The sequence below is a fragment of the Castor canadensis genome, chromosome 17 (assembly GCF_047511655.1).
Source record: "Castor canadensis chromosome 17, mCasCan1.hap1v2, whole genome shotgun sequence".
Classification (NCBI taxonomy): Eukaryota; Metazoa; Chordata; class Mammalia; order Rodentia; family Castoridae; genus Castor; species Castor canadensis.
In genome coordinates this window covers 45,732,391-46,018,124 of record NC_133402.1, presented here as the reverse complement: position 1 = coordinate 46,018,124, position 285,734 = coordinate 45,732,391, and the positions used below count along the sequence as shown (strand labels likewise).

Below are 285,734 nucleotides of genomic sequence, written 5' to 3'. Positions count from 1 at the left end.
CACTCTGCATTTCGCCTCTCTGGGCTTTACTTTCCTTATCTGTAAAATGGGAAGCCAATTCTTACCTGGCTGCAGGTAAGGAGGGTTAACTATGAGAAGTTCCCTACAGGCCTTCCTGCCCTCCCTGTGGACAGTGCTCAGGGCATGGAGTACACAATGAAATGCTTGGGATTAGAAGCATTTCAGTTTTCAGAGTTTTTCCAGATTTTGGAATATTTGCACATACATAAAGTGATACCTTGGAGATAAGACCCTAATCTAAACACAGAATTCATTTGTTTCCTACACACCTTCTACATGCAGCCTGAGGGGGATGCTATGCCATCCGGGCTGGGGGTGGGGTAGAGGATGTGATTTTATGCAGTACTTTGCATGTGCCTGCATGTTGACTGCAACCTATCACCTGAGGTCAGGTGTGGGATTTTCCACTTGTGGTATCCTATTGGTGCTCAAAGTTTCAGATTTTAGAGCATTTTGGATTTGGGGTTTTCGAATGAGGGAAGCTCAGCCTGTCCTGATATTTGGGGCTATTCAGAGTAGTTGTTCTTGACCCCCTCTCCTACAGCCTGGAGTCCGGTTCACCCTGGGACACCTAGGTGTGAAGGAGGGGTATCTTCAGGGCAGCCTCCTGGTAACCTTGATGAAATACAGTCCAGGCACTGAGACTTTGAGGCGGGAGGTGTGGGCTCTGTACTCTCCAGGTTCTTGTCACCTCAGTCTCTCTTTTGCCATGCAGAAGGCAGCAATTCCAGGAATGTCCCCACCCCAAATCCCTTCTGAACTCAGATCCACAATCAGCCCAGTGTCTGGGTTTAAAGGAGCCTGTGATTCTTATGATTCAGGAGCCCCAGGTCACAGTGACTCAGCCAGAGAAGGGGGCAGAATTCCTTCAGACTCATCTCACCTACCGGTGACATTTGGAGAGAAGCCAAAGCACCAGCACCATTGGACACTTTGGTTACGAAGTGACTGTGGCAGAAGAGAGTGAGAAATGGGACCCACCAGGAGGAGCAAAGTGGTGCCCAGCCTGACCGTTCAAGTTTCCAATACTGACCCTAATGCTGGCTAGGCCTCAGTTTCCCTGTCTGCAAAATGTGAATCGTTAGCAGGATCTTTCCCCATAAATATTGTAGTGAAGGGTTTTTAAGATAATATACCAGAGGGGTGCCTTCTCTACATTCTTTGAGGAGCACAGATCCAGCCAATGTCCTGGTTCTGCCATGTTTTACTGTACTACTAATGGATAGAGAGTTTCTGCCTATGATAACGGGTGAGGACATCACAGCATTGTGAATATTATTAATGCCACCAAATTGTACACTTCAAAGGAGTTAAGTGGTTTAAAACATGACGAATTATATGTAACTTATATTTTAACCACAGGAAAATATTGTTATTTACCATTTAGGTAAGAATAAGGGAAAGGCTAATATGACTCCAAAAAGAACAGAACCCAAGCCATCAAATTTGGGTCCCCTTTCCAGTGGAGTGACCTGGAAGGGCTCCCTACCTGTCCTGATGCGACATGATGGACTGGGTTCTCTGAGGTCACCAGGTCCCTGGTACAGCATGAGGGGCGGGGCCGAGTTCCTCTTTTCTTTGTCATCAGCACCAACAGATGTGGCTGAGGCATTCAGGAAAAAGAACAGAGCCTACCCCATGCTCCACCATGATACAGGCATGGGACCCTGGTTTTCCCACTCCCTGTGGACTGGCACAAATCAAAATCCCATGCAAATGGAGCCAAGTGAGGGAAAGAGTCTACAAACTCTTTCTCATTTCTGCTGATCCCTGCTTCTTTTCTTTCTGGTGTGAGTGGTGCAGATGAGGGATAAAGCCATTCCCTCCCCTCCCCTCCCCGAGAAGGATTCCCTTTTGTTCCAATGATCCTTGGGGCCTGGACACAGCCACAGGGCTTGGATGGCGTTCATTATTGGACACAGATTCAGGGCAGAACATAAAAGATTCAGCCTTGACATTTTATGGATGGAAAGAAATTTCTGCACAGTCATGTTCAGGGAGAGAGGTTTTTAATTCAGACACAGGAGGAAAACTCTACGACCTAGACGCTGATGGGAACAAGGCTACCACCTGCAAGAGGCCAGCAGATGGACTCCCACCTGTGACCTTCAACACTGGCTCTCACACTCCGGGAGCCTCAGTTTCCCTTCTATAAATGGGACAGCATGAAACACCCGCTGTAAGGCTGTTGGTGTCTAGCACTGTAGTGGTACCCAGCCTATCTGTACCCACTTCTAGCGTATCAGCTGTCACATGCTTCCAGGGAAGGGGTGGGCTTGACTGGACCAATCCATGTACACTGTTACAACTGGCTTATTTATTCAGATGTGACTACCATCTCACTCAGTTCTGAGGATTTGCAGCTATTCATATAGAAGACTTGGATGCTGCCCCTCCCCCAACACACACTTGCACCATCCCAACCTACCACTTCCATACATGTCGGCCCAACTTCCAAGTGGCATCTTTGCCAACCCTACCTTAGGCCTCTGTCCAGCTGCTGGAGCCCACAACGTCCAGATACCAAATAAGTCAGAATCCAAGCACACCAAAAGTGGGCCTCCATCACTCAGTGACTGATGGGAACCAACAGACATCCCTCAGGCAAGGCAAGGTAGCACAGAGGAGACTGAGCACCAGGCACCCTCTCCACAGCATCTGCTGGACAACTCATCCTTTCTGTACCCTCCCTCTGTCCCTTCCCAAGTGATTTCCCTTGGGATGGCCTCTGAAATAAATTGCTTACACCTACATTTCTTGGGACCTGCTTTTAAGACCCCAGACAGACCCTGCAAGATCTCATCATTCCTCACAAAGAACCCCAGGATGGAGATGCTTTGATCTCCCTTTTACTGGTAAGAAACGTAAATTTAGACATTTAGCAACTTGTCTAAGCTTACGCAGACACTAAGGATCAAAGCTCAGATTGTGGCACCTGGCTGCAGGGCCCCAGCTAAGCTGAGGAATGTCGTGCCCAGGGTAGCAGTGGCCAGGGATGGCTGAGGCTGAGGGTAGACTCTCATCTCCCATTTACCCTCCACTTCCCTTCCACACCAACAGAGGGGCTGGAATGAGGCAGAGAGCATGACCCCATACAACCCCACCACCAGGTGGCGCTCTTGCCCGAGGCACAGCCAAGAAGGACAAGTGTGACTCATGACCAGGACTGAGTTGTTTGGAAGACCAAAGTGTCCTCCTTCTGCCTTCTGCTTTCCTGCAGGAGACTGGACCCCCCCCACCCCCGTGGGGTGCAGGGGAGCACACACCTGGTGTGGGAAGCTCTCAGAGCTCCCAGGACAGTCATAGTCCTTGGCTATGAGCAGAAGGAGGACAGTACTTGCTCCTCTTCCTGAAGCTGCCAGAAAGCTAAGGGTTCTAGAACACTCTCTGTGCCCACTTAAGGTAGCAAATTAAACCACACCTCCTCCTTCAGCCCTCTGTGCTTGGACCCAGGCACCAACCTCTGCCTCCTGTCCCCACTTGGCTTGGGTGCATGGGTCTCAGGTGGCCTGGGTGAGGGTCAAGAGGAGCTGCCCCACGGTGCTAGCCTCAGCCCCTGTGCTCTACGGAAAGATAGCAGTGAGGGAAAGAGATGGCTGCTGTCATTCTCTGGGGTGATCTAGTTGCTTCAGGAGACCCTGGGGACCTGGCATCAATGTCCCCAGGAAACATAACATGACCATCTGTGGTTTAAATGGGTCCTGCTCCCATTTTTGTGCTGTTAAAAGTCCTGATTCCAGACTGTCAGGGGAATGATTCTGGTTTTTTTTTTTTTTTCCTTAATGCACTGTAACAGTCAGTCCTGAATTCCTGAACATAACCACAGAGCCCCCCTTTTTTTCCCAAAAATAAACATATCACTGTCTCAGGTAAGGCTTCCCAGAAGAGGCTCAGATGAGCTTTGGTTTACAAAGGACATGTCTCAGGAAACCAGGTCGGGGGCCATCTCAAGGAGGGTGACTTTGACCTGTTCCACAGAGATCTCTGCAGTGAAGGCAGCACTACAGGAGCCCACCTCCCACCCGGGCACACCCACTACACCCACACACTCTCACACCCACCCAGGGGAGGGCAAATTATCTGGCAGTGCCTCTCCTGATAGCCCAAGACTGGGTCACCAAAGAAGTCATAGGTGGTGGCTGTTGGAAATGGTGGTGGACACACACACACAACACACACAAACACATACACAACACACATAACACACACCACACATGCAACATGCAAAACACACCACACACCACAAACACATACAGCAAAACACCACACACACACACAGCCAAAGGGGAGCTGAGGGATTTCAGCAGAGCAATATTGTTCTACAAGCCATTCCACTGAGGAAGATGGAAATGGATCAAAGTCAGCGTGGGGAAAAGGTGAGACACTATTTCAAAAAACAAGCCAGGTTTGGTGGTGCACAACTCTTAATCTCAGCTATTTGGAAGGCGAAAGATCCAGGTACAAGGCCAGTGTGGGCAAAAGCACAAGACCCTATCTGAAAAACAAACTAAAGCCAAAAAGGACTTGGATGTGGTTCAAGTGAAAAAGTGCGTGCCTAAAAAGTGAAAGGCCCTGAGTTCAAACCCAGGAATGCCAAAAAATTAAATTAAAAAATAAATGTATCCATAAGAAAACTTGATTAACTAAAATTTTTCTGTATAAGAATTTTATTAAACTTCCTAGGAGCAAAGGCAAAGAGGGAAAATTAACTGAATGTAAGATTTTTGATGCCCCCAGGGTTTAGACCCTCTTGGTGGTTCCAGAGGTAAGAATGTTCTAAATGCTAAATCCCTATACAAGAATCTAACTCAATTGCACGGTAGAAATATAATGCACACCACAAGTGTGCTTTAAACTGGCGACTGGACACATTCAGAAAAGAAAACAGGCCAGATGCAGGTGGCTCACACCTATAATCCTTGGGAGGCTGAGATTGGTAGGATCACGATTTGAGACTATTTGGGACAAATAGTTTTCAAGACCCCATTTCAAAATAACCAGAGCAAAATAGACTAGCGGCATGGCTCAAGTGGTAGAGCACCTGCTTTACAAGCATCAAGCCTTGAGTTCAAACCTCAGTCCCGCAAATACAAAAAAAAAACAGACACAGGCTAGAAACCCCCCACAATGATGGAGGCTGGTCAAGGGGGAACTGGAGCAACTGAGAGAGCTTCCCACGGCCAAAGCTGGAACAACTGGAGCATCCAAGTAAATAAAGGAGATTATAATCCAAGTAGTAAATAAATAGCTACAAGTCCATAATGATATAAATAAATGATTGAATAAATCAGTATATGGAGGGAAGAGGCAAATATCTTGTGCAGAAGAATTCCAAAACATACGTGCAGGTGGTCTGCTCTCAAGGATGTGGAGCGGGGGTCTTTACTTAATAACTTGTAAAGGATGCTGGAGGGCAGGGAACATAGTGCCTTCCAGTGAAGACACCCAACAAATACCGCCATTAGGCCATCAGAGTTCACATCAACAGTGACATGTCATGTTGATAGTATAGTTCTCAGTGTTTTGTGCTAAAAAAGGGATTTTTACCTCTGTGGGCTCCCCCATCCCAAGTCCATAGTCCCTAATTGTGAAAAACAAAATCATCAAATTCAAATTCAAATTGAGGGATACTCTACAAAGTACCTGACCAGTACTCCTCACAACTGTCAAGGTCGCCAAAATCAAAAAAAGCCTAAGAAACTGTCCCAGTCAAGGGGAGCCTGAGGAGACAGAAAAGTAAATGCAATGTGACCTTTTGGGTGGGAACACTGAACAGTGGATGGGCTCTGGTCATTAATAATTATCAATATTATTGTTGGTTGTGATAAGATGTTAATATAAGGTAACCTAGGTATCAGACACATGGAACCTCTCCACACTATCTCCTCAAGTTTATCTGTAATTCTAAAATTATTCTAAATTAAAATCTTATTTTAAAAAGAAGTGAAATTATTTGATCCTATGTATCCTTAATATTATCATTGTAATGTGATCACCATAAAGTATTTATTGATGAGATAGCTTGTATTTTTTTATGCTAAGTCTTTGAGGTCCAGAGTGTATTTTGTATTTATATCACATCTCAGTGTGGATGCTAAATTTTGTCAGGTATATCTATCTATATTTAAGGTCATAAAACTTATAGTTAAAAAAGAAATTCACATTTCCGAGTTGTTCCAAACATACTTGCAAATTTTCCAACAAGTGACATTTCCAAATATCAGTTTTTAAATTTAAATAAATTAAAATGGAAGTAAATTTCAAATTCCCATTCCTCAGTCCCGTTAGATCAACAGCCACCCCACCTGTGGCAGCCATATTGAACAACTTTGGTATGAAAAGTCTTGATTCCAAACATTCTTTCCCATTATACCTTAAATACACGTGGTCTTGTCAAACTGGGCTTAGATGATTATGGAAAAGTACAGTTACTGAATGTGAAGAGTGGCCCAGCATCCCAGCATGCACTGGGAGAGCTGGTATGGACCTGCCTTCACCAGCGCCTCAGACAAGAGGTTCTGCCGTGCCTTGTCTTCCCTGGGTCCAAAGGAAGGGAATAATCCCTCCTCCCACCCTCAATGAGACCCCCAAAACCGCAAGACCAACAGAGGCCTCCACAGCAAATTCAGCATTACAGATCCCAAGCCTTAAGAAGGTTTGTAACCAAGATGTTCTGTGAGTTTAACGCATGGAAAGGCACACTGAGATCCGTGAGCAAGCACTATTCCAACAGATGGGTCTAATGGAAAGCAAACTGAACAGAACCTAAATGCCCAGTGGTTAAATAAATGATGGGGCACTTGTCCGATAAATGTTATGCAGCCATTAAAAATAAGAGTTGGGCTGGTGGAGTGGCTGAAGTGGTGGAGTGCCTCCCTAGCAAGTGAATAGCCCTGAGTTCAAACCCCAGACCCCCCTCCTCCTCCCCCCACCACAAAAGACTACAAATAACAGAGTTGGGAAGTCAGGTGTGGTGAAGTCAGGTGTGGTGGTGCATGACTGTAATCCTGGCTACAAGAGAAGCATAGGTAGGAGGACTACAGTCTCAGGCCAGCCCAGGCAAAAAGTGAGACCTAGACTCTATCTAAAAAGTACCCTAAAAGAGAAAAAAAAAAAAAGGATTAGAGGCATGACTCAAGTGGCAGAGAGCTTATCTAGCAAGTGCATGGTCCTGAGTTCAAACAGCAGTACTGAAAATATACACACACATAAAAATTGGTGTTGAATAAAATTTAATAATTCACAAAATGCCCATGAAATGATGTTAAGAGAAAAAGTGTCGGCCTGGAGAAGCAGCTCAAGTGGCAAAAGCACCTGCCCAGCAAGTGTGAGGCCTTGAGTTCAAACCCCACTGCTGCCCCTCAACAAAAAAGAGAGAGAGAGAGAGAGTATGTCAATATTATTGGTCAAAATAGTTGAGAGAAAGGGAAGCTATAGAGGGGGGGATATAACTAAGTAGTAGAGCACTTGCTGAAAGAGAGAGACAAAGGGAGAGAAGAGAGAGGGAGGGAGGGAGGGAGGGAAAGGAAGCTGAAAAAAGTGGGAGTCTAACAGACAGGGCTCTAAAGTGCAAAAAACGTCTAGAATAAATGTCATTTGGGACAAAGATAAGGACTAAAAAAGCCAAAATCGCCGATTAGCTAAACCTGGCCATCTGAGCAGTGCCTGAGCCATTGTTCATCTGTGCAACCACAGGCGAGGTGGAGCTGCCTGAGCTCAGACATCACGCCCTGGGGAGCGAGAGAAACCGGACTAAGAGAGCAGTGGAAGAAGAGAGCAGAACCCATCTGGGCACTTGGGCAGCCGCCGTGGGGTAAGTCCTACTAGCTGACATATTCCATCTCCATTTTCAGGCATTTAAAGCACATGAGGAATCAGTGTATTAGAGAGGCATAATTGAACTTTAGGGTAGTTTAATTTGTCACACTCAGGGCTTAAACATTTGGGGAAACCTGTTTGTGAACTCCTTGTGTTTTCTATTTAATGGTCTTGAGTACTGTAAATATTATAATCTTTGATTAATAAACATTAAAAGTAGCATGTGGATATCCTTTCCACAAAGTGCCTAGAACATTAAAAAAAATCTTGTCAACAAATAACTTTCACAAATGACAATCACAATAACACACACATAATAGAAAAGACTGACAGGGCCAGGCATGGCAGCTCACACCTGTAATACCGGTTACTTAGGAGGCAGAGATTGGGAGGATCTCAGCTTGAAGCCAGCCTAGGCAAAAAGTTATCAAGACCTCAACTCAACCAACAAGACAGGCAGAGGCAGGAGGAACACGGTCCATGGCTGGCCCTGGGCAAAAATGCAAGACCCTATCTGAAAAATAACTAAAGCGAAAAAGGGCTGGAGCCTGACTCAAGTGATAGAGTACCTGCCTAGCAAGTGTGAGGCTCTGAGTTCAAACTCCAATACCACCAAAAAACAAATAAGCAAATAAAAAACACTGGAAGGAAAAAACCCAAGATGTTAATGGTGGTCATTTATGATCAGTGAAATGACTGGTTTATTTTTACCTCCTTCTGTATGGCATTTTCCTCTAGGTTTGCTAAATGAAATGATATTACCACAATAGTGAAAACAATAAAATGTTAACACATTTTGCTCATAGAAGTCATGAGTATCGTGTGAGGGTCAGATTTGCTCAGACCAAACGCATGCTGGTGACAAAACACGACTGTCAGTACACTAACCCATAGGGCCCCATTTCTATAGCAGCTAATGGAACTCTTGATCTTACTGTCATGGTATCTAAGCCTCTTGTGGTTTAAAACCATCTCCTCTGGGGGAATGGCCGAGCCCTCGGTCTCTTCACCACCGAAAGGGTTTCCTTTCCCCTCTTCACTCCAACATGCACCTGGATGCAAGAGAAGCTTACTCACGTTCGGGTCTTGTCCACGGGGCACAGTTGCAAGTTGCCTGTAAGGCTGGAGGTGCTGCCATGGCCTTGTCTGGCTCTCACGTGACTCCAGGTCCCCAGGATCTGCATAGGAAAGTCATCGCATCCCCGGTTTTGAGGTCTACCCTGCAGTTCTGTTATACTGTTACTTTGCCTTCTGTCACAATGATGTCTTAGGAACTCACCAGTTAGTTTGGGGACAGTCACTCATGTGGTCCTCCCCCCATGACACATAGAAACTTCTGGATAGCCTCCCCATCTCCATGCAAACCCATATATTACAAACTAGAGGTGTGGTCTTGGGCCTAAGCCATTTCTACTATGCAGCGTGAGCTCCATATTGGGCACAGTGTCTGACTGACTCAAAGTCTCCTCTGAAAGACTGAAAGAGCCCTCAGGCTACACCCTGTGATGCTCTCAGAGTCCTTAAAACCCGGTGTTTCTATCCTCCCTCACACCCGGGGTGCTGATCCTAATGGGTGGGGTGGAAAAACCCAGCCTGCTCTCAAGTGCCCCTGGCCTGTCTTTTCTTGCCTCGTTTCTCAACTTGTTGCCCAAGTCTCAAAACAGCTGCTCTGCTTCCGGTGGGGTAGGAACTCCCCTCTGTCACATCTGCCTTCTTCCCTCCGCTGTGATTCAATCTGTGATCACTCGGTTTCTGCCTCTGGAAAGTCTTGCTTTGGAGGCCAGGTGTGGAGGTTCATGCCTACAATCCCAGCTATGCAGGAGGCAAAGGTAGAAGGATCAAAGTCCAAGACTAGTCAGGGCAAAAAAATGCCAAGACCCTATCTGAAAAACACCTAAAGCAAAAAATGTCTGGGACATGGCTCAAGTGGCATAGCACTTGCCTAACAAGTGCAAGACCCTCAGCTCAAACAACCCTCCCTTCACAAAAAAAGAAGGTCTATGAGATCTTCAGTCTACTTCACAACTCAAAACAGAGAAGTGGCTCCTTTCACTCATGCTGTTTGCCGCCCTTCTCTCTCTTAAAGAGGTTCACCTCTGCTTCCTGTCCTGGCTTAATAGTACAAAGGCCATAAGGAGAGGAAAGAATGAACTATGGAGAAAGAAGTGTGTCTCGGGTAATATTGAAAACATTATCCCCCTGCTTTATTAAAAATAGATAGAAGTGCAAACAAAACCCAACAGCAAATATAATTTCATATCTGTCAAATTAGCAGAACCTTTGTATCTTTAAAATCTTAACTGTCTTATGCTAGCAAGGATGCATCAAGGCCGGCACTGGGAAAAATGCAGAGAATAAACTTGTGAGAGCAAATTGTAATGCGATTTGACAATGTATCACCACCAAGCCCCTCCAAGCAGAACAAATACCTTTTGCAGGAATGGAGGCCCCTGGGAAATAGGCCTTGACACCCTCATTGTCAGGGAGAACATTTGGGAAAGTTCTGGACCACACCTTCTACCTAGAGAGTAGGCAGGTAGGTAGCCAGCCTCCAAACCATTCAAGGTGAGGGCTGTAAGAGAAGGGCTAAAGCCACTCACCTCGCCTGTGAGAATGAACCCTTGCTGTGAGGTTAGCATCATTCTTGTGGGGGACATGGGGACCTGAGAAGTTTCCACAGCCATCATCAGTAGAGACTGTATTTCCTCTGCTGATGTCTGTTGCATCTTTCTGCCTGCACATTGCTTCCTGCAGGGACAGCCAGACCACAATGGCTTCTTGAGGCAGACTCCCAGAAAGGTTCTCTCAGCTGTTCCTGGAAGGTTGTGCTTCTATAATCATTCAAGTCACCATTATCTAGAACGGTGATCATGGGGGAAAAACATTGAAACTAGGCTACCCTGCCCCCAAACAACTTCATCCACTTTCCCAACAAACGCCTGAGTCTGTGTTGGCTCTTGGGAGAGTTCCCAGAAATGTTTCATCCTCCTCATAAAATAAATCAGCACCCCAGGCAATAGCTCCTGGGCACTTGGCGAATAGACCTAGTGTTAGTGGGGTGCATTTGAATAACAGCTGGATTCTCATAGAGAAGGGACATATAGCTGATCAGTGGTGTGTGCTTGGTAGAAAGGGGCTGATCGTTTAGAGCCTGTCTTACAAGGCTGTTCTGTGCCATATGGACCCAGATTCCATGGCACGCCCCCCAGCCAGACTCTTTCTATACCCGGGATGGTAACAGTTGGCCAGCTGGGAAATCTAGGATCCTGAATCCAAAGAGCAGAGCCTGGATTCTGAGTGGACTGTCATATACACACACACGTACACACACACACACAGAGTAGCCCTTATATGCTCTTTGGGAGGAGTTGGTGGTTTTCAAATCACAAGAAGGTCCCTTTCAGGAAAATTGGGGTTCAGGATGTTCATTAGAGAGGTAAACACGAAAAAGGAGTGGGCTGAATCCCCCAGCAGGACCATCACTGTGCAATGTGACCCATGCATTATTACAACATCCACACATTCGTTTTAATTGCTTTGTTGCTTGTAATAATATACACCGGGCAAAAAGAATGACTTTGAGACTGGCTGCAAAAGGGGAAAAATGCTCAGGAACTAGAAAAAAGAGAAAGACCTGACTATACACCAGCAGAGTCTAAACCGTTTCTGTCACAACACAGGTTGGGTATGATGACCCCCCCCCACTGTAGAGTTCCCATGAGCAATCAGAGCTTCAGAGAGGGGAGGTGACATGAGCAAAGTGTTGAACTGGGTGGCAACATAGGCAGAATTCACACTTGGGTCTGAGTTTTACCTCCTCTGGCTAGAATTTCTGTGAAGACTCCAACGTACGTGCATAAAAAGGACAAGTCCCCAAGGGATCAAGGGAGCATGGTATGATGAAGTGCCATGAAGGGTGGCAACCTTAGCATGACCTTGGGGGAACCAGGCAGGTACACAGACAGGTCTCCGTGGCTGGAGCCTCCATGCCACCCCATGAGCCTTCCTTTCTACAGTTGTACACCAATGCTGTCTTCCTGCTGTCCTGCCTCCAGTGGCCCCATTTGGGGCTTTCTTTCTAGATTCTTCTCCTGAATAGATTCTCTTTCCTGTGGATTAAAAAATAAATAAATAAGGCCTTGATTCTAAGCCTGTTGCCCACGATTATCCTTAACTAGGCTGTGTGATGATTAGTGATGACTCACTTATCGGGCGACTTGGGAGTGTCCTTACACACCTGCAGGCTAGAAAATACTCAGGGAGAGACTTTCCTTGTCTTAGAGTCTATTTATCTTCGAGTTTTCTTCTTCCGGCTTCTCCCCAACCCTCATACTCGCTTTGTCCTCCATATCCACCCACCCCCAGTGTAATGAAGGATCTCATTACTGGTGTGATGGATGCGCATAGACTTAGGGACGTTTCAGTCAGTCACCGTGCCAGAGCCACCTTGTGTCTTTGTCAGAGTGTTGATGGATTTCTGTACTATCTTCTCTCATAGACTGTTATCTGGAAGCCTTTTTAGGAAAGGGCGCCGGAGAGGCTTTTGTCTACATATTAATAAATAGAGTTCATTAGGAAGAGATAAAGCCACAGATCGAAGGGCTGGGTTGGGAAGAACTGGAGTTTAAAGCAGATAGAACAGGTGGCTGAGTTCTGAGCAGGAAGGAACAGAGGCACAGATCAAGGTCATCTTGAAGGAGTCTGGCTTTGGAGGAAGGCTTGGAAGGATGACTTTGCCTTGCATGGAAGGAGTGGTTGTTCTATTTTACAGACTGACACAATAACACTCCCCATGCTATTCTACAAACTTATGCTACCCCATGAGGTGGTGGAGTCGAATTCACCTCCCCTTGACTCTGGACAGACTTTGGTGGCTGTTTCAATTAATGGTGCACCATTGGGCTGGGGGAGGGGGAAGCTAGGCCATAAAAGGTCATCCAGATTCCACCTGATCCCTGTAATCCTCACTTCTGAAGTCATCAGCCCTGTGTGAGCACTCTGATTGCCCCAAGGCCATCAGTGTGAGAAAACCTGAACTGGACTTGTCCACGTGGAGAGGCCACACAGAGGCCCAGAAACCACACAAAGAAACAGGGATGCCTGGTCAGCCACAGTGGTTTTGGCAAAGTTTATACCATTGGCCCTCCATGTCTATGGGTTCCACACCCATGGAGTCAACCAACCATGGATCAAAAATAACCAGAAAAAAATTGTGTCTACACTAAACGTGTAGAAACATTTTTTCTTGTCATTATTTCCTAAAAAATATTATATCACAACTATTTATACAGCACTTCATTGCATTAGGTTGTAAGTAATCTAGAGGAGATTAGAGGATGTGCATAGGTGCTATGCAAATACTATGCAAATATTATATGGGACTTGAGCATCCTCAGATCTGGGTATCCAAGGGGAGTCCCAGAACCAACCCCCGCTGGATACTGAAGGCCAACTGAATTAAGTGAGAAAATGAAGTGGAGAATTGAAGTCATTGCATACTATTTGAGAAAAAAACATGTTTTCCTCCTTTTCTGCATTTTTTTTTGTGCCAACGTGTTTTGAATTAAATTGACAGCCGCCTCGCCAGTCTATGACCATCGTTCCTTATTAAAACCAGAAGGTAAAGACTCACCTCCCACACCAGCTCCATCACAGGCCACAGCAACCCTATGTTCAAGCTACCATTTTTCTGAGTCCCATTGGGCCTCACACATAAGGCAGTTTCTACCTCTCCTCTGCCCCATGTCCTTCCACAGCTTCTCCTCCTCCTGACTGGGACCATCGCCCATGAGACCATTTGCTGGAACTCTCCCACCACCATACCATCCATGGTTCGGGGACTGAGGCAGGAGACCAGTCAGTTTTCCCCATAACCAGTGCTCCATGCTGCTTTCTGGCCGAACATGATTGTGCCTGAACCCAGAGGCTCAAAGAATCTCACTCGAGCTCTTTTAGCATGTAATCTTTTTCTCCATTATGGTGCAAAGAACAGATCCCATAGCATTCTCTTGTTTCTTCCAGCTCTTCTTCAAATAAAACTCACCCCTCCTGCCCTCATTACAGATCAGAAGTTCCATGTAGATAAACAGATGCTGTGGCAGGGTGTGGGGAGAGCAGAATATTTATTACACATCAGGCCCTGCTCAGTCTACCAAAAACGCCCTCTTAACTGGAATCACTCAGCCAACAGCCTCATCTCCACAATGGAACGAGTTGGAATTTAGGAACTCTTTAAATTGCATTTCAGAGTAATGGGGGTAAGAGAATAGAAATACACAACTTTTGGCAATAAAAAAAATCTTTCAGATATGAGAATCTTTCCTGGTGGAGGCTGAGAGAGCGTCATTGTAAGTTTCATTATAGACTTGAGCAGACACGGGCACCATTATGGAAACCTATCACAAGACAGAGTTATTTGAAAACCACTTTGTTTCTTAAAATGCACTTAAATTATGCAATACACACTGAGATGACTTTATACCATACAGCTGAAATCAGCTAGGAGCCGGATGGCCCACGTCCTGGCTACGTGATTAGTTGGATACATTAGCAGAGGGCTATTTCCTTCGAGGCACTGGAAGTCTGCAAGGACAACTACGGCTATATGGAACACTTTGTACAACCACATAGAACAGGATCCGAGCTGAAATCCACAGCTGTTTCCCTACTTGAGTGTCTAGACAGACACTAGGCTGAGGAAATTATTTCTTGAGACCTTATGAAAACTAGATAGAAATGGAAAGCAAAGAGATCACTTTTAAAGACTCCGATACAAGGAAGAACATTTTGGTGTTACAGAAAGTCGATGCAAAGGAAATTGGAGTGGGATGTTGACGTAGAAAGCATTGTCGCTGCAAACTAAAAATGGCTCTCATCAGAGACTCTCCCAAGGTGAGGAGCAGCATATTCAAACAGCATATACTCATGGCCACCACGCTGAATAAGACGTCCCCAGCTGCTACCTGCTCTGAGGTTTTCCGGAAATGATGAAAACCATCCTCCACTAACATTACTTTGCCCCCAGCTTAGTGCTTGGTCTGGACCACCATGTTCTACTCCCCCATTAGGGAATGGATCCTATTCTTGGCTCCATGCTCTCCTTCTCCTCTGTTGCCCACTACTCACAGTTCAATTAATTCAGTCTCACTGTAGCAGATACATGACCACCACTCAGTCACTGTCCAACGAAACTCCAATTTTGTTCTGTATCTACCCTGCTCCACAGCATTGAGCCCAGCCTCATCCCCAAGGATCCTAACTAGTGAAAGGCAATGGTGGTGGAACCACAACCCTTGTCTGTGATTGGCTTACGTGGGAACATACAATACAATTCTGGCCAGTGAGGTAAAAGTGACAATTTATGGGGAGATTTGAGAACCATTGTTTTTTTGGTGATAAAAAGAAACACAAAAAATTTGATGCTTCTCAATTTTTTCATTAGACATTGTTGAGTCTTCTGGTGCTAAAACTGCGGTCACCAATACAAGACTAAGAGAAGCCAAGCTAATGATAGAAGATTAAAAGATGGAAAGAGCCTAGGCTTTCCATAATGGCATTGAGGTGCCAAACTATCATCCTTAGAGACATCCAAGCTTGGGTATTTTTATTTCTTGATTCAGTTTCTATTGGTATTTGTCCAGTAAGGGAGAGGAGGTGCTCTCTCTCTTTCTTTTCTCTTTCCTTTTTAACTTCTTTTGAAAATGCAAAGATAGCTCTAATAATTGCTGATAGATTTAAGAGACAGCTCAACCTTGCATTCGTGTCATGGAAATGGAGATCCTCACATTTTAAAATGAAAAGGGACATCCAATGCCAAAGCAAGGGTCCAATTTTCAGAAGTCACAGATCCCTTTGAAAATCTGATTTTCAAGATTGAGTTTGTTTTTTTAAGTTCTGACACTCCTCTCTTCTCTCTCTGGAATTTCTCACCCAAAGATCTGTACTCACAAGGAATAAGAAACTAAATGGAAAATAAAATACTCTAAAGACAAATGCAGAGCCCAGTAAACAAGATGACCACGTGCACTGGTTCGCTTGACACATGCCCAGTTTACCCGTTTTCCCAGTTTCTGTATTGATAACTTCAAGATGGCTAGTTTACATGGAACATCCAAACCTACTGAGAACCCAGTGCAGAGCTCAGGCACAGATGGTTTGCAGAAGGTTTCCATTCAGGTGGGAAGCCCACGTAGAGACTTGATCCTTGCTCACCACCCCTGCTTCCCCTGAACATCAACCTTCAGCCTTAGGTGGAGAAAGTAGACGAGAAAGACAAGCAGGTCTTGCCAGGTGTGCACAAAGCATGGAACAGAAAGAGAAAGATGGAAGAATGGTGAATCTTCCCTGAGAAAACGTGTTTTGCTTAGTCATACTTTCCACTGGGGAATGAGAAGGTTCTATGTTACCCGCTTTTCCTCCCCTAGGAGAAGCTGAAGATGAAAAAGAGCCTGAAAAGCCCCTTTCCCTCTGACAGGCACAGAATTTTCTAGAGTCCTCCAAATGTCCACCAGACAGGTTCACAAGACCAGGAGCACCTACGGTGTGGCCCATCAATGACTCATCTTTCCATTCTTTTACAGATTTAAAAGCTCTTGATGATGCTGTATCTATTTGGCTATGTTACTTCACTTTACAGACACCAAGTAGCTCAGTGGAGGAGGGATGGCGTGAGCAAAATGACAATGATACAAAGTGCCAAGTGGTAAGAGGCATAAAGGAGATGTAGATGATGCTAAAGGTACTTAGAAGAGGAGACTCTGCCTTAATAAATCTGGGAAGACTTTCTGAAGGATGGAAGGGTCCAGTGAGACTTTAATAGAGGGTGGGGCTTCACTCTGTGGAAGAGTAAGAAGGTGTGTGCTCCAGACAGACTGCTTTGGTAGCAAGAGGGAAAAACTCAGACCATTTCACAGTAAAGTGTTTTCCTATAGGGAAGGACATGGACTACACTGAACTCATGAGACTTGGTCACTGAAACAAGTCCAGGGTCCTGACCTCTCCTCCATTGTTTTCTTCTCTTTGCAGGTTTTCTCCAGTTCCCTCTCTGATCCTTTCCCCGCTCCCACTCTGCCATAGAGTATGCTGTGATCTTTCCTTTCCTTTTTATTTATTTTTTTTGGCAGCACTGGGGTTTGAACTCAGGGCCTCACACTAGCTAGGGAGGTGCTCCAATTGAGCCACTCCACCAGCCCTGTTTTGTGTTGGTTTTTTTCAAGATAGGGTCTCTTAAACTATTTGCCTGGGGCTGGCTTTAAACTGTGATCCTCCTGATCTCTGCCTCCTGTAGCTGGAATTACAGGCATGAGCCATCAGTGCTCAGCCTTTCCTTCTTTCTTTCCTTCCTTCCTTCCTTGCTTCCTTTCTTCCTCCCTCTCCTCCTCCTGCACTTCTTGTTCTTCCTCCTCCTTTTTCCTTTTTTCCTATCTCCCTATCTCATTCTGTCTCTCTCCCTCAGACTATGAACTATGCACTGGGTATTATTCTAAGGGCTTTAAACAATATCAATCCATGTAACCTTCTTAATAACCCTGTGACATAGGAACTATTGTGATTCCCATTAAGAAAGGGGGAACAGACAGGTTACAGGACCCAACAACACTAAGTAGCCCACCTCCAGAGCCTGCTTGTGCAGTTCCAGGGGCTCTACTGCTTCCTGCTTTGTCCAGCAGGTCGATGCACAGTCTGGTCAGTAGTCCAGGATGTGGTCTGATGGAAAAACCCCTTCTCAGAATTAACAGTTATAAGTTGTGCCCATCACATTTCCAAGCTCTAAGTGTGGACAGAAAAGGCCAATCTGTGGAGAGAAGAAAAGAGGGGAGGCCCACAGCGAGTACCCTGATCTGGAGTGGAGAGGCCCCAGCTCCTCCTGTTGCGGTCCCAGAAGTGTTGTATATGATTCCAACCTTGGAAGACTTACTTCTGTGGCTTTCCATGACTGGATCTTCAGCTTCCCTGCCTTCCTGAGCATGTGAATCTTGCAGAAAGTGTCCTCACTCTTAGTTGTAATTTGAAGGAGTTTAGTTTTCTTGAAAGCCAGAGAGCCATACCTCGACTCCCTACCCTGTAGGGCCCAGAGGGACCACTCATCCTGGTTTGGTTACTCACCAGGGAACCAGGCAAGTTGCTTCTGTTTCCTCTCTGCCTGGTCTGCTGTAGCTGCACAAATGCAAAGATTTTTGTGTATGGTTAACTGGAATGGGATGCAGGTGGAAGGGCAGGCCAAGCATTGCAACATCTCTAGCATGTGAACATCATGAAGATCAAAGAGACAATCATAAGGACTGTGGACTTGGGTGGGTGCTGCTAAATGCCATTCATGCTTTGAAAAAAAAGAAAATAATAGACTGAGGATAAACGATCATCAGTTCAACAGGAATGCCCAGGGGCTTCCTTACCAATGGTTTGGAACACTCATTTCTTATAGCCTGAGGGCAGAATGAACTGAGAAGCAGCCTAGGGACCAAATTGTAAGAGTAGCAGAGTAGCCATCTCAGTATGCAGCCACAATACACAGTCAGTTCAGCTTCTTCCAGATCTGAGCCCATTGTCACACCCAGCACTCACCAAGTGAAGGGATAGCAGATTCCCATGAGGAAGAATCTTTTCAAGCCATGTCAACTGAATCCATTAGTGATCTCATTAGTGAGTCTTCTTGGGAAGCCAAGAAGAGCCTGGCATCTTTATATTCAGATGATTAGATATGTTGGTACCAAGAGCCACCATGTTTCCTCTATCAGATTGAGACATGTGGGGTCAGGTAATGTGCCCTGTAGCCCAGGTTCATGTCACAGCGCTACACCTGGACCCACTTGAGGCACAGCTGGGGAAGCCAAGGAGGGCTGCACCAGAATTTAGGGAGACCGAGGGCATCCCTAGGCAGATAAGCCCTTTGCTCCCTCACCTCAGTCGTAAGCAGTTAAAAGTTACTACACGGTCCTCTGAATGCCTGGTTTACAGCCTTTCCCCACCAGAAATCCTAGCTCATCACTCTTAACTCCTGCCTTCCACAAAGCCCTAGTGCATGTACACAACACAGCCCGGTTCTTTGCAACTGTGTTACAGAGGTGGCCTCTCCTCCCATTCCCAGTAAGACATTCCATCTGTGACCCCAACAGAATGGTCTGTACCCTCCATATTTCTATCAACATTCTGTAATCTCCAAGAAATTCTAGACTTTTCCTTGTCTCCTGAGCCCTCACCAGAATTGCCCTTGATGATCTATTTATGACACTTTTCTTTTCTTCTTCCCTTTCTTTCATCTTCTTTTGTTTGTATGTTTATTTGTTTTTGCAGTACTGGGGTTTTGAACTCAGGGTCTTGCACTTGCTAGGTAGGCACTCTACCATTTGAGTCACACCTCCAGTCCTTTTTACTTTAGTTGTTTTTCAAAAGGATCTTGAGTTTGTGCCTGAGCTGGCACAAATGATGTTCCCATTTACAGTTCCCACTTAGCTGGGATGACAGGCACACACCACCACACCCAGCTTTTAATTGTTGAAATGGGGGTCTTGATAACTTTTTGCTCAGGCTGGTCTTGAACCAGGATCCTCCTGGTCTCTGCGTCCCACACTGCTAGCATTACAGGTGTGAGCTACAGTGCCTGGCTAACATGGTAGACTTTTTCTAACCTGCTCTTCCCGCCTCTGTGAATCAGCTTTAAGGCCACATCCCCGTTTTGGGTATTATTATAGAAACACCCCACACATACCGTTTGCCTGTCCTAGTCCATTTTCTCTTAAAGAGAGGGCAAAATACACTCTCAAACAAAACAAAAATGTCCTGTTGCAAACGATGTCAGTGTTTGGAATCATTCTGAAGCTCTAAGTGCAATCACTCCAGGCATCCTTAGACCACGCTTAAATTTCAGGCATGAAGAGAAGGGCCTTCATCATAGGGTGAAGGGACCTTGCACACCTCTCTCTTCCCCTTCTGGAAGCTACTCCTTACAAACATCCCACACTGTCCCCATTGCTTTTTGTTAAAAATAAAGTCAGTGGTGGTCCATTTTCAGGGAAAACCCTGGCTTGCATATCAGCTTGCTGATACTGGAGGAGGGCCAACTGATAAGGGAGCTTAAACTGGGAGGGGTAAATCACGATACAATGAGGAAATGGGTAAAAATTGTACGTGCCAGGAAGCACAAATCATAGGGAGACCTTCCTGCCACAAAGGGAGATGAATACAGCTTAGAGCCGGGCTTCTAAAATGTGACCAATCCCAAGAGAGGCATGTTTTCAAATAACCCAATAGGAAATTTAGGTGACGTGGGGGAGTATGCATACCCCACAGTAGTCAGCCAATGAGGAACCAGGGGAGAGACACACACACTAGAGAATAGAATGCTTGAACTGCTTTGCAAGTCTCTGCTCACCAGGCACCCGATCTTGACAGATCACCAATAAATTCTTGCTTTCCTTGTGTTCCATGTGTCTCTGAGTCCATTCTTGGAATTTGGACAGGTGAGAGTATTTCTCACACTTTCTACTGGCACAGCCACACTGGCTTGGTGTTCCATCTCCCCTGCATTTTTGTTCCCCATGATTGTAACTGAGAAAGTAAGAATCTGTCCATATTATTAAGACAAATGGTCATTGAATATGCTCATCTAAGAGGGAAAATGAGCTAGTACCATCTAGAAAGTGGAGGTGGGCAACTCAGGTCATCATCTTAACTGCAGCTCCTCACTTTTGAAGTGGGCTGAGCCCCAGCACTGGTCAGAGCTTACCTGAGGGTTCCTTCTCCACCTGAGCGCCCCAAAGACCCTTTCTGCTTCTATTTATCTCTTTCCCTACACAGCAGGACGATGCTTTGGAGCCCTGTAGGCACTGGACATTAGCTAATTAGTGAGTTGAGCCAGCCAGAGCTATTGCACTCAGCAATAATTACAGAGCTAAAGACTGGGTGTTATTTCTGCTGCGGCCCACCAGCTGTGGATCATTCTTTAAAATGAGGACAGAAAATTATTGTGTGCTTCCAGGGGTGAGGAAATGTCTGGAAAAATGCCCATATTGTGGAGTTAAATTCCACAATGTTCTGAAACAGTAACTTGTGTGTCTATGACTTAGTTTCCTCAAATGCACCTAGAAGAGTACAGAGTAGGAGTCCCAGGATCCTGGCTGTCATTTTCCTGGAAGGTAGAGGAGAGCTAATGACAGAGAGAGCCCTGGTACCTGGTTCCTGGCATACTCAGATCCATGTCACCCCAAGAATTTGGGACAACTCCATCCTTCCTATGTTCCTGGGAGGACTAGAAGCCTCCAAGGTGGCCAGAAACCTGTCCACAGTTTCCAGATGCTACAAACCAGAATATACCCTGTCCCATCTGCTCACTGGAGCCGGGGCTCTGTTCCCACCGTTTTGATTTGGGCATAAAAAAACAGTTTGTAGTTCTGTCACTTGTATCCCTCATAAGCTCTGGTTTGGGCGTTGTTTCTTTTCCTCTCCTTCCAAACAGGTGAATCCCATCCAGGGCCCCTCCTGAAGAAGAACTGACTCTCCTCTTCTTCCCCAGCAGAGAACTGGGACTCTATTTAAAAGAAAAACTGGGCATTCTTGGGGCTGATGAGAAGACTGACTTTGGTACTTCCATAATGAAGGGTAGGAGTACAGTGCAAGACAGATGTTCCTGACTCCAAACCAAGTAGGGTCATTCTGCCTGGCACCCGGTGGATTCACCTGTTTTGGAGGTGGCTCTGAGTGGCATCCTAGGACTGGCTGCAGGGAGGCCTCCCCTGGCTTGGCTTCTGTTCCAATGGGCCTCCATCAGAATGTCCAACCATCAAGGAGCAGGGAGAAGGGACTGATGCCTGCACACAGCAATGGGGAGACAATGGGATTCCCCAACCCAGGTCCCCAGCAGTGGTTCCAGTAACCTACCCAGGCCACCTAGCTGAGGCAGAGTGTTATTGTAGGCAGCTAGACAGACATGAGTAGGAACAAAGAAATGCCCAGGCTATAAAATCCCATTGTAAAATCCAGATGGCCCACACCCTGGCCCAAGGATTGACATAAGGCCCTATATCATCCTTGTGGAGCCCACTCTCCATATCAAGGGGTGAGTTGAGGGTGTAATGACTGATAAATGACCTTCCACTGGAAGTACAGAAATGGGAAGAGCAAAAGAGAATCAAGTGGGAAGGGCAAAGAGGATCAAATGGATGGGTTTATACTTTCCACACTTGGGCAGTCTTGGAAGCCATTGTTTTTTGTTTTTTGTTTGTGGCAGCCCTGAGTTTGAACTCAAGGCCTCATGCTAGCTAGGTAAGCACTCCTACTAGTTGAGCTACTCTGCCAGCCATTGCAAGCCATTGCACAGTCATCAAACCATTCAGGGAAGGGTCACAAGGAGAGGGCCTCACTTTCTCTCTACCTAGTAACCCCACCCTATTGGATAATGTCCCAAGCACTGACAGCTTGGGTCCCTACCAGAACTGCCCACCTCAAACTTCAAGGGGTACTTTCGCTTTGCTAGTATTTCAGTCTTGTCTTCCTACTTCTTGTGGGTTTTTTGCTGTACCTGGGGCAGTGTCCTAATCTTAGACATTGTACCCGAGAACCAAGAAACACCTGAAACACCCCAACCACCAGTAGCAGAGCTGGAAGCTCCTGTGAAAGGGGACAATGGAAGCCATCTCAGCAGATGTCATCTAAGACAAATCCAAAACTAAGAACTTCGTGGCCCAAGTGTCTGGGGTGGCAGATACCCTGGTGGTCCCAAATCCAGCTTCTAGTCCAGGACCTGCACTAGACAGGTCTTCAATACTTGGAATATGTGGTAGAAAGTCAGGATGAAGAGGCCTTAAACTTTGTGGCTGGGGATCTGACTCTCACATGTCATCTTTCTCCTTGCACATTCCCAGCCCCCTGCACTGGCTTCACCCAGGGACAACCTGGGACGAGTCAGCACATTCCTGCCTGGCAGACTCATCCTGCTGCCTGGGACCAGAGTCAGCCAGCGCCCATCCCAAACGCAGTGGTTATACCTGCCAACCACCACCCAGCTCAGCCTTTAAGAGAGGCTCCTGGCTTGCTGTTCGGCAGAGGCCATACTCCCTCTGAAGCTTGAACCCTCCACCCAAGCCCAGAAACTTTTTTTTTTTTTTCAAATGCTGATTTTACTCATTTCTGCCATGTTCTGTGCTTGGATTTTTATTTTTTTATTTTATTTTTTCTTTTTTTTTTCATTTTTCTTTTATTATTCATATGTGCATACAAGGCTTGGTTCATTTCTCCCCCCTGCCCCCACCCCCTCCCTTACCACCCACTCCACCCCCTCCCGCTCCCCCCCTCAATACCCAGCAGAAACTATTTTGCCCTTATCTCTAATTTTGTTGTAGAGAGAGTATAAGCAATAATAGGAAGGAACAAGGGGTTTTGCTGGTTGAGATAAGGATAGCTATACAGGGCATTGACTCACATTGATTTCCTGTGCGTGGGTGTTACCTTCTAGGTTAATTCTTTTTGATCTAACCTTTTCTCTAGTTCCTGGTCCCCTTTTCCTATTGGCCTCAGTTGCTTTAAGGTATCTGCTTTAGTTTCTCTGCATTAAGGGCAACAAATGCTAGCTAGTTTTTTAGGTGTCTTTCCTATCCTCACCCCTCCCTTGTGTGCTCTCGCTTTTATCATGTGCTCATAGTCCAATCCCATTGTTGTGTTTGCCCTTGATCTAATGTCCACATATGAGGGAGAACATACGATTTTTGGTCTTTTGAGCCAGGCTAACCTCACTCAGAATGATGTTCTCCAATTCCATCCATTTACCAGCGAATGATAACATTTCGTTCTTCTTCATGGCTGCATAAAATTCCATTGTGTATAGATACCACATTTTCTTAATCCATTCATCAGTGGTGGGGCATCTTGGCTGTTTCCATAACTTGGCTATTGTGAATAGTGCCGCAATAAACATGGATGTGCAGGTGCCTCTGGAGTAACAGTCTTTTGGGCATATCCCCAAGAGTAGTATTGCTGGATCAAATGGTAGATCGATGTCCATCTTTTTAAGTAGCCTCCAAATTTTTTTCCAGAGTGGTTGTACTAGTCTACATTCCCACCAACAGTGTAAAAGGGTTCCTTTTTCCCCGCATCCTCGCCAACACCTGTTGTTGGTGGTGTTGCTGATGATGGCTATTCTAACAGGGGTGAGGTGGAATCTTAGTGTGGTTTTAATTTGCATTTCCTTTATTGCTAGAGATGGTGAGCATTTTTTCATGTGTTTTCTGGCCATTTGAATTTCTTCTTTTGAGAAAGTTCTGTTTAGTTCACATGCCCATTTCTTTATTGGTTCATTAGTTTTGGGAGAATTTAGTTTTTTAAGTTCCCTGTATATTCTGGTTATCAGTCCTTTGTCTGATGTATAATTGGCAAATATTTTCTCCCACTCTGTGGGTGTTCTCTTCAGTTTAGAGACCATTTCTTTTGATGAACAGAAGCTTTTTAGTTTTATGAGGTCCCATTTATCTATGCTATCTCTTAGTTGCTGTGCTGCTGGGGTTTCATTGAGAAAGTTCTTACCTATACCTACTAACTCCAGAGTATTTCCTACTCTTTCTTGTATCAACTTAAGAGTTTGCCAAGCCCAGAAACTTAAAAGCACCAGATAGGCACCTCCAGCTCTCAGGAGTCAGGTAAGTGAAGACTAGTCTGTACTCTGCATCCTTCTGGAAGGACTGGAGGCTGCTGTTTACAGAAGAAACAAAGAGAAAGTCCACTATTAAGGTCTGGAATGAAAGAATAACAACAATGTGATGATGTCCACATGGGTTTGTTTGCTTGGCAGGGACTGGACATTCTTATGTTAGGACTGCAATTTACACAAAAATCTTGCTCTGAGCCTCCTAGCAGGCAAGGGGAAAAGTGATTTATACCATTCTCATCATCGAATAAAATATAACTCTATCGTTTGAGGGACTTTAGCAATTGTTTCTATACCAGAGAGGAGCCCTGTTGCGGGGGGAATGAAGGAGAGAAAGAAAAGCAAACTTACTCCCAACTTTGATGTTTTGATTACTAGTTAATTATCACCTGGACAGAGCATCAAATAACCATTTTTCTCCACAGCAATTTCAACTGTGGAGCCTACAAAAAATGTAAATTGTTAATCCTAATCCCAGACCTATAGAATTGCGATCTGTGGGGAGAAGGACAGGAATCAGCATTTTCCCTTATATTCCTCATGGAATTTTGGGGCTCCCTAAAATTGGAGAATTGATTTAGAACTTGATCACACTTGGAAATCATATTCCAAGTAGCTTCTCTTGCCGTCCCTACTGCGTCTTTGAACAAAGAAGTCCTCAAGCCACTTGTGATGAAACTTGGTATTCACAAGGCAAGCCTGCTTGCACCACACCCAGTCCTCCACCTTGCTCTGTATTATTATTCCAAGTCCCCTGAGAGAAAGTCACACATACTAGACCACTATTAGTGGTCAAGACCAACATGTAAGAAAGGATTAGCCATGCAGAGATTTTCTTCAAGGAGACTTGTGCTTGCAGCAAGGAAGAGGGGACGAGGTTGCTGTCGTGTGAGTCTGGCCCCAACTAGGGTCATCAGATTTAGCAAATAAATTAACCCAGATACCCAGGTAAATATGAGTTTCAGATAAACAACGAATAATTTTTTTGGCATAAGTATGGCCCATACACTATTTGGGACTTACTTACACTAGGAACCGCTGAAATTCACATTCCCCTGGTGTCCTGTATTTTAGGTGGTAACTCTGACTCTGAGCGCAGGAGAGCAGGAGGTTGATAGAAGCATTCTAGACAGCTTTGCTGTCCAAGGAAGGCTCGGTGAAGCCGTGCTTGGCTCAGGTGTGTCCTGGAGTCAAAGGTAGGGATATCCAAGGAGCCTCTATCTCCAAAGAGTGGGCCAGCTTAAATCCCTGCTGCTTTCAGTCTTAGCAGGGCAATGGCAGGTGTGGCCTCTGCACAAAACTGGAATTGGATTTAAGCCAGGGGTGGGGCCCTCAGCCAGGTGTGCTTCCTGTAGCTGGAGGCCCATGAGGCGTACACTCATTCTGCCACCCCCACTACCACACCGGGAGTGGCAGAAGAGTCAGCGGTGGATGTCACTAGATACCTGTATTCTAACCTCAGATCAATCTCCTTGAAATGAGAAGAGACTTTTCTGCCCCAGGTTTCCCAGATGCCTCCCAGATACACTAGAAAGATCAAGAGGTGCTGAGGGTCCAGGTGCAGGGGATCACGCCTGTAACGCCGGCTACTTGGGAGGCAGAGGATTGGGAGGATCACAGTTTGAGGCTAGTCCAGGTAAAAAATTATCAAGACTCCCTCCTGCCCCAACCAATAAGCTGGGCCCTGTTATCCCAAGCTGCATGGGAAGCATAGGTAGGATGACTGAGGTCTCAGTTCAGTCCCAGGAAAAGAGACAACCCCCAACATCACTTGGCAGGTGTGGCCCCACCCTTGGAATCCCCCTCCCCTAAATGGGAAATCCCAAGGGCCCAAGCCCCACAGGTCTCTGAGCTTCTCATCTGTCCTGGGGAAAAGGGACCGAGATGCCCAGAGAAGCAGAGCTGCCACTGTCGCCAGGCATGTTCTGGTGCGGTCACCCTGGGGAACTTGGGCTTGCCATAGGAGTTGAGAGACCAGCTGAGCCCCCACACATCCTGCCACAGACCTGCTCCCCCAAAGCCACATTCTTGGTAGCACAGGGCACCTGGCTGCCTCATTGCTTGGGAGATGTTTCTACTTGTTTGCTTCTTAAACTCAAAAACACAGACCCACTTATCCTGTTACCACCATAGTCACGTGCATTCCACACAAGGGGAAAGCATGTGTGCCCTCGCCACCCTCTGCCAGAGCCCTGAGTAGGGCAGAGCACTGGAGCCAGCACCCCCCACCCCATCTCCCTCTATGGTAGTGCTTAGTTATGGCTTGTGGTGATGGTAGAGACTAGGACACTTTGCCCTGAGGCCCCATAGGGCCGATCAGCACACTTCCAAAGGAAGCCACAAGTTCCAGCTCGCACACTCCCTGGAAGGCAGCCTGGCAGGACTCGGGGCCCTAAGCCATGCCTAGGGCCCCGAGTCCTGCCAGGCTGGAAGCATCCTCGCCTTCCCTGGTTCATGAAGGCCAGCCTGAGGACTCAGGATCAGGTTGGGAAATCCTACATCCTGGGCTCCGCTCCTAAATGTCCTGCTAAACAAATGTGTGGATGGCCTGTTACTCAACTTTTCCTTGGTGTTCTTCTCTGTAAAATGTAACCAGAGACACCTCAGAAGGCTGTTATGAGCCAGGTGCCAGTGGTTCACACCTGTTATCCTAGCTACCTGGGAGACTGAGATCGGGAAGATTGTGGTTTGAGACCAGCCCAGGCATATAGTTTGCGAGACCCCATCTCCAAAATAATCAGAGCAAAAGGGAATGGAGGAGTGGCTCAAGCAGTAGCGCCCCTGCCTTGCAAGTATGAAACCCTGAGTTCAAACCCCAGTCCCACCAAAAAAGGAAGATTAAAAAACAAAAAGGATATGTAATGTCAAGTGCTTAGCGGAGGGTCTGGAAATAATGAACAAGGATCTGTATATCTATCTATCTACCTATCCTGAACAACCTATTTTTCTCACTATGAGAACTGGTGCCAAGAAAGAGGCAGACAGAGCTAGGATTGCAGAGGCAGTTTATTGAGAACCTGCTGACAGAAACATGATCTTGGGCCACAGCAGGACCCAGTGAGATGGCTGTGACTTGGGTCAGAAGCATGGGGATTATAAGGATAACAGGACAAAAGTGACTTGGTCAAACTGGAATGGACCTGGTTTATCTTAAGCTAAGATCAAGGACATCAGACACATTCCTGGAGCAGGGTCTGGATTGTGAAACTTCACATATCACCCTAATGGTTTTGTTTACGCTGGGAAACTATTCAGGGAAACCAACCAGGGTAGTCAGGGGCAATGTGGCTCAAGATGACTTCAGTCATGTCAAGCTGAGTCCCAGCGCCATCTACCTCTTCTCATAAAATTCTTTGGGCCAGGTACCATCCCAGGGTCTCGAGATCCTGGCATAGCTGTGACAGAGACAGGGACCCAAGACACAGTGAAGACTCTTCCTGCTGGATTTTTCATTGATGAGGATACTCACCTGTGCCTCGCTAGAGTAGTGGAATGTAGTCTGCAAGATAATGTAGTGGTGTGTGGAGTTGGACACTCAGACTGCTTCCATCTGAGAATGCGGGGTTCAAATCCCAGCCCCTCTTTCTCCAGCTGAGTGACTTGGGGGAAATTTCCCATTTACTTCCCAAGACTGTTGAAAAGATCAAAAGGGCTTTGATGACTAGCCTAAAGCAATTAGGAGATGTTTGTGTGACAGAGACTTCCCAGAGTCATTGCTGCAAAGGATGGTTTTTTGTTTTTTTAGTGGTACTAGGAGTTGAACTCATGACCTCACACTTGCTAGGCAGGTGCTCTACCACTTGAGCCACTCCCCCGTCTCTTTTTTATTTTAGTTATTTTTGAGATAGGGTCTCACTTAATGCCTGGGCAGGCCTAGACCACGATCCTCCAATTTGTGCTTCTCTAGGTAGATGGGATGGTAGGTGAATGCTACTATACTCAGACATTGGTTGAGATGGGGGTCTCATAAACTTTTCACTGGGTTGGCCTAGACCTCCATCCTCCTTATCCCAGCCTCTCAAGTAGCTGGGATTGCAGGTGTGAATCACTGTGCCCAGCCAGGGATGTTTTTTTAAACCCCCATCTTTTTTTGGTGGCCCTGGGGTTTGAATCTAGGCCTCACACTTTCAAGGCAGGTGCTCTTACCACTGGAGCCAGTCCGCCAGCCCTTTTTTTGTGATGCTTTTTTTTTTTCAAGATAGGGTCTCACAACTATTTGCCTGGGGCTGGCTTTGTGGAACTGTGATCCTCCTGATGTCTGCCTCCTGAGTAGCTAGGATTACAGGCGTGAGTCACCGGAGCCCAGCATGGGTTAGTTTTTAATGATGGGATTTCAAGCACACGTAGACTGGAGGAAGGGCTGCATTTGGAGGTGGGGACTTCTCAGTGAGCTGCAAAGTCAAGTCCTAAGGACTCAACAGTCCCACAGGAAGCTGCTGTTGGGTACAGCCAAAGATCTGTCAGTTCTAGAGGGAAGGAGCTCTACAGAAAGACAGAGTTCTGGAGAAAATAAATCTTCCATCCAGGAAAAGCTGGGTGTGGAACTACACCAGGCACATCCATGTAGTAAAGCAACCCCACTTATTTATACCTAGAGCAACTCTGCAAAGCAAAGGTGAGGCTTCACAGATGAGACAGCTGTGAAGCTCCTTGGGTAACCTGCCCAAGGATTCACACACTCCACAATTGGCAGTCCCAGGATTGGAGCCCAGAGCAGTTGGTTCCAAAATCCAGGGTCTCCCGTGCAACCCATTCTCCCTCCCAAGAAGAGCTTCCAGGTAGCTTTGGACAGCATTCATTTCTCACCACTCCACCCTACAGTGGCAGAAAGAACTGTCACAAAAGTCTTGGTGTTGAGACCTTAGGTGATTTGTGTACTGGGTTTTCCTTCCTACCTTGAGCAATATTTACTGTCTGTAAAGTGTATGTGCAGAGCTGCTCATTCCCAGCCCATGGTCGTGAAATTTCACCTCACTTTTACAAACATCCCAACATCTAGCCCAGAGTCCAGCACTATTTTCCAATAGACAGACAGTATCAGCAGGCAGAAGTTTCCTCTGTGGGTCACACGTTCACCACGTGTAATTAGCTCAACAGAGAGAACATCATGGACCAGTGCATTCTCCAGAACAATACCCACTTCACAGCGTAAAAAGATGAATGGAGGGTTACGTTTATAATTCTAGAAGAAAGGCACAACTTGGCGGAGAAAAAAATTGGGGATCCTAAAGTCATTTGCAATAATTGGGACAGATAACTTTGAATAACAGTCTTCATCTTCACGTCAGTAGGGTGCCACAAGCTGGGTCCGTCTTTCTCCTTCCTCATTAAGCCATTGGATGGATGCGATCAACGTTCCATACTCTGTTCAATATTATTACATGTACAAAGGGATTAACAGAAAAGCAATCATAGAGAATGCTCAGCTGTTCCCACTGATACACCAGCTCTTAGGTCTAAGAGGCCTGGGAATACTTCAGTGATCATAAATTTGGAAAATAAAGGCTATGGATACAAAAATAAAAAAATAAATGAGGGAGTCAATGGTTTTTAAATGGGTAAGTTAAAAACTGTAATTCATTGCATTTTACTTCATCTTCTATAACTTATTTGACAACAACCTCTAGAGCAACAAATGGATCCCTGGCCCAGGACCACTCACAATGGGTCCATCCATGGAACAGATTGGGAGTCATTTCCCAGTCCGCAAATATATGATGTATATAGATACACTTGGGAGCAAGGTCCTCTCATTGGGCCAGGTGCTGGTGGCTCACGCCTGTAATCCTAGCAACACAGGAGGCAGTGATCAGGATGATCAAGGTTCAAGGCCAGCCCAGACAAATAGTTCTCAAGACCCTATCTCGAAAATACCCAACAGGAAAAAGAGGGCTGGGGGTGTGGATCAGGAGGTAGAGCACCTGCCTAGCAAGTGTGAGATCCTGAGTTCAAACCCCAGTATCAAAAAAAAAAAAAGGAAAAGGAAAAAAAAGTTCTTCTCATTGGTTCCTTGGCCTGTGGGATGGAAGCTACCATAGTAGAGTCAAATGGAAGCCCCTGAAGCCACCTCCACCCCCTGCACATATCCCCTCTTTGGGAATGGCAGAGATTAGCACTGCCCCCACCCCTTCAGTACCCTGAAAGATCCAAAATGGCGGTCTCTTACCAAACCCAGATCCAGGAGAAAGACAGTGAATTATTCAAAATAACCAAATAGTGGGCTCGATTGCCACTGCCAAATGAATTGTCTGCTACAGCAGGCTAACGAGGCTCAGTTCATGGCAGGTAGCCACAACCTGGCAGGTGCAGGTTCCTTGTTTCTGTCCTTATAAGGAAAAGAGGTCTGAAACCACTCACTCTCAGTTGGGATAGATGGCAGTCTACACTAGCCCTCCTGCCCTGGGTCATCGTGAGGGGACCTAGCTCACCTGGTTGTCTCTTGGTGCACCCCTGGGCCACTGCATGGAGGGGATCTTGTCATTGGAAAAGAGGGTAGAGAGTGACAGCATTTTAGAGACGTTAGAAGATCTGTGCATTACAGGAGTGGGAGATTTCTATAGGGACACAGGTACCCACCCTGCAGGGCAAGTGTGGCCTGGGCATGCCAGAACCCACCTTTGGAGTACAGCTCACATTGTGGTTTCCTGTGCCTCCCTCTAAGGAGGAAGTACAAATCCTGGGTCTTCCCAGCAGCAGCCTATTCCTCACTCAGGACACTGCTTGATCTGGGTACTCAGGGCAGCTCCTCTGAGTGGGGCTCTGAGCAGAAGGGGGCCCTGCTGCAGACCCGGGTCCAGGCAAGGGGCCTGGCCACAGCAGACCTTTTGGTGTTAGAGGTATCAGTGGTGGAAAACAGCCTTGTTTGGTGTTTACAACAAGCCCCCGCCATGGAGGCGACTAGGGTTCTGGCACAAGGCCATGCCATCTGTGATGGAGATTATGTGCTTTAGGAAAAAACAGGTCCCAGCAAGTTCCAGGGCCCTGGCCGATGTGGAATGCCCGGCCATGGGACTTAAGGGGATAATACAGCTGAAGGAGTTAAGGACATGTCACCCCCAAATGTCCGTCTCTGGCATATTGACTATTTTGAGTTAAAGACACTTGAAAAACAGCAGCCATGAGATCACTCTGACCTTCACACTGTTTCTTAAAAGCAGGAGATGAAATCCCCGTGTGAGATGCTCTCCCTGTACCAGTCATATCCTGATTACCAAAGACCTGAAGTTCAAGTTCAGACCTTGCTACAATAACCCCGATCTTTTAGCCTCCCCACATAAATGAGGGACTGTTTCACAACTCTCTATTCTTTGTTCAGCTCAGTACGGAAATGTTCACTCCTAACAGCATCTTTGCTCTGCATTTCCTTAGGAAGGCTCTCATGCCTTGGTAATAAATTTGTATTCTTTTCTCCTGTCCATCTGTCTTATGTCAATTAACTTCTCTGGCCTGGCCAAAAACCCTTCAAGAGCCAGGCATGGTGGTACAGGCCTGTAATACCAGCACTTGGGAGGCTGAGGCAGAAGGACTGCAAATTCAAGGTCAGCCTCGGTACACTGTGAGTTTCAGGCCAGCTTGGGCTACAGAGCAAGACCCTGTCTCAGAAACAAAACCAAAGTGAGGGACAATGGCTCACAGCTGAAATCCTTGCCACTGAGGAGGCAGAACAAAAACCCTGGGAGGGTAGCAGTAAAATCTTGCTTCCCCTACACTGTGAAAGCTGCCATCATGAGTTCTGTCACATGTGGGCAGAAGACAAGACCCAATAGTAGGCCATAACAAAAGGGACTCCCCCAAGATCAAGCCTAAGCAGGGCCAGAGGACACAGTCACCTGCATGAGCAGATGGTCCAGCCCCCAGGTCACCTGCCCACCCTGGCTCAAGGATCCCCACCAACCACACAAATGGGGAGTTGGGGAAGACTGCATTTGGTTCACAGTTCAGCTTAATATGTGGGCAATGACCAAATTTGACCACCTCCCCAGTTAGGGGCAACTGCAAAGGCAGCAATAAAAGAAGCCTTCTCTGCAGTAGTAGAAGTGATCAGAGATTAAAATCCACACAGGTGCCTGGGCAGCAGAGAGTGGCCGGGTGGCTTCCTCGTGGGCCTGGAGGAGGGTGGGACAGGACTGAGCAGGTCTGGGAAAAAGGCACACGATGGGCCTAAGGGAATGGCTGAGTTGAATCACCTGGGAATGTTCACCACAGAGCACCTATCACAGAAGAGGCAGCACAGCTAGGAGTCAGAGTGACTTTCTCAGCCTCTGTCACTGGCCACAGAGGGCAGACAAATGGATCGGTCACAGTGGCAAGGATGGAGAACCGTACATAGACCCAACAGCTTAGGCTTCCATTTCCCAAGGATGGTCCACCTACCACGGTTATCAAATGTCTAACCTCACAGTCACAGAGACCAACACAGACACTCCCAAACTGCAGTATCCCTCTTGGTGGCTAGTTAGCCACCTAGGGAGGGGACTCACCTGGGCATGGTATATTCACCTTTCCTGCCCACAGACCTTAGCCTGCACTTACAGGATGTGTGGTCCAACAATATAGGATCCCATATGGCATCATGTCACACACACCAAGGGACCTACTGTACATGTGGGGTCCCTGGCAATACCACATACTTCTCACCCAGAGGCTGCCTGTCTGACAGTGACAGAATGACCCCCTGGAAGGGAAGCTGAGGTGTCAGCTGGAGAGGGTCCCCTGAGAGGATGGGGTGCCATCCTCCAAGAGCCATGTGTACCCTGGTACCCTAAATCAACGGGCGTGGTATGGGGCTGTGTCTGCAGGAGGGGATAAGTAGTCTGTAAATGCGGGTGTGAGAGCCTGAGTGACCCCACTGTCCTGTAACTCATCAGAATAGTTTCAGTGTCCCAGCCCTACAAGTCTGTGGCTTTGAAACTCTGGTCCCCAGAGGAGGAATCACTCCCCCAGGGACACAGTGGTGATTCTAGTAAGCCCCATGATACAAATGCTGCCCAGGTGTTTTTCAGTCCTTATGCTGAGAGCAGCAGGACGGGACACGAGTCACTTTCCTGACTCGGGTAACGAACCCTGGCTATCAGGAGAAAGTGGGGGTGCCGACGCACAGCAGAGACAGGCAAGAATACATTTGGCACCCAGCTGGTCTCCCAGGACATCGTTTGGTACTCTTGGCCCCAATTTTGACAAGAGGGCTGGTGGAGTGGCTCAAGTGGCAGAGTGCCTACCTAGCAATCATGAGACCCTGAGTTCAAACCCCAGTACCACCGAAGGGGAAAAAAAAAAAGATCCAATTTTGACAAGAGACAGACGATGGTAACCTGGTCCAGACCTCCCAGTGATGAGGGTGTCTGTCAGTCACTTCACCAGCCAAGCCACTCGTACTCACAGAGGTCCAGCAAGAATGGCCATGGAGGGATGGGGCAGGGAGAATGAATTATGCACTGAAAACGTGCCACAGAAAGGATGTAGAACCTCCAGCCTCCTCTGAAGCACCCTCCCAGTAAACAGGTCCAGGAGAATCAGGGGAGGGAAAGGGGAGGAAGCTGCTTCCAGATGTTTCCCATGACCTAGTGAAGCCAAGAGCTGAATCCCCGGAGAGATTCCTCTCTCCCACCTGCCAATGGCTCACGCCTAGTTCCTCTCTGGGACTTGCCCTTAGCCACAGGGAGCCCCATGGCCCAAGGGGGCAGCCTACATTCAATGGATGGTCACTATGTGACTAGACAGCCTGACACCCCCTTCCCTGTTCAGGTCAACATGGGAGAACCAGGAAGAATCCAGAGCCCTTCACAGGGTAGACAGTGGCCTTGGTCACACAGAACCTGCTCCAACTCTCCCTCTAGCTGGACCTGCTGTCTTCACTCCCCTAGAGGCCTTGCCTCAAAGAACTCCCTAGAAACCTCCCTCACACACATCTATGCCCACTCTGTTCCCCAGTAACTGACCTAAGACAGGGGCCCTTGTCCAACCGGCTGAAAACTTTTGAGTATGGCTCTCCCCAAACTCAGGTGAGCCAAAAACTAGATTTTCATCTTTTGATAACCCAACCCAACTTACAAGGAAGCCTCATGTTTCTGAGTTGGTGGATGCTTCCCTTGGCATGTCGTCCATATTTGGTGGCTCACCCTCAACCAAGGCCTCTCAAGAACCCTCCAGAAGTTTGCAACAGTAAATTTCCCACCAAGATCAACCACTGATGTAAGCAAGCCTTCAGATGAATCCACCCCAGAACTTCTAGCTGTCCCAGCTGACACCAGAGGTGAGCAAAATAAAGGTGATGGCTGTTTCAGCCCCCATGTTCTGGAATGTTTGCTGTAGGTGGCTGGAGGCTCCTCAGAACACAGACTCCAGAACTTTTAGCTCAGCACAGGAGCTGAACATTCTACATGCTCCTTGGCTGCCAGATGTTTATTCTGTTGTTTTCTGATGGTGGTCCTGAGCTGTAGACACAGAGAGAAATGGCCTTACCATCCAGGCAGGGACATGAAGGAAATTCTTAGAGAAAAGGGCTTTTGGCCACACCCTGGAGGGTAATGAGAGAGAATTTCAAGGACAAAGGCCAGTACCAATCACAAGGTGTCACAGGGCCCTCTGGTTAATTCCAGCATCCATGGTGAAGGATTGGTGTGACCCCCATAATTCAGGTCTCCCAGTTCCTACTCTGGCGTGTGTCCCCTCTTCAGGCTCCCCTCAGCCTGGGAACCTATAACTACAGCTCTCCTCAACCTCTCCTGCCCTGGTATGAGGGATCTGATGTTGGTCCAGCAGAGTTGGTCTGTAGACAGTTTTATGAGTATGCTGAGATGTATGTTTGCCTTCCTTGCCTCTCCTGCCCCACCTCCACCCTTACAAGGCCCAACAATGCCTTTTTACCCACTTACTGCTAGATCAGCACTGGTCTCAAGTAGTCAGCCCTCATCCGTCCCTCATAATGACCCCTCCCTCTTATTCTGCTGCCAATGTCTGGCCTTCTCTGTTACCAACTTCCCATAAAGACTTTTTATGTCCTTCAAATTACAGATGCAAGGTAAATACTTTCCAGAAAATGCTAGAAAAATCAAGAAAAAAAAAAAACTACCCCCAATCCCACCTCCATACTCTACCCCCAGTCACCATTCTTTGGGTATGTTTCCCAAAACCTTTAGAATTCACTGGAAACCTGTTTGCATCACACTTTGCATTTTGTTGTGAATGCTGAGTTTTCTATTTACTGTCACAGTCCATGCTTCTTGTCACTGTCTTTCTTAATGAGCACATAGTGGCACAAAGTGGCTGGGCCACATGTCATTTAATCGTTACTATACTGTTAGGCATTCAGATGGATTCCAGGATATGTTTTTGTTTTCCTGTCTAGAGTTTTCTCTGAAAGTAGAATTACTTCTTCGGAACAGATTCCTAAGAGACATGACTGGATCAGAAGTTGGGTATATTATATATTAATGGTTCTGGATATATATCCCTTGTCAAATTATTGAGCAATTTGTTTTAGAATTACAATTCTTAGAGTGACACTGTTGTTGTTATGGAAGTATTAGATGACCAGTATGGAAAAATTTGGAAACATTGGGAAAAATTAATAAAAATCACTCATATCACCATTATTGGTTTTATGTAGCTTTTTTTTTTCTTTAGTACTGAGATTTGAACTCAGGGCCTACACCTTGAGCCACTCTGCCAGTAGTTTTTTGGAGATAGGGTCTCTCAAACTATTTGCCCAGGCTGGCTTTGAACTGTGATCCTTCTGACCTCTGCCTCCTGAGTAGCTAGGATTACAGGCATGAGCCACCAGGGCCCAGCTTATAGTTTTTTATGTAAGTGTTTTTGTTTGTTTCAGTACATGTGCAAATTCTCATAATTATGATGATACTCTAAATAAATTACAGCTCATAATTTTCCTTGAGCATAACAGCTGAACATCTTCCACTTTATTACAAACTCTTCATAAACACCAGATTTAAGAAGTGCCCATATCTTATTTTGGAGACACTTAAACTGATTCTAAATATTTGCTTTAAAAAACATTTGGCATGAATCAATGTAGAAGTTATGGCTTAAAAAGCAATTTGTCAGTTGGGTAAATAGAAAAATTATGAAAACTTATAATGGAAGAGTTGACTAATTGGTCTTGATCGTGGGAAAACCTGATTTCAAAACACTCCTAAACTAGAACTGAAAGAACCAAGTGTGGTTTTGCTTTGTTGCATTTTTTGGACAGCACAAACCCTGGGGAAAGAGTACTCATCACAAGTCCTGACACCTGGTTCTGGGATGGCTTTGCCTTTTTCTGTGTGACCTTAGGCACGTCACAGAGCCCCCATCCATTTGACTAGATTGTGTGAGCCCCAAGCCTCAGGGCTCCCTGGCTGGTCCTTCCACCCATCCACACTCCACAAACAGCGCCTTCATTAACCAGTGTTCAGTTGCTTCATACAAGTGGCCACCTGCTTCCTGCCTCCCCACCCAGACTGCCAAGTTCTACGGTCTGGGGCCTTTGTGGGCTGGCTGGCAGCTGGCAGAGCAGAAGACAGGTGCTTACCCACCGCGTGCTATTAAACACCAGCCTTGTTGCTTCCTATGTACAGGGATACACCTGAGGCTTAACTTGCTGGAAAAACAAAACAGCCACCAAACGAACCAACCAAATGTCCTGGGGCAAAACAAGGTACTAGGATGCTGTCATTTGTTTAAAAATAAGACAGAGAGGCAGAGAGCCTACTGCAGATAAAGGAGAGAGAGGAAAAGAGAACGGAGGAAAGGGAAGAGGAGAAGGGAGAGGAAAAAGGAAAGTACCCACCAGCAGTCACAGAGTGGGTACTTCCTGTTCCTCAGAAAATTACTATTTTATACACGGTCTCTCTCACTGCAGAGACAGCCCATAAATGACGGAGACTGGAGGTGGGGTGAGCCCATGTCCCCAGCACCTCCTGCCCCAGGCTCCAGCCCCACCCTGCCCATCCCCACCAACAGGCAGCCAGGCAGACACCCTCGGAAACTGTAGGAAACTGCAGGAAAGAGCAGAGAGAGAACAGGGAGAGAATGGCCTGAGAGAGGAGGTGTCACAAGAGGGCTCAGACAGAGACTGACAGGGCACCAAAGCTTTCAAGAAGCAAGTCTATTAGGCAGGCCGGCAGCAACACGGCAGACTCGAGTCCAAAGGCTGAGCCCCGAGAACAAAGGGGGCCTTCCTTGTATACCATTTAGAGCAGGTTACAGAAATGGGGTGTGGGGCGGGGGACAGCTTGTCCCATACATAGTCACATGCTATTTCATTGGCTGCTTTAACCTCTGGGGCGAGGGCACCCTTCTCTGGTCTCCAGGTAACATTCCCCAACTCTGGTTTTTCTTTGTTTCACTGTAGCACTCATCATCTCCCTTCCCCCTCCTTCCTGCCACCGAGGGACACTGGCCATCCTTTGAACACCCAGGAAGGTTTTGATGTGTTTTGATGACACATCCCTCGGGACAGGCTTTTGATGTTTCTGTTCTCTCTCCAAACGCAGTGCCTCTCAGGACTCAGAGGGGAGGCTGCTGCTGCCTGGTGGCTCACTGCCCGGGACAGAGCCTGCCTACAATGGAACCTGAGAACCCGGTTGGTCTGACTTCTAGTCCCAGCACCATCCTTCTAAGTGGCCATGTCTTGTGGCTGGTACTGTGCAGCCTCGGGAGGGGCTTGGTACAGGAGCCCGCTAGCTCTCCCATGGAGGGGGCCTCTCCAGATTGCTGGCAAGGCTTTGGAGCAGAGTCACTGACAATCCTGAGCCCTGGGAGAAAGATTAGAAGTGACCAGGCTTACATTTTTCAGATGTCTTTTTCTTATCTGTCAGGATTCTTCTTTGCTGACAGAGATATTAAGCTAGACAGAACACGTGGAGAAAATGAATATGAAGCAGAAGTTCTGAATAATAAGAAAAGGCGAGGACTGTGGGGAGAACAAGGAGCAGACAGGACAGGAGGAAATAAGGCCTTGGAGGGCCAGTCAGTCTCCTGGGATCTGGACTCCATGCCTTGGACTCTTCTGCCACCCTTGTCACCAGCTCTTCTACTCAAAGGCTGGGTTGGGGAAGGGGGCCCCTTTCTTGCTTTCTCCTCCCACTTTCTGCCTAGGGTCAGTGAAACCCACCGAGGCAGGTCTGACCATAGGGCCTGAGCCACTATAGAAACTTCTTTGCTGCCCCCATCCACAGTCCCTGCCAACATTAGGGACGGAGCCATTAGTCACTTTTACTCCTGAAGAAGGACTTAGGACCCAGGAAACAGAGTTAAAAAAACATTGTTTTCTTAGTATTGGTTAGTCCTTTAGAGAATGGTAAAGACCACATACCAGGCTCCATCTGAAGTCAGCCAGTCTTCCAGATGTACCCATAGGACAGCAATAGCTCTCATTTGTAATAAAGCCAGTTGAAGGATGGCTTCCATCCCCAGCCAGTGGGGACTGGTTAATCCATCAGTGGTCAGCCCACTCACTCACGGGTGGGGAATGCTGGCTTTGGGAGCCCTGTGACTCAAACCTCCGAGGGAAGTACGCCTTCAAGTGAGTAGGGGGCAAGGATGTTCCTCCAGCACTGTGGCGGTCTCCTCTTGCCTGAGTGTTAGAATCGCCCAAGGATTTTGAAACACTTATACATGCCCAGACTCCTCATCTACCCACCCCCCACCCCACTTAAATCCTGTTCAGATGAGACTAGTGGGCAGCCAAAGTTGAGAACCACTTCTGGGCAGAAATGTCCTGTGGGACTTCGAGACCAAGGGAGTGTTGCTTTGACATAAATTTTGGGGTGTGGAGTGGGATGGATAACAGCTGTAAGGCCCTGTCAATCTGTTACTCTTTGGTGTGAATTAGTTTGGGTCTCAATTCTTTTGTGGTGGCTGAGATCCAAGCATGGAAGGAAGGAGAGTTTTATGGCAAAGAAAGGAGAGAATGCATTGCTGGGAGGGCTGCAAAAGGGCCAGGCTGGTGTGCGACCAGTGGGCCTGAAACCTAACGTGCTTTCCAGCTTGCTCCCAAGTTGGCCCCACTGGCTGTCCCATTATGGAAGCGCTGCAGCTCTGAGTCAGACAGTGTCAGGATCCATGCACTGCCTCCTCGGGTCCTCATCGTGTCCTCTTTTCACAGCACTCACAGAAGGCCCTCTCCACTCCTGATTGTCTCTCTTGCTAGACAGATCATTCTTGAACTAAGCTGAAAGTCTCTTCCTAGAACTAAGCTGAAAGTCTCTTCCTGTAAGAAGAGACTTCCTATAAGAGTCAACCGGAAGCAAGACTTCAGAAAGAAGATTCTAGAGAAAACTGAATCTGGGGAGGAATGCAAGAGTCTGTCTGACCCTTAAAAAGAAATGCAAGTGTTTGTCAAGGACAAGGGCATAGTGACTTCTCCGAAGATTCTGGTATGGAAAAGGTAGAGAAAGCCCCCAGGAAACTCTACCTCAGCCACACCATCAAGAACAGTGATAAGTCATAGTGACAGATGTAATGAAAATATCATTTGACCTCTGCAATCTTCCTCCCCAAAGCCTGTATCTAGCCATAAGAAAAACATCAGGCGAACTCCAACAGAGGACATCCCTGACCAGCATTCAGCACTGTCAAGGTCACCAAAATGAGGTTAGTCTGAGACACTGCCCCAGGAAAAGCCATCTATGGAGACACAGCCACTGAACGCAACTTGAATGAGATCCCAGAACAGAAAATGGACATTTGGTGAAAACCAAGGAACTCTGAACACAGACTTCAGTTACTAATAACAGATTAGTGTCGGTTCATGAACTGTAACACATGTGTCATGCTAATGTGACAGGCTGATTTTCAGATAACTACAGAGAGGGGTGAGCGTGTGTGGGGATTTTCTGTACTACATGCTCAATATTTCAATAAATCTGAAGCTCTTCTAAAAAGCAAAGACTATTAGCAGAGAATAGAAAGGTGGTGGTCAGGGCTGAGTGAGAAGGCAGTTGGGAGGCAATGTCAGCCATCCAAGTTTTAACAATTCAAAAAGCAAGGTGAGTAAATTCTGAAGACGTTAATACAGGGTAAGACATATCTAACAGTATCTTACGCTGAAACCTTGCCAAGATCTTGTATGAAGTGCTCTTACCACAAAATAAAAATAACAGTAACAACAATGAGGTTATGTGTGTTTATTAGTCAAGTGGAAAAGAAAGAAGAACCACTGTCATCACAGTTGGACATCTCAACTGGGCTAGGAACTGCTACAGAAATGGGAAAATCCAATCAGCGTTTTAAGAGAAGAGGATCAGTTGGTCTTTCAAATATTTATTTCAACTAGACCTTGTTCCTGGCAATTGTACAAATATACATTGATGGGCTGTTGGCTTCATTCATAGAACAAATAGTTTTTTTGTTGTTTTAGTTTTTTGAGACAGGTCTCACTATGTAAGCCCAGGCTGGCCTCAAATTCCCAATCCTTCTACTTCAGTCTCCCAAGTGCTGAGATTACAGGTGTGCACAACCATGCCCAGCTTAACAAATAGTTTTGAAATACAGTCATCACTTAGTATAGGAAGGAGATTGGTTCCAGGACCCTCTGTGGATACCCAAAAATGACTGCTGCTCAAGTCCTTTACATGAAATGGCACAATATTTGCATTTATCCTAGGCACATTTAAATTGCCTCCAGATGAGTTATAATATCCAACACAATGTCAATGCTGTATAAATAGCTGTCATGCTGCATTGTTCAGGGAATAGTGACTAGAACAAATGCCTGCTCACTTTCAGTACAGATGTGACCATCCTTGGTCTAACTGCATAGTTCCCATGTAGGATGGGAGATGATCTGGAGAACCAGAGGGCCTGTGAGCCGGCAGGAGGCCAAACACCACTTCACTGACGTGAACTCAGCCTGGGGCTCAGCACACAGTAAATTCAAGTTTTGATTGTGTGAGCTTTCCAGAATTTTCTTCCTGAACACTTTTGATCTGAGGCTAGATGAATCCATGGATTTGGAATTTGTGGGTAAGGCCCAGCTTCACTGTATAAACTTGGAGCTAAGTTTTTCTTTTTTGGGGGAGGGGGAGTTACACAGATCAGTAGAATGGGACTTTTGCCAACCACGTATCCAGAAATCCTGCATTTCATTGATTTTAAGACACACATTGGCCAGGCACCAGTGGCTTATGCTTATAATCCCAGCTACTCAGGAGGAAGAGATCAGGAGGATTGTAGTTCGAAGCCAGCCCAGGTAAATAGTTCTCAAGACCCTATCTCAAAAAAAACCATCACAAAAAAAGGCTGGTGGAGTGGCTCGAGTTCAAGCCCCAGTACCACACCAAAAAAAAAAAAAAAAAGACACACGTTGGAAAAGCTGCCACATCTCTGAAACTGGAGAGCACCTTACAGTTGGCCAGGACTGCTCATGTTGGCACCCTCAGGGGAGAGGTGGAGGACTGTTCTACAGAAATGGCCCTTAATTTCCACTTACATATCCTCAAAAAGATTATAATACAATTCAGTATGGAAACAAAAGACAGTGTGTATGCAGAACAGCACTGGAAATGAGGCGGTGGTATAAATTTGGTAGTAGTACAACAAATACTTGTGTTTAGAAAAATGGCAGCTTTTTTGTAAATATGAAATCATTCCAAAATTAAGTTTATTTTGCTAAAAGACATCCCAAGCAATTTTTTTTTTGTGGGACTGGGCCTTGAACTCAGGACTTTAGTACTTGCAAAGCAGGTGCTCTGCCACTGAGACACACCTCCAGTCCATTTTGCTCTGGTTATTTTGGAGATGGGGGCCTCATGAACTATTTGCCCAACTAGTCTTGAACCAAGATTCTCACATTCTCTGTCTCCCAAGTAGCTAGGATTTTAAGCATGAGCCACCAGCACCTGGCTTTTTTTTTTTTTTTTTGAGATACTGGGGTTTGATCTCAGGGCTTACACTTTGAGTCACTCCACCAGTCCTTCTTTTGTGATGGTTTTTTTTTCGAGATGGGATCTTGTGAACTATTTGCCTGGACTGAGTTTGAACTTCTATCCTCCTAATTTCAGCCTCCTGAGTAGCTAGGATTACAGGAGCCTGGCTCTTTATTTGGCTCTTGATTCAACTAATTTCAAAATGATGATGGAGGGCTAGCACAGTGGCTTGTGCCTGTAATCCCAGACACTCAGGAGGCAGAGATTGGGAGGATCAAAATTCGATGTGAGCCTGGTCAAAAAGTTAGCAAGACCCCTACTTCAAACAATAAGCCGAGCATGGTGGAACACAGCTGTGATTCAGGAGGGGTAGCTAGGAGGCTCCTGGTCTGAAGCCAGCCTTGGGCAAAAAATTTGAGGCCCTATCCAAAAACAAACTAAAGCAAACAGGACTGGGGGGTGTGGTTTGAGTAGTAGAGACCCTGCCTAGCAAGCTCAGGACTGAACACTCGATGCTATTAAGGAGACATCACTTATCTGCACCTGCAAGGATGGCATCGTAGTTTTGCTTTTTAAAAAGGTACACATAGGTGCCTCAAAAAAAATGAAACACGGATCCGGGCATGGCGGCTCATACCTACAATCCCAGCACTCAGGAGGCTGAGGCAGGGGACTTGCAAGTTCAAAGCCAGTCTGAGCTACATAGTGAGACCCTATCTCAAAAATAAATAAATAAATAAAAGTTAAACATGGAATTATCATGGAGCCCAGGAACCTCACCCCACTCTGAGTGTATACACAAAAGAATTAAAAACAGGGTCTCAAAGAGCTTTTTGCCCACGCTTGCTCATAGTCCAAATGCCCATCGGCATTTGGCAGAACACACCCCCACCCTTCCACACACTGGGATATTATTCAACTTTAGGAATGAAGAGAATTCTGACACAGGCTACAACCTGGATGAACCGTGAGGACATTCTGCTTAGGGAAATAAGCCAGTGACAAAATGGGAAATACTGGAGGGGGAGGAGGAGGGAAGGGTGGACTGGGGGAGAAATGGCCAAACAATGTATACACATGTGAATAAATGAATAAACAATAAAAATGATCTGTGCATCTGAGGTCCCTAGAACAGACAAGTTCACCGAGACTGATGGGGATGGGGACACAGCTGCATAAATGTGCTGAACACCCACCGCTGCATTGTACACAGAGCACAACGTGTAAGGGTCACATGGTACATTTTACATTGTGTGTGTTCTGCTGTGATAAAATACAGTCCCAATCTTTTAGAGACACATGCTGAGGTACCCTGCAGATGACATCTGTGAAATGCACTTTAGAATTACCAGAAAGTGGGAGAGGTGGATGGGGGTGAAGACAAGATAGGACTGGCTCTGAGCTGATGAGATGACTGTGGGAGCTGGATAATGGGGACCTGGGGGTTCACAATCCTATTCCTCTATTTTTGTGTATATTCAAAGTTTTGTTTGGGGATTTTTTTTTTTTTTTTGGTGGCACTGGGGTTTGAACTCAGGGTCTCACACTTGCTAGGCAGGCGCTCTACCACCTTTTGCGATGGGTTTTTTGGAGATTAGGTCTCATGACCTATTTGCCTAGGCTGGCTTCAAATCATGATCCTCTTGATCTCTGCCTCCTGAGTAGCTAGGATTACAGGTGTGAGCCACTGGTGCTGGCCTGGGTTTTTGGTGGTGGTGTTGTTTCTATTTATATTCAAGGGCTCGAACTTGCTAGGCAGGTGCTCTACCATTTGAGCCATTCCCCCAGATCTTTTTTGCTTTGTTATTTTTCAGGCAAAATCTCACATCTTTGCCTGGGTCTACCTGGACTGTGATCCTCCTACCTATGCCTCTTGAGTAGCTGGGATTACAGACATGAACCACTATACCCAGCTTGTTTTTTGAAATGGGATCTTGATAACTTTTTGCCTGGCTGGCCTTGAACTCAGTCCTATCAATCTCCATCTTCCAAATAGCTGCAATTACAGGTACAACCACTGCAAAGTTTTGCATAAGAAAATCACATTTGGTCTGGTGGAGTGGCTCAAGTGGTAAACCACCTGCCTACCAAGCATGAGGCCTTGTGTTAAAACCCCAGTACCACCAAAAAGAAAAAGAAAAGAAAATCACAGTAACAAAGGAGATGAAGTCAGCCTCAGTTTCCCCACTGAACCTGACTCAAGGAGCTTACGCATTTCCAGGGATAGCAAGGTGAGTTTGCCCATGACTGTGTGGCAAGCACCCTGGCACATCAAGGAGGGACAGAACCACAGAACAGAGAGAGCAACCTACGCAGAGGAGCACATCTGAGTCACCCAAACACATGGATTGGAATCTTCGCCCAGTAAGTGGATTGGGGTGGGGGGAGGGAAACCTCCAGGCAGAGGAAGTGACCCTTGGCCCCAGCATTGCTGAGTTACCCCATCTTTGTCCATTATCTTCCCTGATCTCCCCCTCATTTTGAAGCCACTTTCTTGTCGCTGGTCTCCACAGCAAGTTGAGCAAGGTGGGCGGGGGGGGGGAAGGAATGTTGACCATTCTGGAGAAAAAGGTGCAGCTGGGGAATGGGGTGTGGGGTGGTGAGAATGGGGTGTTCACAAAGACGCTGGCCAGCCCAACATCCAGTAGAACTGGGGCCAGGATATTCTAAGAAGGAACATTCAAGCACTGCTGAATGGACACCTGGCTTCTGCTCTGGAGGTCACTTGCGGTGACTCGGCTGTGCCACTCTCTCTCCAAGCCTACATCCAAGGGAAAGATGACAACCAGATGAGACCCAGGGCTTGTAGTTCTTTGACTCCATTCCCTCTCTTCCAGGAAGAAAATTCCTGAAACCACTACACACAAAAAGCTCCTTTCCTTCCAAACCCCAAGGAGAGGCAGAAAAGAAAGGAGCAAGGCTGGCAGGCCAGGGCCTGATGCAGGGATGGGTCACATCCGAGGGTGGTGTAGCCTGGCCCCGGGGATGGGCAGGCCTGGCTCTCTACCCCGGGGGAAGTGACTCGCTAAGAGCCAGCTGCACAAGCTCAAGCAGGGAGAAGAGCCTGCCTTGTCTCCAGCTCCACTTTTCCTTTTTGTCCCCTGACCTTGAACATTGACCTCTTGAATGGGGCCTTTTGGGGAGTGTGGATCCCTGGGTTCTGGATTACTTTGGGGTGATCTCAGAAGGTGCTCAGCTACCTGCTGTGGGGTTCCTGAGTCATAGAATGAGTCCACTCTGGCCCCAACCTGTGGCAGTGTGACTAGCTGCTCTGTGAGGATTTTTCTTATTTGTCTTACTCATCCTGGTTACCCCTCAGGAAAATTACTTGGCAAAATAAGTGATTCCAAGGAACGTCTCTCTGTTTAATGCTGAGATGGTGGTTCCTCTGTTTTGATGCTCACAAAGGGGCATTTGCCCAAACGGTGACTGGCTTTCTCCCCTGAAACTGTAGGTGGCATTTGCCATGATGCTAAGAGCTGTCTGAATACTAAAAGAATCTCAATTCTGAGGGCTGAGCATGGTGGCTCATGCTTGTAATCCCAACTACTTTAGAGATCAGGAAGATCATAGTCCAAGGCTACCCCAGGCAAAAAGTTAGCAAGACCCATCTCAACAAACAAGATACTCTGGATGCATAGGTAGTAGGAAACGGTCCCAAGACAGCCCTGGGCAAAAACAAAAGAACTTATCTGAAAAATAACTAAAGGAACAAGGTGGGGGAAACTGGAAGTGTGGCTTAAGTGGTAGAGTACCTGCCTTGCAAGTTTGAGGCCCTGAGTTCAAGTCTCAGTTTTATGAACTACCTGCAAAGCAAAGCCTCAGAAAAGCTCCATGAGTCAGACAGTTGTTCCTTCTTCTCTTTGTTCAAACCAGATAAAGTCCTGGCCAAGCAGACTCCAATCAGTCCCATGATGTCAGTCATGGTCAGAACCTGGTGTGGCCCCACATGGCCTCATTTTGGAGCCAGGAGCCCTGTCCTCTTTTTTTTCTTTTTCTTTTTTTTTTTTGGGAGTCACTAGGACTCAAACCCAGGGCCCCACCCATGCTGGGCAAGTGCTCTACCCCTGAGTGGCACTCCGGCTCCTGTCTCTTCTTAAAATGAACAGTGCAGTCATCCTTCAGGGTCACAAGGTTCAAGGACTTCTGGGGTTGGGGTGCCAGGTTAGCAGGGCAACCCATGTGTTCCTCAGCCAGGTGAGGTTATTAATTCCACAACTGTTTATGAACACAGGCTGTGTCCATGCCCCCTCTCCAACACCAGGGACATGGAATGAATTGAACAGCTGGCACTCTCAGGTTTGAATGAGATTGTGAACAAGCTCACTTCAGACTTCTCCTTCCAAAACGCTCCCCACCATCTCCATGGCTTCCACCCCCACCGCGGTGATACCCACTCCTGTCCTGCCAACCCCGCCTATGGCAAAGGCAATCTCAGCTCTTTACTGTGCCTAGCACTACGCTAAATGAGCTATGTAGACTGATGGTATTGGTGTTTTCAGCACCCTCGGAAGGACACCCTCTCACAACCCCAGCTCACAGGTGAGGAAACTGAGGCACATGGATGAAGGGGGTTGCACAAGCTAGCAAGTTGCAGAGCCAGTACCTGAATGTAGGACACCTGGCTGCAAAAATCCACATTAGTAACTGCTGGCCATTCCATCTCACTCATCTAGGTCAGGTTCATTTGCCAGTGAATTACCTTGGTCTGCTCTTCCTTACAAATTCTATAGCATTGAACACACCTCCTATGCTTGCCTTAGGGTGAAATTCAGTTCCAAGTGACTGGAGGCTTTTTTAAAAAGTAAGGTGTGGTGGCACCTGTCATCCCAGATGTACAGAAGGTGGCTATTGGAAAGATTGCAGTTTGAGGCCAGCCAAGGCAAAAAAGTTATTGAGACCCCCATCTCAACAGAAAAAGCTGGGCATGGTGGTACATGACTGTCATCCCAGCTACTGTGGGAAATGTAAATAGGAGGATTATGAAGCAGACCAGCCCAAGGGAAAAAAGCAAGACCCTATCTCAAAAATAACCAATGCAGAAAGGGCTGGAGGCATAGCAAGGGCAAAGCCCTGAGTTCAAAACCCAAAACCACCAGAGAGAGAGAGAGAGAGAGGGGGAGGGAGAGAGAGAGAGAAAGAGAGAGAGAGAAGCTCATTGCCTGCTCAGTTGCAAATCCAGGTGGGTATCCAGGGACTGGTCTGTCACCCCATGCAGGCTCCTTCTCCAATCTGCTCAGCTCAGCTGTGGGTGATTCCACTGCACCTGGAAAGCACAGGTACACCCGGCTCTGGAGCATGCCTGTGTCAGCCAAGTACTATTATTATTTGGGGCTTTCATCACTAGAAGCAATGGCTCCATGTGATTTTACTCCACCCTCTGCTCCCTCAGGAGGGAAGGTGACCACAGACTTCCGAGCCTCCACTGTCTAGTAGACCATATATTTTATGACTCAATCGTCTAGATGCTGGGCTCTGTAAGTCTGTACCCATCACTCTGGGAGTCCCTTGCCTCTCATTTGGGCTGGACCTCTCTTTCCTGTGTCCATACACTAAGAAACCAGGAAAGCTAAAACATCACTGGGCTGGCCCCTTCCAAAGGCTGGGCTCCCCCAATCCTGTGTCTTTGTAACTTGCAGATGTGCGTACATATTTCAACTGCAAAAAAAAGTTCTCTCCATTACACTTTCCCCTGTGCACTCAGCATTGAGTGGTTGTTGGGCTAAGGGACTTGCATCAAAGTGTGGTGGGAAATATTTATGTAATTCACAATTATGTTCACATATAGTTAAGTTGTTGTTTGTCCTTCACCTTGTAGTAATGACTTTGATAAATTCTCTTTCCGCCCACCGGGCTGACTCACCAGGTGAGGTGACCGGAAGGAGCAAGACAGAGATGGAATCACTTGAACCTGTCCTACAGTGGCCCATGCCAAAAGGAGTGAGGAAAGGCATAAAATTGGAAGTGTGCAGAGCCAGAAGAGGATAGTTTGTGGGAAATTCTTCCATAAAATAATATCAATGCACTGAATCGTTTTGATATTTATATTTAATAGAAATCACACAAGTTGAATTTGTAAGGATTCCTAAATTTGTAGGCAAATGAATGGAATGGCTCTATGAACGGTGAGGGTTTCTGTGTGAATCCACATTGTATGCACCCCAACAAATCACTTGTGTCTTACCTGATACAATCTTGCAAAATGACCAGAAGAAAGGAATGAAATACAACCATACCAGGCAGTTAATGGGAAAGATATTATGTTAATCTGTCTGGATTTTATGACATTTTTGATTTCAATGTTTTTTCAAATTTGTAATTTGTTGCAATTTCTTTTCTCATTCCAAATAATCACTTTCATACCCAATCGTTTTTACTTGTAACTTTGTATTCTTTCTCTTCAAGTGGATTAAGGTCAGCCCCTGCAAACCTGTATTCACTCCTCCCTGTGTTTGGTATATTTCTTGTTTTGGTTTTTCTTTTTTTTTTGGCAGAGGGATGGGTATTGGAATTTGAATTCAGGGCCTTCACCTTGAGCCACTCCACCAGTCCTTTTTTGTGATGGGTATTTTTTTTGATAGGGTCTCGTGAACTATTTGCCCAGGCTGGCTTTGAACCTCGATCCTCCTGATCTCTGCTTCCTGAGTAGCTAGCATTACAGGCATGAGCCACCAGCACCTGGTGTATTTCTTGTTTTAATGGAATACATCCCCAATATTTGCCAGAGAAAAGGTGTATGGGAGTCTTTAATTTTTTTTTTTTAGCAGCTCTGGGATTTGAACTCATGGTCTCACACTTGCTAGGCAGGTGCTCTTACCACTTGAGTCACTCTGCCAACCTTTAAATTTCTTATAGGTCTTGGATTTCTAAAAGTGTCCTTTTCCTACCTTATCACTAAATTAGTATCTTCGCTGAGTATAGAATTCTAAGTTGGAAGTTGGCTTTCTCCAGAATTTTGAAGATATTGTTTCATTGTCTTCTACTTTCCAGTGTTTGCTCTTAAGAAATCCAAAGTTGTTTTGATTTTCTTTTCTTTTTTTCCTTTTGGCATCACTGGGGTTTGAACTCAGGGCTTCACACTTGCCAGGCAGGCATTCTACCATTTGAGCCACTTTGCCAGCCCTTATTTTCCTGTCTGTGAGACCCATTTGGAAGCTATGGAATCTTCCCTTGTTCATAGATATATGAAATGTCACCACAATGTGGCTTGGTGTGAGCCTATTGCTCAGGGCACTCCATGAGACTTCAGATTTGGAAACTCATGTCATTACTGCCTGGAAAATTTCTTGAATGATGTCATTGAAGACATCATTGTTTCTGCTGCTCTCTCTCTTTTTAAGGAACATAGCATTCACGATGTGTCAAAGCTTCTAAATTGTCCCGCCAATTTTCTTTTTTCCTCGTCCTCCTCTTCCTTCCTTGTTTGTTTTTATGGTTTTTGAGACAGGGTCTTGCTGTGTCACTCAGTCTGGCCTGGAACTTGCTGTGTACCCCAGGTTGGCCTCAAACTCATGATCCTACAGCCTCCTGAGTGCTAGGATTATAGGTATGTACCACCATGCCTGGCCTCTCTTTCTCTTTATCTGTCTGTTTATTTTACTTTTTGGCACTCTCAACACTTCTATTTATTCATTTGTTTATTTTGGAGATTAAACCTAGGATTTTGCACATGCACTCTACCACTGTCACACTTTTTCTTTTCTCTCTCTCTCTCTCTTTTTTTTTTTTTTTGGTGGCACTGGGGGTTGAACTCAGGGCCTCACACTGAACTCAGCACCTAGGCAAGTGCTTTACCACTTGAGCCACTCTACCAGCCCTTTTTTGTGATAGGGTTTTTCGAGATAGGGTCTCGTGAACTATTGAACTATTTGCCTGGGCTGGCTTCGAACCTCAATCCTCCTGATCTCTGTCTCCTGAGTAGGTAGTGTTACAGGCATAAGTCACCCTCACCTAGCTCCTCTTTTTTTTTTTTTAAGTACTTACTATCACTAAATTTTCTCCCAAAACTTGCGTATTTCCCTGAGTGTTAATTTTTCATTACATCCTGCTCCTGCTTCATAGACACAACTCTGTCTTCTATATCTAAGAAATTCTATATCTAAGAAGTTACTAATTATTTTTGTGTGACTTTGCTTTTTTTTTCTTTCCTCCTTTTGTATAGTCTCTTTCCTCCACATTACTTTTTTGTTTGACTGGTTTTTTGTTGTTGTTATTGCTTTTTTTTTTCCTTTTTCCTTTTTTTTTTTTTTGTGGTTCTAGGATTTGAACTCAGGGCCTACACCTTGAGCCGCTTCAACAGCTGTTTTTGTGCTGAGTATTTTTGAGATAGAGTCGCAACTACTATTTGCCTGGGCTGGCTTCCAACCAAAATCCTCCTGATCTCTGCTTCCTGCATAGCTAGGATTACAGGCGTGAGCCACTGGCATCCAGTGTCTGAGGTCAGATTTAAAAGTGAGAGTTGAAATGGCTGTGTTGGTAGGCTTATCAGCCAGGAGGCCTGTGGTGGACAGGCCTCAGCCTATTGATACAGGTCAGGGTCTTCCCTCTTGGCTACTCAGAACCCCCTGCTGCCCCCCAGGAGGATTCTCCCATGGCCAGTGTGGATGATGAAGCGCCTTTGTCCCATTCTGGGAGACAGGTTGGGCAGGCAGCTGGGGCTCTCAGCATTCAGAATGCATCTCCTCCCTGTAGCTACCTATTTTCTGAATGTTGCCTATGGTATTGGTCCTGGGTTCCATCCCCAGCACCCAAACAAACAAATGAGTAAATAGAAATGTTGGAAGCACTCCCAGAAGGCATAGCCCTCAGCCCAGCTCCCTGGGCTTCAGTATCTCCAGGAAACAACACTCAGACTTCTGCCAGGGCAGGAGGGGCAGTGCCCAACCAGGAAGGAGGCAGAAGGGCCCAAGGATCTAACAACAGCACTTCTCAAGCCACTTTCTCCCAACCTGCCTTGTTTCAGCTTCTCCAGTGAAAATCCCCTCCAGTTCCAGAACTGGAATTACCATTTCCTGAGGGCTTTTTTTTTTTTTAAGGGCTCCATGGTGTCAATCACGTTATTTCAAACTCTCTCTGCTGCAGTAGAGTTAAGATGACTCTACACTCATCCATCTGCTTTCTAGATTCCAAGATGCCTTTGTTCTTGTCTTCTCTGATCTCCCCCCCCGTGTGGCCTAATGCACTTTTTTTTTTTCAATGCTGTGGATCAAATCCAGGGCTTTGGACATATTAGACTCTACCACTGAGCGATTGCTCTGTACTTTTCTTTTTCTTTTTGTGGTACTGGGGTTTGAACTCAGGGCCTTCACCTCGAGCCACTCCACCAGCTCTTTTTCAGTGAAGTTTCTTCTTCCGAGATAGGGTTGCATGAACTCTTTCCCCAGGCTGGGCTTTGAATTTCGATCTTCCTGATCTCTGCTTCCTGAGTAGCTAAGATTACAGGCCTGAGCCATTAGCACCTGGCTTCTTATACACTTTTTAAATTCCTATTTTGTAGCCTTTATAAAATGGTTTCATGAGAAATCAAAAAGTCTATGCTAAAACTCACCTGTTAGCCCAGCACAGTGGCTCACACCTGTAATCCTAGCTACTCAGGAGGTGGAGATCTGGAGGATCAAAGTTCAAGGCTTACCTGGCAAACAGTTCTCAAGACCCCATCTCAACTGATGGCTGGGCATAGTAGAGCATGCCTCTTATCCCAGCTGTGCTGGAGGCGTAAATAGGGAGGTAATAGTCGAGGCCAACAGGGGCATAAAGAGAGACACTGTCTCAAAATACCCAACACACTAAGGATGTAGTTTAGAGCACTTGCCTATCATGTGCAAGGCCCTAGGTTGGGTCCTCAGTACTCCAATGATAATAATAATAACACTGTAAAAAAATGCAAAAGGGGTGTGGGAGTGGCTCAAGTGCCTACTAAACACAAGGCCCTGAGTTCAAACCCCAGTACTAAAAAAAAAAACAAAACCTCACCTCTGATTTTGTCATTCTTCTCTGGCAACAGATTATAGGTGCCTGGATTTCCTTCCAGATCAGAAATGAGCTTTCAACTCACTCCTCCTGGTCAGTCATGTTTGTGAAGACAACACTTTCTCCATCCCTTAACAAAGCTTTGATCATGCTCCACTCCCAGACCAGGATGGCTGAGGACATCTTGTCTGCAGCGCAAAGGATGCCAAAATGCTTCCATTATTCTCAGCTCTGTGTCTTTGCTGCCATTGTCTGGACATCGCGCATATTTCACATCTCATTCTCATGCCATTTTCAGAAAGTCAGTGTCAACTAGCCCAAGGAAGCCAGTTAAGCAGTCTGGAGAAACGAGATGGCAATGAGATACTGTGTCCCTTGGGCTTCACTTGTCAAGCAATAGTTCAGATAATTTGAATTCAGCACACTACTCTTTTCTTATTGTGGTGGCAGTGATTGTTGCCTATGTGGAAACAGTGGTGCTATGGATGCTAGGGAGAGCTGCTGAGATACAAGCATCTCCTTAGAAGAAAAGACAAAAATCTATATTTGTCCTTTGGTCAGCCCATTTTTTTTTTCGGTGGTAATGGGATTTGAACTCAGGGTGTCACACTTGCTAGGCAAGTCCTCTACTACTTGAGCCATGCCCCAGCTCTTTTTTTGTGTTGGATATTTTGGAGACAAGGTCTCAAGAACTGTTTGCCAGAGCTGGTTTCAAACCTGGATTCTCCTGATCTCTGCCTGAATAGCTAGGATTATAGGCGTGAGCCACTGGTGACCATTAGCATGAACATTTTTAAAGGGTGTTTAGATTTTTCTCTAGACATTTTGATTTGCCCTCAATTCAATGGGAATAAGCAAGGCCCTCCCTACTTTTCTCAGTCTCTAGACCTCAGTTTTCCATAGATCTGCTTGATGGAAGTGGACTAGAACTTGTAGTCTGGAGGGGACCCTCTAGGTAAGGCTGTAGGTGGAGTCACACCCCAGAGTGCACATCTCTGTTCCCCTGGATGGGCTGGGGGCTCCCAGAGGGTGGGGTTTGCTTTATTCTCCTCACTGAAGACAAAGAGAAGAAAGAGGGATGGAGCTCCCAAGGTATGACTTCTCACCTGTTGATAATAAGGGGTAGAGCCATGCAGAGAGGCTCGGTTTTCCTAGAAATTAAAGAGAAGTTGGGTTACACTGTAGACGGATGCTGACACATGTGCCTTGGTGCCCATCCCAGGCCTCCCAGGTTGTTCTGGGTGATGCTGGCCCAGCCTCTGGCTACCCATGGGCACAGGTAGCCCCAAGGGGTCACAGAGTCATTTTGGCTGAACTGTGGTCTGCCAGCCAGGAGCTCGTGAACCATCCACCATCTTTCCCTGTGGCCCAAGACTTTTTGGATGGCCTAAAGGATGGAAGGAAAACCATGGGACTTCTGAAGCCAGAGGCAGGGAGCACCACTGCAGCTGGGGGTAGGAATGGCGCCCAGTGCTGTGGACTTTGCAGACTATCATGTGACTTGAATGTCTCACACCCAGGGTGCACACACTCCATCCCATACTCATTCCATTCACAGCTCAACAAGGGGCATGCACTATTCACAGCTCATTGCGTAGGCACACACTGCTCCCTCCTCACAGCTCAACTAAAGGGCCAATGGGTCTGTTTAGGTTTCTTCTCTTGCCCCTTTCCAGTTGCATGCATTCATTCACTCTCATTGTTCTTCAAAAACTCAACACCCTGCACTTGGTGGTGCAGCTCAGTGGTAGAGCGCTTGCTCAGCAAGTACAAGTCCCCAGCATCAAAGTAAATTAAAATTCAACAGAGTAACTCGGTTGGTGGCTGCAGGCTCACAGTCTGGAGAGGAGCAACCTCAGCGCTGCTTTATTATTTTGTTTTGTTTTATTTCCTGACAGTACTAGGATTTGAACTCAGGGACTCACGCTTGCATTTGAGCCATACTCCCAGCCCTTTTTTGCTTTCGCTATTTTTCAGGTAGGATCTGACTTTTTTTTTGCCTGGGCTGGCCTGGATCGGGATCCTTCTGCTAATGGCCTTCTGCATAGCTGGGAGGAAACCCACTGTGCCACCACGGCCCCAGCTAGGTGGTGATCCTCCTGTTCTCTGCCTTCCGAGAGGCTGGGATTATAGCATGACTCTCTGCGCCTGATCCAGCACTGGCTTTAAAATCCAGCAACACTCAGCCCAAGGCAAGCAAGCAAAGCAAGCAAAGGAAGCAATGGCTTAGGGACCTTCAAATATGACTCTCCTCCAGAACGAGGCACACCTAGATGCAAAGGGAAGTCGGATTGGTTTCCCCTTGTCTTCTTCTTGGGAAGGAGAACTAAAGCCCGGGAAGTGGGGAACAAGCCCGCCCCAAGGCCGCAGCGGTTAGCAAGCGAACCCAGCACCCCCGCCCGGGGTGCTCCCTTGGGCGGGAGAAGTGGTGGCCTAGGCAGGAAGGGGAGGAGGACAGGGAGGAAGCAGCCGCCAGGTCAGCGCTCTCCAGCTGCGCAGGGCGGGGCCTGGCTGTCGCCTGCGCGCAGGTGAGCGAGCTGGGGCGGAGTGCAGCTCACCTGGTGCCCGGCTGGGCGCCCACAGCCGCTGCTCCGAGCACCCGCCACAGTCGCTTTCCCCACCCCGAGGCCGAGGCGCCCTATAGCCATGGCCGGCCTGAGCTGCAGGGTCACAGTGGCACTGCTGGGGGCCCTGCTGCTGGGTGCCGCGCGTCTGCCGCGTGGGACAGGTAAGTGCGGGGCTCAGCGTGCGGGTGGCGCCCAGTGGAGGAGGTGGCTCGCCAGCCCGCGCCGAGCGGCTAGGGTGCGGAGGGACTCCGGGTGCGGAGGTTGTACAATGGAGTGTCGCAGTTGGGATGCTTCGGGGACACGGCGTCCCCAGGACAGCGAGGCTTCTGCGCGCGCCTTGTCGGGCGCAGTTGCCAGTGTCCTTCTGGATTGGAGCAACCCGCCCTGGCTGGGCACAGCTCGTGGCACGTGGGAGTGTCCCCACCTGGCGCCTCGCGGTTCCCAAGGACAAGATGACGGAAAAGGAGGAAAAAACACTCTGCTTTCGAGTCCCAGGGGACCTTCGCGCCCCAGAGCTCGCTTTGCTGGGATTCTCGGGGTCACCCAGGCAGCTGGTGAAGATAGCTTCCCTTCCAGGCTCACCCCTACCTGGGCTGGGAAACGGCAAGAAATCTGGTTGGATGTCCCGATTTCCTGCCAAACCACCTTGTTACCGGTCCCCACGCTCCTTTCCCCTCTCTGAAGTTCTGGATCTTTAATTCAAAATGAAAGCGCCAGGTAGACATGTCTGCGTCCCGGAGGTGGACATTTCCCCACCCCTTGCACCTCTGGGTAGTGGACTTTGACTGCTGGAGGGGTAGTTCCGAGAATTGTGTCAATTTCCAGAAGTTCCGGATGGGAGGAGGGCCAGGTCCCAGAAACCTGAGAGCCAGTGGGGACGTGCCCTGTAGGCCCTGAAGGAATTGAGACGTGGTAAATAACTGTTGTCTTCATGTAAGAACTTGATGTGAGGCCTTTTTGAGACTAGATCAGATTTTCATGTTTTAAAAATAGAGCTATCTAGGAAATGGTTTGGGTCTTCGTTGTCATTTTTGCACCTAAAGGGGAGTAGGTAGATGAATTGTGGTAGATTAAATCAAGGAAGAAAACCAAACGGATGAGGTGCAGGGCGTCAACATGACAGCCATCATTATAAATACATGGCAGGAATGCTTCCTGGTTCCTTTTTTGCAAGGAGGTGACATTGCTGCACAGTAGACAGAAAACTTAATACCTCATTTAAGACGCTATCTGTATCTTTACTGTGCTTTCTTAGTACTGAATTTTCAGAATTCTTTTTGAAGAAAGAAAAATCAGTTTAAGAATTTAAAAATTGAGCTGTACATAGTGGCTCATGCCTATAATCCTAGTTACTCAGGGAGGTAGACATCAGGAGGCTCTCTGTTCAAAACCAACCGCACGTAAAAAAGTTCGAGACACCCCATCTCAACCAATAAAAGCAGGGCGTGTTTGTGCATGCCTGTCATTCCAGCGATGCAGGAAGCATAAATATGAGTCCAGGGGCACCTGGACATAAAAGTGAGATTTTTTTTGGAAAAGTAACTAAAGCTAAAAGGTCTGGGGGTGTGGCTCAAGTGGTAGAGTGCCTGAGCACAAGGCCCTGAGTTCAAACCCCAGTCCTGCAAAAAAAAAGAAAGAAAGTGGTTTAGTGAGACTGTGTGGGAAAAGTGTGTGCCTTCCACTGCTGGAGCTGCACTGAAACTCTGGAAAATGTTTTGAGATGTTTCTGGTTTTCTGTGATAACAGTCCAGAACTTCCCCAGTGAGAATATGGTGTCAATCATGATGGGAAAGACAGCCCATCCTGAACTGGCTTCTGTGACACATCTGGGTTTCCGTGTGACCCTGGGAGGCTGCCGTTTTGGTCTGCAGTAGCTCCTCTAGAATCCCTTCCTTTTGGGAAGTTCTCAAATGGCCAACCTCTGTGTCATGGTTCGCTGTATAAATACCAGGAACTTTCCTGACTCACTTTCTTATTCTGTGACCTGTCAACGTGGTGGGGCCAAACCGAGGGCTTTTGTGGTTGGAGCAGAATTCAGCAGTGCACCTGAAGTTTTGAGCTCTATCTGATTAGTAAAGTCACTTTTGTCTGTCCTGAAAAGATGGACAGAACCAGAGCCCTGGCAGAGTCAGTGTGTTTGATAAATCTTTCAACTTCCTTAAGAAAGACTTGGCAGAGTGGAAATGAACTTGGTGTCACCACAGAGCAAAGAGTACAGCTTGCATTTTAGTGGGGTGTGTAGACACTTCTGTATTCCCACCAGCTCCCGTTTCCAGGAGTGAAGTACTGGTTAGATTAGAATCTGGTTAAAAAGTCAAGTTGGTTGGTTTCCAAGAACCCACCCAGATACTGGACCAGTGCCCCCATTCCTGTGCCATTGTTTCTCCCAACAGTGGGAACAGACGGATCAAATGATGTGTTGCTCACCTCCGTGAGTGTGTGCATTCGTCACTCCGGATTCGGGGAGAGCTGGCGGCTGTTGTCTGGAATGTGTAACTGGCGGGGCCCTGAGCCCCACCGGCCCTGCCCCGCAGCCCGCAGGGTGGCCTGAGCTGAGTCAGAGGAGCTGGCTCTTCTGCCTGTCTCAGAGGTGTGCTTGGGGCTCCCCGCTCAGCCCCAGGGTTCACCCTGGGTGCTGCCATGCTGGCTGTGATGGCTGAACCCCATCTACATACATGTTTCTGGGGGTTCTCTCTGGCTAGCAATGTAAGGGAAGGAAATTAAAACTAATAATGTGAAATAACATAGAGTTATTGTTGAAAAAATGGTCGTATATATAACCGAAATATTCAGTGTGTGTGTGTGTGTGTGTGTGTGTGTGTGTGTGTGTGTGTGTGTAAATAAATCAAAATAGCTTTGGCTAGTCCCCTGTTGTTGGATACTTAGGGTGCTTCTAGTTTTTCCTGTTAAAAAATAGAACATGCTCAACAATTGGGGATTGCTCACACTAAGTTTGGTAAGTCTGTTCAGTAAACAGGTATTAAGAATTACGTAGTGAGACTGGGTACAGTGGCTCACATCTGTAATCCCAGCTACTTGGCTACTCGAAATTCAAAGAGTTTGAGGCCAGCTTGGGGAAAAAGTTAGCAAGATCCCACCTCAAACAGTAGTTGGGCACAGTGGCGTGCATCTATGTGGGAGGCATAAATAAGAGGATCAAAGTTCAGAGCATCCTGGGCAAAAAGTGAGACCCTATCGCAAGACAACTAAAATCTGTAAAGCAAAAGGATGAGCTGGGCACCGGTGGCTCATGACTGTAATCCAGGCTACTCAGGAGGCAGAGATCAGGAGGATCTCGGTTCGAAGCCACCTGGGCAAAAGGTTCACGAGACCCTATCTAGAAAAACCCCTTACAAAAATAGGGCTGGTAGAGTGGCTCAAGGTAAAGGCCCTGAGTTCAAGCCCCAGCGCCACCAAAAAAAAAAAGGATCAGAGTCATGCCTCAAGTGGTAGAGCGCCTGCCTAACAAGTGCAAAGCCCTGAGTTTCAACTACAGAACAGCCAAAAGCAAAGCAAAATAAAAACAAAAAGCAAAAGAATTACTAGTACAGGGAGCACTCTCTCTTGGAATCCCCTCCAAGAAGCCCCTCTGGGGGTTCTGCTCTCCCACTTCACACTTTTTCATCTCAGTAAACTCTCCCCCCTCCAAAAAAGAAAAAAGAAAAAGTTACCTAAATGCAAACAAAGTATGGTGGTATGTGTCTGTAATCACAGCACTCAAGAAGACTGATTGCAGGAGGATAGCAAGTTCAAAGCCAGCCTGGGCTACATAGCAAAAAAATCCTGACTTAAAACCAAAACATATCAATAAAACAAGGAATGGAGTCGTGTCTCAAGTGGTAGAGTGCCTGCCCAGCAAAAAAAAAAAAAATAGTGCAGGTGACATGATGACAGGAACCAATGCTACCATCATATGGTCAGGCTATAAAATCGTATAAACTGAATTACCCCATTCGGATCTGTCTGAGAATGAGCTCTCCTGGCTGTGATGTTCTGCACATTTGTGACAGTACAGTTGCTGAGATGCAGACTGGAGGGATTTTGGGGCTTTGGATGCAGATTCACAGTTGCTTGCTGGTGGAGGACCTGCTTCTCACACCCTTTCCAGTGCCCACCCTTGCCTCAACATGGTTTCTTCCTTCCCGTTGTTCCACAAACACCCTGAAAAGGTGTCGCAGATCACTGGGGGTCTCAGAGGCGCCCCATACCTGGATGGTACCATTAGCCCCGAAGTGCCTGTTTGCACTGAGAGCTGAGACCCTTTGCTCAGATCATAAGCCTCACCTGCATTTTTGCCTAGTGGGGCTCACCAGGGTTTTTGGGGAGTTGGGGTGGGAAGGAAGTGTGAGGCAGAGATGGGGGAGCAGAGCTTACTGGTCAGACAAACGCTGAGTGAGGTCAGGGTAGATGGAGCAGCGGGGGGTAAGCCCCCTGATTGTGGGGGACCTGTGGCTATGTTCTCAGCCTAGATGGTTAAGAAAAGTTCAGACCCTTTAATTACCATTCTGAATTATAAAAATTATCCCACAATCAAACTGTTTCAAACCACTTACCACAACCCTGTAATTAGCTCAACGCCTTGTCCCAGGCAGCTGGCAGCATTCTAGACAACCGGGCAAGAGCCAAGATCCCTGCCTCACCTCTCTGCAGCCTTGGGTTTGTATCTGATCCATCGGTTTCTAAAATTACTGCCTATAGCTGCTCCTCTTTCTAGCCGCTGTGTGTGAGCACTTTCTGTGCCCGCCTCTCTTCTGTTTTATAGATAGGCATCCGTAATCCCTTCCAAAACCCAGACATTCTGCATGAAAACACTAATGCCCGACGTCTCGTTATTCCCTGTGGCTCAGCAATGCAAAACCCCCAACTGTTTCTGAAAGTGCAGTGGAACAGAGGAAGATAACCATGTGTAATTACCAACCAAACTGATTAAATGTAAATGTGACATCTCTAAGGGCCAGTCCCTTTATGAGACTATTCATAGACAGTCGCTTTGTGTGCAGTCACCCACTGCACCTCCTCCTGTGGAGTCCGGGGTGTCTCCTCTTGCTCCTGACACTCGATCCTCTGGCATATAGAGTGCAAGTTGAGACTTTCTGCACATCACTTCGCTTAAAGCATGTTTGGAAAGGTAAATATACGTTTCCAAAACAGACATTGGTCATAGTAATTTTGATGGGTGAGTAAGTTCTACAATGTTTGAGTAATAGAAATAAAGCCAGTTTTTTGTTTGTTGTTTGCGGCATGGAGGTTTGAACTCAGGGCCTCACGTTTGCTAGGCAGGTGCTCTCCCCCTTGAACCATTCCACCAGCCCCGAAGCTGATTTCCTCTGAGCAAACACAGGAAGATGGAGGAGGAGTTCTTCATGGACCTGCTTGTCATTCACCCTCTGTTCTCAGCAAGTACTGCCACTATGCTCTGTTAAGGAGGCAGGCACAAAGAGGTGAAGTGACTTGCCCAGGGCTACCCAACTGAGGTGGAGTCTGACCCCAGAACCCAGCTCCCAACACAGGGCATGGTGCCCCATGAATGGTGGGCCTTGGAAGACACTGACTGCCCTCTAAAACTATTCTTTCATCTAAAAAAAGCAGCCAGGCACTGTGCTCACACCTGTAATCCTAGCTACTCAGGAGTCGGAGATCAAGAGGATCATGGTTTGAGGCCAGCCTGAGTAAAAACTTCACGAGAGCCCATCTTGACCAGTAAAAACTGGGTGTGGTGGTGCACGCTTATCATCCCAGCTATGTGGGGAAGCCTAAATAGGAGGCGTATGGTCCAGGCCAGCTCAGGCAAAAAGAGAGACCCTATCTCAAAAATGACCAGAGCAAAAGAGGGCTTGGGGCACGGCTCAAGCAGAACGCCAGTGCCACCAGCCTCCCGAGAAAAAGCGTGAACAGCTCGTGACACTGGACAATGAAAAGAAACAACTGTGGTACTTGTGAGTTACTATACTTTACGTTCTGTCTTTATTTTAGAGTGCATTCCTTCTGCTTATCTCCCGTAAAGCACTCTGCTGTTACCCTGGCGGCCGCCTCACATAGCTCGTGTTACAGCATCTCTCAACTGTGTTGAGAGGCCATGTTGAGGCCAGATGCGGTGGGTTGCAAACATAGGAAGATCAAGGGCCAAGGCCAGTCAGGGCAAGACCCTACCTCAAAACACAGACTGGGCATGGTGGTCCACATCTGTGGTCCCAGCTATTTGGGAGGCATAGGTAGGAGGATCAAGGTTTGAGGCTGGCCGGAGCAAGAGCATAAGACCCTATATTAAAAACAAATGAAAGTAAAAAGGACGGGGGGCATGGATCAAGTGGTAGAGCACCTGCCTATCAAGTGCAAGGTCCTGAGTTCAAACCCCAGCATCACCAAAAAAAAAAAAAAAGAAGACTGAATTCAGGCCTGGCCTCCTGTGGCTCATTTACACTACTGAGTGATTAACTCTCACTAACTTTTTGCACTGAGTTTAAGAGTTAAGTTGTAACACACCTTGAGCTCTTATAACACACAAACCCCAGTGTATGAGTTCACACACAATACATGTTGAACCTCAGAGGCTCTCCTCAAGCATGTAGGAGGACCAGGCTCCTTCTACCTTCTTGCACTGTCACTTTCAACATTTGTCATCTGTGTTCATCTACGCATAGAAAAAAAGGAAGAAAAAAAACAAACAATCAGAGCAGGAGGACTCTGACAAGGGAGGTTTCCATGGACTGGGAATGGAAGTTGCTTGTGTCACTTCTGTTAACGTTCTGTTGGCTAGAAATGGGTGGCCAGGCCCCACCCAGCTGGAAGGGAGGCTGGAAGGTGTAGTTCAGTTTGGAGCCCAAGAAGAAACCAGCAATATCCGGTTCACAAGGCAGCAGGCAGAAGAGAAGGAACACCAGTCCTAAGAGTCAGGACCCTGGTTCGAACCTCACATCTTGTCAACTGTTAGCGTTATGGCTTTGGAAAAGTTGCTTCACCTCTCTGGGCTCAGTTTTCTGATCTTCTTCGAATCTTTAATTTAGAAGCTGGGGTCACACATAGGAATTAAATCAAAGCTAATTTGTAGATTTCCTGGGGACCCCTGACCCTGTGAACCAGCTATGCCTGGCCACAGAAGCACTTGTAAATAAATAAACACATGAATAACCCAGGAGTCTTTCTGAGGGTCTCACAGAAGCTAGGTAACTTGTGTTTGTTTGTCTGCTTGCTTTTGGAGGTACTGGGGTTTGAACTCAGAGTCTCACACTTGCTATGCAGGCACTGTACCACTTTAGCCACTCCGCCATCCCACTAGGTAACTTCTTCAGGTCACCCTGTGAGAAGATTAAATAGCGGTAAATTCTAGCCACCAGCCTTGGCTGGAGGTATGGCTGAGTGGTAGCACGCCTGCTATAAGCACAAGGCCCTGAGTTCAAGCCCCAGTACTGCCAAAAAATAGAATAAAATAAAATAATACCCAGTCTTCTTGCTCCAATGCTGATGTGAATCAGAAGAGGAAGAAGGGAGGGGAGACAATGTCAGAGGCTGTAGAGATGACTCAAATCCTGGGACAACTAGAAAGTAGAAACAAGTCAGATGGGACAAGTGTACTGTGTCCCTGCAGCGGGTGGGGGGGACTGCCCCGTGGGCCTTGCTCTCTGCCTCTCACCAGCACTGGGCATCATTGTTGTCTAGAAAATGCCTATAGTCTCACTGGTCCCTTTCAATACGTGTCTAGGAGGGAGAGGCCAGGGGTCTGGGTGGGTTGGCAGGAATGCAGTCCCCCTCCAGAAACCTACCAGGGGAAGAACCAGAAGACAGCGGGGTCCTGCTGATGAGACAGTGTAAAATGCAGTGTGTGTGGACAGTGTGGATATCAGTGCTGTGCTGTCGTCTGTCTGAATCTCAAGGAGCTTAGGAAAAAGACTGGAAGGGAGTAGCTAAGCCCAGAGCTCTGGTTCAATGTGTAGCTCAGCAGGATCCCCATGGGGAAAGACAGGTTACCGTAGCAGTGCTGATTAACAAGAGCTCAGTATTATCCTGCATGGTCCCCCCACACTGCAACTGCAGCACTCCCTGATATCCCAGCGCACTTGCTTTTGTCTTCTGAATATAACAATACTGAATTAATGATAGAAGACGGTAGAAAATCAGAGCCTGGCATGGTGGTACATACCTGTAATCCCAGCACCCAGGAGGTCGGGCAGGAGGATTGTGAGTTCAAGTCCAGCCTGGACTACATAGTGAGACTCCATCTTAAAAAAGAAAAAAAAAAGGAAGAGAGGGAAAGAGGGAGGGAGAAAGAATATGGTAAAAAGAACTCAGACTTTGCATCATAGACATTCAGTTGACAAGGGGTTTTTTTTGGTTTTTGTTTTGTTTTGCAGTACTGGAGGTTAAACTCAGGGCCTTGCACTTGCTAGGCAGGTACTCTACCACTTGACCGATGCTGCCAGCCCTTTTTCTGTAGTTATTTTTTGAATAGGGTCTCATGTTTATGCCCTGGCCAACCTGGTCTGTGATCCTCCTACGTATACTTCTTATGTAGCTGGGATTACAGGCACATGCACCGCACCCAGGTTTTGTTGGTTGAGATGGGGTCTTGTGAACTCTCCCCCGCACCGCAGGCTAATCTCGAACTGTGATTCTCCCATTCTCCACCTCCTGAGTAGCTGGAATCGCAGGTGTGAGTCACTAGCACTTGACCCCTGGTTGACAAGCCTTTATGAAACTAAAAGTTCTTTCTTCAGTTACTGCACTTGAACAAATAATATGCATGTTTCAGTCTTTCCTGGGTGGAGCCTAAGCCAAGGCAATGTCTGAGAGTCTTTTTGGTCTGACTATGCAGGGAATGGGCTGCCTCTTCCGTCCATCCTGGCTGGGTAGAAACACAGCTTGGTAATAGGACAGCAAAGCTGGTAAACGCTTCACCTCAAGGTTTGAACATCCTTAAATAATAAATTTGGGAGTGTCTTAGAAAATTAACATATTTTCATGAGCACAGATGGTGTAAAAGTTTTTAAAGTTTTTAGACGAAGCACAAACATTGCTCCCCTCGATGACAGATCAAAGTGTTCGGGGACAAATGTGCCATGTCTCCAAAAATGCATGATATGACAATCTGCTGCCTGTGCCTTTGTACAACGGAGACAGTCTCCAGAAATAAGAGTTTCGTCAACTTTCCGAATCCCACCACCACATGGAGTTGAAGTTGGACTTCCCGTCTTTGTCTTTGGGTCTGCCCACTTGCTTGTCCACCTGCCATATCACAAAACACTGGGAACCATGAGAAGGCTTCTGCAGTTGCTGACAGTGTATAGTGCGGCTGGGAGCTGAGCTAGCAAGGTGCGTGACCACATTCATCCAAACAGACACCTTATCTTCTGTTACTGATCTGGAGGCAGAAACATGGGGCTGTTGCAACCAAGAGTGTTTTGCTAGAACATTCATCTTATAAACACTTGGTGTGCAGATCCAGGATGCCACAGAGGATGCGTGGTGATGAAATGACACCCCTGCTTTTGAAGGGTGTATGGCATCTCCGGGAGCCAGGAAGATCCTATGTAGAGTGACACACCAGCCACGGTAGAGAGCTGTGTTGAGATTCAACCAGCTGCCGTTCATGCTGGAAATCTGTGTTCTGGCATCTCCAGGCCATGGTGTCTCTGTCTCTCGAGGGTTCCGCCTGTGGTGATGGAGCACCTGCCCACTGCCTGGCTGACAGGTGTCACTCACCGTCTCCAGCTTCTATGGGTTGCTACTATATTTGCATCTGGGTTCTTGCTCGATACTCAGTTTCCAGCTCCTTGGACCACACGCTCTAGAGGGCCCAGATTCTGGGCTGGAATCAGACAGGGAGAGGAGGCAGAGAAACGGGAGTCCCAGGGCTCACAGTTACCTTTCTAGCTTTCTAGAAACAACCTCGCTCATCAGATAAGCTTTGGAACTGGGCACAGCTGGGTTCAAATCCTGACTCCACCACTTATTTGCTAGGTGGGTTGGACAAGTTACTTAATCTCTTTAAGACTCTGACCTTAGTTACAAAATAGAGTGAGCAGTAAGTTACAAAACAAGGAGGCTGGGGGTGGTGGAGTGGCTCAAGGGGTAAGAGTTCATTTCTAGCAAGTCTGAGGTTCTGAGTTCAAAGCCCAGTTCCACCAAAAAAAAAAAGACAAACACAGAGGTTGGCTAGCAGTCCCAGGAAAAGGATATATGGAAGTCACTCAGGTCTTCTGGCTTACAACGCATCCCTCTGTTACCTAGAATTGCTGTGGCTCTGGTCATTTGAGTTGAGCCCAGAACAACATTTAGAATTCATTGGCAATGTCCTGGCTTATGCACATATACTAAAATTCGAATTTCAATGGCAGGTTATCACATCTGTGAAACCAGCTCCCATTGGGAGATGCTTGCTACAACATGCCATGCTTTGGCCATTGTCCCGTAAGGTCACCTTTGGACACCTATAAGATTTTGTGGGTGCAATCCTTAAACATGAAGCTTTGAGTCAAAAGCTGTGAGCAGTTGTTTTTCAATGATATTAGAACCAGTTCTTAAACATTGTTTGCAAGCGAGAGCGCCTACACACACCTGAATTTCCTGTTAGCCAAGGGACCTATCAGACAGGTTGAGCCAACTTGAATTTCATGCTCAGTTGCACAGGAAATGTGGATGGGAACGCCCTGAAGGCCCTGAGGATTGTGGCTGTCCTTGGGCCCAAGCACCATACACAGAGGCTGTGCCCACGTGTGAAAGCAGAACTAGCTCTGTGGAGTGGAGGCGGGCAGGGCCCGGTGGCCTTTTTGTCCCTGCTGAGAGATGCAGAATTCCTCCAGAACCTGCCTGGAAGTTGCTGGCGATCTTATCAGGCACTCAGCCTTGGGTTAAATCTGTCAGAGGCAAGTTCTTATCTTGTCAGAACACAGAGGACATTTTTTAAATATACACAATGCTTAGCGCCTCCTTCAGAAACTGAGCTTGTAGCTCAGTGATAAAGTGCTTGCTAAGCATACATGAGGCCCTGGGTTTGATCCCCAGCACTACAAAGGAAAAAAAAGAAAACAAACAAACAAACAAACAAAAAAACGAATTCTTTTAGAGCTTACCTACCAGATGTCTACCAATGCAGCTTAATCTTAAAATAACATCTTCCATCCTCCGGGCTTGTGCCTCTGGACATGGTGGTACACATCTCTAATCCCTGCTACATAGGAGGCAGAAATGGGAGGATCACAGTCTGAAGCTTGCTGGGCAAAAGCACAAGACTCTCTGAAAAGAGCTAACAAAAAAAGGACTGGCAGTGTGGCTCGAGCAGTAGAGAGCTTGCCTAGCAAGCGCTCACACACACACACACACACACACACACCCACCCAAAGAAGTCAAATAGATGAATTATGCTCCATCCAATGCAACATCAGGCAACCATTTACAAGAATGAGGTAGCGCTCTGTAAGCTGCTGTGGAGTTTCCCAAGATACATTGTGGTGAGGAAAACTCAAGCTTCTCTGCAATGGTCCTGACATCGACCATTTGGCAAAATAAATTAAAGGTGGTAATTTATATAGGTATACACTTACATATTACAGATTGCCTCCAGAAGTACACTCTCAAAACTGTTAGCAGTGGTGCCCCTGGGGACATTGCCAGATTGAAGGGTAAGAGAAAGATGTTGTACTAATCAAGTCTAATTTTATTTTATGCCTCATGTTTTATTTATCTAAATGTAAAAAAAAAAAAAATTTTCAGCTCTCTTGAGGTATAAGGCAGTACCATAAGATCCACCAATCTCAACTGTGCAATTCACTTGGTTCTATCTATCAAGTACATGCTATGACATTCCCATCTCCCCACAAGTTCCTCCTGACCTCTTTGCAATCAGGCCACTATTGATCTGTCTTCTGTCACCATAGTTTTGCCTTTAAAATGTTTCCAAATTAAAAACTTCAAAGTCAAGTATGAATATAGAAACCAATAGTTTTATTGCCTTAAAATCAGTTTCTCAAGTATCTGTCAGTCCTGTCTTCAAAAAGTCTGATGTTGCTTTCTGCAAGAATTTGATTGTGAAGTCAAGCATGGTGGTACTTGCCTATAATCCCAGCATTTGGGAGGCTGAGGATCACAAGTTTGAAGCCAGCATAGGCTATATAGGAAACCTTGTCTCAAAAAACAGACAAATAAGTGAAAAAGAACTATGACTATGTATTCCTTCTTTTTTTTTTTTTTTGGCTGCATGGGAGCTTGAACTCAGGGCTTCATGGTTGCTTTTTTATTTGTTTGTTTTGGTACTGGGGATCAAACCCAGGACCTTGCACTTGCTAGGTAAGCGCTCTGCCACTGAACCACACCCACAGTCCTCACGCTTGCTTAGCAGGTGCTCTTACCTCTTGAGCCACTCTGCCAGCCCTGATTATGTACAAAGAAAAGAGTAGAATTATTAAGTCAGCAGGAATCCAGAGACATGACCAAAGCTGTCCTCCCCACTTAGAGTACCTTTTCTTGAAGAGCAGCTTGCTGCATTTTGTTTTGTTTCCTTATCTGCTTTTAGGGACTCACACTGAGGAGGCCTAGTGAGTTTGATTTTGACTAGATTATCTTCAAAAGATCCAGCCGGGGTCATTTTGATAACAAATTCCATCCATTCTGCAGATGTCTGAGGCCTCCTGTGCATCTAGCTCTGTCTACCCCCATTCTTGGCCTTCAAAGGCTCATCATCTCAAAGGGATTCAAACACATAACCAGAAGTACATTGAAAAAGACAGTATTACAAATTTTCTGGTAGAGTATGCACCCTCTAATTCAACAGATATCCTTTCCCTAGTTTGCCTTTTGTATTTGAGTTTGTGGCATTGTCCAATGTGATAAGGACTGCAAAAGATATATGCATAAGAATAGCAGTAACCATTGCAGTAAAGCTTATGTAGGAAATGAAAAGGAAGACAAGATAATCTGATGTCCGAAGCCTGTGGGACACCAGACATCAGAAGGTGGCCCTTGCAGGGGCGCTGTAAGGAAGGAATGTAGCTCATGACCCTCAAAACCCTAAGACTGGCCCTCCCGCAGAAGAATGGCTTCGTTACTAATTATCAATAATCCTGTAGCATTCTTCTGATATCTGGAAGGCATCTCCCACCCTGGCCAAAATGGTGACTTGATGAATCATCCATTATCTGGAAAAATGTACTTCACAGTCAATCTTTCAGTGTCTGATTTATAAGCGAAGACAAAGCAGAGAGTTTTTGAATAAGGATTAGATATTTACTCCATGAGTCCAAATTTGCTAGCTGGTTGTGTTCCCTTCTTTCTCTTCCTTCTTTGGCAGTAGCTCTTGCAGGGGCGCCACCTTCTGCTGTAAGGAAGGAATGTAGCTCATGACCCACAATGATGGCCTTCCGGAATGGTGGCTCTTCGTGACATGACATCTTGTCACGTTACCAGCTTCTGAGGCCACATTTCCCATCCCGGCCATCCTCATTGACATAACCCTTTCTGGAGGCTGCCCTGGTCCTCCGGGCCAAGAAAGTATGTGGCTGTCTGGCTCCAGTGATCTCCTGAGTGTTCTGCCTTCCTTCGCCCTGAGCTGCCTGGTTTGCCAGAAGAACCCCTTCTTTGGATATGGCCCATGGCCTTTTGTAAAGGCTTCCTTTAAAAATTTCTTTCTGCCAGGTGCCATGACTCATGCGATGATTTGCTCCCAGCTACTCACGAAGTGGAGATCGAGAGGATCGCCATCTGAGGCTAGTCCCTGGCAAAAAATGAAACCCTACCTGAAAAATAACTAAACCAAAATACAGCAGGATGTGTGGCTCAAGAGATAGAGCACCTGCTTAGTAAGCGCGAGGTCTTGAATTCAAACCCCAGTACCACCAAAAGAAAAAAAAAGTTTATTTCCCATCTCAAGCTGTAAGGAATTTCTATCCCCCCTACTTTAAGGTTATTGGACACAACTACTACCACAACAAAAATGCTAACCCTTTGTCCCTAAGGCAGGAGGTTTAAACTGAAAGGTGTGTGTTTGGTTGGCTGCCCTGGTCCCTGGGATGGTGGCACACACACACTCTCCATTTGTCTGAGTGGTCAAGAGGCTGGGCCTTAGTCCGTTGCTGGTGGCTCACGCCTGTAATCCTAGCTACTCAGGAGGCAGAGATGAGGGGGATCAAGATTCAAAGCCATCCCTGGGCAAATCATTTTCGAGACCCTATCTCGGAAAAAACCATCACAAAAAGAGGAGTGACACAAGGAGTAGGCACCAAGTTCAAATCCCAGTACCACCAAAAAAAAAGAGGCTGGGCCTTTGCAATGGACAAACAGAAACAACTAGAGACCAGAGGCCTCCAAAACGCCAGCTTCCCCTTCTCTCTCAGCTGATACTCAGAGCCTCTTGTGCCCTGGTTTCCAGGCACAGCAAGGATGAGGCCAAGGTTAGTTAGCCAGTAGTCATCCTGCAGGCACGGGTGAAGGCAGAGATTCCATTGCTGCCCAAGTATGGGAAACAGAGGCAGCAAGGACATCAGAGATGGGATGAGCAGATATCATTCCTGGTGGCCTGGGATTTTTGTTAATGAGGAAGAGTACTCTGAGAGGCCAGGGACAGAGTCTTGTCCTGGATGGATAGCCTCCCTCCTAGGTACAGAACATATCCTGGGGTCACAGGTCTCCACAGTAGGGTCAAGACCCTGATAGTCAGAGTGTCTGGGGAAGAAACACTAGCTCCTTCTTGTGTTGAGTGGAATAAGCTGAAATGAATCTGTCAGGGCAAACACTTAGGCTCAGGCAGCCCAGCCACCTGTGACCTTGAGGGTGGACATCAGCAAGTAGGAGAAGGCACTTGGACTTTAGAGTCAGGCAGTCCTGGGTTTGAATCTAGCTCTGTGCCCTCCCAGCTGGGAATGTGGAGGAAGTGCATGGCACATGGCAGATGCTGAAGAAACAAGAACGAAATTGTCATCAGCGTTTCTTGATACCCCTCTCCACCAGCCTTAAGCCCTGGCCAGTCCCCACACAGCCTGCTGCTTCTGGGATCTGGATTTTAGAGCCAGGCTCCCCACTGGATGGCTCTCTGATTTCCGCTCTTACTCTTGCTCAGCCTGCTGGATCACACTGCATCACCACCTGTTTTTTCCTTTTGCAGCACTGGGGTTTGAACTCAGAGCTTCATGCTTGCTAGGCAGGTGCTCTACCACTTGAGCCACTCCTCCAGCCCTTTATATAGTTGAGTATTCTTCAAGATAGGGTCTCACAAACTATTTGCCCAGACTGGCTTTGAGATCAGAGATCTTCCTAATCTCTGCCTCCCAAGTAGCTAAGATTACAAGGCGTGAGCCACCAGCACCCAGCCAGATCACCTTCTCTTGGGTTCATTCACAGGCCCCCCCACCCAGTCACCGTCCAGCATGTAGACACTGAAGTTTTGTAGCAATCACTGTGTTAGATGGTCCTTGTTTGTTGTCTTCGTAAAGGCTGTCTCCATTTACATGACACCTTCCATCTCAGTAATGCAGCTCAGAAGGGCAGCCTCTATATCCTCAATGGTACCTTGGATTTGTCCAACTTTTTCCTTGAACAGTTTAGCAGGTCTTATACCACCCATCTTTTCTGCCTGGTACCTGGTCACAAGTTCTGTTGCCTCATGACAAATTGTCACAAACTTGGTGGCTTAAAACAACAGATCTGGAGTACCAAAGCCGAGGTACATACTATGTGGGCCAAGTTCCAGGCCAGCCCGAGCTACATGGTGAGACCCTGTCTCAAAAAATAGGAGGAGCCTGGGCACTGGTGGTTCACACCTATAATCCTAGCTACTTGGGAAGCTAAGATAGGGAGGATCAGGATTCAAGGTTAACCTGGACAAATAGTTCAAGAGACCCCCATCTCCAAAGTAACCAGAGCAAAAATGGACTGGAGGCGAGTCTCGAGCAGTAGAGCACTTGCTGTGCAAGTGTGAAGCCCTGAGTTCAAATCCCAATCCCCCAGGGGGTACAGGGGGAAGAAAGAAAAAGCAAAGGAGCTGGAAATCTAACTTCTAAATGTTTAGTGGGTGGGGAAGGGCACCTTGTGCCCTCAGTTGTGTGATTCCTTGAGCATACGAACAGATGACCTGTTGAATCTACTCCTCTGATTCTTTCTGACTGTGCTTGTGATCCTCAGTGACTTTCACAACCCACACTTCAGGGTGTGACTGGTGAATCTCTTTTTAACATTTCATCAGGTGTTGATGTGACTTAAAGTGACCTGGGGTCATCCTGGCCTACTGTCAAGAATTACGTGCACTGGTCAGAGACTGAGGTATGTTTCTGTTTGGCTCTGCAGCGCTCGTGTTCAGTCTGTTACACAAAGCATTCTCACCTCGAATGTCGTCCTCTTTGACATCACTTCTTCACCCGTTGTGGTTTGGTTCAGTCTGGAGTGAAGTGTTGCAGTCCACATCCAGGTTGGGAAGGAGCCTGAACAAGACCACAGGCCTGGAGAAATACGCCATCGACACTCTATCTGTAGCAGACTGGGCACATGATCTCTAATATGGCCTGTGTCCTTGACCATGAAAGTGTAGAGTCTCACAGAGAGGTCTGGATGGGCCCACACAAACCTTTCAATACTTTACGAAATGATTTAAATCACAAGCCTGCAGACAGCTGATCACTTCTGTTGATTTTGGAAAATGGTTCAGTAACTGTAGAAGGTGAATGACCTGCATCATTTTGCATGTCATTTTCCTGCTAAGGAGGAATTGGGGGCGGAAGAGGGGACTAAACAAATACATAGTCCCATTTTGATAAACTCTACGAGGAGTGCATATGGGTTCCTTTTAACATAACCTGGGAACTTTAGATACTGTCTTCTATTACTGTCCTAAGAGTTATGGGAACAATAAACTACTTTAAAGGAACTGTGGCCACTTGATGTCCCTTGAGCCCTGAGGTTCCTGGATGTGATTCTGGAAGTTGAGGCCCTCCAGCTTTGATCAGCTTTGTATTTCAGTTCCCTGGCCCAGACAGCAGATTGTAGCAAAAATACTTTTGGGTGTAGGCTTGTGTAGTCTTTGATCAGAAGATTCCCAGATTCTTTGTGTCAAGCATGGAAAACTCCAGGCAGGTCACGTGGCTGAAGTAAGGTGGGTGATGGAGTTTATTAGAGGTAAAGGAAAGGCTTACAACTGACCAGATGGAATGAAGAAGCAGGAAGCATGGGAAGGGGGGAGCTCTGTTTCAAAACGTTTTAAATTGCCAGTAACCTGAGTGAGAGGAGGGGTTTGGTGGCACCTGGGCTAGGGCGACGGATCACTCTGCATACACTTATGCTAATTCTCAGGTACCCTAACTTCAAGCAGATGTAAGTTTCAGTCATTTTTTGCCTAGCTCTGCAGCTGGCAGATGATTTGCAGTTGGCGAGGAGACTCAGAGGAGTGAGGGAAGGTGTCTTATCTGCAATGCTCCAGGCTAAGTTATATGATGCCTGCCTGAATCCCAACCATTTCCCCTATTTCTAGTCTGCCTTACTGAGTGATGTGGTCACTTTTGGCCTTCATCAGCTCTGTTACACCAGGTTGCTTGGGTTTTCTGCTTCCACTGTGCAGTGGAAGGCCCAGAGAGTGCAGGCTCCCTGGGCCTCCTCCCTGCCTTGGCCACCTTGGGCAGTCCTGTGTCCCAGCCCCAGGCTCAGGTGGAGGCTGCACTTGATTGCTCCCCAGTCCCTTTGTGTGTAACTGTGGGCTATGTCCAGTCCTTCCTGGGGTATTGGAAGTGTTCAGAATCTAACTGAATGCAGTGGGTTTGCATCTTGGTGAGTGCAAAGCCAAAAATGAGCATGGCTGAGAAATGAAAGAGTAGAGAAAGACTTACTACCTGCAGCAGGTGAGAACATAGGAGTTATTTCCAAAGTCATGCCCTCCCCAAACAAAGGAAACATTGGAGAGCCTAGACATATTTATATAGGAAAACGCCTTCTTGAGCATGCTTGCTCAAGATCGTATTCAAAAGGTTAAAAATGGTGGACAGAAACACTTTGGGGCATGGTCAGCTGCATCATAAAGATGGCAGATAGGAAAGCCTTTGGACATGTTCAGTCTGTCCAAAAAGTCTTAGCTGAAACAAAGACATTTTGAAGGTGTATAAATATGGGAGTTTCCTTAAAAAGGTGCCCACCAAGAGTATAGGTTTAAAATACGGCCCTTTCCTTTGGAGAGCTGGTGTGGCTGCAATAGTGAAATGACAGGCAAGTTCTTGTACCTACCTGTGGCACAGTTGGGAGCTGGGGAATGGGGTGGTCACCTGCCCTGCCATCCTCTTCTTCCTCTCCTTCCTCCAGACTGCCAACAGTAACCCAAAGCATTCCCTCTCTGGACTGACAGTCACATCTTGTCCCAGCTTCTTCCTGGCAATGACTGGTAGGCAGCCATCAGCCCATATCCCTGTGCTACTGAGAAAAAGAATGAGCGATTTACCCTGCCGCCTCAATTGGCTGCTTTTCCAAAAATGAGCTCTGGGAATAAGGTGGGGGATGATTAGCTGGGCTCATCAGGTCCTGAGCGGCTTCCAACCAATGAATGTGGGGGCTTCATGACTCAGCTGCCCAGGACAAGTGGGGTCTGTATTCCAGGAAAAGGCAGAGCTAGGCCACACCAGAGGCCTGATGGAACTTCCATCACCTCAGTTAAAGAGGAAGGAGGCTGGTGTTTGGAGATCAGGGGAGTGCTCCTCCACTTGGGTCTGATTTCACCCATGAGTCTTCTTATCTTGAGAAATGAGCCCTGAGCCCAGCTTCTGTGTGTTTTTCTGCCAGAGCCCAACCTTAGTGCTTCATCGCCAGTGCTAGCTCTAGAACCATGGCCACTTTTCTTTCTTTCAAATATAGCAGGATTATAGGCATGAGCCACCAGTTTAGCCATATTAATCTCACATGTCTAGCTGGGCGCCAGTGGCTCACACCTGCAATCCTAGCTACTCAGGAGGCAGAGATCGGGAGGATCACAGTTCCAAGCCAGCCTGGGAAAATAGTTCACGAGACCCTATGTCGAAAAACCCTTCACACACACAAAAAATAAGGCTGGTAGAGTGGCTCAAGGTGAAGGCCCTAAATTTAAGCCCCAGTACTGAAAAAAAAAAAACTCCCATGCCTGCCAACCCCCCCCCCACAAAGCTGTGAAGCTCTCAATACCTGCATCGCACCAGCTACCTTCTCCTAGAACCTTCCACCTGGACATTGCCCAAAAAGTACGCAAGAGAACACCATGCTCTAAACAGTTCAAATTCCAGGGAACTTGAAATCTTAGATTTAAATTCAAGCTACACTTTGAAGTGATTTTGAAATGAAGAAAGATTTGCATCGGTGCATTGTGCCCACTGGACCATTTTAAACAGGCATCTTTCCCTGACCAAGTCAGTGGCTTGGAAATTTTTCTTCTGTCCTGATTTACCTTGTTGGTGGGAACAAACCATTCTCTTTCTTTTTTTTCTGGTGGCACTGGGGCCTCGTGCTTGCTAGGCTTGCTAGGCAGGCGCTCTACCACTTGAGCCATGCCGCCAGTCCTGGCACAAACCATTCACATCAAAAAGTTCCTGGTTGTGTGTGGCATTCCTGGGGCAGGATTAGATCTGCCCAGGACTCATTTATTATACCCTGGGCTTGGGGTCAGACCTTAGGCACAGAAGCCTGTGCAACTCAGTTGGCCTGTCTGAGCCTCAATTTCTTCATGTGCAGGCTTAGCATGACAGCCTGTGCTTGGGGGCGGATGTGGGGGTTTATAAATGCTTATCACATGTAAGAGTAGTTCCTGACACACACTGAGCGTTTATTAAGTGCTCACTGTCACTGAGGAAGCCTGGGGTCTAGATTCCCAAGGGTTCCCATTCAAGAAGACTGGTCCTTGAAATGACAACTGGTGTTCTCTTTCTTTCTTTTTTTTTCTTTGCAGTACTTGAGGTTGAGCTCAGGGCCTCTCATTGCCAGGCAAGCATCACTCTACCACTTTTGTCACACTTTTAATCCTTTAGCTTTTTAGTTTTTCAGATAGGGTTTCATGCTTTTGCCTGGACTGACCTGAGACCAAGATCCTTCTTCCTTTGCCTCCTGAGTAAGTGGGATTATAAGTATGCACCACCATGCCTGGCCCTCTAGCTTTTCCTTAAATGAAGGTAGAAATTAACTCTTTCTGGGTAGGCAGATCATGGTCTTCTCATTGGATGTGAGACTTGCACCTCAGATTATCAGTCCATAAATGGATCAGCCAAGTCAGTGGCAAGTGGATTGAGGGTGTCTAAGCCAGTTGTCCCTCCTCTGCCTTCTTGCCTGGTGCCTAAGGTCCACTGGATTGGAAAGACCATGGGCTTGGTGACAGGACAGTCTGGCCCCTCTCCCACAGCAGACCCTGCTTAAATGGGTCGTGTTGATGCTGACCCCAGCCCCTGTTCACCCAGTGACTCTGCCCACTTACTAAGAACATCAGTACCTCCTCCTCTGCCAGGTGGCCCGACCAGCCTTGTCTGTATTCATGTGGCAGCTCAGTGTCATGCCCTATGGGGGTGCAGTGGACAGATGGCTATGGTTGAACCAGGCTGTCCCAGCTGCCTCTGGAGCTCAGCACACTTGGGGATGGAAGGTCGAATCTATGAGTCCTAGTGGGTCTGGAGTCACATGAGTCAGCAGGAATTAAAGGGACTTAATAGCCAGTGAGCAGGGCAGGGCAGGACAGGGCAGGGCCAGGGCCAAGGTGAGCAACAGGCATGCAGAACTGAAGTTGGCGCTCACGCTTGCACAGCCTGGGAGTGAACACCTGCTCAGGGTTTGCCCTTCAGGTGCCTTCATTGCCTCGCCCAGGCCCTGCCCAGCCAGCCAGTTCTCTGGACTCAGTCAAGCTGATGCGAGACTTGTCCCAGAACTCCCTTAACTGGTACCCATCACTAGTACTGGCAGCTGTAACATGCCCTCATTAACAATATCTACAGCTGGGTGCCAGTGGCTCACACCTGTAATCCTAGCTAGTCAGGAGGCAGAGATCAGGAGGATCTGATCTCTGATCTGATCTCAAAGCCAGGCCCAGCAAATAGTTCTCGAGGCCCTATCTCAAAACAAAACAAAACAAAACAGGGCTGGTGAACAGGCCACTTGAACAGCGGTTCAAGGTATAGGCCCTGAGTTCAAACCCCAGTACAATAATAATAATAATATCTACAATAACAACAGCTTAATATTATTGGCTCCCTGGAAGCAATCTCAGCACTGTTTAACTCATTCAGGCCTCACAAGAATTCCATCACTATCTCTGTTCGTTGTTGAGGATATCGAGGCCCAGAGACTCTAAGGACTTTATCCAAGCAGACATGGCTGGTGAGCGAGTAGCAGAGCCAGAATTGATTTTTTTGAGATAGGGTCTCACAAACTGTTTTCCCAAGCTTTTGAACTCTGCCTCCTCAGTAGTTAGGATTACAGGCATGAGCTAAATGCAATGTATTTTATAAACCCAACTTCTAGAGGCAAATCCCTACTTTACCTGGGCTCAACTTGGATCGAATGCATGGAAGCAGTCAACAGTGGCTGGTGGGCCCGTTGGGTGAGCAGATTGATCTGCAGTGTGACATCTTTCTCGGAGGGGATAGAGCTGTTTTGGCTCTCAACAATCTTCCTCTTTTGTGCTAGCTCTGGAATCTGACTCCCACACAAGCTGAGACTCATCAGCCACACTGATTCACACTTGCCCTTCAGCACCCTGTTTGTGCCTCCTGGTGCCCAGGCTCAGACCCCCTGTTCATCATCGATGAGGATGGAAGGTGAAAAGGAGCCAAGTCCCTCAGGAGACCATACCCAGCATACAGGCCCTGGTTCTGACACAGCTAAAAATGCTGAAGTGGCTGGCATCAAGCTTTTAAGCTGTATTGGACGTTACAGTTGTCAGATTGGTGGATCCTAGTGTTTATCTGGTAAAATCTCCTTTGCATTCATCGTATGCTATAAACAAGAATTGCAAAGAAACAGGAGAGCAGAACTGTTTGTAGAATAACCTGTGACACAGTGAATGATGAAGGGTGAATAATGAATGGTGATTGAAACCATGGAAATTCCCGCCTGAGAAGGGACTGGTGAGGCGGGATGAGTGAAGATGTCCTAATAAGGCAAGATGGGGTGGTTAGGGGAGCTGGAGAGACAGACAGAGAGAGTTGTGACTCAGAAATCCATCTCAGTGCCTCCCAAGCTTTCCCCATGGCCTCAAGCCTGGCAGTCCATGCTCTGGAGAGAGTCAATGTGGGTTTCTTTAAGCCTGGAGGAACTCAGTCAGGAGCACTGGCTGGGATTCTCTGAACTGGAGTCACAGATCTGAAATATTAGACCAAAGAAATATACAATTCCTGGGGCAGATTAAAGGGGTGCAGAAGAAGAAAACACTCAAGCCACTTCCTTTAAACTACAGTCTATTTGTCAAGGGCTCAGCTATGCCAGGCCCCACGGCAGGAGGGCAGGGAGAAGCTGAGATTTTATTCTGCTGTTTTGGCATTTCCAAGTTCGAGGTATACTGAAGGGTGGTGAGTGGGGAAGAGGGAAACCTGTGCAAGCAAAATGTTCTCGAACGCGAAGCATTTGTGATCACATGAGCTCCCAAGAGATTTTACACAAGCAGTAGTGTGGGATATGTATTTGTATCTGTCTGTCTTTCCCTCTATTACAGTATGGAGTTGGGGGGGACCCATATTTCAAGCATGTACAAGGTGGAATTCTTACCTCTTACCCCCACTCTCCATCTCCAGCTGACTTATGTATGACTCAGGATGAGAGGGCAGTTACAAATGGTGGCCATGGGGGTGCAGTGTCCCTGAATGTGACCCTGCTTGAAATGCAAATCCTGTCTTCCTGCTGCGAAGGTGGGTAGGACTGTTCTTACTGACCATGTGTCCTCAGCTCAGTGTGTTCGATGACTCTGAGTTGGAAGCCAGGGGGCCACATCGTTTTAACCCTTGCAAAGTTTCTTCATCCTTCTTTGCCAAATGAGGTTGCATTAGTAATTACTAATGTGGTTGCATTAGTAATTCATGCAGGAAGGATTGCTGTATTCAGTCATTAGAGTTAGTGTACTGGCTCTCCATATGGAAAAAAATAATAAAGTGAATCTCTACTTTCCACCATAGAGCAAAAAACATGCTTCCAGTACAGATTTCCTGGTCTCATGGCAGACCTCCTGAGACTTTATTATTTTTTTAATGGATAAATTAGACTCCCTGAGGGAAGGGACCCTGGACATTTTTGTCATTAAATCATTTGTACCAAGTAGGGTCCCTGGAATATATTATGACTGTCCCCCTGTGCTCCCTCCTCTCACCCTCCAGCCTCAGGCCATTGCTGATCTGCCTTGTGTCTGCCAATTAAAATCATGAAAATAATGTAAGAATAATAACTTCAAAATAAAGCTTTGGCCAAAGGTGGAAATGAGAACGAGAAAGACACTGGTGGTGCAGCTAGCCTGGCTGCAGCTGGAAACTGAATGCAGGTGTTCCTGACATTGAAGTAGCCCAATGTGAATACCCAGAGGAGAGCAGGCCAAACCTCCGGACAAGGATGCCCCAAGGATCTTTTATAAGAAACATGTTAAGACATTTTTATAACTGCAGAAAAAGAATACAATATGCAACTCAGCTACAAATGTGACAATCTGGATTTTTTTTTTTTTCTTTTTTTTGCCGCCTTGGGGTTGAACTCAGAGCCTCACACTTGCTATGAAGGCACTCTTACCACCTGAGCCACTCTGCCAGCCCTTGGGTTTTTGGTTTTTTCGTTTTTTTTTTTTTTTTTAATACTGGGGTTTGACCTCAAAGCTTTGCACTCGCTAGGCAGGTGCTCTACCTTAAGCCATACTTCCCGTCCTTTTGCTTTTAGTTTGCCTGGGTTGGCTTCGAACCTGCAATCCTGTAGGCGCTCACATTCCAGTCACAGGAGGAGGGGACAAATGGACAAATGACACTAATCCCATGCAGAAACCAGAGCAGGGAGCAGAACTGGGGTGGGGGTGGGAGAAGCACTTCCAGTAGGTTGACCAAAGAAGGCTGCTCTATGGAGGGCACTTGAGCTGAGACTTAAATGGCAAAAAAACACCAGCTCTTTCTAAAGAAAGAGCATTTTAGGAATCAGGGGCAGCACATACAAAGGCCCTGAGGTAGAAAGATGTTGGTGTGTTCAAGAAAGAAAGCAAGGGTGACTCAGAGCACAATGACCAAAATGGAGAGTCAGTCACACAATCAGAGAGGCTGAAGAGGTAAGAAGTTTTGCTCCAAAAATGGAAACCTAAACCCTCTTGAGAACAAAGTCATGCAGCCCCCTGTGGTGGTGCCCCAACACTCTAAGAGCTGTGTTGCTGGTGGGCAGAGGTTGGGAATCCTTATAGTTACAGAGTCACTTTTTCCTATGTAGGCAGCTGCTGATCACAGACTCCAAGCTAGCAAGAAAAGGAATGTAGAGTTATTCTAGTCCAACCCCTTGTTTTCCAAGTGAAGGAACAGAGCCCAAAGAGGGCAAAGTCTTTACCTGAAAAGGCACTGTGGGTAAGGTGAAAAGACAGGTGATAAGCTGGGGAAATTCTTGCTGGTCCCTTTCACAGTTTGGGGGAGCAGTTTCTGTGCTGTATAATCCACTAGCAGGTGGATCGAGTGTGCAAGGAGAAGGAAGGAACAAGAAGAGGTTGCCAGCATGTGCTCAGGGTGGCTGTAGTACTCTGGGGACAAAGCATTCAGTGCTTATTCACTGAGCATGCATCTAGGCTCTTGGCCAGCCAGCAGTTCTGCTGCAATTAGAGCTCACGGCCGTCAAAAGCTGGAAAGAGAGCTGGGACACGGCTCAAGTGCTAGAATGCCTGCCTAGCAAGCGCCAGGCTCTGAGTTCAAAACCAAGGAGTATCCAAAAAAAAAAAAGCTGGAAAGAACTCAGATATCAGTCTGAGTAGGTGCACGGACAAATAAATCATGGTCTATTCTGACAATGTAATGCTACTCAGCCACACAGAAGGGAAGAAACTTCTTTTTTTTTATGGTTTCTTTTTCAAGATAGTCTTGTTCGAATTATCTGCCCAGGCTGGCTTTGAACCGTGATCCTCCTGATCTCTGCCTCCCAAGTAACTAGGATTACAGGTATAAGCCACCAGCGCCCAGCCAGAAAGAAAATTCTGATCCAAGCAGCAATGTGGATGAATCTCACAAACATACCGAGCAAAAGAAGCTAGAGACAAAACAGAATAGACTGGCTGGGTGGTTCACGCCTATAATCCTAGCTACGTGGGAAGCTGAGATGGGGAGGAGGCCAGCCTGGGCAAAAAAGTTTGCAAGATCCCATCTCAGTGGGAAAAAGCTGGGCATGGTGACACATATCTGTCATCCCAGCAATGGCAGAAAGAGTAATACACAAGGAGCAACCCAGGCCAGCCTGGGCAAAAAGCGAGACCCTACCTTGAAAATAACCAGAGCATAAAGGGCTAGAGACGTGACTCACAGTGGTAGAGCACCTGCTTAGCAAGCATAAAGTCCTGAGTTCAAACCACTCATCTTCCTGGGAGCATTTTCTCAAATGTTTTTCCTGATCCCCAATCTGAGGTCATAGCACTGTTTTGCTCTTAACTTTCAAATTCATGGACTAAAATAAAATGTTGGCTTCTATTTTCTGTAAATGTCTTCCTACTATGTAAGAATGTTTGTTCTGGACACAGAAAGCACCTAGGGCAGGAGGCAGCAGCTCTTGGTCATAAACATGTCTCTCCTCTACCCGTGGATGACTTCTTTGTCCTATTGAGAAGGAATGTGATAATGTCTCTGGTTGTTACTTAATACTGCACAAGTAAGTGTCTGAAAACACACTATTCAAGATATCTGGGATGTGCTATAGTGGCTTTTAAGTTTTAAAAAATAAATAATCCAAACAAAAGACAGGTGCCAGTGCCCAGCCAGCTGTGTCCTGGTTCTTTGTCCTCATGAAGGTCAGCACTGTCACTTTACCTCCTGCCCCTTCTCAGCCCAGGAGGGAAGGGACAAAGGGGTCTGAGAAAGCAAGGGGTCTGAGAACGCATCCTCCCTGAAACCAGTTGGTGGGAGAACCACAGCAGGTGGGCTGACCTGATCATCCAGCTCATGTCACTTTCCTTTTTTCCTTCAGATGCTTCTGAGATTGTCCTGCCACCAGGGAGCAGCATTACAGTTCTCATAAAGCAGGGGACCCCAGATCTGCCTGCAAAACCCTGTTACATTGTCGTGTCTAGAAGACATTTGACTGTGCTGTTCATCAAAGCTGGAGAGAAAGTGGTTGTTACCTTCACCTGCCAGAATCCAGAGAAGCATTTTGTCCTAGAGATCCAGAAAAATATCGGTGAGTTTGCACCAGGAGCTGTTGGCAGCGTCTCAGGCCCCTCTCTGCCTTTCTTGCCTCTCCTCACACCAGTGGTCCCAGCTATGCAGAAGGCATACGTTGGAGAATCGAGGTCTGAGGCTAACCCTTGGCAAACACATGACATTTTATCCAAAAAATAACTAAAGCAAAAAAGGACTAGGTACATGGCTCAGACTGCCTAGCACGTCTGAGGCCCTGAGTTCAAACCCCAGTGCTGCCAAGAAAGAAAAAGAGCCCTAGACAGAAAGTGGCTTGAGATGGTACAGCCAATAAGTAACAGACTAGAAGACAAGCCCAGGGGCTCTGGCTTCGGGGTCTGTCCTTAACCACTATGTCACACGGTCCCTTCAAGGAGCCCAAGAGAGGCCATGAGCTACAGATCTTCCAGTCTGTGATGCTTTTCTGTCTCGTGGAAGTCAAGGGCGTTTGCCTTGGTCCTTTGTGCTGTTATACCAGAATACCTGAGACTGGGTAATTTATAGAGAACTGAAATTTATTTTCTCTCAGTTCTGGACTCTGGGAAGTCCAAAGTCAAGGTACAGAAGGCAGAAGGGCAAGATGGCCAGAGAGCTCGCCAACCTCGAGCCCTTTTATAAGGGCCTTAATCTCACCCAGAGGAGTCTGTCCTCTGGACTTAGTGACCACCCCTCATACTGTCACGTGGAGGACTGGGTTTTAACCTACGGGTTTTGGAGGGAACAGCAAAGAGGGCTGAGGAGGTAAGAGTGGGGCATTGACAAAGCACACTAGGTTGAGCCCTAGCTTTGGGGAAGGAAGAGCTGGCTGTGGCTTCCTGACCCTATGACTCGATCAGGAGTCTTCACATGAAGTACTTCACGGCTTTGCGCCTTAGTTTTGTAGTTTATAAAATTAAAGTCATTGTTTCAAAAATCAGGGTTGTTATAAAAATGCAATAAAATAATGAATTAGAAATGTATGACACATAAGAATTCAACAAACGAGGGCTGGAAGACATGGTTCAAGTAGTAGAGCCCCTGCCCACCAAGAACGAGGTCTGAGTCCAAACTCAAGTACCTCCAAAAAAAGTTTTTTTTAAACTACAGATATTTGGTATTATTATTATTATTATTATTCAGAATTTGAGTTTGGAATAGGAGATTAGCAATGGAAGATAAAAATCTGGAAGAAAAAATTCACATTTATAGTTTCCCAAGCATTTTAAGATAGGCCAAAGTAATTAACAGATGTATTAATCACACAAGAACTCTATTGAGATTTGATCAATCCATCCATTAAGGGGAAGGAATTCATAAGTAAAAGAAGGAAATAAAGTATGAAAAAGCAGTTTTTAAAACTGCACTTGATGACTAGAGCCAAGACCTAATTCTCTGCAAAGACTAATTAGACAAATCTCTAAATAGTCTCTTGAAAAAAAAAAAAGACAGAAAGATAAAATGCAAACATATAGCATTTGAAAGCATAAAAACTGATCTATAAAATAACATAAAAATGACATGCACACTATTTGTAAAATTCTAAGAGGTTGTGTACAAAACGATAATTAAAATATGTGAAGATCTGAATGAGACGGGTAATTTTCCAGGACAATTTAATAGGCCACCTTGCCTCATGAAAGAAATGGGAACAAACAGCAAGACAAAAATCAGAAAGAAAGACTCAAAATAAAAAGACTCAAAATAGAGGAGGGCAGGGTTTGTGTCTGTTAGAGACGGTTTTGTAGAAAGGTGTACACAAAACGTCAGTGAGCACGTGTTTCTGTATCATTTCCTCCCTTCTAGAAGAGGCTTGGCGGAATTATCCAGACAAGGTCAGATGGTGAATGCCTAGGCCCGTGGCCAGGCCGGGTCCTCACAGCTGTTGCTGGCTCTGATGCTGTAGAGTGGAATGAGCCATTGCCATCGGTCAGGCTATCAGCAAGTGGGCGAGTCAGTTAGAGGGACCCTGCACTCCTGGGTCACAGGGAATGTGATCAGTACGAGATGTCCAAATGTTCGTAATAAAACACGTAGGGAGCCAGAAATAGAGCCACACTTTCTTAATCTAGCAAAGCATCTATCAAGAACTGATATCAGGGCTGGGGCGTAGCTCAGGTGTAGAGCACCTGCCTAGCAAGTTCAAACGCCAGTTCCACCAGGGTAAAAAAAGTAAAATTATGGAAACTTACAATTATTTTTAGAAACAAAGCTAGGAGGAGGAGGAAGTAAAAGAGGAGGGTAGCTGATATCTAGTGCCATTTTTAGCAATCACATAAAAGCATTAACAATAAAACTGAACAGAAGAATAGATATTGGTCACCACAATTCAGCATTTCCAGTAAATGTTTGTGTGGATAATATTAGTAAGTACATAAAGTATATTTGAAGCAAAATATAAACTTTTACCAAAAAATGGCACTTAAATAAATCGAGAGATATACTATGCTCCTTGATGAAGAGACTTAGTATTTTTAAAGGGTCAATTCTTACCAGGTGTCAGTGGCTTGAACCTGTAATTCTAGCTACTCAGGAGGCAGAGATCAGGAGGACTGAGTTTCAAGGCCAAAAAGGCAAATAGTTCAAGAGATGCTATCTCAAAAATTCCCAACACACAAAAAGGTTGGAGGAGTGGCTCAAGTGGTAGAGTGCCTGCCTAAGAAACATGAGGCCCTGAGTTCAAGCCCCAGCACCACAAAAATAAAGAAATAAAATAAAAAGCCAGTTCTCCCCAGAGTAATTTACAGTTTAAGTCAGTTACAATTAAAATAATAATTTTTATTGAGACTATTGATAGGCCCAAGAATCCAATGAAATGGTGTGCTGCTGTTAAAAGAATGAAGTAGATTTGTGTATTTGGCATGGAAAGATGTCCAGGATAGTTTTTTCCACTCCAAATCAGACAGCTGACAGCAGAATAGTTTGTATAGTTTGATCCCACCTTACTAAATATAGATACATAAGCCAGGTATGGTGGTACACACCTGTAATCCCAGCACTTGGGAGGCTGAGGCAAAAAGATCATGAGTTCTGGGCCAGTGTGGACTACAAGGCAAGAGCCTACCTCTAAATGAATAAGTAAATAAAATCACACATAATGTGCACACACGTGTGTAATCACAGAGTTCAAAGTCTGAAGGAATAAACACCAAAGTACTAACCCTGTACTATTTCTATAGTGGACAAGACAGGGAACAGGTGGCATTCCTTTTCTTTCTATTCTTCTCTACTGTCCTTTCTTTCAAGAAAAAAAAAAAAAGCTTATGTTACTTCTATAGTCCGTTAAGCCAGTCCAGTGACTTCCTTTATTAATTTTTTTATTTTATTTGTATTTATTTTTTGGTGGGACAGGGGTTTGAACTTAGGGCTTCAAGCTCACAAAGCAGGTGCTCTACCCCTTGAGCCACACTTCCAGTCTGTGATTTCCATTTTGAAAAGCATTTAAATGCATTTGATCTCAGCCCCAACATGCCCACATGGTTTACTATGTAGTAAAAATGCACACTCCCAACTTATGAAAATGTCAATTAAAGAAAGTAAATGTAGGCACTTGGATCAAACGCAGGGGTCTGCTGCCCCCTCGTTTCCTTTCCTGAATAAGCGCATGAAAGTGACACGTGAAGGCGGACATCTCTGTTGTCATCCTGTGTTCAATAGTTTCATGGAAAATAATGAAAGTAGAAATCAGGGAAAAAATGAGTCATGAATTGCTTCAGAAATGGCATTTTTCCCTCCTCTAGACAGGAGTCACTTTATAGCAAGTGTGAAGCCCTGAGTTCGAACCCCAGAACTGCCCCCCCAAAAAAAGAAAGAAAAAGTGGGTGGGGGAAAGGCCTGGTGGAGTGGCTCAAGTGGTAGAGTGCCTGCCTGGCAAGCATGAGGCTCTGAGTTCAAATCCCCAAAATCACAAAAAATAAAATAAAATTAGACAGGTGTCATTTTAGTTATTTGACATTTTTGCACTGGCTGGAATGCAGAAGATCTGGAGGCAGCCCACTGTTGAGATTACTCTTACCTCCATGTCCATCTTAAAATCAAAAATTCCTAACAACAAATAAAAATCCTATTCATATCCTACCTCTCCCAGTGCTGCGGGCAGTGGCAGAGCTGTGGCTGGGAGCCGGGGCTTCTTGATGCTGGGTTCTTGGTTTGGAATCAAAGTGGAATCCCTTGAGTGGCCCAAGCTTGTGTATTTTAGATCAACATATCTTTTTTTTTTTTTTTTTTTTTTTGGTGGCACTGAAGTTTGAACTCAGGGCCTCAAAGTTTGCCAGGTAGGTGCTCTATCACTTGAGCCAAGCCTCCAGCCGGCTTGTAAATTTTAAAAACGTCCTCTAGGAGGGGAGTATGCCCAGAAATCTAACAAGTGGTTGGTTTCCCATGAGCTCCTAAGATAGCTGTGATCATCACCAACACAAAGTCTGATCATTGTAGCCCTTTACCCTCCACTTTATCTAACCTGGTTTTATTGGCTTGGCTGTGCAGTGCCTGGCAAAAACACAGGTTGACCACACATGGCTGTCTTCTGCAAGTGGCCAGACACAAGTCGCCTTGACTCCAGGGCTGCTTTGCAAAAATGATAGTTTTGAATGGATAAACTCAGAGGTCCTACACCGCTCAGAAGTTCCTAATTCTATTTCAAGTCAACAGAACTTTCAAAGAGCCCAGTAGAGCAGGAGTGAAGATTCCAGATATGATTTCCTGAACACAAGACAACAAAACCCTAAAGTAACATTTCTGGCTTCTGTTACTCTTATCGTTCTTATTTCCCTCCTGATAGTAACATTTCTCACTTTGTTTTCAGGGGCTTAGGAAACAAACTACATCAAAGACTGTCATTAGTTGTTAGTCTTTCAAAAAAAAAAAATCCAACTGTTGTAGTAATGAAATACCAGCCCAAAAGCAACTGCCCATCGCTCCCAGCCATCTAGGGAATTGCACACTCCACTCCGGATGGACTTAGCAGGCTAATGACAGTGTTGGTTGATGGGAAAAGCAGATTTTAAAAGTGGAGCTTGGCAGGGTGTCATGACTCACAGCTGTAATCCCAGATACTTGGGAAGTAGAGATAGGAGGGTCGCAGTCCAGGGCAGCCTTAGCAAAAACACAAAACCCTATTCAAAAAATAACTAACATAAACAAGGCTGGGAGCATGGCTCAAGTGGTAGAGCTCCTGCCTAACAAGCGCAAGCCCCCGAGTTCAAACCTCAGTACCACCAAGAAAAGAAAAGAGGTAGAACTTGGTCCTGTGTCCTAAAAGTTGTGGAACCAGAACTCTCAGAATAGGGGAAGTGGGATATTATCCCAGAGCACAGGCTCCACTGCAAGTGGCCTCCTTCTGCTCCCAGGAAGGCCTGGCAGGAGGCCTACCAACTGGGCCTCCAGTACCTAAATCTAAAAAACACAGTTGTTAGATGTCTTGAGTCTGGTGCCCCAGAGGCAGAACTTGGGACAAGGACTTTTGTTTAAGTCATTTGCCCAGAAAGTGTCCCTAGAAGAAGCCTGACTGAGGGCAGCAGAAGAGAGCCAGGAGGAAGCTGAGCACAACTGTCGTCTCAGCTGAAGTGTAGCCTCAGCCTGATCCTACAGGAAGTGTGTCCCCTGGGCGGGTCCTGCCTCTCACAGCAAGGAGGTCAGGCTTTCTCACCATGGCAGTGACAGTGACCGTGGCCTGCAACTCCTGCCGGGGATGGGAGCCAGAGCGCTGCCAAACCTCCTAGGCTTTCCTGGTCCACGGTGGCTCCCTGGCTGAGGCACTTCCCAGGAGCAGATGCATCTGTGAGCCATTGCCACCAAGCCTGTCAGTGACTGGGGATCTGGGGATGGTGTGCCGGCCTGGCAAAGACCACCACAAGGGTCTACTACAGGGGAAGGGCAGTGTGTGGCCTTGTAGCATCTGTGACCCAAATTCTTCTCGTGACTATTTCAGACTGCGTGTCCAGCTCATGTCCCCTCGGGGAGATCCAGCTTCAGCCTTCGATATCAGCGTTGCCCACCCTCAACAGAACCTTCACCTGGGACGTGAAAGGCTCCAAGAGCATGGGCCTGGAACTGCAGTTCTCTGCACCTCGCCTGAGGCAGATCGGGCCTGGTGAGAGCTGCGAGGATGGGGTCACTCACTCCATCAGCGGCCACATCAACACCGCCCTGGTCAGGATCGGGACCTTCTGCAGAAACGGCACCGTGTCCCGGATCAAGATGCAGGAGGGAGTGAAGGTGGCCCTGCACTTGCCGTGGTTCTACCACAGAAACAGCTCCGGCTTCAGCATCGCAAACCACTCGTCTATAAAACGTGAGCACAGCCCTCCCCTCCCCCGGCCCGAGTAGGCGGAATCATCCAGAATCCCTATGATTCTAGGGCTGGAGTGGTGCAAGGTTGGCAAGTCTGTGCAATTCATCCTAAAACCCCAAAGGAAGATCCCACCTTCCAGAAAGCAATGTGGGTCACTCAGTCCTATGTGGGCCCCCTCTTCTCTATTAAGCAATTGGGGGTGACTCTTGCCTTTTTCTCTTTTCCTTAGTTCTTTTTCAGGACTGGGTTTGAACTCAGGGCCTGCACCCTGAGCCACTCTGCCAGTCCTTTTTTGCAATGGGGTTTTTTTCAAGATAAAGTCTCAAGAACTATTTGCCCAGGGCTGGCTTCAAACCTCGATCCTCCTGATCTCTACTTCCTGAGTAGCTAGGATTACAGATGTAAGCCACCAAAGCCCAGCTGTCACCCTGTCTTCTCCAATTCCCCCGCCCCTCAGCCATAGGCAGCTAGGATAGGTGTAATCGCCCCTTTTCTTTCTGGTTTGGGATCCCTCCCAACAGGCCTGTGCGTCATCGAATCCGAGTTTGAGGGCGAAGGCTCTGCAACACTGATGTCTGCCAACTATCCGGAAGGCTTCCCCGAGGACGAGCTGATGACATGGCAGTTTATTGTCCCCGCACATCTGCGAGCCAGTGTCTCCTTCCTCAGCTTCAATGTCTCCAACTGTGAGAAGAAGGAGGAGCGGGTTGAGTACTACATCCCGGGCTCCACCACCAACCCCGAGGTGTTCAAGCTGGAGGACAAGCAGCCCGGAAACATGGCCGGCAACTTCAACCTGTCACTGCAGGGCTGTGACCAAGATGCCCAAAGCCCAGGCATTCTGCGGCTGCAGTTCCAAGTTTTAGTCCAACACCCCCAAAACGAGAGCAGTAAGTAAGCCTGCTTTCCTCTCCCTCCTCCTTTTGCTCCTTCTTTGTTTCTCAGGGAGGCTGCCTGTTTGTCATACTTGGACTCTGGACCCTGTGTTAGTCTCAGGAAGTAGCTTGCTAGGCAGCAGGATGGCTCACTGGTGACCACCTGCCTGGCGTGCAGTTTCATTATAGCAAGCATGATCATGTATTCAGGTGCTAAATTGGGGCTTGGGTTTGTGTGTGTGTGGTACTTTGATTCGAACTCAGGACCTTGTGTTAGGCAGGCGCTCTACCACTTGATCTACGCACTCAGCCCTTTTTGCTTTAGTTATTTTTCCACTTTTATGCCCAGGCTGGCCCTGGACTGCGATTCTCCTATGTATGTCTCCCACATAGCTGGGATGACAGGCATGTGCCACCGTGTCCAACTTTTTACTGGTTGAGATGGTCTTATGAACTATTTGCCTAGGCTGGCCTTGAACTGAACCACAGTCATCCCAATCTCTGCCACCAAGCAGCTAAAATTACAGGTGTGAGCCACTACATCCAGCTTGAGGTGTTTCACTCAGGAGGCAGAGGTCAAGGGGGATTGCAGTTCAAAACCAGCCGGGGAAAATAGTTCGAGATACCCTATCTAGCAAAACCCGATCACAAAAATTAGGCTGGTGGAGTGGCTCAAGGTGAAAGCTCTAAGTTCAAGTCCCAGTACCACAAAAAAAAAAAATGAAGGCACCCAAGCAGGCAATGGTGGGAAGCAGAGATCAAGAGGATCATGGTTCCAAGCCAGCCCCAGGGAAATATTTCTCAAGACCCTATCTCAAAAAAAATCATCACAACAAAAGGGCTGGCAGAGTGGCTCAAGTGGTAGAGTGCCTGCTTAACAAGCATGAGGTCCTGAGTTCAAACCCCAGTGCCACCAAGAAAAAAATGCACCCACTCTTAGGGCTGTGAAAGAACCAGGTCGGCACCTGGGAGTGAGCTCCTCCTTCAACTTTGTGCTCTGGGCGCTTGCCTCACCTTGAGGGAGGAAAGCAGCTTGAGGGAGGAACTTAAGAGGGCCATTATGCTCCTTGGCGTAGCTGTCTGTCATTCTATCCCCACCCCTTTTTGGGGGGCCCTAGAAAAACCCCACTAGTTACTCCTTATTCATGGACAGCTTGTCTTAGAGGCAGCAGACTAAGGGCCAGGGCACTGACCGGGTGAGCTGTCTGTGTGGATTTGTACCGTGGTTTCATCTTGCTGTGGGTCACTAGGCTAGTCACTCCCCCTCTGTGTCACCCTGTTCTTGTCTGTAGAGTGGAAATGACAGCACTGATCTCGAAGGGGTGTTGTAAGGAAAACGTGAGGGGGCACTGGGCCTGGCAGGTCGTAAGCGCTCTTTCAATGCTGCCTTCCAGGGTTCTAACTCAAAATGAGGACGGAGGGTTGAAAGAGACACAGTGCATGTCCCCAGAAGTTTAAACTGTGACCCAGAAGAGAAGTGACTTGTTGGAAGTAGCAAGCCACTCCCAGAAGGAGTTCCAGTGGTGTGTGGTGGCCCAGAGGCAGCAGAGCAGACCTCAGGCTAGGAGGAGGCCCAGGAGGGGACTGGTGCAGAGTCCGGCCCTTCCCAAGCTGCCCAGGAGGCCCCACCTGTGCCAGTGGTGTACACCCTCACAGCCACAGGTTAGGGTTCCAGATGTCATTTTGCTTTGTTGCACCGGAGGGTTTTTTGTTTGGTTGTTTGGTTTTTTTTGTTTTGGTTTGGTTTTGGTGGTACTGGGGTTTGAACTCAGGGCCTCACACTTGCTAGGCAGGTGTCTACCTCTTGAACCTCCACCAGTCCCTCTTTGTGATGGCTTTTTTTAAGATAACGTCTCATGTACTATTTGCCTAGGCTGGTTTAGAATTGTGAGCCTCCTGATCTCTGCCTCCTGAGTAGCTAGGATTACAGGTGTGAACCACAGGTGCCAGGCTCAGGAATCTTGTCTTATTCCTATCTACTACAGTTCCTGGCACCTTCTAGGACCTCTGAAAAACCTTCTTGCATCAATCTCAGGGGGAGCATTAGAGCCAGGCACACTGTCAAGTGCATAGCCCATCTGAAGGGACAAGCAAATAGGATGGAGTACACCTGGGAGAGATGGACACTCAGAATGTCAAACAAGAGCAGGCATAGATCTGGGAAACCTTCCCAAGCCAAAGAGGGCTGCTACACAGCAACCTAGAAAACCAGAGGGAAGCCGGACATGGTGACACACGCCTGTAACCTCAGCACTCAGAAGACTGAGGAAGAAGGGTTGTGAGTTCAGGCCAGCCTGGGCTGCGAGACCCTGTCTCAAAAACCAGAACAAAACAAAAAAGGAAAACCAGAGGGAAATATTGGAGTCCCTCAACCCTCCCAGTCTTCTTGTCATCCACGGCAAGACCTGACCACAGTATGGAAAAAACAGCTATGAAAAAAACAGCTTCTGAATGTGGGCAGCAGGCAGATGTGAGCCTGAACTTTAATAAAGTTTAATAAATTTAAACTTTATTTAATAAATTCAATAAATTCCCCCCACTCCCAAAAAAACTGCTATCTGTTGATAGTAGTCTACTTTGCTGAAAAGTATCGGTTAAGTTCAAATATACCTGAGGGACCTCTGCAGGGAATGTCTTTCCATGGAGTGACCACAAACATTCTGTGTTTTTGAGATGAGGCATATTAAAACTGCCCAGGACTGAGGAACGATCGGTGTGACCGGCCATGACCACCAGAATGTGTAACCTAGGGAAATTCATGTTCACCTCCACCAAACCGCCCTGCTTTCCCTGCGTTTTTATTAGTGCATGCCAACTGTACAGCGTGGGAGGGTTCACTGTAGTATTTCCATTCATACATACCATTTGCTGTTTTTTCATTTTTTGGCAGTACTAGGGATTGAACTCGGCCTCACACTTGCTAAGCAGGTGCTTTACCACTCAAGTCACATCCCCAATCCTTTTTCCTTTAGTTTTCAGTTAGGGTCTTGCTTTTGGCTGGAATGACCTGGGACCACAAGCCTCCTATCTCTGCCTCCTGAGTTACTGGGATTACAGACATTCACTGCCATGCTTGGCTCTTCATATAACTTCTGAAGGATTCCAGTGGCTTTGTTGATAATGGCTATATGAATTAATAATATCCCTCCTATATGTCTTGTTCTCTTTAGAAGTCTACTAGACCACCGCTTTCTGTAACCTCCTCTTCTAGCTTTCTGTGAAAATACCAGGGTTTCTGGTCTCTGGTCCAATCAGGTGGATGGGTGCGAGGTCCTAGTGTGTTCTGCTTCCCTGAGCTGCTCTGGGTAAAAGCTAGGCTGGGGAAGCTTCGTTTTCAGTTTTCATAACCTCATAGAGCCTGTATCTAATTGCTGGTCTTGTTTTGCTTTTTGGCTCATTTTTTGTTGAGTTACTTACACTCCGTGAGTCTTAAGTTTGTCCTGCTGGAGTTAATGCACACTGGGGCCTTTCACTTATTCCCGTGGAGCCCTTTTTCTTTTTTTTTTTTCTTCTGTGTTTGTGTGATGCTGCAGATCAAAGTTGGACCTCACCACATATGCTAGGCAAGTAATCTACACTTAGCTAGGCCTCTAGCACCCCATTCTCATTTTAAAGGAAGAAGTTTCTGTCTACTGACACCACAGAAATGATTAGGGGATCTTTCTGAAACCAGTCAATGATTGCGCACCTTCAAATGTCCCCACTGTGGCTTTTAAAGCAGTGTCGATAAGTCCCAAATAGTGAGGGTGTATGTGAGTGTGTGTGTTACAGGGGTTTGAACTCAGGACCTACACCTTGAGCCACTCCATCAGCCTTTTTTGTGTGTGTGTGATGGTGTTTTTCAAGATGGGGTCTCACAAACTTTGTCCGGGCTGGCTTCAAACCACAATCCTCCTGATCTCTGCCTCTTGAGTAGCCAGTATTACAGGCTTGAGCTACCGGCACCTGGCTAGAAAATGTTTCTTAAGCAGCGTGTAAATTTACTGCATCTACCTCTGAATAATTTTGAGATCCAACCAAAATAAGTATGGGAAGGAAGTGTGTGAAATGACCAGTGGATGGTACTTGTATACAAAGTAGATAGTGGAACAAGTGTGTGATCACAAAGAGCCACAGGCCACCTGCCTCCCAACACTCCTGTCATAAGAGGTCTGTGTCACCCCAGAATCCAGACAATGGTTCCCAGTGGTCTGCACTCTGGGTTCCACTGCTGGGAGTCTCATCAAGCCTAAGGCAAGAAAAGCTGTAAAACCTTCACACTGCTCACTGCAGTGGCTCGAGTAGAAAGGCCGGCAGCCTCCGGCCACGGAGAGAAAGTGGAGCCCCCAGGCCTGCAGTGGGAACATGAAACGATGTGGCCGTTCACAGGATGGCCCGGCAGTTTCTTTTGGGTTTTGTTTTTCTTTTTGTTTTTTAGTTTTTTTGGGGGGTGGGATGGAGGGGAGCAGTACTGAGTTTGAACTCTGGTCTCATGCTTGCTAGGCAGGAGCTCTACTACTCGAGCCACATTCCCAGCCCTTTTTCTTTAGTTATTTTTCAGGTAGGATCTCACATTTTTGCCCGGAGCCAGCCTGGATTTTGATCCTCCTACCTGTAAGCCTCTCTCACAGCTGGACTCACAGGCATGAATCTCCATTCCCTGCTTATTTGGCATCTCACTAACTTTTTGCCTGAACTGGGCTCAAATCTTGATCCTCCTGATCTCTGCCTCCTGAGTAGCTAGGATTACAGGTAGGAGTGACCGCACCCACCTGCCTCTTCTTAAACACCACAATAATGGGTTTCAAGACAGTGTTAAGAGCACTATCAATATTTTTAAGTATGTTTAATATCTATTAAACATGAAGCTCAATGAAAAAGAGATGGAAAGCCGGGTGGTGGTAGCTCACACCTGTAATTCTAGCTATTTAGGAGGCAGAGATCCAGAGGATTGAGGCTCGAAGCCAGCCAGGCAAATGGTTCGAGAGACCCTATCTCAAAAAAACCCATTACAAAAATAGGGCTGCTGGAGTGACTCAAGGTGTAGGCCCTGATATTAGCAGGTCACCCCCAAATCTGAGGCTAAGAGTGGAGGAAGTCCCAAGAGTGCCAGCCCTCTCTGACAAGAGGCCGCCAGGCTGCAGTGCTCTTCACCAGCTGACAGAAGCTTGTCCTCAGGAGAAGGGAAGACAGTCACTGAAGCAAAGCTCCCAGTCCCTCTGAAGGCAGAGGGACCATGCTGAAGATCGGACATGAGTCAAAGCTGACGTCCTAACCATTGAGGCTCCCTCCTCCTTCCTTTGCTGGTGGCCATGTGTACGTGTTCTCCACCCATGCACAGGAAATCCCACCAGCCCAGAGAAGAGACCCAAAGACACTGGTGGTGTGGGTTTCCTGGGAATTGTCCCAGCTGGGTCACCCAAGGAAAAGCCCAGTCAACAAGCAAAGGTGTCCACGTAGCTTTCAGCGCTGGCTTTGGGGAGTTGTTTTGTTTGAGTGTTTGTTGTGCAGTGCTAGGGATGGAACCCAGCGTCTCACACGTGCCAGGCAAGCAGGTTGTCATTTTTTGAAAGTTTTCAGAGTGCCAAAAGAGGCTCTAGGAGATTAAAACTGTGAGAAATGAAAGATTCAAAAGCATTGAAAAGTCAAGATGAGGAAATCTCCCAGAAAGTAGAATTAAGGAAAAAGAAGGAAAGGGCTGGGAGTGTGGCTAGAGTGGTAGAGCACCTGCCTAGCAAGTGCAAGACCCTGAGTTCAAATCCACCAAAAAAAATAAAAAGAGTAACCCCTTTAGATCAGAGTAGCTGAGAAGGTGCCACAGAGATTTCTTTAGAACAATGAGGCTGAGAAATACCTAATGTTTTAATGCTTTGAAAGGAGGTTTATAGAAGGGGGGAGTTGGGATATCAAATTATGAAAAAGTACACAGAAACTGAAGAGGTGATAAAAATGCCAATAATTACCTCCTGGAAAGATGGACTCTTGTACAGGAAAGAAAGTGTGATAATCACAGGGTGCAGAGTAGTCGGCCTGGGTAAACACTGTGTGACTGTGTGTTGACATAGTCACAATGCAAACACAGAATAATGGTGTCACTAAAAGTAGGAGGGTAAGTATAGGGAGGGTGGGTGGATGAGAAAAGGAAGTGTGTATGTCTTACTGCATATATCGTTCTACAACTTGCTGTATGCTCAATATCTAGGAGGATTTCAGATTGGTACATTTAGATCGTCTACTTTCTTTTTTAACTGCTGTGTAATATTCCATCTGTGAATGTCCCAAAGCTTATTGAACTATCCCAGTGTTAGGTGGCTTCTAGTTTTCACAACACTGTGGTAAAACCGTGGGCACGCATCACCATGCCACACTGCTGAGCTCCCAGGGCTGCAGGATTTTCATTTATACGGAATCCCAAGTGACTATAGTAAGCTGTTGCAGGCTCCCCATCAGCTCCATGAAGCAATGAAGACCTATTTTCCCCACAGCCTCCCCAGCACTCGGGGCTGCCAGACACTTAGGATTCCCCATGTGAGCAGGGGGAAGCACTTGGTTTTAATTTGCTTTTCTCTGATTACAAGTAACGTTAACTTTTCAGCCGGGCACCGTGGCTCACATCTGTAATCCAAGCTACTTGGGAAGCAGAGATCAGGAAGATGGCAGTTAGAAGCCAGCACTGGACAAATAGTTCACAAGACCTTACCTTGAAAAAACCATCCTAAAAAAGGTCTGGTGGAGTGAATCAAGTGGTAAAGGCCATGAGTTCAAAACCCAGTGCCACCAAAAAAAAAAAAAAAACCTTTTCTTATTTTGAGGAGTTTTTTTTGTCCCCAGTTGAACTCAGGGCTCCCGCATGCTAGGCAAGCACTCTACCACTTGAGCCACGCTCCCAGCCCTTTTTTATATTTTATTTTTGAGCCAGGGTTAGTCTCGCTAACTTTACCTGGGATGGCCTGGAACTCATGGTCCTCTGACCTCTGCCACCTGAGTATCTGGGATTACAGTCATGCACCACAATACCCAATACCCAACTTTTGAATATTTAGACACTTATGTCTCCTTTGCTGTGCTGTGCTCAGTCGTTCTATATTGCAAACCTGTTCTCCCAGTGTGTCCCTTGTCCTTAAAAATCCTTGTGGCACCTATTATTGGGCAGATGTTTCAACCTTTTTTTTGTTTTTGCTTTGATACTTTGTATTTATGCTACATTTCTAATGATAATCTCTTTTATTGGATGAAGTCTGTTCCTTTTAACTTTCTTCCAAGTCATTACAGTGTTACCTTAATTTAAAAAAAAAATTTTTTTCCAACAGTCCCTATGCCATTTTCTTCCTCTGAAAGATTGTCTTCTAATTTCTGCCATCTCCCATGGCTGCTGTGGCCCCATCCTTCACGCCTCATATCTATTTGTGGTTTCAGATAAAACCTACGTGGTCGACCTGAGTCAGGAACGAACCATGTCACTCACCATCGAGCCACGGCCTGTGAAACAGAGCCGCAAGTTTGTTCCTGGCTGCTTCGTGTGTCTTGAGTCTCGGACCTGCAGTTCCAATGTCACCCTGACAGCTGGCTCCAAACACAAGCTGTCCTTCCTTTGCGATGACCTGACCCGCCTGTGGGTGAACGCAGAGAAAACCATAAGTACGCCCTTCCCCGGCGAGTGCGTCTGGGGCTGGGTGACTCTCCCTCCGTGCCCTCTGTTCTTCGCGGGGCTTGCTGGCAAGGGTGTATATCGTACGATCTGAAATGCCCACCCAAGAGCAGGTGAGCAGGGACAACGAGAGGAACACAGCAGGTATCAGTGCGCCGCCTTTAGGCCCGGCCTCACGTGGAAAGTACACGCCTGGGAAGTTCTTTGCATTTCCCCACGTTCATGCTTAGGTCTGGACACTGTTCACCTGCCAGTGTCCCAGATGAAATCTTCTGCACCTCAGCTTAGGCTTCCCCAACCTGTCCTGTCCCCGCCCCTCCATCTTCTAGTCATTCAGCAAATGACCCATAGTCACCTTCCTTCCTAGCCACCTTTTTTTTGGTGGTGGCAGGACTGGGGATTGCACTCAAGGCCTCATGCTTGCTAGACAAACATTCTAGCACTTGAGCTACAGCTCCAGTCCTTTCACGTTCAGCTTGTGTTTCAGATAGGGTCTTAAGCTCTTCCCCAGCCAGCCGTGGACCATGATCCTCGTACCTCCACCTCCACCTCCCATGTAACTGGGATTACATACATGCACCACCACACCCTGCCCACCACTATGATTTTTGATGTGGGTGCTCTTCATAGTGTCTACACTGCAGAAGCTAAGGCCACTAGAGGCAAAGTAGCCTTTTGAAGGTCACTCTGTTAGGAATTGGCAGAGTAAAACCAGAGCTCATACGTGCACAATACCAATCACAGATCATAACTGCTATACACTGAAGGGTCACTGGGTGACAGGTCGGGGCAAAGACCCAAGCCCTGTCCACGTGACACCTAGCATCCCAGACACAGGTACAAGCAAGAAGAGAATTTCAATCCTAAGAACTTGCTGAAGTTTGTCTGCCAGGTTAGCGATAGTAAGACCATGAGAGAAGAAGAGGGAAAGGTACAAAGGGAGCCAGAAGCAGCGAGGAATGGAGGGGAGAGTGGGAGAAGAAAGACCAAAGGGAAAAGCAGGGCAGCTTGGGGACATCCAGCCTCAGGAGGGTGGCTTCTGGTCTCCTCTGCACACGGGTACCATGCACCCTTTCTTCTAGGCTGTGTGGACTATCGGTACTGCCACAGAAAGACCTACCCACTGCAGGTGCCCAGTGACATCCTCCAGCTGCCTGTGCAACTGCATGACTTCTCCTGGAAGCTTCTGGTACCCAAGGACAGGCTTAGCTTGGTCCTGGTGCCAGCCCAGAAGCTGCAGCAACACACGCACGAGAGGGCCTGCAACACCAGCTTCAGCTACCTGGTGACCAGCAGCGCGCCCAGCCATGATCTGTACTTTGGCGCTTTCTGCCCCGGAGGCTCCGTAGAGCAGATCCAGCTGAAGCAGAACAGTTCGGTGACGCTCCGCACCTTTGCCCCCAGCTTCCAGCAAGAAGCCTCCAGGCAGGGCCTGACCGTGTCCTTCATACCGTATTTCAAAGGTAAGGGGACCCCATCGCCCTCTCCCCACCTCTGCACCCCCTTGCCTTCCTTGTTTGCATTTTGTGAGCCCTTTAATTACATTGCAGTTTGGAGAGAAGAATAGATAGATGACAGAAGATGGATGGATGGATGCATGGATGGATGATAGATGAGTGAGTGGATGGATGGGTAGATGGATGGATGGAAAGATGAGTGGGTGGGTGAATGGGTGGGTAGGTGGGTGGGTGGGTGGATGGATGAATGGGTAGATGGATAGGTGGATGGGTAGCTCATGGGTCTCACACAAGAAATTTGAAAGATTGTGAGCAAGTCCTAATCCTGACTTTCCCATCTACCTAACGTGGAAAATTCCAGAGGTTAGAAATCAGCAAACTGTTTCTGACAATGGCTGAAAGATAACAGAACAAGTAACCAGGTCTTCTTTGGAAGCAGGCAGGGCGTAAATGAGAAACAGCCAAATAGTCCCCAGTCCTAGACTTTTAAGGTGCTGAGATAATGAATTTATAAGGAAGAAAGATTTTTTTTGACTTACAGTCTCCCTGGCCAGTAGGCATAGTTGCTTTTGGGCCAGTGGTGAGGCAGCATATCATGGCAGGAGCACATGGTGGAAGAAACTGCTCACTTCATGACAGCCAGGAAGCAGAGAGAGAGAGAGAGAGAGAGAGAGAATTTGTGTGTGTGAGAGAGAGAAAGGGGTAGGGTGTCAAAATCCCCTTCAAGGACACACCCTCCCAATGACCTAACTTCCTCCCACTAGGCCCTGCCTCTTAAAGATTCCATCGCCAATCAGCAGCACCATGGGCTGGTGACCAAGCCTTTAACACATGGCCTTTTGGGGGCACATTTCAGCACTCCATCACAAAGGGCACATTTCAAGAGCTCAGTGACACACGTGCCTATGGCAGTTCTTTCAAATAGTGCCAATACAGAGCACTTCCATCATGGCAGAAAGTTCTACTGGTCCACATCATCCCCTCCACTACTCTTTTTTCTCTCCATTTTGATGGTGTGAAAACATCTGTCTGGATCCCCTTTCCCTTTCCTACAGAGGAAGGCATTTTCACGGTGACCCCAGACACAACAAGCAAGGTGTACCTGAGAACTCCTAACTGGGACCGGGGCCTGCCAGCCCTCTCCTCCGTGTCCTGGAACATCAGTGTGCCCAGTGACCAGGTGGCCTGCCTGACCTTCTTTAAGGAGCGCACAGGCGTGGTCTGCCAGTCGGGGCGTGCGTTCATGATCATCCAGGAGCAGCGGAGCCGAGCCGAGGCGATCTTCAGTCTGGAGGAGGAGGTTCTTCCCCAGCCAAGCTTCCACCGTCACAACTTCTGGGTCAACATCTCCAACTGCAGCCCCGCGAGTGGCAAGCAGCTGGACTTGCTTTTCTGGGTGACTCTTACCCCAAGGACCACAGGTAAGGACCCTCAGGATCTTTCAGAGTTGCCAAAGGAGAGAAAAGTGACATCTGAGGGACCAGGAGCAAGCCTGGGAGGCAAGTCAGAAGACACAGAATGAGGCCAGGCTGTCCATGTATCAATAATGGTCTTGCAGCTGGGCATGATAGTACCCATCTGTAATCACAACTACTCAGGAGGCAGAGAAGGAGGATCTCTAGTTCAAGGCCAGCCCAAGTAAAGTTAGCACCAAGACCCTATGTCAAAAGCAGCACACAAGACTGGGGGTGTGGCTCAAATGGCAGTGCACCTGCCTAACAAGCAAGAAGCCCTGACTTCAAACCCTAGTTCCACCAAAAAAGAAGCAAAGAAAATTGGGCTGGTGGCATGGCTCAAGAGGCAGAGCACCTGCCTCGCAAGCACAAGGCCCTGTATTTAAACCTCAGAACAACCAGACAACCACAACAGCAAAATACATACAAACAAAAGGCTTATAGAGCCGGGAGCCAGTGGCTCACGCCTGTAATCCTAGCTACTCAGGAGGCAGAGATCATGAGGATCGAGGTTTGAAGCCAGCCTGGGCAAATAGTTCTCAAGATCCTATCTTGAAAAAAACCCAACACAAAAATAGGGATGGTGGAGTGGCTCCAGGTGTAGGCTCAGAGTTCAGGGCCCAGTACCAGAAAAAGAAAATGCTAAGGGCTTGACTCAAGTGGCAGAGTGTGCTTGCCTAGCTACATGAGTGCAATTCCCAGTACTGCAAAAAAATAATAATAATAATTGTCATTATTACAGTAATAGTAGTAATTTTCTTGCATCAATAACTCCACATAGCCAATCACCCCAGAACTTACTGGCTTTAAACAGCCATTTCTTAGTTCAGGTCTGAACTGGGCTTGGTGAGCTCACTCATTTCTGCATCTTCAGGCAGGTTCCGTTCACCTAGAGGACTCTGCAAATCCTGACTGGGCACGCTCTTATGCACAGAGCCCAGCCAAGATCACCTGACACAGCCGGGCTTGCTCAGCTCTCCTCCAGCTGTCCTCTTATCCTCCAGCTGGGCCTGCTCCTGTGGCAGAGGCAGAGAGACCACAAGAGACAGAAGTGTGCAAGGTCTCTTGATGCTGGGGTTAGAAACTCATGGGCCGCTCCTTCTACCACATTCTTTCAGCACAGCTGGCCTCTTCTAATGGATCTACCACTGTTCTTTATCTTGATCTTATGTAGGGTGGAGGGCTCTTCACTTAGGATCTTCCTCATCCATACAGTCAATAATGAAGTATCCCAGGGACTCAGGATCATGGATTAAATTGTGGGGACCTGGAAAGTGTGACAGAGATACAGGACACTGTTGTTTTTATTCCGTCCCAGTGAAATGTTGGCATCCATGAAATCCCATCAGTGGCAGGCCTCAGAGCAGGACAAGGAGTTTGCCTTTATTCCTCGAAGTCACAGAACCCTCTGAAGGGCTTCAAACAAGGAAATGTGTGTACGGCAAGGCGATGTACCCTCCAGTCAGCAATGGCCTCAGAGTATCACAGTGTTGGAGCCATGATTGTTTTTTTGTGTGCGTGGTACTCGGATTTGAACTCAAGGCCTTGTGCTTGCTAGGCAGGCACTCTGCCACTTGAGCTATGCCCCCAGTCCACAGTGTTGGAATGAGAGGAAGTGGGCATGGGGGATGTTTCTGGTAGCCCTTCCCTGTCTGGCAGTCACAGTGTTTGTACATCCACCCAAAGGCACACATCTGGTTAGCAACCGGAGCACTGGTGAGACCCTCAGGTATGGCTGAGTGGCAGAGGTACCACTGGCCTAGTGTGTGTGAGTGACTGGGTTCCACTCGCAGTGCACAGAGAGAAACTGGTAGGAGCAAAAGCCATCAGTGAGACGCTCTTCCACCCTCGGGGTCACTTCCTGTGTTTTTGTCCTCTCTGATTTTCCTTTTCTGTCATGTATTTCCATTCCTGTTTCTCTGAGTCCCACCTTTTATTTTCTTGGTGAACAGGAAAGAAATTCTAAACCCCTGTTTGGTGCAGGGCTTCCTCTCAGATTTATGTTCTTTTTCCTTTGTGCAGCTGTGGGAAGGAAGCAACCCTGTCCTTCGCTCCATCACTCTGACTCCCTGCTCTCTCCTACACTCTTCTCCAAGACAGCCTGGTAACTGGGGGACACACCTGGTATAGGCCAGAGGTAGTCTTTGGGGTAGATCTGGTAGGTCCACCCAGTTTGTTTCACTTACCTAGTGCTAAATACAAGCTAGTCCAAAATTAAGTGGCTTAGATATGGCCATTTTGTTTGCTTACTATTTGCAGCTCAGGACTGACAGGGCTCAGCAGGGTAGCTGTGCACCTGAAGCTCCAGACAGATGCCCTGGACAGCCATTGGATGGCGGATGGTTCAACTGCAGGCCTATTTCTAGGACCTTGGTTCTTACTTGTGGTTGGGTTGGTTTTTTATGCCCATTGATCTCCACATAGCTAGCTTGGGCTTCCTCACAGCATGGTGGTCTCAGCATAGTCAGACATCTTACCCAGTAGTCGGCCTCTCACAGAGGAAGTAGCAAGCAAACAGTCCTCTTAAGATCAGTCCCAGAACTGACACACCACCTTCTGTCAACAGCCCAGATTCAGGAGGAAGGAAACAGGCTACTCAATATGAGGAGCAGCCTATACACAAGCAGAAGGAAAGGAGCTGGAGAGGGCCATTTTGGAGACCACCCGAGTTCATGCCATGTCTCATCTGTCTCCCTATGTCTCTGCTCACAGACCTGCCTGTTGTCATCATCGCTGTGGTGGGAGGTGGAGCCCTGTTGCTGTTTGCCCTCGGACTCATCATTTACTTGGTGAAAAAGAAGTAGGTTGCATCTCTGTAACTGTCCTTAGCTGGTTTGATGCCTCCTCAGATCACACAGACCAGACATATTGTCATTTATTAATTCTGTTTTGATTCCCATATTCTCCCAAAGGTCAGTGTTTAATATCACCAGATGTGAACTGTAGTTTCGGTGGCGGGCGGGGGCGGGGGGTATCCCATATCTGGGGAGAAAGGAAACAGATACACACACATTGTGACATTCTGGCCTGCACCCTATGCAACACAAGTCCCCCGGGAGGCATTCTGTTTGCTTATTTGACCTGGGGTCCTAGGGGTGATCTTGAGGTTGCTGGCTTGGTCTCACACAGCTTCTTAAATGAACTCTCTGCTGTTTGCTTGTGTATTAGACAATTATCAAAAGGGAAGCCCTGTGGATGAGAGGAAGGAGGACCAGGGAACTGCTTTGTCTCACCTTCCCCCTCCAGACGGCAGCGCAGTTTCGTGACAGGAAAGATGACATTTTTAGACAGAGACCACACTGCCACCAGATTTGATCAATTCTGCTCATTTCTGATTAAAGCCACCAGTAACGGAAGGCATCTGTTTTCCTTAGTGTAATTTGACCTTTCAAAAAGCCAATCAAAAGAGGTTTTTTTAATTTACTGTGGCCCTGAGCAAACAATTAAAATTCCCAATCTTCAGTAAGACTGTCTAAAAATGCCCCCATCGATGAGGAAAGCCTGACTCGCAGCATGTCCAGGGAGAGAACTTTCTCCATGGAATGCGGTTTTACAGCTACAGACTGAAGAAAGGATTTCTTCTGATGAAACATGTTACTGTTTCTCCAGGAAGACTTGTCTGGGGCACACGCAGAATGTCCCCCTCAGTTGAGAAAGTATGACATTCACCCTGGGCCCCAGCTTCCTCATCAGGAGGGACTTGGGTGAGGGGAGGACCCCAGCTTCGCCTCCATCTCTAAACTACTCCAGTTTGGGCTGTTCAGTGGCTCCCACCTGTAATCCCAACTACTTGAGAGGTGGAGATTGGGAGGATGGTGATTCAAGGCTAGCTCAGGCAAAAAGTTAATGAGACCCCCATCTTAATCGATAAGCCAGGCATTGTAACACATGCCTGTCTTCCCCACTATGTGGAAGGCCATAGGCAGAAGGATCATAGTCCTCTGGGTGTGAGAAAAACATTGAGACCCTACTTGAAAAATAAATAAAGCAAAGAAAAGGGCTGGGGGGTGTGGTTCAAGTGGCAGAGGAGCTGCCTAGCAAGCAGGAGACCCTGAGTTTAAACCCCAGTACTGGCAAAAAAATGAAATCAAATTTAAAAAGAGGCAGAGAAGTCCACAGGCTGGTTCAGAACAGTATGAGTACTTTGGCAGGAATAAGCAAAGCACTATGGCAGCACTGATTACAGGTTTCAGGCAGGAGCTTTCAGAGCCTGTCATCCTGGCCAGAGTCAGCCCTACAGGCTTTAGTGCCAGACTTATTTTTATCTCAGAGCAGAGAGCTGGCCACAATCAGTGAACAGCCCGCCTGTGCGATACGTGTTCCATTACACGAATTGGGCCAATGTTCTCCTCTTGAATCGCTGGTCATCTAAAAAATCAGTGTTCCCTGCCACTTGAGCAGGGCAAAGCTTTGTTTTCCAAGACAGGGAGAGCCAATGCTCACCCACCCACGTCCAAGTGGCAGAGAACATGACCCTCCAGCTGTTGATGGCATTACTGCACAACGCCAGCCCCTGCATCTTCGATTCTGTCTTCATTTGGGTTCTTTCCTCTGTTGGAGTTTGCTGGCAAAGGTCCAGGGTCCTTCTGCCAATGATGAACTCTACTGCCCCCAACTCAGGCACAAAGTTAGCTGTCTCCTTCCCTCCTGGGTCTCATGTGGTGCCATTTGGAATCTAGACAGCCAGAGTTTTTCCCATAGGAGAGAGGATAAGCATTCATTACAGGCAAGTACCATGCGTTCCTGAAGGTCACACCCGGTGTGCTGAGTCTGGGGTGGTTTTGAAAGGCTGGAACACCACCCATTTTTAGTAAGAAAGAGAGGAAGGGATTGCTAAGCGTCTCCACCATTGAATCCCCCATAATCTATCACAAGTGAATTTGTTAAAGATGCTCTCTCTAGACCTCTCTCTACCACTTGTGATCCCTGTTTGCACCTTGCAAACTTCAGACAAAAGTTGTTCACTTCTAGCCAGTGAGCACCAGTGGCACACGCCTGCAATCTTAGCCACTCAGGAGGCAAGAGATCATGAGGATCATGGTTTGAAGCCAGCCCTGGGCAAATAGCTCATGAGACTCTGTCTCAAAAATACCCAACACAAAACAGGGCTGGCAGAGTGGCTCAAATGGTAGAGTGCCTGCCTAGCAAGTGTGAGGCCTTGAGTTCAAATTCCAGTACTGAAAAAAAAAAATGCTGTTTGCTTCTAAATGATGTTCACAGGGACATAGTTTCTATTTCAAACACCGAGTGATGCCGGGGACTTGTGGCAGTGAAGACCCTGAGGAATGTCAGCTCCCATAGGGCTACATAACTAGCACACAGCTAAGCTTATGTTTCCTTTGTGACTTCTGTCTTGTTCCCTTTCTACAAACAGGAAAAAGAAGATGAACAAGGGTCCTGCCGTTGGTATCTACAATGGCAACATCAACACCCACATGCCTGGGCAGCCAAAAAAGTTCCAGAAAGGACGAAAGGACAATGAGTCCCATGTGTATGCAGTCATTGATGACACCATGGTATACGGCCATCTGCTACAGGATTCCAATGGGTCCTTCCTCCGGCCAGAGGTAGACACCTACCGGCCCTTCCAGGGCCCCATGGGGGACTTCCCTCCATCCCCACCCCCCATATGCTCCAGAGCTCCCACTGCAAAGCTGACCACGGAGGAGCCACCTTCTTGCATCCCTTCTGAGTCTGAGAGCGAACCCTACACCTTCTCCCACCCCAACAAAGGAGATACAAGCAACAGAGACACAGACATCCCCTTGCTAGATACCCAAGAGCCAGTGGAACCAGCAGAATAATTTGGATTTGTTCCAGAAACTTTGCTGAGGTGCACAAAGCAAGGCGCTGAGACACCCCGAGGTATTTCTAACCAGAAATCCTAAGGAAATGGAGGAAGGGAGAGATTTTCCTGGACACCACCAACCTCCTATTTCCCAGTGCTCATTCCGGTGATGAGACACTGCAAAGGATGGATTCTGGTCTGGATACAGTTGTCACAGTCATGGCCTTCTGAACTCAAATTGTGTTGTAGACCAGCCGTAATGACTGGAGAGAGGCATGAGTCCCCAGCATGGGGTGGCCACAAGCCCTGGATTTGAAGTGATAAACCGAAGCTTGCCTGCTTTGGGGTGACCATTCTGATTCCTAGACGCCCCACCCGAGCTCCCCACTCTCATGGGGGTCCTCAGGTTGAAAATGACAGTGTGCCTTTTTTTATTACTATTATTTATTTGGTGGCCCTATGTATTTAAGAGGTTGAACGTACATGGAGCTCTTTTCAATAAGTATAGGAATGAGTGGTGCTAGCTGGTTTTGGATGGCTGGGTTTTGACTTATACCAACCACTAGATAAACATGTGCTTGTCTCCTGAAAGGTGGGAACAACCTGTGACCCGTCCAGCCAGAAAAGGGTGTGTGTGAGAGCAGTATTAATGTGTATCTGCTTTGATAAGAGACCTCCTGATTCTCCTGGGCTGTGTGTGATTTTCCCACTGCATAAATTTCTCTGGGTTCCCTTGTCCTTTATTCCTAGAAATAAGGGGAAACTTCTTTGAGTTGCCATGGGTGGCTGTCCCAGCTGCAGCAATACTATGACATTTAAACAGAAACTTACAGAAGTCTTTGATCCTCTGAAAAAGGTTTTGATACCAGAGAGTGGCCACCTGTGGTAGTTTCCTTGTGACACATTATTTGTGGCTTAAAAGCAGCACAAATATATGACCATACAGTTGGATCAGAGTTCCTGAAAGGGGGCTCACTGGGCTAAGTCACAGTGTCCCCAGAGTTGTGCTGTGAAGGCTCTGGGAAGAACCCGTTTCCTTGCCTTTTCCCACGTCAAGAGGCTCTCTTGGCCGGTAAAGTCTGTCTCACATGGCATCCCTGCTCACTGGCTTCCTCCCCTCTCTCTTACAAATCCAGGAAAATCTCCCCGTGTCAGGACACTTAGCAATCTCACTAATCATATGCCTTCAGCCTGTGAGAGGTCACATCCACAGGCTGGGACTAGGACAGGGTCATCGTTGGGGTGCCATTATTCTTCCGACCTCACCATCCTGCCATTACACCTGCAGAAGATGCCACAAATGATCTAGCCCACAAAGTGTTTTGTTCAGCCTGCAGTCTGTTTTTTTTTTTAATTAATTACTGACATTTGTGGTGCATGCCTGTAATCCCAGCACTCGGGAAATAGAAGTAAGAGCATCTGGGTTCAAAGATCATGTGACACCCTAACTGAAAAACAAACTAAAAGCAAGAGGACTGGGGGCATGGCTCAAGTGGTCAGAGTTCGATCCCCCGTGCTGCCAAAAAAATACATACATACATACGCACACACACACATACACATATTATATATACATATAAACACTTAAAATTAGAAAAAAAATTACATAAAAATCCAGATCAGAAGAACTGAGCAAGCTGGGGCACACACTCCACCCAGCAGCAGCTCCCCCTTTGGATAGGGCATCCCGTTCACCAGTTCACTCCAGTCCCTACCACTCTCTGTCGCCTCCCACTGTGAGGCTGTGTGTTCATTGCACTGATCTCAGTGCCCTGCACCATTGCTGTTCTTGTAATGGAAAGAAAGACTGGGACTCACGTCTCCTGTTCAGTGGGAAGACAGACCAAGAGAATAGAGCAGACCCCAAGAAAACATTCTCCTCTCCACCTGCCTCATTTACATGAATTACCAGCCCAGCTCCTGCGGCTGCTTGCCTGTGTGGCTCCTGCTGTAGTGTGGAAGGACAGGGATTGTGTGACAGCCTCGCAGCACAGTGCAAAGTTCAATGTTTCCATGATAAAAGCCTTCAAGTATATTTCACTGTGCTCATGAATTCACCTTGGCAATGCTCCACCTCTACTTGTTCACATGGCCTCCATGCAGAGTTCTAGGTCTCCCAGATGGGCGTACTCCAAGGGCTCTGAGCTCTTTCCAGAAGAGAGAGGATTTTCTTTTTTAACATTTGCCTTTGGTGCTGCCCATGGCATCTTTCTTCCTGAAAAGTTGGCATCTAACTCTGTTCCAGAAGGAGGGAGAATGGCCATCCACCCATCTACCCTTGGCCTGTTGAACCTGAGATGCTGACCAACGCCTCCATGATTGGCCAGGGGGGCTGCAGCTTCCTTCTTTGGCTGAAGGAAGCTCATCTGAAGTCACAGTATGGAGCCCTGGCCATCCACACACACACACACACACACACACACACACACACACACCCGCCCCTGTCTCCCTGATTTCTGCCTCTCGTACTCTGCATCCTACCTAGGTGTGGTTGGCAGTCTTTAAACTGGCCACACACAGCACCATCCCTTGGAAGGGTCATGCTCAGCCATTTTCTTTTAACTGAAGACTCGGAACTCTGGCCAAGTTGGTGGTTTCCTGAGCCCTCGAGTGGATCAACATTTCTTGAAGCTCTGCCTCAAGGATGGGACCCAGCTGGAGCCCATCCCTGGCTCTTTCTTAAAGCCCAGGCCGCATTTACGTACAATACTCCAGGGTCATGACAAACCCATCAAATGCCATGTGTCGGTTCTTAACTCTGTGCCCTCCTGATGCACTCCCACCCTTGTGTCATCTGAGGGACCTGTGAGCAAGGCCAGCTCACACAGGAGTGGTCTCTGGTGCTGTGGCCATTTACATGAGAAGGGAAATGTTTCAAGGAAGAGTCAACAAAGACAAGTCTAAGTTCATGGAACACAACCTCACTAAAGCTTAGAGGACCAGTGTGCTTTCCTGGAAATAATTTAAATAATAATTTAAAGATATTTTTACTTAGCATTTTATTCATCGTCTAAACTTTTTTAAATAAACTGATGTACAAAACAAATGTGTGTTGGGTTGTTTAAATGCTATGACCACCTGTGCCCTGCAGGAGAGACCCCAGTTCCTGTGCCAGGCTCCAGTGGGCAATGCAAAGCTTGTCTTCATTCTCCATCATGGGTTTGTCCTACAGGAAGCTGCACTTTGGGGCCACAGCCCCTTTCCCCTTCATTTCATGATACAAAAAGTGGAAAGCAGAGGTTCTTGCTCTAAAATAAAAACGATAGTTGTTTTGTTTTGTTTTTTTGTAGAGAAAGTGATAGTAAAGTTTATTAGGAAAAAAGTCCCCTTCTAGAAGAGAATGAGAATGACTAAAATGATAGTGTTGGAGTCTCACCACCACCCATTTTCAGGTCTCACTGCACCCAGGCAGAAGTTCAGAGACAGAGCTCTTCCTGTTCTGCTCATGTCCAGCAACATGGATCACTTTCTATGTGACTTGCTCCCAAAGGCTGACCCCCATGGACTCCTGGGGCCACCCTCGCCACTGACTATGGTTGAGCAATAGCCCAGGACAAGTCAGCAACCACCAGAACAGAAGTACAGGAAGGCATGGGAGAAGGAAGTTCCAGGTGACTCTGAGGCAGGGTAGATCAGGGAAACCAAGGCAGGGAAACAGCAGCCAAGAATTCAGAATAAACACTGCAGAAATGAATGTCTTGATTAAAAGCACACAGGCACTACATTCTTTGCCTTAAGTTTCACATTCCCTTTCTAAGATCTAACATATAGTAAACAAAAAAAAAGGAAGAGGAGGAAGTCTGGCACTAGTGGCTCACGCCTATAATCCAGGAGGCAGAGATCAGGAGGATTGCCATTCAAAGCCAAACTAGGCAAATAGTTCATGAGACCCTATCTTGAGAAAACCCATCACAGAAAGGGGCTGGTGGAGTGGCTTAAGATATAAGCCCTGAGTTCAAACCTCAGGCCTACAAAAAAAAAAAAAAAAGAAAAAACAGAAGAAAAATGGGATGGGAAGGGAAGGGAAGAGGAAGAGAGGAGGGGAACAGAAGGGAGAGGAGGGGAAGGAAAGAGCAGTCCTCTCCAAATATTGTTCTCTGGAAACAGCAAGAATATCTTTTTTTTTTTCAATACTGGACCTTGAACTCAGGGCCTTCAACTTGAGATGCTCCCACCAGCCCTATTTTTTTTTTTTTTTAAGATAAGGTCTCATGAACTACTTTCTTGGGCTGTCTTGGAACCAAGATCCTCCTGATCTCTGCCTCCTGAGTAGCTAGGATTATAGGTGTGAGCCACTGGTACCCAGCAAGAATATCTTAAAGAGACATTGGTCCTGGGAACAAAATATGATAAAATGACCCTGATCACAAAAGTGTTTACAAAGGAAAATATTTATCTCCAGGTTAGACACATGTCTTGAAGGAGCATCTGGCAGGACCTTTGTTTAAGCGAGGCTCAGACATCTATGTCACAATGACCTGATTTTAACAAACAGGTCAATTGATAAAAATGGCAAGAATGATTGAATGGACCAGATGTCCAGAACAAAGGGGAGCACTTATCCTAGGGCAAATTTAAACTAACCCCTCAATGCATTTTCACCATAAATACCCTGGATATGGAGCACACATTGCACCTGTTATCAGATGTGCCCGCGCAATTTCTGGGTGTGTGCCATCTCTCTAATCTTTGCTTTGCTTTACTAATAGACTTTCCTGGTCGCTACCTCCATGTGTCCCTAAAATTCTTTTTGCAACAACATTACAAACTTGATACCCAAGGTCCAGGTAGAGGCCTTCTCCCTTTTAGAGACCTCCCTGGACCTCAGCAGTTCTGGTAACAGCTCCACCATCCACCGTGTACTTGGAGAGGACAGGAATATTGGGTTGAGTGCACTGAGATCAGGCATTCAGCAAATTTTGGATTTTTTGTTTGGCAGTCCTGAGGGTTGAACTCAGGGGCGAGGGCTCATCCTGCCTGCTCTAGATGCTTCTCCCAGCCAGTTTCCTCCTCTTTTGGCCCCTCCCTCACTCTGAAATCTGTGCTTCCATGTTTTGTGGCCCTTGGAATAAAATCCTTGTTTGCCTGCTGGAGTTGTGGCACTTCTAGCTTGCTGCCTGGCCCTCTCTGACCTCTCTCCTTCCAACAGACTTGTGGCCTCTGGGCTTTATTCTGAGGGGCTGGAAGCCTTCAGGAAGTGTTCCAGGCCATCTTGCCTTCACTTTTGCTGTGCCTCTGCTTCTGGACCACTCATGGCAAAGGATGCCATCCCTCCCTGACGTTCGGTAGCAGAGCTTCAAGGCTCACTTCCTCCAGGAAGTCCTCCAGCCCCACCAAGCTGTCCCTCTGAATCCCAACTGGCCTTTTGATCCATTATTCTGTATTTGCCTAGGGTCTGGTATCTGAGCCACAGAGCAAGGCACCAATGTCCCCCTGGCTGTCTGTGCACCGGCTCCTTCACCCTTAGCCCTGCCCCTCCCGGGGACTCCTGCAGCCCCCATCCCAGGAAGGAGGGTGCTCACTACACCCAGACAGTTGCCAGGATTGCATCAGGACAGTGCCACTGTCACCGGAGGAGAGATGAGGGGCTCCCACAGCTTCCCTGTTGCCAAGGAGAATCACAGGTCCTTGAGATCCACAAGCACTGAAAGGCATTACAAGGTGTCTCAGAAGAGGGAGTCACACAAGGTGAAAATTTTAGCAAGGATTTATTTTAGTATAACAGGATAAAGTAAGACAAGAGGGGAGGGAAAAAAGAGAAAAATAACCATTTCCTGTTCCCCGATAGGTAGCAGTTAGACATAAGCAGTGGCTATAAGAGGAGATAGGAAAATCATATTATTTTAATAAATATTTAAATTTATTAAACTCTGACGCTGGAACAAGGAGAGCCAATACAGCTGGCCGCCTCCCATTTTTAGATGCTAAAGTTACAGGAATAGGGAGACAAAGAGGAGCTACCTGCTTCTGTTTTCCTCTTTGAGATGTTAAGCCACCAGGATCCTTGGATGGGTGGAGAGGAATGAAAGGGAAGTTCTAAAGTGTCTCTGTGACTTGGGTGGGATGTGGGTGTCACTGGGCGTAATTTGGGAGGGTAACCCCCTCCCTTTTTGTCAGCCATGTCAGCCACCCAGACCCATTACCTTTGACCATGTGTATTTCCCCAGCTCTCCAGTAAAAAACTTGGAGTTGGGAACCACCATTTTGAGTCTTTGCTCCCAGTTCCTGCGTGGGGAACAGAAATGCTTCTCTCTCTCTTTCCCCCCACTGTTCTTCTCCTAATAAGCTTTACTGTTACTTTTACTAAATCTTTGCGTGTTGCTTGAATTCTTCTCCTGCCAGATGCAGGAACTGAGGTAATTTTCAGGATCATTTTTTCCAGTAACATAGTTGGTGCTGTGACTCGGACACCAGATCTGACCTCTGTTTCATCAGAAGGTAAGGACCGTCCTCCCTGCCTCTCTCCAAGTTGAGGACATGGCCACTCTGCCCGTGCTCAAGTTTCCCAAACACAAGAAGTCTCTTGGCCAGTAAAGGGGAATCTGTCGTCCACGTGACCTCACAGGTAAAGTCCTCTACTTAAGTCCCTTATGGGGGTTGGTTATGTTACGTGCCGGTTTGAAGTTCTGCGGGCTGGTGTCGAGGGTCCTTGCCTTCACAGGCCAGAGAACTGGCTCGTGAGGTAGCTGATTGATTTGTGAGTGAAAGCCAGTATATGAAGTAGGATTTATTAGAGAGAAAGGAAAGGCTACAGCTGGAGCAGTGCAGGGGCACCTGGAAACCGGTAGCTCACTGCTCAGGTGAAGGGCGGGGCTTTTGTGGGCGTTTTAACTCTGGGTTAGGTGGATTGGCGGTAGATTCGCAGGCTTTCTTAGATGAACTGGTCTGTCTGCCCCTTACTGGGGAGGGAGGAAACAATCTTGAGAGCATTTTGGGGAGGGGGGAAACAATCTTGAGAGCATTTTGCCCATCAGCCCTGTGGCAGATCTATCAGACCCTGTAGCTCCTCTTCAGGGTGCAGAAATGCAGGTTTACAACTCCTTCTCAGGATGCAGGAATCATAGCGCTGTCCATGGGGCATGGGCTACTCACTCATCTGCCCTGTAGGTCTCCAGACCCAACAGTTATGTAGCTCCATGGTAGAATGCTTACCTGGCATATGCAAAGCCCTGAGTTTGACTCCCAGCACTGAAAAAAAAAAAGACCTTGTATTGATTGCATCTCATACACACAATTAAAAACCTGGGAATCAGCATAAACGCTGTCCCTTCTGAAACTCAAGAAGAAATCTGACTGCCATTGAGGGGTGTTGGAAATTGGGGCCTCTAAGAAGAGATCAATAGCCAGGAGGCAGAGTAGGAGGATCACAGTTTGAGACTAGCCCAGGCAAAAAGTTCACAGACCCTACCTCAAAACAAGCTAGGTATGATGGCACAGGCCTATAATCCCAGCTACATGGAAGGCTATAAGTAGGTGGATTGTGGTCCAAGGCCAGCTCTGGGCAAAGGCATGAGACCCTACCTGGAAAATACCTAAAGATAAAAGGACTGGAGGTGTGGCTCAAGCAATAGAACACTTGTTACAAACCAAATCTGCCCTGGACCTTTCTCTGCCTCGTGCACACTGGTGTCCCTTTCTGTCCTTCCACCATCCAACTGTGGCACAAGGCCCTCACCAGAAACCAAGCAGATGTTGCTACCATGCCTTCAGACTTCCAACCTCCAGAACTACAGGCCTAATCAACTTTTCTTAATAAGTTAATCAGCCTTATGTATTCTATTATAGCAACAAAAAATACTCTAAGACTAGTCCAGCCTGTCCTTGTACTTAGGAAACACTTGACTCCAGACTGAACAAGACCTCCGAATTGCTGAAAGACAGCTGAGAAGTGCCGGCTGTGTGTCCCAGACAAACAATCAAACTTTTCTGCACTGAAAATTTCCTCAACTGTAAAATGTGAAAGCTACTACCTATGGGATGTAATTGTGAGGACAGAGACAGATGGCTATAAATGAAAATGTCTGAATTTAGTAGCCATTCTAAGTTAAATCTGTATTGAAGAGGAAAAGTATGTCCAGCACTGTTTTTTTGTTTGTTTGTTTGTTTTTGACCTGATCTCTTCATTACTGGCAAGTTGGCTGTTTCTTACCATGAACCAACAGCCCTCTAGCTAAAATTGTGTCAAATAAATTCCATGGCGCCACTGTCCTCAGACCTCCAAATGCACTCAGCTTCAGCTCCAGCAAGCTGACACGTGATCCTCCAGCCTTTGTGAGGCCCTAGAAGTTCCTGGGAGAAATGGTATCCCGGTGGTAGCTATATGGGCTCAACAGCCATGGACCAGGGAAATGCAGGGTCTCACTTCGTGAGGAGAAGACATTTGGTTGCCCACATCCGAGGTGGGCAGGGTCTGAACCTGCCTGACCAGGCAGCCCAATCCGAGTTGACTCAGGATGGGACTGGACCCCCATGGAGGGAGAGAAGCATATAAGGATGGTGCAGTGGCTTGAAGTAACCACGGCAACTGTCCAGCCCCTACCCACCCTTCCTCCTGTATCCTTGCCTCCCTGAAGGATGCTTTTCTCAGTGACCAGGGGCTGGAGGACAGTTGTTCTCCCTTCTTCGCTGTAGGTCAGAGTGAAGTCAGCACTTCCACATAGCCTCTAAGCATTTGGAAAGTTTCAAAAAGAAGTTGGAAATAGGTCTTAAATAGAAGCTACAAACAGTGTTGACTTTCAAGGGTAAAAAGAGCAGAGCATGGTGGTACACACTTGTAAGCTCAGCACTCAGGAGGCTGGAGCAGAACGATCAGAACTTCAAGGCCAGACTGGGCTATAGAGGGAGTTCCAGTCTCAAAAAGACAATTTTGTTTTTTTTAAAAAAGAGGAAAACTGTGTGACTAGGAAAGTTTTCACTGTAGTCCTATTGGAACTTTTGAATTTGAACCTTGAGAATGTACCACCAATATTTAAATGAAATGAAAATGAAAGGTTTAAAAAACAAAAACAAAAACAAAAAAACCTTGCTAAAACTTGCTACCTATAATCCCAGACAGAAGTAGGAGGATCGAGGTTCAAGTTTAACCTAGGCAAAAGCAAAAGACCCTATCTAAAAAACAAACTAAAAGCAAAAAGCTCAAATGGTAGAGCCCCTGCCTCACACACATGAAGCCCTGAATTCAAGCCCCAATATCACCAAAAGAAAGCAAACTAAAACAAAAAAGACTTTTTAAAACTCAGGATTCTGTGACTATGCAATGTACCTCAAAAGTGTTTTAGTCTTTGTTTTTCAGAGCCTCCCCCAACACAGTGGTGTGACCAGTTTGTTTAGATTTCCCTCCCTGTGGCAGGAAAGCCCCACCTATTCTCTAAGAGGCTAACCTGGAACAGACTAGAAGGTGTGGCCCAAACCCTGATGGAAACCTCTTCCACACTGCCTCTGGGTGACTGGAGTTCTCATGAACTCCCCAATATACAAACGTTGATGCCAACACCCAGGGCTGTGGCTCTGTGGGTCACCCTGGGCCAGCTCACTGGGTCTCAGGATACCAGCAGGAGCCAATTGCATTCTTGATCCCTTTCTTTGCACAAAACACTAATTGCTTAGCTGTCTTCCACCCATAGCCTTGTCTGAACTAGTTTGAAGGCTGAGCTCCAGCAGGATCCTTTGAGATTTCTGGGTTAACTCTCTTTCTCCTGTTCCACTTCAGGAACTGCCCCCACAGTCCCATAGCCTAACCAAGGCTGCCACCCCTCACCTTACCCTTCCTCTACCCCTCGCCCCTTCCTACCCCTACCCCAGACCCTTGCGGCCAACCTACAGGCATAGTTCCATGGGTCTGTGTATGACTGCTAATTGTACTTTTTTTCAGATTTGCAAACCACATTCACAAATGTTAGTAAGTTTTATCCCACACTAAGCAGCCTGCCTGGCACACAACTCAAAAAACTGAACTGAACCTGTTCTTAGAACCACCCAGTGAGGTAAATTGAGCAGGATTGTCTTCTTCGTCTTTTCCTTTTTCCTACTAAATTATTTATTTAGTATAATTAACACATATTGCTTGTACAAATTATTGGAAATCACTGGGATATTTCCCAGTATACATACATCACGCATTGATCATGGCCATCCACTCTTCTTCTATCCACATTGCTCCCATTCTTTCTCTTTCTTTCCTCTTCTACTTCTTCCCTTCCTTCCTTCCCTCCTTCCTTCCTCCCTCCCTCTCTCCTTTTCTTCCTTTTCTTCCTTCCTTTCCATACATTATAAGGAAATCCAAAGAATTTATAGTGTTGCCTAAGGCTGATGCTGGATCCAAGTCTGCTTGCCACTTGAAAACCAATACCTGAGAAAGGAGAGTTGGTGAGAAGGAAATCAGGTTTATTCAAGGACCAGTACCCTAAGAAGATAAGAGGCCTTCATTCCCCCAAAATGATCATCTAGGAAACTCAGGTAGGGAGGGAAAGAAGTGCAGGGGAAGGCGAATGGGCAGGAAGACTTCTACTAGGTGGGATCTTTGTCATTCAAGGTATGTGTCACCTCCTGTCACCCCCTGGACTAAACATCACAATGGACCTTGACCTAGTGGGTCTAGTTGTTGTAATTCTTTAGACAAACAGATTTTTCTGCCAGTTACACTTATAGCAATTGATATGCTTTGTGTTAGTTGAGGCACAGGGAAATTATACATTCTGATGTTATCTGAGCATAACCAGAAGTTTTGGGTTTTTGTAAATCTAAAGAAAGACTTTTTAGGCCAGGCACCAGTGGCTCACGCCTGTAATTCTGTACTCAGGAGGGTCACCGTTTGAAACCAGCCCAGGCAAATAATTTATGAGACCCTATCTTGAAAATACCCAACAAAACAAAGGGTTGGAGGAGTGACTCCAGTGGTAGAGCACCTGCCTAGCAAGTGTGAGGCCCTGAGTTCAAATCCCATTACTGCCAAAAACATAAAAAAGGAAATGACACCTGGTCGTCTTCCTATTGACTGGGACCCAGACACTAAGAGTATATGGAGACAATTAGTAAGTTGCTAAAATGGTTAACTGGGCCACAAGGTACCCAGATATTGGAGTAAACATTATTCTTAGTGTGTCTGTAAGTGTAACGGAAAGCTCTAGACCAGAGGCCTAACTCTGGAAATTCCAACACGACAGGCCCAACCACTCAATAATACGAAATAAAGAGACGAGTAACAGTGAAGGACAGAGAAAGGAGGTTTATGATGCAGTACAGACACGCCACAGGAAGAGGCAAGGTAAGCACTTCAGCCCATCTTCAGGTTACAGAGCTGTAGGTTTTAACGGAGGAAGAATTGGGGCAGAGCATAAGAGGCATACACAGTTATTACACAGTCCCAGTCACAGGTCCAGTCGAGCATCACCTCAGGATGCTCAGGCAGCTTCCAGTCATAAGAAAGACGTTATTGTCTGGGGAGGGGAGCAGGTTCAGCTCTTATCACAGGGTGTCATGAATGAGTCCTGTCCTTCCTGGTTCCAAGATAGCTGCAGAGAAAACAAATCAGAGAAAAGACAGATATAAGATGGAGGCTGGGATGCCAAGCTTTATCCTGCCTTTAGCTACCCTTTGGACACTTGCAGGCCCAAGGGAAGAGTCAGTGCTTTTCAGCAAACAGTTTCCAATTACCTTTTTAAGAAAGGGAGAGACAGCTATCACTGACTCGGCTACTCTGAGATACAGATCAGGATCTTCCCACATCCCCCAGGGCCAGCTCGCCTCTCACCCTCAGCATGCACTGGCTGCAGAGATATGCTTCTGTGCCCAACCCTTCCTGTCACTGGCTCCCTTGCCTGTCACCCCTCAGCTCTGTGATAGTTTCCTTCCTTAATCATCGCATCCAAGGAGAATCTGGGTTTTTCTCCTAAGCACATGATATGACAAGCTCACTTATTGAATCTCTCTCTCTCACTGGAGTCTAACTCCATGAGAGCAGGGATGTGACCATGTGGCACTGTGGCCGAGGACAGTTCCTGGCACTTAGTGAGCATTGAGTAATTATTCACTGGGCAATTGTAATTGGGATTGCTTCATCTTCAATTTGACTGTGAACTCAGAGTCTTGTGCTTGCTAGGCAAGCACTCTAGCACTTGAAGAGTGAGGGAAATCATCCTCCCCAACACTTACACTGTCAACTTTAGCAACAGGCACCAATGGCTCACACCCATAATCCTAGGAGGCAGAGATCAGGAGGATCACAGTTTGAAGCTCGCCCAGGCAAATAGTTTGCAAGACCCTATCTTGGAAATACCCAACACAATAAAGGGTCGGAGGAGCTCAAATGGTAGAGCACCAACAAGCATGAGGCCCTAAGTTCAAACTTCAGTACATGCCACCAGAAACAACAACAACAAATTGAGATAGACTCAATTTGCTATTACTGAACAGTTCCCTTCATTTCACCTGACCAAAAAGCAAAAATTGTGAAAAATTAGACTTAGAAGGAATATTAAAGATAATTTCATGACCAAGCCATCCATTTTACAGATGAGGAAACAGGCTCAGTTGAAGAAAGGCGATCCTTTCCCATTCAGGGTCTCATCTCTGAAAATCTTCCTCTGGAAAGGCAACCCAGGACACTTCTGCAAATTACAGTCTCTTTGACAAACACTGACAATCCAGGTACTTTCAATAATGAAGACAAAAATGCCTTGTACTTAAAAAAAGAAAAAAAGGTCTAGTGTCAAATCACTCCAATTTAGCCACGAAGCTGTATTTTCAATTATGTTTTCCTTAAATAACTTGGATATTGTTTGGATAACAAGGTCCTTTTGAGATAATAAAGCCTTTGTTTTGGTGTTAAGAAAAAATCCATCTAATTTATTTTCTCCAGACCAGGGACATTGATTTTTATGATGAAAATTTGTACTTGCTACCGTTACTGCCAGCATAGATTTCTTACACAAATTCATCCAGATATTTCTATTTGTCTTCAGATGCCTGCCAAGGTCTGAGCAGTAATTGAACTTGGCGTCACACCTGCTTTGGTTTGCACTAAACCACATGGTCTTTATTCCACTGGCTATCCCCAGCTACTTCAATCCCATCTTACTGAAAACCTACTATGTGCAAGATGCCATGCTATGTGCTGATGATGGAGATGTTGCCATGTAAGACACAATGAGAGAAGGAGCAGGCACAAGGTGAGTGGGGAGGAGGAGGAAATTACAAACCTTAGGTAGAGATGTTTCCTCATTCATTCAACAACCATGGCACCAAGTGGTCCATTAAGTGCTTTCGTGAGCTGTTAAGACACCTCTAAAATAGAAGAGGAATGAACGTGGCAGAGGGGAGGGGTGGTTACAAAATATGATGAGGTTTCTCTGCCAATTTTTATTCATTTTTCCCAACTCAGACCAATTGCAAGTTACTTACATTAGCAAGCAGACTACAGTTCATTAATCTATAAACTAATTAAAACACACTGCAGTGATTTCCCGGCAACATTCAACAACTCTCATTTTGGAGATTAAAAAGAGAAAAGCATGCACTCGATCATGGCCTCACAGTAATGCTGAAGGTCAGTGACTCAGAAGTCATGGATTTTGCATCCTAAGAGACAGGCTCACCTTGACATTGACCTTAAACCCAAACTCTGCTTAGAGAACTACTATTTCTATAGGCCCAGCCACCTCGGATGTTCTCACCTGAACAGGAGAGGAAAAGCATAGTCAGGGGAAGAAGGAGAACAAACAGGCTTTGAAGATCGCTGGGGCTGGACTTCTGTGGAACAAATCCTGTCCACTTTGCCAACCCTCTCTGGACGGCCACCCTGAGATGCTGAGTAAGAGAATCCATGAGTGTGGCCCTCCGGTGGTCAAATGCCCGTGGGAGGGCTCTTGCCAGGGGGGAAGACATTTACAGCCCTGGGAAGGTTAGGAGCTCTTCCTGGTTACAAAGAGAAAGAATTTGTATGAACTGTTCAAAGTCACAGAGCAGCTAGAGTTGGAGTTGGAGCTCTCACAGTTCAGCTGTCTGTCCTGAAGGCTTCTCCCCTGGTCATTGTCTCCTAGTCTTTATCTCCTAGCATAGAATAAACCCCACACCTTGGAGACTGACCCAGGGGCTAGTGATAGAACAGACCAGAACCCGATAACTTATGCCATCTGTGCCTTGTCGCCAAAGACCACCAGGAACAAAGTTGCTTTGTTGACGTGTTCAAACCCCAAATACTCAAGTATTAAAAATTCAGAGGTGTTCTACCCAGAAAATGTTCATTGGAGATTTGAAGTGTGTATTTGTACTTTAAAACTGCAAAACACTTTTGGAAGAGCAGAAAACTTTCCTTTTCCTCTCCCCATTGGCTTTAACATTTTGTACTTTGTCACCAAAAATACTGGTCAATACTGACCAGTCAGTATCATGGGGAGTCTGGAGTGCTGTAACACACACACACACACACACACACACACACACTCACTAACTTAAAACATTAGAAACATTGAAATTAAAGTGTTTTCTTAGAGTCTACTAAGGTAAGAGGAGACTGGGTATCACTATGTATCCTAGGCTGGCCTTGCACTCTTGATTCTGCTGCCTCAGCGTCGTTTGAACAGTGCTGTCACCTTCTTCCTGTCATATATGACTTTGCACAGAGTGAGTACCTTTGCCCTGTCTTGGCAAGTTGCTGTGCTCCCTTCTTAAATTTGAATCAGCTTTTGCATTTCATCCTTGTTGCTTTCAATGTCACAAAGGATCTCCAAGAGTTCCTGCCATAGGAACTCTGTCGAAACCACTTTCCTCATTTGTTTAGATTCACTCACAGGCACCATGTCCTCCAGCTAGGTATTCAGGGTCTGGGAGGCCGCGGTGCCCAAATTTCTTCTTCAAGCCCACCACACTTGATTTCCTTGCTGTACTTTCATCTTTCCTGGCCAGTTCCCTCTTTCAATTTTCCACCTTTATAAAAGTGTCACAAGGGTTGATGGCCAGGAAGCGAGGACGCAACACAAGTACTCACCCTGCTGTCTGTGGGTGAACCAAGTATTGGTGCACTGTGCCCCCTGCTGACTGCTGTGCTGTGAAGGGTCCTGCAAGTGCACGTGCAATGCGAACCGTCCACAGAACACACAACTCAATTTCAACCACCTTCTTGGAGGTCTTCTTGGTGGTGGTTCTGGCATTTTGAACTCAGGGCTCTGCCCCTGCTGGGCAGGCGCTTTACCAGCCACTTGAGCCACACCCCCAGCCCTTTTTACTTCAGTTATTTTTTTCAGATAGGGTCTTGCATTTTGTGTGAGTGTGTGTGTTACTGGGGCTTAAACTCAGGGTCTATACCTTGAGCCACTCCACCAGCCCTTTATTGTGATGGGTTTTTTCAAGATAGGGTCTCGCTAATTATTTGCCTGGGCTGGCTTCAAACCACAATGCCTCCTGAGTAGCTGCAATTACAGGCATGAGCCACCACACCTGGCCCTCCAGGCTGGGTTTTAAACATGTCCACACTCTGCAAAACCAGGAGGACTTCCTGTATTCTCTTATCACTCTGTTGAACTGAGTTGAATTCAGTTCTGTATTAGGACCAGGACTGGTAAAGGGATAACTGTCTATCCAGGTGGTGTGGGGAAAAAAAACAATTACAGAGTCCCTCCAAGACCTGCCACGGGTAGGCTCAGCTCCGTGGCTCTTTGACTCCAACCCTTTAGTGATTCTCCTGTCCAGCACCAGGCAGGGCTGCTGCTCTGCTAGGTTCAGGCTCTTCAAGAAGAGGACGGCCCTAATATAAGGACCCATCCAAAATGCAGCCAGAGGCAGCTGTGCCTGGGAACTAGGAGAGTGCTGGAGAGGAAGTGGGTCCTGACCCAGCTGTCCAGCAGGAAATGTCCTTGTCCTGCAGGGTTCATGGAGCAAGCTCCCGGAGCCAGACCAATGAGAGCTCTTAGTCCAATCTCCCCGTTTCACGTTCCCTAAAACATTCAGGATCCATTGCACAAATTTCTAGTTGCCCACCATCGCTGCTTCTTCCTTAAAGAGTTCAATTTTATTTGGGATGTCAATGAACCAACCTGAAGGTGGCACTTCTCGGTCTTCCTTGAAGCTAAGTACTAGGAAAAGTTCTGCCTCATAAAATAGAAATGAGGCGAAGAGAGGGCTCCTCAAAGAAAGCTGACTGGGCTGGGCATGGTGGCTCATGCCTGTCCTCCCAGATCCTTAGGAGATAAAGATTGAAGAGGATTGAGGTTTGAAGCCAGCCTTAACAAAAAGTTAGTAAGACCTCCATCTCAACCAACAAGCTAAGCGTGGTGAGCAGGCCTGTCATCAAAGCTCCACAGGAGGATGTAGTTTAAGATCGATGTCTGAGGCTGGCCCAGGCAAAAATGCATGACCCTGCCTGAAACATAGCTAAAGCAAAAAAGGGCTTGGGGCACGGCTCTGGCATCTGTCTAGGAAGCCAGGTACTGAGTTCAAATGCCAGTGCCAAGGGAAGGGAAGGGGAGGGAAGAGAAGGGGAGGGGAGGGGAGGGGAGGCAAGGGGACGAAAGGGAAAGAAAGGAAGCCAACTGGACTTTTGTTACCCATTCTACCTTTCCTCTTCTTTGATGGTTGGAGCTTCAGCAGCCATTATGGACCATGATGACATGGCTTCAATAACAGAAGCCCCATACTAGGATACTAGACAAGGAAAATAATAAAAGGAACTTTGATCCCTTTTGACCATGAACATGCCAAACCAGCATTGGACTTGTCTTGTCTAAGGTCCTATTATTTTGAGTTTTTTATTATAAGCAACTAAATCTAATCCTAATTGGTAAACATGCCTCTTTCTTACTGAAACTGATTTATCAAGTCCTTCAAGTTCAACCTCTACTTCCTGTCAAAATCCACACAGCGGGATGGGGATGTAGCACTTCCCTAGCATGTTCAAGATCCTGGGCTCCATTCCTAGCACTAAAAAAAAATCTGTAGAAAATAATGACCAATCTGATCGTCACCAATCCTGGTCATTGTACATGGTACCATTGCTCAATGCTTAGAGTGGCAGGAATTTACTGAAAGACATCTTCCAAGAAAACATCTTTCTCATATGATAAGAAACTAGATCACAGCTGAACACAATGTGGTTTTTCTCCTCCCCGCTGTAAACATCATTTTTTATTATTATCTGTTGTCATTTTGTTTTAGTTTTGTTTCTAAACTTCTTTGTCCAGTGCCCTTGTCCCATGATCTTCACATTGTGTTCCAAGCTGGAGACTGGAGGCTTTACACAAGCACAGTCCACAGTAGAGAGAGCAGCCATGAGCCCTCTCTACAGAGGGGGTGACAGGCATGAAGAGAGTGATCCTCAGCCTGGGTCCATGGGTAGCTGCGCCTCACCTCCCCATGCACATCCTCTAATCACCCCAGAAAGATGACCTGGCTCAGGGAAGCAGACTGGATGGTGGTTTCTCAGATGTGGACTACAGACCCTTCACCAATGGCCTTGATGAGAAAAATCTGTAGGTGATTTGAAGAGACTATGGTGAGCTGGACATGGTGGTCACACCTGTAATCTCAGCACTGAGGGAGGAGGATCATGAGTTTGAAGCCAGCCTGGACTACATAGTGAGATCCTGTCCTCCCAAAATTTATATATATTTATATACATATATAAAATATATATATGTATATAAAGAGAGAGAGAGAGAGAGAGACAAGCTGTAATACCCACAGCTTGAATAACTTGAGAAGCTAAAAACTTGTGTTTGGTGTCTGCCTCGACACAGGCTCTGCTGTGGCCCTGCAATGTCCCATTGCAAACTCTACAAATGAAGAAATCACGGTTCTGAGATCTTGACTCCCTGAGGCCACAGGACTGGAATCCAAACCTGTCACGGCCATTGAGTAACTGCAAACCTACCGGTTGAGAAAGCCCTAGAGGTTAAAGCAAACCCTGGTTTCCAACTTGCCTTTGACCTGGTGGTTTCACTTGTCATCCTTATGCCGGAAACATTTTCTTAACGTGTTGCATAGTTCTTTTCTCAGCAATGCAAAACCAGGAGAGCTAATCCCAGGGCCAAAACCAACCCCACCCCATTGTCTCTAAACTTCTCAAAATGCCAAGTGTCTCACCAGGCTGAGGAGCAGGCTGGGGCAGGTGGGGTGGACAGAGGGCTAGGCAAGGGGCAGGCACTCTACTTACTAGTGGGCTGTTTGGAGAAGTGTTTTTGTTGCTTTCTACCGAAACTCTCAGGCTCATTCTTCAGTCAGTTGATCACTTAACATCCCTGTGCCTCAGTTTCTATTATATGATCTTTCTCCATCTTGGATCTTTTAGGGTTTTTTTCCTCACCCTCCCATCCAGAGCTGTGTTCCCACAGTTCATGAAACAACAGTGCCCTCTTGTGGAGAAAGTGTTAGTTGTCTTGTAGGTTGTACCAGGATTTTCCACTTGAAAGATTCCTAAACCATGTTGATAAATTAAGTCTCCTAGGAAAAGCAGGTAAGGTAGAATCTAACATTAGACCTCAGAAAAAGCCCTAAAAAATCTGTGTTTGGAGGAATGTTCTTTTACAAGATTCTGTATTCCCTATCACAAACTCAATAACACCAACAACCAGCATTATCACTCCCTCCCTTTTTTTTTTTTTAAACAAATCTTTCATAATCATATCCTGAAATGTCTGAAAACTTTCTTCAGGATTCAGGGGAAAGTGAGCGTACACAGCAGCAGATGGCACGTGGACTTTGGAACGCAACAGACTTGTGCTGGGGTTCCGGTCCTGTCATTCGGTGTTGTCAGAGAAGATATCTTTCTACCCATTTCCCTCAATTAGGAAGTAAATTTAGTAACACCTTCCTGGATGTTTCCAAGATCATGGTACAGGGCTTCTGGGTCAGCATAAACACTATCTGCTTTATTTTTATTAACATCTCCATCTTCTCTTTTCAAAGCCAAAATCAAAGGGAGATTTATTATTGCCTGAAGCTGTAAGGCCTCAGGATGCAACAGTGGGCCAGTGTTTTTGAATGCAGCAAAGATGGCTACGCTCATGTGTGAAAGGACCCATTCTACTAAGGGTTCAACAAGCCTGTCTTTCCACGCTGCTATGGTTTCGCAGTAAAGGGTAGAGTTTGGGTGGGTGGGAGAGATGTGGGGGAGAGGCGGGAACCAGGAAGAATGTTATTTGCAGTGGTTCAAGTGGAGACTTTATTTGCTTAAGTGGAACTGGAGAAGAGGGGACAGATCAGAGAACAACTTGAGAAGCAAAAAAAATCATGGCATCTTGGACATTATTGGAATCTCAGGTGTGACAGACACTGAGGCACCTTTGATGCCCCACAGATTTGGCGCATGTGTGACTGGACAGGTAGTGACCTTCCTGGGGCTGGTGAACTCAGGACTAGCTGCAAACTTGAGTATGAAGACACTCGGTTCCCTTTGGATGTGTCAACATAGGTGCCTAAAGACGTCCAGGTGGCAATGTCTACCAGGCATCTGAATTTGTTCACGTTTGGAATTCAAGAGAGACCCTAATGGCCCAGGTTCACTGCAGGAAAGGAAATGGCAATGCAGGAGAGGATTCTACGACTCCTAGGGACAGGATGGTCCACTCCTGGACTGGGCAGCCTTAAGGATCATCTGGTCTAAACTTCATGTGAATGGGGAGAACTATGCCCGACAGGCCTTCTCCAGTGACCCACCCCCAGCACCACCCAGACCAGCCCCAGGTCTCCCAGGCACCCCTGCTTCACTGGAATTGAGCTCTATATCTGTACTCCAGCTGTCTCCTGCCTTGGCTGGGATAAGCCAGGGAATGGAAGACTGAAGGAAAGGCCCAATGAGAAGAGGAGGCAGAATCAGGAGTAGCAGAGGCAATGGGGCAAGGAGGAGAGAGCCAGGCTCAACCAGGTCTGAGTGTGTGGCCCTGGCACATTAGTGAGGACCAAGGGCTGGTAGAAAGACCCTCTGCAGAAACCCTACCTCCTGCTCAGTGGTCTCACAAGTGCCAAGAGCAGCACAGTTCCCAGAGAAAAGGTTCAGGCTGCTGTTCCTCAAACTGGCCTTTCTAGAAATTCCCCTAATCGATTGTTGGACTAGAGTCTGAATGTCCCCCAAAGGCCCATGTGTTAAAGGCTTAATCACCAGCCTGTGGCACTATTTGGGAGCTGTAGAATCTTTTAAGAGATGGGCCTTCCTGGAAGAAAATCAGATCAGTGGTAGTGTGCCTTTGAAGGGATGTTGTGACCCTGGCCTCTTGCTGACTCCTTTTTTACTTCCTGACTGCCATGAGATAAGCAGGAAACCTCCTCTGCTATGTGCTCTTCCCATGATATATAGTGTTCTGCTACAGCCCAAAGGCAATGAGTGGAACCCAGAAACCATGGACCGAACCAAAATAAACCTTTCCCCTTTAAAAGTTGATTGTCTCAGGCATTTTGTCACACTAACAGAGAGCTGACTAATACATGCTGTCAGTACCCAATTGATCATAGCATCACAGGTATATTACATTTTTGGTAGTGCTAAGGATGGAACCCAGGGCCTTACACATGTTAGTGGCAAGCCCTCTTCCCCTAAGCTACACTCCCAGGAAACATGATTTTCTGAATTAGATAAATAGGTTTTCTAAAATTGGTTCACATATCCCAGAACGAAGCAGGACAGGATTCAGCATTAATGTTGATACTTTTAGAGTTGTAAAGTGACACCTCGTTTAGATGAGTGAGTTGATAGAAGTGGAAGGACTTTGGTTATAAAATCACCTAATACTTGACCTTCTAAGGTACAGGTAGGAAATGTTTAGTCACTGGAAATTATCTTGTAGGGTCTACTGACTGACAATTTGGTTAGGCTCTGCTCTAAATATATTAAAGGCAAGGGATTGGGAAATACTACATTTGCAAAAGGATTTTTCACCTATTTTTGTTTGTGTTTTTGTTTTGGCAGTACCGGGGTCTGAACTCAGGGCCTTATGCTTGCTAGGCAGGCGCTCTACCACTTGAGCCACTCTACTAGACCTTTACCTGGTCTTCTGTTGTTCACACCCTACACCAATATTTCAGTGTCCCTTTAGGGAACATCCCCAAAGCTTCCTACACCCCAGGGCGACACCCCCTGTTAAGTCAGGGTGGGTTGAAGAGATGGCCTTTCTTTTGAGGCAGAAGGATGACTTAAGCTCAGGAGCTTGAGGCTGACCAGGACAACATAGAGACAATGACCCCATCTTAAAAAAAAAAACTGGACAGCAGTGACTCATAGCTGTAATCTTAGCTACTCAGGAGGCAGAGATCAAGAGGATCACAGTTCGAAGCCAGCCCAGGCAAAAAAACCCATCACAAAAAAAGGGCTGGTGGAGTGGCTCAAGGAGTAGGACCTGAGTTCAAATCCCAGCATTGCAAAGACAAAAAAAAAGAAAGAAAAAAAGGCTGGATTGGAGGAGAGGTGTACCCAGTTTGAAGTATGCAGGTATCCCAAATGCAGGAGACTTTGGGATAAAAGCTGGGTGATGAGTTGCTTCACTATACTGCCACCTGCTGCTGTAAGCAAGCAGGGCTTATTGCCTGGCCTGCGCACCCCATGCCACAGCCCCTGCCTTTCCACCAGGACTGGCACTCACATTGGAAGGCATGGGTACCATGGAGAGAGCAGCCATCCTTTTCAGGAAGTTTGAACGTCCCTTGGCCACCTCTATCCTGCTAGAAGGCGAAGTAGGGGATCAGAAGGGTCCAAGACATAGACTTGAATCTCAGTTTTGTCCCTTCCTTAGTTGGGCCACCTTAAACATCTGAGAGTGTTTTGCTGATGGCAATGGACTTCGTCCCCAACTCCCATAACTGAATCTCATGCGATGCTCTTGGTGACAATGGCATGCAGTAAGTACACCACCCACTGCAAGCTGCTTTGTTCAACCCACTCCATCTAGCAAATCAAGCTATCATCAAGGTCTCACCCAAGGAGAGACAGGTTCTGAGGAAGTCCTGACAGTGGAGCCATGGTCACACTAGACCTGGGTACAGTGCTTGATGGCCAGATCATGCTAAGAGCTGGCCAGTAACCTCTGGAGGGCACCAGGCCACTTCTGCTTTATTCCATGAATGTTCCGGTTACATGAGGTGAGTTTGCAACGGTGATGGGAAGGCGAAGGCATCTGGAACCAGCTCTCAGTTAGATGCAGGCTCTGCTGCTTACTAGCTTTGTGACCAGCGGAAGCCACTGGACTTCCCTGAGGTGGCCTTCCTTTTCTGTATGATTACACCTCTTGTCCTGAATGGGTAAAATTAAAATCAGATGACAGGTTTAATCTGGCGGGCTCAATGACACACTCCATGAAACAACACAGACCACCAAACTCTCTGGGGATGATGGGAAGGAAGGAAATACACTGGCCCCTTGGCCAGTCCCCAGGGTGCCGAAGAAGGTGGCAGATGCAGATCTCCCCTGTGGGCAGCTCCCAGAAATAGACAACCAGCAGGAGAAGGGATCTCTTCTCTGGAATGGGGAGGGGTGGGCTGGATTCCAACAGATGAAAGTGGATTCTACAAAAAGAAGCTTAGACACTTGAATAAAGCCTGCAACTCAGATAACAGCATTATATCAAAGTTAATTTCTGGACTTTGATAACTCTGCTGTTATGTAAGAAAAGATCCTTGTTTTCAGGAAACACACAGAGAAGTATTTAGGGAGGAAGGGACATTATGTCTACATTTACTGTCAACAAATAAAATAAAGGATAGTGTAAATATAAGGAAATGTTGACATATGGAGAATCAGTTCTCACAACCTTCCTGAAGTATAAAATTGTGTGAAAACAAAAAGTCACAAAAAGAAAAAGCAGGCAGCAGGCCAGGGTTTTGTACCTCCCTTCATTTCCTCCCCCCTCTCCTCAGTTCTCTTTCCAGTCCTGTTGGGAATTCATTCTTGGTGTGAAATCCGTGTGCCCAGCTCCCCTCTTTCCATCTTCATCTTCTTCCTTTGGCCTCTGGGTTTTCGACCAGGCTCCCGGAATGCCCTCCGCGCCCTGCCCACCCCGCACACACCGCAGCGACTCTGCACCATCTTTATTTACATAAGGAGGCAGTGACAGGACGGAGCCACGAGGTCTGCCCCGCCCCGCCCAGCCCCCCACGGCCTCGCCCCTCCCCAGACATCCCACGGGCCCTGCCCCTCCCCGAGTCCCCACGGATCCTGTCCTCCACTCCCGTCCCCACGCTCCCCCCACGGCCCTGCCCCTCCCCACCCCCACGAGCCCGCCCCTCCCCCTGCCCCCTGCCCCCCATGGCCCCGCCCCTCCCCAGACATCCTACGGGTCCCGCCCCTCCACGAGTCCCCACGGATCCTGTCCTCCATTCCCGTCCCCACGCTCCCCCCACGGCCCTGCCCCTCCCCCTGCCCCCTGCCCCCCACGGCCTCGCCCCTCCCCAGACATCCCACGGGCCCCGTCCTCCCCGAGCCCCCGGGGAGACCCCGCCCCTAGGCCCCCAGAAGCTACACGATGGCGAACTGGCAGATGTAGGGCAGCTCATCCCGGCAGCGCTTGTCGAACCACTTGCCGTTGGCTGCGCCTGCCAGGGCGGCGCAGTTCTCGGTCTTGCCGCCGTCGGGCTGCGTGGTGATCTCTGTCTCCCAGTTCTTGTAAGTGATGTGGCCGCCGGTCATGTCCACCCAAGAGCCCTCGGCCGCCATGTCGTTGAGGCCTAGCCAGATCTCGGCCTCGCTGCCCACGCTCTGGTGCCCGTATTCGTACAGGGCGTCGTTCTCCACTCCCGTCTGCGGGGTGGCCAGGGTGCCCCCGCGCGAGATGCAGTCCTCGCTCGCCTCGTGGAAGGTCTTCGCCTGGGTGAAGGCCAGAAAGCACTTCATGTGCACCTTGGTGCCCTTCAGGCAGACTGGGAGGGGAGAAATGGCTGTCACCGAAAGGCCCCCGTTCCAAGCCACAGATGGTGGGCCTCCCAGACACAGGCAGGAGGGGTCCTGACCGTGTATCCCTTGAGGACCCTGCTGTGGGGACACTGAGCTGCAGATTCCCATTGGCACTCCTGCTACTGGGTCCGAAACTCTCTGTGTGGCAAAGAGCCACCATGCCCACAGTCATACCCCACCAGGGCAGCCAGCTCCAGAGCTGAACTGTGGGTGTGTAAAAGCCAGGCCATCTCCACCCAAGGCAGCATGATTTTGAAGGGCCCGTTCACCCTCCAGGCTCCTGTGGGGTCAGGCCAGGGGCTGTGCTCTGCCCAGTTCTGCTTCCTTGCCCACCCTCCCCAGGCATGGATTCCAGGCCTCTCCATCCCAGAGGTAACTTCCCAGGAAACCAGCCAGAGCCTCCTGCTCTCTGTAGGCTCAAGCTGCTGGCAGGACCAGTTTGCCCACCTATAGCTGAGCTCGTGCTCCAGGTACCCAAGACAGGCAATCCCTGCCCAAGAGGCAAGCTTCCTGGGCACAAGGCCAGGCCACTTCTGCCCCAGGGCCAGCTGGGTGGAGCTCAAAGGATAGAGCCGGAACTGTGTAAGAGCATCCCACAGCAGAGAGGCAGGAAGGGTGGGTCAGGGGCCAGAATTCTCAGTGTGAACCTGACACCCAAGGTTGTGAGGAGGGTATGATATGGTCAAGTTAGGAAGATGGAATGAATTTTGTTTAGCAGTTTGAATTTTAGCTTGACTTCTAACTTAAATGTTTAGATAGGGTGTGTGCAACACACTCTTGCACAGTGTGTTGCTGCTCAGCCCACAAATATTGGGGGGTCTACACCCTGCCTCACCCCTACTCACTGTGCACTTGGTCACTTCCACTCAACAAATATTGAGGCTCCATGACCCTTTGGGCATATGACAGAAGTGTCTCTTTGAAGGCTCTGTCCCAACTGAGCCGTGCCCCACCCCCTTGTGCTGTCTTGCAGCTTAGCCAAGCTGGCCTCCAGCTGCCTTTCTTTCCTGCTGGGGACACTGCGACACACTGCATAGGCCCTATTGGGCATGAAGGATTTGCTACCCTTGCTTCTAGAGGGCAAGACAGCCCCCAACACCTTGCTCCCTTGGGGTCTGCAAGGTGGGTTCAGCCACCTTGCCCAAGCCTGTGTCCTTTCTACTTTACAGATGAGGAAACTGAGGCCCAAAGGGGCATTGTGCTCATTCTAACATCCCTTGTGTGGCACACTTTCCAACTCCACCCCATCCTCACCACCCCCTGCCTCCAAGATAGAGGCCAGGCCAGTTGCATTCTTGAATTCTTGGATACCTCCCCCACCCCCACCCCAGCAATACTGGGATTTGAATTCAGTGCTTGCTAGATAGACACTCTTCCACTTGAGCTACGCCCCCAGCCTCTTGGATGCTTTTAAGGTGGAGGTCAGCTGCATCTGCTGCCTCTGTCTCTAGCATGCTCCAGGAGAGTGTGGACAGCCCTTGTCCTCTTGGGACAACCCCCACACATACCACCCAGCTGTGGCCAAGCCCAAGCTGTGCACACCTGAGTGGGTTTTGTAGACCCAGGTCAGGAGAGTTTCCTAAGAGGAAGCAGGCTGGGGACAGGCCCCTCCTAAACCTGGTGTCCTGGCCTAAGCGGATTCAGGACCTGCTGCTGGCTAGAGGCCCATGGGCCTGGTGCCTTCCTCCTAGGCATGCTGGTGCCCAGAAGCCATGCCTGTACTCACCTGTCTGCAAGGCCTGCTGCTCCTTCAGCAGGGCCACCTCCTGGGCCAGACTATCCAGTCGACTCTTGAGCTCCTCCAGCATCTTTGGGCCCATGCCATCTGGGATGGAGTCAGGAGGCAGGGGAGATAAGGACAAATGGGAGGTGGGGGGACAGGTAGAAGCTGGGGTAAGACAAGGACTGGGCAGGAGGATCCCATCTGCCAATTGACCCCAAAAGGGTAAGGGGAAAGGGCTCTCCTCATCCCTCACCCTCAACATCTCAGAGCTGCTCTCTCTCTGTCTCTGCTATTGTAATGGAGTACTCATGGCTTCCCTCCTGCTGGGGGTCTCCTTCCCTTGCTCCTGCTACAGTGAGACTAGTCCCACACTTGTCAGAACTGTTGCAGGGGGTCAGATGGGGCTGGGGTTAGTAGTAGCTGGGGATGGGGGCAGCCACCCCATCAGCTCTGGAGGAGATCAGGAATCAGGGCCAGGGGCCCATGAGACCCCATAGGTCACTTCCTCAGGCTGGAGGAATAGCACAGACCAGTAGCGCAGAAGCTCCAGCCTGGGCTCAGAGTGGCAGGATGTAGGCATATGATTGGCTCACAGGTCCTAAAAATAAGGGTGGCCTGGACAAGTCATTCTGCCTCTCAATAATTCCTCTTCTGTACAATAGATGCTAACAGCTGACCTCAGAGGACTCTGGAGATGACTAAGAGAAAGAAAGCAAGTAGTCACCTAGCTTGACACAGGGTGCGTGTCCATCCAGGCACAGGAATGGGAAAGCCAGGTTTTCATGTTTATGAAGCGCCCATGGCAGGCCAGGTTCCAGCTCACCCAGGCCACCTTATGTGATGCTCACAATCAACCATCTGCCTCGGGTGAAGTGTCATGCTATACCACTGCCTACACAAATGAGGAAGCCAGACTTAAATGATCCACCCAAGATGGCAGAACAGCTGGTGCAGAACCAAGGTCTGCTCTTGGCACCTGCTCAGTGGTGCAGAGCAGCCCTGACAGGAGCTGCCGGTGGGAGCCCAGTTCATGTGCATCAGTAGGGACAGGTAGGAAATGTGTATGCATGTAAGCTGAGAACTCTGAGGATGGACCCTGATCTTTCTCACACTCCAGAGCTTTTGGAAAGGTTGTGCTAAGCTTGGGGTGAAAGGTGAGGAGATGCTGCTGTGGTCCCTTTGGCTGTGACTGCATCAAGTTCACATTCATGAGATCAGAGCCTCTGTCCACCTATAGGATTCTTTGCCTAGCCATCATGAGCAAGACACATAGGGTTTTGTGTGCCCTACCCAGCCAAGCCCCATTAGTCAGCACCTGCAGGTGTAGAGGAGCTCCCAGAAGCACCCTGGGCTCCCTCTCCTCATCCCACATCCCACCCCTCCAGCCATACCAACTCATCTTCCACCTTCCCCCGACCAGGCACTGTGGTCACCTGGGCCTAGCAGTCCCTCTTCTGTCTCCCCCGTTTGTGCCCCAGCCCAATACTGGGCTTCTCAGGACTAACTGGAGTCCTGAGGAAAAGGCAGCCCTGAGCCAGCATTGCTAGGAGCCAGGCACCTGGAGTTTGCTGTGTCCCCAGGTGCTGCTGCTGTTTGAGTGAGAACCATTAGGGTTCACGTTCTAAGAGAGGACCACATTTCCCTGCCATTGTGCAGTTCCCACATGGAGAAAAAGCTCTGTGAGAATTTGCTGTGCACATGGATGGCAGGAAGAAAGGAAAGCAGGTCAGAATGCCAAAGTGGGTTATAGCCAGAGATGGGGGCTGGCCCAGGGCCCTCTGCTTCTGTCCTGACAGCCCCCCAAGTCCTTAATCTCCACCTATCTATTCATCCATCTATCCACCCACCCACCCATCCATCTAATCCATTTATCTATCCATCCATCCATCCATCCATCCACCCATCCATTCACCTATCTAATCTATCTATCTATCTATCTATCTTATCTATCTGATAGTGCTGGGGTTCGAACTTAGGACCTTGTGCTTATTATGAAAGTGCTCTACCACTTCGGGCACACTTCCAACCCTTTTTGCTTTAGGTTATTTTTCAGCTAGAGTTTCATATTTTTGCCCAGGGCTAGCCTCACAATCCTCCTACCTATGTTCGTTTAGGTTCTAAGTGGTCTCCAAAGGATTGTTTCAGAGCTATACATATAATTTAAAAATTCAAACAGTTGCCGGGTGCCAGTGGCTCACACCTGTAATCCTAGCTATGCAGGAGGCAGAGATTAGGAGGATTGCAATTCCAAGCAAGCCCAGGCAAATAGTTCGTGAGACCCTATCTCAAAAAAACCCATCACAAAAATAGGGCTGGTGGAGTGGCTCAAGGTGAAGGCTCTGAGTTTAAACCCCAGTACCACAAAAAAAAAAAAACCAATTCAGTTTAAAAAATCAAGGTTTCCCTCCCAGTTGAAACTGTCCCCAACCTGTTTTTCTTCCCAGTGGTAATTACTAACTCTTGTAGAGACTTCCAAACAAATTCTATGCATATACAATAAATATGTACTTTTCTAGTTAAACCCATTTATTTGCATTTTCTAAATAATTATTAACACATGTCTATTATATAAATTAATGGGATTCACTGTGACATTTTCATGCATGTATACATCGTGATAAATCCCTTTTTAAAAATAAATGTCAGCATAGTATCCATTCTGCTTTGACATTTTCTTTTTCACTTCATACAATCAGTCTTGGAGTTTCGTGGGGTTTGTGGTCCTGGGGATCTTTTGTCACAGCCTGTGGGGCTCCATAGTCCTGATGTACCTTTACGTACTTCACTATTCAGGCACAGGGGAGCCTGGGGGAAGGGGGGCCTGGGGATAGTCTCCACCTCCTTTCTTTTCTAGCTGTGCTCTTGGCTCCGGCCATTTGGCTCTCTGCCTTAGTCCCCACCCTCACCCCACTGAACTCCCCTGCAGGCATCCCAGCCCTGAGGGGGTGACAGCCGGTCATTGCCATGGTGTTCTGCCTTGTTGTTTCCACACAACCTAGGGTGACCTCATTACTGGCAGGGCTGCAAGGGCAGATCCCACTGCAGCCAAGAGCACTCCACCCTCAAGTGGCAGCAGAGGAGAGCAAAGCTGCTCTAGGCACTGATTCGTGTGACCTGTCTTCGTCTTCCCCATGTGTCAAGCATATGCTGTGCCAAGCACTGTGTTAGTTTCCTTTATATATTCTGCATCATTAAATATCCACAAGCCTTAAAGCAAACTCCACTCTCCCCATTCTATAACAGACTTAATTACAGCTCCCCCTGCTGGGAGTTGGGGGACTAAGCTCAAGGTTAGACTTCTTTAAAATATTGGGAAGCGGGGTGGAGGGAGCAGATGTCAGTTTAGATGATCTGGAAGAGTCTTTCCGATTCTAAGTCAGGGAACCTCACCATTCTGACAACCACCCCTGCTATGAGCTCCCCCAGCTGCCTGAGGAACTTACTTAAAGGTTCCAGGGCAGCTCACCAAGGACGAGCATGAAGGGAAGGAGCGTGAGGTGACATGAGGCGGGGTGACCTGCTTCCTGGAAGATGGGGAGCACCCTGATGTCCTCCTTACCTTTCTTGACATTTGCAGCCTTCTTAACCTTGGGGGTTGGTGACTCAGCAGTGACCTGGATCAGGAGGGAGAAGAGGCAGAGGAGCAGGTAGGGCCCCTGGAACTCCATGCTGTGTGCACGTAAGGGGCTGCTGCTGCTGCTGCTGCTACTGGGCCTGGGTCAGAAAGAAATGGCAGCTGTGGCCTGGGCTGTACGTCTTAAGGCAGCAGCCACAAGGACCTCTGTCCAGGAAATCGTCCCAAGACTTGGCTGTAGGCCTGCCAAAAAAAAAGTCTGCAAAAGGAAGAAGGCTTAGAGCCACGGAGCTGCAGCTCAAGGAACACCCACCCCCACAGCCAGCCCTGCCTTCTAGAAAGGAGTTGGCATGTCTGAGGAGTCTGGGAAATACGGAATAGTGTCTGTCCACCAGAGACCCTAGGCTCAAACCAACATGAGCTAAGAAGTATCATTTCTCCATGTTACCACTGAGGGAAATGAGGCTTAGGGAGGTAGAGGGGTTTGCCCAAACTATCCAGCCAGAGTGATCCAAGCTACCTGGCCTGATAGATTTAGTGTTTATGATTATTCATCGTTTTATCTCTTTTGGTTAAAAAATACAAAGATCTAGTTGGGGGCCAGTGGCTCCATGCCTGTAATCCTAGCTACTCAAGAGGCAGAGATCAGGAGGATCACAGTTTGAAGCCAGCCTGAGCAAACAGTTCATGAGACCCTATCTTGAAAAAAATATGTCACAAAAAAGGGCTGGTGGAGTGCCTCAAGGTGTAGGCCCCAGTAACACAAAACAAAAACAAAACAAAACAAAAACAAAGATCTTCCCTTTGTCACATTCTCTTTTCAACAATTCTGTCCTAAAGCCTTGAGAAGGAGTAATGAAAAGGGGACCACAGAAGGGAAGGGAGAGCCATGGGCCTCCAGAGCAAGTGCCAGAGAGGGAGTTTGGGGATGTCCTCTCCGCACCTGGTGAGGGGTGTCCAGGTTTCTGATTGTCAGTGAGAGAGAGAATTGCAGACTTGAACATAAAGAGATGGCAATGTGTATACATGTCTGTCCCCCAGCAACAAGCTCTCCAAAGCCTGGATCCTTTCTGGCATCCAAGTACTGGCTTCGAATTATAACTTTGCATTAAAAGAACTTTGGAAAAACAGCCAATTCCAGGGCTGGGGCACAGCCAGCAGAAAATGGTCCTGGAACATACTGTTTGCCAGAAAGCAAGGGAGTGATTAAAGAATGCTGAAGACAGGTCAGGCATGGTGGTGCACACCTGTAATCCCAGTTATTTGGGAGGTGGAGATCAAAAGGATCACAGTTTTAGGCCAGCCTGGGCAAAAAGTTAGCAAGGCCCCATCTCAAGCAACAAGCTAAGGCATGGTGGTGCATGTCCATCTTCCCAGCTACACTGGAGGGAGGCAGGAGGATTGTGTTCTGAGGCTAGCCCTGGGCAAAAATGTGAAAGCCTAGCTGAAAAATAACCTAAAGCAAAAAGGGCTGGGAGTGTGCCTGAAGTGGTAGAGCACTTTCATAACAAGCACAAGGCCCTGAGTTCGAACCCCAGCACTGTCAAATAGATAGATAGATAGATAGATAGATAGAAAAATAGATAGATAGAAAGATAGACAGACAGATAAAAGGATTAGAAAGATGGGTGGGTGGGTGGGTGGATAGACAGATACATAGATAGACAGATAAATGGATTAGATAGATGGGTGGATGGGTAGATGGATGATAGGTCGATAGATGGATTGGATGGGTGGATGGGTGGGTGGGTGGATGGATGGATAGATAGATAGACAGGCATGCAGGCAGACAGATAAAAGATGGAGACATGTCACAGCACCAGCCTGCTGAAGGAGCTTAGGAAACCAAGAGCACATGTGATATCAAGGGGATACCTATCAAGTCTGATGTTCCTCAGTGGGACAGTTGCATAGTATCTGTCCACAATGAGAAGGACAGCGGTCAGTGGAGAAGCTTGGCAGACATCGCCTTAACCAAGTGGCCAATGTAAACACCAACAGCAAGGAGACAAATTAAAAGCTGGCCACACGCTGGGGCAGTGGTGGGCACACAGCATCTGTCCACAAGTTCCTGCTGAAGAGACACACATGCCCCCACACTGAGGGGCGTTCTGCACAGGGACTGCTAGAACCCTCAGAAGAGCCCAGCTGCTGGCTAGGGAAGTGGTTTAGGCTGGAGGAGATGGAAGACCTGGAACTAAATGCAACGTGTGATTCTACACCAGAACCAACCACTCTCAAGGTTGTGACTGGGACAACCGATGGGGTGTGATGAGCACAGGGCACAGGAACACTTGTCCCCGTCCTGCTTCTGATAGAAGCCATGATGATGTAATAACAGCCTGGACTGCAGGCAACACGCACCGAACTGTTTGCCAGCAATGTGGCACCAGGCCAATAGCTTACTCACAGACCGTTCAGAGGGAAAATGCACATTTTCTGTGAGTTTGACGTTCAAAAAGAAAGTACAGTACCATGTACTTCAGTCTTTCCTGAACTGCCAGAGGTCTGCCTTGCCCCATCTGGCACAGGGAGGGGCTTGTTCTGCAGGCCCAAGGAAAGGAGCCTGGCTTGGCCGGTCAAGTACATTGCAGAGACGCCAAGGGTGGGGCCCTGGGCAGGAAGCAGAGTGCCTGTAAGGCCATTAACAACCCTGAGCGCCACCTCTCACATTGTCAGGGTGGGAGAGGGTTTAACATTCACAGCTGGAGCCTCAGTGGAACAATTTGGGGCCTGACAATTACATAACCTAACAAGGAGCCTTGCTTCCTGGAACTAGGTGGGTAGCAGAAAATTAATGTTCTTTTTGCTGGGTGCAGTGGCTTAAGCCTGTCACCTAGCAACTTGGAAGGCAGATATCAGAAGGATTGCAGTTCAAGGTCAACTAGGCAAAAAGTTAGCAAGGCCCTATCTCTATCAACAAGCCCAGGGTAGACATGCACCTGTGATCCCAGTTACAGGGGAGGCCATGGGGACTGTGGTCTGGAGCAGGTAATCTGGCAAAATGTGACACCTCATCTAAAAAATAACTACACTGGCTTAAGTGGTAGAGCACCTGCCTTGTAAGCATGAGGCCCTGAGTTCAAACTCCTCAAACCCCAGTATTGCAAAATAATAACAACAAAATCATGTTAATTTGTTTCTTTTTTTGGGCAGTACCAAAGTTTGAACCCGGGGCCTCATGCGCTAGGCCATCGCGCTAGCACTTGAGCCACTCCGCCAGCCCTGCTTTGTGATGGGTTTTTTTAAGATAGGGCCTCACGAACTATTTGCCTGGGCTGGCTTTGAACTGCAATCCACCTGATCTTTGTCTCCTGAGTAGCTGGGATTAGAGGCTGTGAGCCACCGGCACCCAGTCTCTTCTTTTTTAGTAAGGCCTTTGCTTTCCCGGCTTTCTGACCTTGGCCTGGCTCTATTACAGTCAAAGAAGATATGGAAGGAGTGTGCTTTCCAAGCACGGGGCAGCCAGAGGCCCCAGGGTTTCCAGGATCGCCTGCCTGAAGCTCCTCTGTGGGGATTCAGAACACTGAGGAGCTCTCCTGGGTTGCTCTGTGTTTTGTCACACTAGAGCTTTGCCAGGTCGAAATACACCCCATTCTCATGCATTTAACAATGCACCTTGGCCTGTGCTAGGTCCTAAGGATTCAAGGTGAAGGTCCCATGCTGCTCACTGGTCTGCAGTGCGGTCTCCCAGGGCACCAAATGCAGCCAGGGCAGGGCAGGGCAGAGCAAGAAGGCAGCCATAGAGGGCTTGGCCAGGTGAGAGGAGGAAGGAAAGAATGTGGGTGGGGAAAATGAGCACTCCTAGCCAAGTGAGATGACAACACATTCTAGATCACGAATGCCTACGGGGATAGGGACGGGGATGGCTAGAGCTGTACATACATGGAGACCAGCCATTAAAACCCTGGACAAGAGGTCAGTGGAGAGCCGAGCCTTGAAGGTTGCGAGCAGAGAGAGCTCACTTCGGGGAGCGCTTTTGGCTGCTGAGTGGGGGTTGCATGTCCAATGTTAGCCCCCAAGCATGGTGGGGCCACACCTGCCCTACAGGGAGCATAACTCTTTTCACTATTTGGCCTGGCAAGTGAACTGCAACTTCAGGCAGAGGTCAGCCTTGACATTGAGCAGTGGATAATGTCCTTGGTCTTCTTTTTATTTTTTGGTGAGACTGGGGTTTGAACTCAAGGCTTTGTGCTTGCAAAGCAGGCACTCTACTGCTTAAGCCACACCTCCAGTCCAATGTCCTTGGTCATTACCTGCAGGATTTTGCAAGGTTTTTGTGTGCATGTGGGTGCATGCATGTGTATGAATGTATCTGTGCACACGTGTGTACATGTGTGCGTGCATGCCCATGTGCTCCACAGAGCCCCTCTCTAGGCACTTGGGTTTTTATTTATTTATTATTTCTCTCTATAGGCAGTTGGGAGGCCACTTGTGATACTAAAGTGACTTACAGAGAATAGGACACAGGAAGCTGGCTTGGGATCTCCTCAGGTTCAGGCCTGGTTTGTCTTCAGGGTGTGACACTCGGAGGTACAATAACAGTTTCGAAAGAAGGCACGTTCACCACCTGACATTTTAAACCTGCACCCAGCAGCAGTAGCCCTTGCACCTTCAGAATGAGCTTTCAAAAATAAGAGCTGTCTTGCGAATAGCACGTTGACCTCTCTATTTGTGTGCTAAAAGTACTATTTCATTAAATATAAGCATTTAAAATATATCACTATTTTTCATCACCCTGTTTTAGCATCTCATCATTTTTAATTGCTTCAGTGGGCCTCAAAAAATGCAAGTGGCAGGCGGGCACCGGTGGCTCACACCTAAAACCCTAGCTACTCAGGAGGCAGAGATCAGGAGGTTTGCAGTTTGAGCCCAGCCTGGGGAAAGAGTTCTCAAAACCCTATCTCAAACATCCCAACAAAAAACGGCTGGTGGAGTGGTAGAGTCCTACCTGGCAAACGTGAAACCCTGAGTTCAAACTCCAGTACCACCTAAATAAAAAAGTAAATACAAGTGGCAGGCCTGGCATGGCAGCTCACATCTGTAAATCCCAGCTACTCAAGAGACATAGGTGGGAGATAGGTGGGAGGATGGAGGTCCTGAGGCTGGCTCTGGGCAAGAAGCTCCAGACAGCCCCTATCTGAAAAATAACTAGGGCAAAAAAGGGCATGGGGAGGTGTGGTTCAAGTGGTACAGCACCTGCCTAGCCAGAGTGAGGAGGCCCTGAAAAAAAAAAGTGGCTCACTGTCTCTTGTCCCTGTTACAGAGTAAGTTGGAAGAGGCCATCAGGTCCTCTCACTCCTTGATGTGGGTGGGATGCCCTTCCCACTGACCTGTCACATGTCCCTATCTGCTTGCTTATTGTTGGTCTCCAAAACATCTCTGGAGCTATCATGTCCTTCTTTATCCCTTCTCTAGTTTCCTTCCTCCCTTTTCTCCCAACTGTTCCCCTCCAATATACTTCCTGACCAATTTTTTTTTTTCCTCAGTGCTGGAGGGGGTGGGGGGAATTGAACCCACCCATGCTATGCTCGGCAGGCATATCACTGAAATATACCTCTATCCACTTCCTGGACTTTTTTTTATTTAGAAAATCATCTTTAGAGAGAATTCTGCTTATCACCACCCTCACTATAGTCAGATCTCAGAACAAAACCTATCCTTGAAGGCCTGCTGCAGGTAGGGGCCTGTGCCTCCTGGGGGCAGACTGGATGTGCTGGTTGGAAAGCACAGGTACGTGGGCTCTTTGTGGCAACCATGCCTCTTCTGCTGACAATGCCCAGCTTGTAGCTTTTGAACACTAAGGTCCTTTTGTCCACCCCCAGCCCTCCCTGGCCAGGTGCAGACACCCTTACAGCCACTGCAATGGATCCCTCCTACTGGCACTGACAACATGACCCCCACCAGACATGGGACAGCAGGCAAGGGTGGATTCAGCTAGGAGAGTGACGCCAGATGAATGTTTCCTCGAGGAAATATCTGTTCACTAACACCCCACCCACAAGGCTGTCTTTTCATATCAATTTCCCTGCACGAAGAATAATCTTGCTAACAAAGACTAGAGGCAGAAAAATCAGAGGAAGAGGCTCAAAAAGCACATTGCTTGTTTTCAAGTTTGTTTCCACCCCCGCCCCCCTGCCTCCAAAGTTGTTGGAAGTCTGAGTTATACAAAACAAGCTTGGGTACTCCACCCATATCAGCTCAAAGACCATGAAAACTTCTGGCCCAACATGGAGCCACCCTCACCCCATACCATCACCCTGCACAGATGTTTCCTTTCAGTTCCAATTGGTCCTGTGTCAACAGAAATGTGGCCCAGCCTGAGGAAGCAGAGAGCTTTCCACATCCGCTTTGGAGGTCAGAGCATTCAGGGTGCAAATCCCTCCAAAAATGCAAGAGGAGTTCGAGCCTTTAGTCAAAACCAAACTCATTGGGAGATGGAGATCAGTGTGAGCCCAGGCAAAAAAGTTTGCAAGACCCTATCTTAACTAATAAAAGCTAGGATGATGGTGCATGTCTGTCATCCCAGCTATTTGGGAAGTATAAATGAAAGGATGGGGTGCGGGGAGGGGAGGAAAACACACACACATACGGCCTATTAACCTTGGCCTCAATGGCCTTTACTAGGAAAGCCATCAGTTCACACTTTGTTGACCTGGTCCTCTGTCACTCATTCAAGTGTTGCCTCTGCTCCTGGGTACCAGGTCCTTTGGGGGACAGCAGGTCTTAGCTCTTATGGGGCTCACATTCTCGTTGCTTTGTCCTTAAAGGTCAGAAGTATGGCAATGGAAAGAGAATTGGGAGTCCCAACATCCAAATCTAGCAAGATACCTAGCACTTGTGTCTTTTGGGCAAGTTATTCACGACCCAACACCTCTTCTATGAAATGGAGCCATAATCTCTGCCTTGCTGCACATGGCATCCTTTCAGGGTGCACACTGAGGTCACATGTGGGAGACAGATGGACAACCTGCACAATTGCAGGAAGGACAGGATGAATCTGAGCGACCACACTGTCCCAGTGTGCCAAGAGCAAGATGACCTCTTTCTACTCTTTTTTCCCCTCCTTTTCAGGGGAGACAGGAAATCACCTGATTTGTAGCTTCTGGAAGAATAAATGAGCAGCTCAGCTTGGTTTTGCATTTACCCGATGCCTTTGACTATTGCCAAAGCTTACACAGAAGAAATAGAAATTGAAAGCCTGAGTAGCCCTATGGGATGCCACAAGAGATTTCGATCTACCTTAAATGAAATGCCTTTGCCTCCCATCTTGTCTTAGATCTCCACTGTGTGTTTAGAGATCCTTAAGTGTCCAAGTGGCCATGGTTTTGCTGGTGTCTCTTCTCCCCGTGTGCACCAAGCTTGCTCCTCATTTCCTGTCCAGCCTAAAAATGACTGGTGACAGACTATTCACTTCATAAATCTCTCCCTTCTCTGGAATTTTAGGCCATGTTCTTTGTTTCCAGAGATCTCTAAATCTTTAAAGAAAGGATTTTTGAAATGTATCCAGCTGTTTTAGTTGTGGCAGCGGGAATGATGGTTAGCCAAGGCCTACAAATCCTAACCAAACCAGATGTCACAACTGAGGGATTGAGTGCCATTTTTGGGCAGTAACATGATTTCCAGAAGATCTGATCTGCCCTCTTCAGGCCCATTCCCCAACTCCATGCATAGCCCTTCTCTCCAGTCATCCCATCCTGTTCCTTTGTGGGCTTTGACCAATGAGCCAAGCAATACTCTACTACCCAAGAGTCTATATACATTCTTACCCTTTCACACAAACTGAACCACCAAGTGTACTACTTCTCCCAGTTTCTCCATTGCTGTCCCAAAGGGCCACCTCTGGGCGAGACTGGAATATGACAGCCCCTTTTTGGTGTGCATCTATAATGGACTCTTCCACACACCAGACCTGGGTTTTCCTCTTCCAATATCTGGTTGTAGGAATCTCCTTCTGTGGGGCCAGAGATGTGGATGAGAAGCATGGATGGACAGAGGAGGTGACAGAGGAGTCCGGGTGACTTTGTTCCTTGTTTGTGCCCACTGTACTGCTCAGGCCCAATCCTGAATGTACATTCCCACCATGCATGAACTACTGCACCTCTTATGACCAGATGGGTCTGACAATAACCAGCTCAGGTCAGTTGAGGCCCAGGGTCAAGTACTCTTTCCTTAGGTGCAGTGGCAAGCCAGGAACTGATTTTCAAACACACTCAACTGGGAGGCAAATAATTTTCCTTGACATGGTCTTGCCTCAGAATCCTAGGGGCTCCACACAATACCTGTATCCACACCCAACAGCCCCAGCTCCACTACAATCTGTCATATAGAGAAGGAAGGAGGTCTGAAATTCCATGTAGGTGGCATGAGTCTCCCATCATCTTCTGGGCTCCTTTTCACAGATAGAAGCTTTGTGAATAAATCAATAGAGGAGTTGAAACAATGTTCTTAGGTGATCATTTTTTGCCCCCCATAGCCAGAGACCCAACAAATAGAATAAATATTTCTTTTATTATGGGTGGGGATGGGAATGGATGTAAGGTCCAAATTGTTCTCTATCTTAGAGCAGCTGTCTTGAGAATATCCCACATCACTGGACACCTAAAATCATTACCAACACAGTGGTCTCCTGAATCTTTGTGGGGTTTGTTTTATCCTCTTCCACACATGTTTTACTAGGACTTCCAACTACTGACCACTTTCTAGGCAGCAGATCCAATAAACATGATTTGTTCAACATTAGGGATCAGTACAATGGCCTGGAAGAACTCACCATAAAATAAAGCAGTGATTTACACAGAGCTGAGACAAAGCCTGAACACATCTTGCTGTCATTCTGCTTTTGATCCTTCTTGTTGCTGATTAAGGGAGTATTTGCCTACTATACAACCACATCCCAAGCCCCAGACACTGTGTTGATTTGTCCCAGGCAAAATACTTCACCCAGCATGGCAGTTGAAATTGGGTTTACTTCTTATGTGTGTAGGAGTCCTCGGTCACCCATTGTGTCCCATCTGGCTTGTACAAAGGTCACAGAGTTAAACTAAATGGTGATGAGTTGAGGACAACCACAATTGCATCCTTTGTCTTTGATGTTGGTGCTAATCTGTAATTCTTCCGAAGAGCCAGTATGGTTTCTGATTTACTTTCTTGGCCAGAGAAGGGAGGCCATTTTTCTGATCTTGCCTCTTACCACTGTGGTTCTTAATCCATCCCAATTATACCATATTCACTTCATGTATGCATCTGGGGACAAAGAAATAATCACACTGAACCCATTGTAAGCTAGACTTGTGCCAGATCTTCACTTACTGCCTGGTTCCAACCCTGTGCCTGTTGTCTGGGTTCCCCCCAATCCCCTGCCTCCTCCCACACACACCAAAAGCAGAGCCTGAGACGAGGACCCATGTTCTGGTGGTTTATTTGGAAGGTGGTGCCACAGGGTGCAGGAGGGAAGGGCTGGGGAGAGAAAAAGGGCAACGACAAGAGTTGAACTCAGTCATGAGCACCTGAGATGCAATCACACCACCGTGAGAGAAGCAGACACCTCTCAGAATGGTCCACCCAAGGACCAAGCACACCAAGTCTTCCTTCCAGTGCCAGTGGGTAGCTTCAAGAGCCACTGAGTCCTCAGAATTTCTGGACTGCACATACTTAAATGCTGAGTGGGCTCCTGCCAGTATTCTTGACTTGGCATCAGAAGTTGAAGAACAGGGTGAAATGCATATGGAAAGTAGAAAGCGAGCCTGTAGTTGTGCCCTTCCCCTCCACCCCCCAACAAGAGAGACTGAGGAACAGAAGCAGCACAGCAGGGTCATCTCACACTTCCCCAGTGAGAGGCATTTACCCTTGACCACTACTTGGGAGCACAAATAATACTGGAATGAACTTCCTTACATTTAATACTTCTGCCTTCTTGTATCCTGAGTTGCTTATTTTGGTTACTTTCCCAGAAGTGGAAATACTAGGTCAGAGGCAACGGACATCTTACTCACTGTGTCAGATCAAATAGGCTTATGCTCTGCCTGTTTACATGGAAGACACTGCCTTTATCGAGCAAAATGCAAACCACTGTTAATATTCTAAACCCATGTGTTTTGCAGGCTTGAATTTACGTGATTTGGGAGATCCCAGGATGACAGAAACATTAAAACCTACTTGAATCTTATGTAACACTGCATTCCTTATGCCTGCCCTGACTTTGGCAGACTTCAGTGTTCTTCCCCCTCCCTGAAATGATTAGGTAAAGGACACTAAAGACAGCTATGGCTCTGATGGATCAAATTTAGTCCCTCTGGAACAGTATTTTTCCAAGTCTTTTCCAGTCCCTTTCTGAGAGCTGCAATAAACAGAGCTTCACAATCAACCCTTCTGGAGAGAGATGATCATCTGGTGGTTCATTTGTAACATTCTGCCTGCAGGGGAGGCCTTCAAGGAAAGGTATGGAATGGTCAGCAATGGATGCTGACATTCTTATGTTTCCTGTACTGCCTGGCTGGCTAGCACTGCTGGGAAGGTGGCAGCTATTCCCTATTCAGCTGTCCTGGCAAAGCCCCATCTGTCTGAAGAAAAATGTAAGCAGCCAAGTTTCACACACATGCTCTGAGATCAAGCCTCCAAACTTTATCCACACTTGAGTTGCACATCTGTACCACCAATGGGCAGACTACCAGAAGCAGGGAGGAGACAGTGCTGGTTTCCGACCTGTTAGGAGCAGTAAGTGTCATGGTGCTTGCAGAAACATACAAGATGAAAACCCAGGCTGTTCTCAACAGGGCAACAGCTTCTCTCCACAAGGATAGGCCTGGCTGTGCTGGGAAGGGTACCCATGCCAGGCCTCTGGAAGTGGTCCGAGGGGGCTTCAGCTCACATTATGTTGTGTTAGGTGATAAACTCCTAACAACGTACCCAGTTTATCTAAGTGAAGTGCAGCATGTAAATGCCACGGCCAAAATACTCTACACCATGAATCAGCTCCTTCTCCAGGCTAAGACTGATTTAGCAGTTTTGGTTCCCCTGGAAAAACAACAAAGACTGCTCTCTATGAAGACTTAATTCCAACCTGCTGCACTGTGAGCAGATGGCCTTCCGTTCTATCCCCAGAGTATGAAGGCCGGCTGATAATCAAATGACATCTTCCAAGCAGCCTTCCCAATGCTGATATAACATGAAATCTTACAAAACACCAAGGAGTGGTTATAAAACAACTGCAAAACCAGAGTGATAAGAGAAGTTGGCCGAGCTCCTGGCCTGAAGGAGCTCCGCCCGGATCTCTTGGATGCAGGACTCAGGAAGGCTGGCCAGCCAGGCTGGGCACCCAAGAGGCAGTGGGCTTCCCTTCTCCCTGCCATAGAAGCACCAAATACACAAAGTAAGTAACTGCTCTTTGTTATTCTTATTTTGAAGTTCTACAGAGGGGAAAGAAAAAAAAAAGAACAAAAAACCACAAAACATGTAGCATAAGCACTTCCTTTAAGCCACTTTCTGCCAGGTCTTTAGTACAGTGTTCGCAGTCATCATTTTGAACTCTGTTGTCAGGAATCTCCCTGGAGGCCCCTGTCCCTCTCTCTTGGCAGTAGATCTCTGAATTGAATGGTGTCAGGGCATGCAGCTGAAGAACTTAGCAATACCAAACCAGACCAGAAAATAGACTTTAATTTTGTGTGTACAAATGTTGCCTTCGATGCATTACAATTAAGAAAAATATATACAAACTTCGGTTTAAATGCAAAAGTAAAAAACAAATAGTCCAGGGGTTGCATGCCAGTCACCCCAGAAATCCAACCTTCTGCCTCTTGGGCCCCAGGCTTTCTTCCTTGTGTAGAACGCTCTGCAGGGAGGCATGCAGCACCTTGCCCACTCGCTTGCCGGTCTGCAGGACAGGGATGGGACAGGACGGGATGGAAGAGAGAACACACCTACTTGTGAGGCACACAAGAAAGAGTTCCCCTTTTTGCTAGCCAGCCATCACATACAGAACACATTCCATCTATCTCAGTGGACTTTTTTTTTAATTTTTAATTTTGTTGTGCTGGGGATGAAACAGAGTCCCACACATGTTAGGCAAGTGCTCTACCACTGAGTATACCCCCATCCCCTCAGAGGGATTTTAATTAAAACAAAACAAATCACAACATAATGACTGCATTTTAGAAAACCCCATACCAAAAAAACCAAAAAACAAATAATAAAAAAGACACGCATGCTCAGGAAGCAAGAAAGGCTGCCTGGTCATCGGCTTGTGCTCAACACTCCTGTTGCCATCACAAGAGCTGTGATGTCAACCCAAACTGGGCTCAGTCAGACCATGTCATACCATGTGCCACGAGAAGGCCCAAGGAGACCACAGAGAACCCAGGCAGCTGGAAAGGAGTAGACAGGGCCAAGGCCATTTTAACAAGCAAGCCTCTAGGCAGAAGCGCTCAGAGGGAACCACAGGCAGCCCCTGGATGGGGCTGTGGAGTAACCTCCATACAGAGAGACTAGCAGCAGTGGAACTGAGACACATCAAGAGGTCAGGCAACCGACAGACTAAGTGATTAATGTCCATACTGCACACATTAGAAAAGAGAAAAACTTGTATGTATAAAATGTACCCCAAAACCCCAGTATACACAGAAAAATCTTTATAAAACCATCTGTCTCTGGGCTTGTGAATCATTTTAAGAATACAGTGAACTAACCGCAAGCCTCCCCATCAGGCCTTCCATCCTTCCACAGTGTTTCATGCTCAACAATGTCAGGGAGACAGACTCCCAGGTCCAGACCCTGCCTAATCCTCCCAGATAGAGGTGAGTAACGACTGTGTGCCTACTGCTCTGGCCCCTAACTATAGCATGGGGTGACCCTCGAAGTAGGACTGGAAGCACTTCAGAAAAGATGATTGGTATAAAAGTCTGGGAAGATCAGGTCTACGAAATACAAACTCAGGGTTTAAGGTCCAAAATGCTGTAAAGAAAGAAAAGGTGTCCAAACTCATCAACGGGGGATAGTAATTCATATAAATGAAGGTGGGGAGAGGTGAGACAACAGGATATCAGGATTCAAGCAGGCTTTAATGCCTTTGAACCTGGATTTGCAGGAAGGTGCTGCAGAGGCAGCTGGAGGCTCCCAGCTTCCCCATCAGGGGCATTTCAGGACTATAGCAAACAATGAGGCAGGACCACAGGGTTGTAGTTCCCTGAGTGGAGCTTGCAGGCTTTGTCCCCAAAACCCCAGGGAGGGTGAGGCTCAACTCATTGAACAGAGTTCCCTCTCCCTCTGCCATCAACGATAGTCACAGACCTGGCTTGCACAGCGGATGAGAGTGGGATTCTAGAGTCACAGCTCCAGCATTCATGAGCTATGCAGGCAAGTTACTCATCCTCTGTGTGCCTCAGTTTCCTCATATGGAAAAAGGAGAACTGCTGAGTACTAAGGGATAAAATATATTTTAAGCACTACAAACAGTGTTTGGTACACAGTAAGCACACATTACAATTTAGCTATTATTTTTGTTTTGTTGTTTAGAACTTGAATTCTCAAAATTCTCCGTAGTGAGGGGAGGCGCTCCTTTCAAAGTAAGGTTTGCGGCTCCCTTGTCCCGAGAGGCCCTTGATGGAATCACTACAGCATTCTGTGTACTTCTGGAGAAGCCAAAGCCCAGGCTATTTAACAGAGCAGAGAAAGAGCTGCATGTCCGGAGAACTGATTGCGTGCCTGGCACTCTACGCCCCACACAGCCCTCTGAGCAGCCTGTGGCTGACGCTGCTGCTATTCCCACTTAACAGATGAGCAGACCATGGCCCAGCACCAGGGTACACAGCCTAGGAAATGACTTCACAGCCCATGGTTGGGTCCTCCACACTACATACACTGCCCACTGTTTTCTTTTGGTTTTTTTGGGGAGATTGGTGCTCAAAATCAAAACCCGGGTATCATTCATGCTAAGCACACACTCACTCTACCACTGAGCCACACTCCAGCCCATTTTATTCTTTTAAATAAGATGACATAAAGAAGTAGAGACATGAAATGCTTGGACCCTTCAGTGAAAAGCACCCCTTCTAAGACTGAGGGAAGGAAGGGTGCATGCTATTAAGCAATGACCTCTGAGCAGGTATGGTGGTACAGCAGTTACCTGAGGAAAAAACAGCCAGATCCGATGACAGCTCTCAGCAATTCAGTCAGAAAGCTGAGGTGGATGTGGGAGGAAGAAGGTCTGGTGGTGAGTAGGCCCAGGACCTTGCCCTGGAGGAGTCTCCAGGCCCCGGAGGGAGACAGTGGAACAAACAGTTCAGGCAGCCAAAGAAGTGCCCAAAGCTGCTGCCAGGGCCGTGGAGCCCAAGGGAGACAAGGCAACCCACTGTACCCTATCCTCAGGACTACCTCCTGCTAGCCTCCAACTAACCATTTCTACATCTGTAGAGAAACTGGGAGATAGCCACCCTTCAGCCCTGGTTCCACCTTTATTCTCCCTGTAAGGGATAGGAAGCAGTCAGCTGGGAAGGGAATTCAATTCCCTCACCTTGTGATCTGAGTTACAAGTGACTCTTCACATGATCAAAGTTGCTTGGGATCACAGAAGGGGAGGTACTGGCTGAGGATAGGCAAGGTTACTGGCAGGTCCTTATCTCCAGTCCAGCGCCCCTGGACTAGGTTAGGTCAGCAGACACCCAGCCTACCAGCTGCTCTCTAAGCCCTGAGTCTGAGGTCCATGGTGAGTATGGAGGACTCCCATGGGTGACCAAGGGGGTGGGAAGCAGCAAGTATCCCCAGCCAGGCCCCAGCCCCTGCTCCAAGCACCACAACCTCACCTCCATCATCTCGAAGATACTCTCGGGGTCCAAGCTGCCCTTCCCTACTTTTCTCATGCATGTCACCACTCCTTTGCTGGTCACCGACACCAGTAGACTGGCCAAGGAGCAGGCCTCCTCCTGCAGAGTAGCATCCACCACATGCCGACAGCCAATCTGCAAAGTCAGGGCAGCTCAGCACTGGTGCGGACAATGCACACCCTACAACCCCTCAATGGGCTGGTGGAAAGAATATCTATGCCAGGCAAAGGCCTTGCATTTGCCCATTCGAGATTGCTCATGTGGCAAATGCTTGAAGGAATGTTCAGCAGCTGCTGTGTGTTATGTGGTGTAACAAAAACATGAAACGGAAATAAGCAAGGCTTTCCAACACAGGGGCACAGAGAAGAAATGCACATGTGAGGTCATATGACATTTCACTCATTGCAATGGTGAAGAGGGCCCACGCTAATGGACAAGCTCAAGAATGAGTCCGGTGCAGGAAGCACTGATTGGTCTCAATATCCTTTCATGTGCCCGTTTCCCCATACTCCAGGATTATGCGCTGATTTTGGTGGAATGAAACCTGCCCCACTCAATCTCATCTTTATATGATCAGCCTCATGTGGAGTTACCCACAATCTCAGCCAGCTTCTCTGCATGGCACAGACAGTTCTAGTTACAACACCAGCATCCAAGATATCAGACTCACAGGCCTCTGGCTCTGTGAAAACTGCAGCTCACACATTATAGACACCAGGACCTGCCCTGACCCTGATAGCTGTGAACACTGGGACCCACAGAAGGGACAATGGTGCCACTCTACCACTACACAGCACTTAGAACCCACAGAGCTGAGGTGGTTAAAGGATATATGCAGACAGAGCTTAACAAACTCTGGCTACGAACACCATGAGCCCATCGTGGGCTCCTGGGACTCCACCACAACCTTGTGATGGTGCTTTCTGATATAATTAAGTAACTGGATCTAGGCTAAAGCAACCTGTAAGTGGTCTGTGCAACTGTAACTTCTTAACCTATTAAGTCATCTTCACGGGCCAGGGTTGGAGGAGACCCAACTCCAGGGGAAAGAGGTGGGAATACCTAGGGGAAAGAGAAAACTCTCAGATACAAACTCACACCTTGCAGAGAGTGACGATGCAGGGGACATTCTCCACACTTAGTCGGATGCAGTCGTAAGGATCATCAGACAGTTCAATGTCCTTCGACCCCTCTTCATCCTCTAGAACATGAACCCTTGGTATCCTGGAAGGAGAAGCACAATGAAATTACCATTTACTGGGAGAAGGAAAAACATCTTCTTGAGATTGAGAACAAGAGCCGAAATCCCTGTCTTACAAGAGAAAGCATTATTACTACCTCGCCCCCATCATCTCTGTCAAAAGCATGTGGGCAACACCACAGTACAATGAAAAAAGGAGTTCTTTTAAAAAATGATGCTGGTAATACCACTCTTGGGGATATACCCAAAAGACTGTGACCCAGGTTTCTCCAGAGGCACCTGCACACCCATCTTTATTGCAGCACTATTCACAATAGCCAAGTTATGGAAACAGCCAAGATGCCCCACCACTGACGAATGGATCAAGAAAATGTGGTATCTATACACAATGGAATTTTATGCAGCCATGAAGAAGAATGAAATGTTATCATTTGCTGGTAAATGAATGGAATTGGAGAACATCATTCTGAGTGAGGTTAGCCTGGCCCAAAAGACCAAAAATCGTATGTTCTCCCTCATATGCGGACATTAGATCAAGGGCAAACACAACAAGGGGATTGGACTTTGAGCACATGATAAAAGCGAGAGCACACAAGGGAGGGGTGAGGATAGGTAAGACACCTAAAAAATTAGCTAGCATTTGTTGCCCTTAACGCAGAGAAACTAAAGCAGATACCTTAAAAGCAACTGAGGCCAATAGGAGAAGGGGACCAGGAACTAGAGAAAAGGTTAGATCAAAAAGAATTAACCTAGAAGGTAACACACACGCACAGGAAATTAATGTGAGTCAACTCCCTGTACAGCTATCCTTATCTCAACCAGCAAAAACCTTGTATTATTGCTTATACTCTCTCCTCAACAAAATTAGAGATAAGGGCAAAATAGTTTCTGCTGGGTATTGAGGGGGTGGGGGGAGAGGGAGGGGGCTGAGTGGGTGGTAAGGGAGGGTGTGGGGGCAGGAGGCAGAAGTGACCCAAACCTTGTATGTACATATGAATAATAAAACAATAAAAAAGAAAAAAAAATGATGCTGGTGCTGGTGGAGTGGCTCAGGTGGTAGAGTGCCTACTTAGTAAGCACGAGGCCCCGAGTTCAAACCCCAGTACTACCAAAAAAAAAAGATGCTAAGGACAGCTGTGGTGTGCACACCTGTAATCCTAATTATTTGGGATCAGGAGGTAGAGGTAGGAGGATCACAATCCAAGGACAGCCTGGGCAAAAGTGAAAGACCCTATCTGAAAAACAAAGACAAAAAAGTGCTACAGCACTTGTTCAGAAAGTTCAAGACCGTGAGTTCAAACCCTAGTACTGCCAAAAATAGATGTTAGGTTAATCAGATAGTTACATGGGGAAAAAAATTAATTTGATCCCTATCTCAGACCATACCCAAACAAACTGCAGATGTAAAGGTGAAGGATAAAATAATAAGGCAGCCAGCCACCATGGTGATGCCTACAGTCCCAGCTACTTGGGAAGGGGAGGCAGGAGGATCACTTGAGCCACTTAAGTCCAAGAGTTTGAGGTCAGACTGGGCTACACAATAAGACCCTGTCTCAAAATAAATAAATAAAATTTTTAAAAGACTATGAACTTCTGTTTATTAAAAGAGGTAATTTAGAGACTAAAAAAATTCAGAGTGAGAAAGTATTTGCAAATATGTATCTGGAAGATTACATAAGAAATTCCTACCAAACCTAACATAAAGACATAATAGAAAAATGAGTGAACAGGGACCTCATAAGTGAGGCTATGCAAGTAGCAATAAACAAACAAAGGTGGTTCAATGTAGACGTGCATCAGAGGAAAAAAAATTAAAGCTACACTGTGATACCAAGACATTCTCACCAGAAAGGCTAATATTAAAAAGAAAAAACATCCAAAAATGTGGAGCAACCCAGAATTCATATATTGCTGGTGGGTGTATCCATTGGTAAAAGCACTTTGGAAAACTGTCTTTGCAGTATCTACTAGAAGAAAACAGTCATGCTCTATGGCCCAGAACTTTCACTTCTCAGCAGAAATGGATGTGTACCAAAGGTCTGTTATAAAGATGTTTGCTTCCAGTATTATCTGTGTAGCCCCAAACTGCAAACTATCCAGATGCCCATCAATGGTGGAATGGATCCACTACGCAACATTCACACAATGGAACACCACAGAGCAAAAGCATGATACGACTACAGGCAACAATACAGATGTCTAAAACAACACCCAGTGAACGAGCAGACAAGAGAGAACCTACTGTGCGGTTTCATTCATGTCAAATACAGAGCTAATCTACTATTCCAGTGCAGTGTCTATCACCACCACACAGTAGGAGTACAGCTGCATGGATGCACGCAGGGCCTTCTAAAGTGCTGACAAGTACGTTTAACCATACAGCCAATCACTCCAGCGTGGACGGAGGACCAGGAAGGAAGAGGTGGTCTATCTAGCTATGGGGACAGAAGCATTGCCCAACTCCTCTAACAAAAACTCTGCTGCTCATTCCTCTGTGTAGCAGCATCCAGGGCACAGCTTCAGCCAGAGAAAGGGCCAAAGAGTTCCGCTAGGACCTGCCCTGGTTGATGCCTCCATATCAAGGGCCCGGCTGCTGGGTGAAAGAACTAAGCAACACCCTATTTGAACAAGGCAGTAACCAGTTTGAATTTAGGTTGGTATGTTAAAAAATGAGCATATACACATATGTACACACATGTACACATACACAAACAACCCTCTTTAAATTTCCCAACTTTGCCTACAACGTGCCTGTGCAGAAGGATTAAGGCCTCTACCCCTCTTAAGGACACTGACTATACAAAAGGCCTCCCTGTAGTGAGGGACCCAATGCCTCCGAGCACCTGCTCCATGCTGCTGCAGGGCTGCCTTGTTCTGTGCCCAGGACAGGTGTCCTCAACCTAAGCAGCTGGGTTTCACATGCTGCTGCAACTTATCCAACACCTCCTCCGCAGCCAGAGTTTCATCTCTCTGCTGTGGCACCCAGAGGAACCAGCTGGCAGACGGAGATTCATTACTGAAGCTCAAGATGCATCAGATGGCAACTTCCTTTCCTTCTCCCACAAAGCCCAAGCACAGGTTGCTGCTGGGGGAACCTGGCATGCAAGCTCCCATGGTGGCCATGGTGCCAGGCCTACATCTCAAATGGTTTCAGCAAGGAGTCTAGTGGCACAGTTAGGGGTGGAGAACACAGCAGCTTTCATTCTCAGCAAATACTCCACCCTGCAATTTCTGATATAAAATTAACTTCATTTTTACTCATATAAAATTGCATAGGCAGTCTAAACTGGCCTAGAAAAGGTCTAATGTCTAGATATATGTTAAACTGTCTATAATAAGAGTACTGAAAAATAATCACAATGGCCATTTGGGATATATACAGATGACCAAATGGTCACTATGATTATATGTACAATTACATATACTATAACACATAATATTTATATATAATATAATATATAGTATACAGAGTATAATATTATATATAATATATATAACTAAATATAAGAATTACCAAAGTAAAATGCAATGAAAAATAGATGTGGACGGGTGGTAGTGGCTCATGCTTACAATTCTAGCTACTTAGGAGGCAGAGATCAGGAGGACGATTTGAAGCCAGCCAGAGCAAATAATCCACAAGACCCTCTCTCAAAAATATTCAGCACCGAAAAAGGGCTGGTGGAGTGGCTCAAGTGGTCCAGGCATGAGGCCCTGAGTTCAAACCCCAGTACCACCAAAAAAGAAGAGAGAGAGAAAAGAAAAACAAAAAACCAAAAAACCAAAAACACCCAGGATGTGAAAAGTGCATTTAGTTGGCGTTTTCCATGTTAATAAGCCTCTAAATTTGCTGCTGTGTGGTTTTAATCCCCTCTGTTGGGACATGCAGCTAGTCCAACTTTTGCCCATTAAAAAGAAGATGAAAGGCACTGTGGCTCATGCCTGTAATTCCAACCACTCAGAAGGATTAAGTTTCATGGACAGGCCAGGCAAAAAGTTAGCAAGACCCATCTCAACAAAAACCGAGCATAGTGATATGAGCCTGTAATCTTAGCTACATGAGAAAGATCGTGGTCCAAGGCTGGTCCAGACAAAAATGCAAGGGTCTATCTAAAAAGTAACTAAAGCTTTAAAAAAAGGCTGGAGGTGAGACTCAAGTGGTAGAGCGCCTGCCAAACAAGTACAAGGCCGAGTTCAAACCCCAGCATCACCAAAAAAACAAAAACAAAGATGTGAACATCCTCATTAAATGTCTTTGCTTACTTGTTCAACTGTAAGTTTTAATCCTCATTTTTAATGCCTGAATACCAGCTCTCTCATGGAATGAACACATCGACCTAGACATTTACTTTCAAATGCTATAAACTCTTCCCAAAGTACATGTTGTACGTGAGGAAAAGAAACTATATAATCAGAATCAAAAGCAATGTCAACTCCCAAAACCTTAGCACTTTGTCTCTTCTATGCAGACTGTTTCACAAGGCAAACCACGGTGGTACAACCACTTCCTGTTTTGAACCAAAGAACAAACTGCTCGCTGGCACTGAGAACATTCATGTGTGTATCACAGAATATGTAAGCAGTTATCATGCAGGCACTGTTCTTGGTGCTGGGGGTACAGTGGAGTCAAAGTCCGCGACCATGGAGTCTGCCAGTCACAGCCATTGGTCTGAAGTTGGTGACTACTCTTTTATGCTTCTCTGTAGTTTTCTAACACTTTCTACGTGGTACATGTTTATTTATAAAAATAATACCAAAAAATCCAGAAATTCAGATTTAGCTTTAACTTACGAAATCTTCTTTCTATAGCTTGACATTAGCTGGCTACCTTTCCAACACTAACACCTGCGTTAGGAAATGACAAGTTTCCTGAGTGTTCCATTTTAGGTTCTCTGTAAGCCCATGGCTGTTTCTGGAAGACTTACCTTGTGCTGAAGAGAGCGGCCTTCACAGCAATGCAGATGGCATCGAACAAATTTCCACCACATTCCAGAAGCTGAGGAAGATAGGCATTGAAGGGGAAGAAAAGCAAGGGTCTTTATCACCATGACACATCCCAGTAAGTACGCTTAAGTGTGTTCATAAAACAAAGGTCAGAACACGGGGCTGCTCTCCTGACTAGCCACACAGTGACTATGGCTCACCCACACAGTACGTGCTCCCTGGCTACAGCACTGCCTTGTCAGGGCTGTGCTTCCATGGGCACACATGCAAGATCACAGCCAGCACTGTGGCTGTGGAACTCCTCTCAGCCTCCAGAAGGGAACCAGCACTAAAGCAGAGACTGACTGCTTCTGCCTTGCCCCAGCTGCATTGCAAATGTCACTTGTCTTTGCTAATACCTGTCTGGCCTCCCACAAGGAGGGAGTGGGGGCTAGGGATGCTGCAGCTCCGACCAGTTCTGCCTGTACTTGATGGGGGTTAGTCTCTCATATGTGATTATCAAATCAAGGCATACCTGATGCTCAGACCAGCACCACTATGCATTTTACATTAATTATAAAAACAAGGTTTCCACACAGGCTTCTGCCCGAGTACAAGCGCCAACTGCACTAATGTAGGCTCACTGAGGAGGAAAGGTCAGTGCCGTATTAACCACAGTGGAAGGCAATACACCCTTTCTGTCCTCGTTCCAGAGAAGTCTTGAACTAAGGTCTGGAATAAAGCCAACTAGGCTGTCCAGAAGTCACAGGTAGAAAGAAGTCATGTGTTTCTGTATTTTTGTTTAGTGCTGTCTCTTCTTCATCTGAACTGTGAACTCCTATGGCTGGGACTCTGTGGTTTTGTTCATCCCTTTATCTCCAGAGAGCCCAGGGAAAGGCTGCTATGAAGGAGAAAGCCAGTGATTTCTCATAGAAAACAGTACCTATGCCCACACCACCTTACTTACCTAAGTCAGAGACGATTACATCCAGAACACCTCATCATGCCTGGTACAAACCTCTAAGCCCACCATTACGTTTTCCAAGTAAATCTGAAGTTCAACCTGGGATCCTACCCGGCTTTTCAACTTCAAGTCCCTTGCCTAGCAGCAGAGCCAGCTCCTCCCTCCTCCACTGAGTGTTCAGACTACCTCTTGGCAGAGGGCTCTGGGCCGGAATGCCTGGATCTAATTCCTGTCTTCACCTATCAGGTGCCAGGACCCTGGGCGGTGCTTAACCTCTTGGTGTCATCTGCAGAGGACAAACTAACACCTACCCCACAGCTGTCAGAAGCTGAATGAGTTATTACTCAGAATGCGCTTGACTTTAGCACACAGAAAGCATGACCTAAGGGTTCTGAGTGAACGATGACTTGCTCCCTTTCACTTTCCAGTTGCCCCTCAGGCTTTCTGAGCACATGTGCTGCATGTTCTCCATTCATCGCTGACAGCTGAGGTTCCTAACCCTGGCTGTGCCGTAGAATCCAGAGGAGCTTATTAAAAATGCAGGCTGAGGCCCTGCAATCTGTATTTTACTTCAATCTCCATGTGGTCCTGATGATCAGCATTTTATACCATCTCACAGCTCCTGAGTTATGCAAACAAAGTGATAAATGCCGATGTCGTTTGGCCAGTTGTAGAGTCAACAAGCTGGGGAGGACCTGGAGAACACCTTACCCAATATATTTGAAACAGGTAAAGGCAGAGAAGCTCTCACACGTGGCACAGTGACCAACTCGAAGCACAGAGCTCCCACCTGTCCTACACTGCAGCCCATTATGTTTGGACACAAACTTTGATTTTCAACATTCTAGCTCAACACCAAGATATGAAATCAATAGAAGAGAATGCTAAAATAAACTTCAAGTGTCTGATGAGGGCCCTGCCTTCCTCCCCTGGGGCACAGAAATAAGCCCAGACTCCTGGCAGCGCAGCACACAGCATGGTAATGCAGGGTGCTCCCTGGAGTCCAGCAGTGTGGGTCTGACCCTCATTTCTGCCATTAGCTGGCTGTGTCTTCTGAGCTTTGGTCTTCCCCCTCAGTAAAGCAAGCCACGCTTCCCTGTTGGGTGGCCCTGGGGATGAAATGAGATCGTACCTTTAATATTTGCAGCCCAAAACAGGTGCTCACAGATCCTGCCTTCCCCCCTCTCTGGTAAGTCCAGCCTGTCAAGAACCTCTGTGCTAAAGACACTAGAGCTGAGAAGCAGCAGGAATCAGGCAGTGTGGACTATCTGCATAGGTCTAGGACAAGAAGGGAGAACCCGGGAAGCACAGGCATCTAGTGTTAGAGGGACACCCCAGGACTGTGATCCTAGAAAGGTTGTGAGAGTCCACCCTTTCCAAGGAAAAACCCTTCCTGTCACAGAGGCAGGGATGGAGTAGAACTGGAGAGGATGCATTTGGTCAGCAACACACCTCTCCACTTCTAATGCACAAATTCTAGAATGGTTCTTTTAGAGCAGCCAACTAATTCTATAGTATTCTGGGGATGAGGGGTTTTTCTCACGAGGCCTCTTTCAAAATATACTACTAGGAAATACAGCCCGCCAAGTGGAAAACGTCTCCCCAGATAAAACCTGCTCCCCCTGGACTTTCCTCACTGTTGTCTTAGAAAATAGTGGGCTACATGGTGCTGGGTTGTCCCCTCCATTCCTTCCACATGCTGGTTCTCATGGCCACTCCCAGGGCCCTTGCAACACAGCCTATGACCAAGCTCCCCAACAAATGTCACCTGTACTTTGTTACTGCAACAAAGTCTTAATAGTTATCACACTTTGATTAAAAACACAGGCCATTAGGGCTGGTGGAGTAGCTCAAGTGGCAGAGTGCCTGCCTAGAAAGCATGAGACCCTGAGTTCAAACCCCAGTACCACCAAAAAAAAAAAAAAAAGAAAAAAAAAATCTTCAAAAGAGGCCAGTAAAGAACAAAGAAAAGCAAAGTTTCCACAAAGCTAAATCTTTACTTTCATAAAATAATTCACCTGGAGAAAAACATGACATGGGCAACAGGTGGAACATCTGACTATAATAGATTTTAAGTAAATGGGTCTGTGACAAAAGGGTGAAGACATGGAAAGAGGTCCAGCTAGTATCTGTTTGAAGATGGCTCTGCCTGAGAACTACCCAGACCAATTGGTAAAAATAAGCCACAGGAGATTCGTTTTTTACAATCCCAGTGACAAGACTGGATTTCCACCACCTTGCTTCGAACACAGACTCTTTGGATTAGGATTAGCTCACTCCCCAAGCAAGTCTGCCCTCTACATCCCATGCAGGAAGCACATCGCCATCGAGGTGAAAGCAAATATTTTTCATGAGAGGGGACCTCCACAGATGCAAATTATGTGAATGGAAAACTGACCTCCTCATTCACGATATAATTTTTAAAGTGCTTTTCTAGTTCGTTTAAAACTTTTCTGAAGAAGCTCATGTCTTCTTCCAAAGTAAGCAAAACCTTTAAAAAAAAAAATTTGAGGAGAAATCCAAATACCAGGAGTCTCAAAAAGAAAGACGCACAGATGACAGGCACATGGTGCACCAACCTCCTCCCTAGGATACTTCCACTCACTAAGTAGCTCCTGCTTGTGGAAGAACAGAGCTGTTTCTGAGTTGAAATAATGTCACTATATTCACCAGTTTTGCAAAAGCCTTCAGTAATACAAGAATAGCTTTCTGTTCTATGAGTCTGACTGAATCAAAAGAGCATCAGTCCCTGCCACTGGGTCACCCTCCCGCAAAACCACAACTGTGGACAGATGCTGAGAGGTAACAAAGGACAAATGCATTGTGCCACAACACTCCTGTCTACTCTTCTGGCTGGGAAGGGGACAGGATATTCTTTGGACCCCAGGTGCAACTTGAGAGTTCAGTTGTGGACCTGCACCTCCCTGGGCAATTCAGGACTGCAGGCTGTCATTTCTCGCCTCCTAAAAACCAGGCCCCATGATATTAACCAGCTTGGTAAGACTCACACTACAAGGTACATCCTTGCTAATGGAGAGGAGAAAGAGCAAATGGACTTATGGCTTCACTATTTTCAGTCATTAGTGTCCTCATTCAGAACAGTCTTCACCAACACTGCTGTCTTTTTGACTCTGCTCCATCCATTATCAAATCAATTTAAGGTAGAGTGGCTCAAGCAGAAGAGTGCCATCCTAGCAAGCTTGAGGCCCTGAGTTCAAGGTTCACTACCGCCAAAAAAAAAAAAATCAAATCAATTTAAAAATATTCAGAAAGGCTAGTGGAGTGGCTCAAGTGGTACAGTGCTTGCCTAGCAAGCATGAAGCCCTGAGTTCAAACTCCAGTGCTGCCGAAAAAAACCAAACAAACCCAACTTTTAAGCTAGGCACCAGTGGCTCCACCTGTTTCCTAGCTACTCAGGAGGCAGAGATCAGGAGGATCGTGGTTCAAAGCCAGCCTGAGGCAAATAGTTCTCAAACCCTAAAAAAAAAAAAAACCATCATAAAAATAGGGCTGGTAGAGTGGCTCAAGGTGTAGCCCCTGAGTTCAAGTTCTAGTACCACAAAAAAATTTATAAAATAAATCCAAAAAGCCCTACCCTGTTTCACTATCAATCCATAAGATCTCTGTTATCTCCATATTCATTAAAGAATCTGTCTGGTCAGTGACTTAGCTTTTTGTCCTCAATCTGAAGTAGAATATACAGTAGTTATTCTCAAGGATCATAAAATTTAAAGAAAAGGAATAACATAGACAAAACAGGAGCCCATACATAAACAAGGGATTGACAGCTACATTATTATACATAGAAAGAATTAGAGTCACATAGAGAAGTTACTGTTGAGTGCCAAAATCTGAGTAGAGGAATATGAGAGAGAAGCCAAAAGGAAGGAGCTAGAAGGCTGACTAAAAAGACCCCTGGAGAAGCAGACTCTGGGTCTTACCTGGAAACAAGGTAAGATTGAGCAGGCTCTAGGGTGTTTTCAAGGGAGGACAGCACAGTGAAGCCAAGAATAAGTGTAAACAACAAATGACCTGGCTTTGAGAACCAAAAGTACAAGGTGTAAGCTGAGCCTTCTTGGACCAGTTACTTAACCTCTCTAAGTCCTACTTTCCTCACTTATAAATGGAGACTATAACAGTGTTCAATTGCAGAAGATCTGTAAGGCTGACATGAAAATGCACAAAGAGCTTATCTTTATTCCACACAGAAGATGCTTAGTTATCTAAATTCTGCCATGGCTCTGTCTGGCACCAGTCTGAGAACAGCTTTTTATCTTCCCTGATAACTTCTGTGGCTACTTTTAGATGCAACTATGATATGACTACAATTTTATTACAGAATGGCATTATATGTGTGCTACTTATATGTTATATTTATCTTTTCTGGGTTTTTTTTGGGGGGGAGGGGAGATGCAGTACTAGGTTTCTGAGCTCAGGGCCTCGAGCTTACTAGGAAGGAAGTCATTCTACCACCTGAACCACACCTCCAAACCTTTTTGCTTGTTACTTTCTGGATAGGATCTCCATTTTTGCCTAGGGCCAGCCTCAGACTATGATCCTCCTGGTCTAAGCCTTCTGAGTAGCTGGGATTACAAGTGTTCATATACATGCCCAACATATTACATCTATCTTTAAAAAATGATCACAGGATACCATCTTTTCCCAAATAATCTCTCACGCTGAAAGTTGAAAACATCCATGTGGAGAGGAAAAGGGCTCTCCAACAAAGGCAAAGTGTGGCTGGCACAGCAACATGACACTCACCAGCACATCCACGTAGAGGACCCAGCAGTGCTCCCGAGGACTGATGCAGAGGGACTTCAGGTCAACACTGCTCTTATTGTTAAATATCCGGTACAGGGTGTTAGCGATCTCTGTGCCAAGGTCATCACCTCCTCGACCTTCAAATTCAGGGGTAGCATTGGCTGAACTGCACAGAACAGCAACAGAAAAGTTAAACAAGTCTTTCCAAATGCAAACATCAGAAAACTCAAGTTTCATTCCAGTTTGTAGATAGAGACAGCTCTATAAGGAAAGTCACCAAGACATGGGAGTACAGTTCAGTGGTAGAGTGCTGGCCTAGCATGCATGAAATCCTGGGCTCAATCCCCAGCACCACAAAAGAAAAAAGAAGTCAAGTCACTGAAATGAGGAAAGGATGGCACCTGCCACCTTGCGGACCTCCTGACATCCATGATATGCTAGCCCATTACTGTGCCCTGGATATGTCAGTGCATGTGATGGGCCTTCTAGCCAGAAGCCATCTTCAGCCAAGGAGAAACAAGAGAGTGACTGTAATGTGAACCTCAGATGGTAATAATGAACTCTCTTATCTTCAGAGTATAATAAATACTCTTCTCTGAGAGGTCTAGAATCAGCCTGCTATACAGAGGAGCAGTCACACTATCTACAGCATCCCTTAGCTTCAATACCAGAGCCATGGTATAAGCATAAGGATTTTTCTGGAATAATTAACAAGACAAGTACGAACGTCAGAGGTAAGCCACAGCTTTAGATTACCACTGTACTGAAAGAAGGAAAATGAATGAAAGAGCGAGCAAGACTGTCAGCTAATTAACTATTAGGCTATCCCCTTTCACTTTACTTGGTATACTTCAAAAGAAAACATTATTTCCTTTATGGCCTCTTGATACTTATGCCCAATTACTTCAACAAAAAACTAGTAAGATCGAACATTTGCTATCTTAACACTAATCAAAAGCGTTTTTTGGGAAATTTTTGAGTTTGGCTTTACACAAACAAATCCTTAATAGGTCTGTGAAATAAGTAAACATTAATCACTGTACTGTGACAATACAGTTCAGGAAGGGAAGATGCAGCTGTGTCAGCATGGACTCTACAAAGTCATACACTGACGCTTTCTGATCCCTCCCCATCTGGAGACAGAGCAAGGCGAATGGACCCAAAGCCTGCAGCAGCCCCAGTGAAGTAGGGAAAGATGAGATGGGCCAATGATGAGCTGGCAGTTGTCAATTAAACACCAAGCAATCAATATTAAGTCCCATTTGTAAGTGCTTAAAGATACATCTACGTAGGTCTCTGTGTAGACAAACCCCGTCAGAGATGCTTGTCCTCAAATGTTTATCTTTCCCAGAATATAGTTGGGTACATCCTTTGGAACGTGACTAAGTCTAGGGATTAAAGTATGAACTTTTCTCCAGCCCTGCGGGACTTCCCAGATCGTTCCTTCATCCAGGAGTCTAAACTCATCTACCTACAAAATCATGCCCTGTTGTATTTTGAGGCTGGACTAATTTAAAGTGGGTAATTTATTTAGCCACTTAAAACAGCCTCTTATTTTTAAACATATCATTCTTTCAGCACAGCCAGCCAACAGGCAGAGAGGAGGTTTAGAAGCTCATGATATCATGACACATTCCTGTCAGCTTGTGACCTGGCTGTGGGGTTACTCTGGGGAGAAGCCTGGGAAAATGGAAGGCAAGTGTTCAGGGCGGGGCATCCCATTGGGTGCAATGCTTTGTGTAACAAAAAGCCAGAGGTCTCATATTCTGTCAAATAATGTGTGTGTCTCTGGGGGCGGGGGGGTACACTGAAGTAGAGAAATGAGAGTTCTCATCATTGGGCTCCTAACACAAGAACTCTTTTGTGACAGAGTCAGACAGAAATGCGGACTCGGAAAGGGCCTCAGAGACCATCTCCAGAGGATAAAAAACCAAATGCCTTGCAGGTACTCCATGCAAATGAACAAAGGGCCTCGTGTCCTAGTGGGGAATGACAGAGATGGGGGCACTTTCCTGCCTGTCTAAAGCATTTTAATTCACCTTGTAAAAAACACTCCGTAAATGAAACAAAAATCTCACAGGTGGGCCGTGACCTGCAGGATGATGTGTCATGTGATCCGAGAGGGGCCAACTCTTCCCTTTCACAAGGAGGGAAACCTGAACAACTTAAAACATATTTAGTGTGTGCTACATCTACCCTAACACTTTCGAAGTATCAATCCACTTCATGCTCACAACAGCCTGGAGGTACTGATACCATTTTATTTTATTTTTTCTTATTTGACTTTACTGGTGCCAGGGATTGAACCCAGGGACTCACAAATACCAAGCGAGCACTCTACCACTGAGCTTAAATCCCCAGCCCATTTTACATTAAGGAAACTGAGCCAAAGAGGTTATATAGTTTGTTTGAGGTCATGAGACCAGAGTCTGGGAGTTAAGATTCTAGCTGGGGTAGTTTGAGCCTTACTGTTAGGCTTCCCAGTGTCCCTCTGAATACATGATTCTGTAAGTTTGGCTTATAGTCCAACATTAGCCAGGTTAGCTTCTCCTTAGGCTTACCTTTTGGCTCAAGATAATGAATGGGTGTTCTAGTTTTGAGATTATTACTAGAACACAAATGCAGTCAAAGAAAGAAGACCAACGGAAACTAAATGAAAAGCTTCTCTGTTAAATACAAGGTTGAGAGGTTGAGATACTGAGAAAGAGAGAGAGAGATAGAGAGACAAAGAGAGAGACAGAGAGAGAGTAAAGACTGTTAATTATACCTCCTTGCTCATATACATCACAATATATCCTTTTAGTAGGGGTATGGGTTTTTGGGGCATAAACCAAATGCCTTCTGCATTTATAGTTACCAAGCCACTCAGACCTTTATAAAACATGACCTAGTCCTTCTTCCAAGGCTGTGGAAAACAGCTTACTGAGTTGGATGAACTAACACTGCTCCTCCCAGCTCTCCACCCTCCTGACTCATCACCTCTATCCTGCTCCCGCTGCTTGGCACATCTCTGGGTTAAGTGGGGTAGGCTGAGATCAAGGCTATATCTACCTGGAATGGGACTCTAGGCCCACTGTTGTTTCCCTTGCAATCAATCTAGCCTACAAATTTATGATGTCTTCAAAACAGGTCAGGCCAGGCCACAGCAGAAGTGATTTAGTGGGTACCCAAGCAGGGCTCACTTGGGGCCTTGCCTCTCTAGGAGTTACCTGCCTTGAGGCTGACTGCTGTGTGTACACATGCTCACTTCTGAGCCTGCAGAAGCTTCCCTAGGAAGCTCCTGTGTGAAGTTTCTAGAAGTTACCTCATCAGCTCCAGAGACTGAGTACAACCAACCTCAAATGGCTTCTGCAGGTTGCCTCGCTGTGATATCCCCACCCCAGCTCTTCAGCTAAGAACAGAAGCCCCTTCCAGCAGCACTAAGAGGGCAAGGAACAGAGATGAACTGGTTTTATACATCCATGCAGGTTTCAAAGATTCTGGTTCTACATTAGTGAAAAATACAAGTGAGCACATTGAAAAGCAGTTAAGATCCTGAGGAGAAATGACAAATGACACTGAAACATCTATGAATGAAACACATTATCTTAAACTCACCAAGTTAAAAACCCAAGCCTCAGATGGATGCGGTGTTACACACCTGAAATCCCAGCATCTAGAGGCAGAGGCAGAACAATCAAGAGTTTGAGGCCACCCTGGGCGACATATTAAGAACCTGTCTCAAAAAACCCAAAATTAATTAATTAATTTAATTAATTTTTTTTTTAAAAGTAGTTGAGAAGCTAAATCAGTCTCAAACCTTTGACACACGGTCAGAGCTGAGCAGTGACTCACTGGCTCGCCACCTACTGGTAAACCCAGTGTGGCATGCAGCTCACTCAATCCCTACCTTCCCCTGGGCTTCAGATGGAAACCATCTTGTCCTAAAGTTTCAAAAGTCCCATTAAAAGTGGTCTTTTCATGGGTGGACTTTTCATGGTGGACTGACTCAAGTGCTACACTACATAGCAAGTGTGAGGCCCTGAGTTCAAACCCCAGTGCCACCAAAATAAATAAATGAATAAAGTGACCTTTTCTCAGGCCACCATTAGCAAAGCACAAGCAAGGGATGGGGTTAGAAGGTCCAGATTTGCTTCCAGTTTAGTGAAAGTGCTGCCAAGCAACTCTGGAGCAGGGCTTAGGGTCAGAGCAGCCAGCACCCTTTCCAAAGGGTTGCCACTTGTCAAGATGGTTCTCATTCCCAAGAAATGGTCAATAATCATGCCGGTGAGGAGCAGAGTCTGACTGGGCTCCATTCCAAGGAGACAACCAAAGGAAGATGAGTTGGCAAAAACATGGTTAACATTTGGACACCCCTCTAGCACTGGGAATTTAAACAATTAAAGCCTGGAAGTTACTGATAAGGAATTAAATCAAGCTAGGCTCAGAGTGACAGGAGGAACCCCATCCCAATACCAACTGCTTTCCTCCCCCAGGGGAGCAACTGTTTCAGCCTGTGAATAGGCAAGTGTCTGCAGCGCTCAAGCAGAGGCCCCAGTGTATGGGGGGGAGGGGGAACTGTGCACATCTATAGGTGCACAAAAGCTATTCCTATTCACTAGGCAGCAATAGAAGGATTGGCCTGTTTACACCATTAAGACTTACTCCCTGGCAGGGCTTGATGGCTCATGCCTATAATTGCAGCTACTCGGGAGGCAAAGATTAGAAGGACTGAGTTTCAAGGCCAGCCCAGGGGAAAAATTAGCAAGACCCCATCTCAACAAAACAAGCTGGGTGTAATGGTACATAACTATAATCACAGCTATGCAGGAGGCATAGATAGGAGAATCAAGGTCCACTGCTGGCCCCAGGTAAAAAGTGACACCCTGCCCAAAAAATAATGTAAAGCAAAACGGGCTGACGGTATGCCTAGCAAGTGCAAGGCCCAGGTTCAAACCCCAGTACCCACCACCAAAAAAAAAAAAAGACTTGCTTCTTAAAGACTCAGGTGAGGCTGTGATAATGGTTGCCGGCAGTGCCTGACAACTTGTTCCGCTTCTGCAGGAAATGAGTTTTGTAACTCCTGACAATTCTACCTCCAGGGCTGATCACACTAACTGATCCATTTAAAGAAGCTGGAGTGTGCAGCTTCTTAAGACTACTCATCCTGAGAAGGACTCCCCAGGTCTGTTGGGGTCCTTCTGAGATTTACAAAGGAGGAAAACGGCAGGCAGCCACTATCCACGGAGGTGGCTTCTACTTCTAGAAACCAGATGGTGGGAAGAGGCATCTCCAAGGCTTCTTTCACACTGGAGTCACCTGCTGTTACAGCTGGAATAAGCAAGGGAGGAAGGAGAGCAGCAGGTGGCCTGCAGCCATGATCAGATAGAAGAGCCCCACGAGACATCTAAGTTCAGTCCTCTCTTTGGTGTGGCTGAGTCGACTATCTTTGTTCTGCCTGGGATAAATGAGGTAGGTGATCACAAAGGGGAAGAAAAGCAACACAATTAGTTCCTTGCACAGGGCATCAGCACTCAGCAACTGTGCTCTGCATTGAATTGGGAAGGTCAAGTGTAGGAGAGGCATTTTGCTTCCTTCAAGAGCAAGGGGAAAAGCTGGACACTGGTGGCTCATGCCTATAATCCAAGTTACTTGGGACACTGAGATTGGAAGGATTGAGGTTTGAGGACAGCCGGGGCAGACAGTTCATGAGATCCCATCCCCAAAATAAACAGAGCAAAATGGACTGCAGGTGTAGCTCAAGCAGTAGAGTGCTTGCTTTATAAGCAGAAAGCCAAGTTCAAACCCCAGTTCCACCAAAAAAAAAAAAAAAAAGAAAAGGAGCAAAGGGAGAGATAAGATGGGGCCTGAACAAGGTCACTATCATTCACATTGACCTGAGCTGTCCCTGGGACAACTCAGACTGGGGAGAGCAGTGGAGCAGAAGAGACTGCTTGGTGGGGACAGGACAGGGGACAGGAATGAGCCAGAAAGAAACTGGCCAGAAAGATGAGTATGGATAGTTCTTGGACCTCCAAGTACAATGCTAATCTATGGGCTAGGCATAGTGGCTCAAGCCTGTAATCCTAGCTACTTGGGAGACAGAGACTAGGAGCAGTCAAGGCTTGCCCTGGCAAAAAGTTCACAAGACCCCATTCTCAACTAATGGCTGGACACAATGGGGTGAGCTAGTCAGTCCCAGACTCCTGTCATTCCCAGCTATATTGGGAACCTCAAATAAGAGGATCATGGTCCAGGATGGCCTGGGCATAAAGCAAGACCCTATCTCAAAAATAACCAGCACAGGGCTGGCAGAGTGGCTCAAGTGGCAGAGCATCTGCCTTGCAAGTGTGAGGCCCTGAGCTCAAACCCCAGTATAATCTAAATAAATAAATAAATAAATAAATAAATAAATAAATAAATAAATAAATAAATAACACAACAAGGGCTGGTGGAGAGGCTTAAGATGCAGAACACCTGTTAGAAAATGTGAGGCCCTGAGTTCAACCTCCAGTACTACCATAAAAACAAAACACAACAAAACCCAACCAACCAACCAAAGAAACCCTGGTCTCTACAGGTTACATAAAGTAGAAAGAGCAAAGATTCAGATTCACAGACCTGAGCCAGCATTTTTGACTATGAAACCCTGGGAAAATCACCTCTGTTCTACAATCTCCATTTCTCATTTCTATCACAGAAGTACTGTGAGGATCAGCATCTGCATTTGGAAGTGAAGACTGGAAAATTAACTTGCTCTACTCACCTTGGTGGAAGAAAGGTCTGACGCAGCGGCAGGGGCTGCTACCCTTAGAAGGGCCTACTTGCCAGGTTGGCTCTAGGTGGCATCTGGGAACCTGGCTCTGAGTACTCCCAAGCAACAGTAAACTAACAGGTGTCCACTGAGCCTAAATCGTGTTTTGTTTTCCTTCTAGGAGTATGGAATTATGTATGTGTTAAGCAGAGGGGCATGAGCAGTCCCACTAACAACCCGGTCCCAGTCCAACGATGAGCTACGTCCTGTGAGTTCAAGCAAGTCCCTGAATGTGGAGGGGTCCCAGGGTCCCAGAGACACCACGTGCAGTGTCAGCACTATACACCTACACTGGCAGGAGCCCACAGAGCTCCTCACCACTTCAAGAGGCCTAGTGTCCACACCTAGCTCCCAGAAGCAAGGTTAGAGTCAGAAATTGGAAGTCGGCCAAAACCCAGTCAAAATCCCCAATCCTTAGCTGGAGAAAGAAACAGCATTTTTTGAAAGCCCACTGAGAGACTACCACTATGCCAAGTCTTCCTCTATTTTCACTTCCTCCTTATCACCAGTTTATTATCCCCATTGTTTACATGAAGAAATTGAGGCAAAGGGAGGTTGAGCAAACAGCCTAAAGTCCTTCAGCTGGCCAAAGAAGGAAGGAAGCATTTGGCTCAGAGCTGGCTGTCTATACTGTAGACAGTATAGAGCCCTGGCTCTTCCCAGCACCCTTGCTGCCTGCCTAACTGCTACCTTCTCAGCCTGTCATGCTGCTTGGCTGACCCCAGGCCTCATCTGCCAAGCAAATTATGAACGGTTCTCTGCAGAGTTAGAATAGGATGAGAAAAGGGCATTTTAAATCAATGAGCCTTACTGTCTGTATGTGGTATTCTTCAAAGCACTGCAATGCATCATTTCATCCGATCCTCATAACAACCACAGGCTGGGCTACCTGGCTAAGGTCCTCCTTTTTCAGACAGAGAAAATAAGGACCAGATGAGCAAGACAAGGGGCGGTACTCCCTAGTAGTACCCGGCACATAGGAAAATACCTCCTGGATAATTAAATGATTAAATAAATGCAAAGAGAAGGCTCAATGGAGACTAGAGGTTCATTTTCTGACTCTTCATCTTCTGAATCATTACTCTTTAAAACCACCTGCACAGTACTGACCAGTCAACAAAAAACTCCAGGTAGCCTTCATTTGGTCTCTCCAGCTTCGGTGTCCCCATTTCTGCTTTCACTCCCACCAGGATGTCTGTGTGACCCTGCAGACATATGGAAGAAGTGTTCTTACTCAGGGCAGGCAGCCAGGAACTACCCCTCACCCCTTTCAGACAGGAGAAGTGCTGGAACTTGGAGAGTGGCATTTTGAGGTGAGTGGTCCTGAGTTTGGCTTAGATCTTGGATCTCCCTAGGAATAATTCCCATTCAAAAGCCAGCAGGGATCTATAGCTGGCTCCTAGGGCTGACCCATCTCTCCACCCAGGCATGAACTATGGCCTTAGCACTCACCAGCTTGACCCTGGCAGATCCACTAGTGTTGGACACCACATCAGTTTCCACTTCAACACACCGGTAGTCCTCACAGCCACGGCCATCCACACGGAGGTCTTCCTAAGCACAAAAAACAATTCCCAGGTGGTGACCCCAGACCAACCACATTCTGCTCCCTCCATCTTACTTCCTCATTTCTGCCACAGTGTCATCCCCACCTTTTAGATAAAGAGCCACATGTTTGAGTGAGTCTGCTAAATTGGCTCACTCTCCCCGACCCCCCAAGAGAAATATACAATACGACATCTCCTTTTCTCTTAGGGGATCACCCAAAATTCTGTCCTCCTGGCTAATATTACCACCTTCCATATGAGGAAATGGAGACCTAGAAGTTATGTGACTTGTCCAAAGTCCCACAGGTAGAGGATAAAGATATATTTCCATGCCAAGTGTGTCTGACTGCTAAGTCCACACTACATATGGGTGTATATCCACAAAAACAAGCAAAATCTGAACAAGAGACAAAAGAAGCCACCACCCTCCAAATCTGCAAGGTTAAAATTGTCAGAGCTACAGGGCACAACTGTCTCAATTGTGGCCTCCTTCCTACAAAACCTGTCCAACAAGATCTGTGCAACACCTAAAGGCACATAACCTTCTAAAGCAGGGTCAATAAACTAAGGCCTATGGGCCTCTTGTTTTTGTGACTAGTTTGTAACACAGCCATGCCCATCAACTTAGGTATTGTCTATGACTGCTTTTTCTACCATGGCAGAGGGGACTGATTGTGACAGAGACCTGTTCCAACCTAGCTCTTAACAGCAAGCTTGCTGCCATGGGAAATGGTTTTTAAGGTGGTTACACAGTGCTTTTTCCTTCTGCCCATCTATCTACTTGTTTAATAAAAGTACAATTCACTGAGTAAAAGAATGGGATCCTACTGGAAAACACTAAAAAAAAAGCAAACAAAAACTAGGGATGTGGCTTAAGTGGTAGAGCACTTGTGCCTTGGAAGTGCAAGGTCCTGAGTTCAAGCTCCCCTCAAAATGGACAACTTACAGATATCTACATTACGCTGTGGCTATCATCTATTAATATCACCATTCTGTTGCTCAAAGTGCTTCAAACTGGACTGCTGGGAGCTTCTCCAGGTCGGTTCTTGTGCTTTTTCTACACATCTTCAACTTTTTTGGAGTTCTTCCTTACTTTCTGACAATGATACTCCAGCATCTTTTACTTTCCCTGCCCTGTTCCTGGTGATCAGCCCTTTCTCCAAGGAGTCTTGGTTCCTTTTATTGGAGAACAGTACACAAAACCTGGGATCTGGGTGCTAAGTTCATTGTTATGGGGCATCACTGCTTGTAGACTTTCTCAGCAGAGCTGGAAAAAGTAAGTACATACAACTAACACACCCATCTACACATAACTCTGTCTATAGATCTATTAAAAAGCCATGTTCCAATCTAGTATCCAGAGTTTTCATTTCAACCTTTCTCTTTTTCTTATCTGTAACTTTCTCTGAGTCCCTCTAGCAAATCTCTATTGTGTAGGTAGAAGCAGGGAGAAAGCTGGCTCTCATTATGTACAATGTAGTTGCATATTTGTTCAATCTTAGTATACACATAAAGTAGTTTTAGGACTGCTAGCTCATTCCCTGTGAGAAACACATCTACCAACAAAGTAGTTACATGTAAAGTTCTTTTTGTATTTAACCTAACAGTACCCAGTTAGAATTTGTTTTTTGGTTACTTAAGTTAGTTCATTTGTAACACAGGTTTGTTCTTTTCTTCCCAGTGGTTAGAGTATTCATTTGTAATGCAGCTTATTTGCAACTCTTTATATTTCAGTTTGGGTGCCCCAACATCCTTTTCTTTTAATTGGAGTACGAAGTATCATTCTGTGTCTAAGAGTCAAAGCTATCAGAAAAGGAGTGCTAAGAGAATGTCACCTTTCCTTTATCTGTACTGTGTGATCTTCATGCCCCACTTTAAAAAAAAAGAGTATATGATAAGTGACATGGGGGTTTCATTGTGCCATTTTCATATGTACATATATTATAGCCCAATTTGGCTCATCTCTCCCCATTATTTTCCATCCTTTCCCATTCCCCTTCATAAAATAACTTCAACAGGCTTCAATGTTCCATGTTCATACATGACAGAAAGGCCATCAACTGTATTCACTCTCTTTTACCCTCTTCATTTACCCTCCCGCTCCTATTAGTGCCTCCCCCTTAACATGACCTGTTTTACACTCCTGTCCTTCGTTGTTTAAGTGTCTGGTTTTTGTTCAGTGGGGATTTTGCCTTGGTATTTTACTTGTAAATATATTGTGCACAAATCAGTCTAACCCCCTCCACTACTCTTCCTGCCCCCCTTCCCCCTACCTTGTTTTGTTTAGCAGTTTTCAGTGTTTCCTTGTGTCTTGTTTCTACACAAGACACATTCTTTTCTTCCTCTTAGTCTCCTCTAACAGTCCCACTTTTGGAAACATGCTTTGTATATATTTATATATACAATATATATATATATATATATATATATACATGTATATATATATACATGTATATATATGATAATGCTTGTATTTGTATTGGATCAATCTTCCACAAAAGAGCGAAAGCATGCGATCTTTGTCTTTCTGAACCTGGCTAACTTCACTTAAGATGATGTTCTCCAGTTCTTTCCATTTACCTGCAAATGACAAAATTTCTTTCTTCTTTATGGCAGAATAAAATTCCACTGTGTATAAATACCACATTTTCTTAATCCATTCATGAGTTGTAGGGCACCTGGGCTGTGTCCATAGCTTGCATGCCCTACCTACTTCTTTCTACCCATTTTCCACCCAAGCCAGGTCAGCAACCGAACTCTTTAGTTTCTGGTTTATCTTTATTTCCTCTGCACAAATAAACAGATACATGAACATTTTTGTACCTTTCTTCTTATATGAAAGGTAGCATACCATCTTACATGTTCTTTTACACCTGGCTTTTTAAAAACGCTTAACTATATAATAAATGTTCTCTCTTTCTCGATAAATTATTCCAAGTCAGCTCATCAAGATCTTCCTCATTCTTTATAAATATCTTTTGAAAGCAGTTTTCCCTCCAGAAAAAGAATCATTAGTTTCATCAGATTCTCAAAGGAGTTGGTGTTCCCCACAACATCAAAGTCTGCTTTTAAGCATGAGCCTCTCAAAAACTTATCTTAAAGATAACTGCATATGTGGCTGACTTTTTTATTGTGAGAAATTAAACAAAGAAAAGCAAAACACTGTTAAATGCTCCTACTACATAGTACTAACTATGACCACCTCTCATATTAACTTCAGATCTTAACTCTCTCAACTCCTTGTAATGAGGGAAAATAAGCACCATAAATCAGAGGGAAGTCCTTTTGTAGCCCATTCTCTCCCCCAATGGAAACAATCCCCTGTCTGGCATAAGACATGTACTCAAAAAGCAACAGAATCTGAAGACTGGAGAGTAAGCCTTTGGGGAAGAACATCAGAAAGTGATCCCTCTTCTAAGGATCTCACAACTCTGTAACTGTGTGAAATCACAATCCCACACAAGTAGCACTTGAACTCCAAGCCACTACTCCACACAGTCCACTGCATTCTAAAGTGTTTCACCTTACAAAAGCAGTCAGCAGAGCAGTCCCCTTCAAAGGACACTGTGGCTGACTCTATCAGGTGGTCCTGACAATGATACCGACTCTGAAGCCAGGGAGGCCACAAGGCCACAGGCCTTCCAACTACTGCTTTTAAAATGCCACTAGTCACATCTCCTTGTAGCAACTCATTTTCAGACAGGGCTGGACAGGTGTCAGAAAATGAGGCCACACCAGATCTTACCTTTCTAGTTTTAATAACTTTCTGCCTCCTGAGAAAGGCTCAGGTGACCAGAGATTTAAAAAAAAAAAAGCCACAAATTTTCCTTTCCAAGGATGTATAAGGCATTCAAAAGTGCCCAAAAAAGAAAACGAGAAAAACAAACCAAAACAACTAACTAGTCCATGAACCACTGCATTCAGGGCAACTTTTAAAATATCCAGCTTTCCTTATAAAAGGTTTAGGACATTGCCCAAACCTGGCTGGCCTGGCTCAGAGCCTGGAGCCCTACCACAATGTCTATTTATCTGTTGTACTTGAGAGCAAAAGAATTAATCCACGTGTAACCACTTAAACACAGGATGCCTTGAATTGAAAGCTCCAGCTTTAAAATCAATATAGATTTAAAAGGCACCGGTGGCTCATCCTGTAATCCTAGCTACTTGGAAGGCAGAAATCAGGAGGAAGCCAGCCCAGGGAAATAGTTCTGGAGACCCTATCTTAAAAATACCCAACACAAAGCAGGGATGGCAGAGTGGCTCAAGTGGCAGAGTGCCTGCCTAGCAAGTGTGAGGCCCTGAATTCAAACCCCAGTACTACCAAAAAACAACAAAAAATTTTTTTTTAGACAGGCATGTGGGATGTGGCTTACCTACTCGGGAGACGGAAACTGGGAGGACTAAGGTTCAAGGCCAGCCCCAGGCAAAAGTGGCAAAACCTCATCTCAATCAAAAAGCTGGGCACAGTGGCATGCACCTGTCATCCCAGCTACACGGGAGAGGGATTGCTATTTTGGCTAGTTAGGGCATAAAATTATGACCCTTTTAGAAAAATAGTAGAGTAGGTAGGCAAGTAGAGCACCAGCCAAGCAAGCACAAGGCCTGGAGTTCAAACCTGAATACCACAAAACAAACAAACAAAAAAAAACAGAGATTTTGATGGACATCCTCATGGAATGGAGCCCTGTCCTCAGCACAGAAGACTGAAGCTCTTTCCAGATGGATGCTTCTAGATGCTGGGCCAGCGCTCAGCAACTTTCACAGCTGTTACCTAAGTGATTACAACAGCCCTGCCAGTTGGGTGTTGGTGTGATGAAAAGCTGCTACATAACAGCTTTGTGACCTTGAGCAAGTTCCTCAAGAGCTCTGAACCTGTTCATTCATCTAAAAAATAGGAATAACTCCCACATCACAATTATAGGACAGCCTACAGGTCATTAAAGCATATAAGGGAAGCCCCCTAACAAGGTAACACAGAGAAGCTACCCCCACCCACAAAGCAATTCTTTTCCCCCTGCTCCTGGGAGCCTGGATTAGTTCAATGAATCCTTCAAAACAACCCCAAAAAGAAGTTACAAGTGAGGAAACCGAGACACCAAGTTGCAATACCCTACTTGTGACAGTAGGACATTTAACTAAGCCTGGGCTGCTTTGTCTCACACCAGGTGACCAGTCCTGTTGCTCTTTAACAGAAGCCCACAAGACAAGTTGACACAACTAATTAAACACACTTTAGGACCATTTCCAGTTGGAAATAGTCCTGAGTGTCCCCTCATTCACCTTGCGTTGACTTGTCCAGTACCTTAGTTTCCTAGAGAACTGAGGGTCAAATGCCTTCCCTGCTACAAAGCAACCACCCTGAGGAAAGGACCCTCATCTGACCCAGCTTTGCAGACCCAGGCCCAAGACATGACAGACAAAACTAGATGGTGATTTCTGTTTCACTTCCCAAGCCTCCAGAGCAGCACTGAATTCCTCTGATAGTTTATGGCTCCCCGAGGCTGTACCCTACAATGTTTAGGCACAGACTTTAAGTGTCATGGGTTTGTCAATGGAACTGGCCCAGAGCAGAAAAGCAAGAGTGTTGGTGGCTGGCTTCACAGCCAGACTGAACAACTGAATGCTCTGACTTCTTAATCTCATAGCTGAAAGCCAAGCTCAGTCATGCACTCCCATAGGTATGCATTATATGCTAGATCCATAAGGAAAACAACAACAACAACACAACAGAAGCCATCCTTTCAACTACCAAGGGCAAACCATCAAATAGCTTTGACAGGACCCCAAGAAGAAAGCCTCTTCTGGTAATCAACAGCCATGGCCTGGTCTGAAATGAGGGCCAGGTGAGCACCCAGATTATGACCACAGCACCCAGGAGGCTGAACGTGGGACCCACTGTGCCTATGGGTTTGTAGTGTCATATAACTACCTTTTACAGCTACAGTCCAAGGCATATGTGTGACCCAAAATCCGTAAAAGTGACCAGCTCTTTTTTAGCATGAAATAGTAGCAGACCAAACCAGTTCTCTGACTGGAATCTGATCTCTGATCTGGGAAATACTTGAGAGAAGAAAGTTTAGGCACTGACATGTCATGATAAGGTAGGGGGCTGGAGAAGCCATACCAAAGTAAGGGTATGGTGGGGAGAGATTTCACCAAGGAGGAAGGGAAGCCTGCCAGCAGGTTGCCACAGAGAAGGGAAACTGGCAGAAAAAAGCAGATATATCACCAGAGACAGTCACAAAGACCATGTGATCCACAATGGTGCCCAACAGTAAAGGGGCTCCAGAAATGTGTGGGGAACTTTCTAGCTCTTGCCAAGAATCCCTAGCCTTCTAAAATGTACTTAAATCTCAACAAGCCACAGAATGAACACTTAATGGAATCACTATGAAGACTAAGGATACAGTATGAATGATTTAGGAGAAAGCCACACTTCTGATGGAAAAAACAAACATGAAAGAGAGCCAGTATTTTTTCCAGGTTGATCACATGTATCTCATCATTCCTCACTACTCTATTCTCTATATATCCCATACATACACATATCCTGATATATTCTGCACATACATTCTGTATATATCCTGCCATTCCTAATCCTGAATTCTAACTAAAAAGTGCATGGAATTTTGAGTTCTGATTTTATTATTCAAGCTTATTATGCAACCCGCTGAATATTAATGATTCCTAGTCTATAAGGGCATAAAAGGAAGCAACAGGTCACAATTTTAAAAAGAACATGGCCTTTACTCACGTTGTGGAGCTTTAATGGTCGCCTTAATCTGATGGCTACATCACGGGACCACTGATATTGCATTTGGTCCTGGCAGAGGGAAAGCGAGAAGGAAGGACACGGGGAGGGTCTGCCACCAGTTGCAGAAGTCTAATGGGAGTATTTTACCCTAGATTAACAAGTGGAGCAGAGCCAGACAGGAATACTGTGAAGATTGTCACCAGATCCAACATTCAATTCTCATTCTGGAGTGGTCAAAACCAAGGGTTAGGTTATAGCTGCGTGGGGATCTTAGTTCTCCACTGAGAGAATGAGAAACAGTCAACAAGTGTGTGCCACAGGTTGCGGAGCGATTTATATATTCAAAGCGCTTTGCCCTTGGGTGTCTCCTCACTCTTCGCCGCCCAATCACGAGATGAGGAAAAGCGGGACAGATGCCCACCCCCAAGTCCCCACTTACTAGAAAAGAAAACTGAAAAACTGAGGCTGGGCCCAGTGAAGAGCGCGAAGGTTGAATGGATAGCCACAGGGGCGATGCACCCTCATTTAGAAGTGGCTGGAACTGCCCACCGTTTCCTGACAGGGTTCGGAATCGTATTCACCATACAGCTGTAAGTAAGCAATCAATCCTAAACAGACCTTCGTTGCCTGGTCCTCAAAATGCCCACGTTGCCAGCTTTGGGCTACAAACGCGGACCGCAGCGCATTTAATCACAAGGTTAACCCAGACTCGCAGCGGCCCGGACGCATCCTCCCTGGAGACCCGAGAATCGGCAGCAACCCGTAGGGCCAGGGGAACCCAGCGGAGGCAGCCGCCGCTGTTGCTACCTGGACGCCATGCACGATGTACACTTTCTCTGCCTCGCTCAGCGCCACAGACGCCATGCTGCCGTGCAGCCTCGCGCACCTTACGTCATCCGTCCGCGTCGCCTTTGCGCCGACCACGCCCCCCGCGCCTCGCGTCATCATCCTGCGCGGCTGCCTCTACTGCAGCCGCGGCAGCCTCCATCGCCGGGAGCTCCATGGGCTTCTCCTGCGCGCCGCCCGGTGTCTGGCCGAGTCCAGTGAGCCGCGGCGCCTCGTGTCGGGGAGCCATCGCCGCAGCACGAGGCCGGGTCCCGAGTCGGGGACTGCAGGAAGAGCGACGGCGGCAGCGGCGGGAGCCCCACCGGGGGTCTGGGACTGGGGAACTGCCTCAGGCTTTATGGTCAGTTGGGTGGGGAGACTGGGGTTGGGATGAAGAAGCTGGGGTGAGGCGAGAGGCTCCGGCCGAAGCGGGAGCCGGAGCCCGGGCACTCGCAGTGCGAGAGCGCGCGGCGCAGTTTGCTCAGAGCTGGAGTAGAAGTAGCAGATTGAGTGCGTGTCAGACAGACAGAGAGCCCGCCTGAGAGAGCCCGCGAGTGAGGGGAGGCGGACATTGTGATTGGCCGAGGGAGGACTGTCTCAGCCCCCCTTCACTTCCTTGGTCCATATCATGGTTTAAAAGAAGAGGCGATGAAGCTCTGTTTAGGTCATACTCGATGGGAAGGGTCTGGGCTAGGATGGGGCACACTAGTCCAGAGGCTTCCCCACTCCTGCACGCCTTGGATCTCTCTTTCTCTCTGCCTCTCTCTTTCTGCCTCTCTCCCTGCGGTGATCTTTTGCCTTGGTGGTGGCCACAGCATTGTCCCAAAGAGAGTGCGGGGGGGAGGGGGGGTCTGCTAACCTGCGCCAGCGAGGTGCAGTGTCCTGCGTCCCCCGCGCTTCTGGATGCCCCAGCTTGTTGGAGGTGATCGCTGAGAACTGGATAGCTGCCAGAAAAAGAGACATGCCCAGGAGGTGGCTGAGTGGGAGTATGGACCTTGGATATCCAGAGAGGATGCCTGCAAGGTGAAGCCGGGGTCACCCAGGAAGCACATTGAGGAGGATCAGATAGGATACCGCACAAGTTTTAAAGGAGCCATGCAGATAATTGGGGAGGGAGGTGTTAACCCAAATAGATTGAAACTTTCCCTAATGTCCCATTTTTTGAGGAATTAACCTGTTCTCAAAAATGAAAGTAACCTAATCATGACAGCATAATCATCCCAAAAAGAAAAAAAAAAGTTGGTGTTTCTGAGATTGGCTTCAAATAGTTTCACAGGTACTAATTTGAAGCATTGTGCTACTTTGGAACACTAGAACAACCAAAATAGAATTTTTGCGCAAAGGTACTCCCCAGACAGAGGGGTTAACATAGCCACAGAACATGTGGTTAGTGTTATATGGGGGATGGGTACAGTGGGGTTGGAAGGTGAGTCTGGAAAAGTTATGCAGAGAAAGTGTCTGACTACATTCTTAGGCACTAAACTGCTGATCACTGCTTGGTAGACTAGACATTAATTGTTTTTGGTTTTTTTTCACATATTAAATGTACAAAAGGGTTCCATTGTGTTATGTCCATACATGTATATAACACTAGTTGTTTCTTATATCTCGACATAGGTCTCTAAAGATAACCTGTGAAGGGAAAACATCTTATAGGATTGGACTTTACCCTCCAGGAAAACTGGGAGAGGTGAAGCCGGAAGGGTTTCCTCCCTAATGAATATACCGGTGCTACACCTGTTATGGCACATGGATGCCTTTGTGTGTGGTTGGACAACTGGGTTCTATGTGAGGAGCTCTATGATAAGGGACTTCTGATGTTAAATATAGCATTTTGTGCTAGAGATTGCTGAGAGAGGAGAGACCCTGGGAGTGTGATTTTAATAGCTATAATTTCTAATGATCTGAGGATTTAGAAGGTGACAGCAAATTGACAGATCAGAAAAGACAGGAAGAAAAGTCTGAGTTTGGATAACATGGAGTCATTTTTAAATATAAAAAATTTTAGTATGTTTTTAAAAATGTAGAACAGGACTGGGAGTGTAGCTCAGCGGTAGAGCAGTTGCCTAGCATTTTGAAGCCTTGGATTTGATCCCCAGGACTACAAAAAAAAAGTATAGAACATTTATTTGTACCATTCGCCTGACAGTTGACAAAAGGTTTCCTACTGGAGAAGGATCAACCATATTTGCTGAATGATGTTATAAGTGATGTCTGATAAATTAGGCTAAGTAGGTATGCAGAAATGTAAACAGTAGAATGTTCATTTTAAATTCTCTAGTAAAACAATATTTCACTAGTCATTCTGTGTAAATGCTGCGAGAATGTTTTTATCACCTTTGTTGTGAGAATGCATTAGAAAGTCATAAATTCAGGTTTCTTTTTTAGTCTGTTGAAGCAATTCAAAGAACATATTATAGCCAGAAAAATCAGGAAGTCAATGATGGCATATTATTATTCTATTAAACAAACTTACTTTTCCATCACTGTCAGATTCTTTTTTTTGGTGGTGGGGGGTGCTGTTTATAGATATGTCTATTCTAAAACCCTGTATGCTGTTAATTTCCTTTACCAATATACGTAGTGCTTATGCATTAACATTGTTTTAATCACTTTACAAAGTTTCAGTCATCAGAACAGGCTTTAGGTCTATTTTACAGATGAGGAGACTGAGGTCCAGTGCCTTTGAGAAAAGTCACAAATCACATAGTAAATGCTAGAGTCCAGGTCATTCCAGCTCCCACAGTCACACTCCTATCACCTTCTGCAGCCTCTTTTCAAACTTCATTTTGTTCACTAGAGTATCCGATGGAGGCCCATGTGTATAATAGACTTGGTAACTAACTGCTCTATTAGGTTTGATTCCAAAATCAGAGTATGTTAGCATAAACTCGAGTTCCTTGAATCCTTTTTCTAGAGGAACATGGAATGTGGTGCTGATGAGAAGTTCCTATGTCTGTTTCAGCCCACCCTGTACAGATAAAGGAAAAAGTTACATATAAGCAGAGTAGAGCTTAACTCCAAGTAGTCAAAGAAAGAGCTCTCAAAAGGAAGAGGACTGATAAATATGGGATATAGGGTTGGATAGGCATGCATAGAGAGGCAGATTCCAACTGTGTCTCATACCCCCACAATGGACATCTACAGGCTCTTCAAACATTCAGGAAGTGTTTGCGTGCCCCAAGGTCCCTAGTGATCTCCCAGGCCTAAGGACATGAGAAGGCAAAAACACTTGTCTGAAAGGAGTTTCGGACTTTTTTTTTCCCCTTAGTGGAGTTTGAACTCACTTGCTAGGCAGGGGCTCTAACACTTAAGCCATGCCTCCAGGAGCTTAGGGTTTATAATAATTGGGAAGCCCAGGCCCTTGAGCTAGTGCATGAACAAGACAATAAAATAAAATGTTTAATTGAGCTAAGTGATAATTAGAGGAAAGGCCAGCCCATAATAAGATGCTAATTGTGCAGGCCAGGCATCAAATGCAAGTGGGTAAAAAGCTGCTGCCAGCCACTAGTAGTCAACAATAACATTACAGAGATGGAGTAAATCTCTCCCACCTACCCTTGTTTAATTAGCTATAAAAGCCAATTACAGAAGAGCTTGGGGCAGTGCTGCTCTATGGTGCTGAAGTTACAGAGAACTTTTGCAAGCCCAGCATGGAATGTTTTACTCAGTTTTAAGCAACCCAGCCAACTTTTAGACCTTTTCTTTTGCATTTTCACCATTAGCCTGGCACCCTAGAAAAACACAAAGTAAACTGCTATTTTCCCTGTAGATCTATTTCCTTTAAATACTTTGCATTTGTCTTGCTTGTACCTTAGTGAATACTGGATGTAAATAACCTGCCATAGTTTAGTTAGCAAGTCTGTGTCTGTCTTGTACTAGACATTATAATTTGGGACTGCAGTGGTAGAAAAGTTGGTAGTGGTACATGGGTGATGCTTATTCCCAATTAAAGGAAGGGATTCATTTTAAGAGGCTGGCAGAGTGCTTCCTATGTTTCATTAGGTCATGTGTAGGAAAAAGGCTCATATACCCTAATTGCTAAATTAGAAGTATTTAAATAACCCATACCCTGAGAACCATGAAAGTAATAGTCTGAGGCAGAAATGGAGCGGTCAGATCTCAATATCTACCTACTGGGGGGAAAAGTTGGTGAATGCCATGCTTCCTCTAGTTCCTTCCTGGTTTTGCATCTTTTAAAATTATTTGTTTCCCTCTTTGGAAGCAGATTTCCAGAGACAAATAGCCAGGTCACTCCTGGCTGTCAAATGTGAAAATGAAAAAGTTAGATGTGCATGTTCCTAATTCAGTCATCCATCCCAATGCAACCTGAATGCCGGGAAATCTGCTTTTAATAGTCTGTTTTGCACTATAGCCTTCAGGATACAAAGATTTGACGATTAAACTCTTTAGATTTTCTGTGCTACTATCTCCTATTCAGGGTCAGTGGGGATGGAATACCTTTGGGTGAGATTGCTTTCTTACCTTTGCAAAGTGAGTGTAGTGGGACAAGTACACTTCTGGTCACAGTCCTGTTGCAATGAGTTTTGACCTTGGCATGTAACTTGTGTGTTTCTAAACTAAGAATTAGTATAGTAGCAGAGAATCCAGATCCACAGGCTAATTAATTAGGAAGATAATGATCTATGGTGAACAGATAGCTAGTCCAAAGGTTTGGGCTAGCTTTATGACTTTAAGCCAGTCAGTTAACCTCTCTAGGCTTCATCTCACCCCAAAATAAGTATCTTGCCAGGCTGTAAAACTCAGAATAGATCCTGGATATGAAAATATTTAAACATTGAAAAATGGTCATGTTTAAATATGGGTTTTGTTTTGTTTTTCAACTTACTTTTTTATTTAATATTATTATTATTATTATTGCTGCTATTATTACTGTATTTAGGGTACATAGTGACATTTACCAAAGTTCTTACACTATATCATAGTTGAATTCACCCCCTCCATCATTGTCCTTTAACCCCTCCTCCCCTGCATTCCTGGGAACAGTTTTAACAGGTTTAATTTTCCCATTTTCAGCTTTGGGTTTTTAAGACTCTTTTCATTTACCACTTTGTAATCTCTGTTGTATTGAAAGTACTTTTTCCACTCTGAAAAAAAATTGAAAGAAAAAAGGAAATGATAATTACATGCCAGATTTGATTGGAAAAAACTGAGTGTGCTTGGGGAAATCGCTAACAGAGATAGTTTAGTGGGTTTCTTTTTTAGTATTAGCAAAGAATGGGGAAAGGAAGCTTCCCTTAAGCTTTTGGTAAAATCATAAAATCCAAGAAGAAAATGTTAAATTTGCCCCTGAGAACAGAGGACTCAGAATTTCTGCCCTGTGAGGGACCTTAGCAATTAACTTAATCTTCCCTCTTGTTTTGTAGAATGAGGAGACTGAGACTGGGGAGGGTAATCATCTTGCCTGAGATCATGAGGTTAGGAGTGACACTAATATGACCTTTTGATGCCCAGTCAAGTCTTCATTCCATTTAGCACTAGTCTCCCATCTTTCTCCAAAGCCGTGTAGCAGGTGCTGGAGAGCCCCTCGCATGACAGGTAGGGGCTGTGTTCTTGTAGGCACGCTACATACAGCATAGTTTCCACAGTCCTAAGTTCCTCTCAAGGCTCTGCTCTTTTTTCTTTTTTCTTTTCTTTTTTTTCTGTACAGAGGGAAGGGTTGAGGGTGGGGTTTGAACTCGGCCCTGCGTCTGTAATTTTACCTCTTGAGCCATGCCCCCAGCTCTTTTTGCTTCAGTTATTGCTGAGGATAGAGTCTTAAGCCTGGATGACCTGGACCACAGTCCTCCTATTTATCCTTCCCATAGTTGAGATGATAAGCCCTCGCCACCATGCCCAGCTTTTATTGGTTGAGATTGATATTTAGAACTTTTTGCCAGAACTGGCCTTGAAACACTATCCTCCCTATCTCTGTTCCCCATCCCCCAGTAGCTAGGATTACAGACATAAGCCACTGCACCTGGCTTCAAGGCTCTGCTCTCACATTCTCTCACAGTGCCTGAGATAGTGGGATCAGCAGACTTTTATGAAAGCCTTCTTGAAGCCTGCTGCAGTTGCAGTAACTGGCTCTCTTTCTCTTCCCTTGCTATTCTTCCAGATCCCTCAAGTGTAACTGGAGTTCTAGGCTAGAGGCCCAACCCCAGGGATTCCAACGTGTCCAGTCTAGGTAGTTGCTGGCCACATATGGAAGAGGAAGAGTAGGCATTTCAACCCATCTTTGGGGTATCTAGATAGTTGCTGGCCACATATGGAAGAGGAAGAGTAGGCATTTCAACCCATCTTTGGGGTATAGGTATGAGCTGTAGGCTTAAAAAGAATTGGGGCAGTGATGAGAGGTATGAATAATTATTAACAGTCCCAGACACAGGTGTGGTCCCTGTGTTCATCACCATTTCAGGGTAGGTCAGGTAGGGCCTTGTCACCATAAGAAAGCTATTGTTGTCTGGAGGGTAGTTTCAACTCTTGTCACAAGATGTTTATTCATCAATCAGTCCTGACCTTCCTGGGACCCAAGGGGACTGTAGGAGAGAGAGGAAGAGACTCAGATGCAAAATGGAGGCAGGAGTGGCAAGCTTTTTGAGGACCCAGGTGAAGAGTCAGTTATTTTTAGCAAAAGCAGTTTTTAAGTGCCTGTTTTACACAAGCTTTTGCATTTAGTCCCTGTAAAAGTCAAGCTCTTGCCTGGATGATGTTGCAGTGGCTGTATGTCTACATTGTGTATGACACAATGTGGGGCCAAGTGCCATTCTCAACACCCTCAGGTGGGAACCTTTGCTGCCTAGCATGGATGGGCTTTCTCTCATAGAAAGCAGCATCCTGTCACTTGACCCCACAGGAAGTGGTTCTCAGCAGAAGCATATTGTAAGGATTCAGTCTTTGGAGGACCCCCATTACTGGGTGACATGGCCCTCCTGCATCCTAAGTTAGGGCAGGATCAGTCTTCCAAATGTTGGCTGGTGTTAAACCAGGGCCACACCCTAGAGTCCAGAATGCTTTTGTTCAGGCCTGAGGCTCTGAACGCAGCTGCATGGGGCCCACCGATAGCAGTAGAGCTGTCTCTGCATAAGCATGTATGGGCAAGATGGCAAACTGTAAGTAACCCAGGTCTTGGTGGAAATGGCAATCCTCCTTCCCCCTTATATTTCCTAGTTATAAGACAAAATCAGCAGCTGTAGTGAGTAGGTAAAGTCCACCGTTCCTGAAGGTATGAACTTATACCAATCTCTGCACTTTGCTTTCCTCATTTCTAAAAGGAGAATGGGAAAGCAGGAGTTAATACTGCTGGAGGAGATGTGAAGATTAGATGGGATGAGGTGTGACTAATATGCAACCCTGTGCCTGGCAAGTCTAGCCCTTCAGTTAGTTGGGAAGGAGTCCTGGCGCCACCCTGTATACAGGTGCCCCGCCCTGTGGCAGCAGTCAAGCAGAATGTCCGTCTTGGAACCTACCCTGACAGAGGCCAAGGCAGTTCAGTGTTAATTGACTTTGTGCACTTGATTATAAAGAATTTTGCAAACTATGAGAGCATCACATTCGTTGATAAGTACTCTTGGGTAGCAGGACCAGTAACTTGCTGTTGTCTTTATTAAGCTTTTCCTCCAGGGTTACAGACTCCCTACAAGGAGGAGTTTAAGCAGGGCGATGGCCACATAGCAACCAGTCAGACAGGTTGCAGTAGGTACCATCTGTTAGTCCCAGAGAATGAGTTTGCCACCTCTCTGAATGTTTTATGGAGGACCCATTGGCTCCTCTCTTAAACAAGCTAGGGAAGGGTTTAGAAGGGACCAGCTAGCCAGCTAGTCCTCACAAGTCATTCTCCTTTTAAAAGACTGTGTTGCTAAGGGGGATCCTGCTCCCTTAAGGTGTCAAGTGCCAGAAATAAAATGACTCCTGGAAGAAGGAATGCTCTCTTGGTTTTTTTGTTGTTTAGGGTAGGGGGGATGGTGTTTTTTTCTTCTCTTTTTTTTTTTTTTTTGTTGAGAAGGATCCTGCTGTATAACCCACACTGGTCTCTTAACTAGTGATCCTTCTGTCTCAGCCTCCCAAATGTTGAAATGACAGGTGTGCATCACCATGCCTGGCCTTATTTTGTTTTTTAAGAATGAGTATTATGGTCTTCCAGGGGCTATAGGAAGGAAAGTCTGCTTAGAGTGTACTTGAATTTTTAAGAAAGAGTTACAGACATTAAAGCTGGTATCCACTCTCTCATTTTAACACCTAGCTAAGTTGGTGAAGTGACTGCTTCTCAGGTTCTCAAATGTTGTGAGGGAAGAGGAATTAGAACTGGTGTTTCCTGTTTGGTCATTCTTCTCAGAGGGGGAGTGAAGGCAGCCATGTGCCAGACTCTATTACTCAAAACCTTGGAACCACTCTTTTTTATTTTTAAATTTTTATGTATTTATTTATTTTTTGATGGGACTGGGTTTGAGCTCAGGGCTTCACACTTGCAAAGCAGGTACTCTACCACTTGACTCACATCTCCAGTCAGTCCATTTTGCTCTGGTTATTTTTGGAGTCTTGCTCACTATTTGCCTGGACTGGCCTCGAACCTCGATTCTCCCAAGTAGCTATGATTCCAGGCGTGAGCCATAAGTGTCCAGCCTGTCTTTCATCTGTTCAGTAGAGAATAAAGTGAGCTGCTGGGCTGGGTTTTTGTACAAATTAAACCAAGCTACTTTGTGTGAGTTTCAAGCATACTAAGCATCCCATGATTATTGGTGCCTAGCACTCTTCTTGCAGACAGTAGTGCACATCTTGTCTAAAACTTATTTTAGACAGAATGTTGAAGGGACCCTGACTTCCACATCTGTGAAGGAGACTAAATACTGTTAGGTGGTCTTTAATGTTCAGTCCAGCTCAAAAATTCTAATTCATATAGTGGGTTTTTTTTCTTTAACCTGGTAATCTTATATGTGATCTTGTTTTAAAGTTATACCAATTTTTCTCATCATTGCAGCAAGTGTCATATCCATAAAAAGAGAAATTAGAACATATTACCCAAGCAAGTAGTAGTTTCAACTGATTTCAAATGTTTGTGATATGTATTATGTCACACTATATGTGGGTATTATTTCTTTAATAGATGGTAGTAAAATAGTTGTGGTCAGTACAGAACTGTTAGCCTACCTTAGCTGTTCAAATCCCAAACTTTTCTGAAATGAAAGTCATTATTGTTAGAAGTCTAAGTGTATGCATTAATTGATTTCATAAGAAGGTGGCCAGCTATGAGGGAAAAAGGAAAGCTTAGCTTACTGACTACTTCCTGGTTTCTTCAGTGAACTTTAATATATAAGGCTTGGTTTGCAGGTACAATATTTTACGTTTTTTTTCTTTAAGTTTTTTGTTGAAGGTTGAGTATGCCAGAGACAAGAAACCTAGAGGGAGACAGACCCTCCTTTAGCAGGAAAAGCAGTGTTGACCTGTGTGTAAAGATCCTATAAAACAGGTCAGAACTGGAGTCATGGCTCACTGCTTAGTGAGTTCAAACTCCAGTACCTCAAACAAAACAAAATGAAAAAAACAGGCTAGCCCACTCTGCCTGTCTGGACACCTCCCATGGCTAGCAGGGCGTGATGCAGCAGATAAGGTGCCTTTCCTGTGTCAGGCTTTATGCCATACTCTTAACCTTTTTGAAAATGTAGTGTGGCTTATTCTGTTTTCTTATGAAATATTTTAAACATAGTGATTCATGGTTCATTCTTTGATTTTCTGAAACTCATCAAAAATGGGCATTTATTTTATAATTCTTTGGGGTCCTTATACAAATTTAAATTAATTGTAGCTCAGGTAAATTAATTTTCTACTTGGCCAGATTCATTTCTAAAGTTTCTAAGACATGGGCTGTTTATTCATCTTTGAAGTTGCAGGACTCACTTGTGAACTTGGGACTTCATGCTTGCAAAGTAGGTACTCTACCACTTGAGCCATGCCTCCAGTTCATTTTGCTCTAGTTATTTTGGAGATGGATGGGGTTCTCTCTTAACTATTTGCTTGGGCTGGCCTCAAACTGTAATCCTCCCTATCTCAGCCTCCCAAGTAGCTAGGATTACAGGCATGAGCCGCTGACACCTGGCATTTTATATTGCAAGTTGATCACTCTAAGAAATAAAATAAAACGTGAAAAATCCTAAAAGAGCCAAACACCATATTGTTAAGACAATACAATTTAAACCACAAAGGTTAATGTTATACTCATTAGGTGAATTTTAAAAGAGTGATATTATAGAAGTATCAGAAAAGATGCTACCCTATTTGAGATGACACTTTGAGTGACTGTCTAAGGATAGACGGAGTTACTTAACTCTGGTAAAAATTAGTTTAGGCAGGAAGTTAATGTTTAGGGCAAGTTCAAGGGAATAGTAGACCAGACCCCAACCCCCAGTAGCACTCCAGAATAACACTAGATTTCTTAAACTTGAGACAAGTTTGACTCAAGCCCAAAGCCTCCTATTTAGGAGTTTCACTCTAGCTTGCTGATGTTCAGGACACCTGCTAAGGAGTTGATAAAACTGAGTTTCAGCTACATAGTTCCTACTTGTAGGGATCCAGAAAGTTGAATCCCTCAGATTTTTTTTTTTTTTTATGGTACTGGAGTTTGAACTCAGGGCCTTGCACTTGATAGGCAGGCACTCTACCACTTGGGCCATGCCTCAGCCCCTTTTGCTTTAGGATTTTTTGAATAGAGTCTTGCTTGTATGCCTTGGCTTGCCTGGACCTTTATCCTCTTATTTATGCTTCCTGCGTAGCTGGAATGAGAGGCAGCACCACCACCACTCTCAGCTTTTATTTGTTGAGATGAAGCTAATTTAAAGCTTCATTTCTAACTCCCCCTCCCCCCAACAAATCCTGCATGTATGCACAGACTGCATGCAACCCTGACCCCACACAGCACCACCACATTCCCTGCCAGGCTGCCCTGCCCTCCCCTCTTGCCTCTGTCTAAGTTTCTTCAGAAGTCTTTGCCATGAAAGTGTCTATCTCATTTCTGGGTTTTTGGCTTTGTGGCTGCTGTTTTGGTACTGTCTGCCCCTTTGTTGTGTTTTTCATTGCTCACCTATGTGTTCCTATTACTGTGGTATGTTTGTCTGATTTATGTCTCCATTCACTCAAGAACTATTATTTGTTCACACACTCAGGCCAGATACCAGGCTACAGAGCTAACAAAATGGGACTTGTAAGTTAGTACAAAAAAAAAACCCAAAATGAGATTAATAGTCTTACCAGGCTGGGAGCTGGAGGAGGGTAATGGCAGGGACTAAGTAAGGCAGTACACACAAACATTATTACCATCCCTCCTGTGTGGGCCCCCTGCACAGTTCCTTTCCTTTAATGGTTGCTCCCTGAATATCTTTTTGAGTCGGATTGAATGAAGAAAGAAGACTTCAGAGAGCAAACAGGACAAGGGGATCGGATGCTGGGGTGGAGAGCGGAGACTGGAAAAGGCTGTCTCTCTGAAGGTATGAACTGGCTGGCAGAGTGTGGTGCTGGTGATCCAGTACCACCAGCCTCCTGACAGGTCTGCCCCCAGAGGCCTGAGTAGCCAGTTCTACCCAGCTCCTTGGAAGCAAGGACTCAGTGGGGAGGTAGGTCCTTGGCAGAGAGCTGTTACTGAACCCCAAGAATTGAAGTTTCCCTAATTTAAAATAGAAAGGGAGAAGGGCCTGTATTTGCCTTTGCTGTTATTGGTAGTGGCAGGCTGGAAGGAACGTGTGCAGTTTCAAGGTAAGTTTCCCCTGTATTTCTCAGATATTCAGTTGGCCAATTTAAGGAAAAGGTCCTATTGGAAAGTTACTTCCATTGCTTTTGGGAAGCCAGGGGATTAAGTATCATTTTTACAGCAACATGCCTTGCTTGGTTTCAGTTGGAGTATTTTGAAACTCTGAAGTGTGAATTGGAACATGCCCTTTAGCTTAGCTCCTGGCTCTGACAGGTGTACCTTTGGCTAGGTGTTTTCCCACATAACAGGCTGTCACTCACCAATGAGGATGATGGGAAAACAGAGCTCCCGTGTACATTCTTTGATTCCAAATTGTTCAAAGATGGCATATTCTGGTTACTTAAGTAGGAATCAGTTCACCTACTACATACTCCTACCTAGTATACCCTTTACCACTGGCAATATGGCCCCATCCTTTGTGGCCTTGGAACCACAAAGGTCATGTACTTGTTTAACAGGTATGCTAAATGGTGCAATGTGCCAGGCAGCACTGGGCTAATAATAAGACAGGGCTTCCAACCCTAAAGAACTGTGTGGGAGGAGAACATAGCCAGTGTTCCCTGAAAGGCCCTATACCTAAAACGAGTACTCCTCCTTTACAAAGACGTCTAACAAGATTTCCTTTCATTAGCTTTTCTACCTCAATTAGCCGTAGTAAACAGAGAGTATGCTGGGGGGACTGTAACTATAGACGCAGAAATGACAGTAGCCAGTAACACAGAAGAAAGACAAAACCCACACAAAAGAGAGGGTTTGGGGCATGCCTTAAATGGTGGGAGGGCATGCCTATCAAGCTGAAAGCTCTGAGTTCAAACCCCAGCACTGTGGGGAAATGGAGCAGTGGTGGGGAAGGAACCACACAGAAAAGATGCCAGAATTACAACGACCTGAACAGGTCAGTTGGTATGAGGCTGAGACCCAGTGAATATCTGCAGCCCCTGAGGACATCATTACCTAGCACACCCTAATAATTGGTGTTTCTGGAAACGCCTGTAAATCATTCTGGAAGAAATGGGTGGAAGTTGTACTGAACACAGGAACAGCAGTGATACCTACCTTTCTTCCTTTCTTTTCTGTTTCTCTCTTTTTAAATGTGATCGTATTTTTAAAGATTTCCACTGTAACCATCCAAATAGTTAGATGTATTTCTGCTTAGAACACACCCAGTTACCTGAGAAATTTACTTACATGGAAGGGCAAAACCTTTACATAAACTATAACTCTAACATAGTCAAGTCATTGCTATATATACAACCAAGAATGAGCAGTTGTTGAAGGGTAGAATGTAGCCAACTACTCTGAATATACTGTGAGCATAATTTAATCACTAGAAAGATTTAAAGGAGAATTACTCTAAAATGTATTTCTAGTGATCATCCATTTATGAAAAACACATCATAAAGTACAGTTTGATAGAGGACACACCTTGGGGGAAGATGGCCCTCAGGCTTCAGGTGACAGGAGACTATGCTGCCACAGCTGTGGCTAGGATGAGGTGGCCATCACTGTCACCTAAGTTGCCCTGCAGTGAAGGCAGGCATCATAATGGGTCTTTTACTTATTTAGTGAGCAGAAGCTTCTCAAAACTAGAGACCTGCCAACTTTTCTGTAAAGACAGAGAGTATAATCTTGAAGGTTATGGTGCAAAAGCAGCCAGGGTCTTCTGTCACTGAATGGTCTTTGTGAGCCAATAATACTTTACTGGTTTTGAGCTTAATAGAACTGTGGGACATAGACAGTGAACACACAAATCTATATGGTAGCCAGAAAGACAGAAAAAATGTCTGCATCTGGAGGTCATCAGAATGTTGAGCTTCTGTCAGCTTTTGAATCATTGTGGAATAGCAATTTGTTTGGGCTTGGTTTTGGTTGAATGGAATTTAGGGTTTTTGAATTTACTAGGTATAGGTTGGGTCCCAGACATTCCCGGTCTATGTTCTACTGTCCTGTTTGATGCTACAGAAGGTGGTCCCATATCCTTTCAATGCCTTTAGCTTGTCACTGGCAACACTAGATTGTCACCCTCCTCTGGAGTTCACAAGGTTGTTCTGGTAGAAAATTCTGGTTGATGGACAATCAGGAACCACTATTTTATTATACCTGAGATAGGTATTCTGTGTCTGTCATGACACTGTGTACCTAACATGTGATAGTCACTCTGTGTTTGTTAAGTCAAGTTCCAAATACATGGTACACATTTAACTGCTTTCACTCATTGGTTTTCAGCTACCTTTGGGGATGGGGCCAGTCTTATTTTTTATTGTTTGTCTGTGCAACTTTTGACTCTAGAATGTCTGTCATTTTGAGTAATTGTTACAGTACTGCCCCCTCAGCTTTTGGGAGTTGTCCTTAACTTTCATGATTGTTCTGTATTCAATCCAGATGATTTTGTAGGGGGTGAAGGCACTGGAGGAAGAAGATAATAATGGTCAAGATAGGCCAACCCAGCCATTGAAAGCCTCCTCTTGCCCTCCTGAGCTCAGTCTTCAGGAAAGCACACATAACCAGTGCTATTTTGAGTGATTTCCTTTGTAGTGACTTGAGTGACTGAGTTGTCACTTTTCTGCTCCATAGCCTGTGCTACAGGTGGCTTTTCCATGGCACTTGCAGCTGGTGGTAAACTAGAGCCACCACAGTTTCTAATGGAGAACCTGGTTGGTGATGCAAGAAGCCAAAGAGGTTAAGATAAGTAGAGGAGGGGAATCTGCTTTCTGTGTCTTGGAGCATGTTCTGAGGACAGGTAGACTTAAGTCAGTGCTTCTTAGTTATTTCCATACTGTCTCCAGAGACTGGAGTTGCAGCTGTTAAGAAAGACTGCCTGCTCAGCACTTTTTTCTAAAGAAATGATGTCTTTCCTAGACAACATGCATGCACACACTGCCTGTGAGCTGTGAGGTGTTCTGATGTCAGTCACTCATCACAAACACTTCCACAACTCCATCAGCTCTTACCCCAACCATCGTGGGAGAAGGTGACCTTCCCACTATGGAATTCCAGGACAATGGAATGTAGGTATTTTCACAGTGAGGAATCACAAAGCTCTACAGCCAGCTGGTAAAAAACACATTAGAGCTCAGTGTCCAACATTTTCCATACTTTGCCTCATCCCCTGCAGGGTGAGCAGTACTCTGAGAGTCTCTTGGCCCTGGAAAATAAAACATTTGGCCAACTGGCTAAAAAAAAAAAACTTGGCTGTTTCAAGAACTTTCTGCATCCTAGCCACTGTTTTTTGGGGTTTCTTTTGGCTGTTACAGGGCTTGAACTTGGGACTTCATGCTTGCTAGGCAGCACTGTACCTCTTGAGCTACACCTCCAACTCATAACTGTCTGTTTATCTTTATTGCTGCCAATGCAGTACAGCAAGGTAGAATGTCTCAGTGGTTGTGGCCTAGGTCTTGTCCTAGCTGACTAGCCCCCCATGAGCCCCAGTTAGCTTCAGCTCCACTCTGGGATTTCATTGTCATGAGGCAGTGGGTACCTGTAAAAGAAAGCTTTTCCCCAGCATTTGCTGCCCCTCCAACTCCCACACCCTTGACTTTTCTGTCAAAATTTGAACTGATCCATTGAAGCACTGTCTCCGCAGATACCCTAATATCTGAGGAGAACTGGGTTCTAGTCTTACCTCCAGCTGCTCTGTTCCAGCTGACTTTGGGCAAGGCATTGCCCTTTGGAGGCTCCCTTTTCCTTCATTTTCTGTCTCGTAAAGGTTTGGAGTAAGGAGATCTTGCTTCATGAAGGCAAAGTGACTTGCGGTGTAAGGGGACACACCACTCACATCTTAAGTAAAAAAGCAGCATTTCTACTGGAGGTTTGCACATAAATATGTGTGGCTCACGTCGGAAAGGTCATTTTGTCCAGTCTCCTAATGCTAAGACAACATCTAGTTTCTGGGTTTTTGCCTCTTTCAGATGCCAGTATGGACAGAATAATTTATGATGCTTATCCCCACCCACCACTTCCGAGACATTGAGCGGAAACCAGAATACCTTCAGCCGGAGAAGTGTGTCCCACCTCCCTACCCTGGTCCTGCGGGAACCATGTGGTTTATCCGTGACGGCTGTGGCATCGCCTGTGCCATTGTGACCTGGTTTCTGGTCCTCTATGCGGAGTTTGTGGTCCTCTTTGTCATGCTGATTCCATCTCGAGACTACGTGTACAGCGTCATCAACGGAACTGTGTTCAACCTGCTGGCCTTCTTGGCCTTGGCGTCCCACTGCCGGGCCATGCTGACGGACCCCGTGAGTATGTCTGGGCTTGTTTTGACTAGCCCACACTCTCCTCATCTGGCCCCAGCATGGCCACAGCCTGCATGCTCCCCCCTACCCACCGGGACCTTGGGAATATGGAGAACAGTGGGCCCCCTTTGTTAGAATTCTGTGGGGCTCTTGTCAGGGAAGAGGGGCCACATCTACTACAGTTTATCTGTCTTGGCTGAATGGTACAGTATGCACATTGCCGTATACATTAGTTGAGCCTCCTGTGGGAGGAGTTTGGTCTGGGGGGAACCTGGCCTCTGATTGGAAAGGTGCAGCCAGATAACCATAGGGTTGGAGCAGAAAGCATGCTCGGGGTTGAAGGTGAAAGATGGTGAAGATAGGACTGGAGCTAGTGAGCTTGACATGAAAGCCACATCCAAGAACCCCTGCTCCCTCTTTTCCTGAAAAACTGGGTGAGCCAGTTTCAAGCAAGTGCCTGTTGGTGAATGTCTGGGTAAAGTGGTGACAATCTGCTCAGGGACTTAGCTAAATATACCAACTTATGCAAGTGACTGTTAAACATCTTTGCACCCTAGAATTAAACCCTCTTTCCTGTTCATTATCTTGTATGGAAAATCCAGAGAGTGCATTATTTGATAAAGACCTCCTGTGGCTTAATTGTTTCAGTGCTGGGTATATGTGTTTAAATTAGGAAAGAGAAAGCTCTGGTAACAGCAGAGGCTCTGACCACACAAATTTTGTTTCTGTGAGCCCCGGAAAGCACAATAAAGATGATGGGGTCCTGAGCTAGTTCCCTTCTCCAATAGCTCTATTTCCTGTTGGTTCAGGTGGTGGGTTGTTACTCTGTGCTGGGGGAAGGCAGCTTTCCTCGCTAGTTACATGTCAGTGACTGGTCCAGACAGCCCTCCTCTATGAATGTACCTGGGGAGATGGCTGCTTATGGGTCACTGAGCCATCATCACCTAAAGGAAGTGATGTAAAGGCACTCAAAGTCCCCCCAAAAACAAGGGCATGAGAGAGTTTTCCCAGCAGTATCAGCTTGGTCATATAGAAAACAAGTTAAGGATTGATTCAGAAAGTTTTATGATGCCCTTGCTATGGGGAAATGGGAATAAATGACATTATTTTGCTTATCTGATGGTTTAGTGCCTACTGAGCCCCCAGCACTGTTCATTCCTCAAAGTGCCCTTTGTCTAGGGAAGGCACGTGAGGATAGTCCCATGTGATGTAGGGTATGGCAGAAGGTAGAATGGTTTTTGGTGGAAAAACAAGGGAGGGGATATTAGCCAATCTAGGTAGAGGTGACTGTGAAGTAGGTGATACCTGAGTTAGTTCTCGCCAGAGTGATAGTTCTTGGCAGAGGAGATGGAGGGTGGTAGGATAGGACACAGGGGACATTCCAGGCAGAGGGAGCAGAATGTGCAAGGACATAGGCATACAGGAGTGTGGCTCCTCTAGGCAGCCAGGAGTTGTTGGGAAATGTGGGACTTGAGGAGGAAAATGGATTTGGGTTGATAGTGTGGATGGATGCTAAAAAAGGAGGGTAGGAGTTGGGTGATGAGGGGTAATCTAGAGCCCCTGAGGATTGTCACAAAAGAGTGACTAGTACAAGGACTCTCATCTGTAATTCTAGCTACTTGGAAGGTAGAAATCAGGAGGATCGCAGGCCTAGGCCAGTTGGACAAAGACCACATTGCAACAAAATAAGCCTGGTATGGCAGTACACACTTACAATCCTAGCTACACAGGAGGCATAGGTATGAAGATCACAATCTAAGGCCAGCCCAAGCAAAAAGCAAGAGACTGTATCTGGAAAAATAAGTTCAAACCTCAGTACTGTCCCTCCATCTCCCCCTGCACCAAAAAAAAAGAGCAACAAGTTCAAGTTGTCATGTTACAAGGATTGTTGTGGTAGTAGTACAGAGGAGCCCTGCAGGGACTGATGGATGGAATGAAATTAATGGCTGTGCTTATCAAGTGCCTGCTCTATGAGAGGTTCCTTCCTGAACAGTGGGTACAGTTGAGAGCAAGATAGACAAAACTCCTGGTCCTTTTGAAGCTCACATTCTATTGGAGGGCCGGGCTCCAATTGAAGCTCACATTCTATTGAGACTGAATGATGTGATTTCAGAAAGTGGTAAGTGCTGTAAAGATAGGAAAACAATATGACTGGGATGATGTGGTGACCTTAAAGGAGGCTTCTTTAGATCAAGGTAACCCCAGAAGGCCTCTCCGTGGTGATGCTGTTTGAATGACCTGAGTGACATGAAGCTGCAAGCCCAGGAAATGAAGACCTGCAGTCAAATCTTTCCAGGCAGAGTAGAGCGTATAGGTACAAGGCCCAAAAACAGGAGCCGGCATGGCATGTTCAAGAATCGGAACGAAAGCCAGTGTGACTGAAACATGAGTGGGGCAAGAGGGGCTAGAAGAGGTGGAAAGGGCTGCAGAGGCTGGGTTGTACAGGGCCCTGGAGGCCTCCTGAGACCCTTGGTCTCTATTCTAAGTGATCAGGCATTGAACTTGCACTGGAGGTTCAAGCTGGAACAAACAGAAGCAGGGGACTCAGGGTATTGTAATGTCTAGATAAGGCATGGCAGTAACTCATAGCAAGGTGGTAACAGTGAAACTAGAAAGAAGCTGTTGGTTTGGTGCATATTTTAATCCACTAGTTCTCAAGCCTGGCTGCACCAGAGAATCCCTTGGAGAGCTTTTAAACAGTACTGATGTCTGGTCCCTACCCGCAGAGATTCAACTAATCCAGGCTGGGACACTTGAAAGCTCCCATGTGTCACTCATGATCAGCCACACTGAGTACTATTGAAAAGAGCTGATAAATGGGGATTGATCACAGAGCATGCCTTCCATGTCTCAGTGGGAGCCAATTTAAGAGGAAAAATCAAGGCTTTTCTGTGGCCAAACTGCCCCTACATTATAGGCAGAGATGCCATGCCAAGTGAGCGGCAGATTGTGAGTCTGGATCTGGTGGAGGAGCAGGAAGTGGAGTGTAAAAGGTCATTGCTTTATAGGAGGCATGTGAGACCAGGAAGCTGAATGCTGGGCAGTGGGAAAGGAACCTTCTTCCCTGTCATCCTGCTGCCCTCACACACCTTTGTTCTTTTTCATACCACGTGGAAGCATGTACCCTTTCCAGGGACCACCTTAGGCTGGCCCTCACAGTTGAATGCAGAAGAACATGATTTTACCATGCTATGTTGCACAGTAGGCTTCTAGTCCCAAGTGGGTGAGTGCCACAGACGATAGCCCAAGCTCCTCATACATAAGCTTCTAGCCCCAAAGAAAACTAGGCCAAAAATGAAGAATCTGGCAAGCATCTACCAGATGTTTGGGAAGCACTTGAGAGCAATGTCCTGCAGATGAGCCCCATCTCAGGATGTTGACACCTGTTTCCCCACCTCTAGCACATGGTATCTTATGCAAAACCCAGTATGTAAAACAGAGAGCAACAGAGCTGCAGAGGTGGGAGTCTGGGGCTACCTTGGGTTTCCCAGAAGCAGAGTTGGGAACCCAGATCTCACATCCGTTAGGAGCTCCTCATTAATGCAGCAAGGAGAACGTTTTTAGAAAGGAGGCTCTAAGGAGCTCCCTAATGGAATTATAATGTTTTATATTGCAAGAATTCTAGCTGGAGGCTGGTGGAATGACTCATGGGGTAAAGTGCCTGCCTAGCAAGTGTGAAACCCTGAGTTCAAACTCCAGTACAAAAAAAAAATTCTAGCCAGGCATGGTGGCTCACACCTATAATCTCAACCACAGTTTCTGTACCACTTCCAGCTTTGGGATTTTTTTTCAAATGTAACATTAGAGCAGTTGTAACCACCAACTTTCTGGATCATTTAGCAGTCATTTATTCCAATGCAGCAGTAGTTGGGTCTGCACAGCTTGAACACATCAGGAAAGAGAGAAATGACTCACCAATGTGTAAGCGGGCTCTTTGGAGGAGATCCTGCCACTTGAGAAACAGGGGGCAGGGACAGATCTGTCAACAGAGGGAAGAGGACAGGAGGACAAAGGGGCCTCACTTGGCAACTGGGCTGGCCTAAAGGCACATGGGTGTGAGTGGTATGGAATCAGGTGTTTGATCTCTTGATGTCCTTGTCCCTTGCCCACTCTGAGGTTGTGCAACATCCCATAAGAACTCTCTATGTTCCATAAACCCAGTACATATTTAGAGGTCTAGAGTGGCCCTGAGGAGTTACCTCTTAAAGACAGGTTGAACTCTATCTTGGGGCCCCTCGCTCCTTCTTCCTTCCCATTTTCTCTATCTTTTCTTTTCCAGTTCCAAATACATTCTAAATCTGCATCCTGTGAACTCTGTCAGGGATCCTTAAAAAGTGAGATCTGGGACAGTATCTGTTTCCCAGAAGATGCTTAAAGCTAAGAGACTCAGCTCACTACTTATGGTCCCAGCTGCCAGGAAGCTCAGAGCCAAGCCTTGCACAATCAGCAATTTCATAAGCTCTTCTAAACAGCTTATTTTTGCCTCTCCATTCCTTGGACCTAATCATTTATTAATCTCATAAATGATTTCAAATATGAGATTTGAGAAAAGGTGGAATATAAATATCCATTCCATTTAAGCACATTGTTAAGGAAAAGAGAGCTCATCTGTCTGCCTGCCCCTGCCTCCTTTTAAGTCTTACCCTGTGAGCATATCACTATAAACCAGCCTCCATGACCACAGACCACTGTAGACCACTGCTTTTAGCTTCAACTGCCAAAAGTCATCAGTGGGAATTTGGAGGCCACTTCAGATGTGGAGTTGGTGCTCCCTTGGGTGTCTCTTTTGGCAACCTTGTTTAATAAGTGTGCAGTTCCCAAAGCCAGTTGGCAGGTCTTTCCTCAGAAGGGTAGTGTGGCAACATGATGTGGGCTATGGAAACTCATGGGAGTAGCAACGTGGGCCTTCCTGCAGCAGGCCAGATGTTGGGTGTAGCCAGAGAAGGACCTGGCCCATCTCGCTGAGAAGTACTAGCATGTTCCCTGGGCCTGGTCAGGGAATTTGCCTCAGGGTCTGTTTTCAGTAGGGTGCCAACATTCTCTGTATGCCAGGCTGCTTCTCACACCTGCCACTAAACCAACTTATAAACACCAACAGAAAAACCTTTCTTACTCCAGAGAGGGCAAAGTGATCAGTTTGGGGGTCACCTACCTTTCTATGGGGAATACAACTGGTCTTGTGGCATAGGCCTGTGGCTGATCACCTTGTTCCTGGGCAAGCTCTTAAAGGAAAGATCTCTGCCCAGACCAGCAGATGTGCTCAGGCCTGGCCCCTGACCACTAAAATAAAGTCAACACCTTTTCACATTGCTACAAATGGACAGTGGTATTGAATCCTTGAGATCATTGACATTTCTTTTTTTATACTTAAATCTTCTCTTTTTCTCAAGAAATTTGAGAAGATGTTTTCTTTCTGTTGTTACATTATTCTAGACACCCTTGGAAACAGGCTTTCTCATCCTAGGCCTGTTTTAATGTTAATATTTGCATAGTATTAATATAATTATTGGCAGTGGAGTGATCTGATCATTTCAAGGCAATAAACCAAAGATCTTCCAAGTCACTTAATATAATTCAAATACATGTTTGTCTTCTAATAGTGGCCTGGGTTCTTGACTTGTATGGCCTGGGTCCAGGTCCCAATTCTGCCAGTTACTAGCCGTGTTGTCATGAGAAGTCATTTGACTAGTCTGCTGTAGTTATGCTATCTGTGAAATGTGAACTCTGATAGTCTCTATCATGGTATATTGTCAGAATTAACTGACAAAATGCTTTTTGTCACGAAGAATTTGGAACTGTGCCTGGCATAAACACTCAATAAACATTTGCCATATCATTACTATTCAACTGGAATTTATTGAGTGCAGGCTTCCTGCCAGGCCCTGGGCAATTTGCTGGACTACAAGTTGAAAAACATTGTCTCTGTCCCCCAGAAATTTACAGTCCTGTAGGAGACTGTGGTGTGTAATTACATGATGTGTTATAATATATATTCAGATGGTGGAAGCACAAAAGCTGGTTCCTGGGTTTTGCCTTCAGTGTTGCCTGGTGCCATCAGGAAGAAGGCAGAAGAGATGAGCTGCAGTAGATTTTGCAACAGGCAAGGAGGTGCCTGACAGGCTGGAGGGGACGGCTTTAGGGTGGTGCCAAATACGGGGTTCTGGAGGCAGAAGAGGAAAGCTTGGGAGCGTGGTACCTTTGGGAAACCCCAGGCAGTCCATAGGACAGGACTGTAGCAGGAAGGAGACAGCACTAGATTGGGTCCAGAGGCTGAGTTGTGGTGCCCAGGAGCTCAGACTCTTCATAGTCTGTAGGAAGCTAGTGAAGACTTTAGGCCAGGACTTGTGTGATCAGACTCTCATTTTAGAATGTTTATTCTCGAAAATAGTGAAAAGAAAGGACAAAGATGGGAGAGACTGGAGGCAGGTGGGCCAGGAGATTCTCCGGCTTAGTGAAGGCCATGGCAATAGTGTGGAAGGAGCGCTTAGGCTTCAAGGCATGGGGTTCAGAGTTTGGGTTGGATTATCCTGGCTGAGAGGCTACAGCGGGTGACTGAGAGTGAGGAGAATGAGGAAGTAGGGGTGAGATTGTCCAGGGAAGAATGCAGAATGGGCAGGGATGGAGCCCTGAGGAACACCAGTGTTCAGGGTGAGCAGTAGCCAAGAACCAGGGAGAGGCCCAGTTTCCCACAGACAGAGCAGGGAGTGGTTCTCAGAAGGAGACCCCAGTGAAGATTAAGGCTGGGAATCCACCTTGGGATTTGGCCACAGAGAGATGCGCAGTGACCTGTGAGAGCAACTACCTGGTGTGGAGGGGACAGTTGGTAAAGAATTAAGTAAGAGGTGACCAGAGACAGCAAGCACACACAGCTTTAAGAAACTTCATCTGAAACTGGAAAATTCATGTGTCTCTGACTCCATGGTCTTGGGCTGGGCAGGTGGGGTGTTGCCTGGATGGGAGTGAGCCTTCTGGGAGGCCTGTGCAAATGGAATCACACTGGAGAAGCACACTTTCAAGAAGGCTGAACTGCTAATGATGACTTTAATCACGGTGGAGCAACAGGTGATAATGACAATACCTGGTGAGAGCTCTGAATGCCCTTTACAGATCTCACAAGATTTACAGCAGATTCTGGTGGCTGGACAGGGGAGCAGAGGCACCTGGGTTTTCATTCAGAAATCCAGCTCCTTTGCTTCATCTCCTTTGGGAAATGTCCCTTTGCATTTTCTCTTTTGTATATATGGCAAGAGTGACTTTCAGTTGTGTTTTTGTGGTTCCAGGCTCCACAAAAGGTCACAGGGTTACCTAAACACAAAGAGAATGAAAAGTAAGACCGTCTGGGCTCTGTGAGACTCTCCTCTGCCTTGCCTTAATGAAGCCTTCTGGCCTTGGACATGCCTCACTTTGTGGGGGTGGACGGGGGAGCCTTGGATGGCTCAAGATGAAACAGAAATAAAAAAGTTCAGTACTTTGGTTACAAACTTCAGAAAAGTTGGTCATGTTCCTACTTTGAATGACTCCTTGAGTTTATTGTTATTTTTCCTCATGTTTTTAATAAGTTTTTTTTTCCTTATTGCAAAAACCACATATTCATAATAGAGCATTTAAGAAACATAGTCAATAGAGGAGAATGGTGGAGAGGGTGAATTCAACTATGCTACATTGTAAGAATTTCCACAAATGTCACAATGTACCCTCAGTACTACAATAATATGATAATAAAAATTTTAAAAAAAACAGTCAAGGGCTGGGGGTGTGGCTCAGTGGTAAAGTGCTTGCCCATCATGGACAAGTCCCTGGGTTCAATCCTCAGCAACAAAGAAAAGAAAGAAATATAGTCAAGAAAATAAGAAGTACCTATAATCCTACTATATTAGATAACCACTAATACTTTTTGTCTTTTTTTCTCATGTATATATGTGTATGTATATGTATGTAGATATTTGTGTGGTTACATGATCTGTCATTGATGTTTCTCATTTCTATAGCTATATATTTTAAAACTATATTCTAAATGGCATTGTGCATACCATATGACTGTTGCCTACCAAACTTCATTCTTAAAATTTCTGTCATAGATTTTTCTGACATCTGGCTGCATTTTGCAGTCCACATTTTTTTCTGCTTTTAACTTCTACAAGAACATTGAATGAAAGACTTAGGGACTCAAAAGGGTGTAAGAGCCTGATCTCTACCCTCTCAGCCCTGAGCTGAGATGAGCAGGCATGTGAGCAAGCGATCCTTTGAATTTTCTCCTTGCTTCCTAAGGTTCCTCTTCCTCAAGATAAGCAGGCAGGGAAGTGTGTCTTTGCTCTAGTGACAAGTCAGCTAACTGCTGCCCATCTCAGCAGCAAATAGGTCCTCATCAGACTAGAGAAGGACCACCTCAGCAAGGGGAGGGGTTGGAGGATCCAGTACAGAGCCACGTGCAGGACAGAGAGGCCAGATCTGTAGACCCACCTCTGGGCCCATGCTTGGACTCTCCCTCCCACCATCCCTCTTCTGCTTGGCATCCACTAGGATCCCCACCCTCAGTCCTCCTGCCTGAGCTCCTGATATACACCCTGGTGGCTGTGCCCTTTGCCAGGTTCTCAAGCCTCGGTCACCTCACTGTGTCTGCCTCTGTCTATCGCACCAGCTGTTGGAGGCCCTGGGCTCCTACCACTTCTTTATACTTACCACAGTGCTCCACGATGTGCTTTCAGGAGAGAGTTGCTGGTTCATTTGTCTCTGCTCTTTCTTCATGGTCCTCCTCTTCCCAAAATTATTCTTTTGCAAGATAGATTCTGACTACCAGTCCTCATCCCTTCTGCCCTGAGAGCCCCTCACTGGCCAGTTACAGTTTGTCAGCTCTGCTGTGGGGAACCAGTCCTGCCCACCCTCACTCACTCAATGCCTGTGCTGCAGGTTTTATAAAGTGCAGGTGTAGAGATGTCCAGACCTCACCCTGTCAGTCTTTCTGTGGTAGTGCTGCCTCAGAGTCTAGGTGCCTGTTTATTTTTAAAGCTGCAGCATTGGTGCCAGTCCTTCCTTACTGGACTATCAACACTCTAAGTGTCTCTGGGGCTTTAGTCTCTCTTCTTCTGATGTGGTCCACTGAGCAAATGAGTTCTCTTCCTAAAGCACTGGGGTCACCTCACGGCTCCGGAGTGCCTACAGGGAAAAGCCCATCCTAGCCTTTACACGTGGCATTGAGTGCTGCATGGGCGAGGCCTGCCCTCTACCTCTGCCCCTTCCTCTGCCACTCCTGGGTCACTTTTCTCCTGTAGCTCTGTCTGGAAACATCTTCACATTCTCAGGCAGCCCTTAAAACGTTCATTTCTTAAAACTACTGTGATTCTCCTGGTTTGTTGGGTACTGCCTACTTTGTGGTCTCTCAATACAAATGACTTCTGCAGCACATCAGCCAGCCCCTCTGTTAGGATTGTTTATCATCCTCCCAAACACCATGAGCCTCTTGGAAATTTATCATTGAATCCTCAACAATGACTGTTGGCCCACAGAGTGGGAGAAAATATTTGCCAGCTACACATCAGACAAAGGACTGATAACCAGAATATATAGGACCTCAAAAAACTAAATTCTCCCAAAATTAATGAACCAATAAAGAAATGGGCAAGTGAACTAAACAGAACTTTCTCAGAAGAAATTCAAATGGCCAAAAAACACATGGAAAAACGCTCATCATCCCTAGCAATAAAGGAAATACAAATTAAAACCACACTAAGATTCCACCTCACTCCTGTTAGAATAGCCATCATTAGCAACACCACTAACAACAGGTGTTGGCGAGGATGTGGGGGAAAAAGGAACACTTTTACATTGCTGGTGGGAATGCAAACTAGTACAACCACTCTGGAAAAAAATTTAGAGGCTTCTTAAAAATCTAAACATAGATCTACCATATGACCCAGCAGTACCACTCTTGGGGATATACCCAAAAGACTGTGACACAGGTTACTCCAGAGGCACTTGCACACCCGTGTTTATTGCAGCACTATTCACAATAGCCAAGTTATGGAAACAACCAAGATGCCCCGATACTGATGAATAGATTAAGAAAATGTGGTATTATACACAATGGAATTTTATGCAGCCATGAAGAAGAATGAAATCTTATCCATAAATGGATAGAACTGGAAAACATCATTCTGAGTGAGGTTAGCCTGGCCCAAAAGACCAAGAATCGTATGTTCTCCCTCATATGCGGACATTAGATCAAGGGCAAACACAACAAGGGGATTGGACTTTGATCACATGATAAAGCAAGAGCACACAAGGAAGGTATGAGGATAGGTAAGACACCAAAAAAACTAGATAGCATTTGTTGCCCTCAACACAGAGAAACTAATGCAGATACTTTAAAGCGACAGAGGCCAATAGGAGAAGGGGACCAGGAACTAGAGAAAAGGTTAGTTTGAGAAGAATTAATTTAGAAGGTAACACACATGCCCAGGAAAGCAATTCGAGTCAACTCCCTGTATAGCTATCCTTATCTCAACTAGCAAAAACCCTTGTTCCTTCCTATTATTGCTTATACTCTCTCTACAACAAAATTAGAGATAAGGGCAAAATAGTTTCTGCCTGGTAGCGAGGGGGTGGGGAGGGGAGAGGAAGAGGGTGGGGGAAGAGGGGAGAAATGACCCAAACATTGTATGCACATATGAATAAAAGAAAGAAAAAAAACAATGACTGCTGGGAGTGGAGGACTCAGCACCAGGCAGATGCTTGGCAAAGGTTGGGACCCGGCTCAGGCCTATGCCATGTCTCTACCCTTCTGTTTGAGTGGGTCCAGAGTTTGAGCAGATTTTGATGTCACTTTGGCTCTGCCTTGACGCCCTACAAAATGGGCACAGTTAGAACAAGAGCACAAAATGTTAACTATTCCATGTTAACAGGATGGAATAGCAAGTCACATACCTGAGGGCCACAGCTCCCTGTTGTTGTGGATTTACTAAGTACTAAAAATAGATGACCAGTTCTGTTGTAATAGTAGTACTGGTGAAACGTGAAATAAAACATTCCAGTTCAACAGAACCCATTGAAATGTAGAGCTGCACATATGTTTTGGTTTGGGAGGTGATGCTCACCATTGAAAACTCACAGAGGGAGATGCTATTACCAGGAAACTTAATGTAGAACAAAAACTAGTCTCTGACTCAAATCCTTACTAAATAAGAAAGAATGTACTAACTTGAAAGGGCACTGGTGGCTCATCTGTAATCTTAACTACTCAGAAGATATAGATCAGGATGATCAAGGTTCGAGGGCAGCCTATGCAAAAAAAAAAAAAAAAAGTTAGCAAGACCCCCTATCTTAACAAAAACGCTGGGAGTGGTGTGTACCTGTAATCTCAGCTGTTCAGGAGGTATAGATAGGAGGATTAAAGTCCAGGTCACCCAGGCAAAAAATGTGAGACTCTATTTGAAAAATAGTTAAAGCAAAATGGGCTAGGAGTATGGCTCAAATGGTATAGTGCCTGCCTGCCAATTGCAAGGCCCTGAGTTCAAACTCCAGTGCTGCCAAAAAAAAAAGTACTCAATATAGTGATAGCAAATGAAAATAGGAAATTAATCAAGGGATTAACATACCTAATCACGTTCCTTCAAGATTTTTTTTTCTGGTGGTACTGGGGTTTGAACTCAAGGCTTCCACGCTTGCTAGGCAGGCATTCTACTACTTGAGTCACTCCACCTGCCTGGGAAAATTGTCATTAAATATTCCTCGGTGTTGACATAATTCTAGGTGTGAGTGCACATGTGTATGGTGGCTGCATTGAAGTGACTGTATCTCCACTGCAGAGAGTGAAACTGAGAACTGCCAGCCCAACCCTGACTCCATCTCTTTGTTACAGGGGGCAGTACCCAAAGGAAATGCCACTAAAGAGTTCATTGAGAGTTTGCAGTTGAAGCCTGGGCAGGTGGTGTACAAGTGTCCCAAATGCTGCAGCATCAAGCCTGACCGAGCCCACCACTGCAGGTACCTTCCTTGGTCTCTCTCCTCTCTACTGTCACCCTGCCTCCTGACACACACATACATACCCACACACACAACCTGGAATAGCCCACACACTTCCCCAGGGGCTAAGTCAGTGACAAGACTAATAAACGTCTCCTGCTGTGGGTGCAGAGTGTCCATTGTGAGGCTCCCTCTGCTCCCCGTGAGCCCACTGCATGGAGAGGGCATTTGATTTGGGACCAGGACTCAGCTCTGCCATAGCTGATGCAGGCCTTTGTGTCAATGTATGTAAAATTGAGGGGACTCTGAGTTTCCTATTACCACATGGCTTTGTTGCAAGGGTACCATGACTGAGACCATTCTGTCCTGTGGATGTCTGGTACCTCAAATGAAAGGGGTTGTTCTTGAGTGAAGGCTTTCCTTTAAAACAAAACTTGTAGACAATTGTGGAATTCAACCAAAAATAACACAAAACAAAATTTTCCCATCCTACCTATAATATGTTTTACCTTTTTGTTTTCAGGTTCTTTTTTGTTTTGCATCTTCTCAATGAGAAGACATCTAGATAAAAATTACACTTTATCATTACAAAAGAACTTTAAGGGCCAAATTACAGAGCCACAAAAATGCCACTGTATCCCCTTTCCAGACCAGTGAATATGTTTGGAGGTTAGGGAGCAATGCACTTGCTCTCAGAAGTGGGAGTCATCCTTGTCAGTTTGAGGTTATAGAGAGACACTGGGTTATATAAGAGATCTGAGCAAGTGAATGGTGGCCTTTCTATGGGGGCCTCGCTGCCCATGTCACAGGGGAGGGTGGTCAGTCTCCAGCACTCAGATTGCAGTCAGCTGCTCAGTACCTGCTATATCTGGCGCCTCAGCCCGCCTGTCTCCTCACTTACCTCATTTTCTCATGGCCACCTCTGTTGTGAGGGGTGGCTTTCTCTAGTTGAGGAGACTAAGGCTCCAAGGTCACACAACCAGTGAGTACTCTAGACAGGATTGGGTCCTGGTGGCTCTGGCTCCAAGTCTAGGCAGGGACGCGATCTCCAGTTTGGAGATGACTCCTGTAACTTTGTGTAATTGTGTGCTTGTTTTTCTGTCTCTGACCGAGAGAGATATCTTCAGTCCTCCCTAGTACCTAGCCTGCTTGAGGGTAAGGGCTAAGGAACTTGGACAGGGGCCTATGGTGGTGGCTGTCTCTTGAGGACTTTCTGCCTTTGGGTTGACTTGCTTCTTGTGCCTCAGATGACATCCAGCCTTTCCCTGCTCCCCTGGGGTGCAGGAGCTAGCAACTCTTCTAGCATCACCTGGATGCAAAGGCCTGGCTTGCTCACATGTTCCACCAAATAGCTCCATCGGGTGGCCTTGATGTTGCAGAGGTCAGTGTTTGAAATCCAACACTGTCCCCACCACGCTGTGGCACTTAGGCTAGGTGCTTCATCTCTAAGCCTCAGCTTTCTTTGTGTAACCAGGGGCAGTTCCTCCATGGTTTATTTCAGTGATTAAATGTACATAGTTGTTAGTCACCCAGCTCAGTAGAAGCTACTTGTTAACAGAAGACTGTGTTGGAAGTTTGAGGAATGCTAACTTTATATATGCTGGACCAGACATAGAACTATTAACTTTGCAGAAGAGAACTTTGGGGCTACCACAGTGGTTCTTTCCTCTTCCTTCCCTGAGTCCTTGGCCCCCCTGGTGTTTTCCTCACTACCTCCCTACCTCCCTACCTACCGTGATCCGGAGGAGGTCTTCTGAGTACTGATAAACAAATCAGCTTGGCAAAATAGGAGCCGCTGATTCAGAAAAACCCAAGGTGGTGGGGGGAGGGTGCCTGTGAGTTCAGGAAATGTGTGCTAACAACTGCTCCTTTGTGATGGCACATGGCAGCCCAGGCCATCTGGGGACCCACAATCTGGATAAGCAGAATCCCCAGCACAGGACACAGACTGGGCTTGTTTATGGTTGCTCGAGCCCAGAGGCTGCTGCCTGGCAAGAGAAAGTAGATGTTTGGTCTTGCCCACTCATGCAAGGGTTCCTGTGTGGATGCTTGTGTTTGTATCCAGCTTTTTACTCCTCTGCCCCCAATAGAGTCCATAGAAAGTGAAACTGTCTCCATTGTTGGAGCTCTGGTGGGCACCACAGACACACCTAGACCTTGGACCTGGATGTGTGCCTTCTAGCCCTGCAGTATGTGGTGGGTCTTTTCCTCCAGGAGAAGCACTTGGAACCTCAGGCTCCTTTTATCCTGGTTCATGAGGACCATGGAAGTACATAGAAATCCTGAGGGAGGAGCCATTTGTGCTAATGTGGATGGCTAAGACTTTAGGCTTATGTGCTAGGTTCTTCATGGAGGAAGTAGAGACCTATATCCTGGCAAGGTGTACACCCCACCCTCCCCCCACCCCCACACAAAGAGACTGAGACTGTCGTGAGTTGCTTAGAGCCCATGCCAGATTGCTGTTGTTTTGACTTTGTCATCCTTACAATTACTAATAACATTTATATAGCATTGGTATTGTTTTAAAGTATCTTGCATACATTAGTTGGTGCTTACCTGGGAGATGAGGGTTATTCTGCTGAGAATGATTTGGAGAACCTAAGTTTCTTTGTCCAGATGCAAACTGAGAAAATCTGCCCTCAGACCCCCATTCTTTCCATTGCATGGCACTAACTGTCTTTCCCCAAATCACTCTGGGCCAGGGTGTGGTGGCGATGTCTGTTTGCTTATAATTTTGTCCTAGCCAATGAAGTATGAGATGAGAGCCTATATGCAAAGCCATGGTCCCCTTACTACTTCTTGCTCTTTTCTTTTCATTTTCCCTACCATAACACCCCAGCCAGTTCAGCATAATTCCTCTCACTTTCCAAGCCTGCTCTTGCCCCATCTGCAGTGTCAGCCTTCATTCAGCAGACCCTGCCAGGCTAGTCCCTGGCACTGAGTTTATAGTGGTGGACTAGAAATGACTCTGACCTCAGGGGCCTCCCACCCAGGCAGGGCAGGCACACTTGTCCACCACGACAGTTTGATAAGTGCTACTGTAAGCAAAGATGCAGATGACCATGGGACATGGCTATTCTCAGGATGGGCAAGGGAACCTCTGCCAGCTCCTTTGGGGTTGTATACTGAGGAAGGGCATTCGTATTCATACCTCCTAGAGAGGAAACATGCTTCAAGAGTAAATGTATAAATGCAGATGAGCCATTGAGCTGGTTGGGTTCTTCCAAGGTTTGAGTCCTGAACAGTGGTAGGGAACCTGGAGAAACAGAGGAGAACCATCTGCCTCCTTCTAAAACAACTGTGTCTTGAAACACAGAAACCTGGAAGCAAAGACACCAGAAATACCTCCATGTTAGGCATCTGGTCTTTTCATGACTTATAGTGCCTCAGGAGCTCCCAGCCTCTGGCTTCTTGTCCCTGAGACACTGGAATCAGTGCTAGAAAGGAGTGGGTTAGCAATACCTAAGGGAAACAGCAGGCAAGGAAGGAACCTCAGAGGCTAGGGTGGGTTTTGCTATATGGAGAGAAAGGCCTCGAGCCATCCATAACCCATGTGGAAAGGTGGTCGCAGGCATTTGGGGACAGCTGCTAGCCATCCTAGGTCCCCATGCTTGTGCTGCCCTGCTGTGCCTGGAGAGGGGACATCACCCAGCCCCATCCACTGTGCATGCAGTGGGTCTGGGAAGAGGACTGACTGAGGTGGTTGACTCTCTGTGGATCCTTAGAAGTTCTGAATGGAAGCCCACATCCTTTCCTCCTCATGTGAGATGGTGCCTCAGGTGAGACAGGACAGGGCATAGAGTGGCCTTCACTGCCGCTCCAGGGTCTACCTCCAGGCCTTGCCCTTGGCATGCTCCCAGCCCAAGGGCCATCCAGGTGAGCCCTTTGAGAGCAAGTCAACCTCTGAGCAGCACACCTTACTCTGCCCACCCTACAGCACAGGGTCTGTTCTGGGGATAGAAGTACTGGTTGTGGTATTTCTTATCCTTGAAAACAAGAAAGTAGGGACTGCCATTTTGGGCCCACTTTTGCAATGCTCAGTGGGCAGTACTTACTTCCCTTGCTCCCTAAAGCATATTTGTCTGTCCAGTTTGGCTGACAAGCGAGATGTAGTCTGTTGTGAAGCCCGGGTTCCTAATGGCCACACCTGGTCTCTTCAGAGCTCAAAGTCTGCACCATTGTAAGAGCTTGTTTAAACTCTTGGCCAGCTTTCAGAGGATGGCAGGCCACTTGGTGCCTTTCACCACTGAGCTCGCATTGCCTCAAGGGCAAACACTTGAAATTCTTATAGAAATAAATATAATGAAGAGGAACTGCTCAGGCGCCTTGGAGCAGGAAGTGGTTACTCTCAGGAGTTTGTTCCTCAGTTGAGAAGGGAATTAAGAGCTGACTATCTGGAAGAGCATGTAGAAATGGGCTGCAGCATTGGCTCCCTGGAGAGCAGTGCACTTTTCACTGTCTACTTGTTTGTGCTTTTAAAATTGTGAACTGGGAACACGTGTTATCAGTTAAAATGTATATTATGTATATTCATAGATATAATCATGCATTTTTTTAAAGTGGTAATATAGGGCTGGGGCCATGGCTCAAGTGGTAGAGCGCCTGCCTAGCAAGCATGAGGCCCTGAGTTCAAACTCCAGAAAGAGAGAAACAGAACTGGGCCATGGAGTTGCTGGTACTTGGCTGTCTGCTTCCCTGTGCAGACCTTCCAGGTCTCATTTTCTTACCTTGCCTTCCTGGTCTCCAGGGAGATTCTGGAGCTAGGCCAGCATTTCTGAGATGTGCCTGTTGGCAGCATGCCTGCATTAGAAAGGCTTTCTAAAGTGGTGGAGAAGAACAGGGGTAGAGATCAGTATGAATCCACCACTTGTGTGAGCCAGCCCCAAATATCTTTTCTCAGGTTGATTTGAACCTGAGGCTTGGTGTTCAGCCAGTTTGACCAAGGTAGCTCAGCTGACCCAGGTCTCCAGAATTTCTGCCTTGCCCTTGGTTTTTTTGGTCTTTTAGGGAAATGAGGAGCAGCTCTTCTGTATCCCATCCCACTGTGTCAAGTTTTGCAAATTATTTCAACCCATGTTGCCTCAGAAAAGCCTCTTTCTCAGTTAGGTCAGTTCTGGCCTGTTTATGTGTTAACCAACAGAGACGAGGCCTTGGAACTGAATGCCTGTTTCCCCTGTTGGAAATGACTGTGGCTCTGGGTCTGACCCTGCCTTCCAAGCCCCTTGCAACACACACCCAGCAAAGCCTCTCTCAGAGTCCGAGGAACCCATTTTAGAAGAGTAGAACTGGAGTCCTAGGTCCTGTGTTCCCCTCAGGGCCACCCCCAACACCGTGAGAACACCCCTAAAGGTCTGACTTGTGGGCTCTTGCAGTGTTTGTAAGCGGTGCATTCGCAAGATGGACCACCATTGTCCCTGGGTCAATAACTGTGTCGGCGAGAACAACCAGAAGTACTTCGTCCTGTTTACAGTAAGTCGGCTCTGCATTCCACCCTGACCTCTGTGCAGCAATGGAGTTCTTTGTTCCTTTGGAAATTCTCAGCATTTGTGGTGGTCTTTGCAGCTGTGCAGAACACTGCCTGCCCATGTAGCTTTCCACCTTCCTACCCAACATCTCTGGCTCAGCAAATACCCTTCACTTGAACTTGTAGAGAACTGACTTGGGTTGACTAGCTGGAAGCAAGGGCTGTGTTTTGGGCCCCACCCTGAGTGTTGGGCCTTCATAGCCAAAGAAGGCAGTGCTGGTGATGACCTCAAATCCTGCACTGCAGGTAGGTGGAGAATTAGCATGAGGACTGGAAGGACTTTCCAAGTGAGGAGAAGCAGCAGGCCTCACATACCCCAGGCAGCCCAGGTCATACCTGGTGTGTGGGCTTTGTTTCTGTTCTGTTTCCACACTTTGCTGGGGAATGGCTGCTCACCTCACACTCAGGGTGCACTGGGGGGACCTGCAGGCCAATCACACATGCCACTGGCCTCCTTCCTGGTCAGGCCTCAGCTAGCAAAGTGTTCCCGAGGGGCATGTTCTGAGCACCCTGTTCCAGGACCTGCACCGTCAACAGGTTCTTACAACAATGGCATCTGCACTACTTTCCTGTTTCAGATGTACATAGCCCTCATTTCCTTGCACGCCCTCATCATGGTGGGATTCCACTTCCTGCATTGCTTTGAAGAAGATTGGACAAGTGAGTACATGCCATGGTTTTCCTTCCTGCTCCAGGGTGGGTGTGTGACCCACGCAGGGTAGGGGTGGGAGGCTTTCTGTTTCTTTCATAGTGCCAGGGTACAACTTCATTTTATTAGATCTCCTACAAGCCTACGGACTGAGCAAGGAAGGCACAGCACAGATCCGAGTCGCTCTTCATGCAAAAAGGCAGCCCTTTACAAAAGTCAGTTTGACAGGTAAAGTTGTGAGTTGAACAGGACCCCAAGACTGAACTTGCCAAAGGAGAATGCAGACCCCAGGAAGGCACAGAGGTCAGGTCCAATGAAGGAGAGTTGTGCTGGGAAAGAGCTTTGTTTCTCTGTCCTTAAACGAGGCACACCGTCCGCCCCCACACGCTGTCGATGGAGCCTTGCACATGTTAGGCAAATGCTCAACCACTGTACCACACTCCCTGAACCCTAAAAGAAGCATTTGGATTAAGAGTCATTTTATCCCAACTTGCAAAGATCCATTTTTAACTTTCTGCCTAGCACATGGGGGTGTTTTAATTTGTTTCTTGTGTAGTGGTTTTTATTTCCAAATTTCATACATTGATAATCATGAGTTTAGGTCATAGACAAATTCTTCCTGCTTTAGAAGTATTACATTTAAATGTGCAGATCGTCCGACCAGAAGATTGCACAAATCCTAAAGGAAAAAAGTAGACACTGGCCAGGTGCTGCGACTCAGGCCTATAATCCCAGCTACTTGGGAGGCATAGGTAGGAGGATCATGGTCTGAGGTACCAAACCCTATCTGAAAAGTAACTAAAGCAAAAAGAGTTGGGGGTATGGTTCAAATTATAGAGTGCCTGCCTAGCAAGCTCGAGGCCCTGAGTTCAAACCTCAGTGCTGCCATAAAGAAAAAAAGTAGATGTTGGGGAGAAGAGGGCCTGCAGTTGAAGCCTACATCTAGAGAAAGGTTTTCCAGCCCTGTTTGGCTCCACTGCCCAGCGATTTCCCTATGTTCTTGTCCCAGGCCAAGGCAGGCATTCTACCACTTGAGTCACTCCATCAGCCCTTTTTTTATGTTGGGTATTTTCAAGATAGGGGCCCAAGAACTGTTTACCCAGGCTGGCTTTGAACCCCAGTCCTTCTGATTTCTGCCTCCTGTGTAGCTGGTATTACAGGCGTGAGTCACCAGTGCCCAGCCTCTCATGAATTCTTAATTGTTCCCCAGAAAAAAAGGGCCAAGTAAATCTCAGAAAGCCCAAGTCCCTTGCCTAGATTCTTTGGTTGCTGAGGCCTAGTCCAAGGCTGATTGTACAGCAGTGAGCAAAACAAAGTCCCTGGCCTCCTGGAGCTTGAGGTGGAGTAGGAAAGATGTCAGGCAGGAACAGGAAGAAAAAGACAATTCCACAGCACAGGGGATTGGAAAGATGGACCGGTGCATAATACTAGGAGACATCATAGAACTCATGATCAGATATCATGTCCTGCAGTATCTACCAGACTTCAGACAGAGCCCTATGGGAGGGAGCCAGTAGGGGAGCTCAGAGGGCTCACTTACCCTTGCATCATCAAAGCCAGTGGAGCTGAACTGTCTTAGAACCCACCTCTCCAGCCAGGGAAGCAGTCCTGGGGCATCAAGAAACAGCCACAAGCCAGGCTTGATGGGCATGGTGGCTGCATGAGTCCTTGGGCAGTAAGTGCTAACAACTGGGCCTGGGCCAGGTATGCACTAGATGTGGTCCACAGCTTCCCAGGGGCTCCTGAGAGGCCTTCCCCTCATTTACAGTGACACTAAGGTCACCTTTATGCTCGCCCTCACCATCCTCCTTGGTACCTCTACTTTTCTGGGTGCTTGGTTTCTATTTAGACTTTTTTCAGACAAAAGATTCTGCTACTCAGAAAAAAACCACACCTCTGGTCAAACATTTCTGTTACAATGGAGGTGGTGAGTGCCTGGATAAGATAGGATTTGCCTCAGGTCATGCCCAGGTCAGCATGGACTTGTACCTGGGGCTTTATAGTTAAAGGGCCTTCCTTGGCCATTGTCTCTTCAGCTGACTCTCTTAGCCTTTGGGACCAATGGTCTCAGTAATGCAAATGGCCCTGAGAGAAAGGGATATTCCCTCATGCCATGGTCAGGGCTGAGCCCACCTCTGTCAAGGTTCGAATCCCCCAGGAAAAGCCAAGTCTTGCAGCTGTAGGCAGAGTGGGAGCCCTGATGAGGTGGCGAGCTTCGTGGTACCAGGAGAAAGCCCTGAGCCCCCCCATCCCTACCCCGTGTCCTTGTCTGTAGAATGCAGCTCCTTCTCACCACCTACCACGGTGATCCTCCTCATCTTGCTGTGCTTCGAGGCGCTGCTCTTCCTCATCTTCACGTCCGTGATGTTTGGGACCCAAGTGCACTCCATCTGCACAGATGAAACGGTAAGCGGGCAGCCCCACCTACCCCTCCACCTGCTCTTTGGGAGGGCCTGGGGCAGGTGTTGGGGAGGGCTGCTCACAGGCCACACTGAGACCTTGGCTCCCAGTGTGCAGCACCAGGGAGTTGTCTTTATGCACACACAACTCCTCCAGCCTGGGCAAGTTTAGAGGTCTCACTGGGAACAGATCCAGCAGCCTTGACTAGAAAGCTGTCTTTACCTTTCCTACAAAGGATATCCTAACTCAGCTGGGACAGGCATGGTCAACTCCTGAAGGCAGAGTCAGGAGACCAGGCACCATGCTCTGATCCTTGCCCATTGCCTTTGCCCTGCTCCACCACCCCCTCCCACCTACCCAGTGCTCCTTCTCTGGGTCCTTAGAAACTCTTGGCTGGGGCTGGCAGTGTGGCTCAAGTGGTAAGAGTGTCTGCCTAGCAAGCATGAGGCCCTGAGTTCAAATCCCAGTTCTACCCCCCAAAAAAGAAAGGCAACTGTTTGCTGGGCAGGTCTGGAGCATACTCTCATGGTGCCCTAATATGAGGTATCTAGAAGCCTAGAAGAGGCTGTGAGATGGCAACCCTTTACCCTGAGCATGAGGACCAGAGCCATGAGGTCCTGGCTTCCTGGGTGTTAGGTAGCTCACAGGAAGACAAGGTCCCTCCCATGGCTTCAGACTCCCCTGCTGTGTGGACATAGAAAAGCAGTGAGAAGGGACAGTGCTGCCCATGTTCAAAGCACCATTTTGTGTTCTGGGGTTCCAAACAGTTTAGAAAAAGACTTTGAGCAGTCTTTTTCATTTAAGACAGGTCCCAGTGGCTCACACCTATAATCCTAGCTATTTGGGAGGATCATGCAGCCAACAAGGTCAAATAGTTCACAAGACCTCATCTCCAAAAGAAGCAGAGCAAATAGACTGGAGGTGTGGCTCAAGCAGTAGAGTTCCTGCTTTGCAAGTGTGAAGCCCTAAGTTCAAACCCTCCTCCCACACAACAAAAATGTTATTGCAAGAGTTTCAGTAAAAATAGTAGCCAGTGGTGTGGATCCAACCATGTGTCCAAGCAGTAGATGGCCAACTTCCCTGCATAAGGCCTGCAGGGAACCCAGAGGTAACTATCAGACTCTGCCCACTTGGAGATGCTGCCAGGCCGTGCTGGGAGGTTGGGGGTACAGAGGGCAGAAGGAAAACTCTCAGCTGGTCCCAATTATTCTGTTCATCAAGGCCATTCCTAAAGGAATTGTGTTGGAAAGGAGAAAGGAATAAAGGGTGTCGTCCCCTTACCTGCTGTCCTTGCAGGTCCCTAGGCTATGAAGAAAGACTCAGACTGGGCTGCCCCAACTCCCATTTCACTAGAGACCACAGCAGACAGCCCTGATTGGGCTCCTGCCAGGTCGCCTCTGTTCTATCCTTGTGTGCAGAGGCCTCACTGTTGGCCAGTTCCTCTGGCAGCTGACCAACTCCATCTGAAGAGGGAAATGGGAAGTCTTTTCCCAACCTCTATTTTTTCCTGGAATACTGAGCAGGGGAAGTGGTGCAGGCTCCCCTACACGGGCCTCCTCCATGCTGCTTCCCCTTGAAAGACCTTCATCAGAACTGAAGCTGACTAAACAGGCCAGGCCACTCCTCTAACCTGTACTAATCCTTTCCTTCCTCCTCTGCGGATACCTCTCTCCCCTCACCCATGATCTCTTGCTCCTGTCCACTTTCTCTCTTTGTGTCTCAACCAGCCTTGTTGAGCTGCTTGGCCCCCCCAGGCTGGTAAGACAAGGCCAGAGCAGTCATTTGCTTTTTTTTTTTGTCTGCAAAGTGATCATACTTCCTGTGAGTCTTTCCCAAGTTAACAGTCACCATTGGTTACCAAAATTGCCAGAGCCTTACAGGCCTCCCGCACGAGGTGCAGCACAGGCTCTTTAGAGTGCCTCTGGAGCCCAGGAAGGATCCAGGTGGTAGATGTGCGCCCTGAGGTAAACACACCGGATTGGCATGAGTAGAAACAATGGCTTGGGTGCCTGCTGGTTGTGTTCCTTTACCTTCTGTCTTGGAGGGCCTTGTAAATGTGTGCCCACCAAAAAAAGCATGTTTGTTTGTTTGTTTTTCAGTAACACTTCTTTATGAGAGACAGAGAAGGAAGACGTATTATGTAGATAGCTTTATTGCTTTAAAAAAAAGATTTACTCCAATCACTTCAAACTAATGGACATCCCTCCCCAAAACTGCAGCAATAAAGTGCTTGACTGAAAGTATGATTGTTCTTGTTTTCAGGGAATAGAACAATTGAAAAAGGAAGAGAGAAGATGGGCTAAAAAAACAAAATGGATGAACATGAAAGCCGTTTTTGGCCACCCCTTCTCTCTAGGCTGGGCCAGCCCCTTTGCCACGCCAGACCAAGGAAAGGCAGACCCGTACCAGTATGTGGTCTGAAGGACCCCTGACCGCATTGCCACTCAGACACAAACCACATCACAGCACTACCGTCCGATCTGTTTTCATGAATGTTTAGACAGAAAAGCAAAACAACTACTCTTAAAACTTTTTTTATGTCTCAAGTAAAATGGGTGAGCATTGCAGAGGGAAAAAAAAAGTTCCATGTTTTATTTTTTAAAAATCATCCTTTCGATTTGTTGATGAATGAAGCTGCTCTCTTTCCTTTTAAAATCACTTCTCTGGCCTCTTGTTTCCTCTCTGCTGTCTGTGTGGCATGACTAGTGTGGAGGGTGCATCTCCAGGCCATGCCTGTTCTACTAATCAGGTGAGACATGATGCGGTGCACGGATGGGTCAGCCCAATAGGAAAGCAGGAGGGCCCTGCCTCCCCATGCCCAGGAGGCAGGGGCGGGCGCCCCAGGACGCAAGGCCTCCTGAAGACTGTTACCTGCCGAGCCCGAGATGGGCAGGGTCAGAAGGGCCCTCAGTGCAGCGGCCTCATCCCCAAGTGGACACTGTTTGCCTCCTGACTCTTCTCAAAGCCAACTGTTGACCTTGTACTTAGGGGCTTGGGATGTGTAGAATGATTTGGGAGGGGTGTTAAGAAAAGATGAAGGGGTCTTATTTGTATTCTAAATCAGAAATTCTGTCCTGATTATCTGGAAGACTGAAGGGAAGATGTTTTTCAGTTCAAAATGCCTTATACAATCAAAAGAAGAAAACTATTACGTGATTTCAGGCAGTTACATTATCCGCTACACCCACTCGCAGCACCCCACCCCTCCCTTCCATAACAAGATGTCAGCTAAACAGTGCTAATTCTACATGAGACACAGCCAGCCCTGGCGTCAAGCCCTTCCTGTGTTGTACGTCTCTGATGTGGGCTCACTTTCTGATATTTAAAGGCCCATAAAATGCACACATTCCAGTGTCTTAACTGACATTTTGACCTGGGAGACTGTTGTCCTGGCCCAGGGCTGAGGCAACACTTAAAGTCCACAGAGGGTCATCATGTTCACTCCACAGATGTGCCTGGGCCTGTGGCAGGGAGACGGACTCGCTTTTCACTGGGAGGCACCTCCTGTGTGGAGTCTCATTTGAAAGGTGATGACAGCTGGAGGAAGGGCTGAAGGCGTGAGGAGATAGGGAGCCCCCTTCAACACAAAACAACCCCTCTGAATCCTGAGTCCTGGCTGTCTGTGAATTCTTCCACATTGATTTGTTTTTTTTAAGCAATTGCCACAAACCTCCCTTTTTAGCTTTTGCTCGGGGCAGGGGTGGGGGGGAAGGTTTATTCAAACTAGTCCTGGGTAGGGAGAAAGTTAATGTAGCCATGACAGTTTTCAGAAAAGTAGGTGGAACATGCTGTCTTTTCAATTCTGTCAGTGCTGCCACACGGAAACAATGCAATAAAACTTTTCCCAAACCTGTTCTGACTTAGCTCTCCTCTCTCCCCGGGGGCCCAACCTGTGGAGCAAGGGAGACCGTCCACAGGCTGCGGGAGTTTTCTCTGCTCAGGTGTTGGTGTCATTGCACCTGCTTTTGAGTGAGGGGGTTTCGTTTTGTTTTTAAAGCTTGCCCTACCAGGCTTTCTGCGGTTGGAATGGCTTCCTTTGTGTTGACAGGCCCTCAGTGACTCCAGCGAAAGTCCTTAAATCTCTCCAGAGTTTGGGAGCGGAGCCCACCCAGCAGAAAGCAAAATTGAGCCAGAGGAAAGCCCTGAAAATCTCTACCCACAGTTCTAGTGCTTTGCTTGGAGGAGTTCTTGCTTCTGGTGTCAAGTGGATCGCCTCTGGGGTGTTAACCTAAGGAACTCAGTGATCCTCTCTAGTTAGCTGGCTTTGATTTGCCTCTGCTCTGCTACTTATGTCTTGGTGTCAAATCCAGGATTCTAAGTTTTTCAGTAAAAGGCTGATTTTAGATTGAATTATAGCATTTATTTACCGTTCTCTGAGGCATGTAAAAGAAGTGTGGCTGTGTTCAGCGACTGCAATTCAGAAGAATCAGGTTCTGCTCCTGCCCCTCAGGATGAATACCCTGGGAGGCAGTGCTACAGCCTCCCTCACTGTAAGGGACAGACTCTCCATCTTCAAGGGCACTTGGCAAGTGAACCAAGTTGCTACTTTTCCCCATGGAATGGCTAAGGGATGCAGTAGATATTGCTGCATTGAATTGTTTTTTTTTTTTTCTGGGTTCTAAAAATAGAAGCTCGTCGTTGAAACCTGAGTGTACTGAAAGGTTCCTTCACATATCCCATATGATTTTACCTTTAGCTGGGAAGAGTGACTGTCCCCAGCTCTGAAGCCAGAGTGAAATGCTGCTCTCGAAATAGGAAAGCCCCATGGTGGCCTGTAGTTTTTCTTAAGACTGGCAGCATTTTGCCGAGAGCACAATGACTGCCAATGAATGTGGCCGTCCTTAGCAGCTGTGAGTGGTTCCCAGCCTGGTGTCCACACAGGAAGAAAGGACACCTCGTATTTCCAGATGGAATGAAAGAGACCATCTCTCTGCACAGAGGCGGCCCCAGGGAAAGTGAACCTGTTTCAGAACATGGACTCTGGGGAGTGGGAGTGAAAACAGTGGACTCACTGATCCTCAAGTTCCTGTCCATCTGTCGTCATCAACCACAGTGAACATGCAAAAGGCTGAGGTCCACACAAATCAGTGCACATTTGCATGGGCTTAGGGACATCATGTCCACAAAACATCTGGGTGGAAACGTAGGGGCCAAGTCTCGTATTACTTACACCATTTCGTCTTTGTGCTGCTTCCTTCTTGGAAGACCAAAAGGATTACCTACTTTTGTCATTCTGGCTAAGCCGCTTGGTTAACAGCTACCATTCTGATCAGAAACTTTCCAGATGAGGTAAATCAACAAACATTTATTAAACACTCATACAAGGTTGGCATGACACAGAAGAAGCCCCTCTTCTGGAGGCTGGTCTCTCACCAGGCTTACAGGATTTAAGTTTCTCTCATTTCAAAACTGGAAGTGCACCAGCTTAAAGGGTGAGCCAGCCAAAAGAGGCTAGGGGTCCCAACCTAAAAGGGCCACACTCCTTTTTCTTTCAGAATTCTGGGGATTTAACCCAGGGCCTCACACGCTAAGCAAGTGTCACACTGGCTAAGAAAGTGCTCTACCACTGAGTCCAGGCCCCTTAAATATCAAAGAAGCATGAATGAAGAAAGGTCTCAGACCAGTGGCATTGGGGTTACCAGGGAACTTGTTAGAGGTGCACATTCCCCAGTCACCTCCACCTCCCAACTGATGCATACGTTCTGAGAGAAGGACTCCACAATCCACTGCAACAGGCTTTTGAGGGATGGAGTTTTGTGCATCCAAAAAAGCAGGTGATACCACTTGGCTTGCAGGGGTGGAGTTTCAGGTTATCCCACTGCCTGCTCATGCTGGGTACCATGTTGAGGCCAGCAGGTGCTCTCACCGCTAAGAAGCCACTGAGCACTTCTTCCCCATGACCTGTGGCCTCTCCAATAAGAGCTGGCTTAACCACAGACACCTTTGCTGAAGAACAAGCCCAGAAAAAGCAAGAGTGGAGCCAAGGGACCCCCCAGATGGGAGTGGCAGTTGGGAGTACTCTAGTTTGGCATTTGAGCAGCACATGCCTAGACCTTTGGTTTCCAGTTGTGGGTCTCAGCACCCATATATCCAACCTGAGAACCACCTCACAGATTCACAGTGAGCCAGAAGCAATGGCACATGACTGTAATGGCAACACTTTAGAGACTATGAGGCAGGAGGATCGTTTGAGACCAAATTCTTTGGTTGCCCGGGCAACTCAGTGAGACCCCATCTAAAAACCAAAACGGAAACAAGCCATTCACCAGTGTGCTCTCCCAAACTGAAGCCTTCATTTCCTCATCCCTTCTTCAAGAGAAAGTCACTGGTGACAAAGAGCACAGCAGAGAGGGCGCCGGGATCCTTCCAGCCTAGCGCACACTGTGGGAGCTGATGAAAACATCTAAGGAAAGTGCTGAGACTACAGGGGAATGTGAATGTTCTAACGGGGAGCTAAAGGAATAGTGTTCTCGACCTCGCATTTGGACCCTGGCCTCAGTGCATGGTTCAAAGCCCTGTTTGCTTCCTACCACATCTTACTACCAAGCTATAGGCCTGGTCAGTAATGTTCTTGGGCCTCAGTTTCTCACTATAAAATGTTAGCCTCTCCAGGCTGGCTCAAGGATTAAATGAGAGTAGTGGATGTAACTGTAGAGTGTGGTACACGAAGTGGTTGCAGTGAGTGTAGCTGCGGTGGAGCTGTGCTTGTTCAAACCATAAATCATAACTGTTCATGGTTTGTGAAAGTGCTGGTTTGCTACCCACACTTTAAAAAATTAAATGTATTGTCCATTGTAAGTTTCATGAAATTTGGGATGTGAGTGTGTGTGTGTGCTGGGTGGCAACTGGAAAGTATTTCCAACCGTGGGTTACAATAAAATCGTGGAAGCCATTGACAGACACCGTGTCATCTTTCATCTACCAGCTCTGAAGAGCTGCATTTGCATGGGCTGCTGCGGAGGTGCTGACTCTTCACACCTGTCCCTGCTCTAGCGATCTCAGTTGAGCCTGGGCAGCACTTGTGCTTGGGTCTCAGCCTCCCTTGGTACATTCTGTTGGGGTGTTGGTCCCAGCTCCCTCTCTCCCTCTCCCCCTGCCCTCTCTGTCTGTCTGTCTCTCTTTTTTTCTCTGTATTACTGCTCCTTTGCAAACCTTGAGCTTAAGAACTTTGCCTTCAGGGCATCTTTAAATCCACACAAAATTTAAAAAGTGAATGCCACCAGGAAAAGGAAGTCCTTGGCTCCTTTTATGCATCAGATTCAGATTCATATGGAACATTTTCTTTCAGACTCAAAGCTGACATCCCATGAAGGATTGTCCATTTATCCTGAGTTACTTTTGTGGGTGGGCTGGCTGGCTGGAGTACTTTCATGAGATTGCTGGGGTTGAGTATAATCTAACAGCGCTCACCTGGGGGCATGCCACATGAATGCAGAATGTATCCTGGGCGCACTTTGCTTTGTTCTTCACCTGTTTCCAGTGACTTTGACATCATTATGTGCAGAGAGAGGCTTTGCAGTAGAATTGGAGGGACACTAGGCAGAGAGAAGACCCCAGTTGTAGTCGTGGTTCTGCATAACTGGCCACATGAGCTTTGGCCGCTGTCACAGCCTCTCAGAACCTGTTTCCCCATCTGCCAAGTGGCAGTACCAACATCTGCCATAAGCTGTAGGCCCTATGGTCATGGCTTTGAGTGAGTCCAGCGTGGATACAGCCAGTCTGCCATTTCTAGGTGTCTCCTCTGTAGCCTGATTGGCCAACAGTGATACAGATGACCCCCAAGGAGGGAAATGCAGGCCCTCAAAGCAAGCTACTTGTGGGTCATTGCTGCTTCTGCTAAGAAAGGAGGCCTGGCCAGGGGCTGCCAGGGAGCAGCTGAGCCTTGCACCCATTCCAAGATGTGTCTCCAAGGTCCTTTTACTTTTTTTCTGATTATAAAAGTAATACCTCATTGGTGAAAACTTGGAACATATGAGAAACTCTACAAAAATAAATTCAAATCATCTAAAACCCCCACCCGAAGTAACCATAGGTTCCAAAAGGATGCCATTTGAACCTTTGCTTCCTTCCATGACTCCACAGACCGGATGTTCATGTAAGACTATATTAACACTATTTTTATTACTGTATAACGTAATTTATAGAATTAGTTACTTAGCCTTTGCCATTGCACATTTTGGTTACTTCCAACTTATTACAATTCAGTGTTTAGGTTTGTATTGCATAAATCTTTGTGTCTTCAATGATTACTTTTAAACTTTTCATTGTGAAATAATTTCAGACTTACAAAAAAGTAGCAAAGTATTAAAGCTTTCATATACCATCCAATCATTCTTACCAAAGATAAGCATTTGTGCAGCCAAAATACAAATATGAGAACCTGGAGCTGACATGGACCCTGTAGTTCCAGGAACCTGGAACTGGAACCTATCGTTCCAGCTACTCAGACTGAGGTAAGGGGGTCATTTCAGCCCAGGAATTTGAGTCCAGCTTGGGCTGCAGAACATAATTAAAACTCTTGTCTCTTTTAAAAAAAGAGAGAGAAAGCAAATTTTAAAAAGAAGGAAAGAGAAGGGGAAAGGGAAGCAAAGAAAAAAAAGAAACCCTGGGAGCCTACTGATCCAGTATCATTAACTAACCTTCATGCCTTATCCTGATTTCACTAGCTGTTCCACTAACATCCTTTTCTGTTCTAGCGTCCCATAATCCCATCATTTGTCATATCTCTTAGGCTCTGATTCGTGTCTTAATCTTTCATGACCTTGACTTTTTAATTGAGGCTAAATTCACATAATGGAAAGTCAATCATTTTTAAGTATGCATTTCTGCGATATTTAGTGCATTTGTGTAGCTTCCACTGCACCTGGTTCCAAAACAGTTTCAGCACAGACTTTGGCCCTGTTGAAGCTTGTAGGCTTGGTGTTCTGTAGATTAGATCTGTAGATCAGCTGCGTTCTCGTGATTAGATAGAGGCTGGGTGTGTGGGACAGCCATGTCACTGAAGTGGTATTGGATCCGTGGTGCACAGGATGTTCACACGTTTCTTTATTGGCAACTGTCACTTTGATCATTTGGTTAAGTCAGTGTCTGGAATGCCCTTACTGTAAAGATACTGTTTTCCCCTTGGTAACTAATTAGGCTCTTAAATACCTTGAAGTCAGATTCTTTAACTTAGACTTTTTTTTTTTTTTCAAAAGTCAAGAAACTTTAGTCTCTGAGATGGTGTCACAGGGAACGGTCACAGACTATGTGTGCCTCAGTTTTTCTTTCTGCATAACAAAGGATTGTGCCAGTCTTGTAAGGATCTTGAGTGGGAGAGAACACCTAAAATTAGAAGCACAGAGACCTTTCTGTGGTGGTCCTAAGTCGTGTGACTAGCACAGCCATGTCTGGTGAGCTCAGCAAATTCCCTGGGCTTCCCAGAGAGGTGGAGAAAGCAGAGGCCACACTGGAGGTCAAAGCTTCTGTGCAGGAGTTGTGTTGCCTGGAGAGCTGGCCTGGCTGTGACTGTAACTACTTTGGACTTCTTCCCTACCCCAACAACCCTCTTTCTGTGGCCTGGTGGCCAAGTCGCAGCCAACACCCAGAGGCAGGTGAGTGGCAGCTTAAGAGAGGCCACAAGGAGTGTCCACTGCACGAGCAGACCCGATGGTAGCCCTCGCCACCCCACATTGGCCCTGTGCTCCTCCCAGCTGCCCACTGCATGCTGGCACCTGCTTCTGCATGTTGTTTGAGTCCTGGCCTCAGCCCTTGTCCCATCAGCCTTCCTCGTGCCAAGCTTGCTGCTCCTATCATGAGGGAGAGGCCACCTGTCTTAGTGGGTGGCCCGGCTCATGCCTGGAAGAGGCAAGGACGGTGATCCTCACCCCTGGCCTCTTGCACCTGGCCTTGTGTCTATGGGAGGAAGAGGCTCAGGGTGGCGGGCAGGAGACAGGTAGTCCCCCAGGCATGTCTCACTTGCTATGCTGCACACCGCTCCCTCCACGCCCCAGCATCCCGGAGGGGTCTCCCAGGGTCACCTGGGCTGCAGCAGACCTCATCTTCCAGAGCCGGGACCCCACCCTGTGCTGTCAGGGCAGAGGGTGTGTGCATGTGGCACGGCCTGTACCATGCTGATCCTCTGTCCCGTTCTCCTCCAGGGCATTGAGCGCCTGAAACGAAAGAACCAGCCCAGAGAGCGCACGGGCAGCTGGAATACGGTAAAAGAGACTTTTGGTGGGAACTTTTCCCTGAACTGGTTCAACCCTTTCTCCCGACCATGTCAGCCAGAGACACCCATTCACAAGGACTTAGTGCGGCAGGCGTCATCATTGTCAGACATGGACAACATTGAAACGACAGAGGGCCAATCAGAAGAGACAAAGGACTCTGTGGAGGTGACAGATGAATAAGTGCTGGTTTGGGAAAGAGTGGTTGCCAGCCTTTGTACTGGGTTTTGGTAAACGCACACCCCAGCAGTCCCTCATGCTTCCCCAGACCACTCCCTTGGTCTCACCATCCCCTAAAACCCATCTTCCCTCTCCATGTTGGGCCAGGACTTCATCTGAGCTCACCTGAGTTGAGTATACCAGGAAGGATATTAGGACCCAGTCTCTGAGGCTGCCAGCTTTCATAGCCTCTGCCCAGCAAAGGAAGCTGAGACTGAGGCAGCCCAGGGACAGAAGAAAGCTGGCTTCTGGCCTTCCTAGGGAGCCTGTCTTCTGGGAAGGTTAGGGCCCTAGCTCCTGGCTATTGAGAATTCAGGTTGTGACAGTGTGATGAAAGGGCAGGGCAGGGCTGGCCTTGGGACCTGGGGAAGGACACTGGGAGAGCAGTTGGGAAAGGGCTTCCTCTGCTGCGTGCCTAAATTAGGAGAAAGACATGGCTGTCACATCTGCCTCCAGTGGTCCAGGCTTGGTTTGAGAGAGAACCCTCACACACGAGGGACCTGTCCAGAATGGAAATAAGCTCAAGGTAGGACAGTAGCCCCCCAAATTAGCTCCCATTCCATAGACACTACTCTTCACTGATACAGCTTGGAACCACCCTGCCTGTGGCCACAAGGCTATCCATTCACAGGCAAGATGGGGGAGATCTGTTTAGAGCTACTGAGGACTCTAACCTCCCCCAGGGTAACTTAACTATCTGTCATAGAGTCTAGTACACACATGAACAGAACTGACTAGAAAGCCTGCGTGTTTTAGAGCAGTTCTCCCAAGATGGTGCCTGTCTTGTCTCTCAGAAAGAATGATGGGCAGAGCCTGCAGATTCATGGACCAGGAAGACATAAGACACCCCCACCCTCTACCAGGATGAGCCTGGACCCAGTCTGCCCCTCGGAAGCCTGGGGTGTCTGGCTACTACTGAATGTCTGGGAAGGTTCTGTGCTTCTCACCTTCGCATCAGTGGTCAATGAAGCATCTCTTTCAGTCTAACTGAAGGCCCACACCCCAGTCAGTTAGGAATGACGTGACTGTTCCTCAGCTCCCCAGTTCAGGCCTTTGTGCTTTTTGACCTGTTCCCCAGTCTTGGCTGGCACAATGCTGGCAAAGCCTGCCTAGGCAGGGTCTCTGTGAGGGCCCTTCTCCCCACTCTAGGTGAAAAAGCCTAAGTCCTGGCCCAAAGGAACCTGTAGCCCTTTATGTGGGGAAGAAAGTCAGTGTTTGGAGGCACCATCTCAGGACACTGAAAGGACAGCTGTGGTGACCGTGGGACATGTTCTTGGACAGCCTCCTGAGATACTCCCTCTGGGTAGTGATCTGCAGCTGATGCCCCACAGTGTTTGTGGTCAATCACTTGGAAGGGCCCCTGCTCATAAGGCCACCTGTCCTAACCCTTGCTCAGAGCTCTGCAGTTTATGCCCCATGACAGGGGCAATGGCAAGGCTCTAGCATAGCACAGCAACTAGAAAGGTGTGGGGCCTTCCACACCCAGGCTTCAGGCCAGTTTTCCTGTGCAAGTCAGCTTTAATATCAATGCCTACGTAAGGAGCCCTTGTCAGCAGTAAAGCCAGTTGACTAGCAGTGTGGACAGACTTGACCCTACTTTAGAGAGAGCTGTCCTGTAGCCATGGGCCCACATTTGTTGTCCTAACCCAGAAGTAATCCAGGGAGGAAGCAGTGCTGATCACTGGGGGTCCCAAGAAAGAGCAGTGACAATAAGGGGAGAGGGCCTGTGGCCACCCTTTGCTGAGTTCAGGCCTAAGGACAAGGCATATGCAAAACCACATAGCCCTTAAGACTGTCATCACACGTTGGGGTGGAGCTTTTCCTCCTTAGGGCTAGGAGGCAAAGCTACTTCCCAGCCCCCAAGCCAGAGTGGTTGCTCTAGAAAGGGAGATTGGGATGGGCAGGTGTTTACCTCCACAGACTCAGACCCGGTCCATCCATCCTCACTAACTCTATCCCAATGCTAGACCTCAGCACCTCAGTCCCCATCCAGGACGTGCTGTACCAGGCCATAGCCAGGGTTATACAGGCAGAAACCTGTGCTCCACACCAGTGACACAGTGGCCTTCTCTCTACGGTGGCTACTGACACAAGATCTGCTTAGCCTCAAGCTGAAAGCATTGTAACTGATGTCAAACAGGACTCCGTCTTTCAGGGAGGGAGGCTTGGTGCTAACCAGGCCTCTTTCTTTGAATAAAAAGCTCATTGCTCAACTCTGTGACTAGTTTCCTGGTTGCAACAGGAGTTCCCAGTCCAAACCCCTGGGCAGAGTTCTTCCTCTCTGGTCACCTTGAGGTCATCTCTCAGAAAGCCATTTTTCTTCTATTTCCAGTGTGCAAGACAAATTAAGTGTCCTACAGGTACCAGCAATGGCTTCGTGGGGCTTTGTCACCTCTTGATCTGAACACCACACCTTGGATTACTAATCAGATATTCTTCTGTGTGCTGGCGCATGATAATTCCAGCACAGGAAAACATCATTTTTCATCCAGCAAGCACTGTCTTAACACCTACGGGATGCCAAGTGGTGGGCACTGGGAAGAGAGGGAGGAGGATTGAGGTTTCTAAACTCCACGTGCCTGAAAAGGGGAAGATGACACCTATCTCACCCCTTAATGACCTCTGTATTCACACAAAATAACCCTTATTCGGCCTACACATGTGCCTCTGCCTGGATGTGTGTCCACTTAGAGTTAGCAACCGATAGAGGCTGGAGGTCCTGGACAGGGCTCCAAATAGGCCAACCCCTGAAAAGAGCACCCAGGACCTGAGAAGTTGAGGATGTGATGATGTCCATGTGACCACGTGACACCCAGGACAGGCTGCTTTAAGTAACTTGTTGGCATAAAGGAAAAAGTGACTCAGGAGTACACAGTCATCTTGAAGTCATCAGAGTTTAATTAGAAGCATGCTTATGATTCGAGCAAATCTCTGAAGGGCAAAACAAGGAAGAAGGTAGTCTGTTAGGAGAGAAGGGCAGGACCTCTTCTCCAGGGTGATGTGCCCTTACAGCAGACCCCTGTCCAAGGGAGAGGATGCAGGCAGCACAGTCTCCCTCCCCTAACCTTCCCCACCTGCTCAGGGCCAGCTTCTGAGAGAGGCCACCCTTCCCTGGCTGAGCGGACAGAGTCTTGCAACAGGGAACCTTGGCATCCAGCCGGGGGCCATCTCCAGGGTGGTTTCCTTCCTATGGGGCCTGCCAGCCCTGCCTTTAGCGTCCACTAGCAGGCCCAATCCAATGATGACAGAGCAATCCAGCTGGCAAGTGCCTCCAGCACCTGTGAACTTGTGGCCTACCAGTGGTGGCACTTTCAGCCCACTGAGTAGCAGCTCTGGGCTTCTCATAGCCCGTGGCTCCAGGGAGAGAATCAGTGGCTTCAGGTGTTATGGTTCTGAATCTAGGAGACATTGGCACTGCCTTTTTGACGCTAGGACTCAGGGATGAAGGTGGTGGTGTTTGTGGCCTAGGCTGGGTGTCCCAAGCTGAAAAAGAGGCAATCTGACCTAGTGGGTCTGGATGCCTGGGATTGCATTGGCCTTTTTTGTTTGTTTATTTATTTATTTTGGTGTTACTGGGGTTTGAACTCAAGGTCCTGCACTTGCTAGGCAGGCACTCTACCACTTAAGCCATGCCTCCAGTCCTTTTTGCTTTTTTTTTTTTTTTTTTTTTGGCTATAGTAGGGTCTCACATTTTTGCCACAGCCAGCCTTGGCCCATGGACCTCCTACCTACACCTCCCAAGTAGCTGAAATTACAGGTGCATACCACCACACTTGGCCCTGCGTTAGTCTCCTCATCCTTTGCCTGGCTGGCTCTTGAATCTACTCTCACATGAGTAATCATGAGTTTTCTTTTTTGGGTTTTTGTTGTTGTTGTTGTTGTCGGAATGGGATCAGGGCCTCTTGCTGGCTAGGTAAGCACTCTTCCACTTGAGCCACTCCACCAGCCCCCTCACATGAGTAATCAAATCTAATCATTTGTGATCTGAAGCTAAGTGCAAAGTAAGAAATACTAAAATGCTCATCCAAGGCTCAGAGCCAATCAGGGCTCTTGCCTGTTTCCGATGCATGGGGCAGAGGCTACTTGGTGATGAGAACAACCTTCTCAGCATGAATCTCCTTCACTTGTTTGGAAGTGAACTTGATGATAAATTTCCTGGGTCCAGTTTTCACTGGGATGCATTTTATTTGGAATTGGAGGGTCATGTTAGGCTGCAACGTCCTAGAAAATTCAAAGATACAGAGACATGCAATCAGTCAAGGATGCCACGAGGATAAGGAGATGAGTTGGGTAAGGAGCCAGGGGCCCCAGCCCTGGTTCAGCATCATGGAAAAGTCCAGGCCCTCCAGGCACAGTGCCCTGGGGCTGCACCCTCCTGGGTGCTGTTGGTTTTCTCAGATGTAAAGCAATATGACTGAACCAGCTGGTTTGCAGGGGATCTTCCAGCTCTGCTATTTCACAAACCCGCCTTGGGCCTGAGGAACACTGCTTTAGAATGAATCCGCATGGAAGGAATTGTCTGACCCCTCACTAGTTATTCAGTGTGGTCCAGATCCACAAACCTGACATCACCTAGGAACTTGTTAGAAGCATCCCATCTGGAGCCCCACACCACCTGCTGAGTCATAGTGTGTACGTCAGCACATTTCCAGGTAGTTTGTGTGCCCAGTAAGGCTTAAGGAGCCTTGGACTAAGGGAAACGGGAGTCCACTGGTTTTTACTTACAAGATGTAGATACTGTATAAGAAATATACCATTAGAAACCTCTCAGGAACAAGGTCCGTCACTGGCTATATCAACATACCAAAATCACTAGTTCCTACGCAGTCCAGCAAACAATTAGAAAATACAGTGGGCAATGTCCCAACCACAAAGGCTATAAGATACTGGGAATCAATCCAAGTAGCAAAGTGCAAGATACATATAAAGAAAGCTTTTCTAAAAGTCATAGAGATAACCTGAACAAATGGAATAGTGTACCATATTCCTACAGGGGAAGTTCCAGGGGTGTCTGTTGGCACAAGGCAGTACAGTCTTACAATTTAAATCCCAATAGAGTCAGATGCCGGTGGTTCACACCTGTAATCCTAGCAACTTGGGAGGCTGAGGTGGGGAGGATCGCAGTTCCCAAGATCCCATCTCCTAAGTAACCAGAGCAAAACAGACTGGAGGTGTGGCTCAAGTGGTACAGCGCCTGCTTCAAACCCCAGTCCCACAAAAAAAAAAAATCTCACTAGGCTTTAAGTGATTAAACAAATGATTGCAAAAGCTCTAGGTATGAGGAAAATGAGGGGAGGAGTTGCCTGTTACCTATCATTATATACTATAGAACTACAGTAATTTAAATGGCATGATATTACATTAGGAGAAGGCAAATGAAATAGTAAATCAGAGTCCAGAGACTCAGGTACATATGTGAATTTATTATATAATAAAGGAAGTATTTCAAAGTTATAGGTTATTTGACAAAGTCAGAGCTCTACATTATTCTACACCTAAAAAGTAAAATTCAGATAAATACCTAATTGTATAGATAAAGCCAGAAATTCTAGAAAAAGCACAGAATATTTCTATATTCTTGGAGCGACATGAAACTCGGTATCCATAAAGGAAAATATTAAAATTTTACTTTGCCAAAGTTTTCAAAGTTCTCATGGTGAGCTGGTGGAGTAGCTCAGGTGTTAAAATGCATGCCTAGCAAACATGAAGCCCTGAGTTCAAAGCCCAGTACCGCCAAGGGAAAAAAACCCAGGGCTGGGGGTTGGGGCCTAGCATACACAGGGCCCTGGCTTCATCCCCAACACACACACATACACACCCCAGAAAAGGAAAAACAAAAGTACAGAAAGTTCGGACTGTGATTAACAGTTTGTAGCCCAGCACTCTTTACTGAGTAAAGACTACACTCAAATTAATATGAAAAAATAAATGAGTTAGAAAAATGGATGAAGAATGAGCTGGTGATTCATGAGAGACAGTTAACATAAGAAAATAATGACTCACAGATAGAACTGCAAATTAAAACAGATGACTTAATCATTAGGTTTGCAAGAATCGGAAAGATCTGTTGGTGGAGCATAAGCCAGTGGAATCTTCTGGAAGCAATGTAGCACATAGTAAAATGTATGTACATTTTGACTATAACCCCATACTAGGAGTTCATAGCTCAGAAATACTGCACACATGCAAGATATGTGTACAGACAGTTTGTAAGAACAGCTCAGGCTACTCACCCTTTATCAAAGGTCTGCAGTGAAGCCATGCCCAGGCTCTCCACAGAGAACCTGATGTCAGTCAGAGGAATGGTCAGGGAGTTCTTGAAGATACAAATGCACGGAAGCTCCTGCCCAAGTCTGCCTGTGTCGGGCATCTGTAGCAGAGTGGACAGGAAAGAGGGAGACTCAGCTATGAGTCATGTACACGTTTCCATGACAAACCAAAGCTGAGAAAAGAACTACCACCTGAGTTCTCAGGACAGAATATTCTATTAAAATGTCAGATCTCTGAAATCAAGGTGTCGGCAGGTTCCAGTGGAGAGTCTATGTCATTTATGCCTTTCCCTCATTGCACCTCTCAGCTCTGTGAGAACAACTTTATATCCTGAGCTTTGTCAGGCTTTTTGTTTGTCTGGTTTTTTGGGTTTTTTTTCTGGTGGGGTGGGGAGAGTTGGTCGTAGTGGGGTTTGAACTCAAGGCCTCACAGTTGCTAGGCAGGTGCTGCACCACTTGAGCCACTCTACCAGTCCTGTTTGTTTTGTTTTTTGAGACAAGTTCTCACTGTATGGCCTAGCTTGGCCTGGAACTCTGTGAAGCCCAGGCTGGCCTTGAGCCAGACTCTCAAGTGCCAGGATTACACACATGTGCCACCATACTCAGATGTCAGACGTATTTTTAAGGAATTCAAAATGTACAATACTATGCCAGCCTGAGGACCTAGCCTTGCTACATTCTGAATCCATAATCAAGATTCCTCTTCACAAAAACAGAGACCTTTCTGCACCACACAGTCTAGCTTCAGCCTGTGGTCCTCAGACTCCTGCCAGCAGGAAGGATGGGTGCAAAGGGGCCTCCCCAGGGGAGTCCTGGAAACAAAGCTCCTTTCCCAAGTCCACTACATGTGCAGACCAGGACTCCATTGTCAGCAAGACCCCAGACACCAAGTTTCTCACAGAGCAGCCCAGAGGAAGAAACAGAAATGAAGCAAAGCTGTCTGTCTTCTCCTTCAAAATACAACTGCTGCTCATCTGTTCAGAACCAAAGCACTGAAGACTTGTACCCACTCCCCCTGCCCCAGATGGCCCTGGCTGTACCCTGTCCAGAGACCCCACTGCAAGCTTGATATTCCAGGCTTGATCTTGTTCTATGATTTTCATCCAAACATCAAGCTCTCCCAATCAATGCCCGCTCTCACTCCCCTCTCCACCCCACTGGCAATATAGATGCATTAACTAAAAACGTAATTCCTCAAACACTGTCAGGGCGTGTTTAAGGGTGGGGCAGCCAGCCAAAACTAGAGTCCTGCTTAAAAGGTATCCCAAACATCCCCTGAAACATACTGGCCACAAGGACGTACCTTCTCCCTGACTCCTCTCAGGAACTGAGAAGAACTACTCTGCTAAGCCACTTGGGCAAGGATGGTGATGAGATCCCAGAAAGAAATTTTTGTGTGTGTGTGTGTGTGTGATACTGGGGTTTGAACTCAGAGCTTTGGTCTTGCTAGTCAGTTGCTCTACCACTTGAGCCACACCCCAACCCTTTTCCCACTTCAGTTATTTTTCAGGTAAGATCTGACATTTTTGTCCAGGGCTGGCCTGGGGCTGTGATCCTCCTAAGGCTATCCAGTAGTTAGGATGAGAGGCATGAACCACCACAGCCAGCTTTTATTGCTTGAGAGGGGTCTCACTAACTTTTTGCCCTCAAACCAAGATCCTCCTGATCCCTAGCTCCCAAGTAGCTGGGATTACAGGTATATACCACTGAGCCTGGCTGGAAAGAAACTTTTTATTGAGGGGTGGTACAGGAGTTTGAACTCAGGGCCTCACACTTGCTAAGCAGGCACTCTACTACTTGAGCCACTCCACCAGCCCTTTTTTGGTGTTGGGTATTTTTGAGATAGTCTTGCAAACTATTTGCTAGGGGTTGGCTTCAAACCTCAATCCTCCTGATCTCTGCCTCCTGAGTAGCTAGGATTACAGCTGTGAGCCACCAGTTTCTGGTGCCCGGTGTCCAGCTGGAAAGAAACTCTGGATGTTTCAGGAATGACAAATGGACCCCAGCTGCCTAACAGGAGAGCAGGCCCCGATAAGTTTGTGGACTCTGTTTCACTGAGTGGAGAAAGCGTGTCTGAGAGCAAGGTAAGTGTGCGACCAACAGATGAGGCCGAGACCATAACTAACATCCTGCTCTCTACTCTTTCTTCTTGGCCCTCAGCCACACCTTGATGGGAATGCCACAGTCATCTTGTAAAAGGAGCTCATTCTCAGCCTATGCAGTCAGCATGTGTGACACACCTGCCAAAGTGAGGGTCTGGGTCCACCTAGACATCCACAGCAACCTGGTGGGGAGGGCTTCGTGATGGCAGCCTTCACAGGTCACCAGAGGGCTGAGGGGCAGCCTCTTTGGGAAACTGGCATTGCGTCTTCAAAAAGGGGCTACTTCTTCAAGGGAGGAAACCTCCCAGTCAGGCCCAGAACAGTCTGGTACCCAGTTTTACCTCACCCTGCCGTGGCTGTGGAAAACAGTCACCTGATACCTGTGGCAGGCCTTGCACTGTATATCCAAAACTTCTAGATGAATACACAAGAAACTGACAACACAAAAGGCTTCTGGAAAGAGGCACTTAAGAGAATGGGAGAGGGCAGGAAAGAAACTTCACTGTTCCTTTTTCATCTTTTAGAATTTTGTACTATGTATAAGTAGTACTCATTTTAAAAACTAAAACTTTTAAAATTCAGTTGACTAAAAACTGAAAAAAGAGAAATGCTTTACATATATTTCACTGTTCCAGAAATACCTGTTTGAAAAACAAGGTACCAGTTTTTCTTAGGGACACAATTGGCCTGAAGACAAGCCAACCAGGGACCTCCACCCCACTCAAAAGCCAAGTTCTGGGCAGGAAGCCCTTCTGGCCTGCGGGCTGCTCACCTCTATAGTGAAGTCAGGGTACAGGAAACACAGGGTCGCCTCAATGCCTTTCAGTTCTTCAGTGCTCTTATTTTCCACAATAACAAATGCTTTGATTACCACCTCATCATCAACCACGCCCAGGCTGTTGATATATTTCTCTGGGTCCAAGGTGAAAACCACCTCTGTTACTGTGAAAGCAGGGAAGAAGGGAATGGTGAGTTGTTGTCAAGCACAGATTTCGATTCACTCTGGGTGGACTGAGCAGGTTAACTTTGGGCATCTCCTGGCCTCTAGGAAACAAGCAGCTGGTCTCCAAATGGAATTAATTAGCCGAGATCTTCAGGTTCCATCCCGAGCCCATGACAGGCCTTACCAGCTCTCAGGATAGCCTACTCATTGTCAGCATACCCACAACCCACTACTGAGAGGGGGCATTTGAGATAAGTCACCACCATCAGAAAATACTTCTAAATGGTATTTCCAGCACCCCTAACCTGTGAGTCTGTGGTAGACCCCGGTCTACTGGGTCTCTTTGGTCCACATTTCTCTGCCTGAATTCCTTGTTACTACCAAAAGGGATTCAATAGATGTCTGTGGTTGTTCATGCACAATGTCAGGACATGGAAGAGAGGGCTGTCAAGTGTTGGAGAACCTGGTCTCTCTTGGGGCCCAAGGCTTCTCTGGCCCTGGTTCTGGAACCTACCTTTCTTTTCAGCGTATATTTTTGTGTCCAAGGTGCCCAGATGAGCCACATCCCTGCCCGTGTATGTCTGTAGGTCCATGGAGGCCCTAACGGTGATGTGCTGTGAGACAGAAATCTTCCTCTCTATAACTAAGGTTATAATTATAGGTTTTCCCAGCTGCACAGTATCTTCCCGGATGGATAAATGAGCGAAATCCACTGGTGCGAATTTGTGAAAGTTCTCAAAACTGAGGAAAGAGTGGGCATGGTTCATGGCTTCCCTCTCTTCAGAAGAGCCTAGAAAGACACAAAACAGCTTCCTGAGGACTCCTTCAAGGCTGAATGTCCCAACCCTGCCCACCTGACCAGGATGCCAGACATGGCCTAGGAGCCCAAGAGCTCTAACTTCACACCGTGTGGTGTTCAAACCCCCACTCCGGAGGAGTGCATTCCAGCATCCAGAGAAATGACAGTATAAGGCCTTCTGGAGCTCTGCCCCTCTGTGAAAGCAATGAGAATGCTGGCCAAAATGATTGAAATCGACTCTTTCAGAAGTCTGGAAATTAAATAAGGGCTTGTAACAATCTGAGGAGCATTTATTGAAGAAAAGCAGCTTCATTCCAGTGAGAAAAAAGTTTTGTGGTAGTTCCACCCCATTGCCCTTCTCCCAGATCCACAGTAGCCTTGAAAAACCAGCAGCCCAGCCTCCTCAGGAGGCCCAGAGGGACAGGGAGCTCCCCAACCCCCCACTCAGGAATTATTGTGATCCCACCTGGACTCCCTGGAAACTTCCACTCACAGAGCTTATCTTTTTTGTCTTTTGCATATATTAAAGTGTACATAGTAAGGGGTTTCTTCATGACCTTGCATACATGCATATGATATACTTGGACCATATTCTTATCCCCATTTCTCCTACACCTTCAACCTCCCTAGTGCCCCCTCTTTTACTTTCTTGACCTTGATGGTTCAGTTTGGTGCCCGTTCCCCAGCTTCCACAAATGAGAGAAAACAAAGCTTATCTTTATTTGACCTGACAAACAGCATTTTCCCTGGGGGCATCTGTTTAAAAAATAAAAATAAAAACTAGTAAAGAATTAACATCACAGCTGCCTAGACAACAATAATAGCTGAGGGAAAAGAAGCTGACAGAGAAAGGGAGAGAGAGAAGGGAGGGAGGGAGGAAGAGAGGGAGGGAGGGAGGAAGGAAGGAAACACTTTAAAAGACAAGCTAAGGAATTCAGTGTCCACAAAGAAAGGCTCAAAAGCTCAGACAGGACCCTGGGAATGTAGGGCTGAGAAGACTAGAGAGGGTCGGAAGCCCTCACCTCCACTGACCTCACAAGCAGGAAGTGAAGGCTAACGCAGAGCTGTTAATTGCCTGACACAGCATGGAGTGTGGACCCCAACTTGTACACAGGGGCCCTTCGTCAAAACCAGTAGACTTACTGGTCTGAGGCAGTTAAGGAAATCTTAGTACAGGCATTAGCTGACCACGACACAAACTGAGCCAACTTTGTGGCCATGCACAGCCAGCAAAGAATACAAACTTCACAGAATAGATCAGGGAAATCACAAAGCAAAACAAACAACAAACCTGGGGTGCGAGTCAGGCTCTGATTTCCAGAGTCGCCACATTGCATCCTCTAAATTGTACCATTTTTTAACCAAAAATCATAAGACATGCAAAGAAACAAGAATGTATGGCCAATACACAGAAGAGAAAAAAACAGTCAATAGAAACTCTTCCTTGAGGGGCTAGGGGCATGGCTCAAATGGTATAGCACCTGTCTAGCAAGTGTGAGTCCCTGAGTTCAAACCCCAGTGCCACCAAAAAAAGAAACTATTCCTGAGGAAGCCTAGACACGGGATGTGCTAGACAAAGACTTTAATACAGCTAATTTAAACATATTCAAAGAACTAAAGGGACAAATAAGAACAGGGGCTCACCAAAAAGAGAATACCAGTAACGAGATTACAATTATTTTTAAAAATAGAAATTTTGGAGTTAAAATGTACAATAATAGCTGCTTAGAACTTACTGAAGAAAGAATCAGCAATTTTGTTCAGTTTTATTTTATTTGGGAGGTTTGGTTTTGGTTTTGTTGTTGTTTTTTACAGTACTAGGGCTTGAACTCGGAACCTTCACCTTGAGCCACTCCACCAGCCCTATTGTTATGAAGGGTTTTTCAAGATAAGGTCTTGCAAACTATTTGCCTGGGCTGGTTTTGAACCACGATCCTCCTGATCTCTGACTCCTGAGTAGCTAGGATTACAAGCCTGAGCCACCAGTGCCCACCTTGGTTTTGTTTTGAGACAAGGTCTCGCTATATAGTCCAGGCTGGCCTAGAACTCACAAGACTCAGCAAATTTGAAGATAGGTCAACTGAGATTATCCAGTCTGAGAGACAAAAAAGGAAAAAGAATGAGGAAAAACAAGTAGAGCCTACAAGACCCCAAAAACATAATCACAGATAACAAATTGTCTCCCTCTCCTCCCTTCCCTGACATAGCCCTTGCCCTGCTTTTTTTTTTAAGATTCCTCCTAGCCTGATCCCTTTTAATCCAATTTGCTCATTTTCAAGACAAATTCAGGAAGAGGGCTTCATTAAAGTTACAGCAGCCGTTACACAGATTTCCAATCTCAAAGTCAAAACTTCCCATACATTTCTGCTCTGAACAGTCTCCAGAGTGCAAGGCTCCAGTTTTGTCCTGCGAAGCTGTTGCTGAATTCTTCCTTCAAGAAGCATTTACTGGGCTGTGGGCATGGCTCAAGCAGTAGAGCACCTGCCTAGCAAGCACAGGGCCCTGAGTTCAAACCCCAGTACCACAAAAAGTGTTTTCAGAGGGCCTAGGAACCCAATGTTCTACACCAGCTCACGGTCAGCTCAAGGGTTTGAGCTGCAGGAGCGTAGAGATGATGGAGAGACTACAGGGAAAAGTTCCAGGAGAGGAACACAAACAGATGTCTGAAGGACAGCCAGCCAGCTATTTTAGGGCACCATGTTCATGGCAGGGACATGGATCAGGAAGAGAATGGAGGCCAACTCAGCAAGGCCCAGAAGGCTTGGATGAGCCCTGGGCACCGTGCAACATGGAGCATCTTAGCCAGGTGAGTGGTTGGTCACACAGTGCAGAGCTCAATGAGGTTGTCCGGTTTTTTTGTCATCATTGTTTTTTCAGTGGTGCTGGGGTTTGAACTCTGGGCGTCATGCTTGCTAGGCAGGCACTCTACCACTTGAGCCACTTCACCAGTCCTTTTTGTGTTGGGAATTTTTGAGATAGGGTCTCAGGAACTGTTTGTCCAGTCTGGCTTCAAACTGCGATCCTCCTGATCTCTGCCTCCTGAGTAGCTAGGATACAGGAGTGAGCCACTGGCACCTTGCTCAACGAGGCTGTGTTTAAACAGAGAGATAAGCCACTCTTGCCCCCTTCAGCCCTACTTACAGAAGGACTGACAGAGAGAACTGGTGTGAGCCCTGCAGGCAGCCAGGTCTTTATGCTTGCAGCTGCAGAGTCGGGGGGCTCGGGAGAAGGGGAAGCCCTGGGGACGGGACGGCTGCCTACCAATGTGGTAGAGGACCTGGCCATCCACAGTAAGCCTAGCACCCAACCAGGATGAGTGGGATCAAGGGGCCCATTCAAAGGGAGAATGAGGTGACCATCAGAATAAGGGAAACACCCAGGTCACATCTTGTGCCCTATCTCTTCTCACCACCTCTCCCTCAAGCATGGTCCACTCCACACTGGATGACTTCACCCTGGAATCTGCCTGCTCTTTCTTCTCCTGAGGCCCAGGTGCAGGGAATGGTGCCTCCTGTAGCACCAAAAGCCAAGAGTCACAGCTACTGCCTGCCAACATGTGTCCGCCTCCCCACAGGCCAGACCTCTAGAAAAGCCCCTGGTTCAGGCCAGGACCTAAGGAGAATCAGGAGAGGACACAGGAGTCAGAGAGCCCTCACTTCCAAACCCAACTTGGCCACTTAGAAGCTAGGTGAGCTTGGACAAGTCACTCAACATCTCTGAGCCCCAGTACTCCCTCCGTAAAACATGAATTAGACTACAGACTAGTGTAGCACTTGGAGCTGAGGGACCGGATGTGGTCAGCATGGAGATGGCCCGTGACAAATGCTCAGTCAATACTATATAGCTGCTGTGACTACTAGTTAATAGTTAGCAACATCAAACAATGGTTAATAGTAACGGTGGCCATCAGGGATAAATGATAACTAGTAATAAAAATCCATACTGCCATTCTTTTAAAAATTTTTTTGGCAGTAATGAGGGTTGAACTCAGGGCCTTTCACTTGCTAGGCAGGCACCCTATCCCTTGAGCCACACCACCAGCCCTTTTTGCTTTGGCTATTTTTCATAGGATCTCATGTTTATGCCCATACCAGCCCAGATTGGACTGGGGCCCTCATATGTAGCTCCCATATAGCTGGCATGACAGGTGGGCTCCACCACACCCAGCTGTTGATGGAGATGGGCCAAGCTAACCTTTTGCCCTGGCTAGCCTTGAACATGATCCTTCCAATCTCCAACTCCTGAGTAGCTGGGACTCAGGCATGAGTCATCAGGTGTGGCTCAGTACTGCAGTCTTGAGCACCCTTATGGTGGGCTTGACTCTGAGTCAACACACTATGGCCAACAGCCAAACCCACCCCGCCGCCCATGTCCATACATAAGGTTTCACTCATCTACACATCGCCTTGGGCCTTTTTAGCACTCCCACAGCAGAGCCCGGGACTCTGGCAGGGACTGCACAGCCCACAAAGCCTAAAACGTCTGCCAAACACCGTCGCACTTGGGCTGTGCACCTACCTTCCGGGTACTTGTACTGGTAGGTGATGTCGTGGCGCCGGTCCTGGCCCACTGCCTTGGTGCTGATGTTCTTCCCGATGCTGCCCGTCTCCACGGCGATGATGGTGAACTTCTCGTCCCCAGTCGCCCCCCGCACCAGCCAGATGAGTTTGTCGCCATTTACTTCAGTGAAGATGAACTTGGTATCATACCCGAGGAACACATTGCCTTTGCGGATGGCAGACAGAGGTGAAGGCCCGCAGCGGAAGATCCCTGAGGGCAAGGGAAGAGACCATGGCTCTGGGTTCCCTGGCCACCCTGTCTAGATTGGGCTGGGTCTCCAGTGCCTTCCCTGCCCAATAATAACCACCCCTGAGCACATCACTGTGACAGCAATGAACCCTAGACCAAGCAGAGCTGGCAGCAAGGCAGCCCGGGAGGCAGCCTCAATTGTTCAGCAGAAGTTAAGGGCACATCTCAGCTTTGGCTCAAAGAGCGTTCTGGAAAGCTCCAGCCCAGTCGTGGGAAGTCATCCCAGCACAGGAGACTCACACCATTTGGGTCTGATCCCTTGCTTCCAATCTAGAAGCTGTGTGACCTTAAACAAGTCACTTGCCTCTTTTTACCTCCATTTCCTGGAACACTGGGGATAAAACACTTGCCTCATGAGGCTACTGTGAGTGAAGATTAAATGTTTCACATACAGTTTTTAGCACTATACTTAGCCTGGGACAAATGTGAGCTGTTGCTGCTGATCTTAAGCTGATAATTTCTTCCAAATTTCTGACATGCATAGCGAGGTCTTATCAGTCATTGACAACTTAGTGAGAATTAGCCTCTCGCCTCACCATTCCTCAGAGGTAATTTCAGTTTTTACATACTTTTGAATTCCAGGCATTGGGTTTGCCTCCTTCATGATGTTATTATATCCTCAATACACAAGACCCTTCTCCCTTGCCCCTTTTAAGCAAGCAAAGCTGTGAATGCAGTGTGGTAAAGGGCTGGATGCAGGAGAACTGGGCCATGTTCCTAACCTGTTGATTGCCCTGGGCATCCTCACTCTCTGCCTCTCCAGCTTTACCTACAAAGTGAGTGGCTTAGGTGGCTCCTCAGTCCCCTTTCTGGCCAGGAATCAGGGCTTCCTCTGCCTCTCAAGACAAGATAGACTCACTGCCAGGTTGCCATGGCTACTGTCCCCACCTTGGCAGAAACTGCTGGGTGCCCCTGGATGGGATGAGCCTGGAAACCTCTTTCAGCAGAAGGGGTAGGGGTGTCCCCAGCCCCTTCCTCTCACCCCACTGTAGGGCAATGCCTGATTCCTGCAGAAACTCCAGAGCCAGTGCCACTAGAATAGCAGCACCCATGTCTCCAGGGCCACGTGGGCTCCCACTGGAGCTGGAAGATCCAAAGGTCCTGCACTGAGGGGTTTGGGGCCACAGAGAATCTTTAAATTTGAATCTGAGTGCCTTTGGGGTCCTGCACGCTCCTATCTCTGGATCCCTCCTTCCCACATTCACCCTGTTCGCTCTTTCAGCTCTGGGCAGGTGTGTGTTCCTCCCCCAGGACAAGGTTCACAGCCAATAGTCTTGCTCTCCAAGGAGCTCTGAAGGCTGCTACTCCATGGATCTGCCCAGTGCCCATGAAGGCCAAGGTACCTGAGGGGCTGTCTGAGAAGAGCTGGGGGATCAGGGAGCCAGGGCAGCCTGGTCCCCAGCCACCCTTCAGCTGGAGAGGTTCTGCTTTTACAGAACGAGGGACCACCTACAATTTCCTTCTGAAGGCTTTGTTTTAAAAAAAAAAAAAGTTTGACCTGTGATCCCAGCTACACAGGAGACAGAGGTAGGAGGGTCACGGTCTAAGGCCGACCCAGGCAAAAGTGTGAGACCCTTCCTGAAAAATAAGTAAAACAAAAAAGGCTGGGGGAGTGGCTTAAGTGGCAGAGCATCTGCCTAGCAAGCGCAAGCACAAGGCCCTGAGTTCAAAGCACAGCACCCCCTTGTACAAGGCGGAGATCGCTCATTACTGTTACCAGGGTGAATATTAGCATCCTCTTTATAAAGTCGTCTACAAACTGAAGGGCCACCCAGTGATAGAGCAGTGACTGGGCAGCTCTTGGAGCGGCTGTGTCAGAGGGCCACACATGGACAGTGTGCCCTCCCCTGTCCTGCTCACCTTGGCTGATCTCTTGAGGAGTGCCGTCCAGCGCCTGCCAGCCATCATTGCCCTGGGGCAGATCTGGTCGCTTCATCCAGGCATCGGTCCACACGTGGAAATTCCTGTGGCAGGTTAGAAACAGCGCCCACCGGAGCCCAGCCACACAAGAAAATTAACGGAGACCTTGGCATTGCCAGGTACCCAGTGAGGTTGTTTGCCGGGGTTGGAGCCTTTACCGTCACTGAGTTCCACCTAGAAAGCCTCTCTGGGGACAGAGCTGAGTACGATTGAGTGGGGCAGCAGCTCATCAACCCTGGTCGTGCTTGAGGTCCCCAAAGAGCCCCAGAGTTGTCACCACAGATGCAGTGAACTAAAGGCAGGATATCTTGTCTGGGTGACTTCAGTGTTTGAGCAGAACAGACACCTAATGAACAGTTGCTGAATGAATGAACAGTTGTAATCCTTTTCTGGGCTATAGACTACCCCTCGCTGGGATCCTGATTTTGTTAATTGGTAATTTTGTAATTGGCCAATCTTGGAACACTCATATTAATTCTTGCTATTTTTAAGTTGATTCTCTTGGTTTTTAGATAGACAATTGTATCATGTGCAATAATACAGTTTTGGTGCCTCTTTTCTGATAGTTTCAAAGCTGTTTTTTTTTTTTTAACCTTATCTTGGAATACAAACTAGAACTTCACAGCAACATTTGAATAAAAGCTGTAAGACGCCTGAGTACGTATAGCCTAAAATTCGCTACTCAAAAGACAGAGATTAGGAGGATCCAGGTTTGAGGCCAACTTGGGCAAATGTTAATGAGACCCTATCTTAAAAACAAGACAGGTGTGATGGTACATGCCTGTGGTTCTATCTACTGGGGAGGTAGAGCCAGGACGATAGAGGTTTAAGACCAGACAGCCCAGGCAAAAACATATCTGAAAAATAACTAAAAGTAAAAAGTGCGGTGGATGTGGCTCTCATGGTAAAGTGCCTACCTAGCAAGCACAAGTCCATGAGTTCAAACCCCAGTCACCTCCCCACCCCCATGAAAAGAGGCATACTTGCCTGACCCCAACTTCAATTAGAACACCTCGGTGTTTATGGTCCTGCCTGATCTGCCTGCCTCCCCAAGGCCTCTGTGCTGTGGGTCAGAGAGCAAAGGAAACAGCTCCAGGCTGCCTCGATGCAGTTACAGCAAGGGCTTCAGGCAGCAGTGTGTACTTGCTAGGATTCAAGTGCCGATTTTCGGCCTTCACCTTTATGCACAAAGGCTCCGGTCAATGAATCTGCCTTCCTAGCGGGGACAGGTTCAGGCTGAGGCTAAACTTTGAAAACTGGCGGCCTACATGGGGTGGATTCCAGCTAGAAAACTCCTGGGAGAGGGATGTGGGGCAAGACGAGGAGAGCCTACCAGACGGAGTCTTTGGTCATACTGCTGATGGTCTTGCCCATCTCGTTCAGGTAGATGTCCACCGTGAGGTTCTTCTCTGTGTCATGGGCTGACTCAAAGGCCGTCACGCTACGCGCCGGGATGCCCAGGGCTCTCAGCACTAAAATGGGCCCAGGTGGACTAAGCAGCTACCATGGGGCCTCCCCCTCGGTACCCATCCCCCAGCCCCTGGCCTCCACCTACCTGTGGTGAGGATTCCCGAGAACACCCAGCACTGGCCGTAGTTCACGGACTTCTTGGTTCTGTAGTACTCTTGCAGGATGCTGACACTGCTGGTCCAGTCAGTCGGGGCCGTGCCCCCTGAGTAGTTTCCTGACCAGTTCCCTGTGAGCACGCCTTTGCGATTCGCAGAGCTCACCTGGCATGCAGGAAGGGCAGGGGTCAGGGTGTACCACCAAGAGAAAAGCCTGCTGCGGCCTGGAGCAGATGCTCCCTGCTTATGCCTCAGTTTCCTCCTTTGAAGACGGTGATCATTACAGCACCTCTCTATAGGGCTGCTTTCAGAGGCACCTGGATTAAAGCCTATGCTAGTTTTGTCATCTTCCATTCTTTTAAATTAATTATCAACCTCTGAGGAATTCTGACCAGACAATTCCTTCTACTCTCTTAAAGCCAGAGAAGGAAAAGCCACATGACAGCGTTTCTTAAAACATTTACCACAGTGCCTTGGCATGTGGGTGATGCTCTATAATTAAAAATCAGTAAGTTATGGCTGGGGTAGAGCGCAGGGGTAGGGCACTTGCCTAGCATGCATGAGGACCTGGGTTTAATACCCAACCCCCCCCAAAAATCAATAAATTAGCAAAGGACCCTGATTTAAATTTTCAGTGTAATCTCTAAAAAAGATTGTACATATACACAGGCAAAGAGGAGCTGCTGAAAACACTAACAAAGATAACAGTCACAGTTCCTTGAACTGGTAGCCATGTTGGGGCATACCCACCTTCTCCTGGCCTATACATTGACATTTTTTGCAAACTCCATTATGCCTTGCAAATAGCACAATTTCACCAGGTGTGGTGCTGTGCTTCTGCAATCCCAGCTATGAAGGAGGCATAGGTAAGAGGATCTTGGTAGGAGGATGACCCTAGTCAAAAAAAAGCCACTGACTTGGGACCGCCTTGCATGCATAGAAGAACAGGAGCCCCAACCATCTGTGAAGTACCCTACACGTGCAGGGCACATGCTCACAGCAGCCCATGAGGAGGACATTTGGAGAGCTCCCCTCCCCCAGAAAACTTTCAGTTCACAGATTCACCAGGTCGTGAATAGTCCTCACCACCACCACACACAGCAAGAGCAGCCACTTGACAAAAGTCTCCATGGGCCAGTAAAGAGCAGTCCTCAGTGGCCCAGGGAGAGTCCTGGGAGTCCCAGGGCTGTGAGTGAAATGATTTGCATAATAATCCCAAGGGGACATTTGCCATTTTCATTCTCATGTTTGCGTAAGTCCACAAAGGATGAAAATGTCTGTGGCTTCACATTCCACATTGAAACCAACTTCTAGAAACTACCATTCAGGCTGGTGGAGTGGCTCAAGTGATAGAACGCCCGACTACTAAGTGTGAGGCCCCAAGTTCAAACCCCAGTACCAAAACAAACAAGCAGACAAAAAGAATAGAAACTGCCTTCACTGAGCGTGGGCATAGAAAAAGGCAGAGTATCTACCACTACCTGACAGCCTATGCAAATATTCCTGCCTTTTTCATCTAGGTGTCTATGTGAGGCACATTTTTTTCCTATATTTCAACTAAAACAATGTACCTCAACACAAGTCAAAAAGTCTATTAAGCCAGACATTAAGAAGTTTTGCCAAAATGTAAACCAATGAGCCTGGGCATGGTGGTACACACCTGTAATCCCAGCACTCAGGAGGCAGAGGCAGGATAGTGAGTTCCAGGCCCGTCTGAGCTCCAACAGAGAGACCCTGTCTCATAAAAACAAGCCTGGTGTGTTGGCTCATGCCTGTAATCCTAGCTACTTCAGAGGTGGAGATCAGGAGGCTCACAGTTCAAGGGCAGCCTGGACAAGAAGTTATCAAGACCCCATCTCAACTAACAAGTGAGGCATGGTGGTGTGTGCCTGTGACCCCAGCTACACAAGAAGTACAAGTAGGAAGACTGCCATATACAACTGGCCCTGCAAAAACGCAAGACCTTAGCTGAAAAATAACTAAAGCAAAAAAGAGTTGGGGTGTGGTTCAAGTGGTAAAGCACCTGCCCAACGAGTGTGAAGCCCTGGGTTCAAACCCCAATATGGCCCTAAGAGGGGAAAAAAGTAAAAAAGAAAGCTACTCTTCTCACTACATGTTTTATGTCTCAAAAAAATTTTAACAAAAATACATTATGTTAACATTATCATTCTTTTAGAAGAAATAAATATTTTTTAATTTTTAAAAATTTTAATTTTAAATTAAATTTTAATTTTAATTTCTAATACAGGAAATATTCATAAACACAAGCACATAGAGGTATTTGGGGTCCTTGGTAATTTTTAACAGCAGAAAGAGGTCCCAAGAGCAAAGTGCTCTGGGCAAACTGATTTCCAATGGCCAGGCAGATGGGGGTGACCGGCCAGCCTATCTGCCTAGGACAGAGGGTTTCCTGGGGCAGTGTTCATGGTGCTGAACGAGGAAAGTCCTGGACCCATGTGCTCATTCTAGGGAGTCTGGCTTGCAGGTAGGAAAAGAGCCTTAGTTATACTGTTTTGCAGATGGGGAAACTGAGGCTCAGAGAAACAAAGCCATTTCCCTAAGGTCAGCCCAGAAGAGGCGAGGCTGGGGTTCTGAATTCAGGTCTGATGTGAGAACCTGCACTCAGAACAGACCTTGGTAAAAGTATATCCTTGATGGTTTTCACCTGATTGGCCAGGGCCCCCTGGTGCACACCTCAGGAGCACTCACAGCCCAGCTGGGGAAACCGAACAACTGCTAAGATCGCTGCTGGAACACGACAGCGTCAGACAGGTCAAAATTCCTCTCCAGACTTGGGTGGACCCTCTTCCACGGAGCCCAGGCCCCGCACCTACCATAGCACACATGGTTCTGGCCACCAGCACAGGGTCCCTCATCTCTGTCATCTTGAGGTAGCTCTCGCCCAACAAGAAAATGCTGCAACTCAGAATATTTTTCTCAAACTATTTTGGGAAGGGAAGAAAGAAGCGGTTAATGGTTTGCCCTGTGTCAGAAACTTAACACGCACCATCTAATGTGCACACCACAGACTCCTTGTGGGTAACCCATCTCCCCGGGCAGAGAAACAAGCCTACAGTCTCCCAAGGACTCCTTGGAGCATTGCAAACTAGGCGCCACTTAAATATCCGGACACAGGCAAGAGTCAAGTACATCTACAGACTTACAGGCCACAGCCATTAAAGTGCATGGGGCCAGTGGTAGCTCATGTCGTTACCTTAGCTACTTGGGAGGTGAAGATCAGGAGGACTGAGGTTTGATGTCAGCCCAGGCAAAAAAGTTATCAAGAACCCCCCTCAACAAACAAGCCCGGCGCAATGGTGCACACCTGTCATACCAGCTACGTGGGAGGCATAAGTAGGAGAATTGCAGTCCAAGGCTGCTCACGCAAGACCCTATGTGAAAAATAACTAAAGCAAAAAAGGGCTTGGAGGTGTGGCTCAAACTCCAGTACCACTGCCACCCCCCAAAAAGAAGTATGCAGTTTTCCTGCAATAGGACAAATTCCTCTGTAGTAGAGTTAAATAAATGAACAGGCCCAATCATGTTGAGACACAACTATGTTAGCGTCAGTAACAAAAAGGAAGGAAATCCCTAAAATGTGAAGGAGGCTGTGAATGATCTCACTTGTCCTCCACGTTGCTATAGTTCCTGGTTTTTATGATGAGCATATGTTACTTTTAAGTTATAGTTATTTTAAATTACTTTATCATGATATAATTTACATCCCATACAACCTACCTTATAAATTGGACACTTCAATGGTTTTGAATTAATTAATTAATAATTTTGGATTACTAATTTGTAATCTGAGGGGATAGACTGCAAAATAAAAGGAGTAAATAACAATATTCATTCTCCAGAATGTTCTTAGTTACCCCTTGATTTTCTAAGAGGAGCAGCAACCTAGGATTCAGGAAAGTCCTCTTCTCCACCCCTCCCAGGGTCTTTATCTTGGCAGTTTCCTTGTCTGTTGACCACTGCATCCCTACCCCACTTCCATTTCCACCCTCCTCTTTCATTTTCCTCCACAGCCTCATCTGCAAGGTGGCCCCTCCAGGGATGGGGAGGGTGGAGCCCTCACTGACTGTGAGTCCCTTCTCCACTGTCTCCACTTCTGTCTTATCCTTGGTAGGCAGACCCAGGGAGAGAAGGGGAAACTTTAAGCAGTTGTATAGGGCTTGGCATTTTCCAGAGGTTTTTTTGTTGTAAAATCTATGTGGGAGGAAGCTGGTGCCATGAATCCTCATGCCATGGCCAGCCCTGCATCTTTCCACATGGTTGCTCTGCCTCATGGCTGCATGAAGACAGTTCTCCTTCTACTCAGAGGAGGCCTCCACACCCAAGTCTTCTAAAAACTCTCCTTCCAGCCATGTAACAGTGACTCACGTCTGTAATCCTAGCTACTCAGGAGGCAGAGATCAGGAGGACCACGGTTCAAAGGCAGCCTGGGGTAAATAGTTCATGAGACCCTACGTTAAAAAACCCATCACAAAAAAGGGCTGGTGGAGTGGTTCAAGGTGCAGGCCAAGTTCAAACCCCAGTACCGCAAAAAACAAAAAAAACCCTCTCTTCTCCAGCTTTAGAAATCCTTTGTCTACACAACAGCCACTGTAAATAACTATTGAGTGCTTAGTTCTTGGCGTGATGCACTGGGAAGTGGGGGATGGGCCCTGGGGAAGGAGCCTGTGGCTCAGATCCCTCCACCCCTCTACAGGGCCTGGGGAGCTTATCCTGTCTCAGACCCAGTTTCACACACGAGACTGGCATTGGTCCTGAGACTCACCCACTTTTCTCCACAACCTTTACTCATTATTCCTTAGGTAAAAGGGGGTGGGGTGTCTATCAGATAGGGCCTGGTCCAGCCAAGGATGAGAAATCGTTACCTGACCGAAGTTCCAGGGTTTTCCTCTGATGTGTTTGAAAAAACCCATGTAGATGTAGCCTGTGTCGTTGAGGATGTACTCTGCTCGTTCCTCCTCCGAAGACAAGAAAACCAGGTCCTCTGCAGCAAGACCCATGTGTGTGTGTGTGTGTCACTATCAACCCCTGGGACAGAGGCAAGTCTGCCACAAGGGATTGCCTGGGTTGGGGGAGGTTGGGGGAGGAAGGGAGCTAGATGGTATGTGTGTGGGGAGGCAGGGGCGGTTCATAGCCATACATTTTGTATTGACAATACAAAGAACTTTCAAAAGAACATCCGGAGCCAAGTGTAAGGAACTTTCAGTGAAAAAATCTGGGAAAATGTGAACACAAACATAATCAGCAGCAAGCTTGAATTGTAAGCCACCAAAAAAAAGATTGAATCCTTAAGTCCATAGAGGTGGATGGATGAATGGATGGATGATGGATGAATGGATGGATGATGGATGAATGGATAGATGGATGGATGACAGATATGAATGGAGAGCTCTGCTTGCAAGAAAATGCCAGAGGCCAGCAGATGAGTCTGGATGGGGGCTGCAGCTGGAAAATCACTGTGCAACCATTATAGTGAAGAGCAATTGGTCCTGGCAGCAACTGTCAGTGGCTGCTCAGTCTAGAGATGGGACATTCTGATGAGGTGCAGGACATTTCTATGGTCATAAAGAATTGCCACATAGGCTACTTATTAACTATACATAAAAAATAGTTATGATATAGCATAAAAATGAGACAATGCCTAAATCACATTTAACATCTCCAATGCAGGATAGGTAGCCAAACATTGTGTGCCTCTAGATACGATTTTCCAAAACAGACTTTTGATATCACTTACATAATATTCCAGCCAATCATGCATGACTTGAATCTAAAGATAATGGGTCACCAAACAAACCCCACATGATGCCTTTTCTGTTAAGAAAAGGAGAAACCTATTCCTCTAAAATGTCAATGTTGCCGGGTACCGGTGGCTCCCACCTATAATCCTAGCTAATTGGGAGGCTGAGATCAGGAGGATCATGGTTCGACGCCAGCCTGGGCAAATAGTTCTCAAGACCCCATTTCCAAAATAACCAGAGCAAAATGGACTGGAGGTATGGCTCAAGTGATAGAGCACCTTCTTTGCAAGCACAAAATCCTAAATTCAGACCCCAGTCCTACCAAAAACAAAAGAAAAAACAAAACTATGTTCTATGTAACCTACTCTCAAATGGTTCAAAAAATAAGTGTGTAGGGGAGGATGGAAAAAAACGGGAGACAGAAAATGATGGAACCATGGGAAAAAATGTTAGCAGGTGCTCTGGATAAAGGCTTGTGGGGGTTCTTTGTATCATTTTTTTGCCACTTTTCTGTTAGCTGGAAATAATTTCCAATACAAAGTTTAAGAAAGGAGCTCCCTGACCTCCAGCTCCAGCACTTGATGGTTTCTAACTTCAAGAAGGCTGCAGGATGAGGGGCAGGTGCGAAAAGAATCAGTACAGAGCCTGCATTTGATGTGGAGAGAGGCTGTTGATGACAGAAAGAGCCTTAAAAGTGACATTTGTATAAAGGCTCCAGGGTGTCCACAGAAGGAACAAGTTGATCAGAGGAGAAAGGAGAGAAGAGAGGGTTAAAAAAGCAGAGTTTGCAGATGGGAAGAGCCACCTGTCAGGACTCAGCCCCACCCCTGGGGTTGAGGAGGAAGAAGTCACTGGTGGCACCCAGCAGTCCGCCAAGTGCAGATTCTGTGCAGTGCTGGCAGCAGAGGCCTGCTGCAGTGGGTCAGGGAAAGTGGGGAAAGGGTTAAGCCACAAAGAGGATATTCCAGATGTGTCTGTCACCCATTCCTGGATCATGTTCCTTCCACTAATTTGCAAAAGCCTTGAGAGCAAGCCAAGTTCGCAGACTGCATAGCTTCTTGTTTTGTCCCCCAAGTCCTGCGGGGGCACCCCACATTCCCCAGCATACCTGTGTTTCATGTTACCTGGACACCAGGGGTTGAAGAGAAGGTAAAAGTTGTCATCAGCCTTAAAGGTGTGGATTCCACTCTTCACGATCAGGTTGTACTGGCCCACGATGGCATTGGGGGCACTGGTGATGGCCACTGTGATCTGAGTGAAGCACAACACAAGGTGGGCACCTCTCCCTCTGGCCAGACCCTAACTCCTAGAAGAATCCGTAGTTCTAACAAACCATCTTATCTAGACAGGAGTGGTGAGGCCACTGGACAGCTGGGCAGGACACACAAGACAGGGAAGCAGCCCCACAAAGCCAGAAGGTTCAGCAAGTCCTGCCATGGCTGTAGGCAGACTTGGGTTCTGAGCTCGGCAGGTATTTTTGCTCCCTCCATGGCAGCCAGGAGATGTCACCACCTCCAGGTACCTGGCTGATCCTGTGATGAAACCTCCTAAGGTATCTGGCCCTGTGCCTGGGTCTTCATGGGGCAGACAAAATGTCTGCTTGCTCTCAGCAGTAAAAGCCCTTCCTCAGGGCTTGGGGTGTAGCTTAGTGGTAGAGCTTGCCCAGCATGCACAAGACCCTAGGTTCCATCTTCAGCACTTCAGAGCCTCAGGCCATCTGTCCAAGGCACCCCTCTATCCACCCTTTAAGACAGATAATGGCTGGATGGATAATTAGCAAGCATAGGTACTGCTATAGCTATAATAGTGCCAATAATAATAATTCTCACTATTGTCACAAAACACTTCTGCTTGATCTGGATATTCCCCAAACCTGTGAACTGCTTTGAGAGAGAGAGAGAGAGAGAGAGAGAGAGAGAGAGAGAGAGAGTGTGTGTGTGTTGCTGAGGATTGAACCCAGGCAAGCAATATCCACTTGAGCCATGTCGTTTTGCTTTTCAGATAGGGTCTTGTCTGAGCTGGGTCTTGGCTCCAAATGCTCCTGCCTCCCAAGTAGCAAGGATCACAGTTGTGCACCACCATGCCTGGCTAAATGTTTGTTATAATAAGGTCTCTCCTAGGAGTAAACAGGCTCTAAGTTCAAATTCCTGCTCCACCTCTTGCTAGCTGAATGACCTTACTGAATGATCTTGGCTGGCTACTTAATCCCTACAAGGGCCCTTCCCCCCATCCCATGGTGGCATCTGGCCGCCATGAGGAGGGTCTGTGCCCTATGAGGAAGGTGTTCTTGGGCACCAACAAGGCCACTGGAACAATGTCCTGTTCCCCAACAGTCAGCAGAGCTCTATGCCCAGCAAGGCAGACCATAATTCCACCTTCACTGGTGAGTCCCCAGCACTATGAGTTGCCTGGCCATTGTTATGGAGGAAGACAGGAAAACCAGCCTCCAGGATGAGTAATGTTATCCACCTTGGCCTACATGAATGGTGGTCCCACAAATAAGTTTCTATGTAAAAATCCACTGGACAGATGTTTACGATGTGTGTCCTTTAAAAATAAATTTAAAACAAATGTTTAACATGCCTTTTGAAAGAAGAAATGCAGCTCCTTCCCCATCCCATTCCCACTTCTGGAGCTGACTTCTACTCTAGACCCCCAACAAAAACCAAGGCTTCCAGATGGGAGGAAAATGGATTTAAAGGATTTCTCAGGAGATTCTCATGATCGCCTGCAGAATTGGGGCTGGGAATCTGGAATCTGGCCAGTAGAGAGAGATAGGAGGAAAAAAAAAAGGGTCCTTGAAGTTGGGCACTAGCTACTTGGGAGCTGAGATTGGGAGGATGGGAAAAAAGTTGTTAGCAAGACCCCATGCCCATCTTCAACAAAATTAGAGATAAGGGCAGAATAGTTTCTGCCTGGTAGCAAGGGGTAAGAGGGGATAAGGAAGGCGGTGGGGGGGTGAAGGTGGGAGAAATGACCCAAACAATGTATGCACTATGAATAAAATAATAATTAAAAAAAAAAAGACCCCATGCCCAGGGAAAAAAGCTGGGTGTGGTGGTGCATGCCTGTCATCCCAGCTACAGCAGGAAGCATAAAATAGGAGGATTGTGGTCCAGGCCTGATCAAATAACTGATCAAAAAGGGCTGAAGGCATGGCTCCAGTGGTAGAGTGCCCACCTAGCAGGTGTAAGGCCCTGAGTTCAAATCTAGTACCTCAACTGACTCCAGTCAGTCACCAGCCTGTTCATGTCATTGCCAGTTGCAAATTCTACTTCTAAAAAAATCCAACATCATTGCCATTTTTAAACATCATGGAATTAACCTAGCCAGGAAACTACTAGGGTTTATCCCAAGGAAGTAACCATGGGCTCATGGCTGATCACAATATTGGGAAGACCAGACAGCTGTAAAAGGCCAATGCCCCCAAAAGGGTATAAAATCAGCAACCACAAACCCACACACCCAAGCAAAAGCTACCATGAAAAATTCTTTTGTTGGCAACACAATAAACAAAAAGGGAACATTCATGAAGTCTTACAAAGTGAGTGATATGAGAGGCAGCAGGCCTCCATCTTTAAGTTTAAACCCACATAGCAAAAAGCCTGGAAAGAAGGAAGGCTAACTTAATTGGTAGAATAGTAGGTGGTTTTTATCTGCTTTTCTGTTTGTTTCCTCCAGAGAACATCATCCCTTTTGAAATGAAAAAGGGAAGGCGTGAAATGCGGCTGTTTGGTGACAGTTGGAGCTACTGTGTGCTCTGGGGAGGGTGAAGGGGGAAACTGAGGCATGAGGAGGCATGGTACCACTGGTTTTAAGCAGTGTGACCAAATGGGGGGAGTGGAATGGGATAGTGGTTACTCAGATTAGGCAAGGAATGGGTCCAGAAGCCAGCGGGCCAGCACCCTAGCTCCGTGGGCTCTTACCTCCTTGCCTGAATCACTGGAAATGGTCGCCTTCCAGCCAAAGCTCTGAGAAGATGTCCTCAGGTTGAGCTCCACCAGAGTGTGCTTGGAGACACTAGGATTTGGCCCTGGAAACACCCAAAGGGAAATGAGTCCTGACATTGGCCATGGTCATCTATAAGAGATGTCCCCTGCCCTACAGACACTGCCCACTCACTGAGCCCCCCCCTCTCCTCCCTAGGCTCCTCTTTTGTCCCCTGTCTCTCCAGGCCTCCCTCTGTTGCAAACTGTCCAAGTCTCATTGTCCACTCAAGTTATGTGAGGTTCCTTGCCTCCTTCCCTGATCACCCCAGGGATCCAGGCCCCTGATGCACATCCCTAGCTGCTCCATGAACTGTTTAACCATGTGTGGTCTGTGGGTAATCAAGGCTGCAGACGACAACCTCCATACCAGTGCACCTACTCTTCACTCAGAAAAGGTACAAAATTGAGCCAGGCACAGTGACTCACACCTGTAATCCCAGTTACTCAGGAGGTAGAAATAGGGAGAATCAAAGTTAAAGGCCAGCATGGGTAAAAAGTTAGCAAGACTCTCATCTCAACCAACAAACCCGGCATGACAGCACATGTCTGTGATCCCAGCTACGCAGAAGGCATTGGAGGATCACGATCCAAGACAGTCCCAGGAAAAAAGTGCAAGACTTTATCTGAAAAATAACTAAAGCAAAAAAGTCTGGAGATGTGGCTCAAGTGGTAGAATATCTGCCTAGCTTGAGGCCCTGAGTTCAAACCCTGTTAAAAAGGAAAGAGTGAAGATTCAAAAGGAGCCCTTTCCCTGAAAGTGGTATCATCTTCTTTCTTGGGAAGCTGATGTACTCCATCTATTTTTTTTTTTTTGGCCTCACTGGGGCTTAAACTCAGAGATAGGTGCTCTTACTGCTTGAGCCACTCCACCAGCCCTACTCCAACTATTTTTAAAGCTTAAAAACAACATTAAAGCCAGGTGCCTGTGGCTCACGCCTGTAATCCTGGCTACTCAGGAGGATCAAGGTTCAAAGCCAGCCTGGCAAATAGTTCATGAGACCCTATCTCGATAAAACCCATCAAAAAAAGGGCACGTGGAGTGGCTCAAGGTGTAGGCCCTGAATTCAAGCCCCAGTTCCACACACACACACACACACACACACACACAAATTAAAGAAGCAAACTCCACTCCACTATCAGACCACCTGCCACAGGTGCAGCATATACCTCTCTGTCCCCCTAACAGAATTTATGTACTTATGACTGAACATGGATGAGCCATTTCCTATTCTCTTTGTATTTCAATGCTTTATTTACTAGTCTACTTATTTTTGAGACAAGGTCTTGCTATGTAGCCCAGGTTGACCTCAAACTCGTGATCCTCCTGCCTCTACCTTCAGAGTGCTAGAATTACAGATGTGTACTACCACGCCTGGCCAAAGTGTGGTGTTTTTAATCACTATTACTGACTTGCCTCCAGCCCACACAGTTATGGTGTCAGCAAACCTCAGCCCTGTGACTCATCTAGGAAATGTTCCAGAGTAGCTGTTCCGTGAAGTGGTCTCCTCTCTCTGCTCTGGCCCCTCCCCAGCCATCTCCACTGCGTTGCCAAGGCATTGCAACACCTGTGGATGCTCACTCATGATGGACCCAAACTGACCCTTCCATTCCATCCTCTTAGCGTGCTAATCCTCATCATTCCCATTTTTCAGATGGGGAGACTGAGGCCAGGGAGGCAAAGCCACTCATGGCTCAGACTGATGGGAGAGTGTCGGCCACTAGGGGATCAGAACCCACATGGTGCCCTCCAGCGAAGGCCTCACCCACGGTGAACTTCAGCTTCAGTTGCTGTTTGGCTCCCAAAGGCCTGTTCAGCATCAGGCGCAGGTGAAACACCTGTCCGCGTCGTACCACCAGCTTGTTGGTCTGGAAGGTGTCTGTGCGGTGTGCCTTGGTGTTCTCCTGCCGCAAGAGGTCGACTCTAAGAGCCTGCAGCTCTGTGGGCAGCACAGCATGTGGGGAGAGAAAGACAAGCTGTTGTTAATCCTTCCCGGGTTCCAACCGACACTGTGGTGAGGTGGAGAGGGCACTCTGCCATGGGTCTCTGTGAGACTCAGTTTACTCACCTGTATGATGGGCTTGCTGTGCCTACCTTGTGGGCTTACATGGGATTGAACTGAGACAAATGCACTTCTGTTGGTAGCTATTAGGTGGCGCCCCCACTGCCTGCCCAGTGTCCCCTCTCTGCAGACGTGGCCACAGGAACCATACCTGAGTCTAGGTGTTGTGGGTTCTCCATTAATTATCACTATAGGCTGGAGAAAAGGAGGAAGGGAACCCACAACTGCTGGGACTGTTCCCCTTTCCTGGTCAGCCCAGACTTTGGCAGGCTGCAAATGAGCTACCACCTGCAGATATGGAAGTGGAAACTGGCCAGGGCCACTTCTATTATGAGGGGGGTTTATTATTGTCATAGTTTTTTGGTTTCTTTGTTTGTTTTTCAGAAATGGGGATTGAACTCAGGGCCTCGTGCTTGCTAGACAGGCATTCTACCACTTAATCTGCACCCCAAGCCCTTTTCGCCTGAGTCATTTTTCAGATAGGGTCTTGCTTTTTTCACAGGATTGGCCTTGGGCAGAGATCTTCCTACCTCCACCTCCCAAGTAGCTGAGACCTCAGGTGCGTACCGTCACGCGCAGTTTGTTTTTGAGATAGGATTTCATTAGCTTTGTCTGGGCTAGCCTCAAACTGCATACTCCCAATCGCTGCATCCCGAGTAGCTGGTACAGATATGAGCCACCACACTGGGCTATTAGGGAAATTTTTGCCTCAGATTCCAAAGTGAAAATAAATTCACTCCACACTTGGGTGCAAACACACACACACACAATTTTGTTTAACATCTATTTCTTATCATGTGTCTCTGTTAGAATGACATTTCTTCCTGTTACCTCAGCTTAGGAACCTTCCTCCTTTCCATTATTCACAATTCAGTCACAAAAGTCCCTCTGCCTGGGTTGTTACTCTACTGCCAGTCACCCTCACAAAGGAGGCCCGGAGCCCTGGCTGTGAGTTTCAGATGGCCTGGTGTCCGCTGGAATCATCTAGGAGCTGTCAGATCTACTGACATAATCTTCTGGGTTGATCACCAGACCTGAGCCTCTGCACTCTCAAAGAGCAGTCTAGATGGCCCAAGTGTGCAGCTACTTGTTCCAAGTGACTAATAAAAACCAGACAGAGTTCTGTCTTTGAAAGCATCAGCCTCTATAGAGCACAGATCGCCGGGCCAAATTCAGTCAGTCTGGGGTGCAGTTCATGTCAGAGAAACATGGGTGAGAAAGCTCCAGTGTGGCCTGTGGGTGAGGTGCAGGGGGCTGCCCAACAGGTGGAACCCTCACCCTGTGGAAGGACCTGGGTTGTCTGTTCTAGTAAGTGGGTGCCTGGGGGATGTGGAGGTAGATGTGGATGGAGAGGCTCATGGGCTGGGGACTGGCCAGCTCCCAGCACCAACCCTCTCTCTCACCATCACAGGGCCTGGGCTGCTCCTCCAGGGTGGGAAGGCTCACCTGGCAGTGGACTGCCTGCTCACCTGGGAGTGGACTGCCTGCTCAGCTCTCCCCTTCCTGGACTGCTGCCTAGGGGCACCCTTACCACATAAGCGGGTAGCGACGCTGTGGAAGGGCTTGCTCATTCCTCCAACAGCAGAGTTCCTCCGTGGGAGCCAGAGCCAGCCATTGACAGAACTCAGCAGGAAAATGGATTCTCAGTCCCTCCACATTCAGACTTTCCTTGCAGGACACTGACAGGTGTCCCACACACAGGTAAGGTGGCATGGCACAGAGGAACAAAACTATTCGGAACTTATTGCTTGGGCAGATGCCCTGGAAGCAAAGGCCTTACTGAATTACTCCATCTAGACCAAAGCCTCCCATGGTGGAAGACCACAGTGGAGTCCTGTTGACCTGAACTACCTGGCCAACAACCCCTAGACATTCTCTAACCACTGTAGACTCTGGATTTGTGTCCTCTGGATGTGATTCCTGTGTAGGCCTGACATTGATCCAACCTTGGGAGGCTGTCAGATCTGTTTCAATTTACTGGCCAGAGTGCCTGCCTTGCTCTCCATGACAGGTTACAAAAAAAAGAAAAGAAAAGAAAAGAAAAAAAAAGGGCTCATATGGAGACTGAAGGAGGAACCATCTGGGATTCTAAGAAAGACTTACGGTCAATGGGACCTTCTAAAGGACAGATTACAGGGATAACAGATGGAGCATGGCTCAAGCAGTAGAGCACCTGCCTAACAAACACAGGCTCTGAGTTCAAACCTTAATACTGCCAAAATAAATAAATAAGACTCCAACTTCATTTGTGGCTCATACCTGTAATCCCAGCTACTTGTGAGCAAAGATTGGGAGACCAGTTTAAGGCCAGTCCAGGCAAAAGTTAGCAAAATCCCATCTCAACAAAAAGCTGGTGGTGTTCATCTGTAAAACCAGCTACTCAGGAGGTGTAAGTAAGAAGAGCAGAGTACAGGCCAGCCCAAGAAAAGAATTTCCTACCTGAGAAATAATGGCAACAAATGGGGCTGAGGCATGGCTCAAATGGTAGAGCACCTGCCTAGCAAGGATGAGGCCCTGAGTTCACTGTAGTGCTGCAAAAGGAAGGGGAGCATAACAGATCAGCCCTGCAGGTGCTGATCCCTGCTGTGTGGGCCTCTTGATGACAGTTTTACTGTTCAGAATCCTTGGCCAAAGCTCTGCAGAGGAGTTATCACATTAGCCCCAAGGGTGCTTTCCTTAGCAAGCCCTGCTTGGGAGGCTGGCCCTGGGCTGGCATCTGGGAATGTACATTTAATAGCTGCCTACCCCGCTCACTGTCAGAGACACTCACCGAGCCTCACTTGTACAAGCAACAGAGTTTGTGCCAAATACACAGTTTCTTTCTGGAGCTTGGAATGTTGGCACATGCTGTATGGAAGGTGTCTGTGTGACCAGCCCTTAGTAAGTTAAACCCTAATGAGGTTTGTGACAAGCAGCTTTTCACACACATCATACTTTCTGTGGGAAGAGTAAATTCCCCCATGACACCCCGCTGGAGAAGACCCTGGGAAGCCTCACCCACAGGCCTTCTCCCTTCGCTGATTTTTCATTGCACCCTATCACTGTAATGAATCATAGACTTTGATATGGGGCAGGCAGGTAAAAAGGGAATAATAATAACAATGGAGCCAGGTTGCATTTCGCCAAACATCCTGTTCTGCTATTGTCCTGCTGGCCTAACAGTTGCCACGATTGAGGCTACTTATTGTTACAACAGTCAATGATCCCCAGCAACGACTCCAACAGGGACTTTCCCAACTCTAGAGGCAAGCCAGAGGTTCCACTGACATCTCGTTATGGTTGTGATTTCATATGCACACCTTCCTTCAAATCACTACCTTGGCTCTGAGGAAAACTTAAGTAAAGCACTCTCCATTCCCCAGTTCTTGAAGATGCCCTCTCATTTTTTTTAAACTCCACAATTATGTACATAATATACTTAGCATAATCATTAAACACTATCCAAAAAAATGCCTAAAATTTGAGGCTCAAGGCACTTGGCTGCATGGCCAAGCTGCCTGCCCTCACTTTCCTTTGGGGGTGTACTATTGCTTTATAATCAATTCTGCTTTAACAAAATCTAGCTTTTGCTTAAATGAGTCTGTTCTGTTAAAGATTCCTCTGTGTATCTGCCCCTGAATTCTCAAGACTGGAGATTGAAGTAGGGCCTCGCGTTTGCTAGGCAGGCACTCTACCACTTGAACCACAACTCCAGTCCCTGAATTCTTTTCCAAGGACTTACCATCTGTCTCCACTGACAGCCATGAGTACAATTATAAGCCCTCCCATGTCCATCTGACCATTTGAGGCCACCACCACTTGCACTAGCAGGTGCTCCCAGAGTTTCCTTACACACTGCTGTGAGCCAGGAACTCCACTGAACATACACTAGTGGTTAAACATTCTGACATCACCTCTTCCTATAGAGGTCTGGAATCATCCAAACAGAGAAAGGAAAATAAACAGCTGCCCTTGGCCAACAGGCCAAACAGTTTTCCTTGCTTTAGGGCACAAATATCTATCCTGTTTGAAGGGTAAAACACTCAACCAGAGTTTTATCGTATTCCCAAATAGTCACACTTATGATGAGCTTACAGCCCAAAATTCTAAAACACAACAATCTACTGATTCAGCAAAAACCACGTGAGTATTCTCTCTCAAGAAATCAGATACTACAGACCATAAGATGGTTAAATAAAAAATGGCTAGGGACACTCAGAATAAAAAATAGGAAAGGAATAAACCACTATTAAGACTGACTAGTTAGATTTTTCTAAAAACTTCCAGAAATAAAAGTATGGTCCTTGAAATTAAAAAGTTCCATGAACAGGTTTAGATACCACCCAGACACAGTTGAAAAGAGAATCATGAAGTAGGAAACAGACTAGAAGCAGGTACCCATAATGCAGGCTAGAGAAACAGATGTAAATATGACAGAGCAGTTGAGAGATGAGGAGACCTGGGCTGGACATTCTGGAAGGAGAGATGGAGAATGGCTGAGCAGCTGTGGAGGGAGGATGGATGAGGGACATGAATTCTCTTTTTAGGACTCAAAAGAATCACAAGCACATTAACAAGTAGTAACTGCCCACGGCAAAAATGAATTCTGTCTACCCAAGGCTCCCAGATCTCCTCTCCAGCGGCAACCACTTAAGATGTCGGAGGAGCTCTGCAGTTTTCTCTGCATAAACAAATACTTGTTTACTTATTTACACAAGCAGGAGGTTTCTCAACATGTCATTTTGCACCTTTCTCTCCCTCTCTCTCTTCCTCCACCTCCTATATATATCTTGAAACTTGTTTCTATACACTCAAGTGGATCCGTAGTTGCTGCTGTCCTTCTGGGTGCGCACATAGATTGCTTCAAACCTTCATATTACTTCCGTGCATGTGTATTTTTACATTTGTGTGTGATGATATTTGTAAAAGAAATCTTCCAAAGCACAAGTGTTGTGTCACAGGACATGTACATCTTTAATTTCAGTGAAGGCAGCCAAAGAGTGACACTCCCACAAAAAGAGGGAAAGATGCATTCTGAAAAAACTGTCTTGCAGGGTGCTGGTGGCTCATGCCTATAATCCTAGCTACTCAGGAGGCAGAGATCAGGAGGATTGGTTTGAAGCCAGCCCAGGCAAATAGTTTTTGAGACCCTATCTCAAAAAATATCCATCACAAAAAAGGCCTGGTGGAGTGGCTCAAGTGGTAGAATGCCTGCCTAGTAAGTGCAAAGCCCTGAGTTCAAACCCCAGTACTGCAAAACAAACAAATGAAAAAACCTTACCGTTGAACTTTTGTTGTTGGTGGTAGTACTGGGGTTTAAACTCAAGGCTTCAAACCTGCTAAACAGAGGACTACGATTGATCCAGAAGATTAAAAAAAAGTGTGGTCAGCATTTAGGGAACTGGAACAAAGGGCACATGGGAATTTTTCCTATTATTCTTGCAATCATTTTATAAATCTGGAATTAGACCTAAATGAGATGTTTTCCCTTACACGAATAAGGTAGAGAGCAAGCTCTGCATCACCCCACAGCCACAGGTGAGGGAGCAGTGGCCTAGGAAGCCCGCCTGGGGAAGAGCTTGCTGGAGGGGGTCAGGTGCCCAGATGCCCAAGATGCTGGCTGCACAGTTCCACCCACTCACCACTTGGAGTGTCCATGATGTCCTCCATTTCTCTCCTGCAGCCCCGGGAAGATGCCAGTCCTGATGCTGGTGCTGCCAGAGCTGCTTCTCAGAGGATATGGTGCCTTTTTATGTGGTCCTGTGTAAGGTGTGACCCTGCTATGGCTGCCAAGGGCAGGGCTTGGGGACCATGTCCATCAGAAATAATAAAAGTCTTATCACCTCCCACATCAGACCCGGGAAATCATGAGCTGAGACAAGATTTAAAAGGGCAAGAACACAGAGAATGGCACCTGTGTGTCTTACGTGACCCCCATCAAAAGCCAGGAGCCTATCATCTCAGCCACGTGTGGAGTGACATTCTGGTTACTGCCAAGATCAACTCCAGAGAAGCTAGGCAAATCTTTACTGACTTTATGGTTTTCTTCCTATTTTCTTTTCTTCAAATTAAAAAAAACGATGTCTGTTTTTTTGTTTGTTTTGTTTTGTTTTGCAATACTGGGGTTTGAACTCAGGGCCTCATACTTGCAAGGCAGGCACTCTGCCACTTGAGCCACTCCACCAGCTCTGTGATTTTTATTTTTGTTATATATTTTCTTGAAATATACTTAATATAAAAATAAAGATAAAGATATATATATCTTTGTGATGCATGCATCCACACGTTTCAAGATTTCTGAAGCATTCTCTAGCCACCTAGTTACCCATTTCTTTAAGAGCCTTTTTTTTTCTTTTTTTTTTTTGTGGTACTGGGGCTTGACTCAAAGCCTACACATGAGCCACTCCACCAGTCTTTTTTGTGGTGGATTTTTTTCGAGATAGGGTCTCACGAACTATTTCACTGGGGTTGGCTTTGAACTGTGATCCTCCTAATCTCTACCTCCTGAGTAGCTAGGGTTACAGACGGGAGCCACCGTGCCTGGCTCTTTTAGATCTTGGCAGAGATGTATGCACAAAGAACAAGACATTTCTGTATTATTTCCCCTCTTATTTGTACAAATTGGAGCACACCAACATGTTCTGCACCTTGAGTTTGTTATGAAGTGATGGATGTTGGAGAGTTATTCTTCCACCAGTGCATGGTGAAGTGGCCCATCCTTTCATGGCTGCACAGTAGTCTGTCTGGACAGACAGTCCCTAACCTATCTAACAGCTGCCTTTCCATAGGCATGTAGGTTCCTTCCAGGCTCTCCATGCTACGAAGAGAAGGCAGGTACAGATGGTCATTTATCTTATGCAGGTGACTCTATAGGAAGAATCGAAGACCTTCCAGGGGGAAATGTTGGGTCAAAGAGTGTACACAGTTGTGACTTTGGTTGACAATGATCTGCTGTCCCTAGGGGCACCTATAATTTTTAAATTAATTCTACTGAAGAGGCCAGCCTGGCGTAGCAGCCAGTGCACCTGAGCAGGAGCAAGACCCACCCTGAGTCCTGACACCACAGTAACTTTGTGTGTGTGTCTTTGGGAAAGTCATCCATTAGGTTCCTTACCTGAAAAGTGAGGGACTGAATGACACCAAAGTTCCCTTCCAGAACAAACAGTCTCTGAATAGTGATGGTCTCTGTTGGCTGAAGGAGAGCCAGAGACCATGGCCCTTGTCACCTTGGCTAACAGGATGAGGTTGGCAGCATTCTACTGCCTGAGGGCGAGAACCTCAGCACCGCATCTGCAGATATAATAACAAACTGAGCCCTGGATGCACGTGGCATTTACCAAGAAAGAGCCTGGGCCGCTCTCTCCACTGGGAGGTCCAGACCCCGCTTTCAGGGCCCAAGGATGGGAGGAGATATTTTCTCTTTCCCCTCGCACCATCAGAATTTAGCACCATGTGCATTATTACCTATGTAGAAGTTAAGCCCATGATTTCAAGCAGAGAGAAGAGAAGCCTTTGGAAAAAGTCCTGGCTCAGGACAAGACTGCCTGAATTCTAGCTGCTTCACCTCTCTGTCTCCTGCAGCTCCTTTGACAAAAGAAGGGCTTGACCAAGAGAAGCTTTCTCTTTTGTCTTCTGGGCCAGAAAACCCAAGTTACCAGAGTGAGTGCAAAAGTATCCAAAGGGAACTGACTTTGGGGTTTGACCCACTGTGTGAGCTTGAGCAAGTCACTCAACCTCTCTGCACCTGTTTCCTTATCTGGAAAATGGGAGATGATAGAATACCATCTCACAGAGCTGTTGAGAGGCCTGGGAGCTCATGTGTCTATAGCAGGTTCTCTGGCAGTGGGAACACAGGATGTGCTCAGTAAGGATGCCGTGATAAGGTAGCGGCGTCTCCAGGTTTTCTGCAAGAAATGAGCTGCAAAGGGGACTTGAGAGAGGGTGTCCATCTCAATGCCCTCATCTTACATATGCGAAAACTGCAGTGCAGAGAGGGGTCATCAGAGGAACCCAGCCAGCTTCCCTTCCCTCTACCTCCAGTGGAATTTCCAAGCTTCCCAACACAGGCTCTTACTTAGCCTTGTGCAGGTGGCATTCCTCTGTCAGTCAGTCCTAAAGGGTCACCTGTTCTCATCTCTCTAGCCTCAGCCACAGCAGACAGCAGGGTCTGGTTACAGGTCACTAGGGTTGTGACACCCTCCCAAAATAGCAACCCCCATATTGCATCAGGGCCTGGTGGCCAAATCCTGGGATATTGGGTTGAAGGGTCACTCACTCCAGACCCTCTGCTCTCAGGACCAGGCATGGGCTCCATTAGGGAATGACAGGCTCTGAACATACCTTCCTAGAAAGTGGCATGGAGGCTGGGTATGGTGGTTCTTGCCTGTAATACCAGCTAATCAGGAAGCAATGGAAGGAGGCCAGCTTGGGAAAAGGTATTGAGAACTGTCTCAAAAACAAACTAAAAACAGAAGACCTAGAGGTGTAGCTCAAGTAGTAGGCCTTTTGGCTGACATGCACAAGGCTCTGGGTTTAATCACCAGAACTGCAAAAGAAAAGTTTAAAGTGAAAGAAAGGAAAGGGGGGAGAAAGCAGAGCAGAAGACAGGAGAGGAAAAGGAGGATGACACCTTTAGGCACGGACTGAATTTCATGTTAATCCAGAGATGGCGAAGTCAGGGAGGAGGGAGAAGAGGACAAAAGCAGGCAGGAAGGTCCTAGAGACAAGAGGTGAGGCAAGAGACAGAAGAAACATTTTTAACATGAAACTCCCAGAGACTAACTTTACAGATAGAAATAGTATCAGCTAATTTTGTGTCTAAGCTCATAGTAGGGGGTCAGTGCTCATTTTTTCATGTGAGTCATTCCATAAACAAATGACCCCTTATGATAAGGTGTAAGGAAGGGCCTCACAGGAATGCCAGGCTCTCCCGGTGCCTGATCAGGGCCCGTATGCAGAGGTTCTGACTCACACCAGGGTGCAGAAAGAAGACTGGGGCACAGAAGGCCTCATGCAGGCAGAAACCTGGGATTCCTGTAGGGCAGTGCCAGGGAGACCATGTCCTCTCCTCCCAGAGGGAGCAGGGAGTCCCTCTTGGAAGAAAGAAAGCCTGGTGAGTGCCACTTTTGGGATTCAAGTCTGCTGTTGCCACTCCTGTTATCCCTCCACACCCAATTCTGAGGCAGAGCAAGGAGCCTGGGCCCTGGGTCCTGGCATCATCCCAGGTGCCACAGGGGCTGCCCCTGGCGCCAAACTTGGATCATAAAGATGTCCACCCGATACTTTTGATGTCCTTGTTTGTGGAGATGGGGAGGAGTCAACAAATATGCTATAGGAACATCTTTTCTTCTTGTCTCTAAACCTGCAAGTTCATCTCTAATCTGACTCACATCTTTTCTTGTTCTTATTAGGCATGTGCACAACTTTATAGGAAAAAAGTAAAAGATTCCAAGAAACTCGAAAGTCTGTTCTCATCAAGCCACTCCTAGTGTTTGCCAGGGTGCACGAGGGTGTTTACCTCCACATCACCAGCAGAGTGCCCGCGGGTCCCACCTGGTAGTTCAGTGGGTGAACTACCTGCCTGGAACCCACAGATTTCAAGCACTCACTCCTGCTCGTGGCTGTCCAATCAATAGTCTACTATAGTTGCTTAAGTCTACTATGGTTCTCCACTATCCGGCAACAAACTGCTGTTAGCAGTAAATAGACTAGGAGCAATGTTGCCCAAACTCTGTACTTTTACTTTAGGTTTTTCCCTTGGTGTAGGAACAGTAAGTCTAAAAGTGCAGAGGTCTGAGGCTGCAGCCCTCTGAACAGTGCTGGAGATGTTATGGACTCACTGCCACCAGTCTTGAGGCAAGAAGACCTCTGGAGACCCTGTCAATGACCAGTAAGGGGACACAGGAGCAGTGCAAGAGACAGCTCTCAGCCAGGCTCACTAGGGTCCCACCTCAGCAAATCCTATGACCCACTAAGTGGATGTAAGGAAATCTGAGCCCTCTAAATCCTGTTTCCTAGGACTTGGATAGCTGTAGAATTTGGAGTAACCATTCTCTGGCCAGCCCAGCCCTGGAGCCAGTCCTGTTGGAATTGATGCTATGTGTATAGCCTCCCACCCTCACCCACGAGATTCCCCACATTCCCTTCTCCAGTCTGGACCCCGCCATTCTTTATTTGGGCCCAAAGAACCCAAAGCACAGATCAACTAGCAAGGACAATCTCGGTGTTTCCTTGCCACCTCGAAAACAGTACCTTCATGTCTAATGATGTTAAATGTAACTATTCCAATTTATCAGCAGTTGAGTTAAAAAAAAATTCATAGAACTACAAAAACTCCAAAAAAAGTAATGAAAACTTACATCTCCTTCATTAAGGTCAAGAATCAAAACATAGCTGCCCTGAAGCCCCAGCCCTGCATCCTCTTCCCTGGTCTCATCCCCTACCCTCCACCAAACAGGTAACCACTGCTCTCAAGCTGGTGTTATTTCCCATGATCTATTTGCACTTACTGTACAAGTGGATATTTATACACGTGCTATTGTTTTAAAGGACATTCAATTTTTGTAAAACTATCATACTGAATAGTGTCCTTCAACTTATTTTCATTCCACCTTATAGTTTTGAGGTTTAGCCACTGTGTATTATTTAATAACTTACTAATACTAGATTGTTTCCATTTTTCTCAATTATTAACACTGTAGTAATGAGCATGCATACATGTCTCCTCCCCATCTCCCCTTGGGAAGGTGTGTAAGAATTTCAGGGACTGGCATTGCTGCCCCAAAGGATATGGCATCTGTTTTCCCATTTGCAAAAATGTTTCCAAAGGTGTAACGAGGACTACAAAAAGGAAAATGCTGACCAATTAACTCTGCTTGTTAATCAAAGTGACATTTTCCACCTTTTGTCTACATGCTGGAGAGTCCAAGGTTAACTCCTTTTACTCATCAATTAAACCAGGCAGCTCTCTACTGCTTCTCTCTGACCACCAGAGAAGTAAACCTGTCAGCCAAAATGTAACTTTGGAGGTGGGGTACTTGGACACCCGGAGAATTAAGGCCAGAAGCTGTTCTGGACAGGCATTTCATCATATAGTCAAGCTCAGCCTCTGAATTCCCCTTTAAAAAGCAGACATCTTCTTTCAGAAGTGGAATAACAGAGTTTTGAAGGTTGATTCTCCTAACCTCCACTTCATCTAACAAATAATAAACCTTATTCACTTTTCCTCAAAAACTCTGCTCTTGTTATTTGTGAACTGGCATTGAGGCCAGGGGTATCAGCTTTCTGGTAACAAAGGGTTATCCTCATTTACAACCCACCAGCTGCATATGGTGGTTTTTATGGTGCTCCTCAATCTTGACCTTACTTAGTGTCTTTTGCAACCTTGTAGGAAATGGCTTCTTATTGTGTTCTCTCTAGCTTTGTCACCTACTTCAAGTGTGGAATGTTAGTGACTTTACCCAGTTATTTTAACCACCACCACAACCAAGAAAAACAGACCCATTAACCTAAAAAGTTGTGATTCCCAGCCCTGAGCAACCACTGACCTGCCTTCCATCACTGGAGTCTTTTTTGTTTTTGTTTTTGTTTTAATTTAAGAATTATGTATGAATGGAATCATAGAGCAGATATTCTTTCTTGGTGGGGGGGCTTCTTTCACTCAGCACAATTATTTTTGAGCTTCTCCATGTTGTAGCATGCATCGGTATGTAGTTCCTTTTAGGTTTTTTTGGTTTGGTTTGTTTTATTTTGCAGTACAGGGCCTCACACTTGATAGGCAGGTGCTCTACCACTTGAGCCACTCCACTAGCCCTATGCTGTTTCTTTTGTTACAGAGTAGTATTCCATAGAATGGATACTTTACTATTTGTCCATTCATATCAGTTGATGGACATTTGAGCTGTGTAAGTCTGCTCAGGGTACTATAACAAATGCTATAGACTACATGGCCTAAACAAAACATTTCTCACAGTTCTAGAGGCTGGAAATCCAAGATGAAGGTGCTGGCAAATATAGTTCATGGTGAGGACCATTTTCCTGGCTCATCTTTTTACCTTCTCAGCTTTTCTCTGTGCACACACATGGAGAAAATCCTTCCTGGGTTCTGCCCTATGACCTCAGCTAACTTGACCACCCTAAGGGTCCTGTCTTAAATATAGTTACACTAGAGTTTGGGGCTTCAACATGAATCCTGTATGGACACAATTGAGTCCATCACTGTGCCAGAATCCCTGACATAAACAACTTGAAAGGAGGAAGAATTTATTTTGCTCATGAGTTCAGAGTCTTTCATTCCATCCTGGCAGGGAGGGAGCAGTGGAGCAGAGAAGTTCCCATCATGGTGGCCAGGAAAGACTGTGCTTTCTCCTTTTCCCCCTTTGATTCCATCTGGGCCTCCAGTCTCTGGGGTGGTGTGGTCCATGTTCCCCCTTAGTTAATCCTCTCTGGAAAAGCCCTCAGACACACCTAGAGGTGTGCCTAACAATCTCCCTAGGTGCTCCTCAATCCCACCAAATTGGCCATCAAGTTAATCCATCACACATCAACAATACTGCTATGAACGAGTCTTTTTTGTAGGCCTATGTTTTCATTTCCCTGAAAAATTTCTAGGAGGGGAATGGTTAACCTTGTATGACATTGTCAAGGTGTTTTAAAAAATAGTCGTACCATTTTGCTGGGGTGTAAAACTCCAATCAGAAGTTCCAGCTGCTCCACATCATCACCAACACTTGCGATTTTCAGTCATTTAAAGTTTTGTCGTTCTGAGAGATTGGTTAGTCTCTCATTGTGGTTTTAATTTTCCTTAGTGACTAATGATGTTGGGCATATTCTCATGTGCTTATTTGTCATCTGTGTATCTTCTCTGAAGTGTCTGTTTGAACATTTTGCCCCTTGGGTTGTCTTGTTATTCAACTGTAGGAGCTCTTTACATAATCTGGGTACATGTTCTTTATCAGATATGTGTTTTCTAGTTTATGGAATGCCTTTTCCTTATTTTTTTTTCTTCCAGTGCTGGGGTTTAAACCAAGGGCCTCATACATGCTTGGCCAATTCTCTACCACTGGGCTATACCCACCCCCCAGACTCCTTGCTGTGGTTTTAATTTTAATTTCCCTTATTACTAGTGAGGTTGCATCTTTTCATATGTTTATAGCTCTACAAATTTTCCCTTGTGTGATTTATCAACCAGTATCAATGATATTCTATGACTTATGAAGGCAATGTGCTTTGCTCAACTTTCTTTTGAGGTCTTTTTTCTTTTGTCTTTTCCTTAATGATTTATAATGTCTGAAGAACTTTGAGAAAAGAGTTTCTAAGAACCCCCTCCAACCACATCCAGTCTAGAGTTATCTGTTCAAGTCTTCTTTCTGTGTCTGCATGGGTTTTCTATTGTTGAACTCTAGAACCATGTATTCTGGTTATTAATTCCTCACCAGATATGTGATTTGCAAACTTCTCTCATTCTGTGGATTCTTGTTCTCTTGATGGACGTGTCTGTCAATGCACAAAAGGTATGAATTTTATTGAGACCCAATTTATGTATTTGAGATGATTTTTCTTCTGTTGCCTGTGACTTTTAGTGCCATAGCCAAGAAATCATGACCAAATCTAATGTCATGAAGTCTTTCCCATCTTTTCTTCTAAGAGTGTTATGATTTTAGCTCCTATGTTTAGGTCTTTGACTTTTTTTGAGACAAGGTTATGCTATGTTACTGGCCTCAAACTCGCTATGTAGCTGAGGCTGGCCTTGAATTTGTGATTATTCTACCTCAGCCTTCAGAGTACTAGGATTGCAGGCATGTGCTAACACGTCCAGCTCTTTAACTTGTTAGGGTGAACAGAAGGAAGCCATGCTAGACCTGGAACCCCGTGCCCTTGAAGGTGACTTACTGGAAACTCTCCATCTGGCCCTAAAGAAAAATAGACATCCACCTTTAGCTCCACCTGGCCTAGAAGGAATGGCCCTCCCTTAAACCATGATCTTCAGAAGGTCAGAGAGCCATTGAGGATTTTCCATCCCAGTGACCTTCCTGGACTTCTTCACTCACCTCCTATATCTATCCCCAGTCTGTAAGCAGCTGTGGGCTCCAGCTCTCTTGCTGGGGACCTCTTCTGCAGGGCTTTTTCCTGAATAATAAAAACTGTCCTGGCATTGAGCTATCTTTCTGCCTCTCTCATTCTAACATAACTCATTTTAAATTCATTTTTGTAGACAATATTAAGGCCCAACTTTTTCTTTTGCATATGCACATGCAGTTTCCTCAGCATCATTTATTGAAAAGATTACCCTCTTCCAATGTGAATGGTCTTGGCATCCTTATCAAGGGTTTGTTTCTCAGCTCTCTATTCTGTGCTGTTACTGTGCTGTTAGTCTGTTCTAATGCACTTTTTGACTACATGGCTTTATAGTAAATGGAAATTAGAAAGTGTGAGGCCTACAACTTTGTTCCTTTCCAAGATTGTTTTGACTATTAAGGGTCCCTTGGGATTCCATATAAATTTTAGGATGTTTTTATTTATGCAAAACAAACCACTGGGATTTTTAAAAGATTTAAAAAAAATTTGGGGGGGTGGGACTGGGGTTTGAACTCGGTGCTTAGTGCTTGCAAAGCAGGTGCTCTTCTGCTTGAGCCACACTGCCATCTTCTTTTCCCCAGTACTGAGAATTGCACTCAGCTCCCCCACTTCAGCCTGAATTTGTTTTTAATTCTGACATTTTTAGGAATCTATAGTTTTCAACATATCTTCTTTGGAAAGATAATTTTACTGCTATTTAGATAACATTTTTGATATCTTTAGATGTCATTTTATTTGGATCTTTTATTCCTTAGATATCTCCAGATATCCAATTTAGATAAATTTTATTCCTTCTTCTTGCCTAATTGCTCCGGCCAGGACTTCCAGGGCTATGTTGAATAAAAGGGGTGAAATGAGGCAGGCTAAATTAGGGAAAGCTCGGGACTCAAAGAAAAATATTACATCTCAGATTAACCATGCTTTAGCTCAGGGACCACCCTCACCTGGCAGGAAACCACCCATGCCCCTCCCCACTCAGTATTGGATGGGAATCACCTGGTTCCTCCCCTCCCATAGGTTAGCATAAGTTTTAAAAAGTACCCGAGAAAGAAAAGCATGCTCTCGGCTTCCAGATTCCACCTGCACCCACCCTTTTGTATTTCCCTTCCCTAACTTTTAATAAACTCCATTTATACCCATGTGTCCTGCAATGGATTCTTCCCATGAGACACAAAGAATGTGGAAGTCTTCTGCACTAGTGCCTTTAACAGTTTTGAAGCCAGTCAGGGGAAATGGTGAGCCTCCAAACCCTGCACCTTAGAGGATCATTTTTACTTCTTTTTTTCTATTTTTCCTTCTGCACAGCCAAGGGAATGTGCTGAACTCTGCCCTTGGGAATGCAGCTGGGAAACCGTGTTGTCCACTCAATATGCAGGCTGCCCTGTGGGTCATATTGTGGGGGCAGACAGCCTGCAGAACCCAGCAGTGTCTGTCTGCCCAATGCGTGCTTCCCCCACGGATTGGGGATCACAGAGAATGGGTAGGCTACATAAAGCCACAGCACCCTTCTCTTTTCCTACCCCACCATCCCTTCCCCATCCTGTGCCATGTATGCGGCAACACCCCTGCACTCCAAGCCCATAGGCTCACTCTACCAAAAATGCATGTGTAGACACTGCTTGCCAGGGTCTCTAACCCCAAGACCCTCCTAGTCACTAGCCCAGGAGGCATGCCAGCCATGGTGGCTGTTGCTCCAGCCATGGTGGCTGTCACTCCAGCCACTCAGGCTGGATTCCTCTAACCTATCCCAGGCCATGAGCCACAAGGCAGGGAGCATGCCCCAGGCCTTAAATTGCCTTTGGAAGGTGCTGCCAGAAAATGGCCTTGGAGGTTTGCCTCTGGCAGGAGAAGATTTAATGACAGTAACAGTAAAGTTTGTTGGGAAGAGAGTGTGCTTTCAGCAGACTGAAGGCAGGTTGTCTCTAGAGAGAAACGGGGTCAGGTTTTAAGGTTGAAATATTTCCTAAGAAACTCTTAGCTTTGGGTCCTTTTGGTCCCTAGGGTGGTTTCCTGGATTTGGGTCATTGTCTTGTTGAGAGAGACATTGGGAAATCTATTAGTTCCTGCTCTAATTGATGGAGAATTTCTGTTTGAAATTCCTAGCCTTTGCTCTGTCTAGCTCCTAGGTTTGGGTCTTTGTTTTGTTGAATTCACTTGTGAAAACCTCCCTGCTCCAGACAGTTGAAGTTTAGGGTGTGGACTACTACTCATGGGTAGAGAGTGAAGCTTCAGGGTAGTGGCTAACTTTAGAACACCCTGTGATAGCCTCTAGGTTCTGGCTACCTGATCTTAAAAAGAGATTAGTAGAGTTGGAAAGTTAAATTAAAATGATTTCTTCTATCTTCTTCTCATGGCCACCACTTATTCTTACCTGCTGCCTATTAGAGGAAAAAGGGATGCATGCCTGTGTCGTCCCCCCGCCCCAAGTCAACTGGCCCCAGCAGCAGCAGCAGTAGCAGCAGCAGCACCCACGTGCCCATACCAAGAGCCTGCTGCCACTGTCAGGAAGCACACGACCTAGCAGGCTGAGGGAGCAGCACAGACAACACAAGCCTCAGGTCCAAACGGAAGGGGCTGGCGCCCTTCAGTGATGGGCTTGAGATTATTTGCCAAATTCTAAAGATCGTTTCTAAGTCTCCTTTCTTTAAGAAGCTAACAAGGACTTGCCTGCCTAGCAAATGTGAGGTCATGGGTTCGAATCCCACCTTAGTTTGTCTTATTTGGTCTCTTTATTAGGAACTCTATATGGGCAGTAACACCAGTCTCTCAAGGATAGATGTCTTTTATTCCTGTAACAGACTGCTATTTGAGCCTGTATATTGCAGGTAACAGGTCTTTGTGTTCCATCTGAAAGTCCCTTAGGAGAAACCATTGGTCGCAGGGAGTGTTGTCACCATCCACAAGTCCAGCACCATCCTGCCACTTCCTAGGGACAGAAAACTCATGGATGATGCCACCTTGCCATGCTCTAGAAAAATTGTAACTTGGGGTTAAAATTCTCTAATATAGTTTTTATACATGTTGCTTTTAATGCATTAATCTGTTAAGGATTAGACAAAGAATAGAGTATTTGTGTTAAAAATCTGTTACAAACTACTTAAGAATCTAGCTGACTAACCTACTAAAGATAGTAACAAAAATGATTTATTTAAGAGTGCACTCTGAATTAATGTGATTGTTTTGTGTGTCACTGTGGGTGTTTTCTGTATATGTCTTTGTGTCCTACCAACTGTGGCCACTGAATTTTTTTATTTTTTGAGCTTCGTACATGGTGCTTATATTTGATACTCTTTGGCACGCATAGGTCAAAACATCTCTGTGTGTGTTTAGATGTCTTTAGGACAGTTCTTAAGCTATTTTTATAAAGTTAACGTGCACAACTGTCTCAAAAGTTACCTAAAGTTCTAATCCCAACCAGCCCTAACTACCCTCTGCTTTAGGACTACAAGAAAATTTATGGACAATAATCTGTTTCATTCTATTGTGAGTGCAATTTACATTCAACTTTATTTATAATTATGTTTATTAACCCATGTGTTCTTATAGGTTACTATTATATTAAAAAAAAGACTAATGCACTATGGGTTTGTGTTTTATCAAAATAACTGTCCAGGATTTTTGGTGCTGTAGGCTGATACAAAATTTTACCAAAACCAAACAAAAGTTCACTCTCCAGATGGGATGATAAAACCTTAAGTTTTTATAGGGGTCTACTAAAAGGTGATTAATCCTAAAATACCAAATTATGTGTGTCATTAACTCTCGATGACTGAGCCTGTTATTTTTGGGCTCCAGAGAATACATGCAGGTCAAGAACAACCCTGGCATATGTCCAAGCTAGTCTAGGATGTGATTTCTTATCAATATCCAAGCCATGACTCTCAGTCATTGGGTTCCCTAACTTTATGATTACTCCCTTATCTCTTATACTGTATCTAATAATGAGACATTAATCTTACTGGTTTATTATCTTTTTAGAAAATAAACATGTTCCCCCATTCTTCTCAGTTTACTTTGGTGCGATTTGGATTCTGCACTAGTTACAAAAATTCCTATTAAGATTTTTCCCTTTTAAAACTCAACAGATTATCTTCCTTTATATTGTTATCTTTTCACTTTTCATGTTGTTTTTAGTATTGGCCTCTTTGCCCAGTGTGTAATAGTTCCAATGCAAGCCCATGAAAAGTAACTCTAGCAAGTGCTTATCCGTCAACCAGGACAGACATTCTTAAGTACTGGGGTCGTTTTGCATTTTCCTTGTAAACACTTTATAACTGGTGTCTGCTGACCCTTTACAATTTAAAGAAGTCAGTACATTTATGGGACAATTTTATCTAATTAAGCCCAGACTAAGAGCCATTTTTTAAAATAAATCTCTTTGTTGCTTAATTTGGCCAAAAAGGCCACGTAGACACTGATTTCTGACCTGTTTGATGTGTTACTTCCCCTCCTTGGTGGGGCAAATCTGACTGTGGAGGAAGCTGACTTTCCAGAGGCTACTCCTGGCTCTAGTGGACAAAACTGCCAAATCTGCAAGCTCTTCAGGGACGACTGTCCAGAGGAATAGTTGAGAGGGTGCGACCCCCAAGTAGCCGGCGTCTGCCGCCTTCTTAGAGCAATTGGCATGGCCACCACAAAAGAGGCCTCTCCAGATCTAGATGGAGTCAACTGTGCCAGGCTTCTAAAAGTAACCAAAGCTGAGAGACTTTAAAAGGGGTGCTTATGCATGTGCTCTTGTATTTAAGCCTTCCAAGCTTCTGGCAAAAGCCAAACTCATGTCTTTGGCCAAGGCCTTCTGTTTAAGCAAAATCAATACAATGTTCAATGGTACCTAACTTCTGCTTAAAGACACAGTGAGTCTTCTTTCTGTACAGAACTGACTCACTGATGCTTACCCTCTACTTGGATTGGCACCTTCCCCCTGTATACCTGCTCTCTAATATAAATGTTACCCCCAATCAGTCCTTAACTGCTCACTACAATGGCACTCCAGAGGGCCATTCAAGGGTTAAAAATAGCTACAGGTATAAATACCTATAGAAAAAGTAACCATAAGACTTTGTCACTTTTTAAAATAAAAACTTAGATTCTTATCCTTCCTGCTACAAGTGGCAGGGCCCTTTCTGATGCTCCTATCCTTGTTAATATTTGGGTCATGCCTTCTAAACCAGGTTTATCTCTTCTAGAATAAAAGCTTTAGGACCCAAATCATGAGGCAAAAGGGCTATTGATCTTTACAGATGAACAAGGTCTCCGTGAGCAACCCAGATCTCCATGAGGAAAACTTGACTGTGCTGGACAATAATTCAGACACCTTGTGTCCAAATGAGCCCCAAAGGAAAGAAATAGGAGAGACAACTTCCCCTTGTAGGTGGGGTCTGCTGCCCCTTGTCAGCTCAAAGCAGATCCTGAAGATGGACTGGCCCCCTTCGTCAACCCCAAAAAGGAATTTTTTGGAGTAATCTTTCGGGAATTTGAATCATGCTAAATTATGAAAAGCTTGGAACACATAGAAGAAAGATTACAGCAGTGGGTAGCAGGGAGAAATGGCCCAAACAGTGTATGCACATGTGAATAAATGAATAAAAAATTAAAAAAAGAAAAAAGATTACATCTCAGATTAACCATGATTTGGCTCAGGGACCACCTTCACCTGGAAGAGAACCACCCATGCCCCTCCCCACTCATTGATTATTGGATGGGAATCACCCCTCCCATAGATTAGCATAAGTTGTAGAAGTACCTGAAAAAGAAAAGCGTGCTCTGTCTCCAGATTCCACCTGAGCCCCAGCATGCTCTCCTTTGTATTGTCCTTTCCTAACTTTTAATAAACTCCACTTATACTCATGTGTCTTGTGATGGATTCTTCCCATGGGATACAAAGAATCTGGAAGTCTTCTAATCACAGATTGCACCAGCAGGCATCCTACCGTGGTTCCTGAGCTTAGAGGAAAGACTTTCAGTCTTTCACCGCTGACTATGATGCCAGCTGTGGGTTTCAAATCTTGCCCATCTATCATTCCTTCTATTTCTAGTTGAGGTTTTTTTTTTTTAATCATGAATGAGATTTATAATTTGTCAAACACTTTTTCTGAATCAATGGAGAAGATCCAACATTCCCTGCTGAATCTAATCCAGTCAGGCTCTTTCCTCCACCATTCTTCAAAACTTCTCTTATCAAAGTCACCCCTTTGCTGGTGACCATTTCTCAATCATCAATTTATCTGACTCTACAGCAACATGAGCCTGAGTGATCACTGCTTTCTGTGACGATGAGCCAGCCTGCCATACTTGACTGGTTAGCCACCTCATTGGTTATTTCTTCTTAATTCACCTTGTCAGTTCCTCCACATTTCTCTGACTTCTAAATGCTGGGGTGTCCAGGCCCGGTCTCTCCTCTCTAGATCTATCCAACTCATGGCTTCAGATACCTTCTCTATGCAGATGACACTCAGATTTCTCCTTGACCTATAAACCACATGTCCTACTGTCCCCCAGCACCTTAACCTGGCTGTATTATTTCAAGTATCTTAAAACAAACAGGTTCAAACTCTTGATAGTCTTGCCCAATCAGATTCTTCTCATAGCCCTCTTCATTACTGCTATCTTCATTCTTAAATTGCTCAGGCCAAAACCACATGGTTGACCTTTTCTTTCATACCCATACCTGAGCCATCAGAAAGTCCTGTTGGAGCTGCCTTAAAAATACATTATTTAGGGCCTGATCACTTCTTAGCACCTTCTCTGCTACCAAAGCCTCCTTTCATCTAATGGCTGTAGTAGCCTCCTAACAGGTCTCCCTGCTTCTACTCCTACCCTCTGTAATTCTCGATATGATAGTGATTCTTTTTTTTGGGAGGGGGGACACAGTACTGAGGTTTGAACTCAGGGCCTTGTGTTTGCTAGGCAGATGCACTTGAGTCACTCAGCCAGCCCTGTGTCTGTGTGTGTGTGTGTTGGTTATTTTTGAGATAGGGTCTTATAAACTATTTGCCCAAGCTTGCTTTGAATCTCAATCCTCCTGATCTCTTTCGAATAGCTAGGATTATAGATGTGAGCCACTGGTTCCCAGTGATTGTGTTCCCTTTAAAATATTAGTTAGAGTCAGGAGTGGTGGTACACACATAATCATAGCACTTGGGAGGCTGAGGCAGAAGGATTGTGAGTTTGAGGCCAGCCTGAGCTATATAGGAAGACCCTGTCTCAAGAAAAACATTTAAACAAGGAATGGAGGTATGGCACAAGTGGTAGAGTGCCTGCTTTGCAAGTGTGAAGCCCTGAGTTCAAACCCTAGTCCTGCCCAAAAAAAAAAAAAAAAAAAAAAAAGACATAATTTTAAAAAGCTGAGCTTGGTGGCTCACACCTGTAATCCTAGCTACTCAGGAGGCAGAAATCAGAAGGATGGCAGTTTGAAGCCATCCCAGGCAAATAGTTCATGAAACCCTGTCTTGAAAAAAACCCATCACAATAAAAAGGGGTGGGGGACTGGTGGAGCAGCTCAAGGTGTAGGCCCTGAGTTCAAGCCCCAGGACAGTAAAAAAGAAAAACAAAAACAAAATAGTCCAGCTCTCTTCTGTACACTTAAGAGTCAAAGTTCAGAGTCCTATCAATGGTCTTAACAAGCATGGCATTATCTGGATTCTGTCACATTTTGACTTGGCAATGGATTCTCTGACATGATATCAAATACAAAAGAAAAAAAATTTGAATTCATCAAAATTAAAAACTTCTGATCTCAAAAGACACCATCAGGAAGAAGACAACCCACAAAAAGGGAGAAGTATTTGCAAATCATATATATTAAGGATCTGTACTTAGAGTATTTAAAAAACTCTTACCACTCAATAATAAAAACATAACCCAGTTTGAAACAGGTGAAGCTCCTTCATCTCTGTGCTTTATGTTCTTGACTGCTATGCTGCAACAGTGGGGGGATGTCGCTAAAAGCAGGAGGTGCAGGCTGAGGCCACCCTCCCTGACTATCTAGGGATTACTGAAGGCACAAGGCCGGTGTTCAGTGGGCAGCAGGTGAGGCCTCTTGAAGCTGCTCAGGCAGGGGCACTCTGTCCCAATGTGCCTCCCTCCTCTTGCCCTTCCCTAGGATTAAATGTGGAGTGGGTTAGTGTGGGCTGCCCTTTGGAATGTTGAGGGCTATATGGGAGCAGAGATAGCTCAAGGCAGTGAATAGTGTCCCAAGGGTAAGGGTCTGAGTGTGGGAAGTTTTGGCCAGGACTGCCTCAGCCCCTCCCTTCAGACTGGAAGCAAAGCACAAGCCTGAGTTCTGCCACCCTCTACCCCACCCCAGCATTGCCTAATTTCCTGGGTTGTGCTCAGAGAAGAGCCAACTTCTTGCCTCCTTCCTCTAAGACAGTATATCTGGGAAAACCTGGAAGGAGTGGGGACACCCCTAACCCAGTCACAGAGACTGAGACTAAAGTACCACTTGATAAAGACCTCCAAGTGAGGTCTAAATAGACATTTCCCGAAAGATGATGTATAAAGAACCAATAAGCACAGAAATGATGCCTGACACTGTTAGTCACTATGGAAATGCAAATAAAAACCACAGTAGGATACCTCTAGGATAGCTATAATGGGGGTAGGGGGTGAATATGATCAAAGTATATTGTGCGCATGTATGAAAATGTCATCATGAGGCCCATTATTTTGTAAAATTAATACATGGTAATAAAAACCAAAAAAGATGGACATTAATAGTTTTGTCAAGGACATCGAGAACAAGAACACTCATATTTTGGTAGTACTGCTTAAACTCAGGGCTTCACACTTGCTAAGAAGGCACTCTACGGTTTGAGTCACACCTCCAACAGAACATTCATACTTTAATGGTTGGAATGTAAAGGTGCAGACTGTTTGAAAAGTCTGGTAACTCCCCAAAAAGTTTAGCATAAAGTTATCGTGGCCACTTCTAGGTATATATACAATAGAACTGAAATCACATGTACACACACACACACACACACACACACCCTGTACACAAATATTTATAGCAGCATCATTTATAATGGTTCCACTGTGGAAACAATCCATATGTCCACCTCATGATCAATGGATAAGATGAAATGTGGTATATCCACAGAATGGGATGGTACTGATCCATAGAAAGGAATGAAGTACTGATATGTGTTACAATAAAAACATTATTCTAAATGAAACAAAGCCAGATACAAAAGCTGTATGATTCCACTTATGTGAAATGTCCAGAATCAGCACCATAGAGACAGAAAGTGGATTCATGATTGCCAGGGTCTGGGATGTGGGTGGGAGGGAACAGAATGATTGTTACTGGGTATGAAAGTTTCTTTCGGTAGTGAGAGATGCTCTGGAATTAGTGACAGTGGTTGAAAACCTTGCGGATACAGAGAAAAAACTGAGTTGCACACTTTAAAAAAGAATGAAGCTGGGCACTGGTGGCTCATGCCTGTAATCCTAGCTATTCAGGAGGCAGAGACCAGGAGGATCGAGGTTCAAAGACAGCCCAGGACCCTATCCTGAAAATACCCAATACGAAAAAAGGACAGGTGAAGTGACTCAAGCAGTAGAGCGCCCACCTAGCAAGCGAGTCAAATCCCAGTACCACCCAAAAAAAAAAAGGAAGATAGAATTAAGAGTTAGGCACCAGTGACTCATACTACTTGGGACTCAAGCAGCAGAGTACCTGCTTTGAAAGCACAAAGCCCCAAGTTCAAATCCCAGACCCAAGAAAGAAAGAAAAAGGGAAGGAGGGAGGGAGAGAGGGAAGGGAGTGTGTTATGGCCAGGTGCTGCTGGCTCACGCCTGTAATCCTAACTACTTGGAAAGCAGAGATCAAGAGGATTGAGGTTTGAGTCCAGCTCAGGCAAATAGTGAGACCCTATCTCAAAAACACCGAACACAAAAAAGGGCTGATGGACTGGCTCAAATGACAGAGTGCTTACTTAACAAATATGAGGCCCTGAGTTCAAATCCCAGTACTGCCCACCAAAAAAATAAGTAAAATAAGAAACAAGAATGGAAACAAAACATAGTAACTGCCCTATCAGGCCACTGGCTATAGAATCTGATGTCAAACTGCCAGCTCCCAAGCAAACAAAATAAAGCTCAAACCATCATTCAAGATTCACATCACAAAGATAAATATTGATATTCTCTTGAGAAGAGAATAAACTGCATCTCAAGTATTCACATGAATGGAATCATAAGCCACACAGCCTCTGAAACGAAGAAAGAACTATGGTGAATGCTCCCTATCTTCTTAGATGGTGAGTCACACTGCTCTTTCTGAAAAATGATCCATCTTCTTCCTGTATCTTGTGACCACAGGCATATCTGTTGACTCAACAGTCTACAGCACCTTAGGTCAACACTAATCCAGGAGGTATCTGGATGGGAGGCAGGGTCCCCTCAAGGACAATGCCTGCTCCAAGATAGACTTCTTGTCCTTGTCATGGGCTTCCCAGGGAGGCCCTATCACTGGCACTCAGCAGTTTTTACATTTGACCTTGGTTGACCTATATGGAAATACATCCTGCAGTCCTGCATGGCCTTCATCTTCCTCACTGCTTAGAAACTAGAGCAGGGTATAGAACATGTAACAAGAGGCCTCTAAGATTTGGGTATGCTATTAGTATGAAATGGACTCCTCTACCACAGGGCCTCTCTGGCCTTGACCATGCTGATTTGGGAGGCAGGTCAGTTACAAAGATTAAGAGTGAGGCCTAGAGTCATTCTCTGGGATGACATGGTCATTCTGGCATTCATTAGCTATGTGACATAGGGAAAATTATTTCACCTGTCCCTGAGCCCCTTACCTCTGAGATGGGAATAAGAGGATCTTTTTCATGGGGTGGCCATTAGGCTTCAATGTGCCAATGTGGACTAATCAATTAGCATTCTATGAATCAGGCTTTGCCCAGGCCCCCATGAATGCTCAAAGGCGTTTTGAAGTAGGAGCGGGAGTTTATTGTCAAGGAGAGGGGCAGGTGAAGAGACTCCATGGCAAAGGAGAGAACAAGTGCAAAGCATGGTGGCAGGAATGGCCCTTGTAGACTTGAGAACCTTTGAGACCAGATGCTGGAGTGAAATGACTACAGCATGCAGGAGCAGGTTGGGGAGATGGGGACTAAGAGAAGATTATCATGGGAATAGCGGAGGAGAGCCAGGCCCTGGTTAGCAGAAGCAGTGAGCCTATGTCAGAAAGTACCTGGGAAGAGAGAGATGCAGGCATTGCATGGGTGGGACAAAGGACCTGGACAGCTCCTTCACTGTTCTAGCCTCCTGGCCACCAGGTGCTCTCAACTTCAGTGAGTTTATAAAGAAGGCTTGGAGACATCAGGAGCCCAGGGAAGAAGTGGAGCAGGTGGGCTGTGCAGCAGAAGACAGGCAGTATGCAGACGGCCCTGCACTAGGAATGGCATGCATGTGGCTATAAGACACCAAAAGAACCCAAGAGAGCTGGGAAGGAAAAGCAAAGCACAGAAGAGACCTAAAGGGAAGAGGTGGGGGCACTCCTGGGCCACTTCCCTTTCTTAACAAAGTAAATGAACAAGAGCTCCAAAGTGATGTGCAACTTTGCTCTTTCACAGAGTGGACAGACAGCTTCCATTCCAAGAGCTCTGGCCTGGCTTGCTCAGGAAGGAACGACAGTGGTAGAGTCCTCGGCCACTACGGACCAGCACTGCCAAGCTCACCCCAGTCCACCTGTCCCATGCCAAGAATTTCAACTCACCCTGGCTGCTCCCTCAAACTCCAAAACCAAAAGAGAATTAAGATTCCATAGCTTTAACTTACCAAAAAGTATTTATTATCCCAGGTTTCCTTGTCTTCCCACCATACATAAACATGATGCAGTTGGCCCAATACATCAATATGGGGCTGTCAGAAAGCCGCCCAACCCCAGGTGCTGACTCTAGAGGTGTAAGAGGGATCTTGGTCAGGTGACAGGACTGGTTACAACCATACACAAAGCCGAGTGACCCCAGGATCTCAGCTTCTGCCAGGGCTCAGGTGGGCAGTGGGCCCGGGAGCATGAGAATCAAAGCCCAGTACAGACACCAGCAAGGGGTGGAGAGCAGAACACTGTGGGCTGCCTCCCTGCACAGGGTTTGGCTTCCCTCAAGGCTTGAAGATCAGAGGCCCATTCCCTTGGGAGCAGGGTTGGCCAGAAGGCCGGAGCTGGTCTGGCCTCTCCCTGTAGCCATTGGTCAGAAGACTGTGTGCCCAGGCCGCTCAGGAAGCAGTCCCATACACCAACCCAAGGCTGGTCCATCCAGCCCATGGGTTACTTTCACTGGTCCATCCAGCCCATGGGTTACTGCTGCTTCTGTGGAAGGGCCTTCCAGGCGGGTGGGAGCTTCCTGTGGATCAGGGTGAGCCCACAGAGGATGAGGAATATTCCTCCCCACCACAAGACCTCTTGGCACTCTCCATACAGCACGTAGCCCAGGAAGGCCTGCAGGCAGAGACAGCTGTGAGTGCCTCGGCCTCTGAGAGTGGACACTATCAACTCCCCAGAGGCTGACTTACTCCCAGTGGGGGCCAGAATCAAGGTCTGGAGCCAAAAACTTGAGAATTCACACTCAACAGTCACCTTCCCCAAGTCACTCCATTCACTTGTCTTCCCAAAAGAAGTGGGACTATACTGCACTGGAGCCCAAGAGAGTCCCAGGTCGGGGCCTAGCATACAGCTGGTTCCTGGAGTTCACTGACCGAAGCTGGGACAGCAGAGCCTTCCTCCCTCTTCAAGACTGACTGGGCTTAGGTCCACTTTGTTGACCTTACCAGAAGGAACCTCAACCCTCTATAGTTCATGCTTGAGTTCCCAGACCCCTGGGAGACAGCAAAGTTGCCAAGAAGCTTCAGTCAGAGGGTTCCTATCTGGAGAGGCAGCAAGTACATAGACTTTTGACAGTCAGTTTTCGTATCTACCTAACCTGAGAAGTCCTCCATGTTTAATTGCTCCACTACTAGAGCCACATCCCAACCTCTGCTTTACTTCCTGTCCTTCCTCCAGTCTGGGCAAGCAGGGGTTCCCCAAGGACAACTCACCCAGAACCCAGATTTCGGACAAGGGCACCATACTCTCAGGCTACTCACCGAGCTGAGGATGTTAGAAAACGTCACTGTGACAGATGCAATGGCTGAAGACATGGAGAAACTGAGGCCCCGGCTAAAGAAGGTCCACATCAGAGAATTGGTGCTTGCCATTGCAACAATGCCTAAGATGCATAAGCCCATGTTTGCCTGCAGGAGAAAAGTGTTTTTGCGACAACAGCCATGGCCCCTGCAGGCAGTGTGACCTGCAGCACACCCAGGGTCATGGCTGCTATAGCCAAATCCCTACAGGGATCACACCATAGATTGTCCCAAGCCCTCACGGGAAGCAGACCCATCTTATCATGACACCAACTTGAGAAAACCTGGCTGGCCACATGACATTGAGTAGAAGCAAAGTGCTCATCCAGAACAAGCATTTTCTGTTGAACATGAAGCCCTATTGGTGGCACAAGGACAGTGCTTGAAGATCAGTCCCAGAGGACAAGTAGCTGTTATTGCTTACGCAGTACGAGAACAGGGGTGTGTCTCTTCCTCCGTGGGTACAGGCGAAGCATGAATTAGCCAACTCTGCCTGCCCCCCACACCCCACTCAGTGCAGGTTACAGCCCATTAAGCCAAATGCTCTGCACATTCTTCAACATTTCCTCTGTTCTAGGACTTGAAAAATGTTTTCAAGGCATTTTTGTTTATTCCTCTACTTCATTCTACTGATAAAGGGCCAGGGGCATTAAGTAACTTGCCTAGTGCTGAGCAGTGCCAGGATTCAAACCCAGGCAATGTGACTCCGTACTCTTAAAACAGTATACAGCCCTTCCTGGCTGAGGTCCTCTGACTGGGTCACCCAGGCTTCTTTGAGAACGTGCAGATTTTTTCCTTTCCTTCTTTTTTGGTCAGATTGGGATTCGAACTCAGAGCTTTGCATTTGCAAAGCCTGTGCTCTACTGCTTGAGTCACTCCTCCAGTTCATTTTGGTCTGGTTATTTTGGTGATGGTATCTCTTGAACTACTTGCCAGGCGTAGCCTGAAACCATGATCCTCCTGATGTCAGCCTTCCAAGTGGCTAGGATTACAGATGTAAGCCACGGGTGCCAGCTTCCCTTCCTTCTTTCTTAAAAGGAGAAAGCCTTGAGAAACTAGAGGATCTTTAGAATCCTCCTACACATCGGATATGAAGACCTCCTTGCTTGGCTTTGAGTGACATGGCCACTTCCTCCAAGGGCTGGGTCCATGTAGACATCAAACTTTTCCGTTGTAGGTTTCCTAAAGCATCTTGGGCATTCTGGAAAGGAGTATGCTCCTGTAACTTACATAAAGACATCCTATGGACCAGTGGTAGTCTGGATTAAATAAAGGGTTACAAACACCAGATCACAAGGAAAAGAGAAGCTTCATGGTCCGTGGGGTCATTCATTTTACTTTGGACCACTTACACCAGGAATTTATACCCAACGGGATACTAATTTCAAGCTTGATAACTCCCATGGAATTAGCCATAAATAGACTGAAACCTAAATTGTCAGTCCCCTGTTCAAGTCAGGTCCTACCCATGGGGTGAAGGTGCAATGCAACCCCTCTATCAAGTAAAGGATGACATAAGACCTTGGAAGAGCAGGGCACCGAGGTGGACCTGATCACACGGGGCTGGCCCAACAGAAATTCTCGGAGGCAGGGGACCGCCCAAACGGTACTTTCAGGGTTCCCTTATTCTAGGGTATCCCAATTTGCCTGGCAGTTTGTAAACCAGAGCACCCGTGAACGATGAACAAAGAGATGGGCAACAAGTTCCTCATCTAGATTCACGTGCAGAGAAAGGCTGAGCACAAGGGACTTAAAGTGAAAGGTAGGACATGGAGGTCCTCCCCGAGAGTGAGCTAGGCCACCGGAAGGAATGTTTACGTGCCTGCTAAGGGAAGAGGCCTCAGTGCCCCGCGTCTCCTCCCGACCACACTGGACGCCGGGATGGCTACACCCGAGCGCGGCATGCTCTCCCGCCCACCCACCCAGCTGCTCGCGGCGCGCGGGGTGACGCGGCCCCGCGCCCCCGGCCCGCAGCACCCTCCGACCCCGTCCCTCCCCGCCCGCCGCAGCGCCGCCCCGGGCTCCACCTCGCTGCCGAAGGCCAGCTTGGCGGCGGCGGCGGCCAGGGCCCCGAACGCGCCGGCGCACAGGCAGTTGAACACGCCCCAGAAGCGGCGCCGCATCGCGCCGGCCTGGAGGTGCGGGGGGAACTCGGCCGGCGTGTCGGGGTAGGCGGCCGCCGACACCGCACCGCCCGGGGACTGCGGCCTCGCGGCCATGGCGCCCACTGCCGCCCGCTCGCCGCAGGCCGACCGCTGTGCACTACGCGAGCTCACGTGACCGGCTCCCACGTGACGCGGAAGCGGCGGCCCGCCGAGTTCGCGGGGGCGGGGCGATGTCGGGAGCGCGCCCGGGTCCTGCGCAGCCGGGCACGGCGTTGTGTATAAAGAGTCGTAGTTGCTGCCCCGTCCTACTCTAGAGCTTGCTTAAAATACCCAGTCCCGGGCCGCGCAGATCCTCTGAGCACACTCACCCGCACCTTCCGAGGTTCCAGACCTAGAAAGAGGCTTAGGGCTCCCACGCTACATAGGAAATTCAGAGGATGTGGATAAGCGGTGAAAATAGATCATCCATAATCAGGAGTCATATTACTTCTACTCTCGTATGCGCTTGCATATTTAAAATGTCTTTATTGTAGGACTGGTGGAGTGGCTCAAGCGGTAAGAGTGCCTGCCTAGCACGTGTGAGGCCCTGAGTTCAAACCCCAGTATTGCCAAAAAAAAAAAAAAGTCTTCATTTTAAGAAGTGCATGTCCTTGGGCTGGCGGAGTGGCCCAGGTGCTAATGCGCCTGTAGCAAGCATGAGGCTGCAGTCAAACCCCAGTACTATTAAAAAAAAACAAAAACAAACCCCAAAACAAAATCTTGTCTTTGGGGCTGGGGATGTATCTCAGTGTAGCACACTTGCTTATCAAACATGAGGCCTTGGGTTTGTTCAATCCCCAGCATTGGAAAAAAAAATTATCAAAAAGTACATGCCCTCGAACAAAGTGCTGTTGAAATGTATAAGCTACTGTTGTGGTCACTGATAAACAGAAAGTCCAGATTCTTTTACTACGTGGATGAATCCAGGCAGGACGGGTGGGGGAAAAGTTACAGCCATGGTGGGCCAGGTATGAGGCAGACGCAGGGAGAGAGTGCGCTTTCTGTATCCAGGTGCTTTTAAAAATCAGCGCTAACTTATGGAGGAGAAAAACCTGGGAGATTCTTGATCACCAATAATTGGCAAGTGGGAAGGGGTATGGAGGGGGGTCCCTGGGCTAGGGTGGTGGTTCCAGCTAAGGGGCGAACAAGCTGCGCTTATTTGCCTCGCTGCTATTAAAAATTGTTTTGTGGGCTGGTGGAGTGGCTTCAGCGGTATAGCACCTGCCTAGCAAGTGTAAGACCCTGAGTTCAAACGCCAGTACCACAAAAAATAAATAAAAATTAAAAAATTTTGCAGTGAGGGGAAGATTCAGAGAGAGAGAGAGAGAGAGAGAGAGAGAGAGAGAGAGAGAGAGATTGAGAGAATGTTCAATCTAAAATATAAAGTCAGAAGAAGAGTCCAGGTCTTTCGCCATCTTAGCCTACTTCAGTACTATTTCCACTGTCCAGGAAAATTACTATTAATGAGTCAGATTACAAGAACCTGCCTCTCACTGGGGCAGGAGTTAAGCATTGTTAAAGCACTGCTAATGTTAATGAGGAACACTTATTTTTGCACCTATTAATGTTTATTTTTCTCCAATAAATATGCTGTGATGTTGGTGGCTGGGGTGATTTCACTCCCTAATTGACAACTGTTAGGCCCTTCCCAGGTGCTCTGGTTACCTTGAGCAAAGGGCTGCCAGCCAAGCAGCTGGACTGTGCTCAGGCCAGAAACATCTGCTTTGAACACTTTTCAGACACCGTGAGGTAGGTACAGGACAACCACACCTGTTTGTTGTCAAAACACAACTTAGGTTCCTGAAAGCACCGTCCTAGACTATTTTAACAGCTTGCATTGGACTTTTAAAAAAGTTGTACAATGGCGGCTCACACCTGTAATCCTAGCTACTTTGGAGGCTCAGTTTGGAAGGATTGAGGTTTGAGGCCAGCCTGGGCAAATAGTTCAAGAGCTCCCATCTCCAAATGGACTGGAGGTGTGGCTCAAGCAGTAGAGTGCATGCTTTGCAAGCACAAAGCCCTGAGTTCAAGTCCCAGTTCCACCAAAAAAATTTGTAAAATGGGGTTTATTGTGGTGTTTTCATAATGCATATGTACTTTGATTATATTCACCACCCCACACACCAACAATGGGATGTTCACATCCTTTTGTTTTGTTCTAGGCTTACAGTCCACATATGAGCAAAAACGTGGCATTTATCTGAGTCTGCCTTAGTTTACTATATAACATAATGCTCCCCACATCCATTCATTTTCCTCAAACAACATAATTTCATTTTTTATGGCTGAAAAATACTTCACAAATCCTTTGGTGGGTATATAGGCTGATTCCATAGTCTGGCTGTTGTGAATAGAACTTTTATAAATATGGTGTGCGAGTAGTATGCTGACGTACATTCCTTTGGGTATATGGCCAGTAGTGTAGCAGGATCATATGGTAATTCTATTTTTAGCTTGTTGAAGAACCTCCATGCTGATTTCCACAATGGCTGCATTAATTTACATTCCCACCACCCCCCTACTGCATCCTTGCCAGCATTTGTTTGTTTTCTTTTTGGGGGGTATTTTTATTTTTTTCATGTTGTAATTAGTTGATAATAGTTGTATAGGGGGTTTTGTTGTGACTTTCCATATATGCATATAATATATATGCATATATAATAGAGGGGTTTGTCCCCTCTATTGTTCTCCCTCTTCCCCCTCTCAGAGCTTCTTAAAGTGACTTTGATAGATTTACTGAAACCTATCCATATCTGTTGTTTGTTGTCCTGATGATTGCCATTCTGACTGGGGTGAGATGGAATTTCAATGACATTTTGATTTTTGTTTCCTTTATGGCTAATGTTATACATTTCTCCATGTATTTATTGGCCATTTGTACTTCAT

The 285,734-nt window shown here is 46.7% G+C and overlaps 6 protein-coding genes across 15 annotated transcripts; 2 read left to right on the top strand and 4 right to left on the bottom strand.

The window, feature by feature from the left end:
- Positions 1 to 54,804: 54,804 nt before the first annotated feature.
- Positions 54,805 to 105,313, top strand: Cdcp1 (CUB domain containing protein 1). 3 transcript variants are annotated; one of them, XM_074060152.1, is made up of 9 exons: positions 54,805 to 55,036; positions 80,949 to 81,158; positions 87,063 to 87,425; positions 87,947 to 88,315; positions 95,696 to 95,917; positions 97,010 to 97,390; positions 98,440 to 98,805; positions 100,861 to 100,942; positions 101,551 to 101,595. In XM_074060152.1, coding segments are annotated over exons 1-9 (2,076 nt in total). In that variant the 5' UTR covers positions 54,805 to 54,954; the 3' UTR covers positions 101,552 to 101,595. The 3 variants fall into 3 exon arrangements, with proteins under 3 accessions (XP_073916253.1, XP_020037157.2, XP_073916251.1); XM_020181568.2 differs by lacking the exon at positions 100,861 to 100,942 and adding an exon at positions 104,213 to 105,313 and having other exon boundaries at positions 54,806 to 55,036; positions 101,551 to 101,638; XM_074060150.1 differs by lacking the exons at positions 54,805 to 55,036; positions 100,861 to 100,942 and adding exons at positions 66,798 to 71,117; positions 104,213 to 105,313 and having other exon boundaries at positions 101,551 to 101,638.
- A 22,663-nt stretch (positions 105,314 to 127,976) lies between these two features.
- On the bottom strand, positions 127,977 to 134,044 carry Clec3b (C-type lectin domain family 3 member B). Its single transcript, XM_020181567.2, has 3 exons — positions 133,772 to 134,044; positions 130,216 to 130,314; positions 127,977 to 128,455 (listed from the first exon to the last, which is right to left on the bottom strand). Exons 1-3 carry the CDS (start codon positions 133,878 to 133,880, stop codon positions 128,055 to 128,057), a joined length of 609 nt encoding a protein of 202 aa, XP_020037156.2. The 5' UTR covers positions 133,881 to 134,044; the 3' UTR covers positions 127,977 to 128,054.
- An 11,379-nt stretch (positions 134,045 to 145,423) lies between these two features.
- Exosc7 (exosome component 7) lies at positions 145,424 to 176,461 on the bottom strand. 4 transcript variants are annotated; one of them, XM_020171694.2, is made up of 8 exons: positions 176,353 to 176,461; positions 168,697 to 168,798; positions 168,355 to 168,449; positions 160,452 to 160,617; positions 154,726 to 154,796; positions 149,703 to 149,826; positions 148,582 to 148,737; positions 145,424 to 145,658 (listed from the first exon to the last, which is right to left on the bottom strand). In XM_020171694.2, the coding sequence occupies exons 1-8, from the start codon at positions 176,407 to 176,409 to the stop codon at positions 145,554 to 145,556; spliced, it is 876 nt and encodes a 291-aa protein (XP_020027283.1). In that variant the 5' UTR covers positions 176,410 to 176,461; the 3' UTR covers positions 145,424 to 145,553. The 4 variants fall into 4 exon arrangements, with proteins under 4 accessions (XP_020027283.1, XP_073915460.1, XP_073915461.1 ...); XM_074059359.1 differs by lacking the exon at positions 176,353 to 176,461 and adding an exon at positions 176,164 to 176,340; XM_074059360.1 differs by lacking the exon at positions 176,353 to 176,461 and adding an exon at positions 175,985 to 176,121.
- Positions 176,462 to 176,487: 26 nt separating this feature from the next.
- Zdhhc3 (zDHHC palmitoyltransferase 3) lies at positions 176,488 to 225,513 on the top strand. 4 transcript variants are annotated; one of them, XM_074059354.1, is made up of 8 exons: positions 176,488 to 176,731; positions 192,016 to 192,345; positions 204,197 to 204,321; positions 209,673 to 209,769; positions 210,403 to 210,484; positions 210,603 to 210,701; positions 212,749 to 212,879; positions 223,013 to 225,513. In XM_074059354.1, exons 2-8 carry the CDS (start codon positions 192,040 to 192,042, stop codon positions 223,262 to 223,264), a joined length of 1,092 nt encoding a protein of 363 aa, XP_073915455.1. In that variant the 5' UTR covers positions 176,488 to 176,731; positions 192,016 to 192,039; the 3' UTR covers positions 223,265 to 225,513. The 4 variants fall into 4 exon arrangements, with proteins under 4 accessions (XP_073915455.1, XP_073915457.1, XP_073915456.1 ...); XM_074059355.1 differs by lacking the exon at positions 223,013 to 225,513 and adding an exon at positions 215,136 to 216,726 and having other exon boundaries at positions 176,490 to 176,731; XM_074059356.1 differs by lacking the exon at positions 210,603 to 210,701 and having other exon boundaries at positions 176,489 to 176,731.
- A 681-nt stretch (positions 225,514 to 226,194) lies between these two features.
- On the bottom strand, positions 226,195 to 253,384 carry Tgm4 (transglutaminase 4). Its single transcript, XM_020163824.2, has 13 exons — positions 253,219 to 253,384; positions 251,393 to 251,499; positions 248,591 to 248,717; positions 246,591 to 246,709; positions 244,542 to 244,649; positions 241,698 to 241,872; positions 241,476 to 241,614; positions 240,083 to 240,186; positions 237,932 to 238,183; positions 233,129 to 233,404; positions 232,444 to 232,613; positions 229,534 to 229,670; positions 226,195 to 227,521 (listed from the first exon to the last, which is right to left on the bottom strand). The coding sequence occupies exons 1-13, from the start codon at positions 253,271 to 253,273 to the stop codon at positions 227,380 to 227,382; spliced, it is 1,911 nt and encodes a 636-aa protein (XP_020019413.2). The 5' UTR covers positions 253,274 to 253,384; the 3' UTR covers positions 226,195 to 227,379.
- Tmem42 (transmembrane protein 42) lies at positions 253,254 to 282,980 on the bottom strand. 2 transcript variants are annotated; one of them, XM_074059361.1, is made up of 3 exons: positions 282,732 to 282,980; positions 280,666 to 280,812; positions 253,254 to 253,392 (listed from the first exon to the last, which is right to left on the bottom strand). In XM_074059361.1, exons 1-3 carry the CDS (start codon positions 282,921 to 282,923, stop codon positions 253,273 to 253,275), a joined length of 459 nt encoding a protein of 152 aa, XP_073915462.1. In that variant the 5' UTR covers positions 282,924 to 282,980; the 3' UTR covers positions 253,254 to 253,272. The 2 variants fall into 2 exon arrangements, with proteins under 2 accessions (XP_073915462.1, XP_020019416.1); XM_020163827.2 differs by lacking the exon at positions 253,254 to 253,392 and adding an exon at positions 279,351 to 280,021.
- Between the last annotated feature and the right edge of the window lie 2,754 nt (positions 282,981 to 285,734).

What these genes read in the sequence shown, in the direction of transcription:
- Cdcp1 (XM_020181568.2), top strand. Translation starts at nt 54,955, where the DNA reads ATGGCCGGCCTGAGCTGCAGGGTCACAGTGGCACTGCTGGGGGCCCTG. An exon ending in AGAGATCCAGAAAAATATCG is followed by an intron (nt 81,159 to 87,062) that starts GTGAGTTTGCAC and finishes TGACTATTTCAG; the next exon opens with ACTGCGTGTCCAGCTCATGT. An exon ending in ATTTACTTGGTGAAAAAGAA is followed by an intron (nt 101,639 to 104,212) that starts GTAGGTTGCATC and finishes TTCTACAAACAG; the next exon opens with GAAAAAGAAGATGAACAAGG.
- Clec3b (XM_020181567.2), bottom strand. Translation starts at nt 133,880, where the DNA reads ATGGAGTTCCAGGGGCCCTACCTGCTCCTCTGCCTCTTCTCCCTCCTG. An exon ending in GGCTGCAAATGTCAAGAAAG is followed by an intron (nt 130,315 to 133,771) that starts GTAAGGAGGACA and finishes ACTCCATCCCAG; the next exon opens with ATGGCATGGGCCCAAAGATG. An exon ending in GCAGCAGGCCTTGCAGACAG is followed by an intron (nt 128,456 to 130,215) that starts GTGAGTACAGGC and finishes CTCCCCTCCCAG; the next exon opens with TCTGCCTGAAGGGCACCAAG.
- Exosc7 (XM_020171694.2), bottom strand. Translation starts at nt 176,409, where the DNA reads ATGGCGTCTGTGGCGCTGAGCGAGGCAGAGAAAGTGTACATCGTGCAT. An exon ending in GCCGCTCTCTTCAGCACAAG is followed by an intron (nt 149,827 to 154,725) that starts GTAAGTCTTCCA and finishes TTCTCCTTCCAG; the next exon opens with GATACCAAGGGTTCATGTTC. An exon ending in GTATCTTCGAGATGATGGAG is followed by an intron (nt 145,659 to 148,581) that starts GTGAGGTTGTGG and finishes CCTGTCCTGCAG; the next exon opens with ACCGGCAAGCGAGTGGGCAA.
- Zdhhc3 (XM_074059354.1), top strand. Translation starts at nt 192,040, where the DNA reads ATGATGCTTATCCCCACCCACCACTTCCGAGACATTGAGCGGAAACCA. An exon ending in GGGCCATGCTGACGGACCCC is followed by an intron (nt 192,346 to 204,196) that starts GTGAGTATGTCT and finishes TCTTTGTTACAG; the next exon opens with GGGGCAGTACCCAAAGGAAA. An exon ending in AGTACTTCGTCCTGTTTACA is followed by an intron (nt 209,770 to 210,402) that starts GTAAGTCGGCTC and finishes TTCCTGTTTCAG; the next exon opens with ATGTACATAGCCCTCATTTC.
- Tgm4 (XM_020163824.2), bottom strand. Translation starts at nt 253,273, where the DNA reads ATGCTGAACAGGCCTTTGGGAGCCAAACAGCAACTGAAGCTGAAGTTC. An exon ending in GAAGCTGAAGTTCACCGTGG is followed by an intron (nt 251,500 to 253,218) that starts GTGAGGCCTTCG and finishes GGGTGTTTCCAG; the next exon opens with GGCCAAATCCTAGTGTCTCC. An exon ending in CTTCAACCCCTGGTGTCCAG is followed by an intron (nt 246,710 to 248,590) that starts GTAACATGAAAC and finishes GTCTTGCTGCAG; the next exon opens with AGGACCTGGTTTTCTTGTCT.
- Tmem42 (XM_020163827.2), bottom strand. Translation starts at nt 282,923, where the DNA reads ATGGCCGCGAGGCCGCAGTCCCCGGGCGGTGCGGTGTCGGCGGCCGCC. An exon ending in AGCTGGCCTTCGGCAGCGAG is followed by an intron (nt 280,813 to 282,731) that starts GTGGAGCCCGGG and finishes TTTCTCCTGCAG; the next exon opens with GCAAACATGGGCTTATGCAT. An exon ending in TTTCTAACATCCTCAGCTCG is followed by an intron (nt 280,022 to 280,665) that starts GTGAGTAGCCTG and finishes CTCTGCCTGCAG; the next exon opens with GCCTTCCTGGGCTACGTGCT.